The sequence below is a fragment of the Pelmatolapia mariae genome, linkage group LG3_W, assembly GCF_036321145.2.
Source record: "Pelmatolapia mariae isolate MD_Pm_ZW linkage group LG3_W, Pm_UMD_F_2, whole genome shotgun sequence".
Taxonomy (NCBI): domain Eukaryota; kingdom Metazoa; phylum Chordata; class Actinopteri; order Cichliformes; family Cichlidae; genus Pelmatolapia; species Pelmatolapia mariae.
In genome coordinates, this window is record NC_086229.1 from 36,677,916 (window position 1) to 36,966,273 (window position 288,358).

The 288,358-nt window shown below is 40.7% G+C and overlaps 2 protein-coding genes, 2 long non-coding RNA genes and 1 pseudogene across 4 annotated transcripts; 3 read left to right on the plus strand and 2 right to left on the minus strand.

The window, feature by feature from the left end:
- The first annotated feature begins 4,679 nt into the window (after nt 1-4,679).
- On the plus strand, nt 4,680-28,656 carry LOC135932646 (NACHT, LRR and PYD domains-containing protein 3-like; annotated as a pseudogene).
- A 58,421-nt stretch (nt 28,657-87,077) lies between these two features.
- Nucleotides 87,078-88,951, minus strand: LOC135932701 (uncharacterized). The gene is made up of 3 exons (XR_010573599.1): nt 88,611-88,951; nt 87,729-87,912; nt 87,078-87,464 (listed from the first exon to the last, which is right to left on the minus strand). It is a non-coding gene; the product is annotated as an uncharacterized LOC135932701 (long non-coding RNA).
- Nucleotides 88,952-93,800: 4,849 nt separating this feature from the next.
- LOC135932647 (NLR family CARD domain-containing protein 3-like) lies at nt 93,801-201,519 on the plus strand. The gene is made up of 12 exons (XM_065470156.1): nt 93,801-93,918; nt 94,003-94,095; nt 99,321-99,399; nt 101,842-102,028; nt 102,185-103,964; nt 115,341-115,514; nt 116,099-116,272; nt 123,594-123,767; nt 140,137-140,183; nt 140,332-140,631; nt 159,942-159,960; nt 201,315-201,519. Exons 1-12 carry the CDS (start codon nt 93,830-93,832, stop codon nt 201,517-201,519), a joined length of 3,321 nt encoding a protein of 1,106 aa, XP_065326228.1. The 5' UTR covers nt 93,801-93,829.
- On the plus strand, nt 179,533-180,466 carry LOC134624444 (uncharacterized). Its single transcript, XR_010093551.1, has 3 exons — nt 179,533-179,607; nt 179,706-179,847; nt 180,438-180,466. It is a non-coding gene; the product is annotated as an uncharacterized LOC134624444 (long non-coding RNA).
- A 46,568-nt stretch (nt 201,520-248,087) lies between the features above and the next one.
- Nucleotides 248,088-250,546, minus strand: LOC134622395 (protein NLRC3-like). Its single transcript, XM_065470157.1, has 3 exons — nt 250,487-250,546; nt 250,044-250,248; nt 248,088-249,892 (listed from the first exon to the last, which is right to left on the minus strand). Exons 1-3 carry the CDS (start codon nt 250,544-250,546, stop codon nt 248,088-248,090), a joined length of 2,070 nt encoding a protein of 689 aa, XP_065326229.1.
- Nucleotides 250,547-288,358: the final 37,812 nt, after the last annotated feature.

Consider the following 288,358-nt stretch of genomic DNA (forward strand, 5'->3'; position numbering starts at 1 on the left):
GAGGTAACTCAAACCGAGTGATTTATGGCCCCAATAAATTATACATGAGCTCAGGAAGTAATAAAGGAGGTAATAAAAATATGATATTCATAAAAATATGATATTCATAAAAATTATGATATTCATCCAAATATGTTAGTTCATAGCTCATTATCCCCCCCCCCAAAAAAAAAAAAAAAAAAAAATAAATAAATAAATTGATTATTAAAAAGTTTTTATATCAAATAGCATTCTTTTATTTTGAAGGCATTAAAAAGTTTTTACTTTTTATAAAAACGCCATCTGGTGGTTTTTCAGTGCATGTGTGCACGCCTGTGTCTCTGTGCGCGCCCGTGCGCGTGCCTCTCTCTGGGCCCGTGCTTGTGAGTGTGTGAAAATGTGTTAAATCAGGTCGTACTTGCGCCTGTAAAGCAACTGGGCTCTCAATATCCTGGTTATATGTCTCTCCGTAATAATGGTTCCTTGCATTGCCAGGCTTTTCAAAATGCATTTGTAGCTCATTCCCAGCCTAAAATAAAACCCAATCATACTGTCTCTGTACATGTTGTATAGGTTTAGCCTACTCTTATGCCTATGGTTCTACGCAACTGTCCAGGATTCAATATGATGCGCGCACGTCATCTATTTTGTTGCCACAAATGCGTAATTCGTTGCCAAGTTATACCAAATTCATGCCCACAAATTAGCATTTCGTGGCCACAAATAAGTATTTCGTGGGCACGTTATACTATTTCGAGGGCACAAAGTAGTATTTTGGGGCCACAATTTATTTATTTTTTGGACCATGTCATCAGAGGGGCTCCGTAGAAATCAGATAAGATAGCAAAATTAAAGCCATTTCTTTACACGTATAGATTTTAAATTTGAAATATTCAAATTGTTACATGCTTATGTTTACACAAATTGTCAGAAATATGGACTGTCATGACCAAATGTTTCATCAGAAATTGAAAAATAATTTTTCATTATTTATTGGATTAAGTGCTCAGTTAGTGCTTATCCCAAGCCTTTGTGTCAGACAGGGTGCCATCAGAGCTCCATGCATTTTATTTTTCTTGAAAAATCCAGAGAACTAGCATAAGGTTTTAATGTTTTGTTGTATTATTCTGACTGCTTGATTCCTCCACAGAGTGGACCAGCAGAGCTCAGAGATTCCCGGTGGTCAGTCTCCTCAGCAGCATCAAACACACCTGGACTCCATATTTATGGTCTGTACATGTACAACAACTATTTTTACATCTATTCTGTTCACAGTCATCTCCATGCTGGGTGCCTGAGTTCTGACTGAGAACATAAAGCAAGTTGTTCTTTGAAATGACTGTTAGTGGTCAGCATGGATGTTGTAAGGCTAGCTTTAAAGACAGGGAGAAAATTAATGTTGTGAATGTTCTGCAATAGTGTGCCCCAAAGACAAGTGGCCAATGAGCTGAAAGCTCCATAACCCATAATGATCAGGTGAGCAGATGGTAAAATAACAGTAGAAGAGGAAGAGGATTTCAGAGTGCAGGAAGGTGTGGGAATATGCAGAACATCAGAGAGATGTAGAAGGGTGATGTTATGCAGGGACTTGAACGTAAGAAGCACATGGCGCTGGTATTGCAGTGAGATGGCGCTGGAGTGACAGCAGCCTTTCCAAGTAGCTCTGCAACACCACACCTTTTCTTAACTTTTAACTTTTTTTAGACTAGGCCAGGGGTCAGCAACCTTTAACACCGAAAGAGCCATTTGGACCCGGTTTCCACGCAAAAGAAAACACTGGGAGCCGCAAATACTTTTTGACATCTAAAATGAAGAAAACACAGTATATATTGTTTTTTTGCCTTTATGCTTTGTGTGAACAACTAAGGTGTGTTGCTTATATGTTGCTTAGGGGGCGACTGTTGCTCAGGGGGTTGCGAAGCGTATCTGCAACCGGAAGGTCGCCGGTTCGATCCCCGGGCTCTCTGTCCTGGTCGTTGTGTCCTTGGGCAAGACACTTTACCGGAGGGGCCGATGGCGCAATATGGCAGCCTTGCTTCTGTCAGTCTGCCCCAGGGCAGCTGTGGCTGCAACCGTAGCTTGCCTCCACCAGTGTGTGAATGTGAGAGTGAATGAATAGTGGCATTGTAAAGCGCTTTGGGTGCCTTGAAAAGCGCTATATAGAATCCAATCCATTATTATTATAAAATCCATGAAGTGCTACAGAGAAAGTTACATTTTATTTATGTAATTAACACATTTTGAACTCTTAAAGAAATATAACAAAAGGAAAGACACAGCTGAACTAAAATGATCCATGTAGCAAACAAAAACTGTTGTGAGCCACCACCGACTTTGGGCTTTTGGAGCCTTGACCTGACTTTTAAAAAAATAATTGGAAAACAAGCACTATGCTGCTAAAAAAGAAAAGTAAAATAGATATTTGCAAAATTCTGTCTAAATATGTATTTTACCAGGTTAAGGTGTGTGGCGGGGCGTGGTCTGCAGCGCTGCTGCAGGGGAGGCACACCTGAGCAGCACTCGCAATCACGCCTCGCCGCCTTTACGTCTGTGCTATCTATGCTGTTGTGTTGGTATGTGTCAGGTTGTGAGCTGCAAAGCTACAGCCGGCTGTATGCGTACAGCAGCCGTGTGTGAAAAGTGGTCAATAAAGACATGCTGAAAAGCGTGTTAATGCAAACGTCGTCGGGTCTGCCGTGATATGTTTACAATGGGACTTCTGCTCATGAACCTGTGTGCACAGCGTCTGCAAATCGGGGCTGTATGAAGTCACTTTCATCTTTACGCAGGACTGTAAGCTGTCATCTGTGAGGCGTGAGCGTGTTTGTTTGTAACATAGTTCACAGTGGAGAACAGCTGCTGACATAATGTGGATCCGAAGATCCATAATGGGCCTACCTGGGGTTGAAAGTCTCGATAAATGCATGGCGTTTCGGCGGGTACACCAGCTTCCGCCAGTGTGACGCTTATTTTGAGCGATGAAAAAATATTAAAATATAATTTTAGTTTTATATTTCAATATCACAATAATCTTCCAATTTAGAACTACAATGTTTTTTGTTTTTTTAAAGAACTAACATAAATAAAATACACTTCAGCTAAATACTTCTAATTTATTTTCCCAAACCACGCGGAGCCGCACTATAACAACTAAAGAGCCTCATGTGGCTCCGGAGCCGCAGGTTGCCGCCCCCTGGACTAGGCTTTCAAACTTTATTTCACCTTCCTCTAGTTACTCTACTTCTACCTCTTAAAAATAGTGATCCGAGATGGATAATGCACTTTTTAAAACTTCTGGAGCCAGCTCCTTCATGTATTCGAGAGCTGAGCTGCTGGCATTAAGAAGAAAGGAACAGACCGGCATGCGACACAATCGGCTGAGATAAAGAGGAGAGGCTGCAAGGCTGGAGCGAGGAAAGCAGATCACCGGAGGCGATTCAAACCATCAATCCCGACAGTGATAATGTACAACGTGAACTCGCTATAGAATAAAATGGATGAACTGTGTGCTCTGAACAACCACCAACTATACTGTGAGTGCAGTTTGTTTATCTTCACGGAGACGTGGCTAACCAAGCTAACGCCACAGGCTAACGTAGACCTATGCGGTTTCACATCCATGAGAGCCGATAGGAACACGCAGGCCAGCGGAAAAAGCAGAGGTGGGGGACTCATTGTCTACTTTAACAACAGATACTGTAACCCTGGACACGTCTCCATTAAAGTATCGGTATGCCGTCCGGACCTGGAGCTGCTAGCTGTTAGCTTGCGGCCATATTATCTACCTCGGGAGTTCAGTCATGTGATCTGTGTGTGTGTTTACATCCCTCCGAGGGCTGACGCAGCAGCTGCCTGTGAGGAAACACACACAGTTACAGCAAGACTGCAGACACAAAACCCCGAGGCTTTCATTATTATATCTGGAGACTTTAATCATGCCACACTGGATTCTACTCTGGCTTCTTTTCACCAGTTTGTAAATTGTCCCACAAGGAGCAATATGAGAGATGCATACAGAGCCACCCCGCTCCCCCCACTAGGGATGTCAGACCACAACCTGGTTTACCTACAGCCACAATACACACCCCTCGTCCAAAGGTAGCCTGTCAAAACACGCTCCATCAGGAGATGGACCCCAGAAAAGGAGGATGCTCTGACAGACTGCTATGACACCACAGACTGGGATGTGCTTCTGAGCCCACATGGTGAGGACATAGAGGGGGCGACACACTGTCTGACAGACTACCACTTTTTTGTGGACACGGTCGCCCCTGCTAAGACGGTACGGTGTTATGCTAGTAACAAACCGTGGGTAACACAGGAAGTCAAAGCTGTCCTCAACATGAAGAAGAAGGCTTTCAGGAGCAAAGTGAAGTAGGAGATGGAAGCAGCACAGCGGGAGGTGAAACGCTTCCTGAGGGAAGCAAAGGACACCTACAGGAGGAAGGTGGAGCAGAAGTTGGAGAGGAACAATATGAGGGAGGTCTGGAATGGTGTGAAAACCATCACAGGCCACAACACCAAGAACAGCACAGTGGGAGGGACTGTGGAGAAGGCAAACGAACTCAACTACTTCTTCAACAGGTTCGTCTGGGGAGAGTGCCTGCCCTATGGAAGACATCCTGCATCGTCCCGGTCCCGAAAAGGAACCGCCCAATGAGCTGAATGACTTCCGACCAGTGGCACTGACGTCACATCTTATGAAGACTCTAAAGCGGCTCTTCCTCAACCTCCTCCGACCACAGGTACAACATGCCCAGGACCCACTACAGTTTGCATACAAGACCGATGTCGGAGTGGAGGATGCCATCCTGTACCTCCTACATAGAGCCCTCTCACACCCAGACAAGGGAAAAGGCACGGTCAGGATCCTGTTTCTTGACTTTTCCAGTGCCTTTAATACCATCCGGCCCTGTCTGCTCCAGGAAAAACTGAACAGGATGCAGGTGGACCCCTGCCTGGTCGCTTGGATCTCCGACTATCTCACTGACAGACCACAGTATGTCAGGCTGAAGGACATCATGTCTGACACTGTGGTCAGCAGCACAGGAGCACCACAGGGAACTGTGCTGTCCCCTCTTCTCTTCACTCTGTACACCTCTGACTTCTGCTACAATTCTGAATTATGCCATATTCAGAAGTTTGCAGACGACACAGCCATCATGGGGTGTATCTGGGATAATCAGGAAGAGGAGTACAGAAGTCTGGTGAGGAACTTCGTCACATGGAGTCACACAAACCACCTGCAACTCAAAATCTCAAAGACCAAGGAACTGGTTGTGGACTTTGGGAGGTCCAGAGCAGGTCCACTGCCGGTTCAGATAGAGGGGGAGGAGGTGGAGATGGTCAACAAGTACAAGTAACTCGGGCTGTGGGTGGCCAACAAACTGGACTGGTCATGCAACACAGAGCACCTGTATAAAAAAGCCCAAAGCCGACTGTACTTCCTCAGGAGGCTGAGGTCTTTTAAGATCTGCAGGAAGCTCCTGAGGATGTTTTACCAGTCTGTGGTTGCTGGAGTACTTTTCTATACTGTGGTGTGCTGGGGGAGCAGCACAGCAAAGAAGTACTCATCCAGGCTGGAAAAACTGATCAGGAAGGCTGGCTCTGTGGTCGGCATGAAGCTGGACACTGGTGACAGTGGCAGAGAAAAGGACACTAAAAAAATTGCTGTACATTATGGACAATGCTGGGCATCTTCTGCACACGGCGATAAACAACCAGAGAAGTCTTTTCAGTAAAAGGTTGCTTCTCCCAAATATAAGAACCAACAGACTTAAAAACTCCTTTTTCCCACACGCCATCAAACTGTTTAACTCCTCACTGGAGGGGAGAGGGAGGAGAAACAGGAGGACAAAGGAGGGGGAACAACTAAGCTGTAGTGCCTCTTCACTTCACTGTGCAATACTTTTTGTGCAATACTTTTTGTTAATAATCAACGATGCAATAGCCTTGAAATGTGCAATTCCCTATTCTTATTCCTATTTATTCTATTTATCCCTTTCGTATATTTTATTTATATATGTCTCTGTATTTATATATGTGCATATATATAATATTCTGCTCACCTTCTGTAACTTCTGTCGGTGCTGTGCTATTGGAAACCAAATTTCCCAGAGGAACCCACCCGAGGGATTAATAAAGTTTTATCTTATCTTATCTTATCTTAGAATTAAAATTAATTAGAAATTTTACAGGAACCCAGCTGTTGAAGGACAGTAGTGATATGTTCTATGAAAAGCATTGTGGCAAAGACACAAGTACTTGCATTTTGCTCCATCTGAAGTCTGTGGAAAAGTTTGTGTGATATGGAACAACAATGACAACTCTGCAATCTTGTGATCTGAAAGTTTTATACTGCACATACTAATTATGATCTGAGAGATACAATTTAAACCAGGCATGGGAAGTGCAAGCAGATCACTGGCTAACACCCTAGAGTCAGCCACCATTTGTAAATCATTTGTGATCTTGACCAGGGATGTCTGTGCACTGTGAAGTGGCCTAAAAAAAAACAGACGGAAATTGTAACGTGTGTGTTAGTCCCCATAGGGAAATTACTCCTCTGCATTTAACCCATTCACCAGTGAAGCAGTGGGCAGCCACCAACGCAGCGCCCGGGCAGTGTGTGGGGACGGTACCTTGCTCAGGGGTACCTCAGGGTAGCCGTTCAGTGGAGTCAAACCCCCGACCTTCCGATCATGGGGCAACCACTCTACCTACTGAGCTATGCCTGCCCAAGATATCCCTGCCCATTGTTCAGTTAGATCACTGGTAGCGAGAGTAAATCTGTACAGAATTTTTGAAAGAAAAGGTAAATTAGCAATTGGGCGGTAAACATTTAGGTCCAAAGGGTCTGATCCAGGTTTGCAGGAATTATCACTGAGGGGAAAAGATGGATGTTAGGGAAATGTTAATAAGGTCAGTTATTAAAGAAGAGAAAGAATAAACAGTGTTTAACTAACTGTGCAGGAAAAGGGTCAAGGCACCAGGCCATGGTGGCAGGTCTCCTCTATGGCCTGGAAGGCCACCAGGGAAACCTGCGGGGGCAGCACAGCAGTGACCCTGACCTGCATCTTGAGCAACTGCGTCTGGCGCTCAGCCTGGTTCTGTAGCCTATCCAACTGCTGCCACTATGTCACCTATTCTCTGCATGCCAGTACCAAAACAGGCTGTGTGGGCTGAGAGTTGAACATGATGAGACTGGGTTTCACTGTCACTGTGAATAGAACTGGACCACACACAGTGTTCTGGGTATGGTTTTGTCATTTTTAACAGTGTTTCGGCACCACTGTTCTCCATCCTGCTCAGCTTTCCACCCCACACACTTCATTCCAGGCCCTGGTATCACTGCAAAAGGGTGTGAGTGTGATTACTTGAAGTGTTCCAACTGTCCTGCCAGTCTCCCTTGCATTGCAACACTGTACAAAACAATAAAAAATAGTTTCTCTCACTGAACAAAAAGGACCTTTATCTGAAACCTCAGGCTTAATGATGGACACCAAAGCATTAACTGCAATGATACCACGTAAAATCTGCCACTGTAAATCACCAGTGTTTTTAGTCAATGGTGGCTTGTACACCCCAAGGCATATCATTTTTACCTTTTCACTTTGCTTTGTTTAGAGCCTTAAAAAATATTTTATACAATACATTCCCGTTCATCGAATCCAGTTGTGTCCATTGATATTTCTCCTTTTCCAAAAAAGGACCCGGGCTTTCAAAGTCCATAAGCAGTTGCCTAATGCACAGTCTAAAGAAACTATCCATTTTATCAGGCATTAAAAGTCCACCAGACCATCCATTCAAAAGTCTTTTATCATCTTATGATAAAATGATATGATTGCTTGAATTTTGTCACATCTGTCACAATCCTGGGTCTCTGACCCAGCATTTTCAGTTTATGTCTTGAGTTCTTAAGTTATCCCTTTATATGTTGAGTAAATTGGATTACCTTTTGGTTGCCTTAAGTTTAGTTTAGTTATGTTTCAGTTAAGTCTTCTGTGTTAGTCTGTCATGTTTCTTGTCTTCTTGTCCATGTTGTGAAGTTCGTGTTGTCATGTCTGCCAAGTTTCATGTTTTGGGTTTTTTCGTGTCTTTTTTTAAATATTTTTTTTTTAGTGTTGCCAGTTTAGGTTATTTTTTCTCAAATTTTTTTGCCTCATGTATTATTTTGTATTTCACTTTCTGCCATATTCAACGGCTCGCTTTTATTGACCACACTGCCACACACTGTGACAGCATCAACAAAATTATAAATTTCAAAAACACATTTCAATATCCTCCTTGAGTGCATATGTGGCTCTAAGTGATTCCTCTCTAAATCATCAATTGTACAATTAATGTCACCTCCTAAAATAAAATAATCAGTAGACGTACAACTTAACAGTGTACTCGCTAAATTTTTAAAGAAAACACATCGTTCATGTGGACACTGGAGCTTATACATTTAATAATGTCAACTTTGAATTTTCATACGTAACAATGACCTTTAACAACCTCCCTGGTACAATATTATCTACTTCAATAGAAAGTGGAAGAAAGTTTCTTGACACAAGGATCGCTACTCCTGAACTCAGAGAGGTTTTATGACTCAGAACAATATTTTCATCTCATTCTTTCTTCCAGTCAACTTCAATATCAGTACTACTATGAGTTTCTTGAGCAAAAGCTATGTCAATGAATTTAGATTTTAGAAGTTAAAAATACATCACCTTTTTTCATATCCCTTGCACCATTAAGGTTCAAGGATGAGATTTTAAAGCTACTCAAAGATCCATAAGAAAAACGAGTATACAGTATCTTATCTGCTGTATTTTTCTTCCCTTCAGGTACAGCATTAAACTCAAGCTCTATTTCTCTGCATCACTTTTCGCAGTCTATACACTTAAGTGTCCCTTAGGCCATCAGGAGTCCTTTGTCTTATTAGCCATTTAGCTGAATCAAGAAAAAACTTTCTATCAGGGAAAAATATCCTGTATAACTACATCTCGTTTCCCTTTGGTTACTACCAAAAAATACTGACCATCAGGAATCTAAGAGTCAAATACCTCTCTATCACTATCAGAATCAGATAAAATATCTGACTCACTCTCTTTTCCAGCCTTTTCTTTCACCTGCATCTTTTTTGGCTTTACCCCGTTAGTCTTTAGGTTTCTTTTAGTGTTTGGCATCTTAAAAATACTTTCATCATCACTGAACAAATTTATTCACTATGGGCTATTTCTTCTACATCCATTCCTTCCACTCCTTCTTGTGTAGTTGCTTGGCTAACTTCCTCACACACTTCAGCAGAAGCAGAAGTAGAGAAAACCTCACTGTTTTCCTGGCTTCTAAGTATTTCACACGCTGAAACCTTGGACTTGTTTTCCTCTCCTACATTAACTGCTGGAGCTCCTTCCTCTGTGTTATCTTCAGAAACACCTTTCCCCTCCTTATCTGTAGAAAATCCTGCCAAGCTTTCTCCTGAAGCCCCGACCCCTGCGTTTTCAGAATCTTGCACAATTTCAGCCTCTTTTTGCATCTTCTCAGGACAATTACAGACTGAATGCCCTTCCTAACTCATGGTTTCTGTTGTTGCAAAAATTGTGTAGTCAAACCAATTAACCTTAAATTTCATCACTATTTTTAGCTCCTCATTCTCATTGTTTGGAATCGTATACACCTGTCTTTGAAATGAAACAACATGCCTCAACTTTGCTGATTTGGACCCAGAGGGGAGCATTACCATTGCTGACACAATCTGACCATGCCGTTTCAGCAATACATCATCGCTGATTAAAGTTGGTAAATTAGACAGAATGATCTTTTTTTCCAAGTTCATTAGGGGAAAGGCCATAGTAAGCGTATTTCTCAAAACAACTCCCTTCTCAACTACACTATTCACTTTGTCAGTAGAATCAAAAAACATAACAACTGCATTTTTCATCCTTGATGCTGCCTTCAGACTTTCACACCCAAAAACTTCTCCTACAGCCAAACCACACTCCTCAACCAAAAGATCATGCCCTCCTGGGTTTTAAATGCACCTTAGAACACACATACATCAACAGTACATATGAGCGGGTGGAGGGAGGTTTGGAGTCTTCCTACACCCCCGTTCTCTGCGGCCTGCTGGAGCAGGGGGGCTAGGAGGAGGAGTTGGCCGTCCGACTGGGGTCTGGTGTATGGGGCCTCCCTGCTGCTGCGGAGTCGGGGCGGTCTGCTTCTCCCCACCGCAGGGAAAAGGGTTACACCACCTGAGTCTGGGTGCAGTTTCCCCCTCCAGGGGCAAGGGTACCTAGACTCGGGGCTTAGAGTACGCTTGGGGAGTGTGATTGTGTGTACAGCGTCTCTCTATGTCTGTCTCCACGTTGGGTGAGTGTTGAGCAATTGTATATGAGAGCATGAGGGTGGGAATAGATGTTTGTATCTGTGTGTGCCTGTTTGTCTGTGTCTATATGTCAGGTTGGGTATCAGACGCCACCTCTCTGGGGACATCTCAGGCCCTCCAAGGTTTGGAGGCCCATCTCCCCCCACCACTTCCCCTGCCGGTGGCGGACGCCCTCAGACATCGGTGCGTTGGTGGTTCTCTGTCTCCGGGGGTGGGCGCCCAGGTACCCACCGGCTCACTCCTTGGCGGCTGCTTATTGGGGCCTGGAGCCTGGGGCTCGCTCGGGCCACTTCGGGGATGGGGTGCCCTCGGCCTCACGGCCCGGGGCTCGGCCACTCAGGCACAGCTGGCTGCCGGCGGAACCCACGGGCACGTCACTGCAACCCCCCCTGGCTTCTGCTCCGCGGCTGCTGAGTGACCCCTCATCTGGGACTCTCCTCAGCTCTTTCTGGGATAGTGGCGCGGCTGCCCCTCTGTTGGTCTTCCTTGGTCTCTTGTGTTCTGGGGGCCTCTGGATGTCTGGAGTCTTGATCTCCTCCATACCTGCTTCATGCCCTGGAGGTCGGGGCAGTGGCCCCCCACACCCTCTAGCAGATCATTACATGAAGGAACCTTTTAAAAACAAGCGCGTTCATGCTCACAGGTGTACACACGGGTGATCACACACACAAATTACACCCTTTTTGGCTCCTACCTCAAAGCACACTGTGCGCTGTCGATCTCACGTGCTGCACAATAATGTTTAATATTTAGTATTTACTGTCATATTCCCATATATCATTGTGATCTTGTTTATTACTCTCGTTTTCTTCTGCTTGCTTTCTTTTTTCTTTCTCAACAGGTGATCCAGGTGATCGATATATGTATTTTTTGTCTGCTTATTCTGTTGGTTTTTGTTTTTTGCCCTTTTTCCCCATCCCTCTTCTCTGGTTTTTTTCTTTCCCTCTTTCTTTCTCCACATTCTCTCCTCCAGTCAAGTCTGTCCCGTATTCAGCAAGTGAAAATAAAATAAACAATAAAAAGTTGAATCAAATGGACCATTACGGCAAGGCTGGGATGGTCCATTTGGTAAAGTAAATCCATTGGGCATCTTTCTTCGCCTTTAGACAATAATTCTGATGGCAAAAGAACCAAACGGGACAGGTTAAAAAAAAAAAAAAAAAAAAAAAAAAAAGATCAGTGCTAACCAGTATTCTAATACCATGCCAACGGGAGAGGCTGCGAAAGCCTTCCGTCTCATGATTCCTTCTGGCCATCCAACCAATCTAACTGCTCAATGCTGTACCAAAAAGAAACCTCAGTGAAAGAGAATTTTGTAACAGAACGAAAAAGTGAATTACCAGTGTAAAAATCAAAGTTCTAAACTGTAGGAACACTCACATTGTATGAATATTTTTTTTATTTTATTTTTTTAGAGCAGACAAGGTTTGAAATTTATTGGGGGAGATTGTGGTACTGCACATAATTAAAGTGGTTCCATGAAACCTAGCTACACCTATACCATTCGTTTGTAACTTTTTTTTTCACCCAACAGCTAGTCAAGATTTAGGGGCTATTGGGTCAATAAAATGATAAATGCATTATAAAGTATTGTGTTCCAGATGCTTGAGGACAGAATCATCACTTTTGTGAAGAACGAGCTGAAGAACATTCAGAGAGACCTCAGGATAGAGGGCCTAGAATGCTTGAAGCGCCAGTGCGAGGATGAGGATGTATTACAGGGTGGGGATGAAGAGCAGAGTGAGAGCAGCAAAGAAGCATTTGCGAAGATCACAGTGGACTTCCTGAAGAGAATGCAGCAGAAGGAGTTGGCTGAGTGCCTGCAGAGCAGTGAGAACATTTCTCTAAATATTTATGCTGCTGGATAAATTAAACCTTTACTAAGGACAAAAGAAATGAACAAAATTACATTCAAAATATGTGCACTTAGAAATCGTTTATATCGTTTGATATATTTTCATTATTGTTTTTTTAGGAACCATGCCAAAACACTTCCAATGGTGTCACTCTATACTTAAATGTAAACTGCAGAAGAAGTTCCAGTGTGTGTTTGAGGGGATCGCTAAAGCAGGAAACCCAACCCTTCTGAATCAGATCTACACAGAGCTCTACATCACAGAGGGAGGGACTTCAGAGGTCAATGATGAACATGAGGTCAGACAGATTGAAACAGCATCCAGGAAACCAGACAATCTGGAAACAACGATCAGACAAGAAGACATCTTTAAAGCCTCACCTGGAAGAGATGAACCAATCAGAACAGTGCTGACAAAGGGAGTAGCTGGCATTGGGAAAACAGTCTTAACACAGAAATACAGCCTGGACTGGGCTGAAGACAAAGCCAACCAGCACATCCAGTTCATATTTCCATTCACTTTCAGAGAGCTGAATGTGCTGAAAGAGGAAAAGTTCAGTTTGGTGGAACTTGTTCATCACTTCTTCACTGAAACCAAAGAGGCAGGAATCTGCAGCCTTGAAGACTTCCAGGTTGTGTTCATCTTTGATGGTCTGGATGAGTGTCGACTTCCTCTGGACTTCCACAAAACTACAATCCTAACTGACCCTAGAAAGTCCACCTCAGTGGATGTGCTGCTGATAAACCTCATCAGGGGGAAACTGCTTCCCTCTGCTCACCTCTGGATAACCACGCGACCTGCAGCAGCCAATCAGATCCCTCCTGATTGTATTGACATTGTGACAGAGATCAGAGGGTTCACTGACCCACACAAAGAGGAGTACTTCAGGAAGAGGTTCCGAGATAAGAAGCAGGCCAGAAGGATCATCTCTCACATCAAGACATCACAAAGCCTCCACATCATGTGCCACATCCCAGTCTTCTGCTGGATCACTGCTACAGTTCTGGAGGATGTGCTAAAAACCAGAGAGGGAGGACAGCTGCCCAAAACCCTGACTGAGATGTACATCCACTTCCTGGTAGTTCAGGCCAAAGTGAAGCAGGTCAAGTATGATGAAGCAGCTGAGACAGATCCACACTGGAGTCCAGAGAGCAGGAAGATGATTGAGTCTCTGGCAAAACTGGCTTTTGATCAGCTGCAGAAAGGAAACCTGATCTTCTATGAATCAGACCTGACAGAGTGTGGCATCGATATCAGAGCAGCCTCAGTGTACTCAGGAGTGTTCACACAGATCTTTAAAGAGGAGAGAGGACTGTACCAGGACAAGGTGTTCTGCTTCATCCATCTGAGTGTTCAGGAGTTTCTGGCTGCTCTTCATGTCCATCAGACCTTCATCAAGTCTGGACTCAGTCTGCTGGAAGAACAACAAATAACCTCCAAGAAGTCTGAAACAACAGCATCTGCAAAGAAACACTTCCACCAGAATGCTGTGGAAAAGGCCTTACAGAGTCCAAATGGACACCTGGACTTGTTCCTCCGCTTCCTCCTGGGTCTTTCACTGCAGACCAATCAGACTCTCCTACAAGGCCTGCTGACACAGACAGGAAGTTGCTCACAGGCCAATCAGGAAAAAGTCCAGTACATCAAGGAGAAGCTGAGTGAGAATCTGTCTGTAGAGAAAAACATCAATCTGTTCCACTGTCTGAATGAACTTAACGATCGTTCTCTAGTTGAGGAAATCCAACAGTCCCTCAATTCAGGACGTCTCTCCACAGAGAAACTGTCTCCTGCTCAGTGGTCAGCTCTGGTCTTCATCTTACTATCATCAGAAGAAGATCTGGATGTGTTTGACCTGAAGAAATACTCTGCTTCAGAGAAGGCTCTTCTGAGTATGCTGCCAGTGGTCAAAGCCTCAAATAAAGCTTTGTAAGTAAACATACCAACTAATACTACACAGACCCATATAATGGACCAACAGCTTTTCTTTAACTTCTCAAAATATATGAATGAATACAAACAAAAAGAAAATAATAATCATTCATGAGGGTTTTTTTTTTTTTTAAGAAAAACACCATTCAATGTTCTCTACCTGTAACATTCTCTCATCACTTCTTACTGTCTAATCCTGTCAACTAAATTTGGTCTATCAGTATGCACACAGTTGTATGTTTATTATTTGTATCTTATAATCAGCTTTGCTTCTATACTACAATATAACAGGTATCATATACCCTAGCAGAGTTTCTGTTATCAGTGCTCTCCACCCACTTAATATTGTTCTAAATTTTCCCAGTTTTTAAGAATTTTTTCAATAACTGTTCTTGGTAGAACACTGTCAACAACAAGTACCTCTAGGATCCATTTTACCAAAATAACAACCTAGGCCTGATGCTTCAGCTCCTTCTTTCAGACACAAAACAGGTTCTTCAGTCATAATCTTGTGTCCATCTCCAAAAGTTTTCTTCAGTCCTTTTTTAAAATATTGGTTATTATTTAGTTAGTAAACTGTAACCACTGGAAGGTGTTAAAGCAGCTTGTATTAAAGAGAAGGTAAGTAAGGAGCCGCAACAAGATTCAGTTTGTAAAAAAAAGAAGACAAAAGTACTTTATAATGAGCTGTGTCCAACAACAAAAGTCACAGATAGTCTAATTTGTGTATACCTGTGTCAGTGGGTATTGATCTATTATCACTATAAGTAGCAGCTCCTCATTTGTTTACAAAGCAAGTTCAAAATGTTTTTGTTTTTTCCAGACTTGAATTTAAGTTGTTTTCTTATTTATGAAGTGCACATGGAAATGTTTGTTTTTCTTGTAGCAGCTTGAATATAATGAATTTCATATGTTCAGACTTTCAGGATGTAACCTCTGCGAGAGAAGCTGTGAAGCTCTGTCCTCAGTTCTCTGCTCCCAGTCCTCTTGTCTGGAAGAACTGGACCTGAGTAATAATGACCTGCAAGATTTAGGAGTAAAGCTTCTGTCTGCTGGCTTGAAGAGTCCAATTTGTACACTGAAAACTCTCAGGTCAGGATTGTTGTTGTTTTTTAATATCTATATTTAAAATCTTTGTTGTATTACTGGTCTAAAGAGCTTGGAAAGAAAAGCGCCTGGACTTCTTTAAGTTGCTTGAAGACGTTTCACCTCTCATCCGCGAAGCTCCTTCAGTTCTATGGTCAAAAGGGTCAGATTTAAGGCCTTTGAGAGTAACCCCCTGAGAGGGACGACAGACCCTTAATGATCCTCTTCGTAATCACATGAGCCAAGGTGTGAAAACGGGTGTAGGTCACAATCAGCCAAGGTTTCAGGTGAGCTCATTGTGAAACCTAGCCCTACCTTATCATGTGATTTCCTGAGGTCAGATGGCCCAGGATGTGAGTTGGCGATAAGGCGTCTGCGAAGGGATCTCAAAACAGGATAATAGAAGGCAGACAGTTGGTGTCATAAACCACCACCTCTGTCCAAAGATGGTTGTCCACAGTTTGGCCTCTGTTCAAAGATCGTCCACTGTGAACAAACTGTGGGGAAAAAAAGTTAGACTAAGTTAGACGATGACCTGGATGACTTAGAACATGTTATATTACTGCACAAACACAAAACCTTCGGAATTCAAATTTACGTTTTAGTTCACATTTAGGTGTATCATTTCTTTCTGAATTACCGTTTTATTTTTTCCATGCCCATTGTTTAATATAACTAATGAGCATGAACTTGTGAGTATAAGATTTTCTTTTCTTTTTATATAATGGTTAATTCAGAGATTTGCATTCATAGCATAACAATTTCCTTTTATTGTTATAAACTGCTTCGTGTAGGATTGCATAAAATTTACTTTAAACCTTTGAATTGAAATACCAATTCTAAAAGAGAATCAAACACGGGAATACCACCAGAGAGTAAACAATCATGAAGTGAACCAAAGCAATATACAGCAAAAACATCATATAGAATTATTTCTCAGAATTTTAATTTCATTTTGTCCAATGAGCTTAAGCAACACTTCCATCAACAAAACTTACCAGTTTATTACACAGTATGTGTATTAATTAGAATTTGATAACTCATGTTCAGTGATAGGAATAATGGTGTTACAAGTAATGGCGTTACTTTTGTCAGTAACGAGTAATCTAACTTATTACTATTACAACGCCGTTACTAGTTTTAAACAAACAGACGGTTAAAGCTATGTTCAGCTTCATATTTGCATTTAAAGTTACGAAATATGATAGAATAAACATGTTCATGGTTGTTACAGTAAAAAATATAACTTTTTCTAGTCGGATTTTGTTTTTGTTTTTTTGTCTGATTTTAGATCAGTATGTCAAAATGAAAAGATAACTGTAAATTCAGACAAGTGGGGTTGTGCTGAAAAGGATGATACCAAACAATGCATAGTAAATCGTTTTTAAAGGTGAAAGGTAGAGGTCAAATCAAAAGTAGTTAAAAATGGCCAATTATACCCTGGACCCCATGGTTAAACATTTTTTTAAAGTAACACAATAGTTACTTTTCAAGCAATTAATTACTTTTAGAATCTTATAACCGACTTACTAACTCAAATTTTTTTAGTTACATTTTTTAGTTAATTTTTTGAAGAAGTAACTAGTAACTATAATTAATTTCTTTTTCAAAGTAACTTGCCCAACACTGCTCATGTTACTTCTAAAACCATGGTCAAATTGACTATTTTGATCTGAAAAAAAAAACATGGGTATTTTAAACAACTCTTCACCCATCCCTTTTCCCTTTTTAAACATAAAATTTAAATATCTACAATGAAAATAAAAACCTAAAAAATTAATAAAATGACAAAGGGAATTTTATTGCTATACCACATTTTATTACATGTGAACTCGATGTGTTTAACAGAGAATAAAAAACACGACATCTGTAGTTTTACAACACCTTAAAGCAGAGAAAGCATCAAACTGAAATTAAAAAGAAAAACAATAGCACCGAAGTGTAAGAGTGGATAAAAAGGTTTTTGATTATATGCACAACTGTAATTGATCCTAGCTCATTCAAGTAAATTCAGTCACACATTCAGTCAACTCTTCAACAAGACCCAGGGATACTTAAAGTCCTCCACTTGGGGCAAGAACTTGTCCCTGACCCGGAGTGTGCACTTCTCCCTTTTCCAGCTAGCACTGTGGCCTCAGATTTAGAGGTGCTGATTCTCATTCCCACCACTTCACACTTGGCTACGAATCATTCTGTTGCGAGCTGGAGCCCGTCACTCAATGAAGAAAACAGAACCACATCATCCATGAAAAGCAGCAATGGGCCAGGCACCCCATACTCCAGAAGGACGCCCAGTCCAAGTCTACAAAACGCATTTAAACTAGTTGGGCAAACTTTCATGGACCCTCAAGTATCCTCGAGATGGTAAAGAGCTGGCCCAGTGTTCCACAACCGGGACAAAAACCCCTTTGTTCCTCCTTTATATGAGGTTCGACTAACGGATGGACTCTCCTTCCAGCACTCTGCAATAGACTTTCCCAAATAGGCTGAGGAATGTGATCCCCCGATAGAAGGAACACACCCTGTGGACCTCCTTAAAGATGGTAACCAGAGGTGTAGCCCCCGATCGCCATGCAACATTGTAGAGGCATGTAAAGCAACACAGCCCTACATCATCCAATGCCTTCTGGAAATCTGGGACAACTTCATCCACACCAGGGTCTCAGGTCAAGTGGTTGCCCCAAGATCGGAATGTCGGGGGTTCGAAACCAGTGAACAGCTACCCTGAGGTACCCCTGAGCAAGGTACCATTCCTACACACTGCTCCCCGGGTGCTGCATTGGTGGCTGCCCACTGCTTCACTGGGTGAATGGATTAAATGCAGAGGAGTAATTTCCCTACAGGGACTAACACATACACATCATTAATATTATTATTATTATTATCATTATTATTATTATTATCATTATTATTATTATTATCATTATTATTATTATTATTATTATCATAGTGCCATCGGGAGCAGGCCCCGGGGCAGATCCAGGACACGCTGGAGAGATTATATCTCTCGGCTGGTCTGGGAACGCTTTGGTGTTCCCCCAGACAAGCTGGAGGAGGTGGCTGGGGAAAGGGAAGTCTGGGCTTCACTGTTTAGGCTGCTGCCCCCGCGACCCCACCCCGGATAAGCGGAAGAAAATGGGTGGATGGATGGACATGTGCAGTACACTAAAACTGAACTGCTTATGGTTCTAAACCACAAAAACTTGCACACTGATGCCTACAATGAGTGGGACTCAATCCCGCCAGAGATCCAAAGGAACACAGACTCCAATTTCACCATACACTGAAGTGGCACAGGCGACTGAGTCACAGGAATACAGGAGTTAAGACTGCTTTAATTTGCCCTCAATTGAGGGGTTGTTAAAGTGTAAACCTTTTACAAGTTATTTTAGTGTTACTGTCCATACAGGTGAGAAGAGAGACAGAAACATGCAAGCTCAGAATATTTCTTTTCAAATTCAATTCAAATTCAAATTTTATTTGTCACATACACAGTCATACACAGTACGATATGCAGTGAAATGCTTAGACAACTACTCGTAACCTAAAGAAAAAAAGACTATGAATAAGAGAGGAAATAAATATGAAAATTAAAAAGGGTAAATTTAACTAGGAAGGAATAAGATAAATATATAAATTAAAGTTGAAAATAAAATAACTGTAGAACAAAATACACAGTACACAAATACACAGTATCAAAAAATATAAGAATGTATGAAGAAATATAGAACAATAACAGCAGCTGTACAAGTATTAAATGGAAATGAAGAAATATAATGTCCAGTTTTGTGCAATCCACATTTGTAAGTGTCTTGTGCAGTGCAAATATGCTTAAAGTGATTTAATTGATTAAGTGATTCGATTAAATGACCACGCATCTAATTGAATTAGTGTAAACAATGTCCAGAATGTCCAGTGTGTGTGTAAAAACCATATGTGTGGGTCAGTATTATGTGGTGGTGTGATTGAGAAACCGTATCGCCTGTTGGAAGAAGCTCCACTTCAGTCTCTCTGTGTTGGTCTTCAGGGAGCGGAATCGCTTTCCTGACCTCAACAGAGAGAACAGTCCATTGTTGGGATGGCAGAGGTCCTTCACGATCTTCCTGGCCTTGGTCCAGCACCGCCTGCTGTAGATTGAGTGCAAGTCAGGGAGCTCGGAGCGGATGGTGCGCTCAGCTGATCGCACAACCCTCTGTAGAGCTTGTCTGTCCTGCATGGTGCTGTTCCCGAACCAGGTTGAGATGTTTCCCGTCAGGATGCTCTCTATGGTGCACGAGTAAAAGTTCCTGAGCACCTTGGAGGGCAGTCGGAAGTATGTCAAGCGTCTGAGGTGGTAGAGACGCTGTCGGGCCTTTTTCACCACAGTGTTGATGTGACAGGACCATGACAGGTCCTGCGTGATGTGAACTCCGAGGTATTTGAAGCTGTCCACTCTCTCCACTGGGCACTCGTTGATGACAGGGGTCTGGTAGTTCCTCTCCTGCTTAGTGCTGAAGTCCACTATCAACTCCTTTGTCTTACTGACGTTTAGAAGGAGGTTGTTCTTCTGGCACCAGTTCTCCAGATTCCTAATCTCCTTCAAGTAGGCCGTCTCGTTGTTGTCAGAGATCAAGCCCACCACGACGGTGTCGTCAGCAAACTTAATGATGGTGGTGGAGCTGGTAGTAGCCACACAGTCATATGTGTACAAAGAGTACAGCAGGGGGCTCAGAACACACCCCTGGGGGGCTCCAGTGCTGAGAGTGATGGAGGCTGAGACATGTCCGCCCATCCTTACTGCCTGTGGTCTGCCAGTTGGGAAGTTGGAGATCCACTGACACATAGATGAGCTGAGTCCCAGGTGCTCCAGTTTGGTGGTGAGTGTGGAGGGAATTATGGTATTAAATGCAGAGCTGTAGTCGATGAAGAGCATTTTAACATAATTCCCCCTTCTAGTGTCCAAGTGAGTAAGTGATGTGTGGAGGAGATGAGAGATGGCATCGTCTGTGGAAGGATTTGGACGGTAAGCGAACTGTAGTGGGTCCAGTGTGTCTGGTAGTGAAGAAATGATGAAGTCTCTGACCAGGCGTTCAAAGCACTTCATCACTACTGAGGTGAGGGCTACAGGGCGATAGTCATTAAGAGAAGCAGGGTGGGGTTTCTTCAGGACAGGAACAATGATGGACTCCTTGAAGCATGTGGGGATCACCGACTGAGATAAGGAGATGTTGAATATCTCAGTGAACACAGGTGCTAGCTGGTATGCACAGACTCTGAGGATACGACCTGAGATGCCGTCTGGTCCTGCTGCTTTCCTGTTGTTCACTCTCTTGAAGGCTCTCCTCACGTCATGCTCGGAGATGATGAGCACGTTTCCGGTGTTGGCAGTATCTTCCTGTCTGCAGCCGTTAGCGCCGCTAGCACTAGCATCGTTGGAGTCCTTAGCTGCAGCCTCGAAGCGAGCATAGAAGGTGTTCAGGTCATCTGCCAAAGTCATGTCCGCGTTCATCATACCGGTTTGTTGGTGCTTTATAATCCGTTATTGTCCTTAATCCCCGCCACAGGCTCCTAGAGTCACTCTGTTGGAGTTGTGACTCTAGTTTCCTCCCGTAGCGCTGCTTCGCCTCTTTCACCGCCTTCCGCATGTCATATGACGCGGCTTTGTACGGGTCCATGTCCCCCATCGCGAGTCCCGTGTTATAGGCAGCGGTGTGGGATCTCAGAGCGTCGCGGATGGTTTTATCCACCCACGGCTCCTGGTTGGGAAACGTTGTGATAGTCTTTGTCTCCACAGTATCATCCGCTAGTTTCCCGATGAATTCCCACAACCGCTTCCGTAAACACGTTGATGTCATCATCGGAGTTGTTTCTGAATATGTCCCAGTCTGCGTCATCGAGTGTGTCCTGTAACGCGGCCACCGATTGGTCCGTCCAGCGCGCGACCTTCCTCTGAAGCGGAACTTCCTGTTTCAGCCTTTGTTTGTATTTTGGCATGAGGAAAATGGCGGCGTGATCGGATTTGCCAAACGGAGGGCAAGATTGTGCCTTGTAGCCATCCTTGACCGTAGTGTAACAGTGGTCCAGTGTCCTTTCACCCCTGGTGGGGCAGGTGATATGTTGATGAAAGTTCGGCGCTGCGCGTTTGAGGTTGGCACTATTAAAGTCCCCCGTCACAATAAGCGCGGCGTCCCAGTGTTTTGTCTGGTGCTGTGTGAGTGCCTCATGCAGCTCGCATAAGGCGGTGACCGTGTCCGCTTGTGGTGGAATATAAACGGCACTTATAATGACTGATGTAAACTCTCGAGGTAGATAAAAAGGATGACACATGATGGACAGTAGTTGCTCCAATTGTTGTTCACCATTAAACACACGCCGCCTCCCCTTGACTTCCCCGAGTCCCGTGTCCTGTCCATGCGGTGAACCGAGAAGAACTCGGCCGGCTGGATGGCGTGGTCCGGCACCGCTGGGTTCAGCCATGTCTCGGTGAAGGAGAGGAGATTGCAGTTCCGAATGTCTCTCTGGAACTTTATCCTGGCCCTGAGATCATCAAGCTTGTTCTCCAGTGACTGGACGTTGGCGAGCAGGATGCTAGGCAGAGGTGTGCAGTGTGCATGAGCTCTCAGCCTGTTCCTGACGCCGGCTCGTTTCCCCCGAGGCCGCTTCGCGTCGCGTCCTTTGTTCTCCCTCAAGATCTCACTCGGCCAGCTCGGATCCGGAGTTAAACACTTCAACACTTCTCTTCCATCAAGACTCTAAAGACCATTACTCTTTGTCCACAGGTTTAATGATGTAGAAAGTGTGAAACTGAAACAAACATAACACAATTACAATTACAGTATATTCTTTAAATCTTACATATACACTGTACCTACAAGTCTACAATAATCTAAATGAACGTAGCGTAGCACTTTAGCTGCAAGAATAAGCATAGCCGTGCTCTAAACATGTGTCTTCAACAACGTATCAAAGTTACACATCAAACTTCCCTCATGTCACAAAATACAACCACAGAACTACAGATACGTATCAAATAAACAATATACATACAGACGATGCTCCAAAAGATGAAGAATTGAGGGCAGATGCACGTGGATTCATGGCAGTCTCCTTGGCCATGTGCAAACTTCACTAAACCTTACTACCTCCTGCTTCCTGTGATGTCACCAGGTATCAGAACTATTAAAAGGACAGCTGCACTAACAATATCAGCACAGTGAGTACATTGTATACCAATAGAAACAAGAGTGTCACTGTCATACCTAATGTACCCAATGGTGATGAATTTGCCGATTTAAAAATGCTGAAAACTAACTTAAAAAACAAAAACAAAGAAAAGGTGGTCGGAGCAGTCGTGACGGCAGCCATCTGAAAACCATTTACCTTTTTCAAGGTAAATTTATTTGTGTATGCAGATTAGCTACCTAACACATCTAAAAACCTTAACCTTATTCTTGATAATCAGGACCAGTATACTTCTAAGTTCATAAGCATCCTATTACTTCCCTAGATGTGTTAAATCCCATCAAAATATTCACTGCCCTCTCGCCTAGACCATTTTTCAACTGATCTTCGTAGCTGACTTCTTTTCTCCCTTACTAATTCTTTGCACTCACTGATTTTCATCATCCGTCACTCTTTCTTCATTAATGAGTTTATCAAAGTACTTCCACTTTCCCACACACTCATTTCCTTTGTTAGCCTATTTCCATCACTCTAACCTGTTGTACATCTTTTCAAGCTAAATCCTGACCTCTCTGCCTCATCAACAACCAGAAGTACAGCAAAAGTACTGACATTCTGTACTTATCTAGCTGCTGTACTTAAGAAATACTATTATTAAAAATATTCCAGTACAAGTTCAACTATTGATTCAACTTCTTTATTCAAAAGTGAAAAAAGTACAGGCTCTGAAATGTATTCAAAGTAAGAATGTAAAAAGTAAGAATGTAAAAAGTAACTCTTTGAAGGATGTTTCTATTTTTGTCCAAAGCTAACTAAACCTTCTACTCTGTTTGCTCTATTATGAAAAAATAATATCAGTAGATAGAAAAACTGTGGAAAAAAGTTAAACTAATTATACTCTGCTTGAATCTGTAGAAAAATGAAAAAAAAAAAAAAAACTATATCAATTTTCTGTTGGCTACATTGTAAAGGGTGACTATGCCTCTAAAAAGGAAATGAGTGCATAGGTTGAAGTGGGATTTAGCAGGTGCGGGAACCCTATAATTAGTTGTGATACAGGCAGTGACCAGCTGACCTGCTTGTTGCCAAATTTGAACACTTTAGACAGAGGGAACTGAAAGGAATAGACTTTGCCCTACAGAGATCCGCAATAGAATTCATTATGTTTTTCTCTCCTGCTCTTCCATCCAACATTGATCTTGCCTTATTCATGTCAGTTTGGTAATTCAGTCATAACAGACAAAACATCATCAGTCTCTGTTAAGTAAAGATGTTGATTACAATCTTCTAGTTTTCTCTTTCATACCTCCTACTTCCCTTTTGTGTGTTTTTCTCCCTTCTCCCTTCTCTCACCGATCAGCTGTTTTCCTGTTCAGTGAAACACAAATTTCTAAGATTATGGGCTGTTCATTGATTTTTTTCACTCCCTCTTACCCCTGCCCTCCAAACATTTTCTTCCACCTAATGTTCTTGTTTTTTGGGGGTTTTTTCTTATTCAATAGAGCCTTACACACAGCATTTAAAATACACACACAGCTATGTGTCAGGATCCTGGATCTCCTGAACCAGTGTTTTGAGTTTCTTGTGTCTCAGGGTTTTTGTATTATGATGCATGTTCTAAGTTGTCCTTGTTGCCTCAGTTTATTCTATAGTCTAGTATCTTAGTTTGGGTCTCTTGTATTCTGTTTAGTTTTCTGAGTATTTAGTAGCTGCCCTTTGTGCCTCCTTTATGTTGGTCTCTGTGTTTCTTTGTTGCTCTGTCAGTCCGCGTCTGTGTTACATTTCCTGTTTTACTTTGAAGGTCTGTGTCCTACGTGAATATATTGAGATTTGCTTCCCTTTGGTCTCGTTATGTCTGATTTCTCCCAGCTGTGTTCCCCTCCTGTGTCTCATTCCCCTTGTTATTTCCCAGTGTATTAAAGCCCTGTGTTTCTCTGAGGCAGTGTCGCATCGTCCCTCGTGCAGTGTGTTTCCTAGTGTCTCCCTGTACACTTAGAATTCTCCCAGTTTAGTTTTGACATGGGTTTGTATTATTTTTGAGCCTGCAATAAAGCAGTGTTTTTGAATTCCCATTTTTGCCCCTGTAAAGTCTGCGTTTGAGTCCTTATCTCCTGCCTGCACACAGCGCTTCCTGACACTGTGGGCACATAGCTAATGACATGCCTATTTCTGCATCACAGAATACATCAGCAAACAAAAAACAATAACAAATAAAATAATCGTTCTGTACAGTGTTTACAAATGGATTGTTGTTTTGCGTGTCTGCAGGCTGTCAGGCTGTCTGATCACAGAGGAAGGCTGTACTTCTCTGGCCTCAGGGCTGAGCTCCAACCCCTCCCATCTGAGAGAGCTGGACCTGAGCTACAATCATCCAGGTGACTCAGGAATGAAGTTGCTGTCGGCTGGACTGAAGGATCCAGGCTGGAGACTGGACACTCTCAGGTATGGAGAGAATGTCTGATGGATGAGGGAAACCTGGAAACATTTCCTTTTTCCTGCACTAACTTCCTGTTTTTTTCCATGCATATGTGACACAAATAGTCACATACAGGAACATTCCTCATTTGCTTTTAACAGAAACTCTGGCAACATGTTATAACATGAGCTGCAGAAATGGCTCCATGGAGATACATTGTAATTATGACAATTTTCAGGCAACAAATCAGGTTTGTGAATGAATAATTACATTGTAAATACCCTGTACTTTTTGGGGAACAGGCCATATTATGGATCGGCTAAGGCGCAAGTACCCTCCAATTAAGCAAAATTTGTGACGAACAAGTTGGGGTTTTGGCAGAAACATTGAAAAAATTTCATAATTGCACTTGGCGGTTTGTATGGCTCCCACAAGCCTGACAACATCAGCAAAGTGTGTGGGCTAATTAGGTGTTAGCCATGGTTGTGTTTTTGCATGCTGGATGAACAGGTAGATATAGACTGAAAACAGAGAAAGATACAAGGCTGTGAATCTTTTCAGTCTGTGTGTATAACAAACAGCAAGACAGGAGCAGCTAACATTTGGAAATGGCAGCTTAAATACTTGAAACTCTGATAAGCTAATGCTTCTAAAATTCTCTTGTTTATCGGCCGTGTTAAAATCAGTTTTTTCCTTCTCATTGTGCTGCTTGAAAACAAAAACTGAAAAAATGTGTACTTGAGAACACATTTATTGTGGATTAAATTGTAAATGCTGATTTTGTCAAACTACGTCATGGACAAAACATGCTTTGCAGCTAACCACAGTAACCACAGTAGTACAATTAGCATAGTGTTGTTAGCTTGCTGTTAGCGAGCAGTGAGGGGGGAGTTGATATACTAACAGATCCAGGATCAGTCCAAATCATTAGCAGTTTGATCCAAGTATAGATTGAAGTGTATTTGTGAAAATGTTGGAGTAAGTAAGTAACTAAGTAAACTTTATTTATTAAGCGCTTTTCACAGACAGACAGTCACAAAGCGCTGTACACAAATATTAAAATAGACAACAAAATCAATAGACATTATACACAACGTAAAAGATCAAATGTAAAAGTGTAAAAAATATCAAATATGTAGATCAACAAAAGGCTTGTTTGAACAGAAAAGTTTTTAACTGTTTTTTAAAAGAATCCACAGAGTCAAGCAAACGTAACTGTAGTGGTAAACTGTTCCACAGCCTTGGTGCAACAGACTCAAAGGCTCTGTCCCCTTTTGTCTTCAGTCGTGTACGGGAAACAACTAAGAGACTCTGAGTCTGTGAGCGGAGATGACGAGCAGCAGTGTATTTTATAAGAAGCTTGGATAAATAATCTGGGGCCTGGACATTTAGCGCTCTGTATGTTAAAACAAGAATTTTAAAGTGAATTCTAAACTTTATTGGGAGCCAATGTAAAGAATATAAGATGGGAGTGATGTGAACACGCTTGGTAGAACGAGTTAATAGTCTGGCTGCTGCGTTTTGGAGTCTTCCTTTATGTGTCTAACAGTATGTGTATGAGAGCCATGTAATGTCCATGTGTGCATGCTGACTGTGCTGCTCTGACCCCCTCCTCCTTTCAGGGTGGAGCCTGCTGGAGTCCAATGGTTGAGACCAGGTCTGAGGAAGTGTAAGTGTGTTTTTAATGTGATCCATGAAAACAAAGCAGCACACATTCAACCATCTTCATCATGTCAGGAGTCATCATCAAAGTGTCAATCAATGAACAGATGATGGATCAATAACTGCAGCTGGATTGTGTTTGTTCTCTCCATCAGATTCCTGCCAACTCACAATCGACACAAACACAGTACACACAAACCTTCAACTGTCTGAGAACAACAAGAAGGTGACACATGTGAAGGACATTCAGTCATATCTTGATCATCCAGACAGATTTGATTCTTGGGCTCAGCTGCTGTGTAGAAATGGTCTGACTGGTCGCTGTTACTGGGAGGTTGAGTGGAGAGGAGACGTTTATATATCAGTGAGTTACAGAAGAATCGGAAGGAAAGGAGAGAGTGAAGACTGTGGGTTTGGTTGTAATGGTCAGTCCTGGAGTCTGAACTGCTATGATGATGGTTCCCAGTGTGTCTGGCACAATAACCGAGACACATACGTCTCCACATCTTCCTCCTCGTCCTCTATCTCTGGTAGAGTAGCAGTGTATGTGGACTGTCCTGCTGGCACTCTGTCCTTCTACAGAGTCTCCTCTGACACTCTGATCCACCTCCACACCTTCAACACCACATTCACTGAAACTCTTTATCCTGGATTTAGACTCCATCCTGATTCGTCAGTGTGCCTGTAAAGAGTGTCCTCCTGTCTAACAGATAGTTCAGTCTGTACATGTCTGTCTCTTTCACTCAGAAACACGTTTTCATTATTCATAGGCTTCAATCCTCATTTGAAAATAGCCTTGTGATTTACCTATGTTGAACAAAACATGGTGCAGGATGTTGGTAACAGCTTGGTTAACAAACTCTTAGAAACATGTAAATATGTGTGTATAGCACTGCATATGTTCTATATCACTTTAATTTGTATGAAACATGAAAACTATCACAGAGGGTTCTTGTGAAGAATCTGCATTATACTGCTTTGATGTCAAACTTTTAGAAGCTTTTTGATTCTTTTTCACGCAGCTGTAATTTAATAAAACGAGGCATCAAAAACAAAGAGGAAGTGATGTCACATGTGTTTCTGTCCACAAAGCAGAATGTGCTCTATTGCTGACAATACGTGATGTACAAACACAGTGAGCATTTCTGAGGCAGAGAGAAAAGAGGAGCACCAACTCTGTGAGCTCACCAATGCACACATTTACGCTTGGTTTGTCTTCACAGAGAAAAACAAACTTCCTGCTGGTGATGTTTTGCATTAAAAGCCTCGATAAGAAACAGAAAAGCTGTAAAAACATTTGATTGAATTGGGGGAAATGTCTGAATGTATCTATAAATAAACTAAGAGTGTATAACTTGTATAAGGAGTATTGCGTACATGCGAATGTGACGTTTCCATGGTGACGAAGCACCTTCATCACAGTGAGAACACACAGTTATATCAGTTATGTCTGAGTGTCCAACCTGATTGTCTAATCCTGCTTCACTGACAGACTTCTGGACTGTTTCAGAGAAACTATCAGGATCACCGTCCTCCAGTGGTAACTGTCAGTAACTACAACTCGCCACATACAATAATACTTTAGGACACATTCACTGCAGAGTTTCGGCAAAAATGTTCATCATTGTGATAATGACGCTTTATATGGAACACGGATATTATTAAACTGATACAAACACTGACACTGTCAGCAGAGGGATAGAGAGTGATGACACTTTACTGCCCTCAGGTGATCATAGTGAGGAACTGCATGATATTAAAACTGTGACAGGTGTCATCCTTAAAGAAGAGCATTTCCAATCAATATATTTATATTCCAACAAAGAGCAATAAAAATCATTAATAACATCAGCTTCAATCAAGCGTCTGACTCACTATTCATCAAATTAAAAACACTTCAGTTTAATGAGCTGCTCGAAGCTGATTCTGAATATTTGGCCTCATGGATGTTTTCTTGCTCTCTACATAATTTGGACTGTTTGAAGCTCAAGTCCCATAAAAACACAATTCACTGGGGAAAAAATCCTAAGAACCAATAGTAAATATCATAGTATTACACTGTGTGTGGACTTCTCTCAGGCCCTCTCTATGCTGTCTCCTTCCAGTCCATCTCTGAACCTTCAGGACCCACTCAGGTGAACCTTTGGATGATGGAGGCAGGTCACATGACTGAGAGGATAAATCAGGTGTTGTAGATGATGGAGAAAAAGGTTGGAGAGAGGATGCTGCTCCTTCTTTGAGCTTGACATCAAACTTGTCGTGTTGTTCGTGTGCTGTTGGTGTGACGCAAAGAAACCACAGAAACAAAGATGCTGGGTAACGTCTCCATGGAGAGAGATAGCCACAGTTTATCTTTTCTCCACCAGAGGGCAACAAATCAGCTTCAACAGAGCACCAAACTTCTTCACAGTTAACGTCTACTATGTTAGCTATATTAGAGCTCTGCTGAGCTTTGTCAATGATCCATCTTTAAACATCATCACCAGAGTTTGTCCAGTTAGATCAATGACAAACTAATCACATATGACAATATTAAAGATGTTTGGCAACACTTAAATCATCCTGGAATCAGCTCTTACTCACATAGCAGATAGGTCTGGCTTAGATCTGGTGTCAAGCCAGCACTGCTGGCTTGGGGGCAGGCCTGGCGTAGATGGCACTGTTTATGTGATGGCATGCCATATTTGGCCTGATCCCAGATCCAGCATCAAGCTGGCACTTCTAACTGACTGGTGTCATCTCAGAGTATATGTCAACCAGACGTGGGCCAGGTCTGGCAATGATGGCACTATTTATGTTCCTATTTTAGTTAGAAGACCCAAATGTCATGTTGTAATACTATACTGCTATGGTAGCCAGCGTTTTAAATGCAGGTTTGACAGGTTTGTGAGTGAGCACTTTATCCAAAACCTAGTATTAACCCTGATTCTTTTGTCCCCATAATAGAACAGAGAAAACCGACTCATAGTGTGTTAAAACATTTATATTTCTTTTTATTCAGTCATCTTCTGGAAGAGAGAGACCCCTGCACAGCCCAAACGCCAGTTGCAGGATCTCTAACATTAGAATCATAAACTGTGTCTCATATAGGTGTTATTTTTGGTACTTCAGATGTCACACACATCACACACAGTTTCGATACAAACACTCCTTATATGGTACAAGTTCTTCTTTTCTGTCTGGCTTCCTGTATTTATTAATATAGTTGTATAGCTCTACACTAACTTCCTGTTTTTCAGTGTGGCTAAGCACTTAGTTTATGAGTCAAAAGTGGCCTTGCTTTACAAACCGTCATTATTAAAGTACATAAAACAATATAATCAGCAAATAAGCATTAAAAATATACATTTTAAGTCTCAACAGTTCCCCCTTTTCATTTCTCTCCTGAGAAATGAACTAATACCTTATTTATCCCTTTAAATTTACTTTCATGCGAAAATAATGGCTAAAATATAACAAACATCAAGATCTTAGACAGCACCTCACATTTGCGCCGGGCTGTGAACTGTCCTCCCTTAAGTATTACCCCCTTTTTAAGTAGAATCCCAGTTTAAACCCACTGCTGACTTCCCTCACTGTTCACGGTAAAATCCAAACAGATATAATTAACTTTTTCCTGGTAAAAGGTCCTACATTACTTTTGTCACTGTTTGGAAACAGCCTCTATAAAGTTAACCTGTTTCCTCTTTAAAAAGGTACCTTGTTTCCCACCCCCTTTAGGGCTAGCGCCTATCCGGCCTTAACACTATTTTTCGGCAATTTACATAACATACAAATCCTGCAAACTATTACTAAAGTCCCTATCATTACTCTTTATTATTTTTATGGTCACATTTAACCTGTATATAACAAGCTTTTAGTCTCCTAAACAACACATTTTCTGGAACTGTGGTTCTCTGTGCTCTGTGCTTCTTTTTTCTGGTTGGTTCCGTTCGGTCTCGGGCTTCCTGGATTCACGCCACCCCTGTGGCTGCTGTGGTTCTGGAATCTTCTCCTGTAAAGGATAGAAAACAAAACGCCTCTCTGCTACACCTCAATAATCTACTGTGTTCATCTATTGTTCCCTTAATCATTTAAAGTTGGTTCCAATTAGCATGTTCTGTGCTCTATCCTTTATATTAACTTTACTTAATCTTTACTTAATCTTTAATGTTCTTTATGTGTGTGAGGAACACTTTTAATTTTTAAACACACCCAGGGTAAGACATACACCATCAACATATCAGGATAAATCTCCGCTAGAAAGCACACTCCAAATTTTGTCTATCAGGGTTTACGCGTCCTTTTACTACAAGCAGCTACATAACATGGAAAAGTTACCATTAATGACAGTTTGGCAAGTTTCCGTTATCTGCAAAATTTTGTTTCAACCGTCTCACCCCCAACACGTTTCCTGTTGACTTATTCATGGCATGTTTAACACCTTCTGCATCACTAGTTGCTATGCAAAGACAAAGCAAGATGTGTTCTACCTTTACCCTAGAAAATAAATCTATGTGATGCTTGTGTATGTGTTAGAGTGGATTGTTAAATGTTTGTCATTTTTATGCTTGCCAACTTTGATGAAAGGGATTCCACTGTCCTTCCCCCCAGATTCTCGGGGTTCTGGGTAGGGGGCTGTAGGTTTGCTTACAGACACATCCTATCTGGAAGGTCTGTTTGATGTAAGCTTCCTGCCCAGCAGGAGGTCTCACACACACACACACACACACACACACACATACACACACACACACACACACACACACACATACACACACACACACACACACACACACACATATACATACAGTGCCTCATCTTTGTAACCAAGGGGGGTTAAGAGGGGAGGTACGTGTTGTAAACTATTGTGTGAACTGTCTCTCAATAAATAGCTGCGAGGGAAGCTGCTCTTTGAAGGACTTTGGGCTGGAGACAGGTTAGGAGCGTGAGCTCCAAGAGCTGGTTCTTGACCAAAGGCCTCCCTTGCGCAAGTAATCGATCGAACGCTGTTGCCTTGTTTTCTTTCATGATGAATAAGTCTCTAGAACTAGCGGGGTTTGTGGGAACAGACCCAACATTTATTTGGTCCTCCGAGCCGGATCCCAACACATCGCCTCCACCGCGAGGGGAGGGAGAGGACGCCACCGCAGTCTGCTAGCAGCCATCGTCTGGGACGATTGACGAAAGCCCTGGTACTTTGCTTTGTTCCAGGCCGGACAGTTTGCGCCTGAACTCCCCACGGGATGGATGGCGATTGACGGGAACCAGAGACTCTTCCCATGAACGGAAACAACACGAACAGTGAGTACCGAAGGCCTTAGAGAGCGGCTACGTGCCCGTGCGTTAAAGCAGGTACGTGAGTGCGCAAGCTGTGCGTGTAGACGCAAGCTACCTGGCTTCTCCGCCAGTGTTTTAGTTCTTGTTTTATCTTTTTGATTTATTTAAGGAGGTTTAAAGAGGTTTCTCCACCGAATAGAAGGAGGGTAAGGACGGTTTCTCCACCGAAAGGAGGATAGAGCTCTATAAAGATAAAAAAAGGTTCTCCGCAGTTAAGGGCGTTGAGTGTATGGTTTCTCCACCAATGGTAAGGAGGAAAGAGCTCGCCGCGGTAAGGGGGATTATAGGCCTAAAAAGAGTGTGAATGAGCGTATATGTGTGTGAGTGCCAGTAAGTGAACGCAGCAGCACAGAAGTTAACCTAAGCGGTGTTAATGGAATTCGGTGACCTGTTGTGTACACGTAGCCTGGGTTTTGGTGTAAGTCGCGTTGCCTGCTGCAAACTTAAAAGAAGTCTGCCTTGAAAGAGGATGAAATACACTGCAAAGTTTTTATTGGGCAGAACGTGGTGTGTGGATCGTTGAAGAATGAAGTGAAATTGTGCTCTAAAGCAGAAGCGAGTGTGAGCGTGTCTGACGTCACGGTGTGTGTGACACGGTATCCAGCTGGAGCAGACGTGATTCTGCAGGTCACCTGCCCAGTGGACAAAGAAATAAAATAGTTGTGTGGTGAATGATAGCACGAAGAGTGTTTGGTGTTTCTCAGCCTGAAACAGCTGTAATGTACTTTCTGTTTTTAAGAGAGAGAGAGAGAGATGTGTGTTGTTTTAAGCAATGAAGACCAGACAGCATCTTAAGCATGAGATTCTGTTTGTCATCTTGTCCAAGTCACTAGTAAGATGAAAGTGATACATAGACTAGTGGACTGAATATTATAGGAGGACAGATGACTGCATCATAGAGGAAAACAGAATGCTGATGAGGGGTCTTACATGAGTGAGCTGAGTGAGCTGATTGTGAGTTTCTGGTGTGTGAAGAAGTTTTACCATGGCACACATTTGGTTACATGAGAAGAAACTTATTATGTGATGAGACAACAGGGTTATGCTGTATGTTGTGTGTGGCTGATTGGATGAATGTTTGAGATTAAACTGGCTGTTGATTTGTCTTTTGTTACTAAGTTGAGCCTGCCAAATGGGTTGTTACAATTTATCCCCCTGGCATGAAAAACACGTGTCATGACTTAACAAGGCCTTTCTTTCCTTTGCTTTCCTTTATTTTCTTTCCTTTCTTTTTATTTTGTTACTTTCATGGTGCACTGAAAGTTTCGGTTGATGATCTCTGTTTAAGCAGATATGCACGATTAGAACAGAAGCGCTATACGACTCGTCGTCGACAAAACTGTTGCAAAAGTGAGCTTCTCCAAAAATTAAAATGGGCTTGGGAGAAAGCCACTTATTTGGGACAATCAGAAAACAAGTCCCTGCCAAAAAGGATTCAGCGATGTAATCCGCTTCTAAAGTTTTTCTTCTTCTTTTTTGAAATGACGTCATTGCTGGCAGTAGAAACTTATTGCGTCAAGAAGGGTTCTACTATTAGCAAATAAAAAATTAGTGAAAAAACTGACTGACAAAAGCTGACAAGACTGACTGACTTAACACCATTGTGTGAAGTTAACCCCCACCTGACAAAGGTGTGGACGTATCTCTGTGTGTGTCTTCTGTTGCAGAAACAAAAGGAGACCACAAGAGGAAACTTGGGTCACATGACTATGTGAACTCTGCAAATTTAACCTTTTTTACTTTAAATTTTTCCTGTGTCTGTGAATTCACCATGGGTGTGTTATTAACTACCTTGTGTTGCTTACAGAAATTACTGTGAGAAAGAGTGTATACAAATGCGCAGCGCTAACATTTACCTTTCTTTTTACAGCAGATGGTTAATCATGTGATTCGATCATGTGATTTATAGCAGGACACATCTTAATGATGTTTTTCTATCACAGGATTACTGAGATTTTGTGTGAAGAAAACTGTAGTTACAGGCTGTGTATTGGTGATTAACTTACACTGTGTTGGAGAAAATATGAGTGTTATAAGGGAGAAGTGAATACAGTGTGACACTGTGTTTGAAACCAGTGTTACTTCTTTTTTACAGCATCTCTGGAATCTGGATGACCAACACCTGACAACCAGGACAAACCGTGTGTTTGGCTAATGTTTGTTTTTCTTTAAGAGTGCTTGTAAAGGATTCAGCATAGACAGACAAGTGACAATTGAACAAATGTGCAGTGGTTACAGAATAGTTGAATATGGGGCTCATTAGCTGGCCACTATTGAGCTCACAGTGATAAAAATGAGTGGAGTGACAAACTTAAGGAAAGTCACCGATTAAATTGTGGAATAAATTGGGATGATTCATGATTTGGGACAAATTATGATAATAATAATAGTGATTTAATGACTGGAGAAAACCTGCACATGATATTTGTCTTTTATGCTGAATACTTTATTACTCTTATGATCCATAGTTGGTTGAAAATGCGAAGTTTGATTTAAGGACTTTGTCTTCCAGGATACAGGCTCCAGGTGGAGCTGGGAGTTAGACAAGCTAAACATTTAATTGCTGACTAATGTTTTTACACAGGGTTACAGGTTGGAGTGAAGCTGCTCCAAGGGACAAACCCTGGAGATTGTTTTAGGGAGACTGTGCAACATTCTTGTACATGTCTCGTTGGGGAGTTGACACATGGCAGAAGCCATGTGGCAAGAGGAGTGTCATTTTAATTTGCAGATGTCGTGAGGTGCCATGACGAGACGGAGTGACTGAGAGGATCGTCCATAAGATGGAAGCTGAGGCCTGGAGAGAGTCTTCAGGAGGATCGGAGATTACCTTCAGCACAGAGAACTGTGCTACTGAGCTTCCAGGATATCGTCATGAGGAGACTCTGCACAGCAAAATCTTAAATAAGATGAAAGACTTTCGATGTTGACGTTGAGGAAGACAACTAAGGTGTACGACGTGCTCTGCCTTTAAAATCTTCAGCAACGTTGAATCGTTTGAACCTGAGGGAGCGTGCCAGGCTCCAAAAAGTGACAGCACAGAGGAGGTCCAGCGATGGACTTGTGGTTCTGTGAACAGCACAAATGCCAGGTGACTGTGAAAAACCTAACACCACTTTTTCCACAAGTGAAGCCGTAACTTACTATCCTACCAGATTAGCTCTAGTTGCTTGTGTTTTACCTCCATGCATGAGATCAGTATGTGCAGCAGCTTAAGCTGTACAATGTTTCAGGATATAGTTTTTCACCTTTTTGACACTGTTAGTTCCACACGAGGTAGATGTCTACTACTGCAGACTAAAATTACATTTCTGTCACCTACAAGACGCTTGTCTTTAATGTTACTGTTACGTCAACCCTTTTTGTCAACAAAAGAAGAGGGCGCTTCTCATGAGTGTAGACAGCACGTAGAGAAGGAGTGTAAGCCAAGGGATGACTAATAGATGTGCCACTTGGTGAGGGAAAGGTTTGGTTTGTTGATGGTTTGAGTTTTACAACAGCAGAGGGACAGACTAAAACAGGTTTTACTGTAGTAGATAGTGAGGAAGTTATCTGTGCAGGACAACTAGCATGTTTCATATTTGCTTGAGCAGCAGGGATGCTAGCTTTAACGGCAGCGTGTAAAACTGCAGAGAAATAAGATGTGATGATATACACTGATAGCCAGTATGCATTTGCTACAGTACATTTCTTTGTAGTACAGTGGGTGAGACGAGGTGTGACAGCCTCTACAGGGAAACCTGTAGAACACGCCAAACTTTTGCAAAATCTGCTGAAGGCAGAGTTATTATCCAGTAGAATTGCCGTTTGTAAATGTGCAGCACACATGTGAGGGAAAGATCCAGTTGCATTAGGGAATGCTTTTGCAGATAGGATAGCAAGAGAGGCATCTTTAGGAGCACATGGTGTTAACATTTTAGCAATGCAACACCAACAGACGTTGGCTATTATGCGGGATGCACTGGTAGACATGCAGGGCCACTGACCTACTGCAGGGAAACAATTGTGATCTACAGAAGGAGCGAGTTTGCAGGATGGTGTTTGTTATCTGTGTGATACACCAATACTGCCTAAGAATTTGTATAAGACTGTTGCTATTTTGCGCCATGGGCTTTGCCATGTCGCAACAGGAGGGAGATGATGACAGCAATAGTTTATACTTTAAGATTAAATACCTGAGCATATTAGCAGATTAGATGCTTTAAATGTTAAAAAATAAAGAAGTCTTGAGAACAAATGATCTGCCAGATGATTCTGTTCTCCGCAGGAGCAGAGTCTGAAGTCTGGAGATTGGATGTTGATAAGGCCATGGAGAGGAAGTGCTGGTCCAGTCCATGGTGGAAAGGTTCCTATCGGATGCTGCTGACGACGACCACAGCAGTGAAGATCGCAGAAAGGAACACTTGGATACATCAAGCGCACTGCAAGAAGGTAACACACTTCCTGGCCGACTCTGGGTGATGGTGAAAAGGCCAGCGGTACAAAGGGGGGAGTATATCTCTAGGACCTCTCATCTCAATCCTGGTGAAGAAACCAACGGATCCTGAACCCAACTTAGAATGGCTGGGAATGTGCTGTTCGCCTTCTTGTGCCTGTGGACCCTGAGTGGGATGACAGGAGCGCACTGGGACAGAGCAAACTACACCCAGTACCCGCATGGGGTTTTCAACCAACTACTGGTGGCAGTTTGTGAACACAACCACTCACATAAAGAACGAGACCAATGGTTATGCTTGTGATGCCACTGGCTACACATTCTTCTGGACTGTGGCCATATAGCATCACTAAGAGTGAGACAGTTTGTTTGGTTGCCTTAGCAACACATCCAGGAGTAAACGTGGAACACTGCCAACTTTTCAACTTCTGAACCTGAATGGACGGTTGATTCACCAGTAGCTGGGAGGGTGAACTGCTCTGGTAAGACAGACCTGCTAGTCTGACTCAAAGTGTCTGACTCGCAGCAGGACATTGAAAAGCTAAATGAACTGGAAACAGGCCAATTGCCTATGTGTATGAAGGGCAATGGATTAGTCCAAGTTGGAGATTTATCATGGAATTTGTACAACATCACCTATTCTTTGTGTCCTCTGCAAGAAGGATGTAAACAGAGAAGCCTTTTGTCTACATTTACATCATGAACACTTCTCTAAGCTGGTTGAGGTTTTGAGCCAAGAAGATCAAAACACCTTGATCCAATTTCCTTTACAAAGCTTTTCCTGTGGTGACAACAGGACAGGAGAAGAGTTGTAAATGCGGATAATTTACTAGTTGACTCTAACCCCCACAGGATGCCTACAGTGAGAAGATTTGGGGGGTTGATAGGAGTCATAAAGAAGGGTGTTGACCAGGCTACAGCTTTGAAGTTAGCTGAGAGCCACATGGACAAACGATAAAGTCAACTGATGTGTTTGAATGTCTATGTCTGTATACAGTTGTATTGTAGTGACATATGATTTTTTGAGAATGTTGATTCTTCTTGTTTGACTGTTACATTCAGTTGTTTACTTGCAGGAATACATAATGAATCGCACGACAGGAGTAGATGCACCACGAGGCTGGAGAGCTTGGTTAATGTCTGGTCCTTGGTGACATCTTCTTTTGAAAATATTAATTCCTGTTTTTGGACTGTTGACATTTGATTTGTTTATGTATAGGATGAATTTTACCGTGTATAAGATCAATGCGAACTAAGATGATTTCTGATACATTTGTTAATCATGTACTTTTACAACAATATGAATTGACTGAAATGAATGTCATGACAGAAGCCTGTGTATAAATGACACCTGCGCTGAAATTGTCAAGCAAGAGGTGCATGGATAAGAATATACTACATAGGAATAATTTGGAGCATAAAAATCACAAAACAGGAGGGAATGTTAGAGTGGATTGTTAAATGTTTGTCATTTTTATGCTTGCCAACTTTGATGAAAGGGATTCCACTGTCCTTCCCCCCAGATTCTCGGGGTTCTGGGTAGGGGGCTGTAGGTTTGCTTACAGACACATCCTATCTGGAAGGTCTGTTTGATGTAAGCTTCCTGCCCAGCAGGAGGTCTCACACACACACACACACACACACACACATACACACACACACACACACACACACACACACATACACACACACACACACACACACACACACACATATACATACAGTGCCTCATCTTTGTAACCAAGGGGGGTTAAGAGGGGAGGTACGTGTTGTAAACTATTGTGTGAACTGTCTCTCAATAAATAGCTGCGAGGGAAGCTGCTCTTTGAAGGACTTTGGGCTGGAGACAGGTTAGGAGCGTGAGCTCCAAGAGCTGGTTCTTGACCAAAGGCCTCCCTTGCGCAAGTAATCGATCGAACGCTGTTGCCTTGTTTTCTTTCATGATGAATAAGTCTCTAGAACTAGCGGGGTTTGTGGGAACAGACCCAACAGTATGTAAGCATGTTATGCATTCATTCACTACACTCCACGCCATCCCTGCAATATATCAGTTCAGACAATCACGCTGAACAAAGCCTATGACCTTCTTAAGGGTGGTCTGCTTTCCTAAGGATATGGTCAACAACCTGAAGGAGAGAATTCTTCAGATTGCAGATGAATATCCAACAGTGACAAACATTGTTCTGCATACATTTCATTCTGGAAATGAAACAACCTTGCCTTTGATTCAAAAGAAAGGCAATGAGCAAGCTAGTACACAGCTAAGGAGCACAGATAACATGACCAAGAAAGTAGACTCTGTGCATTATTATAAATCCTCAAGCGATAATCCCCCCTTGGACTGTCTTGGTGCAAAACAAAGACATAAATCATGTCTCCTGGAAGGGGGAGGACATATCACAGGCAGAGCACAGCGAGCTGAAATCTCTGAAACCGACTGGCCTTCACTTCCTACAAGACAGAGAAGCTCTTCTACCCCTGTATACGGGAGGAAACAGGACTGGACAACCGTGAATAGGAAGGTTAACAATAAACCTCCAAAACAACTGAATGTAAAACTGCAGAAACGATATGCTCCATTATCAAAGGACCCTGGATCTATATCAGACAACCATCCATCTAAAAGTAGCGAAGTAAGGTCTGAAAATCTGTTGAAAAGTAAAAGGCCACAGGGAAAGCTAAAGGCTAGGCCTGAAACTCTGATTGTGGGTGACTCTGCCGTAAAGGATGTACAAAGGATGTGCGGTAAGAACACTAAAGTCCTCTGCTTTCCTAAGGATATGGTCAACAACCTAAAGGAGAGAATTCTTCAAATTGCAGATGAATATCCAACTGTGACAAACATTGTTCTGCATACAGGGTCAAACGATGTGTCCAAACAACAGTCGGAGGTTCTGAAACGGGACTTTACTGGATTATTAAATACTGTAAACTCTCTGAATACAGCTGTATTCATCAGTGGACCTGTACCGCCCGTCAGAGGAGAAGACGAGAGATTCAGCAGGTTGTTTGCACTGAATAAATGGCTCATATCAGCATTTACTCACCACTCAGTGCATTTTATCAACAACTTTAATATTTTTTGGGAACGCAGGCATCTGTTTAAAGCAAATGGATTTAATTTTAACAAGTCAGGGGTGAAACTGTTCACCTCTAACCTGTTTTATTCCATATGTCATCCATCTGTGCTTGGTGCCAAGGCTGAGATAAACGAGGAGTTATCTCATAAAGAGGAACAAACAGTACTCCGAGAACAGACAAAGCCCAGCAGAAACCTTGAGGAGGAGCTCCATCTGCCCCCACCCGGGAAGAGCCTCAGAAAGGAGAGACATCTGAGGCAAGAAGAGGGGTCCCTATTTGCCTCCAACTCTCTCAACAACACCAACGACCAGGACCAGGGACCACGACCTTCCCCAGTCCCCCAAACCCCTGACAGGCCATCACCCTCCTCCCCCTCCCTTTCTCCCTCCTCCCCACACCTGAAATTCACTGAGGAGATGATGGAGCGGGTCAATGCTGGGCTCAGATCTACCCCCCGGCCCAATCGCTTTTTGTCCCCCATAAACCCCCACCAGAGCAGCCAACGGTTCGCCATCGAGCCCCGGCCTTAACAGAGCAATCAAAGTTACATTGCCCAGCCTCGCCGCCCTTAGTTCCTCCTTACCACCTTCATGCTCTGTCTCCGCAGTTTGATGTGTGATGTGTGGAGGGTCCGGGCTGCGAGGATTATGGCAGTGGTGACTTTTCCCAGGAGAAGCTGGGAACCTGTTTACTAGAAGGTTTTAAAATTTCTGTACTTTTAGGTGACAGAAGGAGACATGTGGCCTTGTCAAAAGGCAGAGAGCTGCACTCTAACTATCTTTAAATATAGTAAACATACCTTGTGTGCCACAGACTGCTCCCAAACACGAGGAGGCAAATAATACCTCTAAAACACTTAAGTTGGCTTTATTAAACGTTAGATCTTTAGCTGGGAAAACATTTTTAAATAATGATTTAATCACTGAGCACAGCCTTGATTTTATGTTTTTAACTGAAACTTGGTTGGACCAAAGTAACAGTGGAGCTGTTCTCATCGAGTCGACCCCTCCTAACTACAGTTTATCAGTGAGGCCAGGGTGAGCAGGAGAGGAGGAGGGGTTGCTGTCTTATTTAATGAATCATTTCAATCTCCTGGAAGTTTTCAGTCTTTTGAATATGTGGCTTTACAGCTGAAGGCCCCATCCAAAGTTGTTTCTTAACGTTTACAGGCCTCCCAAATACTGCACAGACTTTTTTAATGATCTCAGTGAACTGCTGTCTGTGATCTGTGTTGATTTCGACTGTGTAATTATTGTTGGGGATTTTAACATCCATGTGGACAACCCTCAGGACAAAGGGACTAAAGACCTGAATAACACTCTGGGCAACTTCGGGCTGACTCAGCATGTAACAGAGGCCACACATAATAGAGGACACACTCTTGACCTACTGATCTCCAAGGGCCTGAGCATTTCAAACGTTACTGTGTCTGATGTGGGCCTGTCTGATCATTACTGTGTTTTCTTTGTGTAATGGAATTTCTTTCACTTATGTATTAATCACGTTATTGTAATGCCTTGGTGATTTTAACATGTCTGACACCCATACTGTAAGACAAATGGTGGGGGTCTATTTAGGAAGTTGGGGGAAGCAGACAACTCCACAAGAGGGAGAGTCTTTTGTCTCTTCGAGGACTCTGGGAGGTAGCAAGGGAGTGTGAACCTTAAGGTGTGAAACAGCTGTGTACTGCCTTTTGTTCCTGGAGAAGGTATTTAACTGAGAGCCGTGCTAGGCTCAGTGAGACTCTGCTGACCCTGCCCCGTGGTCATGCAGGCTCTCCACAAGCTTGGTTTTCTGTTCTGTGTGTTTTGATTAAAGAATGTTAGCTACCGCTCACCGCTCATCTGCAGGCTTTATTTAAGTGGAAAAACTTCCACAACAGAATGGCGCTGTGAGCAGGATGGTCCGTGTGGTCGCTGAACAACGGTTCCCTGGACGGGCTGATCACCCCTGAGGAAAAAGGTACCTTTGTCCTACCAGCTGTTGAAGCGAAGGAAATGGAGGAGTCACGGAGCCGCGTGTTTCAGCAACCACCGAGACCATCGACTTTGAGGGGACCCCTGCAGATGGGTGAGTTGTAGCTAACTTGTATACAGTCATGGAGAGTTTTTGTCTGGCCGAGGGGGGGAACGCTGGCCGACTCCGGAGTTCGAGTCTCCGGAGGGAAAAAATCCTGGTGGTTTGAGACCCCAGGCTTGTGTTGGGAACGGCCCATCACAAGGACAGTGGTTCGAACACGCAGTTGGGGAGAAGCCGGCCCAGACCTGTGTTCGGTCCAAGTACGCCACAGGAATGGCGGTTCGGGTACACTGTCGGGGACCATTTCTGCGTAATACAGTGCGCAGAGTGGCGGTGTTCGTTCCTTGGTCCGTAGAAGGCAAGGAACCTCATGGGGGACGCCTCGTGTAGTAATGGGAAACTGGATCCAGTAAAGCGACAGGCCTTCCACCAGGTGGCCAGAGACAAAGCTCAATAACTGACTGTATGGTAAGAACTGAGTACTTGTGTGGTGTGTAAGATTGCAGAGAATGGTTGTGTGGAAAAAGGTGATGTGTGTGTAAAAAAAAAAAAGTGAAAAATGGGGTTCAAAATGTTGAAAATAGGGAACAAAAACAAGAAAAAAAAAAGAGAGAGGAGTGTAGAAATGTGCGTAAAAGTTGTTTCCAACTAGCGCGACACGGTGGTACTGCAGGCCACCAGCTCCCCTAGTGTGGACACGCAACAAAATTCTTTTTAGCAGAATGGTTGATAAAAATAAGCAAAAATAGGAAGAGGGTTTGGTTTTTTTCAATGTAGAACAACTACAATCTCTCTGGGTTTTTAAGAAAGGAGACTTCAGAACCAGAGAGGGGAGACGTGTTTCTTTAAGCAGTGATAAGAATGATCAAAATGTCTCGGTGTGTCACTTGCAGATGAAGAGCAGACCCTGATCAATTTTTCATGTGCAGCAGTCGGAAGAAAATTATAGGTTAACATCATTTAGAAACACCCAAGCCAAGTTTTGGCTGAATTGTTTTACAGCTTAACTTCCATGTGTTTGTCACCCTGAGAACACAAGCTCCAAGAATCTTTCCCTGAAGACAAGAAATGCAGTTCCAGAACAACGAGATGGATATCAGGAGCTCACAGCAGTATCCTGAGCAGTGAAGAAAAGGTCCAGCAGCAGCAGCTGTGCAAGACAGCGACAGCAAGGAGAAAAAATGGCATCATCATGACTGGATGGATGGATGTGCATTTCCAACAAGCTGCAACTTCACTGTGTGTAAATGGACCTTTGAAAAGACTGACTGAGTTGGACATTTGCCACTTTTGGAGCAAAATGGCAAGATGAGACAGTGGAAAACACAGGACAAAGCTGAAAGACAACTGACTCTCACTGGACTGCTGCAAGGGGGGGAGATGAGATGAGACCACAGTGGAAGGAACAGGGGAGAACATGGCTGTTTTTAGTGTGGGAACTGAAATTTGGGTTTAGGAAACTGGGAAGAAAAACGACTGCCTTGCGTGGAGAATTAAAAAGTGTCTGGAGCACCGCAAAGAGGAGAGGTACACAAAAATTACACAAACAGAAAAATGCATTAATCCTACTAACACAAACACACATGCAATGAAGCTCATGGAGACCAAATAGCATTTTAAGCATGCATTGCTGTTACCATCATCTTGTCCGGTTCACTTAGTGGGTTAAAAAGTGATACATAGACTAGTGAACTAGTATTATTTTGGGGAAGGATGATTGAATCATTGCAGGGGTGAACAGAATGATGCAGGGGGGTCAGATGAGTGGAGACTAATAGATTATTGAGGTTCTTGTTTCTGATGTGTGGGGGAGGTCTTATCATAACACACATCTGGTTACATGGGGGAAAACAAAACTCATTATCTAATAGAATATTGCTGTTGTGTGAGGTGTGACTGGTGGATGAAAGTTTTGGAGATTTAGCATTTTCCTTTGGTACCACTTTGAAACTGCCAATTAGTTTTGTTTTGATCTATCATTCTAAGAGAGTATGCTTAGACAACTTCTAAAAAGAGGCCTTCATATTGTTTTTATTTTTAACAGTGCACTGAGATTATTTTTTTGTTCAGCAATTTTCTCTTTTGAAGCAGGCCTGCAATATCGGGATCGAAAGCGCTACACAACATGTTGAACAATCGCAAGTGAGTTTCTCCAAAAAAATTAAAATGGGCTCGGGAGAAAGCCACTTATTTGGGACAATCAGAAAACAAGTCCCTGCCAAAAAGGATTCAGCGAGGTAATCCAGTCTAAATTCTTTTTTCTTTTTTGAAATGACGTCATTGCTGGCAGTAGAAACTTATTGTGTCACGAAAGGTTCTACTGTCAGCAAATAAAAAAATGGGGACTGACTGGACTGACAAAAGGTTGACTGACTTGACACCAGTATGCAAAATTGCACCTCCACCTTGACCTGACAAAAGGGTGGATGAATGTATGTTTCTTTTTACAGGAGCAGAAAGGTGACAGCAACAGGTTACATGGGCTTTTGGGCCGTGCTGACTTAACCTTTTAATTGCCACTTTCTGTGTCTTTGAATTTACCAGCGGTGTGTTATTCATGACCTTGTATTGTTTACAGTACAGAGGTCACTGTGAGAAAGTGTGCATACAGATGCGCTGCGCTAACATCTATTTTTTCCACAGCAGAGGGTTAATCATATGATCCAATCACATGATTTACAGCAGGACACATTGCTGGCTAATGTTTTACCTTTTCTTAAGACAGGGCCTGGAGTGAAACTACTCCAGGGGGGAATCCCTGGGAATTTTTAAGAGACAATGCACAACTTTATTGTGCATGTCTAATTGTGCTAAGCTGACATAGGGCAAAAGAGGGTTTTTCGGGGAAGTTTTCATTTTTAAATTGCAGAGACCGTGACATGAGAGATATGGAAGAAGAGACTGAAGTGCAGATCCAGACCACGACCGGGAGAGAAGGCTTCAAGAGGACCAGTGAGAAGCAGGGACCATCTGCAGGACAGCAGACAAACGACAGTGGGCTGCACCACTGGGCTTCGAAAGGATTGTCACGAGGAGATTTTGAACAGCAAAATCTTAAAATGAAAGAGTTTCGCCGTTGACGTTGAGGAAGACAACTAAGGTGTACGACGTGCTCTGCCTTAAATCTACAGCCACGTTGGAACAGAAATCGAGGGATGAAGAGAGCATGCCAAGCTCCAAAAGTGACAGCGCAGAGGGAGACCAGCGTTGGAATTATGACTCTGTAAATGGCACAGACACCAGGAGCCATGATCGGGACATGAGAATGACCATCTAATGCTTTTTCACTTTGCCATGCAAAGTACTTTGACACTCTGGAGAAGACCTTTCCTCTGTATCATTGTTGTAGCCATTTGCATGTGAGAGCTTAGATAGGGCTTTGGAGCGTGATGTCAGAGGGGTGGGCGTGGAAAGGATTTTGGCCCGATCCGCCATTTTGGGGGTCTAGCGCAAGTGAAAAGGGAGCGAAGGCACACACAACAGCCATGGTTCGTATTTGCTGTCTGGTCGGCTGCAATGTTCGATTGCACGACCGGCAAGAGAATAAACTTGAAAATGGTTTATCTTTTCATTCTTTCCCAACCTGGAAACAACATGAGGCAGCTCGTGTATTGATCTTACCAAACGAAGGCGTCTAGCCTGGATAGCAGCTGTGAGAGGAGCTGATATCCAGCTCTCTTCCACCTCCAAATATCTGTTGGTGCTCCAGACATTTTCATTCCGGTAAGTTCTAAATATGTTCGTATCACTCTTTATAGCCTATTAGTTTTATTTTCGATGCGCTCTGAGGTCATAGCAAAGTAGAACAAACATCCTACTGAGTGATTTTGCAGAACTACCTTCTATTTATAGAGTTTCTAATTATTTGGCATTATTGCAGCAAACCAGCCTATGAAATGGATGAAACACATCGTGACTGGGTTCCAGCGCTACATAAGGGACCTGCTTCAAACTTACCACCATGCCAATCAGATTACTTCTTCCATGTGAGGGTGAAGATGTGACCCTTCTGGATAAGATGGTGAAGGTTTGCTGCGTTTGTTGAACAGTGTGGTAGTAAAACCAGGGAAAAATGAAACTTGCTCCTGTTAAATATTGTTAAGTCTTTTGCTGTATAAATAGTGGTATTTTTTTTTCAAAAGATACAGTAAATAATGTTAGTAGTGGGTGATATCATGTAAACACTGTCATGATTTTATGTAAACATTTTGTCTTTTATAAACTATAAATGACATGGATGCTACATTGTAACTGATGTGATGTTCTATAAAGTGGTTTTAATAATAAAAAAAGAGGCAAAACTTAGTTTGTTTCTTTATTAAATTTTTGAACAGTGGTACTCAGTCAGTACATATTCAGTAAATGCAAATTATTTACATGGCAGTGCACTTCAGGCATAAATCTAGACCCCTATATAAAACGTTATGGCATTATAGCAGTGACAACTCCTCCACAGTAGCAGGTGGGATTTTTCTTTTTTGAGGACGGCTCCTTTTACCTTTCACTACGGATGGTCTGTTTATGTTTTGATCAAGAGCCTTTTTTGGGGCAGCTGAAGAGGAGAAGTCTATCTTATGGCCAACCTCTGGCTGTATCTTGGTCACATTACCCAGCAAAACCCAGCATGCAGGTTCATCTGTAACAGTCCTTGTGCCACAGATCCGCACTGTTGCTTCTACATTAAACAGAAGAGCAGCGACATGGCTGCAGGTCTCCACGACTCCAGCCATACAGGTGCAGTGGGCGGCTTCAACCTTCCCTGTGATGCTCACAGTGACCCATGGCTGCAATGCTGGTTCATTCAGTCTTTGAGAGTGCAGCACCTGAAACACACACAGACAAAGTTAATTTAAAGACAAGAACTATGAGCCAAGGCCGACATAAATGTGTTTTATCTACTTTATCATAAAGTGTTTAGAAAGTTAGCACATACATGTCATTTTTCATTTCTTTATGTGTCCATCTATAAAACGCTGCATTTTATAGGGTAAATCTGCCTGTTTTCTGTCAGAAACCTGCCTGCAGAAAATGAACCTAAAGTATGTAATGCAAGGATGTAATCACTTTAGAGATGGAGAAAGCATAAAGTGACAATTATGAATCACTTAATATGATAAGGAGTTCTGCAGGTCATTAATCAATGTATAAAACTAAAATAAAATGTATTTTTAGTGACACAGGATACAAACACAGAAGCAAGATGTATATTTAAATTATTTATAATAAATATGAATAAACAGTGCAATTTCTTTAACCATAAAGAATAACTAAATCCTTCAGGACAATGTCTCATCAATGCACTGAACTCACTATGTTATCCACCTAACAGCCTCCACATGTTCTCACTGTAATTTCCCCTCATGAATGAATTTATGCTGCACTAATCTGAATGTTTGGGGGAAAATCAAACGCATTTCACACGCAGTACTCGAGCTGACTTACCTTTGTTTGGATGACGACTTGTACTCACTGACTGCACAGATAAGATACGAAAATATGTGAGGCTATGTCAGTAGCGGCTGGTCTTCAGGGTTTCTACTCCACGGCCGTGTTTCATACGGGTCCACATTTCCAAAGCATGCTATTTTCTGCAAGTACCGCTGCTTCGCCTCTGGACGCAATCGGTCTCTATACAGTCCATTCTCCAAAGTCGTCTGGGTCTTTACTCCACTGCCGTATTTCATATGGGTTCAAATTTGCGATGCACTCTATTTTTTTTAAGTACCGCTGCTTCGCCTCTGGACGCAATCGGTGTCTATACCGTCCGTTTTCTTTGGAGCTGCTTTTAAGCATGATTCTTGTCGACGTTGTTCCAACACAGTGTCTCTTTTGATTCGTAGACCCCGAAAATGGCGCCGCGCTCCGCGGCGTGACGTCAACTCCAAAGCCCTATTGTGGGGAGGATTAAAGATGAACAAAGGGTGGTGAGAGAACAGTGAAGTGAGGATACACAGTGTGAAACTCCCTTAAGTGTACAATAATGTTGATGTGATATACAGAATGTCAGGAAAGAAATTCTGGTATTAATGTGATTCTTGATTTAAGAATCAAAGGGTGGGATTGTAATGGAATTTCTTTCACTTATGTATTAATCACGTTATTGTAATGCCTTGGTGATTTTAACATGTCTGACACCCATACTGTAAGACAAATGGTGGGGGTCTATTTAGGAAGTTGGGGGAAGCAGACAACTCCACAAGAGGGAGAGTCTTTTGTCTCTTCGAGGACTCTGGGAGGTAGCACGGGAGTGTGAACCTTAAGGTGTGAAACAGCTGTGTACTGCCTTTTGTTCCTGGAGAAGGTATTTAACTGAGAGCCACACTAGGCTCAGTGAGACTCTGCTGACCCTGCCCCGTGGTCATGCAGGCTCTCCACAAGCTTGGCTTTCTGTTCTGTGTGTTTTGATTAAAGAATGTTAGCTACCGCTCACCGCTCATCTGCAGGCTTTATTTAAGTGGAAAAACTTCCACAACATTTGAAAGTAAAATCTCAGCCCACACAAGTATATCAACAGCAGTGATCACAAAATGGTGTATAACTGAAAACAGTAGTGAGATCTTTAACCAGGTCTTCCCATTAACACCTGACCTGTCCAGAGGTTCAGTCAATGAGCTCGTCAATAGCTTCAATGCTAAAATGTTAAATGTAATGGACACTATTGCTCCCATTAAGGTGAAGGTTATCTCTGGAAGGAAAAAGTCTCCATGGAGAAACTCCACACTGGTGAAAAATGAAAAAAGAGAGTGTAGGAAAGCTGAGCGCAGATGGAGAAAAACAAACCTCCAGGTTCATTATGACATCTATAAAGAGAAACTTCACAATTATAATTTACAACTGAGGAGTGCAAGGAGGTCCTACTTTTCTGACATCATCACTAAAAACAGCCATAACGCTCGGGTCTTATTTTCTACAGTTGACAGGCTAACAAACCCTCCTGTGTCAGTGGCAGCTGAACTTCATTCGACCATGGCCCGCAATGACTTTGCCAGATTCTTCACAGAAAAAATCCAAAAGATTAGACAAGCAATTGGTACATCAACAGCAGATCCAGGATATGTACTGTGTCCACCGAAAAACTGTTTAAACACCAGCAAACAGTTTCACCCTATTAATAGCAAAGACCTGGATGACATCTTAGGTCAATTGAACTCCTCTTCTTGCTGTTTATATTTCAAAGAGGTCTCAAAGACTTTGGAGTCAGACCTGTTACAGATCATCAACCTTTCTTTAATGTCAGGTGTGTTTGCAGAACCACTAAAAACTGCTGTAATTAAACCTATACTGAAAAAGGACAATCTTGACAAGACACAAATGAACAACTACAGGCCAATCTCAAATCTCCCATTTTTAAGTAAGATCATTGAAAAAGCAGTTTCTCAACAGCTCAATTACTTCTTAAAACAGAATAACTGCTATGATGCCTTCCAGTCAGGTTTTAGACAGAATCACAGCACTGAAACTGCTCTGACCAAAGTGTTTAATGACATATGTCTGAACACAGACTGTAACTACAGGGGTCCAACAAAGAATGGCCACGCATCATACTGATGTCTTCGGAAATTTATTCCCCTCTCTCTCTCACTCTTATTGTCCTCAGACACCGTGAAAACTGAAGAAACATAAAGTTTACAATATAAATGTTTTGAGCTTATCAGTCTCTCATATCATTGTCCATAAACAGTCTTGTGCAAGCAGAACAGAAAAATGCACAATAATGTGTATCACAAAAATGTCCTCTCATTACCAGTGTAGAACACATATGCAACATTATACAAACATTATACATGAAACCATACCGTGTGCGCCTCTTGGACCACATGGAGAATGACATTAACGTTGAGGCTGTAGACGCATCTGTAGCCATGTATCCATGCTAGCGCCACCATGCCATGGTTGTGCTCTCAACCAAACTCTGGTCATGTGACCATTACAAACTCTACCTCATACAAACTTTACAGCACTTTACATATTTAACAAACCCATATTTTGTAATCACATATTTTAGACATGTTTTTTAATCAATTTTACACTTTTATCTTGTAATTATTAAGCATCTCTCTATCACAGAAACATATGAAATAAACAACTTTATTTTAACTGTCTCAGGGACAGTTACACAGACAATGAAACAATGTCAGTCTTAGTTTTACTGGATCTCAGTGCAGCATTTGATACAGCTGACCACAACATATTACTCAAACGACTGGAGAACTGGTTCAAAACATACTTAGAAAACAGGAAATACTTTGTATCAATAGGTAACTTCACATCTGAGCAGACAAGTATCACATGTGGAGTTCCCCAAGGTTCCATCTTGGGACCCCTTCTGTTTAACATTTACATGCTCTCACTGGCACAGATTATAAAGAACAACACAATAAACTATCATAGCTATGCAGACGACACACAAATATATATCACAATGTCACCAGGAGACCGAGGCTCTGTACAGGCTCTTGGTAAATGCATTGAGGAAATTAATGACTGGTTGTGCCACAATTTTCTCCAGCTAAACAAAAACAAAACTGAAGTAATAGTCTTTGGTGCCAAAGAAAAACGATTACAGGTCACCAGAGAACTCCAATCTATACACCTAAAAACCACAAACGAGGTGAGAAATTTGGGTGTAGAGATGGATGCAGACCTAAACTTAGAAAAACACATTAAGACAATAACAAAATCAGGTTACTATCACCTCAAGAATATTTCAAGGATAAAAGATCTGATGTCTCAACAGGACCTGGAAAAACTAGTCCATGCATTCATCTTTAGTAGGCTTGATTACTGTAAAAGCATGTTTACAGGTCTACCTAAAAAATCAGTCAGACAACTACAGCTCATTCAGAACTCTGCTGCTCGAGTCCTCACTAAGACCAAAAAAGTGGACCACATCAGTCCAGCTCTGAGGTCTTTACACTGCCTGCCTGTCCGTCAGAGGATAATTCAATTTTATTTTATTTTATTTTATTTTCAATTCAATTTTATTTATATAGCGCCAAATCACAACAAAAGTCACCTCAAGGCGCTTTATATTGTACAGTAGATCGCACAATAATAGATACAGAGAAAAACCCAACAATCATATGACCCGCTATGAGCAAGCACTTTGGCGACAGTGGGAAGGAAAAACTCCCTTTTAACAGGAAGAAACCTCCGGCAGAACCAGGCTCAGGGAGGGGTGGCCATCTGCTGCGACCGGTTGGGGTGAGAGACGGAAAACAGGATAAAGACATGCTGTGAAAGAGAGACAGAGATTAATAACAGATATGATTCGATGCAGAGAGGTCTATTAACACATAGTGAGTGAGAAAGGTGACTGGAAAGGAAAAACTCAAAGCATCATGGGAATCCCCGGCAGCCTACGTCTATTGCAGCATAACTAAGGGAGGATTCAGGGTCACCTGGTCCAGCCCTAAGTATATGCTTTAGCAAAAAGGAAAGTTTTAAGCCTAATCTTGAAAGTAGAGATAGTGTGTGTCAATGGAAAATTGTACTTAGTAGTCAGTATAAGCTTTTAATGATATAAGTTTGCATATGATAGAATACTGTATGTTGACCTTTTGATGACTTAGACTGTTGTCCACTACAGGACTGTTTTATAAATTCTTTCTCACAGCTGAATAAGCTGTTATTATTTCACTCCTGCTAGGAAGAGGCGAACTGGACACTCTTATCTGACGCTCCCTAACAAGAAGAGAGGCTGCGTCCTTCTGTATCCCACAACACACATGCATACACTCTTATCTTCACTCCCTACGCACTAACTTTCCTCTGCCTATGAATAGACGTATTCACTGTTGTATTATTTTTGCATATAAATAAAGACAAGTGCAAGAACAGAGCGCTGATCACAGGGCCCCCACTCTGTCGTGAGCGTTCTGTGACCGCCCTTGCAAGTAAAGATCTACAGTGTGTGTCTCTTCACTCTTAGACTCTCAGCTGAAGAAGTGTCATTTAGAATAAATCTCTTGACATTTATTTTGGTCCTTCGAGCCGGATCAGAAATATCAGAACTGTTATCTGTGACTCTGTTCCAAGGATCCAGAACTGATTCCTGACGCCGTGGGAAGCCAGCACCGAAGTCTGTGCACAGCCCTCTTAGACGAGGCCGAAAGCCCTGGAACGTTTAAATTCGGGTCCAGGCCGGTGTTTTTAGTCTGGTCCACGGCGGTGGGATTCAGTCTGACGATCCGAACCACCAGTGAGACGTCTGAGGGTGAGAAACACTATTTTTGATATATAAAACGGCCGCGAAGGTTTTAAGAAACGCGTAAAATAAAATGATAAAATAGGTTAAGTTCGCCAAAAGGCCAAAGGAACTAAGTTTAGACCAGTTTCAGAGGTAGCTGAAATTATCTCGTGACAAATTATTTAAGAAACGCGTAAAATAGGTTAAGTTCGCCAAAGGAACTAAGTTTAGACCAGTTTCAGAGGTAGCTGAAATTATCTCGTGACAAATTATTTAAGAAACGCATAAAATAGGTTAAGTTCGCCAAAAGGCCAAAAAGAACTAAGTTTAGACCAGTTTCAGAGGTAGCTGTTAAATACTTCGTGACAAATTAGCGCGCAAATGTCTATCTGTGTGTATGTGTGTATGTGTCTGGAAGTAAGTTGATTTTACAGCACAATACGCTGCTGAACTACTTCTATTTTATTTGTTTTTTGCTGTGGCTCAAGTACTGGTGACAAAGGAGACGGTTGAGTTTCATCTCGTAAAACTGATACCGCTTCATTTTTTAGAAGTGAAGTCGAAGGCCGTATCAGTAAACCACTCCGAAGTCAGGCGTGCCAGTGACGGCCCAGCAAAATCTTTGAACAGGGAGAGGAATAAACAAGCAAAATTAACACCTGATGAGGAATGTTTAGAAAAACAACACACCAAACAGTAATTATAGAGAGGAATGCATAGGGGAAGAGCAAGAGGTAGAGACAAACCTAGATACACACCAAACAGTAATTATAGCACTACATGCTGGAAGTGTGGAAAAGAGGGACATTTTGCACGTGACTGTAAGAAACAAAGAAGGGACTCAGAACAGGGTAGTAGCTCAGGTGAAGAGAACAGTTCAGACTAGGAAGAACATAATAATCCCTCACCAAGTAAAAAATTAGAGATCTAAGTATAAGTTTAAAAAGGGCTGGAAACAGACCCAACTGAATGCATATAAATGCAAGAGGAATAAAGTTAAATAAAACAACTGTAATGTATTCAAGTTGATAAAAGCAAGGATAACAACTTGTAAACTGGTATGAACAATGAAACATAGTTAGGATGAAGACCATGCCCAGAATGAATAGAACGAAAGAAAATACATAACTCACACAAACACATATTAAATGAAATAGAGAGATGCATAAGGTATATTAAGGTTGTGTCATTGTTCAGCCAAGGAAAGTGTGTGAAAAGGAAAATGTCTCCAGCTTGGGAAGGGGTGAGACTGCAGCTCACCCTCAGCCCTTGGTGGACACAAATAAAATATAAATAAAATATTGTAATATACTGTTGCTGTTATATAAAAAGATAATAACATTAATAATAACATAATATTAATATGAAGAGGCACCTCAGTCAGCTATGATGTGAGGTGGATAATTGTTAAAAGTAGTCTGCATCAAGCTTAAGGTTGCTCAAATTCAGTACAATGACATATGAGATGAAGAAAATAAAGAAAATATGTAAACTACTTAAGTGCATAGAGGCACTTGACCTGCTCGAAAACCTGTCATCCTAGATGAGACATTGCTGAAATATAGAGCACACCTGTATTAAGAACTAAAAACCCTGTATACAACAGCTAAAGCTACACAATTGAGAAGCTGAATTAAATATGTGGTCACTGCTAAGCTGATGAGCAGGTTACACATTTTTTAGAGCAGGAGCTGCATAGGAACACATCAGGGGGAGGGAAACAGCTATTAAAGCTCAAACATGAAGCTGTCTGTGGGCTCAGTTTTTTTTCCCTCATGCTTCTGATTTGTCTTTGGCAGCAGCCTTTTTGCATCCCGACTCGTGTGTAAAGCGTTCAAGCCATTGGTAACTTGTTTTTTGTTTTGTGAGGTTGAAAAATGAATAAATTTGTGATCATACTTGTGGATCACAGTGGCACATAATGATTAGGCATATGATTTACTAATGCAGATGTAATAACTTTATTCTAAAATTCAGGGAGAACAAACAAGAACAACATCTTCAGTTGTGTCTTGTTGTTGTTCTCTGTGTAGTGTGCTGAGTTTTGTTTTTTGTTTCTTTTGTTTTTTGAAATGTTGCTTGAGTGATGACTACTGTAACTTCTGAAGTAGCTCTCACCATGTGTCCTTGATGATGATAAGTCCAGAGCCAACTGAGAGCTGGGTTGTCTGTTTTTTGATTTGAAATGTAATTTTTGTTTTTAAAATAAAAAAAAAAAGGGGGGAGGTTTTGTGTTTCTCAGCAAAGAACAACTACAATTTCATTTTCTGTTTTTGAGAAAGGAGAATTTATAACAATAATAATAATAATAATAATAAAACAAAGAGTGATGTTTTGCTTAAGTGTTGAAGCAGGCTAATACTGCAACATATAAATAAACTCCAATTATGGAGACCTGAAGTCACATGCTTAGGGCACACCCTCAGGTGAAGGCAGAAAGCTACTAAACAAAGAAAAGAAGCTATACAAAATGCGCCACAGCCACAAACTAAGCATTCATATTCTTTCTAACTCTTAGTGAGCCTGAGTTATGACCTTGGCTCCCTGTTTTTCTGCTTCCACCAAGGGTGGGGGTGACGCTCCCGTGGCATGTGCTCTGTTCTCTTTACTATCACAAAGAAAAAAAAAGAGAGAGAGGCCCCTACTCTCTGAATACAATATTCTTTTCATAACTCAGCAGTATGAAATGTCATGAAACAGTGTAACTCACTCACAATAAATCAGCAGTATAGGATAATACAAACCTATCTAATAAATCTAATGATTTTCACATTCTTTTAACTCAGAAGTATGATGTGGCCTACAGCAGTATCATGATTCACTCATTTTGATTATAGGTATAATGTAATATATAACAGCATAATAATCTCACAACTACTACAAGCACATTTGCCTTTCTTAACACACGCGAGAGAAAGGCAACTGTTGAGAAAATGCTCTTTTGGGTGAGACAGGCCCAGAGGCCTTGCATGCAAGCTACTAATACACATACATGCAATGAAGAACAGCTTACACTACAGCACACACTATACATGCGCCTATATCCCTCATTAGTGTTAAAACAGGGAAAACTTAATAGTTTTGTTATCAAATGCTGAAGTTTATCCACTACTAACAAATAAACTCTCTGGGTTGCAGGACAACAACTTCAAAAAGAACGAGACTGGTATGACCAACCAGTGATGAAACAACAAATTTAGTGGTTAAGAGTCAAATTGTGAGGCGTTTTCTGCTGATTGAATCATACAAGTGATTACTGAAGGAAAGAAAATTCCTTTTTTGTGCCTTTAAACGTGATCTTATGAATTTTAACATGTACCTGTGTTGTCCTGTCAGCTTGGTGGGTTATGAGTTGATGATATTGTGAAAAAAAAAAAAAGGGGGGGGGGGGGGGGAGAAGGCTGACACAGGGCCTGGCCCGGTGTTTCTCCCCTCTGTGAATCACACAGCCAAAACAACATCATTTTCCTGTTGTCTGTTTTTTGTTTTGTTTTTTGTTTTTCCCTCTCTATGTTTGATTACAGGCTGCTTTGCCGGCCCTGAAAGCCGAAGCTGACCTGGACTCCTGCTCTCCCCTCTACCATCTCTGACCCTGACCCTGACCAAATGCTGCAGCAGCTGGACCCATAACAACAATCTAAAAATGACAACAGTGCTACAGGAAAGCGATCTCATGCAGCAGAGACAGAGAGCGTTAAATCCAAGGCCCGTTTCACTACACGGGGGAGATTTCCAGACAGCTTCAGCTGACAGAGCTGTGACGAGACGCCCATTAAGCCCGAATGAAAAGTAAGGCCGAGCAAAAGAATGCTGACCTTGATAACTTTGCATTAACACTGTGCAGGACAGTGATGGACCAACACGGATGATCGGGCAGCAGAAGAAAGGGCGTGCCAGAGACAGGAGGAGCAACTGAGGTCAAAAGGCACCTCAGAATGGACAAAACACAGAAGGAGAAAGGACTGCCCCAATTGGGGCCAAAACCAGGACAGACTGAACTTTGAGCAGCAGCAGCAGCAGCAGCAATGGTCGCAACCGGACTGAAAAGGAGGAGGGCAGGACCCCAGGGCACGCTTCAGGCCGTGGTTTACCCAAAACACCAGAACAGGAAAGTGATAAACACGCAAACATACACATCTACACACACTGACTCAAAATGAACGCCTTGAAACTGTGGAATTACAGGGATTATTTTACATAACCATCATCTTTATCATTGCATTAATTATCATTTCATCCAAGTATTTATTGAAGTTGTTGGTATTATGTTATAATTTGTATTGCAGGGGTTATCATAATCAAATATTAACATGTTTATTACAGGTGCAGTTATAACCACTTTAAATCGTTGAGTTAAATCTATAATCTTAAAAGCTTATATGCTGAGTATATTGTTACAGTAAAATAGTAGCTGAGCAAAGGCCTGAATGTATTCAGCTTCTTGTTGCATTTGAGTTTGCCTAGTAACAGGTGACAGAGGGACGACAAGTCCATGGTGACCTCAAAGGCCTGAGATCATCACCATATTTGGAAGAAGATGCCAGAAAGGGGAACTTCTGTGTCTGCATTTATCTCTTAGAATAGATCATTATCTGTAGAGGAGGCAAACAATGTTCTTAAGATGCAAATTATGTGCTTGTAAACCCATGAGGGGGCGTTACAATACCCTGATGTTATAAAAGCAATCTGAAGTGTATTTTTGGGTGGAGATCCACGCTAATTGTGTGTAGTAATGGTCTCCCCGCACGTGTGTTCATTAAAATCAACTGTTTGACCAACTCGCTTACACTATGGTTGTTTTGTTCTCACCCTCAATATTCTGATCACGCGACAGTTCATGGTGACCCCGACGTGATATTGAGGAGTGGATTTTGGAAGTGTGGTGGAGAAATTCGGGGTCCGAGGTGGTCAGACGGGCAGTCATGATCCGGCAATCGAACTGAGTGGACAGGCGCCTTTATAAAAGAGGTAGGCACAGGCCTGTTGATTTTATCCGAAGTGTGCTGAAATGGATGATAAAATTAAATGTCTATTCAGTAAAAATTGCCGGTGAATGTCTGTTTTGAGTTTGGTGAAAATCTCATGAGAATTGAAGTTGAAGTAATGATAATGAAATGTTGAAAGTGACAGTACTGAGTAAAGAGAATTTAAAGCAGTTGGACTGCTAAGTGAATTTAGAATAATAGGTAATTGGTCGTTTTGTGGTTTACACTCCCAATTGGTTATAAGGTTGGACCTGCGTCGGTCATACACTTGTTTTGAGTGTTGATTGTTGTTTCAAAGTATTACAAATTTCTGTAGAACGGCAGTTGGACTGCTAAGAAGCGCATTGTCCAGAGGTAACGCTTGCCGAGGGTGCGGACGCGTGCCTTCGTCCTCTACGAGGGATAGTCAGTTGGTCACTGTGGAGCTTGGGGCACTCCAGAATAACTAGTGGTTGGACCACTTTACCGTTTAGAACGGTATTTGCGCTTTTTTGGGTAGTAAAGTTCGGAACTTGGGCGTAGGACGCTTTTAAATTGTGTTAGGGCATTAGATATGTGACCACGGTCCGGGGCCGATACTGGTTAATTGATCGCAAAAAACTTGGAGTTTGTCCCTTGGAGGGTTAATTTAAATTTGTCAAAATTCTGTAGGTTGTGCAATTTCAGGCCTGATAATTGTTGTTATTGTAATTAAAAGACGTCTGTGTATCTGTGTAATATAAAGTAAGAGGTTTGGTGTCAAAAGGAGTCTGACCCAGCACTGAGCTGAAGTGCTGATGCCATTTTTAGACTGTGTGTGTGTGAAAATGCAAATGAGGTAGCTGCGAAGTCCCTAGAGTTTTAGGAAGTTATAGAGACTGTTACACATTGCTGAATGCCTGCATTTAAGACGCTGGTTTTGTTTATTACAATACTGTAAGTAAAGTTTTATTTCTTGCCATGACTGTATGATTTTTTGTTGGGTTTTGCGATAGGATACATAAACTGTTGATACTTAGGACCGTTATTTGGGGTCTGAAAACTGAAATTGACTTTGAAATAATTTCATTAATACATATGTCTGTAAGTGATGTCTCTTTTGGTGTGTTCAAGTAAGATGTTTTAGGATTTTTAGATGGGTTTTGTTTCAGTTTGAGATAATATACACAGTTACATTTGGTGTTCCTAATGTATTGTTGACTTTGAGTGATACATATAGGTGTAAGTCGTTTGATGTTTGTTGGGCAAAGGAGGACTTTAGAAGATTGTAAGTGGTTTTTCTTTTAGTCCAATAATATATAAGTAGTTAGATTTGACAGACTTTTTACATTTTGGTTTTATGTTAATATAGGTTGCAACGGGCACAGAGGAAACACAGCACAACATCTTAAGGGTTTAAAATAATAATAAATAAATGAATGAAGTTAAAGGAATGAAGTTTCTTATGGGTTTTTGTGTGTGTTTTTAGGGATAGTTTTTGTGGGTTTTTAGGGGGAGTGTGTGTTTGTGTGTGTCAAACGGGAGGTCTGAATACAGCTAGTGAGCTGGTGACAGACGCTGTAATATGTAAACAGAGGAATTAGAGACTAGAATGTCCTAGAAAGCAATAAAATGCAAATTAGCAAGCTGTGAACGGGTTAAACCACGGTTGGTTTCACAAATAATGCTGAATAGAAAGTTGAATGCATGTGTTTAAGATGCCATTTGTGTTTATTGGAGGACATGAATAAATAAATAAAGTTTTGAGTTGCTGTAGTGGATGTATAGTAATTGACTGAATTTTGATAGATGTATATATCTTGAGCCATAAAGGCTGGTGTTGGGTCTGAACTCAGACCCCGCTGTATCCAGGACTTATTCCCATGAAAGAAAAACAAGGCAACAGTGTTCGATCGATTACTTGCGCAAGGGAGGCCTCTCATCTGTGTCCAGCACGACAATGACCCCGATGATAGCCTCCTCTCGCTGCCTTTTATTGAGAGACAGTTCACACAAAACACAGCAAAGCAACGCCCACATGGTTTCTAAGGCATTGTATGTATATGTGTGAACTTCTATATGTAAGTAGGAATGTGTGTGTGTGTGTGTGTGTGTGTGTGTGTGTGTGTGTGTGTGTGTGTGTGTTAGACCTCCTGCTGACCAAAAGGGTCGTAAACTCAGGAAGCTTACATCAAAAGAAGTAGATCCTCCAGATAGGATGTATCTGCAATAAAACATTACAGCCCCCTACCCAGAACCCCGAGAATCTGGGGGGGAAGGACAGTGGAATCCCTTTCATCAAAGTTGGCAAGCATAAAAATGACAAACATTTAACAATCCACTCTAACATTCCCTCCTGTTTTGTGATTTTTATGCTCCAAATTATTCCTATGTAGTATATTCTTAGCCATGCACCTCTTGCTTGACAATTTCAGCGCAGGCGTCATTTATACACAGGCTTCTGTCATTTCATTCATGTCAGTCAATTCATACTGTTGTAAGAGTACATAATTAACAAATGTATCAGAAATCATCTTAGTTCGCATTGATCTTATACACGGTAAAATTCATCCTATACATAAGTAAATTAAATGTCAACAGTCCAAAAACAGGAATTAATATTTCCAAAAGAAGATGCCAAGGACCAGACATTAACCAAGTTATCCAGCCATGTGGTGCATCTACTCCTGTCATGTGATTCATTATGTATTCCCGCAAGTAAACAACTGAATGTAATAGTCAAAAAGAATAATCAACATACTCAAAAATCATATGTCACTACAATCCAACTGTATACAGACATAGACATTCAAACACATCAGTTGACTTTATCGTTTGTCCATGTGGCTCTCAGCTAACTTCAAAGCTGTAGCCTGGTTAACACCCTTCTTTATGACTCCTATCAACCCCCAACCTTCACACTGTGGGCATCCTGTGGGGGTTAGAGTCAAGTGGTGAATTATCTGCATTTACAACTCTTCTCCTGTCCTGTTGTCACCACAGGAAAAGCTTTGTAAAGGAAATTGGATCAAGGTGTTTTGATCTTCGTGGCTCACAATCTCAACAAGCTTAGAGAAGTGTTCATGTAACTCAGTTCATGTAAATGTAGACAAAAGGCTTCTCTGTTTGCACCCTTCTTGCAGAGGACACAAAGAATAGGTGATGTTGTACAAATTCCATGATAAATCTCCAACTTGGACTAATCCATTGCCCTTCGTACACATAGGCAACTGGCCTATTTCCAGTTCATTCAGCTGTTCAATGTCCTGCAGCAAGTCAGATACTTTTGAGTCAGACTATCAGGTCTGTCGTACCAGAGCAGTTCACCGTCCCAGCTACTGGTGAATCAACCGTCCATTCAGGTTCCGAAGTTGAAAAGTTGGCAGTGTTCCAAGTACGTTTACTCCTGGATGTGTTGCCAAGGCAACCAAACAAACTGTCTCGCTCTCAGTGATGCTATATGGCCACAGTCCAGAAGAATGTGTAGCCAGTGGCATCACAAGCATAACCATTGGTCTCGTTGTTTATGTGAGCGGTTGTGTTCACAAACTGCCACCAGTAGTTAGTTGAAAACCCCATGCGGGTAGTGGGTGTGATTTGCTCTGTCCCAATGCGCTCCTGTCATCCCACTCTGGGTCCACAGGCACAAGAAGGCACACAGCACATTCCCAGCCATCTAAGTTGGGTTCAGGATCCGTTGGTTTCTTCACCAGGATTGAGATGAGAGGTCCTAGAGATATACTCCCCCCTTTGTACCGCTGGCCTTTTCACCATCACCCAGAGTCGGCCAGGAAGTGTGTTACCTTCTTGCAGTGCGCTTGATGTATATCCAAGTGTTCTTTCAGCGATCTTCACTGCTGTGGTCGTCGTCAGCAGCATCCGATATGGACCTTCCCACCGTGGACTGGACCAGCACTTCCTCTCCATGGCCTTGTCAACATCCAATCTCCAGACTTCAGACTCTGCTCCTGCGGAGAAACAGAATCATCTGGCAGATCATTTGTTCTCAAGACTTCTTTACTTTTAAACATTTTAAGCATCTAATCTGCTAATATGCTCTCTCTTCTGCTTTTCTATCATCACTACAGAAGACTAGAACTCTAAATGCTCTAACATATATAATCTCAACGAGTCAGACCATTCTCTGTTGGAGTAATCCTCATGTACATCTTAACTAATTCTACACAATTTAACCATGTCCTGCCTGTCTCTTCCATTGTCTTCCTAAGTCTTAACTTTACTGTTCCATTAGGTCTCTCTATCAACCCTGCACTTTGTGGGTGATATAAACAATGATGTTTTAATGTTATCCCTAGATGTTGTGCTATTAATCTAATCACTTCATTTACAAAATGTGGACCATTATCACTAAACAATACTCATAGTTATTACAGCTGGACAGCTCTATAGTCCATGTGAATAACTTGAAATGGGTGACTGGGTCTGGGGAATTTCCCTCTCTTAGGTCTCAAATTACCCTGAGAATTGTACTTGAATATATCATACATGACCTACAAAAAAGTTTTTTTTTTTTTTTTTTTTTTTAAGGGTATTTAATCTTAAAGTATAAACTACTCATTATCTCCCTCCTGTTGCGACATGGCAAAACCCATGGCGCAAAATAGCAGCAGTTTTATACAAAGTCTAAGGCAGTATTGGTTTATCACACAGATAACAAACACCATCCTGCAAACTCGCTCCTTCTTTAAATCACAACTGTTTCCCTGCAGTAGGTGAGTGGCCCTGCATGTCTACCAGTGCATCCCACATAATAGCCAATGTCTGCTGGCATTGCACTGCTAAAACGTTAACAACATGTTCTCCTAAAGTTGCCTCTTTCGCGATCTTATGTGCAAAAGCATTCCCTAATGCAACTGGATCTTTCCCTCACATGTGTGCTACACATTTGCAAACGGCAATTCTACTGGGTGATAACTCTGCCTCCAGCAGATTTTGCAAGAGTTGGTGTGTTCCACAGGTTTCCCTGTAGAGGCTGTCACACCTCGTCTCACCCACTGCACTACAAAGAAATGTAATGTAGCAAATGCATACTGGCTATCAGTGTATATTGTCACATCTTATTTCTCTGCAGCTTTACACGCTTCCGTTAAAGCTAGCATCTCTGCTGCTCAAGCAAATATGAAACATGTTAGTTGTCCTGCACAGATAATCTTCTACAGCAAAACCTGTTTTAGTCTGTCCCTCTACTGTTATAAAACTCAAACCATCAACAAACTAAACCTTTCCCTCACCAAGTGGCACAGCTATTAAGTCATCCCTCAGCTTACACTCCTTCTCTACGTGTTCTCTACACTCATGAGAAGTGCCCTCTTCTTTCGTTGGCAAAAGGTTTGACGGATTCAGAATTGTGCATCACTTTATGGTAATATGTATGGTTGTGAGAGTAACAGTAACATTAAAGACAAGCGTTTGTAGGTGACAGAAATGTAATTTTAGTCTGCAGTAGTAGACATCTACCTCGTGTAGAACTAACAGTGTCAAAAAGGTGAAAAACTATATCCTGAAACATTGTACAGCTTAAGCTGCTGCACATACTGATCTCACTCATGGAGGTAAAGCACAAGCAACTAGAGCTAATCTGTTAGGATAGTAAGTTACTGGCTTCACTTGTGGAAAAAGTGCTGTTAGTTATTTCACAGTCACCTGGCATTTGTGCTGTTCACAGAACCACAAGTCCATCGCTGGACCTCCTCTGCGCTGTCACTTTTTGGAGCCTGGCACGCTCCCTCAGGTTCTCATGTTCCGACGCTGCCTGAAGATTTTAAAGGCAGAGCACGTTGTACACCTTAGTTGTCTTCCTCAACGTCGAAAGTCTTTCAGCTTATTTAAGATTTTGCTGTGCAGAGTCTCCTCATGACGATCTCCTGGAAGCCCAGTAGCACAGCTCTCTGTGCTGAAAGTGATCTCTGATCCTCCTGAAGCCTCTCTCCTCGCCTCAGCTTCCATCTTGTGGACGATCTCCTCAGTCACTCCTTCTCGTCATGGCATCTCACGACATCTGCAAATTAAAATGACACTCCTCTCGCCACATGGCTTCTGCCATGTGTCAACTCCCCAATGAGACATGTACAAGAATGTTGCACAGTCTCCCTAAAACAATCTCCAGGGTTTGTCCCTTGGAGCAGCTTCACTCCAACCTGTAACCCTGTGTAAAAACATTAGTTGGCAATTAAATGTTTAACTTGCTTAACTCCCAGCTCCACCCAGAGCCTGTATCCTAGGAGACAAAGTCTTTAAATCAAACTTCGCATTTTCAACCAACTATAGATTGTAATAAAGTATTCAGCATAAAAGACAAATATCATGTGCAGGTTTTCTCCAATCATTAAATCACTATTATTATCATAATTTGTCCCAAATCATGAATCATCCCAATTTATTCCACAATTTAATTGGTGACTTCCCTTAAGTTTGTCACTCCACTCATTTTAATCATTGTGAGCTCAATAGTGGCCAGCTAATGAGCCCCATGTTCAACTATTCTGTAACCACTGCACATTTGTTTAATTGTCACTTGTCTGTCTGTGCTGAATCCTTTACAAGCACTCTTAAAGAAAAACAAACATTAGCACACTGTTCATCCTGGTGGTCAGGCGTCGGCCATCCAGATTCCAGAGATGCTGTAAAAAGAGGTAACATTGGTTTCAAAGACAGTGTCACACTGTATTCACTTCTTCCCTGTAATTTCCAACATTTTCTCCACAACACAGTGTAATTAAATCACCAACACACAGCCTGTAACCACAGTTTTCTTCACACAAAATCTCAGTAATCCTGTGATAGAAAAACATTAAGTTGTGTCCTGCTATAAATCACATGATCGAATCACATGATTAACCATCTGCTGTAAAAAGAAAGGTAAATGTTAGCGCTGCGCATTTGTATACACTCTTTCTCACAGTAATCTCTGTGAGCAACACAAAGTAGTAAATGACACACCCATGGTGAATTCACAGACACAGAAAGTTTTAAACTAAAAGGTTAAATTTGCAGAGTTCACATAGTCATGTGACCCAAGTTTCCTCCTGTGGTCTCCTTCTTCAATAGAGACACACACAGAGATACATCCACACCTTTGTCAAGTGGGGGTTAACTTCACACAATGGTGTTAAGTCAGTCAGTCTTGTCAGCTTTTGTCAATCAGTTTTTCCACTCATTTTTTATTTGCTGAAAGTAGAGCCTCTCGTGACGCAATAAGTTTCTACTGCCAGCAATGACGTCATTTCAAAAAAGAAAAAGAAAAACTTTAGAATCGGATTACGTCGCTGAATCCTTTTTGGCAGGGACTTGTTTTCTGATTGTCCCAAATAAGTGGCTTTCTCCCAAGCCCATTTTAATTTTGGAGAAGCTCACTTTCGCAACAGTTTTGTCAACGACGAGTCGTATAGCGCTTCTGTTCTAATCGTGCATCTCTGCTCAAACAGAGATCATCAAACGAAACTTTCAGTGCACCATGAAAGTAACAAAATAAAAAGAAAGGAAAGAAAATAAAGGAAAGCAAAGGAAAGAAAGGTCTTGTTAAGTCATGACACGTGTTCTTCATGCCAGGGGGATAAATCGTAACAACCCATTTGGCAGGCTCAACTTAGTAACAAAAGACAAATCAACAGCTAGATCAATCTCAAACATTCATCCAATCAGCCACACACAACATACAGCATAACCCTGTTTTCTCATCACATAATAAGTTTCTTCTCATGTAACCAAATGTGTGCCATGGTAAGACTTCTTCACACACCAGAAACTCACAATCAGCTCACTCAGCTCACTCATGTAAGACCCCTCATCAGCATTCTGTTTTCCTCTATGATGCAGTCATCTGTCCTCCTATAATATTCAGTCCACTAGTCTATGTATCACTTTCATCTTACTAGTGACTTGGACAAGATGACAAACAGAATCTCATGCTTAAGATGCTGTCTGGTCTTCATGAGTATCATTTATTGTCAATATGCATATAGGGTTAGTATGGTTAATGCATTTTCTGTATGTTTTTGTGTTCTTCTCTCATCACATTTTCATTATTCTCATCACTGCTCAAAACAACACACATCTCTCTTTGTCTCTCTTTTTTAAAATCTCCTTCTCTCCAAAACAGAAAGAAGCATTACAGCTGTTTCAGGCTGAGAAACACCAAACACTCTTCGTGCTATCATTCACCAACACAACTATTTTATGTCTTTTTGTCCACTGGGCAGGTGACCTGCAGAATCACGTCTGCCCCAGCTGGATACCTTTTCACACACACCGTGACGTCAGACACGCTCACACTCACTTCTGCTTAGAGCACAATTTCACTTCATTCTTCAACGATCCACACACCACGTGCTGCCCAATAAAAACTTTGCAGTTATGTCATTCTCTTTCAAGGCAGACTTAGTTCAGTCTCCATTACAAGACAACAATCAGCCACACTCACGCAGACCACGTCTGGCCCGCACACACACACAACATAGGCCTTTAATCCTCCTTACCGCGGCGAGCTCTTTCCTCCTTACCATTGGTGGAGAAACCATACACTCAACGCCCTTAACTGCGGAGAACCTTTTTTTTTTATCTTTATAGAGCTCTATCCTCCTTTCGGTGGAGAAACCTTCCTTACCCTCCTTCTATTCGGTGGAGAAACCTCTTTAAACCTCCTTCGGTGGAGAAACCGACTTAACCCTCCTTAAATAAATCAAAAAGATTAAAAACAAAAACAAAAACACTGGCGGAGAAACCAGGCAGCTTGCGTCTACACGCACAGCTTGCGCACTCACGTACCTGCTTTAACGCACGGGCACGTAGCCGCTCTCTAAGGCCTTCTGTACTCACTGTTCGTGTTGTTTCAGTTCATGGGAAGAGTCTCTGGTTCCCGTCAATCGCCATCCATCCCGAGGGGAGTTCAGGCGCAAACTGTCCGGCCTGGAACAAAGCAAAGTACCAGGGCTTTCGTCAATCGTCCCAGACGATGGCTGCTAGCAGACTGCGGTGGCGTCCTCTCCCTCTCCTCGTTGGATGCGATGTGTTAGGCTCCGGCTCTCGAAGGACCAAATAAATGTTGGGTCTGAACTCAGACCCCGCTGTATCCAGGACTTATTCCCATGAAAGAAAAACAAGGCAACAGTGTTCGATCGATTACTTGCGCAAGGGAGGCCTCTCATCTGTGTCCAGCACGACAATGACCCCGATGATAGCCTCCTCTCGCTGCCTTTTATTGAGAGACAGTTCACACAAAACACAGCAAAGCAACGCCCACATGGTTTCTAAGGCATTGTATGTATATGTGTGAACTTCTATATGTAAGTAGGAATGTGTGTGTGTGTGTGTGTGTGTGTGTGTGTGTGTGTGTGTGTGTGTGTTAGACCTCCTGCTGACCAAAAGGGTCGTAAACTCAGGAAGCTTACATCAAAAGAAGTAGATCCTCCAGATAGGATGTATCTGCAATAAAACATTACAGCCCCCTACCCAGAACCCCGAGAATCTGGGGGGGAAGGACAGTGGAATCCCTTTCATCAAAGTTGGCAAGCATAAAAATGACAAACATTTAACAATCCACTCTAACAGCTGGTGTGTTTTATTTTTAGTTATGTGTGTGTGGTGAGAAGCTGTGAGGAGGATGAGAGGTTTCAGTTTTTCTTTTTCTTTTCTTTTTGACTTGCTCTTTCTGATTATGGAAGGCATGTCCAAGATACTCGTATGAAAGTGTAATCTGAGTGATTTTAACCGTGTGAATGCTGTCAGTATTTGATTTGAGTGACTCTGCGTGATTTGTCTGAGTGACTGAAAAAGGGGGAAGTTTGAGAGAGAAAAGGCAGTGTGTGTGAGACGATTCATGTCTGAAAGAGGTTAGAACGTTTAAAAGTGTGTATGAAATATATTTCTTTTGTGATGTAAAGTAGGATGTTTTAAAGTTTGAAAGTGCTTTTAATTCAAGTAATCCATGAGTGATGCTATGAGAGGTTGAGTTTATTTTTTCTGATTGAAAACACATAAGTATATACACTTGGTACACCCACTCAAGAAATTATTGTGTGACTGATGCTACAAAACTGACCTAAAGAAATGATGGTGATGTGTGTGAAGAAGTGTTAATTGTCCTGATGTTTGAAAGAGCTCAATTTAAATGTGTGTGAGTGAAATGAAGGTGTATTGTTTTTAGATTAAGATTTAGTAGAATTACTGATTGTTTGTAGACTGTGAAATTTAAAGGGAGACAGAGTCTGCCTGTTGCAGATGGAGCAAATGGAGGTTTTAAGATAAAAAATGAATATGATACTAATTATATGCTTTAGTGTGCCAATACAGGTGGACTTCTCTCAACATTGGAACCTTGAGTACAGCGGCAGAACAATAGATTAACAGAATTGGGAGAATAAGCCAGTCTTTGGCTCGAAATTGTGCAGTTTGATCTCTCACTTTGTCCTTGACCCTGAGAAGAAGTTCAAAGGACAAGTCAATCTCCTGATGAAGACCGACAGAACATCGTGGACTCGAACACAGCAGGCAAACGGCAGTGCCCCCAATCCATTAACACTGATGACGACTGACGACCAGCAGCAGCATGTAAGAGTAATGCAACATGTACTGTGAAAATACAGGCTGGGCAGTTGAACAGTGGGATAAAGAATTGTGGAAGAGCACTGGACATTGAGTGTCATATTTGCCATGCTTGAAGTAATCTTGGAGGAGAAGACTGAAAAGCCGGACGGGAACTTAACTTCGAAGAAGAATACGGAAAGATCAAAACAGAGAAGAAACAGACTGTGTTTGTTGGAGCTTTGAAGCCCGAACAGGACATTGTGCAGAGAGGGACCAGTGAGAGATGAAGCTGGACGAGTTTGACTGCGAGAATATAGGATATAATTGGATTGAAAATTGAAGCCTGAACTCATGAATTGTTTAGGGATGTCCACCACAGCATAACAAAGAGGTAAACATTAGAAAAGGTAAGAATAATGAAAGAAAATAATTGTCATTACCTTAATGAATAGAAAACACACATACAAATTGTTACATGTGAAATTATTTTGAAATGAATCAGAAGTGAAATAGTTTGAATCTAAAGCTCAATGAAAAGAGGCATAAGTTAAATATGAATATATAGGATGCAATGAAGATGCAGCTTACACTTAATTATGATGATCACATGGCATATGACATGCAACGAAGAAAGCAGCTTACACTCAATCAACATGAAAATGCAACGAGTAAAACTCTTACATTCATATTCATGACATAAACATGACATAATTGGTATTTGTGACAGGAGAAAGAGAAAAGGGGGTCGTTCAACCACTCGTGATAATAATGAAAATGTCTTAGTTTGTTATTTTTAGGAGCAAAGCAGACCCAGACCAACTCTCCAGATCCAGCAGTTGGAAGAAAATTGTAGGTTAACATCAATGGATATGTTAAGGCAAGTTCCTGGTTGAATTGTTCACAGGATGATGTGTCCATGAACCTGAAAAGCAAGCCCTAACTCCTGGCTGAAGACCAGGAGGGCGGTTATTTAAGGTGGGAAATTAAAATTTGGGCTAGTGATTCTGGGAAAGAGAAAACTGACTGGTTAACTGGAGAATTGGGAAGGAGTTTGAAAGACTGCGAAGCCATAGATGCACAAATAACACATGCAAACAGAAAATGCATTAACTTTACAAAGACAACCTCATGAAGTTTAATGCATAGAGATATTGAATAAACCTGGCTAAGAACATAAGCATACGCAATGAAGATCAGCTTGCTACTTGTATGAGTGATAGAATGGTGTGAATGTTTAATAAAATAGACTTAAAGCTTGAAGTTGAAGTTGACTCAAAGGAGTTATATGACAGGGGAGTGAGCTATGAAAAAAAAAAAAGATAAGTGATTAAAGTAGTTTAAAAAGGGTGACTTAGGAGTGCTGTTGCACTGATTGATAAAAGCAAGTGATTAGTATAGAAAGAAGATGAAAATAATTGAATAATGTGATAAAGTTTAAACATGTATTTCTTTTGCCAAGTTAAGTTGTTGAGATGTGAATCAGTATGCAAATTAGTTCGAGAGCTCGTGTGAGTGATGACAGAGGAGCTTGCTGTGTGTGTGATTGAGGCCTTAAAGGAGAAGTAGACTGTTCAGAGGTGCAAATTTGATTAAGAGGTTTATAATTTAGTGTTGACACATTGTTATAACGTGTTTATATTTTAGGCTGAATCTAAGTAGGGTGAAGTGTCAAAGGGGACATGGTTGTGTGTAAAACGGTGCAGCTTTGACGAGGTTTTCAGTGCGTTGAATGGGTGACATTTAAGATTGTTTCAGATTTTTTGGGGCTGTTGTTTTCATTTTAATAGAGGGAGTTTTGATAAACATGGACATGTCTAAAAGGGCCCATAGTTTTTGTAACAGTGCACTTAGAAAAAACCTGTCAGGTGATTTTGTTTTGTACTTTGATGAGCTAATAATCAGCTCTCTGTTTTTTTTTCATTTTTGCTCTAAGCAGGCCTGGAAGAAAGTGAACTAACAGCGCTGACAAAATTTCCAGACAAACAAATATGAGGTGACTTTTCCAGATTTCAATGGGTGGAGGAAAGGCTACCTGTGGGGACCTGATCAGATTGAAAGTCCCTGTCTAAAAGGATTGCCGCGAGCCAATCCAGTCCAAAAGCAGAAAGAACTATTTTCCTAAAAACAAAATAAAACAAATGAATGAGCTCATGTTGCTGAGAGTGAAGACTCTGATTATTTGCGAGGGAGTCCACACTATCAGCAAGACCTGATGTTAATGCATGTGAGTCAGTGTGTGACTGGACCAAGGTGGGGATGAATAAAATGTTGACAAACAGGAGGAGTGGAAGACTTAATTCTGGGGATGCTGATGTTTGCTTGGAGGGGATTTTTGTTTTATTTATTGGGGTTGGATTATGTTATTACATTATGAAATGCTAAATGCTAAAAGGGAAACATTTTTTGATATAACTTACGTTACCATTAACTGAAGAAACACATGATTGATAACTGTTCTGTTTTAAGTTTTCTTTTATAACACAGGTTGGATCATAAGTGGGGAAACTGAGCATGAAATGTGAAGTTCTGGTTAACACACAGGTTTTTGTTTCTAGGACGTTTCAAGGATGCAGGCTGTGGATGGAGCCAAGAAAAGATTTGACATGATGATTAATTTGATTTCATTCCTTAAACACAGGTTTGAAGGTCCGGAGCATGTACCTAATATGATATGACTAACCTTTTCTTTTAATTCCCTCTCTTAAAAGTCTCTGTTAGCTGACGCTGCTCATTATCTTGTTTTATGTACTTTAATAATGAAGGCTTGTAGAGTAAGGCCACCTTTTACTCACAAACAAGTGCTCAGCCAGACTGAAAAACAGGAAGTTTTAGTGCACAAGGCATATTAATAGATATAGACACAAAAAGAGGAACTCCCCATATAAACAACGTTCAAGAGTGTGTGATGTGTAAAGCACCGAAATAACACCATATAAGTCACAGTTGATTTTAATGTTAGAGAGCTCTTGCAACTGGTGTCTGAGCTGTGCAGAGGTCCCTCACCCCCGGAAGATGATTAAATAAAGAAAGACAGGTACTTATGTAGGTTAGCATAAGGTTGAGTCCAACAGAAGCAAGGCACCCTACATGCATACAGCATGCAGCAGGGGTTGCCAAAATAATATAGAAAACAGCACATGTAGTGAGAGAACACTCACTAAAAGTTCTGACTACACATAGTGTGGTGGCTTATGTGAACTCGCAGGCGTTCACTATGACATCATTAGCACAACAGAGACTGAGTAAAGTTTTAGACGCTCCAAATCTGACATTTACACATGAAGGAATCAATATGGCAGATTTAATGGGATCAGGAGAACCTCATGATTGTACTAAGAAAGCAGAACTTGAAGGGAAAGTCAGGGAAGATTTAAAAGCAGAACCTGTTGGGATTTGGGATTTAGAGATTCTTTTATTGCTATCATATAATCTGCCTTATGATGACTGCATTAATAACATGTTGTACAGTATTATTTTAATAGTATTGAATATGTTTGTCATCACAGTGACGTCTCTATTTATAGGGTGAGTTCATTTTATACACAATGCATATCTGTGCTTGTTTAGAGTTGATGTTCCGTCCAAAAGGGTTTTAAGCTTCACTGGTGAGAGTGTCCAGGTGATACATGTTGAGGGAAGATGAGAACATAGCAGGTTAATAGCATTCACGCTTACAAACACACATGATTTAAATATAGGCGAGGCCAAAGGCCTGGACTTGATGTAGCTTCTAACTTTACAGCTCCTAACTTCCAGGAATGGCGTGGAGTGTAATGAATGAATGCAAAATATGCTTACAGACACAAACATGACAGGGGTTTATTTTATAGGGTAAAAGGTGGACCACATGTTGCTTTGTTTCTGCTTAGCAACTGATGAGGTAAAAGGTGGTAAAGATAAATATGCAATAAGTGAACAGGAAACGTGTGAGGGTGAGACGGGTGAAACAAAATGTTGTAGATAATGGAAACTTGTCTAACTGGCATTAACAGTAACTTTTGCATGTTATGTATATGCTTGAAGCAAAAGAGGCGTAAATCCTGATAGAAAATTTTGAAGTGTGCTTTCCAGCGCAGATTTAGGCTGACATGGGGATGGTGTATATTTTACTTGGGGTGTGTTTAATAGAACTAAAAGCGTTGCTCACACACATAAAGAGCATTGAGATTAAATAAAGTTAATATAATGGATAGAGCCCAGAACATGATATTGTGAATCAACTTTGAATAATTAAAGGAACCTTAGATGAACACAGTAGGTTAGTGAGGTGTAGCAGAGAAAGGCTGTTTGTTTTCTATCCCTTACAGGAGAAGATTTCCACTAGAGAGGGTAAGAGCGAAGACAGTGGACTTGGGAATGGTGGTTTCGGGGCCCACGATGCCACTGGATCTAGAGGTGACAGAATGGGTCGAGGAGTGACACAAGAAAATGGTAGTGACGTCTCTGGAAGAGACGTCAAGAGAGGGAATTGTGGAATTACAGGGATTATTTTACATAACCATCATCTTTATCATTGCATTAATTATCATTTCATCCAAGTATTTATTGAAGTTGTTGGTATTATGTTATAATTTGTATTGCAGGGGTTATCATAATCAAATATTAACATGTTTATTACAGGTGCAGTTATAACCACTTTAAATCGTTGAGTTAAATCTATAATCTTAAAAGCTTATATGCTGAGTATATTGTTACAGTAAAATAGTAGCTGAGCAAAGGCCTGAATGTATTCAGCTTCTTGTTGCATTTGAGTTTGCCTAGTAACAGGTGACAGAGGGACGACAAGTCCATGGTGACCTCAAAGGCCTGAGATCATCACCATATTTGGAAGAAGATGCCAGAAAGGGGAACTTCTGTGTCTGCATTTATCTCTTAGAATAGATCATTATCTGTAGAGGAGGCAAACAATGTTCTTAAGATGCAAATTATGTGCTTGTAAACCCATGAGGGGGCGTTACAATACCCTGATGTTATAAAAGCAATCTGAAGTGTATTTTTGGGTGGAGATCCACGCTAATTGTGTGTAGTAATGGTCTCCCCGCACGTGTGTTCATTAAAATCAACTGTTTGACCAACTCGCTTACACTATGGTTGTTTTGTTCTCACCCTCAATATTCTGATCACGCGACAAAACACACACCTGAACAGACGTGCACTTGTTGATTGAGTGAGAAATGACACACACACACATCAGACAATGTACACTCATCAAACATGACTGATGCCCTGAACGCCTTGAGACAGATCCAGCAGGCCCAAAATCAGGCCTATGTAAATAATACAAGTGACTGCTAAAAAGACTACTACTGCCTTTTCACTGTGCATTACTTTTTGTTAAAAACCAACGGTGCAATAGACTTCAATACTTGAAATACTTGAAATACTTGCAATTCCTTTGTATTCTTATTCTTATTTATTCTATTTATCCCTTTTTGTATTTTTACTTTTATTTTGTGTTTTTGTAACATGTATCCTACCATGTCTAAAACTCATGATTAACCGTATAATTGTTTCCACTGTTGCTGCATACATAGCCGTGACAAATGATGATGATGACCCCGACCTGTTGGAACATGAAGACTTTGTGTGATTAATGATGATGTGACAGAAAATGTACAACAAGATGTTACATACTGATATCTCACTTCAAAGTTATACTGACAACAGGAGGGAATGTCAATGGAAAATTGTACTTAGTAGTCAGTATAAGCTTTTAATGATATAAGTTTGCATATGATAGAATACTGTATGTTGACCTTTTGATGACTTAGACTGTTGTCCACTACAGGACTGTTTTATAAATTCTTTCTCACAGCTGAATAAGCTGTTATTATTTCACTCCTGCTAGGAAGAGGCGAACTGGACACTCTTATCTGACGCTCCCTAAAAAGAAGAGAGGCTGCGTCCTTCTGTATCCCACAACACACATGCATACACTCTTATCTTCACTCCCTACGCACTAACTTTCCTCTGCCTATGAATAGACGTATTCACTGTTGTATTATTTTTGCATATAAATAAAGACAAGTGCAAGAACAGAGCGCTGATCACAGGGCCCCCACTCTGTTGTGAGCGTTCTGTTACCGCCCTTGCAAGTAAAGATCTACAGTGTGTGTCTCTTCACTCTTAGACTCTCAGCTGAAGAAGTGTCATTTAGAATAAATCTCTTGACAGTGTCTGTCTCCCAAATCCAAACTGGAAGCTGGTTCCACAGAAGAGGGGCCTGAAAACTGAAGGCTCTCCCTCCCATTCTACTTTTAAATACTCTAGGAACAACAAGTAGGCCTGCAGTGCGAGAGCGAAGTGCTCTAATAGGGTGATATGGTACTACAAGATCATTAAGATAAGATGGGGCCTGATTATTTAAGACCTTGTATGTGAGGAGCAGGATTTTGAATTCAATTCTGGATTTAACAGGAAGCCAATGAAGGGAAGCCAAAACAGGAGAAATCTGCTCTCTCTTTCTAGTCCCTGTCAGTACTCTTGCTGCAGCATTTTGGATTAACTGAAGGCTTTTCAGCGAGTTTTTAGGACATCCTGATAATAATGAATTACAGTAGTCCAGCCTGGAAGTAATGAATGCATGAAGTAGTTTTTCAGCATCACTCTGAGACAGGATATTTCTAATTTTAGAGATGTTGCGCAAATGGAAGAAAGCAGTCTTACATGTTTGTTTAATATGTGCGTTGAAGGACATATCCTGGTCAAAAATGATTCCAAGGTTCCTCACAGCATTACTGGAGGCCAAGGTAATGCCATCCAGAGTAAGAATCTGCTTAGATACCATATTTCTAAGATTTTCAGGGCCGAGTACAATAACCTCAGTTTTATCTGAATTAAGAAGCAGAAAGTTAGCAGCCATCCAGGTCTTTCTGTCTTTAAGACATTCCTGCAGTTTAACTAATTGGTGTGTGTTACCTGGCTTCATGGATAGATAGAGCTGTGTGTCATCTGCATAGCAGTGAAAATTTATGCTATGTCTTCTAATGATGCTGCCTAAGGGAAGCATGTATAATGTAAACAGAATTGGTCCTAGCACTGAACCCTGTGGAACACCATAATTGACCTTAGTGGGTGAAGAGGACTCTCCATTTACATGTACAAATTGGAGTCTATTAGATAGATATGATACAAACCACTGCAGTGCAGTACCTGTAATACCTACAGCATGTTCTAATCGCTCTAATAGGATATTATGATCAACAGTATCAAACGCAGCACTAAGGTCTAGCAGGACAAGCACAGAGATGAGTCCACTGTCAGAGGCCATAAGAAGATCATTTGTAACCTTCACTAAAGCTGTGATGAGCTCTGAAACCTGACTGAAACTCTTCAAATAAGCCATTCCTCTGCAGATGATCTGTTAGCTGTTTGACAACTACTCTTTCAAGGATTTTTGATATGAAAGGAAGGTTGGAGATTGGCCTATAATTAGCAAAGACAGCTGGGTCTAGAGATGCTTTTTGAGTAAAGGTTTAACTACAGCCACTTTGAAGGCCTGTGGTACATAGCCTATTATTAGAGATAGGTTGATCATATTTAAGATTGAAGAATTAATTAATGGCAGGAGTTCTTTGAGCAGTTTTGTAGGAATGGGGTCTAAAAGACACGTTGATGGTTTGGAGGAATTAATTATTGAAGTTAACTCAGAAAGATCAATTGGAGAAAAAGAGTCTAACTTAACATCAATGGTACTAAAAGTAGCTGTAGATAATATTACATCTGTGGGATGATTATTGGTAATTTTTTCTCTAATGATAAAAATTTTATTTGTGAAGAAGTTCATGAAGTCATTACTAGTTAACGTTATAGGGATGGTTGGCTCAGTAGAGCTCTGACTTTTTGTCAGCCTGGCTACAGTGCTGAAGAGAAACCTGGGGTTGTTCTTATTTTCTTCAATCAGTGACGAATAGTAAGATGTTCTGGCTTTGCGGAGGGCTTTCTTATAAAGCAACAAACTATTTCTCCAGGCTAAATGATGATCCTCTAAATTTGTGACACGCCATTTCCTCTCCAGCTTACGAGTCATCTGCTTTAAGCTACATGTTTGAGAATTATACCACGGAGTCAGGTACTTCGGCTTTGAGGCCTTAGTTTTCACTGGAGCTACAGTATCCAGAGTCGTACGTAGTGAGGAGGTAAAATTATTAACAAGATAATCGACCTCTGTTGGAGTAGCGTTCAAGTAGCTGCTCTGCTCTGTGTTGGTACAGGGCATTGAAGATGATAACAGTGGGTGGATTATAATCTTAGTTACAGTGCTTTCAGAAAGACATCTACTGTGATAAAGTCTACTCTCCACTGCTGTGTAATCAATTATTGTAAATGTAAATGTTATCAGGAAATGATCAGACAGCAGAGGGTTTTCAGGGAACACTGTTAAATGTTCAGTTTCTATGCCATATGTTAAAACAAGATCTAGAGTGTGATTAAAGTGGTGGGTGGGTTCTTTTACATTTTGAGAGAAACCAATTGAGTCTAATAACAGATTAAATGCCATGTTGAGGCTGTCATTTTTAGCATCTACATGGATGTTAAAATCACCCACAATAATTATTTTATCTGAGCTGAGCACTAAATCAGATAAAAAGTCTGAGAAATCAGACAGAAACTCTCTGTAAGGCCCAGGTGGACGATAGATGATAACAAGTAAGACTGGTTTCTGAGTTTTACAGCTGGGGTGGATGAGGCTAAGCATCAGGCTTTCAAATGAATTAAAAGTCTGTCTTGGTCTTTCGTTAATTAATAGGCTGGTGTGAAAAATTGCTGCCACACCGCCCCCTCGGCCTGTGCTTCGAGGTTTCTGGTAGTTAGAATGACTCGGGGGTGTTGATTCATTTAAACTAACATAATCATCCTGCTGCAACCAGGTTTCTGTAAGGCAGAGTAAATCGATTTGTTGGTCAATTATTAAGTCATGTACTAACAGAGACTTGGAGGAGAGAGACCTAATATTTAATAATCCACATTTCACTGTTTTACTCTTTGGTTCAGATGTGGATACTGTATTGTTCTTTCTTTTTGATTTTTTATGTTTAAATTGTTTATTGCTGGTTTTTAGTTTGTTTTTTGTCTGTTTGGGAGCTGACACAGTCTCAATGGAGATGGGTTTTTGGGGGGGTAGCAGGAGGAGAGAAGCTGCAGAGAGGCGTGTAAGACTGCAACTCTGCTTCCTGGTCCCAACTCTGGATAGTCATATTTTGGGGGGTTTAATAAATTGGTCCATATTTCTAGAAATGAGAGCTGCTCCATCCAAAGTGGGATGGATGCCGTCTCTCCTAACAAGACCAGGTTTCCTTCAGAAGATTTGCCAATTATCTATGAAGCCACATCGTATCTGGGACACCACTCAGACAGCCAGCAATTTAAGGAGAACATGCGGCTAAACATGTCACTCCTGTTGCCGAGTGGGGAACACCGATTCAATATTGATTTTAGTGACCTCCGATTGGCGTAACCAGGTGTCATTACTGCCGACGTGAATTATGATCTTACTGTATTGACATTTACCCTTAGCCAGCAGTTTTAAATTTCCTTCAATGTCGCCTGCTCTGGCCCCTGGAAGACAATTGACTATGGTTGCCGGTGTCTCTAGCTTCACATGTCTGAGAACAGAATCACCAATTACCAGAGTTTGACCCCCGGCGGGTGTGTCGTTGAGTGGGGAAAAACGGTTAGACACATGAACAGGTTGGTGGTGTACCTGGGGCTTCTGTTTAAGACTATGCTTCCTCCTCACCGTCACCCAGTCGCCCTCTTTCCCCAGCTGCTTGGGGTCTGCCGGGGAACAGCTAGCGGGGCCTACGCTATCTTCGGCTGCACCAGCTACGGGGGCCTGGCTAGCTACGGGTGAATGAAGGGTGCAAAGCCGAGTCTCCAATTCAGTAATCCTGGCTTCCAGAGCTGCAAATATGTCCGAGGAATAGCTAAACATCTGACACAATAAGCAAGAAAGTGCAGGAGGGACAGGTGAAGTAGCCATGGTGCTAACGAGTCGGCTACGAGCTGAGCTAAGCTAAGCTAGCGAAACAGTACAGAGACAGTGAGTGAATACTTTGGCTATAATTTAGGTAGTGAGTACACAGAAAGGGTGCTTCGGATGAAGCACGTGAAGATTATACTATGAAAAAGGAATGTATCTAAAAGTTTTTAATTAAATTGCTAAGCAGAAAAGCTACTCAGAAACACCACTGTGTTTGAGCAGGAACAGGAAGTGATACTCTACCGCAGAGCGAGCGAACACCAAGTGACAGCGCCACCAAGAGGATGGTTGAATTGATAGACTTTAAAGTTCTGATGCTGGTCTATAAAGCTCTGAATGGTTTAGGACCAAAATACATCAGTGACCTCCTGACCCAGTATGAACCTTCCAGATCCCTCAGGTCATCTGGATCCGGTTTTCTATCAGTTCCCAGAGTCAGAACCAGACATGGAGAAGCTACATTCAGCTTTTATGCTCCTTATATCTGGAACTGTAAGTGTCACAGAATTGGCTTATATATAAAGAAGTTTAATAGATGGCTCCAGCAGTTAAAATGTTCCTGCTTGTACATTTCTGTGGACAATATTGTAAAGGTGTGTTTATCTTGTATAGGAGACATGTTTATCTTGTCACAAAGAACAAGTTTTGTTACACCACTATTATCGCGAAGTTTGGGGCATGATAATATAGCCTGTGGGCACATGTTCAATAGTCACGCTAAGGAGTTCAGCGAGCTATCTGCAAAGGCCTGGTTAGTCTACCAGCTGTACAAGGTATAACTGTATTGTAATATTAGCTGGAGAACTCTGGAGTGGACCATCACCTCACTACCTGGATTTTGGACTACCTCACCGACCGACCACACTATGTGAGGACTCAGGGCTGTGTGTCGGACAGGGTCGTCTGCAGTACGGGGGCCCCACAGGGAACGGTTCTGGCTCCGTTCCTCTTCACCATCTACACTGCAGACTTCTCCCACAACTCCACCCAGTGCTTCCTGCAGAAGTTCTCTGATGACTCTGCAATAGTCGGCCTCATCACTGATGGGGACGACAAGGAGTACAGAGGACTGACTCAGGACTTTGTGGACTGGTGCCAGCTGAACTACCTCCAGATCAGTGCCAGTAAAACCAAGGAGCTGGTGGTAGACTTCCGCAGGCACAAACATCCTCCACTGCAACCACTGAACATCCAAGGTATGGACATCAAGGCTGTGGACAGCTACAGGTACCTTGGTGTTCATCTGAACAACAAACTGGACTGGACTCATAACTCAGACGCCCTCTACAGGAAAGGGCAGAGCAGGCTGTACCTGCTGCGGAGACTCAGGTCGTTTGGAGTGGAGGGCCCACTCCTGAAGACCTTCTATGACTCTGTGGTGGCCTCAGCCATTTTTTATGGTGTGGTCTGCTGGGGAGGCAGCATCTCTGCTGGGGACAGGAAGAGACTGAACAGGCTGATCCGCAGGGCCAGCTCTGTTCTGGGAGGCCCTCTGGACCCAGTGGAGGTGGTGAGTGACAGGAGAATGGTGGCTAAGCTGTCATCCCTGATGGACAACATCTCCCACCCCATGCATGAGACTGTGACAGCACTGAGCAGCTCCTTCAGTGGGAGACTGCGGCACCCACGGTGTGGGACGGAGAGATTTCGCAGGTCTTTCCTCCCCACTGCTGTCAGACTCCACAATAAATACTTTTGCAGCTGATCAAACACACAAACCCACACATGTGAAATAAGACTGCTATATGTGCAATTCTTCTTCTGACGAAGTTGTGTTTTTGTATTTTCCTACTCAGTTGTATATAGTATTTGTATTTCTATTTTATTCTATTGTATATATTATTCTATTCTATTTTATTCTATTGTACATAGTATTTTATTTTATTTTATTTTATTGCATTCCAGTGTTTTCTAATTTCTGCTACATAACTTTGCACTTTTGCTGTAACAAAACAAATTTCCCACCTGTGGGACTAATAAAGGCCATCTTATCTTATCTTATTGTGAAAATTTGTAATGTATGGTGTTCTAATTATTTTATGTTTTAATTTAGAATGCAAAGGATTGTAAGGTTATTGTTCTAGGACCTCCGAAGTGGCAGGCGGCCACGAGGTAATTTTTGTTGTTAAAGCACAAATGTTACTTTTGATAGACTGAAGCGCTTAAAGCCTTTGTGTTTTGTGTTTGTAGTTTTCACGGCGTTCAATAAAAGCAGCGAAGCGCCCATCTTGAAGAAGCCGTGCCTGTGTTGTCTTTTCGGAGTTACAGTGAAAACTTGCCCTAGCCAGTGCCGGTGAGAAGCTAATTACGAAGACGGCAGCTGCAGAGAGTGACGGTGAAGTGGAGCGACACAAGAGGGCGCCATTGCATAAGCACCGTTCTCAAGCAGCCAAGCACAGCAGCAACAACGTTACACAGCTGGAGTAAGGTGGAAATTAACAAAGGACAGTGTTAAAAGTAAAATAAGAGTGGTTTAAGTCAAGTTTAAAGAGCCACAATAAGTTTCTATAACACATTTGTCAAAGTTTATTTAATTTCTACTGTACTTCAAGGTGATGCTTTGTAGTTTGGTGAATAGTTCTGTGTACTTGCTTAAGGTCGAAGTTTGAGTGAAGTTTACAAGGTCCTTTAAGAAAAGGTGCACTTAAAGTATACAGTAACAGTAACCCCAAAGTAACTTAAGTTGCAAATTTAAGAAGTATTTGAAATCTGAACACAGTGCGCTCAATGACATTTAACTAGATTCCCGAGATGGTTGACAAAGATCTCGAAGAGCACCATGCTGTACCACTTACCGAAGTGGAAGAAAATGATGATAAACAAATTACAGAACTACAGACTGTTCGTAAAAGTGAAAGAGTAAGAACACTAACAGAAAAGGGCAAAGAGCTTCAAGAGAAGAAACTCAAAGGCCTCCAACACAGATATGCCGTTGTTTTTGAAAAATGGAGATATGAAGCAAGATTGAGCAAAGTAATATTAAGAAACGAATTTTCCGAGAGTGAATTGAATGAGCTCATCAACAATGTAAATGTTGCCTGCAAAGATGTACAAACCATTTATGAACAAATACGGAAAATACAAACTCCTGATGCAGATGTAAGACGCAAAGTGGATGCATGTACATCACTTTCCTCGTTCATTGTCACAAGAGCTGAAAAACACTTACAAGGAGACCTCGCAGATGGTGATGAAGAGCCATGGCCAGATGTTGGGTTGAGCTTAGGATCTGAAAGTACTAAATCAAGGTCAAAATCACGAAGGTCTAAAAGTGGTTCAAGCCAATCATACTCACAAACAATCAAAAGAATAGAAGCAGAGCCTGAGGCAGCTGCATGTCAAGAAGTATTAGCTGTAATGGAGGATCAAGAAAGGGAAGCAGCTCAACTACAAAAGTTGGAACTTGAAAACTTGGAGAGGCAACAAACAATGGAGGAGCAGCGCAGAAAGATTGAACGCTTGGAAGAGGTTAAAAAATTGAATGCTGCAAGAGCTAAAGTAAAGGTTTATGCAGAAGCTGAAAGTATTTCTGAAAGTCGTAGTTTGGTGCGCAGTATCAAAACTGAGAGCGAAACCTCAGCAATTCCTGCTCCACCACAATTTCCCTCTCAAGTTCCAAATACAATCCAAGCCCATAATGCCACAAGCCCTGCATTTGTTCCACATACTCCCACAGTCATCAACCAAGCCCAACAAAATCCTGGGGTGCAACGTAAGGGCACCACAGGCCGAGCACTTAACGCATCAAGTCCGCCATTTATCCCTAAAGCAACACAAGCTGCTGCTTCTGCAACTCATCCACAGCCAAACTTGGATCTAGTCGGCATACTAGCAGACGCAATAAGTGCTAATCGTCTTCCAACTCCAGAACCTGCACTGTTCACTGGTGACCCTTTAAAGTTCAAGGACTGGCAGTTGTCATTTGAGACCTTGATTGAAAGAAAAAACATTCCAAATAACGAAAGACTCTATTATCTCAGGAAGTACCTTGGTGGACCCGCAAAGAGAGTGGTCGAAGGATTTCTCCTAGTGGGCACAGATGAAGCGTATGACGCAGCTTGGGAAGTGCTGGAAAGGCGCTTTGGAGATCTATTCACTATAGGAAAATGCTTCAGAGACAAACTTCACAGTTGGCTGTTAAGGTTCAAAATTATGGAGGAGTGTAAAAACAACCATAGTCCAGAAGAGCTTGGTCAAACAATTGATTTTCATGAACACACACAGCGTGGGGAGATGTACGCTGTATGCAGACAGCATCAGATCTCCACCCAATTATACACAAGACAATCGTTCTATAGTATCAGGGTATGTTTACCGACGCCCCCTCATACGTCAAAACAGATACCAGACATGGAGAAGTTTCAAAATCACAAAATGTTCTGTTGACAACTTTTGACTCATTTAAAAAGAACATTGTCTCCGTCTCCACGCCAGAAGCTTCCTGTTGAACTTCCCACTTTCGCTTATGTCTGGAACAGCAGACGCACGTCCTCGAACAAACTGTCACTTATGCAAGCACAAAATGCAGTTACAAGCAAAAGATAATTAAACTTTCACCTATAAACGATTCTCTCTAACTGTATGTGTGTGTGTGTGTCTGTCTTGACCTCACCAACTAAACTTATGACCTCTCACCAAACAGAAGCCAACTCATATGTGTAATAATCAAACTGTCTCTATGTGTATGTAATGCTTTGTTCTGGGCTTTTAAGTGGAGGGTGGAGCTTGTGAGTGATGGAGGCTGAGAGCTGTGTTTGCACATGCTCAGTGTGACAGGATGTTGTTGGCAGCTGTGTTTGCACATGCTCAGTGTGACAGGATGTTGGCTGCTGTGAAAGCTGAATGCTCTGTGGTTAGAAGTGATGTCACACATTAGGATAACTGTGCTTGCTCTCTGTCAGAGTACCAGGGCCTCGCTTTGACCACATGACTCTCAGTACACAGCATGATGTGTGCGCTGTAAACAGGAAGCAGAGGAGCAGGACTGAGGTAAACCTCTGAGGGATCAAACTGAGACTGAGCTCCAGATGTTTCTGCTCTGCGTGTGTTTGATGATTATTTCAGGTATAGATGACGTAATATGACCAGTCTGATATCAGCCTGCTTCTCTGACAGCGCCTCACTTCTCTGTGCTGCCCCCTGCTGGCTCTTATCATTACTGACTGAGTCCTTACTGCCTTTATTAGGTACAGCTTGCTAACACAGGCTCAGACCTGCTTTGCTTTCGGAGCTGCCTTAAACCTTCATGGCTCAGATTCAGCGAGGTGCTGGAAACATCCCTCAGAGTCATGTGATCAGTGACGTCTGCTTCAGCACTGACAGATAGAAAAGTGCATCCACATGAACAGGACATATAATAATAATAATCAAATGCTGATTTTCATCTTTTCAGCCCTTTGTCTGGGTGCTAATCCAGCTGTGCGTGTTTGTGATGACAGTAAATAAATGTCAGACTTACAGCTCCTGTTTTACTGCATTAAAGTAATAAGATGACTTCAGCACTTTGACATGGATGGTAGTGAAAGCAGGAAATGACAAATGTAGCAGAGCAGCAGTGTTTTAACACGTCTGAGCTGGAAACAGAAACTCTGGTATGAACATCATTCATAGAACAGCTTCCAGCTTCTTTTGCTCTGCTACACTCTGGATGGATTTGCATTTAAAGATGCAAAGAGACTAAAATGGTTAGTGTTAGGAGGTCAAAGGTCAGAGCTCCTGTGGGTCTGAGGGCAGCCATGTTGGAAAAGGATGAAGGAGTCTGACCTGAGCCAGTGTTTGACATGAACACATCAGCACTGCTATCAGTGAGCCTAACGACAGCTGTTAGCATCATTTCAGTGTTTCAGTCATTTAAAAACACTTCCTGTCACTGTGGTGGTTACAGTGACATCATGCAGTTTGTGTTTTGACCTCCAGAGGGCGACAAATCAGCACAGACAGAGAGCTCCATTCAAACTTTGCTGCCATCAGTAATAATTCTTCAAATACAAACATCAGTTTAGTGCTGAAATATTTAAACGCTGCAGGAAGAAGAACAACAAAGTGATGACGGATGTTTGTCCTTAAAACAGGAAGCAGAAATAAATCACAGCCTGCCAGAGAGGAGGAAGTTCCCGAGGTGCACCTGAACGCAGCACACAGTGTTTCGATGGTCCTTATTTTGAAGTTGTCCTCAAACGCCTCTCTGCGCGTTTCCTTCCTGCTCAAACTTCCCTTTTTTCTGAGCGTGTAGTTTGCTGATCGTCTTTGTCAGGTAATGTAAATGTTCATGTTTGATTTCTTCACACAAGAAACTGTGTGCGTTTTTATTTCCGGTCTCTCCATTAAAGTCTGTAATGTTTTCCTGGCTAACATCAGCTGTGTGCAGCTTAGTTCCAGCACAAACAGCACAAATCTGCCGCTCCATAGTTCACGGTAACGGACTCACAGCTGGACCAACGAGGCCGACCGAGGCCCTGTAAGTGTATGGCGTTATTTTTGTGCCACTATTCTGAGCGCACGCAAAAAAAAATTGCAGGTGCAAGTGTTGCATTTTGAGGAGAAATTATTTTGAGCGAAGAAAAGCTATATTTGAGTGAACAAAATTCATTGCTGCATGCAAAAAATGTATTTCAGTGTTTGCTATTATCCACACACACACACACACACACACACACACACACACACACACACACACATAACAGTAGCCCCTCTCGCTCAGTTTTTGCATTTGCGCTCGCTGGCAATGTGTCGCTGGCGCTCTCAACATTTCTGCTCCTGCGCGCTCAACTCTTTCTCTACACCGTTATATTTGTGCCACAAAACCAGCCAATAGACCCTGGCCGTTTATCAATGCCCAAGTACGCGAGTACGTACCCGCCGAGAACACGAGCACGGACTCGCGATATGTACAATTGGAACACCTGCGTACGTGATGATGTCACAGGTCCGGAGGTTTTACTGCCGTCCCCTCTTAATTTAACTGTGAGTAACATGTTATGAAGCTTAACTTTAATCACAGCCAAACCGGTTTACTCAGGAACAAATAAAACACTCAAATAAACCAAACATTAACATTTAGAAGTGATCTAAGTGACTTATATATCATTTTTAACCTCAGTAGTGAAACCTCTATTAATAAAAATAGTGTACATGTACATACGTGTACATACCTTAATAAAAACAAGCAGGTGAGATGTTAGAACACTTTTATTTCTATTTTAGTGGACTCTCAATACTATAGACAGCTGCTGGAGTTTCTTTAACCTGAGTAGTGAGAAGACCGCGAGCGGGGGGGGTTGAAAACGATGTGCCGGGAGTCTGCTGTTGAGTTTTGGACGAAATGCATTCTGGGATATATAGCTGTCCCAAGTCCACACCGATGCATGCTCGATAAAACGGGCGGAGCGAGAACACATCCGGGACTTTTTCGCGTTCTCGGCTTGATGCGTACTTCGAATAGCTAGGTTTCATTTGACGTAGACGTGACGTCGACGTAAAGCGCGAAATTTGACTGGCGGTCGGAAGTGAAAAAGATAAGCGCAAAATCACAGACAGACAGTACGCAAAATGCCTATGTCATGTTGTGTTTACGGATGCTCCAGTAGGTCGACCAGAGAAACCGATAAACGGTATTTTAGGGTACCAAAAATAGCCCAACGAAGAGGAGAAAAATGGAAAATTCTAACCGAAAAACGTAGGAAAAAATGGATTTTAAATTTACGTTTACAGTCGGGAGGAGCAGAGTCTGCCAATGCCCGTGTCTGCAGCGACCACTTCGTCAGAGGTAATGTTATGTTTGCAAACGAACTTATTAGCATTAGGTTGTCGTTAAATTGTCGTTTACTTAGTGCTTTTAAGTTAGTAGTCTAATATTGACTTGATTGGGACTATAGGCTGCCCAAGTGCTTTGGATGACGAAGAGTCGGAGGACTGGGCTCCGACGGTCAATCTCGGCTACGAACGAAAACCCAGATCGGAATCAGTTCTCAAACGAGAGAAAAGAATGAAGCTTAAGGCAGAACAGCATCGATGTGCAGAGGCGATTTTGGATATGCAACAGACGGCTGAGAGCCCGGATTTGAGCCTAGTGACAGTGGAGAACCCCGAACTGCAGCTTCCAGCTGAGAATCCACAACCAGAAGACTTCAGTGTGAATGAGACATTCACTTATCCAGGTAAGATATTGTGCTGAGATGTAAAACAAACAAGAATCATGTCAAAGAGAAAAAGATGCCATTATCTGTAATGATTATGGTCCAAGTTACATATTACATGTTTGTGATTTTTTAATCACAGAGTAAATCCATACCATTTTATTCAGAAAAAAAGAAAAAGTGGCACTTATTACCGTCAGGCACACACCACAGGTTTTTGTACACTGCTATGGTTCTTATATTGCCAGATTCCAGACAGTCTCCTTTCACAGATAAGTAAAGATATCCGTAATGTAAGGTTTCTGTGGTGAGAAACATATAAATATATTTTTTGTTTAGACGCAACATGTTTTTTTGTTGATTAAAAAAAATAATTACATTAAATTAACATAGTGAATTAAACACATTACACCAGATTCTAATAGCCCACTAAAAAACTCCTACAGTGAAAATGAGTAAAAATTGAGGTTGCCTCTATTATGCTGATTATGCTCCCCCACTGTTATATTGCAGGCTGTGCGGCTGCTGGATGCCAGACAGAGCTGACGATGGATGACATCGAGAAGATGGAGGATGTTTTGAGACAGAACACAGCAGAGCTGGTTGATCTTCGGAGCAAGGCTCTGGACACACAGTTCAGCCAGGAGGCTTTTGAAAAAAATGAAGACAAGACAAAGTTCTACACAGGGCTCCCCAACTTCTTAGTTTTAATTCAGATTTTTGAACTGTGCGAGCCCTATATCACCTCGGGACCTATGAACAATTCATACTATTTTTGCTGAGGCTGAGACTAAATTTGCCCCTGAAAGAATTAGCTTTCAGGTTCAATATTTCTCTGTCCACTGCTTCTAGAGTTTGGCATAAAGTAATTGACATACTTCATAAAAGGTTAGAGTTCCTAATTGAGTGGCCAGAGCGACATGTTCTTCAAGCTACGATGCCACTGAGTTTCAGACAGGCATTTGGATGTAAAGTGGCTGTGATTGTTGATTGCTTTGAAGTCTTTATTGAGAGACCATCTAATCTTCTTGCACAAGCTCAAACTTGGTCCAACTACAAGCACCATCACACTGTAAAATTTTTGATTGGTGTTGCCCCCCAAGGCTACGTCACTTACATATCTTCTGCCTGGGGAGGGAGAGTTAGCGATAAGCAGATCACAATAGAGAGTGGCCTCCTAAAGAACTTGTTACCTGGAGATATTGTCCTTGCAGATCGTGGGTTCAATATTGGCGATAATGTGGGGTTTTACTGTGCTTCACTACAGACACCGGCATTCACTAAAGGGAGAAAACAGCTGTCAGCCTATGAAGTGGCAGAGACAAGGAAAATAGCCAATTTGCGTATCCATGTTGAGCGAGTCATAGGTTTAGTCAGGAGGAAATATCACATTCTGCAGAGCAGGGCTATGCCAACAGAGAACATGTCCACAAAGCCAGGTGAGACACATGCATTGATCGACAAGATTGGGGTAATTTGTTGTGCCTTATCAAATCTCTCCGAGTCTGTTGTCCCACTGGAGTAAGGGGGGTGGGTGGTAATCAATCAGTTAAAAAAAATTAAATGTCTTGTCACTGTCACGGCTCACAGAAGGGGGTGGAGAGGAAGAGTAGTGTCCAGTATCTGCTGCTTGGCTCTGGTGATAAGTAGAACAGGGTAGAGTAATAGTAGTACCTAAGTCCTGACTCCTGATTAGTCTGTAAATGTTTTCAAATGAAATATTTTTCTCCAACTGTCATATTGTGCTGGCAGTTTGTACAGTATTATACTGTGAGATGGATTGCAATCTATTTTGTTTATTTGTTTAAAAGTCTAATCTTGTAAATAAACCACCAATGTATTATTATGCTGCCTCAATAGCATTTAATCATTGTGTAGTGTTACACAACACTTAAATGACACAATTAAATGTACAATAAAATTAAATGACAATTTGTGCTCTAATGCTACGTCAGAGCAAATACAATAGCCAGAACTCATAATGACTACCATCAGGTCATAACAATATTCAAAATGTCATTATGTTGTCGTCCTTTTATCACATTACACATGTATGTTTGTAACTTGCTGTCCCAGTATTTCTGGGAGTATACTGTTTCTAAAAAAACACTCAACTTTAGGAATCGCATCATCCCAAAACTCAAGGTCAGGCAAAATCCTTTCAACAAATATGTCATTGCGGTTCCACACAACAAAGTCACAGTACTCTGCATTTGCAATGTGAAGCTGTGCCTGAATTTGGTAATAGTAGTCATGAGTTGGGTCCAGTGTGACATTATCCCCGTCACTGATGAGGCAGAAGCCCTTCTCCCCAGCACGCATGCGCAGGTTGACCGCATCTTTCTGAGAGTGTGGGCACTAAAATCACAGTGATGAGAACAACAATCAAGATTTATCTGATGAAACAGTGAAGAAGCAAAGATGATGGGTGTGGTCTGTGTTATCATAATCTCTCATTGCCCAAAACAAATGTCTATTTGAGACAGACAATAAAGCCTCATCTTATCTTAATTGAACAATAGATTAGAAATTAGAAAAGGTATTTCCTGCATTTTTACTCAGTTCACTGATTCTTATGGAAAGATGTCACACCTATGGCCTTGACTACAACAGAGTCAATACCTTAATCTCGCAGATGCCAGTTCCATGACAGTCACAAGTGACTATCCCATCAGGGGAGGACCCCATGTATGGCCACTTGGGGTTCAGCCAGAGACCGCTGTCCATACATGAGAAGCCTGCATGCTCCTGGCTCATAAGCTTCTCATATGCTCCTCTGGCTTGTGCTTCATGTTTGCATCCATAACTATAAACAGTACACATGCCAAACATGAAAAGGAAATTATTACTTAGTATTGGATGTGTAAAACAGTAAAGTGATGTATTATACAATATGCCATTACCCTAAACTATACTTAGTTCTTACCCTGTATAACCCTAGCCGTATAAGCCTATAACTAACCTCCATCTTCATAACACTTTTTTAGTTACAGTTATGGACAGTTTCATACCCCAAATCTTAACTCTGCCTTACCCTACATCAAACCCTAAATACCTTGTAGCAGCTGTGGTGAACCTATATGCCTCTGGATAGCATATGGCCTTGATCAAGCTCTTTGATGGTTGCTGGGGGTTGGTCTTAAGAACTTGTTTCAGCTTAGAGGCAGTTACGCGTCCAGCTCTTTGCCTAAACCAGATACTGCTTGCACTCTGACTTCGAGTCGCCCTCTCTACAGCCTGGACTTGGGACAGGGTGAGCTCTTCAAGCTGGAAGTCCAGGCATAGCTCTTCAAGGTCTTTGGGGGGGAGCTGCAGTGTCTCTGGTGTTCTGTACTCAGGCACAGTTTTAGGAAGCATGCTAGACTGGGGGACAAATTCTTTGTGGTAAGGTTCCCTAGACATCAGTGCTGCACTCCTTGGACAGTTTTTGCTTAAACTCTCAAAAAACCTACAGTATGTCTCTGAATCTCTCTGCACTCTTGGGCATGGAAGTGATTTCCCAACCTTTTGTGTACTTGTGCAGCCATCAATGGAACACTCAAGCTTTCGTTTTTTTGACTTTGCTGAAGAGAAGTCAATCAGAGTTACTGGGCAAGCAGGAATCTGGAAAAATTAAGCCAAAGAAGATCATTAAAATTTAAAAAGCTCTTTTCCAAAACGCTATATATTCGTTTCCAAAAATATTCGAAATTGAACAGTGATGGCAGTGGAGTGAGTATGTGTGTTTTAGGCTGGGTATAGTGGTTGGTTGGCAGTGAAGTGTGTGTGTGTATGTTGGGTGGGGATGGAGGTGCCATGTGCTGGGTATAAAAGGAGTGGAAAGTAAGCAGTTCCATGTTGATGAAAATGTGGTGTGAGGAGTTGTGAGTATTGAGGAATGCATGAGAAATGTGAATATATAAAGTGCTGCAGTCAGGTGTGTGTGTGCGCAGAAAACAAGTGCTAGGGTGTTGAGGCATGCATGAGAAGGGTGTGATATACAGTATACGGTTCTGCAGTCATGGTTATGTTAGTCATGAAAAAGGAAATGGCTTTTAAATGCTGTTATAGCGTTTTGGAATAGAACTCTTCATTTATTAAAGTACTGCCTTTTGTCTGACCCCTCACCTGCAACCTGCCCGGCTTGATTAGATCTACCAGGAGCTTGAAGCCCCTGCCGGTATAGCCTACAGGGTCATTGAGGCACTCAAGCTTCCCCACCACGACAAGGTAGCAGTATAGGGGAAGATATTTTATCCTACTGTCACATGAAGTCCCAATATAACATTCTTTATCCTTCATTTTGCTTTTTGGCTTACCTTTTTAACATGAGATGGCATCAGCCACTTGCACTGCTCTGATGTGCATGTCGCTCTCATTTTCACCCCAGCTTCAACTGCAAAAAGAACAGCTCCAACGTGCGAGCATGATTCTGATAGTCTGGAAATAGAGCACATAATCTTTTTAACATGAAATGCAATATTTACAGTACATTTTGATGATGCATAGCTTACTAATACTAATGTGCAATGGCACTTTATTTGAAGTAACATGTTTATTCATTAACTCTTTCTCAACAGCCTATAGAGAAATCATTATCTAGGTGATGACATGACTGAATAGTTCTACCCTCTATCTGAAAAATGCATCTGAGTGTCATGAGGGATCTAAGGCAATCACACAAATTCTTAGCTGATGAATTCTTAGCTAAAAGAAAACACTCTCTCCCCACTACTACTGAAGTACACCTGCAAAATGCTAGCAGTGCCCTATGCGTATATGTGTGTGTGTGTGTGTGTGTGTGTATGTGTGTGTTCTCATTGCAATAACATCCTACTTAATTAGGCTACTAACCCTGCCATACAATTGCAATGAGCTGCAATCACTTCTCCATCCTCCTTTGCAATTACCCAAGTCTTCAGAGGTGTCTCGTTAGACCTCTGGGAATGGTTTACCTTGAAACAAACAACTGTCACTCTAACGAAGTCCTAAGGATGTGGCATGTTTGTTGACGTTAAAGCCGCTACCGCTAACTGTTAGCGTGTTTAAGATAAAGCAATATAAGAACAAACACTCACCCTTGCAAACACCAAACTGTATCCATCACGGAGACGTTTTGTTCCAAGGTTGTGGACCCACCCGCTGACAAAAAAATTGTACGCCTCCAGACTCTTGAAAGCTTTCATTTGCTGCCTAGTGTAGTAAGAAGTCTGGAGGACCAAGTAGTTGGTGATATCCACAGCCTCGATAGTAGGCAAATCCTTTACTTCTGTGGTGTATTCGGACATTTTCAAAGAATACGGATCACGTCCGATATATTTTTTAACTATCTGTTTATATCTCTCCCGAGAAACGGGGTCTAAAGTTGCACAATAGCTGCTCTCCTGACTCTCCACAGTGTCCTCCATGTTTACTTCCGCCCTCCACTCAAAAATCGCGCTGCCTCCGCACGTCATCAGAACCACGTGACCGCAACCCAACTATTGGAACAGTACTTGGTCTCCGACTGATGACGTATCACGAGTACACGAGAACGCAAGTACGCACAAGTACGCATATTGATAAACGCCCCCTGTGCACGAGAAAATGCTAACTTCCTGGTTTGAGACCGGATGTGGGGTTGTACATTTCCGGTAGCTTTACTTTGCGGTCAATCGCTACTGCAAAGATATACTCCAAAATCATGTCCAAAACTCGAAAACAGAAAGATCGAGTTTAGTTACAAAGAGCAGAAGGTGGGAACACTCATGATCAATTTTGACGTTTAAAGAGTTTAGATCGATCAGTTGTTTACATCACTCAACACAAGCAGAACTGCATTACAAAATCAGAAGACACATCGTCCACATTCAGAAGCACATCTCTGTATAGTGACTGGTCTTATGATTTAAACAGGCAAATGTTCAGCATTCAAACTACAGGTGAGGAATAGTCAAACCAGATGTTTCCCCGTTGTGTCGATATCAGCTAGTCAAGTACACACCTACACAGCATGTTAACAAACCGTGAAAAAAAGCCACACAAAAATTAATGATTGCTGGTAAGGGTTTCTATACATTAGTATTTATGAAGGGTGTGTTGTGACTTACCTTCAAAATTACAGTGGTCCCTCGCTATAACGCAGTTCACCTTTCACCTCGCTGTTTCGCGGATTTTTTAGTGCAAGTTTGCATGCTTATTTTTACATCACATTGTGTCCTGCGTCCTGATCGCTGCAGACGATCTCCTCCGTGCCGTCTCTCCTGTACAGTACAGAATCGCTGCATCGATCGCCAGCAGTGTGACTCTGAAGTGCAGTACTGTATGTCCACGATGTCCACGAAACGTTTTGCACCGTCAAAAGATAAAATTGGCTACTTGATTTCACCGATTGCTGGTTATTTTAGAACATAACACCCGCGATAAACGAGACACTGCTGAGAAATATACAATTTGAATCCCCTTTCTCTTTTACTCTGAGGCACGGGGGAAAAAATATCGACAAGTCCATGAACATCATTTACAGATATATTGGGTAAATGCCCAAGACATCTATAGAAATGTAAATCATCGCTTGATTTGTTCATTTGGTTAACTTGTTTTGGACCGTAAACAAGGCGCGAATAGGACACCGGAAACACAGCTCCCCACAGGAGTTTCCACACCGGAAGTAGCTAACGTGCACATAGTGTATCACAGACTTAGATGCAAAAAAAAATCTGATTGGTTGTTTTGGTCTCCAATCAGCTCGAAATGACGATATGCAATATCCCAGAATCCATTTCGTCCTAAGCTCAAACGAGGCAGTGGCGGAGAAACACCGAGTGGCAGAGTTTGAAATATTACTCTTTCTGGGTGACAAAATAAACTTTTAAGATATTTTCATGCGAGAATGGTGCTGTGTAAACTTCAAATATCTGCTCATCATCAAGACATCACATATTTGCATAAGTGCTCTAATGTTTTCGGAGATGCCTGTTACCCACCAGCTGACCACATAGCTGGACTGGTCATTGGGCATTTTGATGGTGATTTTTCATGTTTATGTTTGTTTGTTTTTGTAACGGTATAAACAATGAAAGGTGGTGGATTAGCCAATTGGTCACGATCAACTCTCAGGTGGACCAATTACAATACATCCATATTGAGGGGAAAAGAAATGCGATTCGTCCCGTACTTCAGCAACAATGAAAAAAAAAGACCCAAAGCTGGAGTTATTCTGTCTTATTCTGTCTTTACGCTGTCAGCTGCACAGCGGACTTTTCTCCTCTCATTCTCTCCCCTCCCTCTCCTGTTGCTACTTCAATCATGAAACTGATCAATGATCAGCTGATCGTCTCTCTTGTTTGTTTATCGCCCACTTTGCGCCAGAAAAAGGAAACCAGCGGATGCGCTAAACAACAGCAGCTTGATAAGCTGTTGTTAGAATGTATTTAATATTACTTTCTAGTAGCTGATGTTTGCTGGAGCCACAGCTGTAAAGCTGCTGCTCATGATATCAGTTTGGATACGTGGTGAGAGGAAAACATTAAGGTGATACAAATCATACCAACAAGACAGTGCACATCACTGTCACAACAGTGTTTGTTTTAGTTCAAAGGCTTTATGGTTTTTCCTATAATACTGGTGGTGTAGTTGGTGATTTTTTGTCAGTTCAGCCTTATACATTATGTTTAACCCGAGTGACGACCCGATCAGCTGGTGGGTAACAGGCATCTCTGAAAACATTAGAGCACTTGTGCAAATATGTGATGTCTTGATGAATCGAGCAGATATTAGAAGTTTATACAGCACCATTCTCGCATGAAAATATCTTAAAAGTTTATTTTGTGACCCAGACAGAGTAATATTTCAAACTCCGCCACTGCCTCGTTTGAGTTTTGGACGAAATGGATTCTGGGATATTGCATTTCGTCATTTCGAGCTGATTGGAGACCAAAACAGCCAATCAGATTTTGTTTGCATCCAAGTCTGTGATTGGCTGGTTTTGTGGCACAAATATAACGGTGTACAGAAAGAGTTGAGCGCGCATGGGCAGAAATGTTGAGACTGCGAGCAACACATTGTGAGCGAGCGCAAATGCAAAAACTGAGCGAGAGGGGCTGCTGTTGTGTGTGTGTGTGGATAATAGCAAACACTGAAATACATTTTTTGCACGCAGCAATGAATTTTGTTCACTCAAATTCAGCTTTTCTTCGCTCAAAATAAATTTCTCCTCAAAATGCAACACTTGCACCTGCAAATTTTTTTTAACGTGCGCTCAGAATAGTGGCACACAAATAACGCCATATAAGTGACGTGGAAACAGATGTTTCTGCGACAAACAGAAAATATGCAGCGAATATTTGGTCTGTAGATGTCATTTCATGCTCTGCTCGCTCTTCTGTTGCTTTACTTTAAAGAGAAAAAGAAAAGTTTTCCATTATACTCTCGGATGAAATGTTAAAATAAAACTGTGTTGATACATCTGGAAGCACACATTGCTCCACAGGTCATTACGTCTCTCACACTGATTCATGAAGTCATGCAGCTGCTCACAGTGACGTCAGCGCTGAACAGCAGCACAGCTTCTCTCTTTTTTCAAACTTTATTAAGAACAACAAAACGGAAAATGGCGCACCATAAGTTGATGAGACAATAGAAAGGCTACCAGGGATTTTCACACAAATCCCTGCACACATTTGTAAATGTTAGTAAACATGTGCACATGAATGATTTGTGTTTCCTCTGCAGGTAGAAAGTGTGTGTGAGCTGAATTGAGCAGCATGGATCAGTGTGAGGACAGAGAGGAGGGAGTCCCTCCCTCTAAAAGCACTCTGTGTGGGGAACATGAGAGCCAGACCAAAGCTCAGAGGTGAGATGTCCATCTCTAACTGTCCATGACTCTTCTCCATGTCACAGCTCAGCACTCACATCACTGCTCCATCATTATTCACAGGAACCAACCTGGACCTCCACCCAGCTCTGTGTCCTGTAAGAGTAACCAGTCTGCAGATCGTCCCATTAATTTAAAAGTCTATGCTGCAGAGAGGTGAGCTGTTAGTAACATTATGTCTTTGATTTAAATGATTTTGATGTTTCCTGGTTTCTGAAAAGCACACAGGCGCAGGTGTAACTGTCAGTTTATCTGTTTTAAGATGCATTTTGTGACAAAATTGTCTGTTTTTAACTATTTTAATCAGAGGAACTAAACACAAACATGAACCTGGACCCAGCTGTGTGTCCTTAAAGAGTGACTGGTCTGCAGATCGTCCCATTAATTTAAAAGTCCGGCCTCTGTCTGCTGCAGAGAGGTGAGCTGTTAGTAACATGAACTCTTTGATGTCACTTTGCTGTCTGATTTAAATGTTCTGTTTGATGGTGTTTCCTGGTCTCTAATCTGCATCTGAAAGGAAGTCACTGAGTGAGGGATTCCTTTATTCTGTAAAACATGTCCAACATTTAAACTCCTCACAGTAGGACCATCAATAACATCGACTCACCTCAAATGCATTTAATGTTAAAGCAATGGCCCTTTGAAGATGTAAGGTACAGATATTAGTTTAAAAATGTAGGGAGTAAAAGTAAATATTGTCAGAAAATAAAATTTAAATTTAATTTTTTTTTTTTTATCCCACATTATGACTCAATGTCTCCAAAGTGAAATGTGATTAAAAGTATGTCATTTCTTTTAATTGAATCTAGTTTACTATGTAATTTATTGGACTTTTGTTTTTTTTCTCCAATGGAGCTGTTGACATTAATGTAATTCCATAAGAAGTCAAATTAAAGTCGTGGTCACGAGTCAGAGGTGGTCAGGGAAGAGATTACCTCACTCACTTCATCAGTGTTGTTGGCAGTTCTCTGTATTAAGTCACTTCAGCTGTAATCTGACTGCCAACAGTTCAAGCACTAATATGTTCCTGACAATGTGTAAACCTTTAATGTGTAAACAGTCGTTAAAGCTTTCAGGCTCATGTAGAGACGTCCAAAGAAACTCAAAATATTTTTCTCTAAGAGCTCAGTTCTTGTTAATATCTACGTTAGGCAACATGTGTTTCCTTGTTGTGTCTGGTTGATTTTCCTCTTTCTCATCCATGAAATGAAGAGAGGCTGTTGAATCATTACCAGGTAAACTTGCTTCAAAGTCTTTGTCAAAAATAATGTGTCAGTTAATCTGAAAAAATCAGCAGCTGATTTTCCAAAAACATCCAATCTTACATTAGAAACATATGAAGATGTTCACACATGATCCAGAATCAAGGTGAGTGATGGTGTAAGAGGAAATCTGTGTGCAGTATTTAGTGTTAGAAGCTCTGAATGGATGTGTGTGAGCTTTAAATGTTTGGCTGGAAAAAATCTGCTGTGTTAAAAAAGTTTATTTGAAGGCAGGAAGAAAAGCTGGTAAAAATACCAAATGTGTTAATTATCAGACTGATCAATTTTATCATTAAGACAGGAGATTATCTGATGGATTATAAAAAATAATCTTTAAATCTGCATGAGAGTTTATTTTTTCTTCCAGCTGTTTAAAAAATGCAGCAGCCAGAATCTTTAGTACATGGATATTTGATCACATTCCCCAATCAGTGTTTCAGTTATTTAAAAACACTTCCTGTCACTGTGTTGGTTACAGTGACATCATGCAGTTTGTGTTTTGACCTCCAGAGGGCGAAAAATCAGCACAGACAGAGAGCTCCATTCAAACTTTGCTGCCATCAGTAATAATTCTTCAAATATAATCATCAGTGTTTGAGCAGTTATGATATCAGGGACAATCTAGACACGTGTGACAATACTGAACATGTCACATAACACACCTTAAACATCATGTGATCCACTCTCAGTCTGCACTTTCATTCATGACTTCAACAGGTTGAAATGAGCTTTGAAGAAACATTCAGTGAAATAAATCTTTCATCACAGGATTGATGCTGCTCCCTGATTGGACGGTTGGTTTCAGCTCTGCTCTCAGTCTTTACTGCACAGGTGAAGGTAGAAAGTGTGACTGGATCTATAGACTGGAAACAGAGAAACTGAGTGTAAATGTTTGTAGTATAAAAAAGTTTTGTTCCACAGGATGTCAGAGCTGAGCTGGTATTGGTTCACATTCGTAGTGACAATGTTTCATTACATTTCCTGTAGGTGGCCTCAGTGAACTTCAACACTGAACCAGTCTGACTATTTTGAAGGGAAATGAAACAAACAACAAAAAATCTGCACAGTGATCAGGATCTATGAAAATGTTGGACTGATTCAATTTGTCTTCTCTAAAATAACATTTCTCTCATTTCTCTCATTTCCCATTTCCATAAAAATAGGGAGGAATAACAGTTAGCAAGTAGATGTTGTATCAGTCTGAAGCATTTTTATCTCACTACAGGAGCATAAAGTATAACTCTTAAAAGCTTTAAATGAAGCTAAATGGACTTTTGTCCTTTTTAAATATGAAAGTGTAGAAGAACAGCACTGACTGTAACGCAGTAAATACAAACAGTTCATTTAGCTTCATCGTTTTATATTTTCTTATATAAATATTTTTATTAATATTCTTTTCACTGTAAATAAAACAATAGATGCACTCTGCCAGATTCAAATGTAAAAGCGTGATAATCCCAGCAGGATTATCAAATATTTATTGCCTGGTAGTTTTAGTGTTTATTATTTGTTGATGTTCAACAGGAAACACAAAGACTTTGGAGCGTACTAATTCGTCCAAGGATTTAATTTTCTGTTCAGTGTGACCAAACTGAGTGACTAAGACAAACAGTTCAGCTGCAAAGTGGTAAGAAGAGAAATCCTGTTTCCCTTGAACTTCTAAAGTAATCTTTGTTGAACCACAGCTGTTGCATCCTGGTGGCCTTCAGGTTTTTAGGCACGGTGGTATGTCGATGTTTTATAGTTTTTGTTAAATCAAGTGTGTGTTCCACTTTGGACGGTGCTCTAAAAGTGGAGCACATTAAACGCTTTAATGCTTGAAACACATTCTGCTGTGAACTGTGTGCACACGGCTAAAGCACAAATTACTGCACACTGAAGCATTTCAAAGATAAAGGACTGTTGCATGAACATAACAACATGTTACATGTATGAAGTTCACATGTTAAACTCTGACAGTCACAGATATCATGCATGAACATCATGTGGTCCTAAAGTGTCTGAGTGAACATAAAAGAGCTTTAATAAAGTTTGATACTGAGGTCGGCAGTGAGCTGACTGCATTGTACTCAGAGCTGTTCCTAATATTCTGTCCATTTTTTGCTTTTTTTATATATATATTGGAAGGTCTTAAATTTCAGAGTCAGCAGGTGAGATCAGGTTTCTCTGATCCCTGATGTGGATCATGTGACCTGGTTTCTAGGTTATATGACAGGTCAGAGGTCAGTGACTGTAAGTCAGTGACTTCTGTTAATGTCAACTCACTGAGTGTTTGTGGTTTACCTCTCAGACTGACTGAAGTCCACAAGAAGATGATGATCGAGGAAGACGAAGACAGAGCAGAGTCTGCAGGATCCAGCTTTACATCTATGAGCAGTGGTCGACCTCCCGCCTTCAGTGGTGAACCTGGACCAACGAGGTCAGAGAGCTGAACTCACTGAGTAACATAAATAATTCTGCACTGACATTATAATCAGTGTTGATTCTGGTTGATTTTCTGACTGTGTTTGTGAGCTGAGAGGAAATGAAAATGAGTTTGTAACAAAAATCAGTTTTGTCCAGTTTTCCTGTAAAAAGCTGAACTCTAATCTAAGAGGATGTTACTGACAGGAAACAGCTGCATTATCTGCAGTCTGTGTGATCACAGCTGCTTCAATCATGTTTGTGTCTGCAGAGGTCAGAGGTCACAGTCTGCAGGGTCCAGCTGTCCGTCTGTGAGGAGTGACCGGTCCAAAGATGAATCTCCATTCTTCAGTGGTGAACCTGGACCAACGAGGTCAGAGAGCTGTGATGACTCCTTTACATGTTTGTGTTTCCTGGATAAATCTGACCTGAAACATCCTCAGATTGTTACAAAGATTCATTAAAAAGAAAACAATGAAAGAGAAAAGATCCAAATGTTAGACTTGGTCATTTGCTGTTTGAGGACAGTGATGCTCATATCTATGCAGGTGGCCTTGTGGAATGTGGCAGAGAGATGGGATGCACTCAGTGATTTTTGATTAAACGACACAGTTATTGATCACCTGTGTTGCACTAATCTACCTGATATGTAAAGCTGGTGTTCTGGTGGTGGAGGGGAGACCTTGGATAATGTTCTGGTTTTGGAGCAGTGATCTGCTTCTAGGAGTGACAATACCAACACCACCCCCAATACACACCAAACACACTCATCTTCTTCCAGATAGACTAGATCCGGGTGGCCTCCTCAGACATTTTTGGACATTTATTTAAATTTTTTTTTAACTTTTTTTTTGATTTGGTGATCATTTTGGCTGTCTTATAGATTGTGACGTGAAGTTTTGCAGGACATCTTCTTTTTAGTCAAATTTAAGATCTAATATAGGATCTTTTTATATGTCATCCTGTTGATGCATTTTTCACTCTTTCGACACCTTCATGGACAAAAATGTACACGCACAAAATCTTCCATAAAATCCTCATACAGCAAAAAAATTTTCTGCTTCTTTTCATATATCACATAATAAACTTTTCAAAATGATCAAACATTAAATTGCTTTCAGGAACCCCTTTAAACTGGCATTTAACCAGTTTAAACATTTGAAGGATTTTACTGTAGACTTTGTGCATGTACATTGTTGACCACGAAGATGTTGAAAGGGCACAAAGTTGTTGGAGAGCATAAGGGTTAAATACTATTTACTGTTCCTCTCCCAGATCATTGCAGAGACTCAACAACAAATACGAGATTAAAAAACTCAAACAAAACTAAAATCACACAATTAAGAAAAGGACTCAACTTCTTGTGTGTAGAATGAAAACAGAAGGAAGTCATCAGGTTTCAAACACTTGATGAATTTATTGCACAGTTACATTCAGGGACCTTCTGGCCTCCTGGGAGCATTAGGTGATGGTTTTGCCTTCCAGTGAGTGATTTTTTTCAGTTTAATGAAGTTTAAGTTTCCACTGAGTTTCTGCAACATCATCCCTTATATCACGACTGAAAGAAAGTTAATAGAAAACAGACTAAAAATGCCCGATATCTTCAGAATCTGAGAGTTTAAATCCTGACAAACTTGATTCAGATGAAGATATTTGTGCAGAAACTACTGGATCTTTATCTTGTGCTTGAACTAATTCTTGATGGTTCCTCCACAGAGTGGACCAGCAGAGCTCAGAGGTTCCCAGTGGTCAGTCTGCCCAGCAGTATCAAACACACCTTGACTCCATATTTATGGTCTGTACATGTACAACAACTACTTTACATCTATTCTGTTCACAGTCATCTCCATGCTGCTCTTTGTAGACCAGTGGATTGTCATTAGGGCTGGGAAGTAACAAAGTACAAATACTTACTTACTGTGTTTCAGTACAATTTTCAGGTATCTGTACTTTATTTGAGTAGTTTTTTTTCTGACTACTTTAACTCCCTACACTTTTAAGCAAATATCTGTACTTTCTACTTCTTACATTTTAAAAACAGGCTCATTACTTTTACTTTAGCACATTTGAGAGGAGTTATTATTTTGTCACTGCGAGTCTTCAAGCATCAAACCGATTTGAGCCTAAACAGAAACACATGAAAAGCAGTCCTGTTCGTCTATTAATCAGCAAAGGATGTTGCATAAAAAGAGATCATGTCTGCTAAAGTCAGGGGTTAGAAGAGGGAGTGTTTTTTTTGTTTTTTAAATTTTCTTTGTTTTGTTTTTGTCAGAATGGCTGCAAGTGTCCGTACATTGCGGTTGCTGTATTTCAGCATCTAGTTAGCACTACAAAAGAGGAGCAGGGAGCATGAAAGGAGCAACTTTTTTTTAAGTGGCAGGTCATGTCAAACGCAGCACCTCTATCAGCTCAACTGTTTGTGTGCAGTTTGTCTCTACTTTTGCCAAATTGCAAAAGTACAGACTTTCAGATTTTTACAATTGATTCAGTTCTTTTTTTTCCTTTTTCTTTAGTTTTTTTAGGTTCCCTATGAATTTTATGGTGTAGTACCGATCTTGACCACAACAGTGGGATGGTGTTGCTGTTTCACCATTTTGATACATTAGGTTGTGCAGACCTGTTTATGTGTGTCAAATTTAATGTGCAAAGACACTAGAATGACTAGAAGCAACATAGCGTTCTCTACCCTCAACGAAAGAGGCCAAAAAGAAAACCCCTCCAAAACAAACATAATTAACTTGTCATTTATAAATCGCAACAGAGCCAGACGACTATGGTGGACAAAAATATATTGCATCCATAGTGTTTAGCACTCACATAGAGAATGAAAGGGAAACAGTTAAGGCCCGTTTAGGTAAATATCAATGGAATAGTTCTTCTATAGCACTTTCCTATTTTACCTGAGTGATCAAAGCCCTGTCCTGGAAGAGGTTTTTGTTTTGTTTTGGTTTTTTTTGTTTGTTTGTTTGTTTTTTGCCTGTTCTGTTAGGCACTGTAACAATCAGTATTATTGTCACAAAACACGGAGTGTTCAGGTAACAGGACCCCAAAAGCAGACTCAGCACATCGCAGCTCAGCACTTTGTACAAGTTTTATTTAACTGAGGAATCTCTTAACAAAGCTAAGGAAATGAAAAACTAAGGCTCATGTCACGGGGCGGAAACGAGGAGCATGAAGCCCAGGAGCGCATTAATTGGGACCGTGGGGAAACTGCAACAGAAAGGGGAGACACAGTTAACAGCACGCAAGAAATGGTTGCCAAGAAATGAACAGCTAGACTTCATAAGTTGCCGAGGCTAACAGGTAGAGCAGGACCGTGGAGCTTGGAGGGGAGAGGTGCCCCGGAAGGCAATCCTAGGGAGGGAGGCAGTCAGGCAGGAGGACAGGCAGGCCACAGACTTCCACGCCAAATGCTGGTCACACTGGGAGGAGACTTACAGACTGGCGAGGAGAAGTCATCAGAGCTGGCTGAAGTAGTCCTCCGGTGATTGCCTCAGATGAGACGCAGGTGGTTTGGAGGCGGCCCAGCCCGAGGGTGTGGCCACCGCTGCCTCCCACGCCTCCCTGGATGCCGAGCTACGGGCCATGACAATTATTGTCTGAATGCCAAGAAGAAAGAAATTAAACTTTCTTGTCAGAGGTAAAAACGAAAAAACAGCGAGCGAAAGTGGTGTACACAACGGTAAACTGGTGCGTAATAAGCAAGCAAATAATGCAGAAAACAGATTTTTGAAGGTAAACTGGTCTCTGCGTGCACTGAGAGAGAGAGAGCTGGGCTTGAAGTGTGATTTTTATAGTGGTGGAAGCAAAACAGCCAAAGTAAGAGGGAATTCATGATAATGGTTTTCAAACATGAAGCATAGTTTTGATATTCTTTTGCTGCTGGTTCATTCAATTTTAGTAGGAGAAATCTGCTGCCTCAGAATCTGTAACGTCGGCTTTCAGCACCCGACAGGTGAACGGGGGGAGCTGCGCTTTGTTTTTACATCTTTTTGCCAAATCCGTTTTAGCTGTTGGCTGGTTGTTAAATAGAGTTTGAAGCTGAGATTCTGGCGAAATACATTTATATTTAAAAATTGATTTCAGGATTTATTTAATCAATATCGGATAAATCAAATAAAAATCATTTTGAATAAGGAATCAATTTTAAACCCAAACCTAATTTTCCAACATAGATCTGATGTTTGGCTCCATGATTTCAGTTTGATTGGCTCTTTCATAAAGTATTCTGTTCCAGATGCTGGAGGACAACATCATCACTTTTGTGAAGAACGAGCTGAAGAAGATCCAGAAGGTTCTGAGTCCAGATGACCCAGAATGCTTAGAGAGTCAGAGGAGCAGCAGCAGAGAGGCATTTGTGAAGATCACAGTGGACTTCCTGAGGAGAATGAAGCAGGAGGAGCTGGCTGACCGTCTGCAGAGCAGTAAGAGGATTTATCTAAAGATTTAAGCTGCTGGATAAATGAGACATTTACTAATGTCTCAAGAGATGGAGTAACATCTTTTAAAGAGTCATTATTTTAGAAGTTAAGTCTTTATTTCCACTTAAAATATTGTACTTTTAATTTTTTTTCATTCAGAAAACCCTACAGTTTGTCAACATAACTTTAAATCTGCACTGAAGAAGAAGTTCCAATGTGTGTTTGAGGGGATTGCTAAAGCAGGAAACCCAACCCTTCTGAATCAGATCTACACAGAGCTCTACATCACAGAGGGAGGCACTGCAGAGGTCAATGATGAACATGAGGTCAGACAGATTGAAACAGCATCCAGGAAACCAGACAGACCAGAAACAACAATCAGACAAGAAGACATCTTTAAAGCCTCACCTGGAAGAGATGAACCAATCAGAACAGTGCTGACAAAGGGAGTGGCTGGCATTGGGAAAACAGTCTTAACACAGAAATACACCCTGGACTGGGCTGAAGACAAAGCCAACCAGGACATCCAGTTCATATTTCCATTCACTTTCAGAGAGCTGAATGTGCTGAAAGAGGAAAAGTTCAGCTTGGTGGGACTTGTTCATCACTTCTTTACTGAAACCAAAGAAGCAGGAATCTGCAGCTTTGAAGACTTCCAGGTTGTGTTCATCTTTGATGGTCTGGATGAGTGTCGACTTCCTCTGGACTTCCACAAAACTACAATCCTAACTGACCCTAGAAAGTCCACCTCAGTGGATGTGCTGCTGATAAACCTCATCAGGGGGAAACTGCTTCCCTCTGCTCGCCTCTGGATAACCACACGGCCTGCAGCAGCCAATCAGATCCCTCCTGACTGTGTTGGCATGGTGACAGAGGTCAGAGGGTTCACTGACCCACAGAAGGAGGAGTACTTCAGGAAGAGATTCAGAGATGAGGAGCAGGCCAGCAGGATCATCTCCCACATCAAGACATCACGAAGCCTCTACATCATGTGCCACATCCCAGTCTTCTGCTGGATCACTGCTACAGTTCTGGAGGATGTGCTGGAAAACAGAGAGGGAGGACAGCTGCCCAAGACCCTGACTGAGATGTACATCCACTTCCTGGTGGTTCAGGCCAAAGTGAAGAAGGTCAAGTATGATGGAGGAGCTGAGACAGATCCACACTGGAGTCCAGAGAGCAGGAAGATGATTGAGTCTCTGGGAAAACTGGCTTTTGATCAGCTGCAGAAAGGAAACCTGATCTTCTATGAATCAGACCTGACAGAGTGTGGCATCGATATCAGAGCAGCCTCAGTGTACTCAGGAGTGTTCACACAGATCTTTAAAGAGGAGAGAGGACTGTACCAGGACAAGGCGTTCTGCTTCATCCATCTGAGTGTTCAGGAGTTTCTGGCTGCTCTTCATGTCCATCTGACCTTCATCAACTCTGGAAAAAATCTGCTTGAACAGAAACAGCGTTTTAGCTTTTTAGGCAAAAAAGAATCTCTCCACCGGAGTGCTGTGAACAAGGCCTTACAGAGTCCAAATGGACACCTGGACTTGTTCCTCCGCTTCCTCCTGGGTCTTTCACTGCAGACCAATCAGACTCTCCTACGAGGTCTGCTGACACAAACAGGAAGTAGCTCACAGACCAATCAGGAAACAGTCCAGTACATCAAGAAGAAGCTCAGTGAGAATCTGTCTGTAGAGAAAAGCATCAATTTGTTCCACTGTCTGAATGAACTGAATGATCGTTCTCTAGTGGAGGAGATCCAACAGTCCCTGAGATCAGGAAGTCTCTCCACAGATAAACTGTCTCCTGCTCAGTGGTCAGCTCTGGTCTTCATCTTACTGTCATCAGAAAAAGATCTGGATGTGTTTGACCTGCAGAAATACTCTGCTTCAGAGGAGGCTCTTCTGAGGCTGCTGCCAGTGGTCAAAGCCTCCAACAAAGTCATGTAAGTAAATATGTCATCAGTGCAATGTGTGATGGACGCTTAAAAACTTATTACTATACTATAAACTTTATTTATACAGCAGCTTTCACATGTGAAAAACCACAAAGTGCTTTACAATAGAAACAGGCAAAGAAAACAGAAGATGAACCCATAAAACAGCAAACACTGAACATCATACAGCCTAAAACTAGTTAAAGGCCACTCTGAACACTAGAGTCTGAATAAATGAGTTAGTGGGACCAGTAACAGCCTTTGACTGGATCTCAGACTGTGAGAAGAGCTGTATGTTTCTAGAAGGTCAGAAATATAAACTGGGACTTGACCACACAGGGCACTGACTGAAGACGTTCAAAGACTGTGATGGAGCCATAGGTGATAATCATCAACTCCCTCATTCCTCCTCTGGTCTTATTGCTCAGCTGAAGATGAATTCATTTCTATATGTTACAATCAGCCTCACCAGTACAGTTACCCAGCAGATTGGAGAACTGTACTGGTGATTGTACTGTGCTGGTAGATTCAATCATATTCCTCGTGTCTCTTCAGGTTTCCTGCTGTTAGATCTATTAGCTTGATTCTTTTTCAATCCCTCCTATGTCATCACTTTGTTTTCTGACTGTACACAGTCTGTGAACCTTGACAGTTTGTGACAGAATCCAATGATCAGTGAGGATCCAGAGGACATTGACATTTACACTGTGCAGAATGAGACTTGAGACTTTATCTCACTGCTTTGTGGATGACTGATGGAAGGACTAATCACTATATCTGCTTTAGTAGAAATAATTTCCATTAAACTTCACTGGTTCAGTCTCCCAGAATCTCTTCATCATATCTTGACTTTATCCTGGAGTAACTAACCCTCACTCACGAGGATCTGAGCCAGCCTTCTCTCTCATTGCTGAGTACTTAAACCTATCACCTGGGGTCCGTTCTTCGTACCTCGCTAAGTAAGTTAGCCGGATTTGATTGCTGACGATTTCGCGTGATCTTGGATCATTCGGTTCTCCTAAGCTCATCCGGGACTTGCTGTCATAGCAACAGATCCGTAAGCGTAAACCTGCTCGGGAGCAGGCTTACTTTATGTAAACAGGATTAGATCGCGGCCACTCAAGTATGTCCGCTTCATTTATACGAAAGCAACAGCGATATTTCTCCACTGTTTTTCCATAAATAAATATTATCAATGTAACTAAAGATAATGCAGTATTTGATTCTTTTATTGATTTCATACAGATACATACAGGTCATTTCCTAAAAAAAGGGAAATGTACTATTAATCATTCTATTTCATGTATTTGATTATTTCAGATGTAATTCATATTTTAGAGTAGTAATAGTAAATTACTTTGTGTAATCAAGATGAGAGACCACGGCTATAAAAGCGAAGGTGGATTTGGGAAGTCTGTCGCAGCCATGTCCTGTCCGTTTGTACGCGAGCAACCCATTGCGGAAGGTGCAAGATTGATAAGGAGAGTTTTCAGAATTCAGCGTATATTGCGGGATAGACGGGATAGACAGGATCCTTCCTTATATATATATATATATATATATATATATATATATATATATATATATATATATATATATATATATATACAGGGAGTGCAGAATTATTAGGCAAATGAGTATTTTGTCCACATCATCCTCTTCATGCATGTTGTCTTACTCCAAGCTGTATAGGCTCGAAAGCCTACTACCAATTAAGCATATTAGGTGATGTGTATCTCTGTAATGAGAAGGGGTGTGGTCTAATGACATCAACACCCTATATCAGGTGTGCATAATTATTAGGCAACTTCCTTTCCTTTGGCAAAATGGGTCAAAAGAAGGACTTGACAGGCTCAGAAAAGTCAAAAATAGTGAGATATCTTGCAGAGGGATGCAGCAGTCTTAAAATTGCAAAGCTTCTGAAGCATGATCATCGAACAATCAAGCGTTTCATTCAAAATAGTCAACAGGGTTGCAAGAAGCGTGTGGAAAAACCAAGGCGCAAAATAACTGCTCATGAACTGAGAAAAGTCAAGCGTGCAGCTGCCAAGATGCCACTTGCCACCAGTTTGGCCATATTTCAGAGCTGCAACATCACTGGAGTGCCCAAAAGCACAAGGTGTGCAATACTCAGAGACATGGCCAAGGTAAGAAAGGCTGAAAGACGACCACCACTGAACAAGACACACAAGCTGAAACGTCAAGACTGGGCCAAGAAATATCTCAAGACTGATTTTTCTAAGGTTTTATGGACTGATGAAATGAGAGTGAGTCTTGATGGGCCAGATGGATGGGCCCGTGGCTGGATTGGTAAAGGGCAGAGAGCTCCAGTCCGACTCAGACGCCAGCAAGGTGGAGGTGGAGTACTGGTTTGGGCTGGTATCGTCAAAGATGAGCTTGTGGGGCCTTTTCGGGTTGAGGATGGAGTCAAGCTCAACTCCCAGTCCTACTGCCAGTTTCTGGAAGACACCTTCAAGCAGTGGTACAGGAAGAAGTCTGCATCCTTCAAGAAAGACATGATTTTCATGCAGGACAATGCTCCATCACACGCGTCCAAGTACTCCACAGCGTGGCTGGCAAGAAAGGGTATAAAAGAAGAAAAACTAATGACATGGCCTCCTTGTTCACCTGATCTGAACCCCATTGAGAACCTGTGGTCCATCATCAAATGTGAGATTTACAAGGAGGGAAAACAGTACACCTCTCTGAACAGTGTCTGGGAGGCTGTGGTTGCTGCTGCACGCAATGTTGATGGTGAACAGATCAAAACACTGACAGAATCCATGGATGGCAGGCTTTTGAGTGTCCTTGCAAAGAAAGGTGGCTATATTGGTCGCTGATTTGTTTTTGTTTTGTTTTTGAATGTCAGAAATGTATATTTGTGAATGTGGAGATGTTATATTGGTTTCACTGGTAAAAATAAATAATTGAAATTGGTATATATTTGTGTTTTGTTAAGTTGCCTAATAATTATGCACAGTAATAGTCACCTGCACACACAGATATCCCCCTAAAATAGCTAAAACTAAAAACAAACTAAAAACTACTTCCAAAAATATTCAGCTTTGATATTAATGAGTTTTTTGGGTTCACTGAGAACATGGTTGTTGTTCAATAATAAAATTATTCCTCAAAAATACAACTTGCCTAATAATTCTGCACTCCCTGTATATATATATATTAGGGGTGCAACAATACTCGTATCGATATTGAACCGTTCGATACAGTGCTTTCGGTTCGGTACGCATATGTATCGAACAATACAAAATTTTTTATTTATTTTATCAACTTTTCTTCTGACGATGCTGTTTGCGTTGAGAGGTCAGTGGATCTGCGTTCGACTTATCCGCCTAGGCTGCACTGTCGAGCGCTGATCCACTGAGCGCAGCGCAAGCTAGCGAGACAGAAGTTAAGCTCGTTGCAACATGGCAAATTGAACCTCCCCCACCCTAATTCAGATCTGGCGTTTGGAACTATCTTGGTTTTCATGTGAAGCATGACCCTGATGGTAAGCGCGTCATTGACAAAAGTAAAACAGTATGTCGGATGTGCCACGCAATGCTCAATTACATGGGTGGGAACTAGTGCGTTAGCGCAGTTTGCTGGTTAAAGTGTTGACGCCGTCCAGCCCCACGCACGGGGCGATCCGCGGTAGCTTGTTAACGGAGATTTGCCGTGTTGTGTTGTTAACGTCATTTCAACGAGATTAATACTGACAGCACTAGTGAGAACACAACGAATATGACTGCACATTTACTCCGACATCATCTTAGTGCAAAGACAAGTGGAAGCGGACAAAAACAACAAGCACGCATGCTACAAACTTTACCCGAGTCATTTAGACAGCTGTTAGCACAAGATTCTCCTTATGGGGACCTGATATGTTTAATATGCTGCTGAGAATATACCCCAGAAGAAGCGTATAGTATAGCTTTTATTTTGAAAAGAGCCATTTCTCTGTAATAAACTCTCTTTTCCATAGATGAGTGATTTCTCGATCAGATAGATTTATTTTTTTTATTATTTTGTTGTTTCAGCAACATTACATTTAAAAACTGTACTTTTGAATGAAAATATATATTTATAATTTTAATAAGTGACAAATTAAAAAGGCATGAACATTTTTTTGTATCGAAAAAGTATCGAACCGTGACACCAGAGTATCGAATCGAACCGAACCGTGAATTTTCTGTATCGTTGCACCCCTAATATATGTATATGTATATGTATATATATATATATATATATATATATATATATATATATATATATATATATGTATATATGTATATGTATATGTATATGTATATGTATATATGTATATGTATATGTATATGTATATATGTATATGTATATGTATATGTATATATATATATGTATATGTGTATATGTATATGTATATGTGTATATGTATATATGTATATATGTATATGTATATATGTATATGTATATATATATATATATATGTATATGTATATATGTATATGTATATATATATATGTATATGTATATATGTATATGTATATGTATATATGTATATGTATATATGTATATGTATATATATATATGTATATGTATATATGTATATGTATATGTATATATGTATATGTATATATGTATATGTATATATGTATATGTATATATGTATATGTATATATATATGTATATGTATATATGTATATGTATATGTGTGTATATGTGTATATCTATATCTATATATCTATATATATATATATCTATATATCTATATAGATATATATATATAACATAACACCCAGCACGCCCCTGCGGGCGGTTTATCCTTCAAGCTCGGGTCCTTGAGGGTCCTGCGCAGTATCTTAGCTGTTCCCAGGACTGCGCTCTTCTGGACAGAGATCTCCTATGTTATTCCCGGGATCTGCTGGAGCCACTCGCCTAGCTTGGGAGTCACTGCACCTAGTGCTCCGATTACCACGGGGACCACCGTTACCTTCACCCTCCACATCCTCTCGAGCTCTTCTCTGAGCCCTTGGTATTTCTCCAGCTTCCCGTGTTCCTTCTTCCTGATATTGCTGTCATTCGGAACCGCTACATCGATCACTACAGCCGTCTTCTTCTGTTTGTCTACCACCACTATGTCCGGTTGGTTAGCCACCACCATTTTGTCCGTCTGCATCTGGAAGGTCCCACAGGATCTTAGCTCGGTCATTCTCCATCACCCTCGGGGGCATCTCACATTTTGACCTTGGGACTTCCAGGTTATACTCGGCACAGATGTTCCTGTACACTATGCCGGCCACTTGGTTATGGCGTTCCATGTATGCCTTGCCTGCTAGCATCTTGCACCCTGCTGTTATGTGCTGGATTGTCTCTGGGGCATCTTTACACAGCCTGCACCTGGGGTCTTGCCTGGTGTGATAGACCCCAGCCTCTATGGATCTTGTACTCAGAGCTTGTTCTTGTGCTGCCATGATTAGTGCCTCTGTGCTGTCTTTCAGTCCAGCTTTGTCCAGCCACTGGTAGGATTTCTGGATATCAGCCACCTCCTCTATCTGCCGGTGGTACATACCGTGCAGGGGCCTGTCCTTCCATGATGGTTCCTCTTCTCCCTCCTCTTTCTTGGGTTTCTGCTGCCTGAGGTATTCACTGAGCACGCTGTCAGTTGGGTCCATCTTTGTGATGTATTCGTGGATGTTTCTTGTCTCATCCTGGACTGTGGTGCTGACACTCACCAGTCCCCGGCCCCCTTCCTTCCGCTTAGCGTACAGCCTCAGGGTGCTGGACTTGGGGTGAAACCCTCCATGCATGGTAAGGAGCTTTCTTGTCTTTATGTCAGTGGCTTCTATCTCCTCCTTTGGCCAGCCTATTACCCCAGCAGGGTACCTGATCACGGGCAGGGCGTAGGTGTTGATGGCCCGGATCTTGTTCTTACCGTTCAGCTGACTCCTCAGGACTTGCCTGACCCTCTGCAGGTACTTGGTAGTTGCAGCTTTCCTAGCGGCCTCTTCATGGCCGCTTCATTTGCTTGCGGGATCCCCAGGTACTTGTAACTGTCCTCTATGTCTGCAATGTTGCCTTCTGGTAGTTCAATCCCCTCAGTTCTGACTACCTTCCCTCTTGTGACATGTGCTATGGGCTTGGAGTTGGCCTCTAGTGTTGTATGCCACATCCCCATTGAGTTCCTGATGAAGGCTCTTAGGGTCCTGTTGATTTTGTACAATTCTAGGCATTCCAGTATCCAGCTGTGGGGCATTGAGTCATAGGCCTTCTTGTAATGCACAGGTTGGTCAGTCTGGTCTTGCAGTCTCGGCTGACTGTTCTGTCTACCAGTAGCTGGTGTTTTGCGCCTCTGGTATTCTTGCCAATTCCTTTCTGTACTCATGTATTGACTCATGTGCCTGTTCATCTTAGCCGATATGATGCCTGACAGGAGCTTCCATGTAGTACTGAGGCAGGTTATTGGTCGGTAGTTGGATGGGACTGGTCCCTTCTTGGGGTCCTTGGGGATCAGGACCGTCCGACCTTCGGTTAGCCATTCCGGGTGTCTCTCGTTAACTAGCAGCTGGTTCATTTGTGCTGCCAGACGCTCGTGGAGTGCAGTCAGCTTCTTCAGCCAGTAGGCGTGAACGATGTCAGGGCCTGGTGCTGTCCAACTCTTCATACTGGAGACCCTTTCTTGGATGTCTGCCACTGTGATGGTTACTGGACCCTGTTCAGGGAGGTCGCTATGGTCTGCCCTCAGATCCACTAGCTACTTAGCATTGCCGTTATAGGTTGCATCCTTCTCCCATATGCTCTTCCAGTATTGCTCCGTCTCCAGCCTTGGTGGTGCTGTTCTCTTATTGTTCCCTTGCCACTGAGCGTACACCTTTGCTGGTTCTGTGGAGAACAGCTGGTTTATTCTCCTGCCTTCTATCTCTCTGGTGTACCTCTTCAAGCGGCTGGCCAAGGCTGTGAGTCTTTGCTTGGCAGTTTCCAAGGCCTCAGGTATGGACAGCTTGCTGTATTTCTTATGCACCTTCTTTGTCGCGCCTTTCTGCAACTCCGTTAGTTGGCTAACCTCCCTTCGTGCTACTTTGATCTTGCCCTCTAGCCTCCTTCTCCATGGAGGGTACTGCCCCTTGTGGCTGTTCAACTTGTAGCCAAGCATCTCACTGATCACTGCTGCCGTATTGTAGATCAGCTTGTTAGTGTCGGTAATCGTGGTTGTAGGTATCATCCGTAGTGCTGCATTAACATCATCTAGCAGACCTTCTGAGGGTACTTCACGTAATACTTCATGTAAAATATTTTATATTGTACAAATAGAATTATGAGCTCATTCACCAGTTATGAAGGTCCTGCTGCTACTGCACCCCGGCTGCTGGTCTAAGGAAGAGCTGCCCCCAGGGATGCCCTCAATAATGGGTCTGGTGGCATTCAACCCTAGGGCCAGCTCCTCTGCCGGGGTGTGACGAGGGGGTGCAGGACCACCACCTGTCTTTATTTGCTCTGCCCTTTTCTTGGTTGCTGTTATAATCAAACAAACAGATTATTTCAGGGTCTCTTTTCAAGAGACTAAAAGCAATATAAGTGATAAATATTACCATTCTGTAGAATATTCTTATATTTCACTTTTACTTGTTCCCATGTTCTAGTGGGTCCTGTTGTGGCTCTAATGTGAAAGAGGATATAATGTAATATAATATAATAAATTATTTACGAGTTTAATTTGTCAGCAACTTTCTGCCAGCCCTCTCTTCTTGCTTTTGCAGCCTTTGCAGTGTTCCCTTGCGTTTTAATTAAACTCTGAAACTCCTGATATCCCTCAGTCAAGAGTTCTTGCTCTGCTGCCGTGAAATACTGAGCGCGCTCCTTTGACATCCTCGCCGACCAATCAAAGGGTTGCCGATCAATGTTTCTACTATCGATGCGTAGCCCCTTTTAAGCCACCCAGCTATACTAATCGTCAACAACAGGTGTGTTCGGAGAACCGGATTAGCGAGCTCAAAGTTGGCGCGATGATTTAATCTTGGATGTGTCATTTGATCTTGGATGTAGTAAGCGAGGTACGAAGAACGGTCCCCTGTTCATAGAATGAGGACTCGTCTTTCCCTAACCTTCCACTAGCCACCTTTAAAAGAAAGTACATCTGTTATTCTGCTTCACCTCAGCAGTGCAGACAGTCAGCTCCCTCACTCATCACTGCAGCTCAGCTCACAGCTTCATCAGTGTTGCACCTCTTTGCTATTGGTACTGCTCAGACTCACTGGGGGTAAAGGAGTTTAGGGATGGGCAGTTATATGAATATTAGACAAAACCAACAGACAGGGCTGGGCCATATTATACCGTTCACGGTAATACCGGTACAATGTTAGGCAACGATAAGAAAATGAAATATTGCGATAGAATATGGGTAAAACGCACATGCGCAGTACCTTTGTTTTCATACGCACATGGCCGAAAAAGCACAGCGGCAACGGAGAATGAGAAGGGCGAAAGCAGATCATTGAGTGAAACGGATGAACCAAAATTGATTTGTAAAAATGGTGCAACTTCAGTGATGTGGAACTGGTTTGGTGTTTGTCTGTCAGATACACAACAAAGCACATTTTTTTTGTAGAACATGCAAGCGGGCCATCGTTATTACCGTATTTGTCGGACTAAGGTGCTCGTAAATCTTGGAGTAATTCTGGTCCTAAACTCCGTCTTCTTCAGGTCCCAAAGTCGAACGAACACTGCAGCATCACTAAGAGTTAAAAACTTTCTAAATTCTTTCATCTTTAATAAAACGATCAGCATTGATGCTTTACCAGGTGTAACCTTTAAGTTTAACATCCAGGCATCCATGAAAACAGAATTTATTACACTTAACGGAGTTAGAAGTTAGCGGAAGTTAACTCGCTAGTTTCGCTAGTTACCTAAACATGATATAGCATGTTCTGACTAAGAGATTTCTGAAAAAATTCAAATGTACAGCTCTGCTATCACTTCCAACATAAATGAAGACGGGAAACTAAACAGCAGTGACGTTTGTAGGGTTACTGAAGTTGGGATAACTGGTATATAATGATGTGCTACATGATCGCTAGCGACACAGCTATGTTAGCATAACATAAACAGTGAAGCTGGAGGATGAACGCTAACACTTTTCCACTCGATAAACGTTAACGTGAAGGTTCCTGATGGTTAGAGACAAATGCAATCGCATGGCAGGATGTTGTAAACGGACCAAACAGTCAGGAGAACAACTGAGATAATCCATCCACAATACGAGGTTAGTCAATAACATGTCAAGTGGAGGAAGCAAGAAGAATGAGTTGAATAAAGTTTGATTCATCTGACTGCATTGTTTTGCTTAATGTGCCTTATAATCCGTGCGCCTTATGGTCCGAAAAATACGTATTTGACTTTTTTTATTTGGCACACTGCAGTTTAATGTTGCAAAGCACCTCTTTTTAACTTCAGTGGATATTATACATGGTTATGCTCAGGATATCTCGGCCCATTTGTACTGGAAATGCCTTTTGGTTAAACTTTCAGCAAGGAATTTGCATTTGCACTGTTACATTTTTATATAGCTTTAATGCACAAAAAAAACAGCTGCTTGTTTAAGTGAAAATAAATGAATGGTTTTTTTTTAAAGTTGTGGAGTTGTATTTTGTCTTGCATCAATTATATCGTCAGTTATATCGTTATCGCAAATTTTCAAATATATATTGTGATAAATATTTTTGGCCATATCGCCCTGCTCTACATTCAGAACTTCTAATTGATGCAATCTTACCCATTTAGAGACTTTTTTTAAAATTAGTATTCTTTCTAAGTTGCAGGCTGTTTTAAGATACTCCTGTTTGATGAATCCAGCACATTACAACAGGATGGTAGAAGGAACAGTCCTGTAAAATCCTATAAGAAATTTGAACTAACGCTAATAAAAACTTCACATTGTTAAGCACAACAAGTGACAATTTCTGAATAGCATAATCCCAGTTCAGGGTTGTGAGGGGGACTGTTGGGTCTGTGTTTCCACATGCCCTGCTAGTTTAGAGACTTATTCCTCATGAAGAACAGAAAACAAGACAGAACATCTTCAACCGGTCTTTTACTCACTAACGAGGGAAAATTTGGTCAGAACCAAAGGAATGCCTTTGAAAACAGAGTTTGAAACAATGTAGATGTGGTAAGCATAAAAATGACAACATTAAACAATTCACTTTAACAGGGACGGAGCATATCCCAGTTGGCTAACACAGAGAGTCAGAGAATCATTCACACTCACACCTATAGACAGTTTAGGTTCACTAATTAACCAGACTTCACCTGTATTATTTTTACTCATTATTGTACTGCAGTAACACAAACATTTCCCTTTTGGGATGAATAAAGTATCTAACCCCATTAACTGCATGTCTTTTTGTTGTGAGGCAATGGTGCTCAACACTATTCCACCGTATAATTACAATAATCCAAAATAAAAACTGTAAATGATTTTCATGCTGGATTGAGCAACTGCAATTTGTACCATAAAAAGAAAAATGTCAGTAGATGGTCTCATCTGAATAGACCAAACATGTTGTTTTCAGGCGGTATTCTAATTATAACAGAGAAAAATGTTGTTCAATATATGCTTTTATCTTTAGATTTATTTAAAGATAATTAACCCTTTCATGCACGAATCATGACAACCTCAATCAGGATTTTTTTCTTGAGTATTTTATTCCACTTTAGGCATGAAAAGATGAATAAAAATACTTGAGAAAAAAAATCCTGATTGAGGTTGTCATAATTCATGCATGAAAGGGTTACATAACAATAATTACAATGAAACACTTCACACATCTATAGTAACATTAAATGACCAGTGGGTAGCAGGGTATGGAGTGACACATCAGTGTCCAATGAAGTGGTTTCTGTGCAAGTATACCATCAACACTGACAAATACAAGAAAACAGCCTTTGAATAACTGTCCACTGTAGTGACCACTATGTGTGAAAAGGTTTCAAAAAAATATTGTCAACTATGAGCAAAAGTGTGAACAAACATGCTGGAAGTAGGTTGATAAGCAATTTTTCACAATAAAACCCCCAATATATATTGAAAAGTTTTTGAGATATAAAGCCAAAATCCCACACCACCATGCAATTTAAATTGGCGATGGTTGAGTCGAAGTTCCATGATCATTTGAGATGCAGTCACCCACAAATGAAACAGGTGAACTGTGAGAAACTGCAGCAAGATTCAGTTTGTGATCAGTAAGAATTATTTAGAACAATATTTATTTTGGGAAGCCGATGAACAGCTGTGTATGGATGTGCCAGCAGGTACTAAACCGGTGTCGGTAAATCTACCAGATCCTCACTTGTTTCTGTTTACCAATATGTTTTTAAATTCCAGTTTAGATCTTTTTTTCCCTTTTGCTTTAGGCTGAATGTGCCTTATCTCTCAGAGAGAGGCTGTAAAGCTCTGTCCTCAGTTCTCAGCTCACTGCTTTCTAGTCTGAGAGGGTTGGACCTGAGTATCAACAACCTGCAGGATTCAGAAATGAAGCTTCTTTCTGCTGGACTGAAAATTCCACACTGTAAACTGAATATGCTGAGGTGAGATTGAGTGAGGTTGTTTTTCATCAAATTAGCAGAATTAACTAAGTAAAATGCTCCACCTAAACGGATATAGAAATAAATACTTTTTAATCAAAGTATAACATCAAGTCAGTTTAACATCTGCACTAGTTTTCTGATTGTTTAAGTAGCAGAGAATTATTGATCAATATCAGCTGCTTTGGTGTTAATGCCCTGACCTCACTGTCCGGCACATGGAGCCCATTTGGCATTTGCCCTAGAATACCAGAATTGATCCGTCACTCTACCGAGTACCAATTTGATAAGTGTACTTTTGTTAACAGTGTATTTAAGCTATTAAAGGTAATTTGTTGTTGTATCTTAGTAAGGAAAGGAGGATTCCTGAAAAAAACTAAGTACCATTTTGATATTTTCTTCGTTTGATCAGTGTATTTTAACCAGTGTCTGTCAGTGTCATTCATTTGTTGTATCTTAGTCAGGAATGTAGGATTCCTGTAGAAACAGGATTGCATACTGCTGAATCTAACAACACTTCAGTGCACCTTCACTACATTTTAACAACAGTGTTTGTTTAATGTTTATCTTTTTTTCTCATTTTTCAGACTCAGTCATTGTCAGTTCTCAGAGAGAGGCTATGAAGCTCTGTTCTCAGTCCTCGGCTCTCAGTCCTCTAGTCTGAGAGAGCTGGACCTGAGTAACTCTGACCTGCAGGATTCAGGAGTGAAGCTTCTGTCTGCTGGTGTGAAGAGTCCACACTGTAAAATGGAAACTCTCAGGTCAGGATTTAATTTTTTTACTGCTGATCCTTTCACACTGGATTTATATTAAGGCATAAACAGTGACTTTATAGGGATGTCTGAATGTAAATCATTGATTAGTGATATTTGTTCACCTTATGTTTTTCACATTCTTCATATATCCATGCTGGACATTTGAACAGACTGAATATGTCACAGTCCCAGGTTTGGTGTTTTTGTAGTCTTTTAGCGCCTCCTAGTGGTGTACTTGTGGAGTGGTGTCAGTCTGGCTGGCGAGTGTAATTGTTCAGTGAGAGAGACCGAGTCTCCATGCAGGTAGCACCTTAGCAACAGCTTGGGTGTAGAGAAGCTGAAAAAGAAGGTTTTCTAGTTTGTAAGGTGGAAAAAAACTGAGAGGACTGAGTTAAAGAGAGGCTGGAGAGTAACACAGAGCAGCCATGAAAGCTGCTCACACAGTATACACAGTTTAGTGTCAAATGTTCTAAGGAGTTAGCTCCATGCTAACTAGCAGACCAGCTAACTAGCAAACCAGCTAAATATCTTCATCATCATCTCCATCAGCCCTCACAATACTCCACCTTCATCACCTTCATGTTCAGGACCCTGGATGGACAGTAATTCTTTCAATGGGTTATGGTGGGACATTGAGAGCTGAAGTCAAACAGAAGTGAGAAATGAAAGACTGATTCATTTCTATTTAGTCTTGTGATGTGCAGCTTTGTTCAGAGCATTAAGGCTCAGCAAAGATTACTGAGGTCATGGAGTCACTGATGAAACCTGTGTGTTTATAGAAACTGAAACCAGATGAACCAGAATAGAAGGACATTTAAATGAAGTGTCAGCTGCACAAAGGCAAAGGTATTCAGTTGTTGGTGTGCGTTATCTAAATGGAGGATGGGGTCAGACTTTAAGCTGCTGGACTAATTCACTATATCCTGTTCTCCTCATAGAATCTGGAGACACAAACTCACCTGTGACACAGTGACACACAGTGTTGGCTACACACACATTAGAAAGTGGATCAGTCACACTTGTACAATCATTTGCAGTGCTGGGCAACCATGAACACTTTGAATCACCATTCAAGGTTCAAGGTAACTTTATTTATACCCATAGGCAAGGTAAATTTGCTTTACAGAAAAAATGACAGCATTTGGCATCCCTTTAAAAACACACATATCTAATAAAGATATAAACCTCACTGTGGCACATATATAGTAAATTTAATATTTCGAATCAAAAAGAGTTCTTATTTAATTCAGTGACAGCAACGGAGACAAAGCTATTTTTATAACGCTTTGTCCTGCATCTCGGAAATAGAAACCTCCGTCCTGAGGGAAGAAGCTGAAATTCACCCCTTAGAGGATGGGAACCATTTTTAAGGATTGATAAAGCCATCCTCTGTACCTGCTTGGAGTATAGGGAGGCTAAACAAGACTGTGGCTCACCTATCAGACGACTGGACCATCTCACTATCTGATTCAGTGAGTGTTTCTCTGTGACAGAGGTCTGACCGAACCATGCCACCAAACAAAAGGATAAAACAGACTCAATAAAAGAACGATAAAACAAAGTTAACATTTTTTGGTCAATGTGGAAATGAGCAAGTTTCCTAAGGCAATAAAGGTGCTGGTGACCCTTTTTACAAACTGATTTGCAATTTTGATCAGAGTTCAGTTTTTCATTGATTATGGTCCCAAGATATTTATATGATTGTACTTGCTCTATTTTCTGACCTTTAATTAAAGTGACTGCGTGCCCATTTTGTTGTTTCCTAAAATCAATCACCATATTTTTTGTTTTAGATATGTTCAGCTGGAGATAAGACTCCTCACACCACTGAACAAAGTCATCAATGACTGGACCGTGGTTAGTTTCACCCTCTTTCAATAAGCTGACAATAACAGAGTGATCTGCATATTTAATAATGACCCTGTTTTCATGTCTGCTCTGACACATATTTGTATAGAGAATAAATAATAAGGGTGATAAGACGCACCCTTGAGGAGAACCTGTGGAGGAGAACACTGGGTCAGACAGAATCCCATTTATTCTCACTCTTTGTGACCTGTCAGTTAAAAAATCTAAAATCCAGCCCACCAGGTTTTTCCTGATTTCAAACTGTTCTAAAAGTCTTTTAATTAAAATATGGGGCTGTATTGTATTAAAAGCCGAAGAAAAATCAATGAAAAGAAGTCTTACAAAAGTCCCTTTACTCTCTACATGTTTAAGAATCAGATTTAGTAAAGTCAAAAGTGCGTCCTCCACTCCTCTGTTCGGCCTATATGCAAACTGCATTGGATCCAGCTGATGTTCAGTCTCTTTCATAATCACATTCCTGATGATTTTTTGAAAGACTTTCATTACAGCTGAAGTGAAAGCAACAGGCCTGAAGTCATTTAGAATTTTTGGACGACTAGATTTAGGGACAGGAACCCTGACTGCTTCTTTCCAAAGAGAGGGGACATGTTGTGTTTGCAAGGATTTATTAAAAATAACCTGAAATATAGGACTGAGTTCATCAGCACAAGATTTAATTAGGCGGCCACTAATGTTATCAGGACCCTGGCTCTTGTTCACATTAACTGTATGAAAGGCCTTTTTGACATCGCTGAGTTCAATGATAAAGTGCTGAGTATCTCTGTTTTTGTTTCAGTTCCAAAATATCCTCGCTAAAATCAGAAGAACTAAAACAAGTATAAAACATGTTTAAAGCATTTGCAAAATCTCTGTCTGAATTAAAACCATCTAAAATGATCTGACTGCTGCTCTGGGGATTTTGAAACCCTGCTATGGTTTTCATACAAGTCCAGGCAGACCCAAAAGTTTTTGTAGCTCTGTTTTGCTTTCAAGATCTCGATTTTCAGTTCCTTGGTGGCTTTCTGAAAATCGGTAACAGCCCCCTCTTTAAAGGCCTGTCTCTTTTTCCTTAAACAGGATTTGACGCTTTTAGTGACCCATGGCTTATTATTAGCGTAGACTTTAACGCGCTTATGGGGTATAATCATATCTTTACAAAATACTGCATAAGAGCTAGTAACATCCACCAAAGCGTCGAGATCATCTCCACAAGACTGAATAAGAACTTCCCAATCTGTACACTTAAAACATTCCTGCAAGGTAAGCACAGATTCTTCTGACCATATGTCAACATCCTTAGTCTTTGTCTTCTCTCGTTTTAAGACATTTTTATAGATGGGCAGAAGATGCACACAGTTATGGTCAGAAGATCCCAGAGGAGGAAGTGGGAGGGATTTATAAGCATTCTTCACCGATCCGTAACAAAGGTCCAACATTTTATCCCGTCTGGTAGGACAGGATACATATTGATACATATTGCCCAAAGTTGATTTAAGAGAGATGTTGTTAAAATCCCCCATTATAAAGTTTGGTGCGTCAGGAGAGAGCGCCTGCAGCTTCTGCACTACGTCTGAAATGATGCTGCAAGTGGAGGCGGGGTGAGCCCTCGGGTGAATGTAAACTATGGTAATAAAAAGTTGTGGAAACTCACGAGGGAGATAAAAAGGGCGCAGTGACACGGATAAAAGTTCAATGTCTGGTGTACAAATACGCTCTCTAACAGTCACAGCGCTACAGTAATGTTTGTTCACATACAAGCATACTCCCCCTCCTTGAGATTTCCCTGTTACCCTTGCATCCCGATCCCGGTGAAAGGGAGCTCCAAAACCGTCAATTGAAAAATCGGCGTCCTGACCCAGCTCCGTCAGCCATGTCTCGGAAAAAGCCATTACACAGCTGTCCCTGAAGTCTTTCTGGAACCTGACGTTTCCCTGGAGTTCATCCAGCTTGTTCCTAAGAGACTGATCATTTCCAAGGATAACAGAGGGCAGGGGAAACCGACTGACCTGTTGTCTCCTCAGACGCAATTTAACACCTCCACGTCTCCCTCTTTTCCTCTTCCTCTTCTCGCTCATTCTGTTAGAGTCTTTATGTATAAAATCCGGCATACATGAGCTGAGGTCCTTACCATCATATGGTAAGTTAAGTTGTAACAGTTCGTCGCGGGAGTAAACAATCCTCAGCTGACTCACGGCCTCAGCCACATCATTGGAAACAATCCAGCACAGTAGAAATCCAACCACAATGAAGAAAAAAGAATCCATGACGTTCTCACTGTTGTGGAGCGTCACTTTGTAAGAAAACTGTCACTTCCTTCAACCAAAACACATGGCAGCGATAGAAACGAAAAGAAACGATAAGAACTTAAAAACTTAGGATGCCAAGCTCTCACTCACTGCCGGTCGCTGCGTGCGCATGCGCCCAAATGAAGCTCAAAATCTCCATTAATGGCATTGTTACAGCAACATGCAATCATGAATTTAAAAGTAGTGTATAGAAGTGCAACATTTAGTGTGCAGATGTGAAACAAATCAGGTGCTTTCTAACAGCAGTATTCCCTTTAACACAGTAGCAGTTCAAATATTTCTGTCAATCTGAGCTGAAACATGAATCTAATCAAATCAAATATCAAATCAAAGTTCTTTGCCTCTGCCAGGACGTCAACATTTGATCTAGTTTTTTACAAAGTTCCCCTCAGAGTCCAGAGCCACCATCATAACATTATAACAGGCACCTTTGATCAAAAGCAAGTGAACATTTATAAATGTGTGTTTTCAGAACAGGAACCAGCAGAAATATTTTTCTGTTATCAGGCAGCAGCACAAACGCTCATCAGCTCATTTACTGTGCAGGGATTTTGAGTGTGTGAAGTGTGTGTTTGTACTGGATTTCCTTTGGAGAATCTCAGTCAGAAACAAGACAAAGAAAAACTCTTTCAGTCGTCCAGGTTGAGTTGACAACATGAACTGCATTTATCTTCCTCTGACTTGACATGTTCTTCCTCCTCTGCACCGAGCCAGCTGCTAAGACACAAGCTCATTGACATTTTCTGATGATAAAGAAACTCTCTTCTTCTGTACAATATGAGCAGCAACAGAGAACGAGCTTTCACAGGTACAGATGTTGCAGCTGTGGCCAAGTACATGTGCTGCATGTTTGGAGCAGCACTCTAATGGACAGGCCTCTGTACTGATGGTGGGCTCTGCTCTGTATCCACCACACTGTTCTCAGCTGAGTCTTCCTCCTGTTCACAATCACACTCTGATGAAGCACCAATAGGGCCAACTTTTTCTCTGGTGGCTCGGATGTTGTTGCTTCCACAGGTTTCCCTCCAACAACCCTCTTTTCCTTCAGTAAGTTGGTGACTGAGGCCCAAACTTCAGCCTCTCAGATCTGGGTAAACACTTGAGCTCCTTGAATCTGGCTCCAGTGCAGCAGCAGTTTTCACATATACAATGTTGGCATTTTGCTTGTGTGTCTCCAGGTCTGTTCTGAATGTAGACTTGAATTTGACCACGTAGGCGGGGTCATCATCTGAGCTCTCCATCACCTGAGAGAGATGACAAAACACAGAATCACAGAGCATGAAACCAACTTTTCTCCTCCCAGAGGTTCAGTCACAGACCTGCAACAGAAACAAGAAACAAAGATTCAAATGACGTAGAGCATTCATTTACTTATATACACAAACATGTCCTCTACATATTCATGCTGTATTTACACACACATACAGAGGCTGTTTGTCTCTCACACACAGACAGGACACTGAGAAATACATCATGTTAAATATACCTGCAGGGTTACAGCTGTGCAAATATCCCACTGCTGTGCAACATGAATCACATGTTCTGCATGTTTCTGTAACTCCCAGGTAACCATGGTTACCCAGCTACGTCCAGTAGTCTCCAGAGAGACCAACAGCAGGTTCATATTGTAACGCCATGGCTTTTGTAGTCTCTCCTTTTTCTACAGCTCATGTGTTCTTCTTGTGATGGTGCGTCTTGAGGGAGGCTCATACATGCCATCATTTGTTGATCCTAAGAACGTTCCTCAGACCGACTTCTTCAATCAACAGCGTGTAATGCATTTAAGTGATACTTCAGACATGAAGTACTCCGGTGATAAAAAACTGTCCCCACCCCTTTCTTCCTGTCCTGGGTCATGTGAGTGCTGCAGTAGTATTAGGCCCACCCTCAATACTCTCATTGGTTGAGACGCATAATGACGCCCATTTCAAGCCAGCACTGATCAACATCCCTCCTGTGACCCATGGCTTTTATATTCAGAGCCAGTGAGCACTTTCACAATAATCATGATTTTAAAAACTGTGATTAAAATAATTGCTTAGACTGTGATGACAAACTGATGTGATCTCCATGTTTCCTTTGTTGGACTGTGGGCGAGTGTCAGAACTGAATGTACTGAGTAACATGTAGAGTTTAAATATGTGTCAGTTCCAGTTTTAGAGCTCTAACGTGCAGCTATCATGTTAGGAATATGTTAGGAACAGACAGTAACACTGAGCACACTGAGGTCAAATCTTTATTTTACCACTCGCTGCATTCTTGATGTTCATGAATTCAGCAGGTTCATGATTGTCTGCAGCATTAATCTCTTATTTCCATCTAAAGTGTTGAATTTGACTATTTGATGTTCTTTATGATCTCTGGCACCAGTTCATCTGTAGGCTGAGCTCAGTCCATCCATTTAGTGAAATGATGTTTAAATGTCTCCTTGTTCTGTGAGCGTGCACAGATCCTGAAGCAGAAAGCCTGGGTTAACAGAGAAATGATCATCACTGTGATGATGCTCATCATCTCTGACTGGGATTTGAGGTTTTGACAAAGCAGCAAAGAAAGCCTGGCTATGTTGGACTTGGTGTGGAAGCAGCTCCCAGTTTGAGTTCAGGAGACAGACACCCTCTCTACTTTGAAGATCAGCTTCAAACTTTCCTTTTTGATAAAGCTTATAGTTCGAGCTGGATCAGGTGACCCTGAACCATCACTTAGTTATGCTGCTATAGGCTCAGGCTGCTGGTGGACTTCCCATGATGCTCTGATTTCTTCAATCCCCTCTTTTCACTCCTGATGCTTTTATATGTCACTACTGTCCTTAAATTTTGTCTTCTCTCTCCTTAGTTTGTGTTTTGTTCTTGTCTCTCTGAGCTCATCTCTTCTCTGCGACCGGTCATGGTAGATCCTCCTGGACCCTGTTTTCACTGGGAGGATCTTTGTGTCAAAGGGAGTTCTTCTTCCCACCATCACCAAGTGCTGCTCACAGTGGATTGTCTGATGGTTGGGGCTTTCTCTCTAATATTGGAGGCTGTTACCTTACACTGTTAAACAGTTTCAGATGATTGTTGTTGTCTGTTGGGTATTGTCACTTATAAATAAAGTTACATTGAATGGATGGATAGATGTTATTGTGACAAAGAGAAAATGATTGTTGACAGATAGATTGTTGTTTTGTGTGTCTGCAGTCTGTCAGGCTGTCTGATCACAGAGGAAGGCTGTACTTCTCTGGCCTCAGCTCTGAGCTCCAACCCCTCCCATCTGAGAGAGCTGGACCTGAGTTACAATTATCCAGGTGACTCAGGAATGAAGCTGCTGTCGGCTGGACTGAAGGATCCAGGCTGGAGACTGGACACTCTCAGGTATGAACAATGTCTGATAGAGGAGGAAGAGCTGGAAACATTTCCTGTGTCTTTTACTCACTTCCTGTTTGTTTCCTGCAGATGAGACATGAACAATCACACATGCATGAATATTGTCAGGGACAGACACACTAGTCTAGCTGGATAGTACATGGATATTTATGTAGGGGTCTCCAAGGAGTCTGTTTGCAGGAACATTTAGGTCACAGGTGTACCTGAGATAGATGCCATTGTGTACCTAATAAAGTGTCAGCTAACATATGGAAATGGAAGCTTAAATAATGACGAACTCTACATTCACAGCTGAATTCACAATAAATTTGTTCTCAAGTGCACATTTTTCTGTTATTATTCTCAAACAACAGAATGAGAATGAAATATTGATTCTAACAGGACCCATAAACAGCATTAGCTTCGCAGCATTAGCTTATCAGAGTTTCCATCATGGTCACACAAATCTTTAGCAGAGCAAAGTGGCCCACTTAACAATAGCTGCTCAAGTTGTATAAAGCAAGGGAAAACAGTATTACCATTAGCTTCTAATGGCAGCCTTTTTAGCATTAATGTCTCACATCATAATAACACTACAGAGAAGGGTATTGGCGTTAGCTACTAATGCTTATTCACCTCAAATTGGCTACTTGGCTGCTAATGGTAGCCTACTTAGAATAAACCCTTCACATCTTTATAACGCAAGGGAAAAGAGTCACTTATGGAAGTCTATTTAGCATTAACGTCTCACATCATTATAACACAAGAGAGAAGGGTATACGCGTTAGCTACTAATGCTTATTCACCTCAGATTAGCTTTAGCTGCTAATGATAGCCTACTTAGCATTAACTCCTCACTAATATAATGCGAATTCACATCAAATTAGCATTAGCTGCTCATATTGTTATAAGGAAAGAGAAAACGGTATTAGCATTAGCTGCTAATAATTATTCACCCCTAATTAGAATAAGCTGCTAAAAGCAGCCTACTTAGCATTAACTCCTCACATCGTTGTTACCCAATAGAAAGGTGTATTAGTATTAGCTACTATCATTTTTAATAAGTAAGAGAAAACCGAAAACAGTGTCAGCATTATTGAATAATGCTAATTCACATTAAATTAGCATGAGCTATTTACAACAGCGTACTTAGAATTAGCTGCTCACATTGTTAAAAAGTAAGGGAAAACAGTATTAGTATTAGCACATAATGCTAATTCACTTCAAAGTAGCATTAGTTAATAACGGCAGCCTACTTAGCATTAGCTGCTCACTAATATAATGCTAATTTACATCAAATTAGCATTAGCTGCTCACATTGTTAAAAGGGAAGGGAAAACAGTATTAGCATTAGCACATAATGCTAATTCATATCAAATTAGCAATAGTTAATAACGGTAGACTTCGTATCATTAGCTGCTGTCATTCTTTCAAAGCAAAGGAGTATGAGCATTAGCTGCTAATGCTTTTCCATCTAAAATTAGAATTAGCCACTAATGGCGTCCTATTTAGCATCGTCCTATTCACATCGCAGGGAAAAAGTTAAAATTGAATGAAAAAAAGTGTTCACATTAGCTACTCATATTGTTAAAAAGTAAGAAAAAATATTGTTGGCATTAACAGATAATGCTAACTCACATCAAATTAGCATGAGCTAATAACAGCAGCCTTTTTAGCATCAGCTGCTCACATCGTTGAAAAGTGTTAGCATTATCGGATAATGCTAACTCGCATTAAATTATTATTAGCTACTAACTGCAGTCTACTTAGCAGTAGCTGCTCAATTTGTTATATAGCAAAGGAAAACGATACGAGCATTACATTCTAATGCCTATTTGCCTTGAATTAGACATGCTAATGGCGGTCTTCTTAGCATTAGCAGCTCAGATTGTTATAATGCTCGGTAAAACAGTTTTAGCATTAGCCGTTCACATTGTTATAAAGTAAAGGAAAACAGTGTTAGCATTACACACATTGTAATTCACATCAAATTAGCATTAGCTGCTAACATCAGCCTACATAGCACTAGCTGTTCACATTGATATAGGGAAAGGAAAAATAGTGTTCACATTAGCTACTTATATTGTTAAAAAGTAGGATAAAACATTGTTAGCATAAGCTGAAAATGGTAATTCACCTCAAATTAGTATTAGCTAATAATGGCAGCCTACTTAGCATTATCCCTCACATTGTTATAAAGCAAGTGAAAAGTGACAGCATTATCGGATAATGCTAACTTGCATCACATTAGCATTAGCTAATAACAGCAGCCTTCTTAGCATTAGCGCCTCACATTGTTATAATGCAAGGGAAAAGATTAAGCCTTAACGGATGATGCTAATTCACATCAAATTAGCAATAGTTAATAACGGTAACCTACTCAGTATTAGCTGCTCACATTGTTAAAATTGAAGGAAAATAGTATAAGCATTAGCTACTCATATTGTTAAAATGTAAGAAAAAACATTAAACGGATAAATTAGCATTAGCTAGTAACGGCAATGTACTTAGCATTAGCTGCTCATATTGTTATAAATCAAGAAAATATGATATTAGCATTAGTTGCCAATGCTTATTCACCTAAAATTAGCATAAGCCACTAATTTAGCATAAACTTGTTAATGCTAAATGAAGTTAATTAGTGCTAAACAGGCCTAACGGAAATTATAGTAGTGTTAGCATTAGCTACTGATATTGTTATAAAGTAAGAATATATGGTATTAGCATTAGCTACTAATGCTTATTCACTTCAAATTAGCATTAGTTAATAATGGTAGGCGTCCTATTTAGAATTAACTCTTCACATCGCAGGGGCTCAGTTAAAATTGAATGAAAAAAATAAGTGTTCACATTAGCTACTCATATTGTTAAAAAGTAAGAAAAAATATAAACACAACGATATTAGCATTAGCACCCCTAATTAGAATTAGCTGCTAATGGCAGTATACTTAGCATTAACTCCTCACAACGTTATAATGCAAGTGAAAAGTCACAGCATTATCGGAAAATGCTAACTCACATCAAATTAGCATTAGCTAATAACAGCAGCCTTCTTAGTATTAGCTGCTCACATTGTTATGTAGCAAAGGAAAACGATACGAGCATTACGTTCTAATGCGTATTTGCCTTTGTCAGGAGTTTTCCTGTAATGCAACTCAGATTGGAATAAGTGACACTCAGACAGGTTTTACAAATTAACGTGCACGGGAGAGAACTGGACAGGCGCCGTTCCTTCGCTTGACCTCAGTTGCTCTCCTCCGTTCTCCCGTAACACTGCTCTTTTATTGTGGTTACATGAATATGCATAGTTTCATTAACAGATGACGTATACCTTGTGTGTGTGTGTGTGTGTAGTGAGATATGATCCCGTGAAGACTCCCCAAAGCTGGTGCCAGGAGTCTAGCGGTCCATCTAAACAAAAGGCTCTTAGACTCAAACAGATATACGTGTGTTTGCTATACCATATATCAGCAAGAGAAGATACGACCTCTCCTAGGAGACGTGTGATCTATGCCAGAACACTCTGAGGAGGAGTGAACGCACTCCCCTCTTCATGCTACACAGAGTTGTTACAGACCTCCTAGGATGAGACATTCTTTCAATCTACAAATGATTATATACTTCTAAGCATATATGAGTAAACATTTCTAAGCATAAATGGCAATAAACAATAAGACAAGGTGTGACCTCTCCCATGCTCCCAGGATGTGGGTGTGAAAGTCAGAGAGCTCTGGAAAGCACACAAAGCTTGCACAACGTAACTTCTCTAGTAAAAAGAGCAAACACATCTAGAAAACCTTAAACAAAATGTACTTCTAAGCATAAACATAATAAAATCTTTCAACATTCCCTCCTGTTGTTTGATCTTTTTCTCCTGTATATATACATAGCAACTCACTAACAATGTATCAGTCTATGGCCACTTGTAAAACATTTTTAGCCAGGACATCATTAATTAGTGGGTTTTGTGAATATGTTATATCCAAATGTCTATCTCATTATCATCTTCTTCATTCTGTGGTGGGGTGATGTAAGCATTAATTGAAGCAGTTACCATTTTTGACACCATGTTCTTCAAACAAGGTATGACGCATGAAGTAAAAAGACACAATAACAATAGTAGAACACCAACTAAAACAAGTCCTTTAAACAGCAGGGATTTCCAAGAGCTGCTTAACAACCACGTGAGCCAGTCTTCTGTGTTTGTGACGTAGTCTTGTTGTTGTGCATCCCTGAGTTGTCTAAGTATGTTCAAAGCATCAGTCATGTTGGATGAGTGTACATTATCTGGAATGTATGTGCAGCATGTGTTGTTAAAGAGTATACAGAGTCCTCCTTTTTCAGCCAGAATCATGTCCAGTGCGACTCGGTGTTGCATCACAGTTATGCGCAGGGCATCAATCTCTTCATTTTGTTGATTGTTGATTTTGCACGAGGCATTCAGGAACAGTCCAAAACGGTAGTCCAAAGTTTCAATTCTTAACATGTTCTTTCCGGTGCCCACCCATGGAAAAAGTGAGTGGAGGTCCTTTTGTCCGGTGGTCCAAAGCTTGAATTCCTGTGGGACATCGGAGCCCCATATTCGATCGTGTGGTTTTGGACCGGTGTCAGTTGAACGCCGTCGTCTGTTGCGTTGGGGGGCAGCATGTAGTACGTTTTTGGTCCACACACCCAAGCTGTCCCCTGGACCCAGTATGTGCCACACTTAAAAGTCATAGCTGCATCGGCACTGTCCTTCCAGACTATACTGCAGTTCTTGGTTTGACCAAGTTTTGTCCTTCCGTATGAGAAGTCGAAACATATCGGGTGACGTTCTTCACTCTGCAAGAAAGCTGGAAATGTCATTATTCTTTTGTTTGACACGTTCACCCAGTGTGCTTCGTCACACATCCAGTTTGTAGCTGTTAGGTTATTCACGTCGTAGGTCAGCAGTGAAAACGCTAGGGCTCTCACTATAAACATGTCTCTATGTGAACAAGTTCCATTTATGACTTTCATATGAATGCACATGCTCGTTTCAAGTGACGGAACCTTCCCATAAATAATTGCATGGACAGAAGTTGCAGGCATGTGTGAGCAAACAAAGTAGTTCTTTTCTGTCGTGCGGTTGTATACATATCTGTACCACGCGTTGTTCATCCAGGGATGATTGTGGTCCTGCGTCATCTTGTCCAGGTGTGAGTCGTCATGTGTCCATCTTGTCTGCAGGTGGTGTTGTTCATCTTCTTTCCTTCGGGTGAGTGTCAGTAAACTCACCAGGAGTGCAACACTAGCCACTAGGAGGACGAGCGTCTTCATGATGACCAGACACACCTGTGACCTCTGATGAGTAGACTACCGGCGAGAAGTAGAGGGCGGGATGTACCCGATCAGCCCTCCCTCCACCAATAGATCACCAGGAGTTAGGGGTGTCGGCGTCTAGACGTCTAGGTTGTCACTCACTTTTTTGCAGTGGCTTTGATGAATCCAGGATGGTCTTTCTGCTATTTTGCAGGCAGTTGGTGTGGTGAGTAGCACTTGATAAGGACCTTCCCACCTTGGTGAGCTCCAATTTTTCCTTTGGAGTACTTTGATCAGGATCCAATCACCTGGTTTCAACCTGCAAGACACTGGAGAGATATCACTCGGCAGTTGGTTGTTTAGTACAATCTCTTTATTTTCAAGCAATTTAGTCATCCATTCAGCTAGTGTAGTTTCTCTTATTGACTTATCTATGGGCTCACTTGTGATTGGGAGTGGAAATGGTCTACCGTGAATGATTTCAAAAGGTGTGAGTTTCTGAGGACTTTGTGTCAGTCTCATCCACATTTTTACCAGGCCTATACACTCAGGCCATGGTCTCCCTGTTTCTTCCATGCATTTTCTCAGTCTCTGTTTTATCGTGCCGTTAATTCTTTCCACTAGTCCGGCACTTTGAGGGTGGTAAGCACAGTGGTGTTTGATACTGAATCCTAGTGCTTCAGAGACCTTGCTGATTACTTCATTAACAAAATGTGTCCCATTGTCTGATCTTATCAGAGTGGGGATGCCATATGTTGGAACAAAATGGCTGCATAGGCATTTTGCTACAGAAATTGCATCTGCCTTTTTCACAGGATAAATTTCTGGCCATTTTGAGAACACGTTTATAATCACTAGAGCGTATTTTTGAACTTTGGCTTCCATTTAGGTCAATAAAATCCATGTGAATTGTATGAAAAGGATGAGGTGGTGTGGGAAAATTACCTCTTCTTGGTCTGAGGTTTCCCTGTGCATTATGTTTTTGGCAAATCATGCATGTTCTGACAAATTCTTTTGCTGAATTTTCGAAATTTTCGAAATTTTGAGTAAAGAAATGTTTAGAGATTATATCTACCATCTCCCTCCGGTTGACACATGAGTGGAACCGTGTGTCACTAATGCTGCTGTTTTGTGTAGGGATTTTGGTAGTATTGGATTACCATTACAGGTCATCAAATCATTTTTTAGCTGTGCCTTTAAAAGATTTCCATGTTGCACTGGATTGCCAGTAGAAGTAATCATACCTCTATTCTGCCAAATTTTTGCAAAATGATGTACTGCTGAAAAAACATACTAACTGTCTGTGTGTCTCTCTGTCTGTCTGCGTCCTTGACACAGTCAGCTCCTTTTATGGGCATGTAGTTCCTGTTACACACATACCACAGGCACACATATTTCCTGTTTCTCCAGACTAACCAAACTCTTTGTTGAACTTTCCATATAGCGACAATAAGTGTCCAACATTTGAGAGTTGTCTCACATGTGTCAGGTAAGACAAATTGGCTTAGATTTAAAATTGAAGTCACTGCATGGGGCACTTTGATGATTAAAGTGTGTCCTAAAACAATGTCAGCTGACTTTTTACTGCCTCTGCTGCAGCTACACCGGCCTGCACACAACAGAGTCTAATTTGGAGAAGTAAAATGCAAGCAGACGTTGTTTTTCTCCAAATGCCTGTGTTAAAACAGCTTTCATGTAACCTGCACTTCCATCTACATGTAAGTAGAAAGGCTATTTCCAAGTTACTGAATGCTTCTTTTTTTTTTTTTTCTCTGTAGATACAGCACTACATATTTTCTTAAGGCATTTTGGACAATTTCTATTTCGTTTTAAAATAATTCATATATCTCATACATGTTACATATGTCAAACTTCTAAATTGGGAAAAACTTTGCATTGCTTACGGCTCGTAGCTCACAGCTCTAAAACTAGGCATCAGTAAATCATGTGCCTAATCATTTCGTGTCACTGTGATCCACAAGTATGATCACAAATTTGTTTTTCAAACCAACAAAACAAACAAACAAAAACAAAAACAAGTTGCTGATGGCATGAAGGCCTTACACACGAGTTGGGACACAAAAAGAAAAAGAACTGCTGTCAGAAACAAAGCAGAAGTGTGAGGGAAAAAACTGAGATCACAGACTGCTGCATGTGTGAGCTTTTAATATCATGCAGCTTCTGCTCTGAAAAACAAAAAAAAATTAATACAAAATAAAAAGTGTGTATCTTGCTCATTAGCTTGGTAGTATAGGTTTGCTCTTCATCTTAACAAAATCTCATCTAGGATGACAGGTTTACAAGCGGGTCAAGTGTCTCTATGCACTTAATTAGTTTACATATTTTCTTTATTTTCTTCATCTCATATGTCATCATACTGAATTTGAGCAAACCTTAAGCTTGATGCAGACTACTTTTAACAATTATCCACCTCACATCACAACTGACTGAGGTGCCTCTTCATATTTAATATTATTTCATTATTAATGTTATTATCTTTTTATATAACAGCAATAGTATATTACAATATTTTATTTATATTTTATTTGTGTCCACCAAGGGCTGAGGGTGAGCTGCAGTCTCACCCTTTCCCAAGCTGGAGACATTTTCCTTTTCACACACTTTCCTTGGCTGAACAATGACACAACCTTAATATACCTTATGCATCTCTCTATTTCATTTAATATGTGTTTGTGTGAGTTATCTGGTTTCATGCATTCTATCCATTCTAGGCACGGTCGTCCTGCCAACTATATTTCATTGTTAATACCAGTTTACAGGTTGTTATCCTTCTATTATCAATTTGAATACATTAGATAGGCTGTATTTTAATTTAACCTTTTGTTTATTCCACTTCATTCCTCTTTCCATGCTTTAAAACATTGCAACTCTTGAATACGTTTTGTTTTCTTTTTAGGATTCTTTTCAGTATTTATTTCTACTTGGAGGGTTTCTTTTAATTTAGTCAATGCAGAGGGGCTACATTTTCCCTCCCATGTGGGACATTTAGTTTTTTTTTTCTTGATTTCTCCATCTACATGCACTAATTTGTCCGGCGCCTGGACATTTTTTCTCTAACCACTGCTCGTCAGCAGTGAGTTTTGAAGCTTCGTTACCCATTTTAATCCTTTAGAACTACACAACTGCGGCACCTTCTCTGGTACGAGAATCGAGAGAGGTAGTTGACACGGCCTTCTACTTTCAAGCTATTCTTGAAAGCGGTGTCATCTTTACGTGATAAAACACGACCTTTTTCTCTCTTCACCAGTACTTGGGTGACCAACAGTAAACAAATTAATGGAATAGTTCAGCCTCCTTATTGTGCTGTAAAATCAACTTATTCCATCAACACAAAAATAAAACAATAAATACCTTTATGCGCGCGCTGACTTTACCCACTACGGGGGAGCTACCAGTCCCAGACGAGCCCTATCTTTATTTTAAAATGCTACCAGCCTCTCTGGGCGAGCTTACACGGTTTTACGCAACGTGTCTCAGAGTGTCAATATTCACCTGCTTGTTGATTCACTGCCGGTCTCTCAGGTCCGCCTCATCGACTCCCACCGTCGTGGACCACTTCTAAGAACGCTGGCCAGAACCCGAATTCACGTCTCTGGTCTTTTATCCTGTACCTAGACAGGAGCTGTCGACAGACTTCAGCGCGGGCTTCTCACGACGTCAGGACTCGATGAGGTTTTCCCGTAGGATCACACAAAAGTGTTATGTTAATCCGGCTCGGAGGACCAAAAAATGTCAGGAGTTTTCCTGTAATGCAACTCAGATTGGAATAATGACACTCAGACAGGTTTTACAAATTAACGTGCACGGGAGAGAACTGGACAGGCGCCGTTCCTTCGCTTGACCTCAGTTGCTCTCCTCCGTTCTCCCGTAACACTGCTCTTTTATTGTGGTTACATGAATATGCATAGTTTCATTAACATATGACGTATACCTTGTGTGTGTGTGTGTGTGTGTGTGTGTGTGTGTGTGTGTGTGTAGTGAGATATGATCCCGTGAAGACTCCCCAAAGCTGGTGCCAGGAGTCTAGCGGTCCATCTAAACAAAAGGCTCTTAGACTCAAACAGATATACGTGTGTTTGCTATACCATATATCAGCAAGAGAAGATACGGCCTCTCCTAGGAGACGTGTGATCTATGCCAGAACACTCTGAGGAGGAGTGAACGCACTCCCCTCTTCATGCTACACAGAGTTGTTACAGACCTCCTAGGATGAGACATTCTTTCAATCTACAAATGATTATATACTTCTAAGCATATATGAGTAAACATTTCTAAGCATAAATGGCAATAAACAATAAGACAAGGTGTGACCTCTCCCATGCTCCCAGGATGTGGGTGTGAAAGTCAGAGAGCTCTGGAAAGCACACAAAGCTTGCACAACGTAACTTCTCTAGTAAAAAGAGCAAACACATCTAGAAAACCTTAAACAAAATGTACTTCTAAACATAAACATAATAAAATCTTTCAACAGCCTTTAATTAGACGTAGGCGCTAATGGCGGCCTTCTTAGCATTAGCAGCTCAGATTGTTGTAATGCTGGGTAAAAGAGTGTTAGCATTAGCCGTTAACATTGTTATTAAGTAAAGGGAAAGAGTGTTAGCAATAGCTACTCATATTGAAAGGGAAAATGATGAAGAAAAGAATTAGCATTATCGAATAATGTTTACTTTGGCCCACTGGAAAAGTTCAGAACTCTGTTTGCTAAAGATTTACGAGGGCTTTTCTTATTTGTGAAACAAATAAATTCTGTTATTAAAACCAGCTGTAAGGTTTATATTGTTGATTGTCATTTATGCTTAGAAATATTTACTCATATATTCTTAGTTTTATAATAATCCAAACTAGAAAGTGCATTTTCTGAAGAAACTGCAGTGTGAATGCTTGAATCTGAATGTATGCACTGAAATGAATTAATTGCTGAATTTAAGTTAAAAATGTTGAATGAGATGAAAAAAAAACTGAATTTTTAACCTGAAAACAAAAGTCCTGAACTGGGAAAAGCTGACGTTCACGCAGAAGAAGTTGGAAAATAGCTGAAAATGTTTTAAATGTAAATTAGAAAAACCTAAGTAATGAGAAAAGAAAATTTAGAGTCAGAAAACATCTGAATGAATATTAAAAGTTCATATTCTTTGAATCACTGAACAACTGAAATGTCATCCCTCCACTTGGATCCACACAGTTTAAAAAGTTTATATTTCTGAGCTTTGAAAGACATGCTGTTGGAAAGACAACATCGATGTCTTCATTTTGAGGGTAAAATGATGGCTGTAGAGCAAACACTGTGGACAGAGCAGCAGTTGAAAGAGAAGTGTTTAATATTAATCTTGGCACAGTGAGACAGAGCTCGTTAAGCAGGCAGGTGTGAGCCTGGTTGCTATTAGTGATGCAACGGATCAAAAATCTCACGGTTCGGAACGGATCACGGTTTTAAGTCACGGATCGGATCAATTTTCGGATCAGCAAAAAAGAAAAAAATTTAACATTTACTTATTTACTTATTGAAATATTTTTTGCCTGCTAAAAACATTCAACTCAAGACTCATTAACGCAATTATATAAAAACAAATTATGGTACAATATAGGGCTTTGTATCTACCACTCAATTCAATTCAATTTTATTTATAAAGCGTCAAATCACAACAACAGTTGCCTCAATGCGCTTTATATTGTAAGGTAGACCCTACAATAATACATACTGCTCATTATATCGCACTCCGCTGTGATATAATGAGCGGTCACGGTCACGTAGCTTTCTGTGTCCTTGGAGCTCCACCCATTTGTAGTTGGGCAACAGAAGATGGCTGGGACAGTTCAGCCATAACTTTAAACTTTTCCTGCTCATACATGCTTGGAACGATGTTGCCACTAAAGTGGACGCGCAACGGGATATCATAGCGTGGCTCAAGCACGTTCATCATAGTTTAAACCCCTTGTTTTGCACAACGGAAAATGGCCTCCCGTCTGCAGCTAAACACCCCAATGGCTTTAGCGCGGTCGGACTGGGCAGCAAAGGGGTGCTTAAATACTGCAAACTCCTCTGCTCCTCCCCTTGGACCGCTAGCGCTGGCCATAACTATCCCTTGACAGACTGACCACGCGCACCACACACATACTTTTTTTTCCTTCTTTTTCTTATTTTCGGATCACGTGCGTAAAGAAACGTGGAGTGGGATCGGTTCGGATTACGGATCAAAAGTGATCCGTTGCACCACTAGTTGCTATAGTGACTGCACCCCGTGGCTCCGTACACACACACACAGACATGCACCTCACTTTTGCTGCTTAAAATGAACAGATAAGTCAGCCCGAAACAAATCGCTCCCAAATGAAAAGTACAGGTCCTATTGACAAAATTCTTTCACCGTGAGCGCCAGCAATCTCCAGTCTACCTAATTCTCAGTTTTCATGCCTGTGGAGTATATTATATGGACGTGGTGACAGTGTAAAGACAGCCTGCTCTTCTGATTTTCAAAGAAACTTTCTGAGCCAATTTAACATTGGAGTCTATGGAGGAGTTGGAGGGAGGAGGCTGCGCATTGGTGACATTTATGAAAGAACCATAACACCTAGTACAATAGTAAAAACATTGGATGAAAGAGGACAGCGATGGCTACGTTTTGAGGGTAAAATCATACCTGTAGAGCAAACGCCGTGGACACAGCAGCAGTTTTAAAAAATATTTTAAGATTAATTTTTTTGCTCCTCTCACTCTAGCAGTTGAGCTGTCTCACTCTAGCTGCAACATTCCGTCCCATACACACCCATTATAAACTCTGAAACGGCTGAAAAAACATCATGAAACTTAAACTGGAACTGAAGATAAAGTACAATAGATATTGAAAAGATAAATACAAGTTGAATAGTTGAATGTCTTGTCTTCGTTTTAAAGTTTGAATGGTGGCTCTATGTCAACGTATGTTAAAGTAGATACAGTTTAAAAATGAGTAAGTTGAATGAGGATTTGAAGGGTCTCCCCATTGAAATACATGGGAAATTTTTGTTGAAAAAAGTTGAATAAAATTAAAAATATAAATGTTATAAATGAGAAAAATAGAAGCAGTCATGTCCAAAAGAAGAGGAATCTAACGGTGTTTGAATGGTTTTTCTAAGTTGAACGGTTTTGAAGGAGATAGACTACAAAAAACGTACGGAATCTATAATAAAATAGAACTAGAAAGTGCATTTTCTGAAGAAACTGCAGTGTGAATGCTTGAATTTGAATGTATGCACTGAAATGAATTAATTGCTGAATTTAAGTTACAAATTTTGAATGAGATGAAAAATACAGAGATTTTCGCCTGAAAACAAAAGTGCAGAACTTATGATAGCTGACGTTCACACAGAATAAGTTGGAAAATAGCTGAAAAGTTTTTAAATTAAAATTAGAAAAACCTAAGAAATGAGAAAAGAAAATTTAGATTCAGAAAACATCTGAATGAATATTAAAAGTTCATATTCTTTGAATAACTGAATGACTAAAATGTGATCCCTCCACTTGGATGCACACAGTTTAAAACATTTGTATCTATGAGCTTTGAAAGACACGCTGTTGGAAAGAGAACAACGATGGCTTCGTTTTGAGGGTAAAATGATGGCTGTAGAGCAAACACTGTGGACACAGCAGCAGTTGAAAGAGAAGTGTTTAAGATGAATCTTGGCACACTGAGAGAGAGAGAGCTCGTTAGGCAGGCAGGTGTGAGCCTGGTTGCTATAGTGACTGCACCCAATGGCTCCATACACACGCACACAGACATGCACCTCACTTTTGCTGCTTAAAATGAACAGAAGTCAGGTCGAAACAAATCGCTCCCAAATGAAAAGTACAGGTCCTATTGACGAAATTCTTTCACCGTGAGCGGCAGCAATGTCCAGTCTACCTAATTCTCAGTTTTCATGCCTGTGGAGTTTATTATATGGACGTGGTGACAGTGTAAAAACACCATGCTCTTCTGATTTTCAAACGAACCTTCTGAGCCATTTTAACATTAGAGTCTATGGAGGAGTTGGAGGGAGGAGGCTGTGCTTTGGTGACATTTATGAAAGAACCATAACACCTAGTACAATAGTAAACACATTGGATGAAAGAGGACAGCGATGGCTACGTTTTGAGGGTAAAATCATACCTGTAGAGCAAACGCTGCAGACACAGCAGCAGTTTTAAAAAATGATTTTAAGATTAATTTTCGACCTGCTTCCACTCTACCAGTTGAGCCGTCTCACTCTAGCGGCAACATTCCGTCCCATACACACCCATTATAAACTCTGAAACGGCTGAAAAAACATCATGAAACTTAAACTGGAACTGAAGAAAAAGTATAATAGATATTGAAAAGATAAATACAAGTTGAATAGTTGAATATCTTGTCTTCGTTTTAAAGTTTGAATGGTGGCTCTACGTCAATGTATGTGGAAGTAGATACAGTTTAAAGATGAGTAAGTTGAATGAGAATTTGAAGGGTCTCCCCATTGAAATACATGGGAAATCTTTGTTGAAAAAAGTTGAATAAAATTAAAAATATAAATGTTAAAAATGAGAAAAGTAGAAGCAGTCATGTCCAAAAGAAGAGGAATCTAACGGTGTTTGAATGGTTTTTCTAAGTTGAACGGTTTTGAAGGAGATAGACTACAAAAAACGTACGGAATATAGAAAATAGAATAATAAAGATTAGAAGAACAACACTGTGAATGCTTTTACAAGCATTCACACTAATAATAACTAGAAAGTGCATTTTCTGAAGAAACTGCAGTGTGAATGCTTGAATCTGAATGTATGCACTGAAATGAATTAATTGTTGAATTTTAAGTTAAAAATGTTAAACGAGATGAAAAATACAGAAATTTGCACCTGAAAACAAAAGTGCTGAACTGGGAAAAGCTGACAACCACAGAGAAGAAGTTGGAAAAAAGCTGAAAATATTTTAATTGTAAATTAGAAAAACATAAGAAATGAGAAAATAAAATTTAGACTCAGAAAACATCTGAATGAATATTAAAAGTTCATTTTCTTTGAATCACTGAATGACTAAAATGTGATCCCTCCACTTGGATCCACACACTTTTAAAGGCTTACATCTCTGAGATTTGAAAGACACGGTGTTGGAAAGAGAAGAATGATGGCTTCGTTTTGAGGGTAAAATGATGGCTGTAGAGCAAACACTGTGGACACAGCAGCAGTTGAAAGAGAAGTGTTTAAGATTAATCTTGGCACAGTGAGACAGAGCTCGTTAAGCAGGCAGGTGTGAGCCTGGTTGCTATAGTGACTGCACCCACTGGCTCCATACACACGCGCACAGACATGCACCTCACTTTTGCTGCTTAAAATGAACAGAAAAGTCAGGTCGAAACAAATCGCTCCCAAATGAAAAGTACAGGTCCTATTGACAAAATTCTTTCACCGTGAGCGACAGCAATGTCCAGTCTACCTAATTCTCAGTTTTCATGCTTGTGGAGTTTATTATATGGATGTGGTGACAGTGTAAAGACAGCCTGTACTTCTGGTTTTCAAACGAACCTTCTGAGCCATTTTAACATTAGAGTCTATGGAGGAGTTGGGGGAGGAGGCTGTGCATGGGTGACATTTATGAAAGAACCATAACACCTAGTACAATAGTAAACACATTGGATGAAAGAGGACAGCGATGGCTACGTTTTGAGGGTAAAATCATACCTGTAGAGCAAACGCTGCGGACACAGCAGCAGTTTTAAAAAATATTTTAAGATTAATTTTTTCGCTCCTCTCACTCTAGCAGTTGAGCTGTCTCACTCTAGCCCCAACATTCCGTCCCATACACACCCATTATAAACTCTGAAACGGCTGAAAAAACATCATGAAACTTAAACTGGAACTGAAGAAAAAGTATAACAGATATTGAAAAGATAAATACAAGTTGAATAGTTGAATGTGTTGTCTTCGTTTTAAAGTTTGAATGGTGGCTCTATGTCACCGTATGTGGAAGTAGATACAGTTTAAAGAGGAGTGAGTTGAATGAGAATTTGAAGGGTCTCTCCATTGAAATACATGGGAAATTTTTGTTGAAAAAAGTTGAATAATTTTAAAAATATAAATGTTATAAATGAGAAAAATAGAAGCAGTCATGTCCAAAAGAAGAGGAATCTAACGGTGTTTGAATGGTTTTTCTAAGTTGAACGGTTTTGAAGGAGATAGACTACAAAAAACGTACGGAATCTATAATAATAAAATAGAATAATAAAGATTAGAAGTGTGAATGCTTTTCAAGCATTCACACTAATTAGAAGAACAATACTGTGAATGCTTTTACAAGCATTCACACTAATAAAGATTAGAAGAACAATACTGTGAATGCTTTTACAAGCATTCACACTAATAAAGTAGAATAAAGATTACAACAACAATACTGTGAATGCTTTTACAAGCATTCACACTAATTAAAAATATAAATGTTAAAAATGAGAAAAATAGAAGCACACCATTCCAAAAGAAGAGGAATCTAATGGTGTTTGAATGGTTTTTCTAAGTTGAACGGTTTTGAAGGAGTTAGCGTCCAAAAAACGTACGGAATATATAATAATAAAGATTACAACAACAATACTGTGAATGCTTGTACAAGCATTCACACTAATAAAGATTACAACAACAATACTGTGAATGCTTTTACAAGCATTCACACTAATAATCCAAGCAGAGCCCTCAGGTCTGCAGACAAGTAGCTTCTGACCAGAACTAGACGTAAAAACAGAGTTGAGCTTTATGGATCGCTGCAGCCAAACTCTGGAACAGTCGCCCTTCACATCAGGTCTTCACCAACACTCGACATTTTTAAAACCCGGTTGGAAACACATTTGTACTCTGAAGCTTTCAATTCTGACGAGTCTTTATAGTAATTACTGTGTATGTTTCCTATTTTATCTCTACTCTGTGCAGCACTTTGGCTCAACCTGTTTTTAAATGTGCTGATAAATAAATGTAGATTTCTTTGCCCAGTGGAGCCGAGCTTTGAGCCATCCTCAGTGTGTAACAGTGTGTGTATGAGAGCCATGTAATGTCCATGTGTGCATGCTGACTGTGCTGCTCTGACCCCCCTCCTCCTTTCAGGGTGGAGCCTGCTGGAGTCCGATGGTTGAGACCAGGTCTGAGGAAGTGTAAGTGTGTTTTTAATAGGATTCGTGAAAACAAAACAGCACACATTCAACCATCTTCATCATGTCAGGAGTCATCATCAAAGTGTCAATCAATGAACAGATGATGGATCAATAACTGCAGTTGGATTGTATTTGTTCTCTCCATCAGATTCCTGTCAACTCACAATCGACACAAACACAGTGAACACAAAGCTCCAACTGTCTGACAACAACAGGAAGGTGACACATGTGAAGGAGGTTCAGTCATATCCTGATCATCCAGACAGATTTGATGTTTGTGAACAGCTGCTGTGTAGCAATGGTCTGACTGGTCGCTGTTACTGGGAGGTCGAGTGGAGAGGATGGGTTTATATATCAGTGAGTTACAGAAGAATCAGAAGGAAAGGAGGGAGTAATGACTGTGTGTTTGGACACAATGATCAGTCCTGGAGTCTGTACTGCTCTGATGATGGTCCTCGTTGTGTCACGCACAATAAGAGACTAACATCCATCTCCTCCTCCTCCTCCTCCTCTGCCTCTAACAGAGCAGCAGTGTATGTGGACTGTCCTGCTGGCACTCTGTCCTTCTACAGAGTCTCCTCTGACACTCTGATCCACCTCCACACCTTCAATACCACATTCACTCAAACTCTTTATCCTGGGTTTATGGTCTGGTCTGGTTCCTCAGTGTCCCTGTATCCAGTTGAGTATCTCTTTCTGTCATAGAAACACATCAGCTGTGCTGAATTTCTTGCTAATATTTTTCCTGTTTGCTTCAGGATGCCAGAAGAACACAGATGATGAGTGAGGCTGAAAGTCCTTCATCCCGGTAGCCAACTTATTAAATCCAAAAAAAAACTGAACATGAAGTAACAAATGATGTGATAATTTACTTAAGATTCAAGTTCAGTTCTTTAACATCTTTTAACATAGAAAGGTTTTTGTGCGATGTACAAGGTAGCAGACTAACCTATAAACTGGATCTGCAGACACAGACTCAATTAATGTTCCCTTTAGTCAGAATAGACTTAAATATTTACTTTGAAAATACTGCTTTTTGTTCCTGCAGGGTTGATGAGTTCAAGATGATTAAAACTTCCTGTAAGTACTCAAACTGTCCTCCCATCCGTCAATCAAGAACAAAATCTGATCTTAAAATGGACCTGGTCTAAACAGTGATAATGCATTACTGTCAAATGTATTATTACATTGTAGTGGAAGCTTGGTAAAAGAAAAAAAAAAAACAAAACATATAATCACACCTGTGAGTTGACATTCCACCCTATCACACACTTCTATACTTCTATTTATCTACCATGATTGTTTTTTGGTTTTTTGTGAGGTGCCCAGTTTCAGAGAGGGTTTTCAGGTTATAGCAGACTAACAAATCCTCTTAAAATTGGCTCTGAAACAGGAAATCAAGGGGGAAAGCTCCGAAACACTAAAATATACACCCCTCATATGCACATCCATGAAAACCTTGAAGGGGAGTGAATCAGAATTTGAATCACATTATTTATTTGGACCAATCCCCAGAACTATGACCACACATCATATGGAGGAAAGCACTCAAACATCCTGTTGCTTAAAATAGTTTTTCTGCAAATTGATCTTAGCTGTTTAAAATGCCAACTTCTTCGTGTCATCTGTTGCCAATCTTCTCATTAGGTGTTTCTGGTGTAAAACCAGACACACAGCCTAGTTTGTCGGAGGACAACACAGAGATGATCAAGGTGAGCTTTCAGATATTTGAAGACTCTCAAGCACAGATTTAACAAGCATTGGTACTTTTTCTTAACCCTTGTACAACAAACTGTCAGCACATGAACTCATTCATCACTGTACATGAAAGCTTTGTGTTATCAGAGTGCATTCATGTTTTGTTCTCATTCATAGTAAAATATAATTTTAGGACAGTTGTTTACCATTCTTGCTACTTATTGTACAGGTGATTAACAACCTGCATAACCTAAGTTTCTTCTCCAAATAATGTTCAGGTATTTGTCCTAAAACCTCTAATGTTGCTGTTTTCAGTCAAGTTTCACACCTGAAGTCTACAGTGAATCTGCACACATCTTCTACAGGTAAAAATATTTAAATCTGCATGTATATGTTTGTGTTACATCTGAAGCTCATCAGACCTCTGCTTGTGTCCATGTGTTGAACTACATCTTCCCCCCTCTGTCGTCACACTTTTCTTCTGTTGTAGTTAAGGATTTATTAGAAAGTTTATTCACTGTTAGATGTGGCCTCTCATGCTTTGTGTTAAAGTGTGGGAGGCTAACCAGTTTTTTGATCTGATTTATTGATCAGGTTTTCATTCAGACTTTATACGTGTGGCCAAATTGATGCAAAGGCAGGTGAGGTGATCCAGACTGAAGAATAGAGATTTACAGGGCAGCTACAAGTATTTAAGTGTACCACAGGCTAATACAAACTATGACAAAGATGCAGCACAGTCAGCCACAGCCAAATACCTCCAGAAAGTAAGACAGGTACAGACAGCTGAATGGTAGGACTGAGATCTAAGCCATCAATAGATACTGGTCATCAGATACTGGAATAATGAGATGTTGGAAGCAGGAGATGCCACTGATGGTCCTTGGCCAGGACTTGAACATGTACCTGCTGCTTTTGGCTGCAGGACAAGTGGAAAGTTCCCTAGCAACAGGAGGTGGGGTTACCTGCTCTATAAGGAAGGGCCAGAGGAACCACTGGGAAACTTCTCTTTCTGTCCTTCTCTGTGTAGCTCTGCTGTCTGTGCTTAAGGCTTTACAGCCCGGGGTTTTACTTTGCTATGTAAAACTCTGGGCTGTTGCTGTTCATATGATTCAGTGTATTAAACTCTGTGCCAAGAATTCTACTCTTTTCCACAGCACCTTTTTGAGTGTATTTATTTTAATTGTATCTTAAAAAAAAGAAAAAAAAAGCTGGATCTCCACTGTTGGTGGGTTATTATATTGGCTTCAAAATATGAGACCACAGCTTTAACCTTGAAACTGAGGGAGTGACTCCAGGTGCAAAATCAGAGGGCTCAGTCAGACGGGCCTTGAGATTGTCACTAGATGGTTCACATTAAGGAATATACTTTTTTCAGGTTTTAACATAGTCATTCGTCTCTTTAATGTTTCAGTTTCAGGTGTCCTGGTCCAGGTGTGTTCCAGTGTACTTTGACTGGACTCATGTTTGATATGAGTCAGGGGGCAGAGCTTCTGTACAGAACTGTCCAATGGGATGAAGGACTCCTTCAACAAGCCAGTAAGATGGCTGCAGGGCCGCTGTTCAACTTCGAGAGTTCAGAGGATGCAATCCATCAGCTCCACCTACCACATTGTGTACCAAAACACGGTGAGCAAACCACTCCTCATAAGGGAACTATAAACCCATAGTCCTTACAGTGCCACCCTACAGACTGCAGAGATTATTTTCCTTCTGAGTTCAAAAGGAGATGTTTAGTTTGTGTGGACTTTTGCAGATTTTAGGGATTTATTTAGTGTCCACTGATATCAGCAGAGAAAGGGAAAGCTGAATTCAAGATATTTCAGTTCATTCAATTGTTCTAGTCAGCCATGATAGTTAACCAGAGTGAACACTCAGTCCTCATTTACACAGTTTTATCTGACTTCAGGATCATTTAAGAGTCATTTAAGGCACGAGCCAGCAAGTATTAGAAAGCAATAGAATTTGTTTCCATTCTAAGATCTTTATTTTCTGTTTGCTTCTCCACATGGCTTCAAACCACTGGTCTAACTATGATGATGATGATAATGATAATGATAGTAATTGTACCGACTTCCACAGTCGCTAGAGGCTGGGGATTGAGCCTACCTATTTGCCTGACGCGCTGTCAACTGTACACAATAATGCGAGAGGTGGAATTGCTTGCTTGTTTATTAAAGTGCTTTGAGAGTTTACAGAGTAATGTGATTGGCTCCTGATTCAGACTCTTAAAACATCACAGGCTCTAATGTAAGAAGGGGAAACTCATTGTGCAGCGGTCAACAAAAACTACGGCTACCCAGCCCTCCTCTCTGTCAAAATCAAACCAGTGAATGACAGACTGACAACGCCCCCTTAATGTCACCGCTAGCACCCATGTGACTCCCGTTACACATCACCATAGCAACCAAACGAATGAAAACCCAGTGATCATTAAAATTCAATACATTTAATTATGGCTCCTACAATAATAATGATAATAATGATAATGATAATAATAATAATAAACAATATCCGGACATGTCAATATGCTATCCGAGCAACTAATTTTTATTTATACAGCACCAAATGACAAGAGCAGTTGCCTGCTTTGTATTTTAAGGTAAAGAACCTAAAATATAAAAACCCTGCAGTGCAACCTCTGCAGGGCCCAGATTTGGTCAGATCACCGTAGGTTCTGCATTTAAATGTTTTCTATATGTAGCGATGTGTCCAGATCCATAGTGATGAGCAAAGCGAGGCTTTGTGGAACACTAAAACATTCAAAGCCTTTGTGCCAGAATTGTAGCAAGGCTACCAAAACAATCTAAAACCATGTCCACAGTGACACCTGCTGGCTAATATGATGATCGCCACATCTTGATAATGCTGTTCTGTGAAACAATGATGCAGATGAGCCCTGAACATTTCCAAACTTTTATGACCCGGCTCGGCTAGGGGTCATGGTAGGTAACATAAACAAGCCCATCACAGGGAGGTCAATATAAGAAAAGGGTTTATTACAAACACACAGAACTGAAAACCGTTAGTGTAGCCTACAGTGAATCACTAGCGAAATTAAACAACACAAAGCAGCTCTCACATGTTCAAGTACAAATGAAAACTAGCCACTCAGGCAGAACTCCCACGCTTAACCTGAGTTAGGCAAGTGGGGGTCAAAGACCAAGGAGAGAGGGACAACCTGCATGTCCAGTTCAAAACATAGTATCCCTCTGAAGGATCCTCAGCATTTTGTATCCACAGGTGAACACAGTCAGTCACTTCATCCCCAGGCAGCCAATGGTCTGTGAGTCCTGGCACGCTTGGAATTTTAAACAGGAAGGCCAGCCCACTTCCTCCAAGGCCAGGGGCAGTGACACAAACAAAACTACTTATTGTGTGGATGCCCTAAAAGGGCTTCCACACTATTGAGTTCCTGTTTCTCTTTATTGTGTGGATGCCCTAAAGGGCTTCCACACTATTGAGTTCCTGTTTCTCTTTATTCTTTATTGTGTGGATGCCCTAAAGGGCTTCCACACTATTGAGTTCCTGTTTCTCTTTATTCTTTATTGTGTGGATGCCCTAAAGGGCTTCCACACAATTGTTTTCCTGTTTCTCTTTATTGTGTGGATGCTTTAAGGCATCCACACTATTGTTTTCCTGTTTCTCTTTCTTCTTTATTGTGTGGATGCCCTAAAGGGCTTCCACACTATTGTTTTCCTGTTTTAAACTTTATTCTTCAAGTTGCTGCCCCGTTTTTCGGCACTGAACTACTCCCTCAGTTTTCAGCCGATTTTCTCCGTTCAAACTCTAAACTGTTCTGCTATTTCTGCTAATTCCGGCTATATCTTTTGGTGTTTATTACTGTTATACTTTTTAAAATATTACACTTTTTTCCTTTAATTTGTCCCATTGAAATGAATGGGAAACTTCCACAATTCTGCTAAAACTTGCTTGTCTTTGAAACTTAACTGCTTCCTCATACTTTCACCTAGAAACTCCATTCAAACTTTAAAATGTTCTCAGATTATTGGGCTATTCCTGTGTGATTCAGCTTTTCCAGATCTTCTACCGTTTTAATTTTATACCTCTTTAAGTTTTCAGTTCCAAAATTGTGATTTTTCAGAAAATACATGTGTTGCTATGGTTGCTATGCAATTAACTCAGAGTGAGTGCTGGTCTGTTCTGAATTTTCGCTTCATGTCCGAACAACTTCTTGCTACTCGCTCAATTTACACTCAACCCCCACAAATTATACATCAAAACGTAGGTATTTTTGCTGGCTTTCAGACAATGTTACTATCTTTGTTGTGAGATTTACCGTTTCTTCGCAATTTGCCTCGAAGTGACACATGTTCTGGTTACCTCCCATTCAAAGTCAATAGGGAGGTTTTGAAATTCACAGCTGAAATTCTGTAACGGGAGGCATTTTTAAATCGCCATATCTCCTTAACAAAGCAAAGTTAGGACATGAGGCTTGTGCCAATATATCTTCAGACACTGCTGACACTCACAGTGGAAGCAGTTTTTTCATTCATCTTACCGTTGAGCCATAAAATACGTTTGTTTGAGGGGTGGAAATCTGTCCTCCTCTCAGTTCTCACACTCTGAAAATGAAGCCGTTTCTTCTCTCGTCATATCTCCGCGACGGAGGTACAAAGAGCTATGAAAATCGCAGTCAAAATACACCAAAGAATTATGCTGCTAGCCCTCCTAGTTTTTGAGTTACACGACATTTTGTAACTCCCAAAAACGGCGCTTTTCGCCGCTCACCGCGATCTATTTTCTGACTGCTCATGTCTTTGTTTTTCAGCCGCCTGCTCCCTTCCCAGGTGGCGCAATCAGTAATGACACGGCTCTTCAGCTCAAGGGTCGTCGGTTCAATCCCACCTTGGTCAAAATTTGTTTTTTCACTACAAATTTATACACTATCACAGACCTGTCATTTATATTGATCATCTATTACAATTCTGCAAAGTTTTATAATTTTAGCAGCTTTTCTAATATAGACCGAAATACATACAAGTACACAGCCTAATCAAGCAGACAGAGGCAGTAGCTCTGATTGGTGAATTTGAGCAGAATCAGGTTGTTCTTTCGTTTCATTTCTTTATTTATTTCACACATGGTTCATCGTGTTTCTTTTTCTACATACAGAACCTTCTGCCTCTTTTCAGCAGAAATTCTGCCTCTTCTCAGCAGAAATTCTGCTCATTCACCTCTTTTCAGCGCAACGTTCTGCTTCTTTGCCTCTTTTCTGCAGAAATTCTGCTGATTCAAAAACATCTTTTCAGCAGAATTCTGAAAAGACTTCTGCAGAACTCTTTTCAGCAGAAATTCTGCTGATTGAACTCTTTTCAGCAGAATTTTCACCTCTTTTCAGCCCAAATTCTGCTTATTCACCTCTGCTGCAAGATTTTCAGCCTTTTCACCTCTTATCAGCACAAATATCAGCTTTTTTCAGGAAAAACCTCTTTTGAGCAGAAATTCTGCTGATTCGTCTCTTTTCAGCGCAAGTTTTTGCTTCTTTACCTCTTTTCAGCAGAAATTCTGCTGATTCACTTCTTTTCTGTAAAGTTTTCAGCCTTTTCTCCTCTTATCAGCACAATTCTCAGCAGCTTCTGCTCATTTCAGCAAAATTGTCCGTCTCTCCACCTCTTTCTTGAGAGAATGACTTTGGTTCAGTGAGATGAGTAGCTGCCTTTAAACCACGAGGGCAATTCGCCTCGAAGTGACACATGGGCTGGTTACGTCCCATTCAAACTCTATGGGGAGGTTTTGAAATTCAGAGCTGAAATTCTGTAACAGGAGGCATTTTCAAATCGTCACATCTAATGAACAAAACAAAGTTAGGACATGAGGCTTGTGCCAATATATCTTCAGACACTCCTGACACTCACAGTGGAAGCAGTTTTTACATTCGTCTTACCGTTGAGCCATAAATTACGTTTGTTTGAGGGGTGGAAATCTGTCCTCCTCTCAGTTCTCACACTCTGAAAATGAAGCCGTTTCTTCTCTCGTCATATCTCCGCGACGGAGGTACAAAGAGCTATGAAAATCGCAGTCAAAATACACCAAAGTCCGCTGATTCACCCAGTACAAGAATTATTCTGCTAGCCCTCCTAGTTTTTGAGTTACACGACGTTTTGTAACTCCAAAAAACGGCGCTTTTCGCCGCTCACCGCGATCTATTTTCTGACTGCCCAAATGTCTGTCTTTCAGCTGCCCGCCCCCTTGCCAGGTGGCGCAATCAGTAATGACACGGCTCTGCACCTCAAAGGTCGTGGGTTCAATCCCCCCTTGCTTCAACATTATTTTTTCATTACAAATTTAAACACTATCACAGACCTGTAATTTATATTGATCATTTATTACAATTCTGCAAAGTTTTATAATTTTAGCAGCTTTTCTAATATGGACCGAAATACATACAAGTACCCAGTCTAATGAAGCAGACAGAGGCAGTAGCTCTGATTGGTGAATTTGAGCAGAATCAGGTTGTTCTTTCATTTCATTTCTTTATTTATTTCACACATGGTTCATTGTGTTTCTTTTTCTACATACAGAACCTTCTGCCTCTTTTCAGCAGAAATTCTGCCTCTTTTCAGCAGAAATTCTGCTCATTCACCTCTTTCAGTGCAACGTTCTGCTTCTTTGAGTCTTTTCAGCAGAAATTCTGCTCATTCACCTCTTTCAGTGCAACGTTCTGCTTCTTTGCGTCTTTTCTGCAGAAATTCTGCTGATTCATCTCTTTTCTGCAAAATTTTCAGCCTTTTCACCTTTTTCAATGCTTTCATCTTTTTTAAATCATAGAGTTCAAATCAAAATATAGTATTTTTACCAAAGCATTGTATTTGTACGAAGTACAGTATTTCTGCCAAATCATAGAATTACTGCAATTTCATAGTATTTTGAGGAATCCCTTTTGTTATAGTATTACTTCTAAGTCATAGTATTTCTGCTTTGTCATAGTATTTGTACTGAAACATAGTATTTCTGCCAAATCATAGTATTACTGCTATTTCATATTATTTGAGTGAAATTACAGTGTTTCTGCAAAAACATTGTATTTCTGCTACTGTATTTCCGCTGTATTACGTAGTGGCAAAGTAGGAGGCTGACTGTTACTAAGTGCATCAGTGTACATAGGTCATCTCTTGTGTTGGAGTGCCCTCTTGTGGTGCCTTTTGGGTAGTGCCTTAGTAAACGTGAACACTGCACAGTGGTATCAGACTGGTTTGTAGTGGAGGAATTTGTTGCCAGTTTCTTTCATCTTTAATCCGTATTCATGTTGTAATGTAGTAACTTTTGTTGCACAACTACCACAATATGGCAGAAATACTATGTTTTGGCACAAATACTTTGATTTGGTATACTTTAGCTTCTTCACCCTTTTTCAGCAAAGTTTTCATTTTTTTCACCCCTTTTCAGCACAAATTCCAGGTTTTTTGGCTGTTTTCAGAAAAAAAACTCTTTTCAGCAGAAACTCTGCTGATTCACCTCTTTTTAGCACAACTTTCTGCTTCTTTGCCTCTTTTCTGCAGAAATTCTGCTGATTCACCTCTTTTCTGCAAAATTTACAGCCTTTTCACCTCTTATCAGCACAATTCTCAGCAGCTTCTGCTCATTTCAGCAGAACTGTCAGTCTGTCCACCTCTTCTTTGTGTAAATGAGTTTGGGTCAGTGAGATGAGTAGCTGCTCTGAGTCTGGCAGGGCCAGGTTCGAATCCTACTCAGGGTGAAATTTTTGTTTTTCACCACCATACAACTTTTTGCAACTTTTCATCTTTTTCAGCTTTTCAGCAGACAGCTTCAGCGTTAAGGCATCCACACAGCATTTTCGCAGGAAATGCAAATTTTCTAGTGAGTTCCTGTTTCTCTTTAAACTTTATTCTTTTTCAAGTTGCTCGCGTTTTTCGGCACTTAACTACTCCCTCAGTTTTCAGCCGATTTTCTCAGTTCAAACTCTAAACTGTTCTGCTCTTTCTGCTAATTCCAGCTATGACTTTTGGTGTTTATTACTATTATACTTTTTAAAATATTACACTTTTTTCCTTTAATTTGTCCCATTGAAATGAATGGAAAACTTCCACAATTCTGCTAAAACTTGCTTGGTTTTGAAACTTAACTGCTTCCTCATACTTTCACCTAGAAACTCCATTCAAACTTTAAAATGTTCTCAGATTATTGGGCTATTCCTGTGTGATTCAGCTTTTTCAGATCTTCTACCGTTTTAATTTTATACCTCTTTAAGTTTTCAGTTGCAAAATTGTGAGTTTTCAGAAAATACATGCGTTGCTATGGTTGCTATGCAATTAACTCAGAGTGAGTGCTGGTCTGTTCTGAATTTTCTCTTCATGTCCGAACAACTTCTTGCTACTCGCTTAATTTTCACTCAACCCCCACAAATTATACATCAAAACGTAGGTATTTTTGCTGGTTTTCAGACAATGTTACTGTCTTTATTGTGAGATTTACCGTTCTTTCGCAATTCACCTCGAGGTGACACATTGTCAGGTTACTCCCCATTCAAAGACTATCGGGAGGTTTTGAAATTCAGAGCTGAAATTCTGTAACAGGAGGCATTTTAAAATCGCCATATCTCTTGAACAAAGCAAAGTTAGGACATGAGGCTTGTGCCAATATATCTTCAGACACTGCTGACACTCACAGTGGAATCAGGTTTTACAATCATCTTACCGTTGAGCAATGAATTACGTTTGTTTGAGGGGTGGAAATCTGCCCTCCTCTCAGTTTTCAAAATCCAAAAATGAAGCCGTTTCTTCTCTCGTCATATCTCCGCGACGGAGGTATAAAGAGCTATGAAAATCGCAGTCAAAGTACACCAAAGTCCGCTGATTCACCCAGTACAAGAAATATGCTGCTAGCCCTCCTAGTTTTTGAGTTACACGACGTTTTGTAACTCCAAAAAACGGCGCTTTTCGCCTCTCATCGCGATCTATTTCTGATTGCTGATCTATTTGTTTTTCAGCCGCCCGCCCCCTTGCCAGGTGGCGCAATCAGTAATGACACGGCTCTGCAGCTCAAAGGTCCTGGGTTCAATCCCACCTTGCTTCAACATATTTTTTTTCACTACAAATTTATACACTATCACAGACCTGTCATTTATATTGATCATTTATTACAATTCTGCAAAGTTTTATAATTTTAGCAGCTTTTCTAATATGGACCGAAATACATACAAGTACCCAGCCTAATGAAGCAGACAGAGGCAGTAGCTCTCATTGGTGAATTTGAGCAGAATCAGGTTGTTCTTTCATTTCATTTCTTTATTTATTTCACACATGGTTCATCGTGTTTCTTTTTCTACATACAGAACCTTCTGCCTCTTTTCAGCAGAAATTCTGCCTCTTTTCAGCAGAAATTCTGCTCATTCACCTCTTTTCAGCGCAACGTTCTGCTTCTTTGCCTCTTTTCTGCAGAAATTCTGCTGATTCATCTCTTTTCTGCAAAATTTTCAGCCTTTTCACCTTTTTCAATGCTTTCATCTTTTTCAAATCATAGAGTTCAAATCAAAATATAGTATTTTTACCAAAGCATTGTATTTGTATGAAGTACAGTATTTCTGCCAAATCATAGAATTACTGCAATTTCATAGTATTTTGAGGAATCCCTTTTGTTACAGTATTACTTCTAAGTCATAGTATTTCTGCCAAATCATAGTATTACTGCTATTTCATAGTATTTGAGTGAAATTACAGTGCTTCTGCAAAAACATTGTATTTCTGCTACTGTATTTCCGCTGTATTACGTAGTGGCAAAGTAGGAGGTTGACTGTTACTAAGTGCATCAGTGTACATAGGTCATCTCTTGTGTTGGAGTGCCCTCTTGTGGTGCCTTTTGGGTAGTGCCTTAGTAAACGTGAGCACTGCACAGTGGTATCAGACTGGTTTGTAGTGGAGGAATTTGTTGCCAGTTTCTTTCATCTTTAATCCGTATTCATGTTGTAATGTAGTAACTTTTGTTGCACAAATGCCACAATATGGCAGAAATACTATGTTTTTGCACAAATACTTTGATTTGGTATACTTTAGCTTCTTCACCCTTTTTCAGCAAAGTTTTCATTTTTTTCACCCCTTTTCAGCACAAATTCCAGGTTTTTTGGCTGTTTTCAGAAAAAAAACTCTTTTCAGCAGAAACTCTGCTGATTCACCTCTTTTTAGCGCAATTTTCTGCTTCTTTGCCTCTTTTCTGCAGAAATTCTGCTGATTCACCTCTTTTCTGCAAAATTTTCAGCCTTTTCACCTCTTATCAGCACAATTCTCAGCAGCTTCTGCTCATTTCAGCAGAATTGTCAGTCTGTCCACCTCTTCTTTGTGTAAATGAGTTTGGGTCAGTGAGATGAGTAGCTGCTCTGAGTCTGGTAGGACCAGGTTCGAATCCTACTCAGGGTGAATTTTCTTTTTTTTTCACCACCATACAACTTTTTGCAACTTTTCAGCTTTTTCAGCTTTTCAGCAGACAGCTTCAGCGTTAAGGCATCCACACAGCATTTTCGCAGGAAATGCAAATTTTCTAGTATTCTTAAAGTTGCTTCCGTACGTTTTTCGGCACTTAACTACTCCCTCAGTTTTCAGCCGATTTTCTCCGTTCAAACTCTAAACTGTTCTGCTCTTTCTGCTAACGACTGCTATGACTTTTGGTGTTTATTACTATTATAGTTTTTAAAATATTACACTTTTTTCCTTTAATTTGTCCCATTGAAATGAATGGAAAACTTCCACAATTCTGCTAAAACTTGCTTGGTTTTGAAACTTAACTGCTTCCTCATACTTTCACCTAGAAACTCCATTCAAACTTTAAAATGTTCTCAGATTATTGGGCTATTCCTGTGTGATTCAGCTTTTTCAGATCTTCTACGGTTTTCATTTTATACCTCTTTAAGTTTTCAGTTGCAAAATTGTGATTTTTCAGAAAATACATGCGTTGCTATGGTTGCTATGCAATTAACTCAGAGTGAGTGCTGGTCTGTTCTGAATTTTCTCTTCATGTCCGAACAACTTCTTGCTACTCGCTCAATTTCCACTCAACCCCCACAAATTATACATCAAAACGTAGGTATTTTTGCTGGCTTTCAGACAATGTTACTGTCTTTATTGTGACATTTACCGTTTTTTCGCAATTTGCCTCGAAGTGACACATGGTATGGTTACTCCCCATATAAAGTGTATAGGGAGGTTTTGAAATTCAGAGCTGAAATTCTGTAACAGGAGGCATTTTAAAATCGCCATATTTCTTGAACAAAGCAAAGTTAGGACATGAGGCTTGTGCCAATATATCTTCAGACACTGCTGACACTCACAGTGGAATCAGTTTTTACAATTATCTTACCGTTGAGCAATGAATTACGTTTGTTTGCTTATTTACCTCTTTTCTGCGAAATTTTCTGCGCTTTTATGTGTTATCAGGACAATCCTCAGCAGCTTCTGCTCATTCCACCATAATTGTCAGTCTCTCCATCTCTTCCTTTGTCAGAGTGAGTTTGGCACAGTAAGTATGGTTGCTGCCTTGAACCCAGGAGGCCCAGGTTCAAATCCTGCTTAAGACAACTTTTTTTTTCACAACCATACAACTTTTGCTACTTTTCATCTTTTTCAGTTTTTCAGCAGACAGCTTCAGCGTTAAGGCATCCACACAGCATTTTCGCAGGAAATGCAAATTTTTTCTAGTTGTGTGGATGCTTTATGCATCCACACTATTGAGTTCCTGTTTCTCTTTATTCTTTATACTTTATTATTCTAGTTGCCACTTTTTGCACGTTTTTTGGCACTTAACTACTTTAACAATTTTCAGCCGATTTTCACCGTTCAAATTTTAAACTATTCTGCTATTTCTGCTAATGATGGCTATGACTTTTGGTATTTTATGCTATTATACTTTTAAAAATATTAAGCTTTTTTCCTTTAATTTGTCCCATTGAAATGAATGGGAAACTTCCACAATTCTGCTAAAACTTGCTTGTTTTTGAAACTTAACTACATTCTCATACTTTCGCCTAGAACAACCATTCAAATTTTAAAATCTTCACAAATTATTGGGCTATTCATGAATGATTCAGCTTTTTCATATCTGTTACCGTTTTCATCTTATCCCTCTTTAAGTTTTGAGTTTCATTTTTGTGATTTTTCAGAAAATACATGCGTTGTTATGGTTGCTATGCACTTGGCTTCCAGTGTGCCACTGTAGGTTTCGCAGTCTTCTCTTCATGTCCGAACAACTTCTTGCTACTTGCTCAATTTTCACTCAACTTCCACAAATTATACATCAAAACGTAGGCATTTTTGCTGGCTTTCCGAAAATGTCACCATCATTGTTGTGAGATTTATAAAATTTTGGCAAATCTCCTCAGACCAACACAAAGTCTGAAAACTCTCCATAGAAAGTCAATGGAGAGTTTGTTCAAAATCACCGCTTGATTTCTGTAATGAGAGGCATATTCGAATTGTCATATCTCCTTAACGAAGCGAAGTTAAAACATGAGGCTTGTCCCAGTATATCTTCAGACACTCCTGACGCTCACAATTCAAGAATTTTTTTCTCACCTATTACCGTTCTGAGATGAGTTACACTTGTTTGAGGGTAGGAAATTCGTCCTTCGCTCAGATTTCTTCAGATTTCAAACTCTGGAAATGAACCACTTTTTTCTCTCGTCATATCTTTTTCATGGATTTCCACAGAGACCTGAAAATTTCCATGACTGTTCACCAAAGCCTGCTGTCTCTTACGGTGAAAGAATGATATCAATACTCCAAAAAGATTTAGAGTTAGAAAGCGTTGTTTGAGGGCAAGTCAAGGCAGTTTTCGCTTGCCTCTACTCAGTTATGGTGCATTACAAGTCAAATATCTTTAATAATTCATATTTTAATGATAAATTGTCAACAGTTGAAGATTCCCCCATCTCTTCTGAACAAAACGGTGTAAGAATGACCGTTCTAGCCCCTACGGTTAGGAAATTATGGCCATTTGTTTGAGAGGAATCCTCACTATGAGAAATACACTGCAGAAATCCTGTCTCTCTCTGTGCTGAGTGTGTAAAAACGGCTGCACCTGTTTTGGCGGGAAAAAGTACACAGCCTCTCTGATTGGTGGATTCAAATTTAGCAGCTTCCAGGCTGCTTGACTGACCTAGAAACTTGCTTGTCTCTCCCTATGTATGTGTGTGTGTGTGTGTGTGTGTGTGTGTGTGTGAGAGAGAGAGAGAGAGAGAGAGAGAAAGAGAGGGCGAGAGAGAGTTTTTATGGGAGCATCTTATTGTATGATTTAAATTCAATATATTTAGACTGGTTGACTGAATTTGATCCTGTGTGTGTCTCTCTGTGCTTGTGTGTTTCCATATGTGTACATATTTGTGATTGTGTGACTGTTATACTTTTTTTTGCTGATTTTTTTTCATTTAACAATTACATTTGAAGGATCCTTAGCATGTTCAGCATTTTTTCAGCTGTCCATTTTGCTTTTCCAATTTTTCTGTTTAAGTTATTACTATTGTGCTAAATCATACTATTTCTGCTATTTTACAAGATTTGTGCTAAATATAGTATTTCTGCCAAATATAGTATTTCTGATTAATTATAGTTTTTCTACCAAATCATAGTACAGTATTTTTGCTTTTCATAGGATTTTTTATAGGATATTTATATTGCTTAATATAGTATTTCTGCTTTTTATAGGATTTGTGCTTAATATAGTATTTTTGCTTTTTATAGGATTTGTGCTTAATACAGTATTTCTGCTAAATGTAGTATTTATGCTTAATCATACTATGTCTATATATTATTGCCAGGTCCTCTGTGAGGACTGAGACATTCAAATTTTTGTATCAGGGCCTGCACGGCTTCCCAGCCAGCCAATCATATCTGAGGTCTGCCCTTTCTTCTCTCGTCATATCTCAGCGACAGATGTACAAAGAGCAATGCAAATCACAGTCAAAGTACACCAAAGTCCGCTGATTCACCCAGTATAAGAATTATGCTTCTAGTCCACCTAGTTTTTGAGTTACATGACGTTTTGTAACTCCAAAAAACGGCGCTCTTTGCCTCTCACCGCGATCTAATTCTGACTGCTCATCACCCTGTTTTCCAGGTGCTCGCTCTCTTTCCCAGTGGCACAGTTTGTAATGACACAGGTCTGCAACCCAAAGGTCGTAGGTTCAATTCCACCTTGGTCAACATGTTTTTTTTACCTACAATTTACTACACTGTCACAGACCACTAATTCATATTGATCATTTACTACAATTATGCAAACTTTTATGATTTTAGCAGCTTTTCTAATATTGACCTCAGATTCTTGTTAACACTCCATGGCACAAATCCTCTTCCCTTTAGGCTCTGTGTATGTGTGTGTGTATCAATATTTCTCCCATTTTAAAGTATTACTCCTCTATAATTGTATTTCTGTTAAATCAAAGTACTTTTACTACATCTTAGTACTTCTGCTCAATCATAGTATTTTGCCAAATCATGGTTTTTGTGCTAAATCACAATATTTGTGTTATGTTATAGTATTACTACTAAGTGGAGGAATTTCTGTCATGTTACAGTATATGTGCTGATTACAGTATTTCTGTATAATAGAATTTTGGCAAATCTCCTCAGACCAACACAAAGTCTGGAAACTCTGCATAGAAAGTCAATGGAGAGCTTGGTCAAAATCACCGCTGGATTTCTCTAATGAGAGGCATTTTCAAATCTTCATATCTCCTGAACGCAGCGAAGTTAAGATATGAGGCTTGTGCCAATATATCTTCAGACACTCCTGACGCTCACAATTCAAGAAATTCTTTCTCACCTATTACCATTTGGCCATGAATTGGGTTTGTTTGAGGGTAGGAAATTCATCCCTCGCTCAGATTTCTTCGGATTTCAAACTCTGGAAATGAGGCACTTTTTTCTCTCGTCATATCTTTTTTATGGATTTCCACAGAGACCTGAACATTTCCATGACTCTTCACCAAAGCCTGCTGTCTCTTACGGTGAAAGAATGATATCGATACTCCAAATAGATTTTGAGTTAGAAAGCGTTGTTTGAGGGCAAGTCAAGGCAGTTTTTGCTTTGTTCTACTCAGTTATGGTGCATTAGAAGTCAAATATCTTTAATAATTCATATTTTAATGATAAGTTGTCAACACTTGAATATTCCCCCATCTCTTCTGAACAAAACGGTGTAAGAATGACCGTTCTAGCCCCTACGGTTAGGAAATTATGGTCATTTGTTTCAGGGGAGTCCTCACTATGAGAAATAGACAGCACAAATCCTGTCTCTGTGCTGCGTGTGTGCACCTGTTTTGGCGGGAAATAGTACACAGCCTCTCTGATTGGTGGATTCAAATTCAGCAGCTCCCAGGCTGCTTGACTGAGCTAGAAACTTACTTCTCTCTCCCTGTGTGTGTGTGTGTGTGTGTGTGTGTGTGTGTGTGTGTGTGTGTGTGTGTGTGTGTGACAGAGAGAGAGAGAGAGAGAGAGAGAGAGAAAGCCTTTTAATGGGGTGATCTCATTGTAAGATTTAAATTCAATATATTTAGACTGGTTGACTAAATTGGATCTTGTGTGTGTGTCTCTCTGTGCATGTGTGTTTCCTTATGTGTACATATTTGTGATTGTGTGGCTGTTATATATTTTTTTGCTGATTTTTTTCATTTAACAAGTATATTTGAGGGACCCTCAGCATGTTCAGCATTTTTTCAGCTGTCCATTTTGCTTTTCCAATTTTTCTGTTTAAGTTATTACTATTATGCTAAATCATACTATTTCTGCTATTTTATAGGATTTGTGCAAAATATAGTATTTCTGATTAATTATAGTTTTTCTACCAAATCATAGTACAGTATTTCTGCTCTTTATAGGATTTGTGCTAAAACATAGTATTTCTACTAAATGTAGTATTTATGCTTAATCATACTATTTCTATATATTACTGCCAGGTCCCCAGGCAGCCAATCCTCTGTGAGGCCTGAGACATTCAAATTTACATATCAGGGCCTGCACGGCTTCCCAGCCAGCCAATCATATCTTAGGGATGAGACATTCAAATTTACAAATCAGGGCCTGGACTGCTTCCCAGCCAGCCAATCATATATGTGGGTTGAGGCAATCAAATTTGCATATTGGGGCCTTCGTGGCTTCTAATCCAACAAGTCATCCATGTCATATATCTCTAAAAATCCATATTTTAATGATAAATTGTCAACAGTTGAAGATTCCTCACTCTCTTCTGAACAAAACGGTGTAAGAATGACCATTCTAGCCCCTACGGTTAGGAAATTATGGTCATTTGTTTCAGGGGAGTCCTCACTATGAGAAATAGACTACAAAAATCCTGTCTCTGTGCTGCGTGTGTACACCTGTTTTGGCGGGAAAAAGTACACAGCCTCTCTGATTGGTGGATTCAAATTTAGCAGCTCCCAGGCTGCTTGACTGACCTAGAAACTTGCTTCTCTCGCCGTGTGTGTGTGTGTGTGTGTGTGTGTGTGTGTGTGTGTGTGTGTGTGTGTGTGTGGTGTGTGTGTGTGAGACACACAGAGAGAGAGAGAGAAAGCCTTTTACAGTATTCTGTAAACTTTTATGATTTTACCAGCTTTTCTAATATGGACCTCAGATTCTTGTTAACACTCCATGGCACAAATACTCTTCCCTTTAGGCTCTGTGTATGTGTGTGTGTATCAATATTTCTCCCATTTTAAAGTATTACTCCTCCATAATTGTATTTCTGTTAAATCAAAGTACTTTTACTACGTCTTAGTACTTCTGCTCAATCATAGTATTTCTGCTAAATCATAGTATTTTGCCAAATCTTGTTTTTTGTGCCAAATCATAACATTTGTCTTCTGTTATAGTATTACTACTAAGTGGAGGAATTTTTGTCTTGTTACAGTATATGTGCTGATTACAGTATTTGTGCTAAATCATAGTATTTCTACTATATTATATTTTTCTTTCCAAGTATAGCATTTTTCTGCTATATAAGTGTATTCTGCTATGTTATAATATTTGTGCTAAACCAGACTATTTGTGCTAAAACATAGTCTTAATTTAAAATTACAATATTCATAGTTCATCACAGTGTCTCTGGTAAAACACAGTATTTCTGCTATGTTGTACTATTTTTCTAAATCATAGTGTTTCCATAATGTTTAAGTATTTCTGGCTAAATATATTCTTTCTGTTATCTTATCCTAAAGTCTTGTATTTTTGAGAAGTTATAATGTTTCTGTTAAGTTGCAATATTTCTGCTAAGTTCTGCTATGCTATTGTATTTCTGCCAAGTATTATGTTTCCTCTAAGTTATTGCAGTTCTGCTAAGTTATTACATTTTAGCCACGTTCCGTTTAGCCACGTGTATTTAGCAGAATTTTTCAGTTTCTTTACGGCCATACAATTTTTGCAGCTTTTCATCTTTTTCAGTCATTTTCAGCAGACAGCTTCAGCGTTAAGGCATCCACACAGCATTTTCGCAGGAAATGCAAATTTTTCTAGTTATTATTGTTCTCCATCTTCCGCCTAAATTTCGGCACGTATCACGCCCCGCAGTTTTGAGACAAGCTTCATATATGTTACCTCATTTTGTGCGGCCGGATCTGGAATGGTGTGCTATGACTTTTGGTGTTTATGAATTTTATAGTTTTTTAAATATTAATATTTTAGTGAAAATGTTCCCGCGCTCCTCTGCCGAACAGTTTTGACATTAGGGTTACATATGTTAGATCATTTTGTGCGGCTGGAGCTGGACTATTATGTCATGACTTTTGGTGTTTATGACTTTTATAGTTTTTTAAATATTAATATTTTAGTGCAAATTTAGGCCAATTCATCTTTTGGCGCCAAATAAACAGACTTCATTTGTGGTGTGTTGGCGCCATCTTTTGGTCCCATTGAAACAAATTTCAAACTTCATTTGTGGTGTGTTGGCTCTCTCTAGTGGTATGCCGGGAGTGGTACAGCCTGTCGACCCTTATTTGGATACCGTAATGATGACAATATCAATGGCGCGCACAGCCTCGCTGCTTTCAGGAACCATTGGAGGTTTTAAGGTTGCGCGAACCATTGAATAGTTACGGTAAACACAATGGCTTCTATGCTTGGTGGAAAACTCCATATCCCACAATTCATAGCACACCTCTGCCGAGTTAAACAATGGCAGCCACCACTTCGTTTTATATGTCTTTTATTAGTGTTTCTAGGTCACAAAATCAACTTTTAAGATATTTTCAGGCGAGAATATAGGTGTGTAAACTTCAAATATCTGCTTGTTTTATCATATTAGCGACAGTGCTCTGACGACCTCGGTCCTGCCTGACAGCTAGCCGGCTACCTAGCTAGCTGCCGCACTTGGCTGCAAATGCACAGCGAGGGGACTCTCTCTCTCCTTTCACCTCCCCGGTCTCTCGCAAATGCTCGCACAGAATCGGAGTTACAGCTGGATGTGGAAAAAATAACTGAGTTGTTTGGTGGTGCTATAATGCGGAGCTACAACAGTGGGCAGCTATCCACCGGTGTATGACAGAAAGGACATGCCGCGACCGCCGATCGACCGGTGTTTGCTAACGCGGAGGTCAATCGTGGATCAGGGAAAGCGAAGGCAGGAGCGTGAGGTGAACTGAATTTCAGGTAAGAAGTTATGAACTGCACTCTATTTGGGTCAGATATAAACCGAGTTTAGGTGTAGTTTGTTTTCATTGTGCTGACTTTTTACAATCGTACTGCGTGCTAGCTAGCACGACGGGAGTTTGTATACAGCTGTGTGCGCGCTAAGTTACTGACGTTGGACTTTATTTTATTCATAAGGGTTCGTTCGTAGAGTTGCCGTACAAACGGAATCGTGCCACATTCAGAGAAAATATTACGATTTATTCTGTCGTTACGAAGCCTCCCCTGTCATTCTCTGCCTGTTGCAACTTCAATCATGAAACTGATCAATGATCGGCTTTTCGCTCTTGTTTGTTTATCGCCTAAACAACAGCTGCACGTTTAAGCTTGATCAGCTGTTGTTAGAATTCATTTGCTTCTAATTTCTAGTATCAGCTGATGTTGATGTGGAAAAAATAACTGAGTTGTTTGGTGGTGGAGCTACAACAGAGGGCAGCTATCCACCGGTGTGTGACAGAAAGGACATGCCGCGAACGAGACATAAAAGGCGGTGAGGCTACCGCCGATCGACCGGTGTTTGCTAACGCGGAGGTCAATCGTGGATCAGGGAAAGCGAAGGCAGGAGCGTGAGGTGAACTGAATTTCAGGTAAGAAGTTATGACCTGCACTCTATTTGGGTCAGATATAAACCGAGTTTAGGTGTAGTTTATTTTCGTTGTGCTGACTTTTTCAGTCACTTACAATAACTCGTACTGCGTGCTAGCTAGCACGACAGAGTTTGTATACAGCTGTGTGCGCGCTAAGTTACCGATGTTGAACTTTATGAGAGCCTCTCCTGTCATAACTTCAGTCATGAAACTGATCAATGATCGGCTTTTCTCTCTTGTTTGTTTATCGCGCTAAACAACAGCAGCATGTTTAAGCTTGATCAGCTGTTGTTAGAATTCATTTGCTTTTAATTTCTAGTATCAGCTGATGTTTGCTGCAGCCACAGCTGTAAAAACGGCTGTTCCAAACCAGATGTCCTTACTGAATCATCAGAGCTGAACTGGTGATGGAGAAACAGGTTTACCCTTAGGTGACATGAATGAGTTGAAGGGAAGTTATGAACTGTTTCTGAGAGACAAACACCAAGCTCCTTTTTTTGTGTAGCTGACAGCTGGTAACTGTGCAGGGGCGGATCTAGCAAAGCTTTTGCCAGGGGGGCCAGGTAGGGCATTAACAGAGAAAGGTGGACACAAAGATATACTTTTCTTTCTTACTCTCATATAAAATATTTAGCTTTTATTAAATAGTTATCTGAATCTTACAACCAAAGTTTGTATAATAATACACAAGATTGGCTGTAGACCATTGTTCATCATTCAGAACACTGTGTAAAAATAACAAAAAACAAAAAGTGAATGCAAAAGTGCATAAATATTTATTTTACGTGTTTCATGTGTGTGGCGGGGCGTGGTCTGCAGTGCCGCTGCAGGGGAGGTGGACCCACCTGAGCGGCACCTGCAATCACGCCTCTCGGGCGTAGTCTGTGCTCTCTCGGCTGTTTTTTGGGTGTGTGTCGGGCTGTGAGTTGAAAAGCTACAGCCGGCTGTTTGGGTACACCAACCATGTGTGAAAAGTGGTCCATAACGTAATGATTCAAAGCGTGTTCATGCAAACATTGTCGGATCTGCCGTGGTACAATGGGACTTCTGCTCATGAACCTGTGTGCACAGCGTCTGCAAATCGGCGCCATACGAAGTAACTTCATCTTTACCCAAAACTGTAAGCTGTCATCTGTGAGGCGCGAGCGGTGTTTGTTTTTACCATAGTTCATGGTGGAGAATGGCTGCTCTGCTGAGTTTTGCTCTCTGTAGCTGTATGAATGGCAGACTACACTGATTACCAGCGGCATAGGCACACATAAAATTTCTTCTGAAATTTTCCCTTTCTAGTTGTGTGGATGCTGGAGGCATCCACACTATTGAGTTCCTGTTTCTCTTTATTCTTTATTGTGTGGATGCCTCAAGGCATCCACACTATTGTTTTCCTGTTTCTCTTTATTCTTTATCTTTATTCTTCTAGTTGCTCCGTTCTTTGCCGATTAACTACTCCCTCAGTTTTCAGCCGATTTTCTCAGTTCAAACTTTAAAAAATTCTGCTCTTTCTGCTAATGTGTGCTATGACACATTATCAATGTGGTCACTTGTTTCTGCTCGCTGTGCTGAGCTGTGTTTTAGCTCAGTGAGATGAGCAGCCGTTCTCAGACTGGGAGGCCTGGGTTCAAATCCCGCTTATGGCAACATTTCTTTCAGTTAACAATTAAACTTTTTTAACTCTTTTTAACTCAATTTCAGCTTTTTCACCCCTTTTCAGCAAAATTTTCAGTTTTTCCACCACTTTTCAGCACAAATCCCAGCTTTTTCAGCTATTTTCAGCAAAAACCTCTTTTCAGCAGAATTCTGAAAAAAGTTCTGCAGAACTCTTTCAGCAGAAATTCTGCTGATTGAAGTCTTTAGCAGAATTTTCACCTCTTTTCAGCCTAAATTCTGCCTATTCACCTCCTCTGCAAAATTTTCAGCCTTTTCACCTCTTATTAGCACAAATCTCAGCTGTTTTCAGAAAAAACTCTTTTGAGCAGAATATCTGCTGATTCATCTCTTTTCAGCGCAACGTTCTGCTTCTTTACCTCTTTTCAGCAGAAATTCTGCTGATTCACTTCTTTTCTGCAAAATTTTCAGCCTTTTCTCCTCTTATCAGCACAATTCTCAGCTTCTGCTGATTTCAGCAAAATTGTCCGTCTCTCCACCTCTTTTTTTTGTGCAAATGACTTTGGTTCAGTGAGATGAGTAGCTGCCTTTAGACTAGGAGGGCCAGGTTCGAATCCTGCTCAGGGCAATATTTTTTTTTTTCACCACCATACAACTTTTTGCAACTTTTCATCTTTTTCAGGTTTTCAGCAGACAGCTTCAGCGTTAAGGCATCCACACAGCATTTTCGCAGGAAATGCAAATTTTTCTAGTTATTATTATTATTGTGTGGATGCCCTCAAAGGGCTTCCACACTATTGAGTTCCTGTTTCTCTTTATTCTTTATTATTATTCTTAGGACTTCCGTACGTTTTTTGCCGTTGAACTACTTCCTCAGTTTTCAACCGATTTTCTCAGTTCAAACTCTATACTGTTCTGCTATTTCTGCTAATGTGTGCTATGACTTTTGGTGTTTATTACTCTTATACTTTTTAAAATATTACACTTTTTTCCTTTAATTTGTCCCATTGAAATGAATGGAAAACTTCCACAATTCTGCTAAAACTTGCTTGTTTTTGAAACTTAACTACTTTGTCATACTTTCACCTAGAAACTCCATTCAAACTTTAAAATGTTCTCAGACTATTGGGCTATTCCTATCTGATTCAGCTTTTTCAGATCTTCTACCATTTTAATTTTATACCTCTTTAAGTTTTCAGTTGCAAAATTGTGATTTTTCAGAAAATACATGCGTTGTTATGGTTGCTATGCAATTAACTCAGAGTGTGCACTCGTCCTTTCTGAATTTTCTCTTCATGTCTGAACAACTTCTTGCTACTCGCTCAATTTCCACTCAACCCCCACAAATTATACATCAAGACGTAGGTATTTTTGCTGGCTTTCACAAAATGTCACTATGATTGTTGTGGGACTTATAGATTTTTTGCAAATCTCCTCAGAGTAACATAAAGTCTCAAAACTCTCCATAGAAACTCAATGGAGAGTTTCTTCAAAATCAGCGCTGGAATTCTCTAATGAGAGGCATTTTCAAATCGTCATATCTCCTTAACGAAACAAAGTTGAGACATGACGCTTGTGCCAATATATCTTCAGACATCCCTGATGCTCACAATTCACGAATTTTTTCCTCACCTATTACCGTTTGGCCATGAATTACACTTGTTTGAGGGTAGGAAATTTTTCCCTCGCTCAGATTTCTTCAGATTTCAAACTCTGGAAATGAGGCACTTTTTTCTCTCATCATATCTTTTTGATTGATTTCAACAGAGACCTGAAACTTTCCATGACTGTTCACCAAAGCCTGCTGTTTCTTACGGTGAAAGAATGATTTTGATGCTCCATATAGATTTAGAGTTACAAAACGTTGTTTGAGGGCAAGTCAAGGCAGTTTTGCTTTGCCTCTACTCAGTTACAGTGTATTACAAGTCATATATCTTCAATAATTTATATTTTATCTCTGAATTATGAAGGCCTGAAGTTTTCCCCATCTCTTCTGAACAAATCGGTGTCAGAATGAGCGTTCTAGCCCCTACGGTTAGGAAATTATGGCCATTTGTTCGAGGGGAATCCTGAATGTGAGAAATACACTGCAGAAAACTCATAGCTGTCTCTGTGTCTGTGTGTGTAAGGGCTGATTACAGCAGGTGCAGCCAATTTAGCTGACCTAGATATACCAAGCCCAGACTCTTGACAGCCCCTGTACACTTTGCTCTATGTGTATGTGTGTGAGTATCAATATTTCTCCCATGTTAAAGTATTACTCCTCCATAATAGTATTTGTGCTAAATCAAAGTACTTCTACTACATCTTAGTACTTCTGCTCAATCATAGTATTTCTGCTAAATCATAGTATTTTTGAAAAATCATGGTATTTGTGCCAAATCATGGTTTTGGGGCAGAACCATAATATTTATTTTATGTTATGAGATTACTACTAAGTGCAGGAATGTCTGTTATGTTATAGTTTATGTGCTGAATATAGTATATCTGCCAAATCATAGTATTTATCCCAAATCATAGTATTTATGCAAAATTACAGTATTTCTGCTAAAAAGCAGAAATAGTACCTTTTAGCAGAAATTTCTGTGAAAAGATATTATTTATGTTAAAACATAGTATTTCTGCTAAATCATAGTATTTCTGCCAAATCATAGTATTTGTACTTATTCATAGTACTTGTGCCAAATCATAGTATTTGTACCCAATCATAGTATTTCTGCAATATGATCGTATTTGTGCCAAATCATGGTATCTTTTTGCCAAATCATGGTATTTGTGCCAAATCATGTTATTTGTGGCCAGTTAAAATTTCTGTTATATTAGTGTTACTACTAAGTCGTAGAATTTCTGTTATGTTATAGTATATCTGCTGATTATAGTATATGTGCCAAATAATAGTATTTATAGCAAATAATATTATTACTGCCCAACATAGTATTTCTTGTAGAATTTGTAGTAGTAGTTGTTGTAGTATTTGTGCAAAAACATAGAATTTCTGCAAAATCATAGTATATCTGTTATGTTATAGTATTACTACTAAGGCATAGTATTCCTACCAAATCATAGCATTCCAAATCATAGTATTACTGCAATTCCATAGTATTTGAGCGAAATCGTAGTATTTGTGCAAAAACATACTATGTCTGCAAAATCACATTATATCTGTTATGTTATAGTATTACTACTAAGGCATACTATTTCTACCAAATCATAGTATTCCTTCAAAATCATAATATCACTGCAATTTCATAGTATTTGAGCGAAATTGTAGTATTTGTACTAAATCATGGTACTTGTACCAAATCATAGTATTTTTTGCAAATCATATTATTTGAACCAAAACATTGTATTTGTACGAAGTCATAGTATTTCTTCTAAATCATAGTATTTCACCCAAATCTCAGTAGTTGTGCTAAAACCCAGTATTATTGCCAAATCGTAGTATTTGTACTGAAACATAGTATTTGTGCCAATAAGAGTATTTGTACTAAATCATAGTACTTGTGCCAAATCATAGTATTTCTGCCATATTGTGCTAGTTGTGCAAAAACATAGACTGTCTGCAAAATCATAGTATATCTGTTATGTTATAGTATTACTACTAAGTCACAGTATTTCTGCCAATTCGTAGTATTTGTACTAAATCATACTACTCGTGCCAAATCATAGTATTGAAATCAAAATATAGTATTTGTACCAAAGCATTGTATTTGTACGAAGTACAGTATTTCTGCCAAATCATAGAATTACTGCAATTTCATAGTATTTTGAGGAATCCCTTTTGTTATAGTATTACTTCTAAGTCATAGTATTTCTGCTTTGTCATAGTATTACTGCTATTTCATAGTATTTGAGTGAAATTACAGTGTTTCTGCAAAAACATTGTATTTCTGCAAAATCATAGTATTTCTCTCATCTTAAAGTACTCAATTATTGTATTTGTGCCAAAGTTTAGTATTTCTGCCAAATGATATTATCTCTGCTAAATCATAGTGTCTGCCAAATCATAGTATTTGTGCCAAATTATGGGATTTTGCCAAAACATGGTACTTGTGCCAAAATATAGTATTTGTGCCCAATTAATATTTCTGTTATGTTATAGTATTACTACTAAGTCGTAGAATTTCTGTTATGTTCTGCCAAATCATAGTATTACGGCTATTTCAAAGTATTTGAGTGAAATTACAGTGTTTCTGCAAAAACATTGTATTTCTGCTAAATCATAGTATTTCTGTTATCTTAAAGTACTTGCACTCAATTATAGTATTTGTGCCAAAGTTTAGTATTTCTGCCAAATCATATTATCTCTGCTAAATCATAGTGTCTGCCAAATCATAATATTTGTGCCTAAGCGCAGCATTTGTACCAAAACATAGTATTGCTGCTATATCATAGTATTTGAGCCAAATCATAGTATATGTCCTAAAGCATAGTATTTCAACAAAATCACAGTATTTCTGCTATGTTATAGTATTTGTGCTTGTTGAAAAACCTGTGTTAGTGTGAGCTACATTACCCAGCAGCCTCTGAGCAGTGAGGGAATTCATGAGCTAGATGGTCTTCCTTCGTTCCTGGGCTAACGATTGAGGAGAGAGCTGCTGGGAAGGGGAGCAAATAGCCCATCCTGTATTTGTTGGGGATGGTGTGTGTCACATAAACGTGAGTTAATGTTCCATGCTTAAGATGTTTACCCTGCTACTTGTGTGTATTGGTTTTAGTTACCTTTAGCGTATGTGCTAGTTAGCGATAGCTATGGCAGCACAGTTATTTGATTGTTTTGGGCTTGTTCCTGCTTTGTTTGTTCCCCCTGCAAATTTATGTGAATTTGTACACTGTAATATTGCTGTATTACGTAGTGGCTAAGTAGGAGGCTGACTGTTACTAAGTGCATCAGTGTACATAGGTCATCTCTTGTGTTGGAGTGCCCTCTTGTGGCGCCTTTTGGGTAGTGCCTTAGTAAACGTGAACACTGCAAAGAAGTGGTATCAGACTGGTTTGTAGTGGAGGAATTTGTTGCCAGTTTCTTTCATCTTTAATCCGTATTCATGTTGTAATGTAGTAGTACCACAATATGGCAGAAACACTATGTTTTGGCACAAATACTTTGATTTGGTATACTTTAGCTTCTTAACCCCTTTCAGCAAAATTTTCATTTTTTTCACCCCTTTTCAGCACAAATTCCAGCTTTTTTGGCGGTTTTCAGAAAAAAAAACTCTTTTCAGCAGAAACTCTGCTGATTCATCTCTTTTCAGCGCAAGTTTCTGCTTCTTTGCCTCTTTTCTGCAGAAATTCTGCTGATCCACCTCTTTTCTGCAAAACTTTCAGCCTTTTCACCTGTTATCAGCACAATTCTCAGCAGCTTCTGCTCATTTCAGCAGAATTGTCCGTCTCTCCACAACAACTTTTTGCAACTTTTCATCTTTTTCAGCTTTTCAGCAGACAGCTTCAGCGTCAAGGCATCCACACAGCATTTTCGCAGGAAATGCAAATTTTTCTAGTTGTGTGGATGCCCTAAAAGGGCTTCTACTACTCCCTCAGTTTTTGTGCTATTTTCACCGTTCAAATCTTAAAAAATTCTGCTCTTTCTGCTCTTTCCGGCAATGACTTTTGGTGCTCATAACTTCTATACTTTTTGAGATATTGAATTTTCTTTGCAATATTTTTTGCCCATTTCTGCCATATTATCAGTGGCCTCACTGATTTTCCTTGCCGGGTTGACCTGTGTTTTAGCTCAGTGAGATGAGCGTCCGTTCTCAGACTGGGAGGCCCGGGTTCAAATCCCGCTTATGGCAACATTTCTTTCAGTTAACAATTAAACTTTTTTTACTCTTTTCAACACAAATTTCAGCTTTTTCACCCCTTTTCACCAGAATTTTCAGTTTTTTCACCACTTTTCAGCACAAATCCCAGCTTTTTCAGCTGTTTTCAGCAAAAACATCTTTTCAGCAGAATTCTGAAAAGAGTTCTGCAGAACTTTTTTTCAGCAGAAATTCTGCTGATTGAACTGTTTTCAGCAGAATTTTCACCTCTTTTAAGGCCAAATTCTGCTTATTCACCTCTTCTGCAAAATTTTCAGCCTTTTCACCTCTTATTAGCACAAATCTCAGCTGTTTTCAGGAAAAACTTTTTTGAGCAGAAATTCTGCTGATTCATCTCTTTTCAGTGCAACTTTCTGCTTCTTTACCTCTTTTCAGCAGAAATTCTGCTGATTCACCTCTTTTCTGCAAAATTTTCAGCCTTTTCTCCTCTTATCAGCACAATTCTCAGCAGCTTCTGCTCATTTGAGCAGAATTGTCAGTTTCTCCACCTCTTTTTTGTCAGAGTGAGTTTAGCTCAGTGAGATGAGTAGCTGCCTTGAGACCAGGAGGGCCAGGTTCGAATCCCAGTCATGGCAAAACCTGTTTTCAGTTTTCTCTTTTGTTCTTTTGTTCTGCCTCTTTTCTGCAGAAATTCTGCTGATTTACCTCTTTTCTGCAAAATTTTCAGCCTTTTCACCTCTTCTCAGCAGAATTGTCGGTCTCTCCTCCTCTTTTTTGAGAGAGTGAGTTTAGCTCATTGAGATGAGCAGCTGCCTTGAGACCAGGAGGGCCAGGTTCGAATCCTGCTCAGGCCGACATGTTTTTTTTCACCACCATGCAACATTTTGCAACTTTTCATCTTTTTCAGCTTTTCAGCAGACAGCTTCAGCGTTAAGGCATCCACACAGCATTTTCGCAGGAAATGCAAATTTTTCTAGTTCCACTATATTATTCTAGTTGCTTCCGTACACTTTTTGGCACTTAACTACTCCCTCAGTTCTTATCCGATTTTCGCCATTCAAACTTTAAAAAATTCTGCTCTTTCTGCTAATGCCGGCTATGACTTTTGGTGCTCATAACTTCTATACTTTTTGAGATATTGAATTTTTTTTGCAATATTTATTGCCCATTTCTGCCATATTATCAGTGGCCTCACTGATTTTCCTTGCCGGGTTGACCTGTGTTTTAGCTCAGTGAGATGAGCATCCGTTCTCAGACTGGGAGGCCCGGGTTCAAATCCCGCTTATGGCAACATTTCTTTCAGTTAACAGTTAAACTTTTTTAACACTTTTCAACACAAATTTAAGCTTTTTCACCCCTTTTCAGCAGAATTTTCAGTTTTTTCACCTCTTATCAGCACAATTCTCAGCAGCTTCTGCTAATTTCAGCAGAATTGTCAGTCTGTCCACCTCTTCTCTGTGAGAATGAGTTTGGGTCAGTGAGATGAGTAGCTGCTTTGAGCCTGGTAGGGCCAGGTTCGAATCCTGCTCAGGGCAACATTTTTTTTTCACCACCATGCAACTTTTCATCTTTTTCAGCTTTTCAGCAGACAGCTTCAGCGTTAAGGCATCCACACAGCATTTTCACAGGAAATGCAAATTTTTCTAGTTGTGTGGATGCCCTAAAGGGCTTCCACACTATTGTTTTCCTGTTTCTCTTTATTCTTTATTCCACCTTATTCCAGTTGCTTCCGTACACTTTTTGGCACTTAACTACTGCCACAGTTTTTAGCCGATTTTCGCCATTCAAACTTTAAAAAATTCTGCTCTTTCTGCTAATGCCGGCTATGACTTTTGGTGCTCATAACTTCTATACTTTTTGAGATATTGAATTTTTTTTGCAATATTTTTTGCCCATTTCTGCCATATTATCAGTGGCCTCACTGATTTTCTTTGCCGGGAAGACCTGTGTTTTAGCTCAGTGAGATGAGCAGCCGTTCTCAGACTGGGAGGCCCGGGTTCAAATCCCGCTCATGGCAACATTTCTTTCAGTTAACAGTTAAACTTTTTTAACTCTTTTCAACACAAATTTAAGCTTTTTCACCCCTTTTCAGCACAATTTTCAGCTTTTTCACCACTTTTCAGCACAAATCCCAGCTTTTTCAGCTGTTTTCAGCAAAAACCTCTTTTCAGCAGAAATTCTGCTGATTGAACTCTTTTCAGCAGAATTTTCACCCCTTTTCAGCCCAAATTCTGCTTATTCACCTCTTCTGCAAAATTTTCAGCTTTTTCCCCTATTATCAGCACAAATTTCAGCTGTTTTCAGAAAAAACTCTTTTGAGCAGAAATTCTGCTGATTCATCTCTTTTCAGCGCAACTTTCTGCTTCTTTACCTCTTTTCAGCTGAAATTCTGCTGATTCACCTCTTTTCTGCAAAATTTTCAGCCTTTTCACCTCTTATCAGCACAATTCTCAGCATCTTCTGCTCATTTAAGCAAAATTGTCAGTCTCTCCACCTCTTCTTTGTCAGAATGACTTTGGCTCAGTGAGATGAGTTGCTGCCTTAGGACCTGGAGGGCCAGGTTTGAATCCTGCTTAGGGCAATGTTTTTTTTTTAGCAAAAATTTCTCTGTCTTTACCCCTTTCAGTAGAAGTTTTTGGCTTTTCACCACTTTTCAGCAAACATTTTCTGCTTCTTCACCTGTTTTCAGCAGAATTTTCAGTTTCTTCACCGCCATATAACTTTTTGCAAGTTTTCAACTTTTTCAGCTTTTTCAGCAGGCAACTTCAGCATTAAGGCATCCACACAGCATTTTCGCAGGAAATGCAAATTTTTCTAGTTCTTTATTATTCCTCTAGTTGCTTCCGTACACTTTTTGGCACTTAACTACTGCCACAGTTTTTAGCCGATTTTCGCCATTCAAACTTTAAAAAATTCTGCTCTTTCTGCTAATGCCGGCTATGACTTTTGGTGCTCATAACTTCTATACTTTTTGAGATATTGAATTTTTTTTGCAATATTTTTTGCCCATTTCTGCCATATTATCAGTGGCCTCACTGATTTTCTTTGCCGGGAAGACCTGTGTTTTAGCTCAGTGAGATGAGCAGCCGTTCTCAGACTGGGAGGCCCGGGTTCAAATCCCGCTCATGGCAACATTTCTTTCAGTTAACAGTTAAACTTTTTTAACTCTTTTCAACACAAATTTAAGCTTTTTCACCCCTTTTCAGCACAATTTTCAGCTTTTTCACCACTTTTCAGCACAAATCCCAGCTTTTTCAGCTGTTTTCAGCAAAAACCTCTTTTCAGCAGAAATTCTGCTGATTGAACTCTTTTCAGCAGAATTTTCACCCCTTTTCAGCCCAAATTCTGCTTATTCACCTCTTCTGCAAAATTTTCAGCTTTTTCCCCTATTATCAGCACAAATTTCAGCTGTTTTCAGAAAAAACTCTTTTGAGCAGAAATTCTGCTGATTCATCTCTTTTCAGCGCAACTTTCTGCTTCTTTACCTCTTTTCAGCTGAAATTCTGCTGATTCACCTCTTTTCTGCAAAATTTTCAGCCTTTTCACCTCTTATCAGCACAATTCTCAGCATCTTCTGCTCATTTAAGCAAAATTGTCAGTCTCTCCACCTCTTCTTTGTCAGAATGACTTTGGCTCAGTGAGATGAGTTGCTGCCTTAGGACCTGGAGGGCCAGGTTTGAATCCTGCTTAGGGCAATGTTTTTTTTTTAGCAAAAATTTCTCTGTCTTTACCCCTTTCAGTAGAAGTTTTTGGCTTTTCACCACTTTTCAGCAAACATTTTCTGCTTCTTCACCTGTTTTCAGCAGAATTTTCAGTTTCTTCACCGCCATATAACTTTTTGCAAGTTTTCAACTTTTTCAGCTTTTTCAGCAGGCAACTTCAGCATTAAGGCATCCACACAGCATTTTCGCAGGAAATGCAAATTTTTCTAGTTCTTTATTATTCCTCTAGTTGCTTCCGTACACTTTTTGGCACTTAACTACTTCCTCAGTTTTCAGCCGATTTTCTCAGTTCAAACTCTTTACTGTTCTGCTCTTTCTGCTAATGATGGCTATGACTTTTGGTGTTTATTACTATTATACTTTTTAAAATATTACACTTTTTTCCTTTAATTTGTCTCATTGAAATGAATGGAAAACTTCCACAATTCTGCTAAAACTTGCTTGTTTTTGAAACTTAACTACTTCTTCATGCTTTCACCTAGAAACTCCATTCAAACTTTAAAACGTTCTCAACTTATTGGGCTATTCCTGTCTGATTCAGCTTTTTCAGATCTTCTACCGTTTTAATCTTATCTCTCTTTAAGTTTTCAGTTGCAAAATTGTGATTTTTCAGAAAATACATGCGTTGCTATGGTTGCTATGCAATTAAGTCAGAGTGAGTGCTGGTCCGTTCTGAATTTTCTCTTCATGTCTAAACAACTTCTTGCTACTCACTCAATTTCCACTCAACCCTCACAAATTATACATCAAAACGTAGGTATTTTTGCTGGCTTTCAGACAATGTCACTATCTTTATTGTGAGGTTTACCGTTTTCTCTCATTTTGCCTCGGAGTGACACAAGGTCTGACAAGTCCCCATTCAAAGTCTATGGGGAGGTTTTCAAATTCAGAGCTGAAATTCTGTAACGGGAGGCATTTTCAAATTGCCATATCTCTTTAACAAAGCAAAGTTAGGACATCCTAAGTAAAAAAAATAAGTTTTTAGACACAATTTAAAAGACTTGATAGACTCGGAGGTACGAATATGAGCGGGGAGGTCATTCCAGAGTCTAGGTGCTACGGTATCAAAGGCCCGGTCACATCTAGACTTAGGACAAGACCTTGGTTGTGTTAGGAGCATCTGATTGCAAGATCCTCGCCTCTGTCAGTGCGCCCCAGGGCAGCTGTGGCTACAATGTAAGTAAGTAAGTAGATGTAACCCACATAAAAATCTGAATCGAAATCTTAAATTCCAATTGGAGCGTGTCCGTGAAGGCATCGCGACGCGTCATGACGCACGCCACGCCGCGAGTCTGCACGTGCCTGTTGTGACCAATTACATTCGCGAGGCACCAATATATGCCTTCCGGGTTGTCGCCTCGAAAAGATGCGGGGGAGAGGCGGTAGCGGATAGAAGCAACAGGTACGTGGGCGAACGCTCTTCGCTGTTTACTATCTTGGCTTGTCTTTGAATTAATTGTGGATTGCGTTCAACAGTACTTTGATACCGCCGCGGGTAGATGCGTGGGGGCTGGTTTGTGACATCGCACGTAGTGAATGGTGAGTTGAGTCTGAATGTCTGTTGTATTTGTAACCTGTATCAGTATGCCAGTGCTATTAGCTGATGGGATAGCTAAGGCTGAGGCCTACCACATTACTACTACTCTCACTCTATGTGGTTGTAGTTTTGTTATTAGAGATTGTTATTTATTTTAATTTATTATAATGGTTGGATATGTATTTGTTGTATATTTGTATTTTCTCATGAACCTTATTGTGTATACTGGAACTAAAGCTAGCTTGGGGGAAATTTAGATGAATTTTGCTAATAGTGGTCCTGTGATTATAGTGCAGGCTAGTGGTGCCTTGGGGAGACCACAGCGACACCACTACTTTGGATGGCGAGCTAGGCCCAACGAGCCAGAACCCCAGCTACAACTTCCTGCGGTCTGGTAGGAGGCTGCTGTGGCCTACACTCTCCCCCCCTGGTTTTCAGTCCTCTGAATCTCACTTCTGGGATCTCAGTTTTGGAATCTCAGTTCTGATCATCACACTCCCAAGTTCAATCTGTTACAGACTGTTATGCGCATTGGATTTATATCAATCATGAAATAGCAACTTTATGGACATTGTCTGCCGGGGGTTGGAGGAGGTTGCTGCACCATTGTGCAGCTGATACTTTACAAGCTTGAATTACGTTTTATCTTGTCCTGTCTGCAGATTTTGTAAATATTGGTATTTGGTATTTGCACTTTATTTTCACTGTAAATAACAACTGTAATCACAATATCTGTTGTGGTTGTATGTTTATTATACTTCACTCACCTCCCAGAGCCGAATCTGATATCTTCTGAATTAGGTCAACTACTCATAACTAACTCAATTTAGTTTAGCTTATGTACTTGCTACATAAAGTTTATTTATTAAGCTGTTTTCACAGACAAGCTGTCACAAAGCGCTGTACACAAATATTAAAATAAACAATACAATCAATAGACATTATACACAGTGTAAAGATCAAGAAAATAAAATACGTAGATCACCAAAAGGCTTGTTTGAACAGAAAAGTTTTTAACTGCTTTTTAAAAGAATCCACAGAGTCAAGCAAACGTAATTGTAGTGGTAAACTATTCCACAGCCTTGGTGCATTAGACTGAAAGGCTCCACCCCCCTTTTACGGGGAACAACCAACAGACTCTGAGTCTGAGCGGAGACGACGAGCAGCAGTGTATTTTATAAGAAGCTTGGAATGTAGCTGCCATCACTAGTGTGTGAATGTGTGTGTGAATGGGTGGATGACAGAATGGGTAAAGCACTTTGGGGTCCTTAGGGACTAAGTAAAGAACTATACAAATTAGAGATGGACCGATCCGATATTACGTATCGGTATCGGTCCGATACTGACCTAAATTACTGGATCGGATATCGGCGAGAAATAAAAAATGTAATCCGATCCATTAAATATCAAAAAAACACCTCACAAAACTTGTGACACGGCGTAACTCGGCTCATAACCGTAGCATGTCGGAGCAGTATGAGTCACGTGATTGAGCAGGCTGTGTGTATTTGTAGCCTCGCTAGCAAACCAGCATTTCATCTCCGAGGAAGTTATCCCAGAGAGAAGTAAAGCAAGTGTGTAAGTTCATCTCTGAATGTTTGTAAAGCATTCCCATGTTAAGCTTAACAACCGATATATGGAGCGACTGCCTCTCTCTCCCTCACCTTCCTGTCGCTACTTCAATCATGGAACTGCTTAATGATCAGCTGATCGGCTTTTCTGTTGCGAGTCCGTCTCTCTTCTTTGTTTTTGGCCCACTTTGCACCAGAAAGAGGAAACCAGCGGCTGAACAACAGCAGCACGTCTAACCTTGATAAGCTGTTGTTAGAATTTATTTAATATTACTTTCTAGACCAGGATCCTTTTCTACGTAGCTGACGGCTGGTAACTGTGCAGGGGCGGATCTAGCAAAGTTTAGCCAGGGGGGCCGATTGTGCCCCCTTTTCCCTGTTCATGCCCTAAGACATACTTTTCTTTCTTATTCTCATTTAAAATGTCTAGCTTTTAATAAATAATTATCTGAATCTTACACCCAAAGTTTTAATCTGATGTAAAATGTATAGAAGTCCATTGCTGTATATAGTAACTGTTAAGTCTAATATACCCTAGTAAGCTATAGTACTTTTTCCTTTGGGAAGATACCATCTGTGCAGTCTGCAATTCTGTTGAAGAAAGATGTTGAATCTATTTAATTATTCTTGAAAAATAATTTATTTCTGTGCATTTTTTTTCACACTGCATCAAATTAAAGTTGATTACATCGATTGTGCATCATCAGGTGGAGGGTGGTTCTCTATTTTTTTTTTTGCTGGGAGTTTGCAACCCTATTAGTTAGGTTGCTTAATATTTCTGCTAAGTACTCTTTAAAATACCAGAATAGGGAGGATGGAGCAGGTTTAAGTTTATTAGATTGATCAGTATTGCTGAACTATGAAATATTTTGGGTGCAGTGTATTTTTTACATACAGGTATAACAGAATAGCTTTAGTGTTGTTTTTTTTTAAACTTGAGTATGAACTTATACAAAATGCAGCAAGATATTGAAAAAACAGTTTTATTGATTAAAAAACACACTATATCGGATTCATATCGGTATCGGCAGATATCCAAATTTATGATATCGGTATCGGTATCGGACATAAAAAAGTGGTATCGTGCCATCTCTAATACAAATACAGGCCATTTACCATCTTATTGCTCTATTGGGATTGTATAAGTGGAGGAGTTCAGATGGATAGCTGGACGCTAAATTGTTAAGAATTTTAAAAGTACACAAAAGAATTTTAAATTGTATACGATATTTAACAGAATGCCAGTGTAAGTTGGCTAAAATTGGAGCAATGTGATCATAGATCACATGATCATAGAATTATGATAATCACATGTTTTGGAGACATTCCCACACAAACGAAGCAAAAACATATTCAGAATGATCATTTCAATTCAATAAAATTTTACTTATATAGCGCCAAATCATAACAACAGTCACCTCCAGGTGCTTTATATTGTAAGGTAGACCCTACAATGGTACATACAGAGAAAAACCCAACAATCATATGAGCCCCTATGAGCAAGCACACAGTGGGAAGGAAAAACTCCCTTTTAGAAGGAAGAAACCCCCAGCAGAACCAGGCTCAGGGAGGGGCGGGGCCATCTGCTGTGATTGGTTGGGGAGAGAGAAGGAAGACAGGATAACAATCTAATAGCAATCTTTGAGCGTAGTGATCAGTGTGCTTCAGTAAAATTCTCCATCTGTTAAGATTCCTGTTGCTCACAATAAATACATTTACAAAGTAAAACATGCAGAGGAAACACTGCTGTGTTTACTGTAATAACATCTTTACAGCTGTTTTGGGGTTCAGTTCACTTTTTACTCACAGCCCTCAAACTTTGGATGTGTTTGTTTGACTTTGAAGATTGATTAGGATGACGTCACTTGATGAAAGTTGAAAGTAGAAAAACGAGAAAAGAATCAGAGCTGAAAGCTCCTGTTTTATTTTCTCCTTAAAACAGAGGCAGTTTTTATTACAGATATTTTGTTAATTTCATAGACTGTGTGCTGCTCTCTCTCTCTGCTAATAGGAATGAATGAAGCTCACGCAGCAGTCTCTGTTTCTCTCTTTCTCTCATCTTTAGGCCACAAATAATTCAAATCGGATATTTTTATATTATTTATGTATCTATATAATGTTTAAGTGATTGAGTAGTCTACATTGGTTTTCACAAACCACAGCAATCATGACAGAGGGGGTATTATTTTGTTTCACACATGTGCGTGTCATAAACTGAAGCTGTCGTATGTCGTTGAAACATCTATCATCCCTAGAGTTCCTGCGTCATAATAATGTTTGTCCGAGGTCAGCATTGGAGCTGACCAATCACATTGTTTGTGATGTTATAGCTTTGGAAAGTAGACGAAATGTATTTACATTGATCTCTCGTATAGCAAATTGATAGGAATTCCAGGTTTCTTCTTTAATCATTTGTAGAGTATAATAAATATATAATTTAGAGTTCCTGTTAGCCATACCTCAATCACTACCTATTTCACTTGGCTAGTGATAGCTTTTAATAGCTACTGCTATTTAAATGCTCCAATCATAATGTGATTGGTCACTTGCGATGTTGATTCTGGACGAACATTGTCATGATGATCTAGAAACAACAGCATCTCATGAGTCCATGATGTCCCCACAAAGGCTGTGCCTGATAGAAATAAGAAAACGAGACTTGGATCCATCACTGGCTTGGCTTCTCTTCAGCAGTGCTTGATGCATTGCCTAACCCAGGAAACCATCTCAGTGTTTTATATGTCAAATTAGATTAGCAATGTCATTGTAATGAGGTTTTGGGAGTCAAACAAATGTCTGCCTGCTCTGTTTTTACAGCTCTGCACTCCAACAGTTTGTCTGTCGTCCATATCTCTGATGGTGAGATGGAAATCCTTAAGCCCCTAAACATCACAGACACTCATGTGATTGTGGAAGTTACTCACCTCTCTTCCTTTGGCCTCGTCTGGCCTTTGGACATGCTAATGAGCTTATGGCACCAGGAGAAAACCATTTTGGGCCAAGTTTTGCTGTTCCTCCGTCCACCAAACCCCAGAACACAGACGCAAAACATCAATGTGTTTCTCCTGCCAAGGAACATCCCAGTGAAAGAGGTGAACATCTAGGGAAAGTTATACTTTCACTTATTTCAATCCTAACTCATCTCATCTTTTCCAGAGCTGCTAACAGGAGCTTAATTTAGTCAGCCTGTCCATATTCTGTCACTTCTCAGACATCGTTGTCTTTACAAAAATCTTCCAGCTCGTCCTAGGAATCATGGGGAGCTCCCAGACTAGCTGGGATTGTATATCCTGTCTGCATGTTTAAATCAGGTTCATGAACATGTTTTAAATAATACCATGGTACATTCTAAAGGGCGCTTATGCTGCAGAATAACCTAAGGTTGTATTACAGATCAGAAATCAACACTTTACATCCTACTGACCGATTAACTCTCCATCTCACCACTGGTTTTATGCCTGATTTAGATTTTTGTGGGGGGCCTTTGCAGAGACTTACATAAGTGGCCAAAGTTGTTGCTCACATTTTATGGTTGTGTTTATGTTTCTATTACAGTGTGGTCTCATATTTTATATGCAGTGCTAGGAAATTAAAAGAAAAAAACACAGGAATGTTTTTGGTGAGGCGATGATTGTTAGTGTGCATGGGAGGAATCAATGTTCCTGAAAAGGCCAATAACAATAATTGCTGGCTCTGTTTACCTGATGTGTAGTTACACAATATAATATATAATGTACATAGTATAATGTTAAAAGGGTTTTCCAGTTGCAATGTAAGTTACAACATAGATGGAACCAGTTAAAAAGAGGGTGCTTTATCCAAACCCACCAAAATCCTTTTCATGATTGGTCTATAGCAGGTTGCCACAGTCACCTATTTTTGGCATTAAAAAAAAAATCAACATGTGTATAAACACCTGCCAACTACTTACTGAACTGTAGAGAAACCTGAGAAAGTTCAACATGAAACAGATTGTTAGTCTTCTATTTAAAAACTACTCCTTACTGCTGCAACCACTATGGTTTAGATTTCCGGTGTACTTTGCTTTCTTGACAGTTTCACTGCCAGGTACAGTTTCCTTTACATGTCCCAGAAAACAAAGACAACCCATCAATATATGTATAATTGATGTGGGGATGTAAAATTACTAAAGATAACCCCTCAAATTACATTTGTTATATTTTAAGGTGAGTGGAAAGCATGGATATTCCAAACACATTCCGGCATCATCTGACTGTGAATTCTTCCAAGATCACAGATACCGTGTTCTCTGTCCAGTCGCCAGTAGAATCCAGCCTGCAGTGAGTAATTAATCTCTTTGTGCTGGAGCCCTTTGACTCTGACATTCTTCACTCAGAGGACTCTGGGTGTGACAGAAACACTTGCACTGTGTTTGCAGGAGAAAAAATTTCACCCTGGTTTTGGACCAAACTACCATCCAACATTTGAGGTGCGCCTTCCTGCAAACACTGAAGAAATGCCAATAACAGTCCAGGACCAAGCGCAGACAGAGGTCTGGAGATGGGACACTGATCTAACCGGTAACATCTCTAACATCACTCCACCTAATCCACTATATCAGAAATAATTAGGAAATGTGGTCCACATGGCTTTTCATTAATGATCAAGGATCAAAAGCAAGTATTCTTCCTCCTTCATTCTTCTCTTCTTCTTTTGGCCACTCTATTTAAGATCATCTGTCTCCATCTCCATATCCTGGTATCCTCCTTTGTCACGCCAACCCTCTGTACGTCCTCCTTCACTGTATCCATGAATCTTCTTTGAGGTATGCCTCTTTTCCTCTTTGCCTGGCAGCTCCATCTTCATCATCCTTTCTCCCTCCTCTGCACATGTGCAAACTTCTCAGCCTCTCTGTCAGCGAGCTATCCTGCTGATGGACTCGTTTCTGATCCTGTCTGCTCTCTCATGATAAACATTAAATTAAATTGTATCTGCTGATTTTGAATTTGTCTCCAGCCACGTTTCATGATTCATGCTGTTATTGGTCGAGTGTCTGAAGATCAGCGACGTGCATTGATGATTGATTACCTGCAGAGATTTCTCTGGATTCAACAAAGCTTAGACTGTTCTGTTATCAAGAAATATCTCTTCTTTTTTGCTTGGTCCTCAGATGTTCAGAGCAGAGACAATCAGCTGAGGCTGCAGAGCCTCCCACCAAACAAGCGTCTGTTCTCAGTTCGGATTCAGTTTGTGGAAAAGGTGTCGGATTCGACTCTGAACCAGCTGCTGGACAGGCTGCTCCAAGAAGAAATTATAATTATGGAGGAAATGGAAGCAGCCAGAATCAAACCCAGGGCTGACCGAGCTCGACATGTTATTGATGTGGTGCGAAACAAAGGAGAAAGAGCCAGCTCATGCCTGATTGATGCTCTCCGTATGTTGGATAGACACCTTTTTGACACCCTCGGCCTCAGCTAAGGTGGAGCTTCAGCTGGATCTAAACATTAAATGCTTCACTCATCATACATCATCATACTTTTTAACTGATGGCACATAAAAGCTTTGAAAAGTGTATCTCAGGACCTGTCCAGACCCGCCCACTTCATATTGTGGTATCAGTGGTTTTTGTCCACAGATTCTTGAAATTGCTGAATTTCACTGTTGCTGGGTACCATCCTGCTGTGTCTGGTTGTGAGTTACTTCCTGTGTGCATATGATTGTAATGTCATGATGGCAGCTGAAACCCAAAGCTGTGGACTTGGATTTGGCTTTATTTCTGCTTGTCTTCATCATTGCCCTGTTGGATTATAATTCTGTGAAAGACAGTTGGTTATGGGTTCCATGTATGCCCTGCCTGCTAGCATCTCGCATACTGCTGTTATGTGCTGGATTGTCTCTGGGGCATCTTTACACAGCCTGCACCTGGGGTCTTGCCTGGTGTGATAGACCCCAGCCTCTATGGATCTTGTGCTCAGAGCTTGGTCCTGTGCTGCCATGATTAGTGCCTCTGTGCTGTCTTTCAGTCCAGCTTTGTCCAGCCACTGGTAGGATTTCTGGATGTCTGCTGTCTGCTGGTGGTACATACTGTGCAGGGGCCTGTTCTGTTCTTCCATAATGGTGCCTCCTCTTCCTCCTCATTCTTGGGTTTCTGCTGCCTGAGGTATTCACTGAGCACGCAGTCGGTTGGGGCCATGTTCCTGATGTATTCGTGGATGTTTGTTGTCTCATCTTGGACTGTGGTGCTGACACTCACCAGTCCCCGGCCTCTTTCCTCTCGCTTAGCGTACAGCCTCAGGGTGAAACCCTCCATGCATGGTCAGGAGCTTTCTATATTGGCCAAACACAGAAAGGTGTTTTTGTTCAGATGAGCCCAGAGAAGAAACACGAGTGTTCACAGACATCAGAAGCTCAGAGAGGTGAAACATGAGGTTGGAGTCCTCATCAGTATTCAGAAGAGCTGCTGTGAAACCCTGAGTACTCATGACAGACTCTGATGGCACAAACACATCATGATTCAAACATGAAGACAAACATGGAGCTCCTGATCCTCCTGCATGAGAACAAGCTGACATGAGAGTGTCTCCCTGTCACAGTGACAAGAACACAGCTGCTGCTCACAGTCATTAAACTGACCTGAGGTCAGCTGCTAGGACGTCTCTGTGCTCCTTACATATGAACCATGTGACCTCACATCAGTGCTGTGGATGACTGTAGTCATAGAAGAGTAGAGCTGTAGCAGGTGGTGTGAGGAGGAGGTGGTGTATTCTAGTTAACTGCTGTTAACTGCTGTAATTAAACCTATACTGAAAAAGGACAATCTTGACAAGACACAAATGAATAACTACAGGCCGATCTCAAATCTCCCATTTTTAAGTAAGATTATTGAAAAAGCAGTTTCTCAACAGCTCAATTACTTCTTAAAACAGAATAACTGCTATGATGCCTTCCAGTCAGGTTTTAGACAGAACCACAGCACTGAAACCGCTCTGACCAAAGTGTTTAATGACATATGTCTGAATACAGACAGTGGAAAAATGTCAGTCTTAGTTTTACTGGATCTCAGTGCAGCATTTGATACAGTTGACCACAACATATTACTCAAACGACTGGAGAACTGGGCAGGTCTTTCAGGAACTGTACTAAACTGGTTCAAAACATACTTAGAAAACAGGAAATACTTTGTATCAATAGGTAACTTCACATCTGAGCAGACAAGTATCACATGTGGAGTTCCCCAAGGTTCCATCTTGGGACCCCTTCTGTTTAACATTTACATGCTCCCACTGGCACAGATTATAAAGAACAACAAAATAAACTATCATAGCTACGCAGATGACACACAAATATATATCACAATGTCACCAGGAGACCGAGGCCCTGTACAGGCTCTTGGTAAATGCATTGAGGAAATTAATGACTGGTTGTGCCACAATTTTCTCCAGCTAAACAAAAATAAAACTGAAGTAATAGTCTTTGGTGCCAAAGAAAAACGATTACAGGTCACCAGAGAACTTCAATCTATACACCTAAAAACCACAAACCAGGCGAGAAATTTGGGTGTAGTGATGGATGCAGACCTAAACTTAGAAAAACACAGTAAGACAATAACAAAATCAGCTTACTATCACCCCAAGAATATTTCAAGGATAAAAGATCTGATGTCTCAACAGGACCTGGAAAAACTAGTCCATGCATTCATCTTTAGTAGGCTTGATTACTGTAACAGCATCTTTACAGGTCTACCTAAAAAATCAGTCAGACAACTACAGCTCATTCAGAACTCTGCTGCTCGAGTCCTCACTAAGACCAAAAAAGTGGACCACATCAGTCCAGCTCTGAGGTCTTTACACTGGCTGCCTGTCCATCAGAGGATAGACTTTAAACTTCTGATGCTGGTCTATAAAGCTCTGAATGGTATAGGACCAAAATACATCAGTGACCTCCTGACCCAGTATGAACCTTCCAGATCCCTCAGGTCATCTGGATCTGGTTTTTTATCAGTCCCCAGAGTCAGAACCAAACACGGAGAAGCTGCATTCAGCTTTTATGCTCCTTATATCTGGAACAAACTCCCAGAAAGCCTCAGATCAGCTGAAACACTCAGTTTATTTAAATCCAGGTTGAAGACTCACCTGTTCTCAGCTGCATTTGAATAAAACACCAAATCCACACTTAAGTTTAAATTTCAAAACCTACTTTTTAACTACTGATTTTATCTACTGTTTTGATATTTGATTTTATATACTGGTTGGTTTGTTTGTTTGTTTGTTTGCTTGCTTGTTTTAATCAAATTTAAATCATGCTTTTTATTTGTTTTTGTTTTTATTGTCTCTGTAAAGCACTTTGAATCACCTTGTTGTTGAATTGTGCTATATAAATAAACTTGCCTTGCCTTGCCTTGCCTTAACGCAGTACTGAAACACTCCACCAGAGGGCGCTGTTAAGTCCTTATTGTAACACAGTTACTGTGTGCAGTTATACTTCATACATAATCTGCACTTATTTCAATCAGACATGCTGTCAGTAAATGATTGGTTTCTATTGATTCTACTTCCTGTTGACTAATTTGATGACAGTGAAACAATCACAGCTGATTGTGTGATGATGTAAACTGTCACTGTTACATTCAGTGTGTGTGACATAATGTTAGTGCAGCCTGATAACAGCCTGGTTATGATGCTGTTAGAAACACATGAACGTGTCCATAGATCAGTGTGTGTTTAACATGAGAGCTTCAGCCCTGCTGATGTGTTCAATAAAGACATGCAGGAAAACTGATGAGACTCTGAAATAACTCTTTATATTTATAATGTAACTCTGCATCAAAAGAACAACAAAGGATCCCAGACAGGTTTATGTGAACAAAGTCGATTCTGATGTTTCTGTGTTTCTAACAGTTTGACATTATTAGTAAACAGACTGCAGTGAACAGGATTTATAAAGAGCTTATATATAAAGATATGACAGCTGTTTGTTGATCACTCTGTGTTTGGACCTGATCAGTCCAGCTGTTTACTTGAAATATGTTCATTTACCTGTGACATTATATTTATGTTCTTGTCTCTGTTGAAAAACACATTTTAATGTCCCTCAGATTTTTCTCCCAGATGAATAAATATAAAAATGACACAAACTGACTGCAGCTGCTTTTTGTCCTTTCTGTCAGAAACCTTCATGTGACTCATGAGAGACACGTTTCAGCTGTTTGTGACAGATCAGAGGCCAACAAGTCATTTATAACACTTTCAATCATTGTTTAGCACAAACACATGTTGACACAGCAGCGGGGCCGCAGTGAGACTCAGAGCCAGGAGATAAAAACTCCTGTTTGACCACAGCCTCAGTTTGTTCCTGCACTTCAAACACTTCCTGTTGTTGACTGGGTGGAGTCAGGAAGCCAGCGAGGCCCTGCAGGACTGAGCCTGCAGACTGGGACGTGCTCTGTGATGGAGATCAACAGCATCACTGACTGTTTCTGTGAGGACACCATCATCCCAGCAGGGCTGTTTCCCAACAACAAGCCTGGACCATCACAGACCTGAAGCTGCTGCTGAATGAAAGAAGAGGATCTTCAGGTCTGGAACAAGGACGAGCTGAGAGTGTTAATAACGTTACTAATGTTCAGCTACACTTTACTAGGTCACATCTGTGACACACGTCACTTCAATAAAGAAGGAAATATTGGCTCTGTTTTATCTGCTGGGCCCAAAAGTGACTCCCCGTATTTAAACTGCTATGAATAACTTGTTGGTCTATAATATGTGAAACATGTGTCAAATGTCTCCATCATGAAAGATATCAGGTCATCTTGAACCACAAAAACATTCCCATCATGAGGTAGAAGCTGGAATCAGTTTGTTGCAGAGGGACGTTTATATATCCCATATTTATCCAGTTAAAGTCACATTGAAATTCAAAAATGTCTTTTCAAGAGTCGTCTGTCCAAGAGGAGCAGAAACAAATATAACAACAGTTATTTAAGCTGTTTTAAAGGCCACAAAGGAGCAGATTGGTTATAATGCAGCTGCTTCACAGGAATAAAGATGAAACACTGTTTTTATTTCATGTGTAACACCTTTCAATGATGTGTTGACTAAAGTCTATTGACCAGTATAAGTAAAGACATCACACACACACGCATGGAAACACTGAAACCTGTTTTTGGTGCAGCAGTGGTCCCAGCTGCTCGCCTTTATCTAGACTGGGTCGGCTGCTTATCTCAATATAATCAATGTTTAAAGTTCTCAGTGTTTCTGTGTTGCTTCGTATAGGATCTCCCAGCATCATCACTGTGCTGTCCAATCATTGTGTGCTAGGTTACCCTTATAGTGCGATGTGTGTTTGCACAAAGAGAAGCATGTGTGTCAAATATAAATAAGCACAGAACAGAAAAAGCTGCCAGTTTCTTCTATTTAGAGTCAAGTTAGTGTTTTGTGTCTTTGTTTGAGGCCTAATGTCAAGCAGAGGTGTGTGTAACTGGACTGCTCTGTTATATGTGTGAAATGTGTGCTTCTCTTCAGCATCATCTTCGTCACTGCTGATTCCTTTGCGTCATCATGTGTTGAGAAGAGAGAACAGTTATAACGGAGGAGCAACAGGAAGCCCTGAAATCTGCATCCAACAAGGAAGTGTTGGCTCACCAGTGATCCCAGCAGAGCCACTGGTTTGGCTCCAGTTGTTCTAGATTCAATGATGTTGTTCCTACAGATACATGTTAGCATCTTTATTGTAGTAAAGTCTTGTAATGTGAAGCTAGAAACAAGGCAGGAAACAGCTCCATGATCTGATCTTAATGATGTTGTTTTTATTTCTGTCTTTCAGAACTGGATTGGAAACTATCAAAGGTCTAAAAACAGCCTCAACCCTCCCAAAGACAAACTTTACACACGTCATCTTTCAGCTACAATCTTTGTTGCAGGGATCTTCTGCCAAACAAGGCTGAGAGAAGATTTCTTACAGCTGTCATGTTGATGCTGTTTCAATCTTTGGGCAAACACACTCATATATTAGGGCTGATATCAGGGCTGCACAAGTTCTTTGTGTTTGTGATCATGAATAATAGAAGTGTGCCTGTTGAAGATCATGTTTGCTACATGATTATATGTCCTGTTATTGTTCTGTATTATATTCAGCTTTCAGCATCCTTTCCCAGCCCCCTGTTACACCATCCATACAAAGCCAATCTGACTGTGAGCCAATGTGTTTGATAGTTTGTGTTGGATGCAAAGTCCACTGAGCTCTTTGTCATTTAGAAACTCACGATCGACACAAACACAGTGAACACAAAGCTCCAACTGTCTGACAACAACAGGAAGGTGACACGTGTGAAGGAGGTTCAGTCATATCCTGATCATCCAGACAGATTTGATTCTTGGGCTCAGCTGCTGTGTAGAAATGATCTGACTGGTCGCTGTTACTGGGAGGTCGAGTGGAAAGAAGAGGTTTATATATCAGTGAGTTACAGAAGAATCAGAAGGAAAGGAGGGAGTAATGACTGCGTGTTTGGATGGAATGATCAGTCTTGGAGTCTGAGGTGCTCCGATGATGGGCCTCTTTACGTCAGACACAAAAAGACAGAAACATCCATCTCCTCCTCCTCCTCCTCCGTCTCTAACAGAGCAGCAGTGTATGTGGACTGTCCTGCTGGCACTCTGTCCTTCTACAGAGTCTCCTCTGACACTCTGATCCACCTCCACACCTTCAACACCACATTCACTGAAACTCTTTATCCTGGGTTTATGTTCTGGTCTCCTGGTGCCTCAGTGTCCCTGTGCTGAGTGTAAAGAGTGTCTCCTGTTAGAGAAACACTCTGACTGTTGAACAGATAGTTCAGTCTGTACATGTCTGTCTCTTTCACTCACAAACACGTTTTTAGATTCATGGATTCAATCAGTTGATGTTTGAAACTCTTCTCAATGATTCCTTGTAAACTTCTTCCTCTTCAGTCCTTTAAAGATGGAAGCTCCCATTATTCCAGGATCCACATGTTGTTTTCTGTCTTTTTCCACTCAAAGCTTCACAGTGAATATCAGTATGTTGTGTTTCTCTGAAGCTCAGTTCACAACCAGCTCCTCTGTATTTTCAACAAGTCTGAGCTCAATAAAATGAATCCAAATGTTTGATTTCTCTTTCTTAATGGGATGTTTCCATCATGGCTGAATAAGTGGACATCCAGTAGTACTCAGTGTATCAAATATTAAAGACATTCAGCATCTCTCATGTTTCTGTCATTCTATAAAACCAGCTGCTTTAAAAACTGACCCAATCAAAGAAACATGAACTTCCATATTAATTAGATCAATACATACAGCTCTGATGTCACTAACATCTCCTTGAACTCTTCATTAATGGTGATCTTTTGCCCTTTGCTGGTGAAAAGATGAACTGCATGATATCAATTTAATGAGCACAGATGACATGAAGTGTTTTTAAATCTGCTTTTTCTAATTGTTCAGGGTCCTGCTCCAGAAAACAGCTTCAACAAAGTCTGGCTTTCAAAATAAGACCTCAGTCTGAGTTTTTAAAAAAGCTCTTATTTTGGAGGGAGCAGACATTTAATCTTCATGTTATCAGTCCATCAATGGGCGTTATTCGCAGTTATCAGCCCCATAACTGTGGCTCAGATTGGCCCTCCTCCACCTGCTAGCAGGCTCATTAGGTCGTTATCACCAATCGGTGAGCCGGATCACTGTGTCGCTGTTGGAGGGACGGCGATGAATCCAGATCCAGTACAGACAGACTCCAGTTCACTTCACAATAAGACGGGCGCATGGCAGCTAACTACTGAAAAATGTCTATTTAATCAGTTTGAATGTGATTTCCTCATGAACAGAAACAGATTTCACAATGAAAAGGCTTCTGAAAGTTACTCTTTTGCCACGAGCATCATCTGTATGGTGGAAGCCTGGAAATAGTTTTTTGCTAGTATATTACTTTAGCTGACGCTAACTTCAAAGCACACCATGAGAATAACATTACTAATGTTCAGTTACACTTTATTAAGTCACATCTGTGACACACGTCACTTAAATAAAGAAGGAAATATTGGCTCTGTTTTATCTGCTGGGCCCAAAAGTGACTCCCCGTATTTAAACTGCTATGAATAACTTGTTGGTCTATAATATGTGAAACACGTGTCAAATGTCTCCATCATGAAAGATATCAGGTCATCTTGAACCACATCTTGAAGCGTGGCACTGACCTCCCACGTGATGAAGACCCTGGAAAGACTCATCCTGGACCAGCTGCGACCCATAGTAAGACCACATCTGGATCCCCTTCAATTCGCTTATCAGCCTCGTCTCGGAACTGAGGACGCCATCATCTACCTGCTCGATCGTGCCTACACCCATCTGGACCAGCCGGCGAGCACTGTGAGGGTCATGTTTTTTGACTTTTCCAGTGCTTTCAACACCATCAGGCCGACCCTCCTGGGTGATAAGTTAACAGCGATGCAGGTGGATGCTTCTCTGGTGTCCTGGATTGTTGATTACCTGACAGGAAGACCACAATATGTACGTCTCCCACAGTGTGTGTCTGACAAGGTAATCAGCAACACAGGGGCACCACAGGGGACTGTCCTCTCCCCCTTCCTCTTCACCCTCTACACCACAGACTTCAGCCACTGCACAGAGACCTGCCATCTTCAGAAGTTTTCTGATGACTCTGCGGTGGTTGGATGCATCAGCAGGGATGATGAGACAAAGTACCGGGCTGTGGTTGACTCCTTTGTCACGTGGTGTGAGCAGAATCATCTGCAGCTCAACGTGGCAAAGACCAAGGAACTGATCGTGGACTTCAGGAAGACCAGGAAACACTTGACCCCTGTTTCAATCCAGGGGGTCATTGTTGACATTGTGGAGGACATAAATACCTTGGAGTACATACTGACAATAAACTGGACTGGGCTAAAAACACCAAAGCACTTTACAGAAAGGGCCAGAGTCGTCTCTATTTTTTGAGGCGACTGAGGTCCTTCAACATCTGCCAGAAAATGCTCAGGATTTTCTACGAGTCTGTTGTGGCCAGTGCGATCCTCTATGCTGTGGCATGCTGGGGGAGCAGGCTGAGGGTCGCAGATGCCAACAGACTGGATAAACTGATCCGTAAGGCCAGTAGTGTTGTGGGGATGGAGCTGGACTCCCTCAAGGTGGTGTCAGAGAGGCGGATGTTGTCCAAAATAAAGACAATGTTGGATAACACCTCCCACCCACTCCGTGACATGCTGGCCAGTCACAGGAGCACGTTCAGTGAAAGACTGAGATTACCGAAAAGCACCACTGAACGACACAGGAAATCATTCCTGCCTGTGGCCATCTCCCTGTACAACGCATCCACTTAACACACTGGTTACTGCTACAACTACATGTTTCTTTTCCAGCTATTTATTAATGTGTGACTTATATATATATATATATATATATATAGAGAGAGAGAGAGAGAGAGAGAGAGAGAGAGAGAGAGAGGAGGAACCATCATGGAAGGACAGGCCCCTGCACGGTATGTACCACCGGCAGATAGAGGAGGTGGCTGATATCCAGAAATCCTACCAGTGGCTGGACAAAGCTGGACTGAAAGACAGCACAGAGGCACTAATCATGGCAGCACAAGAACAAGCTCTGAGCACAAGATCCATAGAGGCTGGGGTCTACCACACCAGGCAAGACCCCAGGTGCAGGCTGTGTAAAGATGCCCCAGAGACAATCCAGCACATAACAGCAGGGTGCAAGATGCTAGCAGGCAAGGCATACATGGAACGCCATAACCAAGTGGCCGGCATAGTGTACAGGAACATCTGTGCCGAGTATAACCTGGAAGTCCCAAGGTCGAAATGGGAGATGCCCCCAAGGGTGATGGAGAATGACCGAGCTAAGATCCTGTGGGACTTCCAGATGCAGACGGACAAAATGGTGGTGGCTAACCAACCGGACATAGTGGTGGTAGACAAACAGAAGAAGACGGCCGTAGTGATCAATGTAGCGGTTCCGAATGACAGCAACATCAGAAAGAAGGAACACGAGAAGCTGGAGAAATACCAAGGGCTCAGAGAAGAGCTCGAGAGGATGTGGGGGGTGAAGGTAACGGTGGTCCCCGTGGTAATCGGAGCACTAGGTGCGTTGACTCCCAAGCTAGGCGAGTGGCTCCAGCAGATCCCGGGAACAACATCGGAGATCTCTGTCCAGAAGAGCGCAGTCCTGGGAACAGCTAAGATACTGCGCAGGACCCTCAAGCTCCCAGGCCTCTGGTAGAGGACCCGAGCTTGAAGGATAAACCGCCCGCAGGGGCGTGCTGGGTGTTTTTTTTTTTTTTATATATATATTGTACTATTCTTAGTTAGCGTGTTGTCTGTTTTGTTAATGTTGGTTTATAATGGAGCACTGTAACAAAAAATAATTTCCCCCAGGGATCAATAAAGTATTCTGATTCTGATTCTGAAAAAACATTCCTATCATGAGGTAGAAGCTGGAATCAGTTTGTTGCAGAGGGACTTTTATATATCCGATATTTATCCAGTTAAAAGTTATGTTGAAATTCAAAAATGTCTTTTCAAGAGCCGTCTGTCCGAGAGGAGCAGAAACTGCAACAAATATAACAACAGTTATTTAAGGCTGTTTTAAATGGCCACAAAGGAGCAGACTGGTTATAATGCAGCTGCTTCAGAGGAATAAAAATGAAAAGAGGCCACTGGTTCGGCTACAGTTGTTATAGATCCAATGATGTTGTTTTGGTTTATTTCTGTCTTTCAGAACTGGATTGAAACTATCAAAGGTCTAAAAACAGCCTCAACCCTCCCAAAGACAAACTTTACACACGTCATCTTTCAGCTACAATCTTTGTTGCAGGGATCTTCTGCCAAACAAGGCTGAGAGAAGATTTCTTACAGCTGTCATGTTGATGCTGTTTCAATCTTTGGGCAAACACACTCATATATTAGGGCTGATATCAGGGCTGCACAAGTTCTTTGTGTTTGTGATCATGAATAATAGAAGTGTGCCTGTTGAAGATCATGTTTGCTACATGATTATATGTCCTGTTATTGTTCTGTGTTATATTCTTTTGGTGAGCCGCTGGGTTCTGTCTAATAATCATCTCAGCATTTTACAATAGAATAGCTCTTTATTAGCTCTTCATTTATTGTTATTGGACATGAAACAAGGAAGCTGTGTTTCTCATTTGATGTTAGTTTCATGTTCATCAGGATCATTTTCTAAAGAGCTGATATTTAGACCATTTACTGCACTGGCTGCACATTCTGTCTACATTTCTCTGTATGTGCTGTGTTTGTCTTTCATATTTCTCCATATTGACACAAACAGTGAACAGCAGTAGATCTACTCTTCATCTGTTTTAGGCCCAGTGAAAGATCTGAAGCAGAAATGGTGTCATTAGGAGAAGAAGAGAAGAACAAGTCCGGCGAGGAGGCAGCAGCTCTTAAAGATGAAACACAGCAACTTAGCCCTGAGCTCAGAGAGCTTCACATGAAAAAGCTCCTCAAGCAGATCATGTCAGAGGTTTGTCATCAACAGGAGGAACTGTTCATATCATAGAATGAAGGATGCTGTCAGCTGGATGAAGAAGGTTATTTAATGGCAAACGTTCACATTGAAGTCAAATTGTTGTCATGTTGAACAGATGATAAGTCCCGAATTCTTTATTTGAGGTAGAGAACACATCACCAAACATCCAGATAGGTTCAGTCAAGACAATGATTTTATTAAACACATGGATGGGACGATGTACACTGTGGCAACATCGGTGTTGGGGAGTAATGGAATACATGTACGGTTGCCGTGGTTACAAGGTGACGCTCTCTCTCTCTGCGACTGTGTGTTTCCTGGGTGAGTGAGCGCCTTTTTGTTGTTGTTGTTGTGCTTAGCTAATAGGCAGAATGCCTATTAGGCATAGCTCTAAAGAATGTAGCCTCATGGGCAGTGTAGTCCGTGCTGCAGGGAGAATGGACTACCATACACGTTATGTGTCTGTGAGCGCAAGGAGGGAGAAAAAAGAGGGTTGAAAAGTACGAGTTGTCATCGAGCAAAAACGGGAGCTGGAAGCATGTAAATATAATAATAACCACTGCAGCCAAGGTCAGTTTAGTTCGGAGCCGCGGACCTCTGGTAACTAATAAATCGCACATCAGTAGTACATTCACATAGTTGTAAAAAGCATGATAATATATTAAGTAATCCAAAGTATTCAATGTTATTGTTATGTTATTTCAACCATCTTACACTCCAGGTGTTTCCTGTTGATCTGTTCTCTTCATGCTTATCTCTGGAACATCATGAGCACATACTCTTGCTGTGCAGGCACATATGCCTTTCATCTAAAAACTCATATAACTCTTGTCTGTGTGTAAGCATGTTTGCATTGACCTTTCTGCACTCTGTGTCACCTTTCACAATATGTCATCTGGACAGTCGCGCCAGATGATGTTTGTAACCCTCTGAATGCTAACTCTTCATGAGCACATTTGCAAATATGAAAAATGATTATAACAACTTTATTTAATAAAAGTTTTCAGAAAAAGACACTACTTAAATCTTAATAAAAATGATATATTTCCCACACACTCCTCAGTCACCACAGGCCAGGCTCACCACATCCAGGGGAGGAAATCCAGGGCAGTCATATGATCCAGGAAGACCCAGAGTGCTGATGAGGTCATTGCAGCAGGTGATCACATGACTTAAGTCACACAAATGTTACACATCATTTCCATTAAAGCTGCAAACATAGTGGAAAGTGTGAGCACAGCTGTTAGAAAGGCCAAAGCCCAGAACTGTGAGAGCACTTTAAACTGCTCAGTAAGACTGGACAGACCTGCTGGACCAATAAAGTTTAGCCTTTCTTGAAAGTAGGAAGGAAAGACGATAGCAAAATGGCGGCCGTGCCACTTCAGATTTAGTATCTGTCTGTAAAGCACACGGTGGAGAACCTCAAGTTCAGAGCAGATGAATACTCTCCTCACCTGTGTGCAGTTGGGTATGGAGAGTTGAAAAATAACTGGAATGTGCAGAAGATTAGAGATTAGAGATAGATTAGATGAAACTTTATTAATCTCTCGGGTGGGTTAATCTGAGGGTCAATATCAGCCATAATACACTGAAGTTCAACATTAAAGGTCACTAACAACAACAATATATTCTTATTGGTGCAACCTGCCAGCAACGCAACTATCACCTGAGGGCTTTCTCTCTCCCAGCGCCCCCAGATGCTTGTTGCTTTAAAAGAAACAAGTCCACCCCAAATAAGTACCAGCCCAATAGTGTTTTAGATCAGGCAATAATTGGTAGCACTACAATCATGCTTTATGAAACTTAATCACAGCAAATCCACACGGAGCACCTCTGCGAGACCTAATCTCCCTAAGGTAAGAGCCCAGCTCAGGAATTGCACATTGCCCAAATAAGGAGTGAAAAGTATTCAGTTGTGTGGTGATGAGTAATGAACGAGGAGGGTAAAACAGCTAAGGACCCGGTTGATTGGCGACCTGAACGCATCCAGGCATTTTCTGGGGCCAAGGCCGGACTGGCCAACGATGCCCTGCTAGCCCACCCGTTTCCGTCAGAAGAGATTGCGTTGACCACCGACACATCGGATGAGGCGGTGGGCGCAGTGTTAGAACAGCGGGTCTCCGGTGTCTGACAACCGCTTGCCTTTTTCATTCGCACACTGATTGGAGCCATATCTTGGGAGATCGACGGGGCTCATCCAGGAGGCACAGGAGACTGAACCAGATCCTGGGACTGGCCCCCCCCGGTCGCCTCTTTGTTCCTTCAGCCGTCCGCTCTCGGGTTCTCCAGTGGGCTCACACCGCCCGTTTTTCATGCCATCCTGGGGTCCTCCGCACCTTATCGTTCCTCCGATGCTACTTCTGGTGGCCCGGCTAGGGATGCCAAGGAGTATGTGTCAGCTTGTTCGACCTGTACCCAGAACAAGCTTTCAAACCACCGTCCACCAGGTCTTCTGCAGCCTCTCCCTACACCAGCCCGACCATGGTCCCACGTTTCTTTGGACTTTGTCACGGGTCTGCCGCCCTCTGCAGGTAACACCACTATACTTACCATTATTGATCGTTTCTCCAAAGCTGCACACTTCGTCGCCTTCCCAAAGCTCCCTTCTGCCTTGGAGACGGCCCGGCTCCTCACCTCACATGTGTTCCAACTTCACGGGATCCCCGAGGACATCGTCTCAGATAGGGGGCCACAATTCACATCCCGAGTTTGGAGGGAATTCTGCACCGCACTGGGAGCCAAGGTCAGTCTTTCTTCCGGTTTCCATCCGCAGAGTAACGGTTTCCATCCGCAGAACGGGCCAACCAGGAGCTGGAAGCTGCCCTCCGCTGTGTCGCTTCGCACAACCAATCAACCTGAAATGAACAGCTTCCATGGATTGAATACGGCCACAACAGCCACACATCCACCGCCACGGGCAAATCTCCTTTCGAAGCATCCCTGGGCTATCAACCACCTTTCCTCCCGGCCATCAAAGGTGAGCACTCCGTTCCCTCAGTACAGGCTCACCTCCGCAGGTGCCGTCGTGCCTGGCGTGCGACTCGGGCTGCCCTACTCCATACTAAGGAGCGGAACAAGGCCCTCGCTGACCGTCACCTGACACCAGCTCCTCAGTACGCCATCAGACAACAGGTATGGCTGTCTACCCATTTTGTGCTGCTACGGACTGAGTCGAAGAAGCTGTCTCCTCAGTTTATTGGCCCTTTTCCCATCGACGCTATTGTGAACCCTGTGTTGAGGCTGGAACACAGATCCTCTCGTCGCTGGATGATTGTACTACAGACGTTAGTGTTTCTCATGCGCTTAGTGATTTGAGATTCGTGATTAGTGTGTGACTTCCCTTCTCTTCTGCTTCAGACTTTCCTCCCCGGACCTGTGACCCTAAAGTCAGCTTGTGTCTTGATTATGTGCCAATACAGTGTATTCTTGATACTGGACACAGTGAAACTGGGAGTGGATTGGAAGCATACAATCCGTCTCACATAAGCATACAGTAAGTCAATTGTTCTGTTGCTCTGTGTGGAACAGTTCACAAACTGGTGAAAAGCAGCCAGAGTAGAATCCGGTGTGACATGATTAAAGTCTCAAGATACAATATTGAAAGCCTCAGGGTGTTGTGTCTGCACTCTTGCTGTAACTGTGTGTATTTTCTCACAGGCAGCTGTTGCGGTGGCCCTCAGAGAGATGTAAACACACACACAGCTTACATGACTGAACTCTTGAGGTGTCCAGGGTTACATTATCTGTTGTTAATGTAGACAATGAGTCCCCCACCTCTGCATTTTCCGCTGGCCTGTGTGTCCCTATCGGCTCTCATAGATGTGAACCCACATAGGTCTACATTAGCCTGCAGCATTAGCTTGGTTAGCCATGTCTCTGTGAAGATAAACAAACTGCACTCACGGGGGGGGGGGGGGGGGGGGGGGGGGACACCACAGAGCAGACAGTTCATCAATCTTACCCTTAACAAGTTCACATTGCCCATTATCACTGTTGGGATTGATGGTTTGAATTGCCTCCAGTGATACGCTTTTCCTCACTCCATCCTCTGTAGCTCCTCTTTAGCTCAGCTGTGATGTTGTGTCTCATGCCGTTCTGTCTTTGTGTTTACTGCCAGAAGCTCTGTTCTTGAGTAGATGAAGGAGCTGCTTCCAGAAGTTTTAAAAAGTGTGTTATCCATGCTATATCTAGGAGGTAGAAAGTAAAGTAACTAAAGGAAGGTGGAAAAAAAGTTTGAAAGACTAGTGTAAAACAGTTAAAAGTTAAGAAACAAGTACGATGTTGCAGAGCTACGTGAAAAGGCTGCTGTCTCTCCAGCGCCATCTTGGTCTTATCATGGCCTACAACATGTGCATATTCAGGCCGGATGAGTTAGCTGAAAAGCCAACAGACGTCAGCGCTGGACCCAGAAGCCATGCCATGTAACAGCAGTTGCAGTTCCCTTTGAGGCCTTCCCCAAACCGCAACTCAATTCATGTTTAAGCCATTCATCTTTATCTAATAAAAAACCTAAAATGAGGAAATGGGCCCAGCTAGTGAAAAAAAAGGGAATATTTAGGGTCAGCTTTACTGACGTCTGCAGCAGCACAAAGACTTCCTTAGATGGTAAAAAGCTGCTGGATTTAGTCAGTTTGTGACTGGAAGCTGTGGACAGAAGGATTGTTGTGGCCTTATGTGTTTGTAAGAGTTTCACTTTCAGGAGGAGAAGAGTCACATGAATCACACAAACATAAACTACAAGGTCTGTGACAGACAATTTACTGAAAATTGCATGAAATCTGATCCTGTGGGGTGATTGTGGCTCAGGAGTTGGCAGGTCGTCTTGTAATCGGAAGGTTGCTGGTTCGAGCCCTGGCTCCGACAGTCTCGGTCATTGTGTCCTTGCCCAAGGACACTGGTGGTGGTCAGAGGGCCCGGTGGCGCCAGTGTCTGGCAGCCTCGCCTCTGTCTGAATGACTGAATGTAGTGTAAAGCGCTTTGGGGTCCATAGGGACTAAGTAAAGTGCTATACAAATACAGGCCATTTACCTGAAGAAATCCAGTCTTCTGCCTGCTGTGATAGAAAGAGGAATACAAGCACTGACTGTGAGCTCATGTCTCATGTCAGCAACAACACACACATTTACAGTGTGTTGAGTGTGTGTCGAGAGAAGAAACCTCACTTCCTGCTGCTAGTGTTTCACTTACCTGCAATTTTTAAGTTGGAATGTTTTCTCCATTTTACTCAGTGTGACAGATTTGATCATTAGTTTGACTTTAATGGCTTAAAAACTGCTGAGTGTCCCTTCATTTCAACATATAAACTCAGACACAGCTCAGCTGAAACAATTCAAATAACAGTGAATTCTTTAATATCCAGTGAAACAAGTTTGAATTCAAAGCATCAGTATACACCACAAACAGCTCATTTCATAAGCTACACTCAATAACAGGACACTGATGCTTCTGGAAACCATCATTAGTGCCCCAGAAAATGATGGTTTCTGGCCTCTAAGATTTGCACAAGCTTCTAAAGATGAAACTGAAATCATTCCCTTAATGGATCACTTCCTGACTTTGTTGATGCTAAACTTTCCCACAAACACAACTCAGGGGATTTTGTTCCTTATTAATGTTTCACTTCTCTTTCCTGAATGTGGTGTCAGGTGACCATCTCCGTGCGAAGGTAAGTAAAGTCAGTCTGTAATATTTTCCTGGCAAACATCAGCTGTGTGCAGCTTAGTTCCAGCACAAACAGCACAAATCTGCCGCTCCATAGTTCACGGTAACGGACTTACAGCTGGACCAACGAGGCCAACCTCTTCTGTCTTTTAGTTTGTGTGAGTATTTGTATCTAGAATTTGAGAAGCAGCAGGTAAATTAACCTTTTCTCTCAGTTGTTTGAGGCAGGTTGTTCTTTAAAGGTTGGACCTGCTTCTGTAACTTAAATCACTACAAATTTCTCCAGGACTTTTCTTCTCTGCTCTTTTTAAGTTCTTCTCCTTTATTTGTATATTTCACTATGTATATATATTTCACTAAACTTTTAAACACTTAACACCAGTGTAGAATAAATAATCAGTGAAAGGTGTTTTTTTTTTTTTTTTTTTTTTTTTTTTTTGTGAATTATTTAAACCCAAAGTGGTTTAAACACAAGTACATTTCATTTACAAGTCTGTAAAAAAAAAAAAAACAACAAACAAACAAACAGAAAAACCCCACCTCTTGTAATTGTATGAGACATTGTTTGTTTCAAGCCTTTTTTAACATTATTTTTCAGATTTGGATTCATATAAAATATAGTAGAATTTATTAATTTTTTTGTGCTGTTAACGCGTTAAAACATGCTAATCCATGTAAGGGGTTACTCGACGTTAATGCAGCTTAAATGCATTAATGCCGTCATCAAAAACTTACGCGATTAACAGTTAACCCATCTGAAGTGCAGACTGACTCAAAATCCTTGAAATGTATCTGTCAACACATTTTACGCCATTTGCCCAAAGTTTGTCCATTTTGTGCTCCAGATGAGTGTGTTAAATATTTTAGTTGTCTCAATCATGATGACTGTGTTTAACACATTTAAGCATCGTTAATGCTGCATTAATGCATTAATGCTAACAACACTTTCTTTTTTAAAGCCATTTATTTATTTATTTATCTCCCCTCTGGAGAGAAGACATATTCATGGGGCTGAAAAACTGAGCCACTGACCATGGGTTGTAAGGCTGCTTTCTGAATTATTATTAACCTCCTAGGACCTGCGGTCCATATATGTGGACATCGCATTTTGGGTTGCCTAGACCAAAATACTACATTTTGCTCTGCAAGGGCCTATCCACGTACGAGGACATTATACTGCCTCTGTTCTATTGAAATTTTAAACAAATATCCTCATATGTGGATCTCATTTTTCTCAGAAACAAAAATTAGGTAAAAAAAAATAAGTCTGGTAATTCTTTTTTTTTTTTTTTTTTACATTCATCAGGTGGCAATCAGCCCAAATATCAAAGAGAAATTTAAAATACATACCATAGAAGAGTTTGGGTCTTAGGAGGTTAATGATAATTTTAATCATCTACACCATCAAAAAGAAAACAAAGAAAAAAGAGGTGTTCACAGATGGATTCATGTTTTCTCTGTCTGCAGTCTGTCACACTGGGTTGTACTAGAAAAGGTCTATACTTCTCTGGCCTCAGCTCTGAGCTCTGACCCCCACCATTTGAGAAAGCTGACCTGAGCTACAATCATCAAGGACGCCCAAGAATGACTCTTCTATTGGTTGGACGGATGGATCCACACTGGAGACTGGACACTCCCAGGTATGGAGAGAATGTCTACTAGAGGAGAGCTGGAAGGAACAGCTGGAAACATTTAATGTGTCCTTCTCTCACTTGCTGTTGGTTTCATGAGGGTATGATATGAAAACTAACATGTGCAGGGACAAAAAGAGTAGTCTTGCGGGGAAAAAAATAGATTTTAATATAGGGAATCTTAAAGGAGGACATTTGCAGGATTATAAAAGAATGAAAAAAGACCTTTTCTTTACCATTTATTCACCATTTGAAAGGTTCCCTGTATGCTCTTCCTCCCTTTCAACCTAATGCCGATTAGATGAATCTTTATGTAGAGATAAATAGGACATATTTATCTCATCTTATCACAAACATGGGAAGCAGGGAAGACTATCATCCTTGCTTGATCAAAACATTATTAAATTGCAGATTAATTAAATTAATCTGCAATTTATTAAATTACTATTGCAAAACAACCACAGAAAATGATAAGTCAACCCTCGGCCAGGTGGGAAAAGAAGGCGCTGGTGTATCTGGCTTGCTGTCTACCTCTGTGAATTGTTTTATTGTTTGTTCCATTTCTGACAATTCTTGTTACCAAAATCAGCTCACACCTGCTGTATTTATTTATAAGGAACCCCATTAGCTTCATAGTGGTTGCTGGTCTTCCTGGGGCCCAGGCCATCAAGTATAATCTAATAAGTAGTAGATGCAAAAATTGGAACCTCAGCCCTTGCTATTATAAGTAGCAGTATTACTTCTAGTGGAGTTCCTGATGGTTTTAAACATGCTGGTATAATGGAGGTTTATCAGTCTGGTTTTAAAGGTCTACTTTCCACTGAAACAGCACTTTTACAGGTTTTTAATGATATAATTTTATCAAATGATTCAGGAAGCTTTGTGATTCTTGTGCTTTTAGATCTTGCTGCAGTGTTTGATACTGTGGTACACTGTATTTGTATCTCCCATTTGGAACACTGGGTTGGCATTAAAGGTGCATCACTGGACTGGCTTCATTCCTATTAGACTAACAGAATGTTTACTGTTAATACTGAAAAATACTTTGTCCACCTCACCTGCCCTTTCATGTGGGATTCCGCAGGGCTCAATCCTTGGTCCTCTTTGTTTTTCTTTATACTTGTTCCCTTTTTTGATCATTGATCATTTTTTGAGTTTTGACCACTCTGAGTCCAGTCTTTTTTTCTTCCGCCAAAAGAATTCAAAAGAACTGAATTTAATACTCTATTCTTTGAAAACATGATATATCCTTCCACTGCTGTGCAGACTGCCCAATTTATCAGGCTCTCTCCACGCTTTAAGGAGGTTGAGGTGATATATCTTTTCTGCTCCTCCCCTGCCTGACCGCACCACATCATAGCCGACATCTCCCGACTTTCTCACACTTTACTACACACAGTTAAACAGATGGTGAGAACTGGTGATTGTATCACAGGAAGTGGGGGTCATTCAGCGTCAACTTTATTGCAGGCACAGTGTTGGGGAGGGTTCCACAGGTGATGAAGCCTTTTGTCAACCATGTCTTTGAGGATGGGGAAAGAGGCAAGGGATGATCTGTAGGTGACCCTGTAAGAGATGAAAAGGAATTGTGAATTATTTTCCTGGAAAAGAGCAGGGTATAATCAACAGCTGGGGAATACATTTGTTTATGTGTAGGAGAGCCATGTAATGTCCATGTGTTCATGCTGAAAGAGACTGTGCTGCTCTGACCCCCCCTCCTCTTTTCAGGGTGGAGCCTGCTGGAGTCCGATGGTTGAGACCAGGTCTGAGGAACTGTAAGTGTATTTTTAATGTGATTCATGAAAACAAAGCAGCACAAATTCAGATCTGTGATATCAGTAGTCATCATCAAAGTGTCAATCAATGAACATATTATGGATCAATATCTGCAGCTGGATTGTTTTTTTTCTCTCCATCAGATTCCTGTCAACTCACAATCGACACAAACACAGTAAACAAACACCTCCAACTGTCTGACAACAACAGGAAGGTGACACGTGGGAGGGAGGTTCAGTCATATCCTGATCATCCAGACAGATTTGATGAGGAACCTCAGCTGCTGTGTAGAACTGGTCTGACTGGTCGCTGTTACTGGGAGGTCGAGTGGAGAGGAGTTGTTTATGTATCAGTGAGTTACAGAAGCATCAGAAGGAAAGGAGGCAGTGATGACTGTGGGTTTGGATACAATGATCAGTCCTGGAGTCTGTACTGCTCTGATGATGGTCCTCGTCATGTCAGGCACAATTCCACATTAACTCCTGTCTCTTCCTCCTCCGTCTCTAACAGAGTAGCAGTGTATGTGGACTGTCCTGCTGGCACTCTGTCCTTCTACACAGTCTCCTCTGACACTCTGATCCACCTCCACACCTTCAACACCACATTCACTCAAACTCTTTATCCTGGGTTTAGACTCTGTTCTGATTCCTCAGTGTCCCTGTGCTGAGTTGAGTGTAAAGAGTGTCTCCTGTTAGAGAAACACTCTAAATGTTAAACAGATAGTTTGGTCTGTACATGTCTGTCTTTTTCATGTTTTCAGATTCATGGATTCAATCAGTTGATGTTTGAAACTGTTCTAAATGATTCCTTGTAAACTTCTTCCCCTTCAGTCCTTTAAAGATGGAAGCTCCCATTTTTCCAGGATCCACATGTTGTTTTTCTATCGTTTTCTACTCAACGCTTCACAGTCGACTGTCGTAAACATGATTATGTTGTGTTTCTCTGAAGCTCAGTTCACAATCAGCTCCTCTGTATTTTCAACAAGTCTGAGCTCAATAAAATGAATCCGAATGTTTGATTTTTCTTTCTTAATGGTATGTTTCCAAAGTCTCCACATGCTCTTATGGCTTCACTCGTTTTTTTTTTTTTTTAAATGTTTTTGCAATATAAGCTGAAATATTGGCTCAATATTGCTAATGCCATTATAACCACACAAAGATTTTATTGAGATACAATAATGCGTGTTGATATATAATAAATACCAATTTCTGCAATAACTATTTTAAACTAGTTTTGTCTTTTTCAGGCACGTTGTGAACAAGGATGCAGGTTATAATGGTTATAATATTATAATATTGTGAATATATTGTGTAAAGAGTCTTTTTTCTCAGTCCTGGGGTTGTAACACCACAACCTCCTCAGTCCATAATCACAGAGTGTCTATTTGACACTAATCAAAATGTCTTTGGATAGTCTTTGTGAATGCAAAAAGAAAAAATGGTGTTAGCTGGCCAGCAAAATAAAGAGAGTGCATGGCACTGAGTGCGGGCGTGTGTGTGTGTGAATGAATGGCAGCTGCCGATCCTTAATGGCACCAGCGAGACAGCACGGCAACGAGACAGCACAGCAGCGAGGCGTCTGGCAGGAGAACGAATAATAGTCTTTTCTTAAGGCTACTGCAGAAGGAGATATTCCCCGCTAGCTCACCTAAGCTTGCTCTCTGGCACAGCTACAAGCCATGTGAGTTCAGAGCCCCTCCCGCCAGGATGTACTACCACAGTCGACTGTCGTAAAGCAGCCGCAAATCAATCGCAAAAAACCCCCCCCTCAAAATCATTGAAGAACATTTTATAACTGAACACCCAATATAGATATATACATATATACTGAATATCACACAATCTCAGATAACCAAAGTAACACTGGGTTACATTAACATTTTACCACAACTTCACCAGATGTAGCTAAAAAAACTAAACTCATCACCTTCTTCTAAGTCAAGAGTTAAATGCAACCTAAAATTACATTTCACAATCTTTAATTAGGGGTATAACGTGGCATAAGATATATAAGGTATAATAATCTCACAACACTAATTTCCCCAGTTCCACTAAACAAGGGGCAAGACCTCTCTAGGGATATAAACCAACCTCTCCTGAAGAGAGTCCTCCATAGGAGTAGAGTCATGAGGTCTACGGGTGCTAGAAATGCCTGATTGGGACTCCAAACCCTCGCCAGTAAGTGTGCCTACTGTGTTTAAATTACAGATTACACTTTGTTACCACCAGGAATTACCAGCTGCTGCTTTGCCTAAAAATAAATTAAAACAAATGTAAAAATTTTTTATACACACACACATAAAAATAGAAAAAATAATTTTACACAAACCAACTGACTAATCGCTGTGTAAACTTAGAGGCTCGTCCTGTCCGATAACGCCAGTTTGTGACCCGTGGTACGTACCTATTTAAAATAGGACAGAGCCGTAGGTGCACAGTCAGTTAAAAAAATGTTTAATTTTAATACAAAAATAAAAGTAAACGTGTAACAGCGACACCTAAAAACTTTACTTTGTTAAGCACGATATAACCAATAAAATTATATGATTGCCCATGAGACAGGATAAGCGCTGCGGGGAACCGGTTAAGAAATAATCAACATATCACACACGTTAAAAAGGGACGGCAACTCACACAGAACCCCAAATGGGCAAGACACTATATAAAAAAAAGGCAAAACGTCAGTGCCGTCTTCACTTTGGCCCACTGCGGTGCATGCAAAAAATATATATTATTTATTTATTTTTTTCCTATATGAAGTAATTTTTTAAACAAAACTCAAAACAGAGCCTATTAATTTTTCAGTCATTTCTACCCTCACTTAATTTCCTTTCACTGCTCAGCTCTCACATAGTGGCTCAGCTATGCTCCAATCCCTCCATATTGTGGCCAATCACATGCGAGGATATAGGATAATATCATTATGTAAAAAACAGAGCGGGAGAAAAATAGTACAAAAGCAAAAACACATATGTGCCTGACACCCATAAACGAAGCAGCATCTGGCTGCAGTTTAAAGACTTTTTTGTCTTGGTCTCGATACCCTCTGGTCTTGGTCTTGTCTTGATCTCAGTTTATGTCTTGACTACAAGTCTAATACAATTACAGGCCATTTAACAATACGACCAATATAAATATTTAACTTTGTACTGTGAGTAAAAGAAAACACAATTAGAAAATAATGTGCTTACATTTGCTTAGATGAGAGGGTCTAGCTGTGGATAAGAGAAATAGGAACGGATTTGTGAATGTCTGTGTCTTTTAATTTGGTTTAGCTGCAGAGTGTGAGAGTGTGTGTTATTGTGTAGAGGCAGAGGAATTTATTGACACTGGGTCTGCCTGTCATAAAAGGAGACAGGAAGCTACAGTTGGGGGATGCTAGGACTGTGTGGAGGAGACAGGAAAGAGAAGAATTTGGTGTTGCTTGTGTGAGTGGAAATGGCCCTCTTTATGACTGGCACGTGCACACACACTCACATGCACACACACTCACGTGTACACACACTAACGTGCACACACACAGTTACAAGTATAGTTTATTATATTTTATCACTGCCCTTGTATACAGACCCACAATGTTTCTCTTTCAATGTTTCCTACACATACACCATGTATATAGTTTCACTCACATATATGTATACATATACATTGCTTTTTATGTTATTTTATTTATCTATTTATTTACCCCCCCCCCCCCCCGTTGTATATAGGCTTCTCTTATTATTATTTTTGCACCTTTGTGGTCCAGCTACCCAATTCCACTGTGCGAGAAACTGCACAATGACAATAAAAAACTCTAAGTCTAAAAGTACGTGCACACGCAGGCACTCACATGCTAGAACATACAGACACAAACACACTGTTTTGAGTTTACAACACACCGAGTGGGTTTTATGATGGGGACACTTCTATAAAACTGGTTGTAACAAACAAAGAGGTTGAGAGCTGCAGAGGGACACCGGCCTTGTATATCTCCCCTTCTGGAAGGTGCATGCGTAACAGAAGATGAATAAAAGTTTTCTGAAATGACTGTGTAGTCTCTGGAGGCCTGAGGAATACAAAAGAACCGAGGTGAAACTGCTTTACGTCACACTATCAACAGATTTCATATGGTTAAATTTGAAAGTGTTTTCCTCTCCTGCTTCAACTGCCATCATTGTCTGAAAAAAACCTCCTTTACCACCAGCAATGAATCCTGGGGTATGGTAGGACAAGAAGGATACACCCAACCCATCCTTCAAATTCGAGGAAACAAAGATGCATTTGTTGCCACATTTGGTGGACTCTTCGATTTGGGACAACCTTAGTCGCATCGCTGTGACGTCATTGCCTCGAAATACGGCATTTGAGGCGTCCTTCCCCTGAATTTGGACACAGCCACCGTTTTCTGTTTTGTCCTCCCTGTGTTGTCATGTCTGATTAGTCACAGCTGTGTTCCCCTCCCGTCTGTGTGAGTATATGTAGGATGTGTCTAAATTCAAGGGTAGTGAAGGCAACATTTTTACAGTAGGTCTTTCTTTGCTCTTTTTCCCGACTTTCTTGTTTTATCTCTATTGTTCAATAACAACATAGACAAAAAAGTAAGTAATTTATATTTTATTTTTTATGTATTCTGCCAAAAGGAAGAGATAACTAAATCATCATATTAACAACACTGCTGGTGTTGTTGGTGCATTGCAATCTAAATTCTCTAAGCCTGCCTGTGAACAAACACAGAAAACACACAGGTATGCAGATGTCTTTACAAGGATTAGATTTATGTCACAGAGAAGAAGAAACATGGATGTGGAACATATAAAACCTGCTCAACACATCACTCTGATACTGAATTAATTCATTAATTGAGGTAGCAGCAGGTTGTCTGTTTGATGGCTATGACTAAGGCAGCTGCATCCATTCCTCTTTACAGACAGATGTATAACAGCAGCTCAAGGCCCTGCAGTTAAACTGAGAGAAAACATTTTGAATACTGCTGTACACTACGCTGACAGACAAAGAGATGATCAGCAAGGGGTTGTGACTTGAATATTTAGCTCAAGTCCTATTGGTTATCTGTTTTCTTAAAGCCAGGATGCTCTCAGTGGTTTAAAAGCTGGAGACGGTCCAGTTGCCAGAGGAGCTTCAGATTTAAACATTTTACACCTCAGAGTTTATAAAACTCTCATAACAAATTAGAAGTGGATTCTCAAGATATGCACTCTTTAAAATGCTCTGTGGCTCACTGTTCAAGTACTCATAGATCTAAACTTGTGCCGAAAGGAAGAAGTTACACTATAAAGGAGACGAGCAAGGTGGTAAAACAAAGCAGAGCAAACAGCATATCTAGCAGAATAGAGTTACACTCAAAATAAAAGATTCAGGTTGGAAAGACATGAAGCTCCTCCAGCTGTCTGTCCTCATTTTCCTGTTTGGATGAAACACACTGGATCAGTTGTGTGTCGTTATACAAATGCATTAACATATTTATATTTGGATCTGCTGAGGTACCTGCTCTCACTGATGAGTACACAACATCTGGATCAGCTGGGTACTCTGTAACACAACATAGAGTAGTGCAACAGATTCATTCACTTGAATTTTATTTATAGAGTCAATTCATAACAAGAGATTGAGAGTGGCCTTAGTGGGCTCCGACATCATGAAATCCACTTTTAAAGATTCTAAAAGTATTATTGCAGCAGATTAATTAATATTACAGTAAAATCATTTACTCGTGGGTAAAAGTACTCAGACTCTTTTGACTGGGTTATAATAAAGTCCATTAGTCCTTTGGAAACACTGACGGGAAACTGAGATCATTCAAAAAGGCAAATTTAGTCATCTAGCCATTGTGAAAATGGTCCTTACCGATGTTCAACCATCTAAAAATTTACATTAGAGGAATGTGAAATCATTTTTTTTCTTCAGTAATTAGCTAATAAGGTGTGGTGTTGTAGTACAGCTAACACAGTTACCTCCTGGACGGAGTCCTTACACTCCTCACTAGGTACCCAGTTACCACCTCTAGTCACAGATATATTGTTGCTCATGATATAGAGAAGATTGTGAACTTATCAGGAAGTTGGTGGTACAATCACCAATTCCTGCCTCTAGATATTGAAATGCCCTTGGGCAAGGTATCAACCTCATATACCCCCTGAGGCATCCATCTTGGGCTATGCGTGAGTGTTAAATATAAAAACTCCTATTTAACAGGAAGAAACCTCCAACAGAACCAGGCTCAGGCAAGGTCGGCCATCTTTCACGACTGGTAGAGTAGTAAAACTCTACCTAAATAACAGATAAGTCCAAAAATATTTGGGGACAGAGACTGCTGTACAGCATTTCTAGTAGTTGTAGTCTATGTGGAACATAGACTGAACATGAACTGGAAACACCAGGTGAACCACCCAGGAACCCTGACCAATAGCAGTGAAGGATTCCAGGGTGAGGTAAGAGAGAAGTAATCATAAGGTGTAGCCAAGATTTGTAATTGTTTCAAAAAGAGAAAGCAAGAGAGGCCACATAAGTATAAACGAGTGCTCTTAAGATGAGTTGAAGATCTTCCTCTAGTTTCCTGGCATGAGGACTGGAGAGCAACATCAGAAGAAAGGAAGAGGAGATTTTAGTGACATGTGACAAATCATTGTCCAACCACTGTGAACATAAAAATTGGACTATAACTATAACTTTTGTTGAATTGTTGTCTCAAAAGACTTGGAGGGCTTTGTACTGAATCATTGCTTTCCCCGTGGATATTACTGCGCACAGGATGGAAAGGAGTTTATCACCAGAATGTGCGTCTTCCCCTCCTCTCTCATTCATCTCAAGACCAATAAAAAGATCAGCATCAGTATAGAGTTCATTTATTAGATTAGGATAAAATTCTGGTGATTTAATTAAGTGATTCTTACTGTCTGCTAAAGCATTTGCATTGCCCATGCTAAATTGCTCTTGACCTGCAAGCTTACTCGGGCAGTCATTGAGAACCTTCACAGACGTCAGGCAGTCATTGTCAGAGGAAACAGGTTCATAACTGGAGATAGGCAGTTAGAGCTGGGTGAGTCTCCTCACTGGTTCAGTCCAGTTCCTTCGTTATCTGTTGGGGAACACTCCTTGGAATTAGAAACTTGAACCCTTTAAATGAATGGCCCGTCCAGGTTTCCTGTACTAACTGACTGATCCAGCAGTCCGTCAGGCCTGTAAAGATCTGTGGGTCACACTGAACTCTACAGGCTAGGCAACAGCAGCCTGACTGCTATTAGTTATTGAGTGAAAGAACGAAAGGATGCCAGAATTGTTACTTGTTACTGGCCCCCGAGCTCAGTTGACTTAAAACCAAGGAGGTACATGTCTATGATGCTGTCAGGCATGCATACAAGCACATGGGGGCCATACAAACTGCACATCACCAAGGATACTGTAGCTCCTCACAAAACAAAAGCCTCTATTCAGGAGTACTCGACTCTTGAATACAAACATTAACACGAACGTGCACCTTAAAGAAGATACCTGCAACCTGGAAAGCAAAATGTGTCTCACTGATGTCAGTAACAGGAAATCCCAAATTGTTACTAATGTGGTGTTGTCATGGAGTCCTCTCCTAAATTTCTCCCAAACAAATGCAGTGTAGTCAGGAAGCATTCAGTGTGTACCTAATGGTGGGTGTATGCGCCCTGGTCAACTGTCGGCAGACAGTGTAACTCTGGTGTTAATAAATTTTGCTAAAGACTTCCTCCTTACTAAAGCAGCACCTCTGTAAAATAACCATTTTTGTTACTCTCTCTTTTTGAAATGATCTTCTTATTATCAATCTACAATCAAAGCCCATTCCTCTAAATATAATGCAAAACAAATGGTTTGTTGAGGCTGTAATCGTCCATCATGGATCTTCTTTAACCATGTTTACAATGAAACAATTTGCTCCTTTGTGAAAACCACTCCAAAAACTGATTCAAAGGAGCCAAAATCACCAATGATTTCATCCTATGGTCTATGTATGAGTGGATGTTGCAGAGGTTACCAGTATTTCTGCCCGCAGGTCTCTGAGATCTGATTTGAACTTGGCCATAAGTGACCTCAGAAGGGCCTGTGAATGAGAGAGAGATGATGATTTACTGAACAGAGAAACAAGGTCACCCAGAAACACTGACTCAGCTAAAGAAATGGAACTGTAAGAGCCAAAGTGAATGTTTATGTTTTGTTTATTTCTTATGGTGGTGCAGGTGTTTTCCTGCACCTCAGGCGATTGCATGTTATTTACCTGACATGGGTGAACTCAAAGGGAAGTTGTCTGAGTGGTTTCTTGCAAACTTTTCTATGGACTGTTTATTGCATGTTACTTTACCTCACCTTTAAGTCCTAATTACAAACGATGTAAGTTAATACATCCATTATTTGTTTTGTATGAAAGGAAAGTTTATTGTTTAAGTTTTAAAATTAAAATGCACACAGTGTGGCTTATTGGAGACGCAGCACAGCCCATCAAAGCATGTTTTACTGCATACATCAGGACAATGAAGAGGATTTCTGGATGTAGCTTTCACATGCTGGGACACTGCTGTTGGAGAAGGAGATATTGGAAATGGCACCATCACAGTGGCACAGAGGAATGTAGCGCAATGCACACATCAGAAGTGGTAGGACACGTGGATTCACTCTGTTTGTTTTTGAATGCTTTGAACACAGTTTGGAAGCGTCACCCCTTGTCCATTGGGGACCTTGGTTTGGTTTGTGTTGTGTGTTGCTGTAACTAAGTTTAAGAATATAATCCACCCACTGTTATCATCTTCAATGCCCTGTACCAACACAGAGCAGAGCAGCTATCTGAACGCTACTCCAACAGAGGTCGATTATCTTGTTAATAATTTTACCTCCTCACTACGTACGACTCTGGATACTGTAGCTCCTGTGAAAACTAAGGCCTCAAATCAGAAGTCCCTGACTCCGTGGTATAATTCTCAAACACGCAGCCTAAAGCAGATAACTCGTAAGCTGGAGAGGAAATGGCGTGTCACAAATTTAGAGGATCATCATTTAGCCTGGAGAAATAGTTTGTTGCTTTATAAGAAAGCCCTCCGCAAAGCCAGAACATCTTACTATTCATCACTGATTGAAGAAAATAAGAACAACCCCAGGTTTCTCTTCAGCACTGTAGCCAGGCTGACAAAAAGTCAGAGCTCTACTGAGCCAACAATCCCTTTAACGTTAACTAGTAATGACTTCATGAACTTCTTCACAAATAACATTTTAATCATTGGAGAAAAAATTACCAATAATCATCCCACAGATGTAAGCTTAAATAGTTTTACAGCTTTTGATCTAACCCCATAAACTGAACTGAATTTCAAATATGTTTCATAACTTTGTGTATGTGTATTGTGTACCTGCAGTGTGTGTCCTCACAGCAGAGTAGACTGTATCTGGATCAAGAGAATGGTTTTCTGGAAGATAAACAGAGATCAAACAGAAACATGTTTCCTGTGATAAACTGCACAGTAACTTTAATTCACTCTTTTTTCTTTTTTCTTTTTGTCCTGTCCCGTTTGGCTCTTTTGCCATCAGAATTATTGTCTAAAGGCAAAGAAAGATGCCCAACAGATTTACTTTGCCAAATGGACCATCCCAGCTTTGCCATAATGGTCTATTTGATTCACCTTTTATTGTTTATTTTATTTTATTTTCACTCGCAAAACACTCGCTGGGGAAAAGAAAGGGGAGAAAGAAAAACAGCGGGGAAGAAGGACGGGGATAAAGGGCAAAAAACAAAAACCAACAAGATAAGCAGACAAAAAATAAATATATGAATTACCTGGATCACCTGTTGAGAAAGAAAAAAGAGAAAACAAGCAGAAGAAAAAAAAGAGCAACATAATAAACAACATCACGATGATCTATGGGAATATAACAGTAAATACTAAATATTAAACATTATTGTGCAGCACGTAAGATCGACTTCATTCATTCGAATTCATTCTAACCTTCCCAAAATGGCTGCTGAGTGCCTACAGTGCGGACAGCTAAGGCTCAAGTACACTCAGCTTACCTCGCCTCTTCTTCTGTCTGATGTTGATATCAGCATAGGTCACTTCTTCAGGAGCAGGTGAAGTCTTGGTTACTGAGAAGGAAAATCAGAAACAGACTCAAAACAGCTCTTGTATGTTGGTGCATTACTGTGTAGTGCTAGATCAGAGGAGAAAGCTGGGATGGAACAGGTCAGGGAGTAGTTGTAGGTCGCACTGGTTGGTATAGCAAGTAACTAGCGATGTGAATTGATAAGAATGTAGTGATTCATTATTGGTATCACATATCAATTTGATTCTCTTATTGATTCTCACTGGCTTTGCTTTGAGAGTCGGCATCATCATTAAAGCAACATATCAAAAACAAAAATACAGACATACATTTGTGTTAATTAATTACATGCTTTGGGTCAAAAGTTTGTACATTTTAGAAGTATTTCCCCTGTTTGTTGTGATCAGTGTTGGGGTCTTTATTTAGGTAAAGTAATTATTAGGTATATTACACAAAACACTTTAAGTATAATTACTAGGGGTGGGACTCAATTGAAAAAAAATTATCTAATTAATTAGAGTCTTGGTAATTAATTCATCTTGATTAACTGAATTTAATCACACAAGAAAATTTGCCCCAAAGTGCAAATGTTTGTTTTTTTTTAAAGGGTTTTACTCGATGACAAAATAAATAATAGACATGGACATGAATATTTTAAACTCAAGCTATGCTGGCATTAGGTATTTTCTGTTCTGCAGCAGTTTGCCCTCTAGTGGTTGTTTTTGTGTATTTTTTACTCTGCAAGATCTAGCCAGAGGCAGTTTCACCTCTGTTAATCTGTTGCCATCCATGCCTTCACAAGTTTATAAACGGCATCATCTATAAGTAATATTGTTTGTTATCACTGAGACAACTTGTGTATGTTATTATTTGTTGTGAAGGCGTGATATAGTTTGTAGTTTGAATTTAATTTGAATGCATGTATAACCTAAGCTAGTAAGGTTAAGCTAGCTCATATGGCATGTGGTTTCTTTAACATTTTGATCATGAGCGTGATTTCATTTGATGTTTTATTCGGGCACTCACTAAGCAGATAAATATTGTGCTCATATTTTTGAATATGTGACTTACTGGTGTGTTTGTTATATTTTATATTGATGCAACATTTTTATTGGTTTATTTCTGGTTTTGTCAACAGTTTCACACTCTTTTATTAAATCATCCAACTCAACACATCGGCCTGTTCCTTGGATTTTGATTAGGAGAGTGTTTAGCTGTCTGTATAGCTGAGTCTACGTTCACGAGGACAACACTTAGTGAGGACAGAACAGTGAAAAGATGAACCATCACATCAAGCTGTGAAGGAATCTCGGCAGCCCATTTCTTAGCCACCAGTAACCAGTGAGTAGAAGAAAAACACCAAAGAGGCTACGCTCGCTTCTTCGGTATCTTTTTACGGGATTTGAAGACCCATTCACCTGCCTGTATTAAACGATGTCCAGCTCAAACCCTATCAACGCCATATCAGAGCCTGGAGCTTAGGTCAGAGTGTGCTGCCTCAGCTGCATTTTCCAAGCAAAGTTCAAATAAATCTTCAGCTAGTGCCGCTGCTGCTAAAGCTCATGCCAAGGCGGAAGCTGCACGCACGCGAGCAGCCTATGCAAAACGTCAAATAGACATGCAAGTGGAGAAAGCACGCATAGAGGCTGCATTGAATGCACTAAAAGAAGAGTGTGAAGGTGAGGCTGCCTCAGCAGAGGCTCAAGTGTTTGAGGCTGCTGCAGATTTAGACAACTGTGACCTTGGGAGTAAAGCCAGTCATGCTCAAGCAACGAAGCAGTCATTTCAGCGAACTGGTGAGTTCATCCAAGCACATTTCTCTTCAGCGCAGAGTTACGCTTCAGCTCAAAATGAGAAAGAAACAGAGGCTGCTGCTTCTGTACCACAACACAGACACCTCCCAGATATTGAAGTTCATCGCGTCAGTCGTGACACACAACAGCCGTATCCTCCTGCTTGTTCGGCTGAAGGCCTGCACCCAGGCAACCAGAGAAAAAAATCGCCCTGACCCTCTGTCTTTTAACACAGACAGAGATGTTCCCTCCATGCACACACATCGCTACACAGACTCCCCAGTCGCCATTGGAGGCTCGAGGTGTGTCTGAGTTAGCTATATATCTGGCACGCCGAGACCTTATCACAGCTGGACTAAAAGTGTTTGATAACTAGCCTGCTAGTTATTAGTGATGGGATTTCCGGCTCTTTTTAGAGAACCGGCTCTTTCGGCTCACTAAAAAGAGACGGCTCTTCAGGTTTTTCGTCGCTTTAATTAATTTATTATTAACGATAATATAAAATTATGCACAAAAAGAATTACTAATGTAAAAAAAGTGGTTTTATTTATATATGTTTATATATAAATATATGTGGTGGCCCCTTGAGACAAAGCTCGTACAAACTCCAAAACACATTCCTAGCGTTAACTGAACTTATTTATTAACCTTTATTTAACCAGGAAGATCCCATTGAGATTAAAAACCTCTTTTTCAAGGGAGACCTGGCCAAGATAGGCAGCAGCAGGTGTCTCACAGTTACAGAGATTACTCAAACACAGGCAGCAACAACACACATGCAACAATAAGTGAAAGAAAACAAATAAAATAAAATAAAATTCAATAACATTTAATAAAAAAATTAAATTAAAATAAAAAGTCAGTTAAAATGACAATCAATCTAATTGAAACAGTTGCATGTTATGGACTTGGCCTCAAGGATTCGTAGTTTAGATTTAAAAGCACTTAATGAAATGAATTCAGTCATTTTCCATTCGTTCTGCAGTTTGTTCCAAGCCGAGGGTGCTAAATGGACAAAAGCTCTTTACCAAGTTCAGTTCGAGCAAGTGGAACAGAAAGCAACAAGTAACCATGCGGACAAAGAGAATACCGACCAGCATGTTTCATTAGCAAGCAGGGAACATATATAAGAAGGCAGCAACCCAAGTATTGCCTTATGTATAAAACTGTATAAATGAGAGTTCCTCCGACTTACCAAAGCAGGCCATCCTACCTGAGAGTATAACTCACAATGGTGAGTCTGAAAATTACGGTTAGTGATGAACCTCAGAGAGGCATGATACACAGAATCAACCATTCGAAGACATTGAGCAGAAGCATTCATATATAGAATATCACCATAAACCAGCACAGGCAAAAATTTTGCAGCAACAAGCTGCTTTTTTGTATTAAAAGAGAAACACAACTTATTTTGAAAATAAAATCTCAGTTTTAACTTCAGGTTTTTCACAAGATTCTCTACATGTGGTTTGAAGGTGAGCAAGTCATCAATTAAGATTCCCAGATATTTATAGGTGTGAACCAACTCTATTTTATTACCTTCAAGAGTGGTTACCGATGGGATTATTTGGGCCAAATTCCTTGATTTAGAAAACAGCATGAGCTTAGTTTTGTCTGCGTTGAGAACAAGTTTAAGCTGAAGTAATGAGTGCTGGACAGCAAAAAAGGCTTTCTGCAAGGAGTCAATGGCTTGGACAAGAGTTGAACCACAGCTGTAAATAACAGTATCAGCAGCATAGACGTGCAAGTTTGCATCTGGCACATTTAGACTAAGATTGTTTACGTAAATGATAAATAGAAGTGGACCTAATACAGAACCCTATGGTTATGCACTGTAACAAAGTTAGAACATAAACCGTCAGATTGTATGCACTGGGATCTGCTACTGAGGTAGTTTGAGAACCATGCCACTGCTCTCTCAGAGAGTCCTGACTGGAAGAGTCTAAGTTTTAAAATACAATGATCAACAGTGTCAAATGCTTTTGACAAATCAATAAAAAGGGATGCACAGTGTTGTTTTTTATCAAGTGTAATAGTAATATCATTTACCACCAGCAGCTGTGATAGTACTGTGATTCTTCCTAAAGCCTGATTGATATTCAGATAAAATGGCATTGGTGTGTAAAAACTCCTTTAACTGCTCACACACAGGAGCTTCAAGAACTTTGGCCAGCACAGATAGATTAGATATTGGTCTGTAATTAGTTAACACTGCTGGGTCGCCCCCTTTTAATAGCGGAATAACAAAAGCTGATTTCCATACTGAGGGAATTTCAGTCGTATCCAGTGTGAGGTTGAAAAGTGTTGTGAGAGGCTCTGCCACAAAATCAGCTGCCAGTTTCAAGAAGTAAGGATCTAGTAAGTCTGGCCCTGGAGATTTTCTAGGATCTAACAGTTTAAGAGCTTTACAGACCTCCTGCACAGAGAAAGGAACAAAGTTAAATGGCTGACCAGTGTACACTGGAAGGTTTGTGCCAGATTTTACATAGACTGGGGTTCAGAGAGTCAAACAAAGAGCCAGAAGATATAAAGTGCTTGTTAAAGCAATTCATAATCTCCTTCCTGTCATAAACAGGAACAGAATCCTTAAAAACATAGGTGGGTGATCTAGGTAGCTCTTCCAAATCAGATCTACCTAGATCACTTAAATTACACAATTGAAAGCATATGTGTATTGTTTGTGTATTTATACACAAGCACTCATATATATTCAAATAATTTAAAAAAATGTTCATTTACCTGCTACTACCACACACCAAATCCGGTCGTTGGTTCTTCCTGGCTTGTGTAGCCACTAGGTAACAAAAGCTCAACACTGCGCCGAGCATCCTGGAGCACTTCTGTTGTGTTTTGTACGTGTTTTGGAGTTTTTACATGCTTCTGAGTTTTTACGTGTTTTGGCGTTTGTACGTGCTTTGTCTCTAGGGGCCACCATAAATATACTTTTATTTATTCACTCCAAATAAAATGTAATAAATAAATCATATAATACAAAAACCAACTAGTCACAGTTCAACTTTTAACTATTTCAATTTTCAGCTTTTTCCTTTTAAACAAATTTAAAGTGAAACAACACAAAACACTGCAAACCACAACACAATTAAATATAAATTAAAATATGAAAAAGGAGATGCATATTCTCTGTCATATGGGCCTGCATGAATAAACTTTCTGAATCCTTTATCATCTGCAACTGAAAATAGTTGTGGATGATTACTATACCTTTCTAATGTGACGTTGTTGTCCCTGGCTTTCTTTCTCTCTCTTTCCCTCCCGCTCTGTTCCTGTGCTACTGCGAGTGTAACTACCGCCCCTCCCCCCTCTGCCCAGCGCAAAGCACAAGGCTCGCGTGCGAAGTGAAGGGGGAAAAAAAAGTGAGAGAGAGGGTGAGAGAAGGAAAAAAACAACCACGGCTCGCAATAAGGAGCCAGCTCGCGTCGTTCACGTCAAAGATCCGTCTCTAAGAGCCATTTCGTTCGTGACCGACACATCACTACTGCATAATCAAGATACACAGAGACCCAACTCAAAATAATCTAGGAAGTAGGAACTTCAAGGCAGAATACAAATAAAGACTGATGGAAGACAGACTAATGTCATTTTTATACTAATATTGACATCAAGAAAAACAGCAAGATTGTGACTGATAGAATAAAACTCAAATACAGAAATGGAGATAAAAACCCACAAAGAAACTCCAAACCATGGGTTCAAGACATGTCTTTTGGATTGTTTCAGTGGTTTTTTTAGGACTTTCTTTTTTCTCAAATACACCGTGTCATCCTCTCCCTGCATATGCTAGTTCAAGTGGACCAAATCCTAATCCAGCCTGATGACTAAAATGGTAAGAGCAGCACCTCAGTTCACTGTTCGGAGTTTTGAAACTCTCAGCAAACAGACGTCACCCTGACCAACACTCAGTTCATCAGAGACCAACCGTGATTGTTACTTTGTATCATTGTGAAGATATATGACTTGTTCTAAAGTCTTAGAGTTGACTACAGCTGACTGTGAACATTAAAAACATCCCCACTTCCAGAATAAGAGAAGCTTAACATCTAACTGGAGAGTGAAGACAGGCTGGCAGCGCTGAGCATCATCTCACATAGAAAAGGGAAAGTAGATAATCAGATCCTCATGAGTAAAGTCTGACTGTCACCCTCAGAGAGCTTCAGGTGAATGAATTTACCTGGTTAGTTCAGGTGAGACATACCTCTCAGTTTCTTCAACAGAACCACACCTCCAACCAGGACCAGGACCACGACTACAGGGAGGACCAGGAGATAAAGAGGAAGGGAGGAGGAAGAGTGTGGAGAGGAAGAGGAGGGAGGGAAAGTAGTGAGAAGAAGAGGAGAAGTTGTGGTGGGAGGAGGATCTGCAGGAGAGAGATCTGCAGGAGAGATGATGATGAGATGATGAAAGATGATGAAGATGGTTCAGTCAGTTCATTATCAGGTCACCAGGCTGGTTTGTATCTATAAACAGGAAGTCATGTCAGTGTCCTGACCTCTGACCCTCAGTCTGCTCTGAGGAGAACGTGGATGAATATCAGTATAACACGAGTAGAGACCTTCATCAGACTGGTTGACTTTAGAGAGATTCCACTTTCCTTCAGGTCCAGATCCAAGTGTAACATTATCTCTGATGAAGTAAGATTTTCGTCTTTCTCCCTCTTTGGGTGTACAGTACAAAGTGACATCACTTCCTGTCATGACAGGAAGTGCAGGAATCTCCAGGATCACACCTTTGCCTGTCCAGCAGAGACACAAACAGAGTGACACAGAGACAGACAGAAACAGAGACACAGCTGGAACATCTGTCTGTACCTGAGACACTGATGGAGACTTCATCACTCTGCTGTCCAGATGAGCTTACACACAGGAAATTTCCACCAGTGGAGAGACCGAAAACACAGAAGGAACTGTTAACCCTACTAAACTCTGAAGCAGCTGCTCCACAGTCCTCAGTGAGTCCTCCTCTGGTCCTCTTCACTGTCCATCCATCAGCTGTCTGTCCATCATCAACACAACTCAGATACACTGAAGAAGATCCAGTGAAGAACTGCTGAAGGTTTGGACTGACAGACAGAGACACTGGAGCACACACACACACACACACACACACATACACACACATACACACACACACACACACACACACATACACACACACACACACACAGTAAATGTATTTGTGTTCTTGTTGGAGTCTCACTGATTGTTTTCACTTCCATCAACTCACCTGCAGAAACAGTCGGTGCAGACAGCAGCAGCACACACACACCTGCAACAGGAGGTCAGAGGTCACTAAAGCTCAGAGGTCACAAGGTTACAGGTCATTAAAGGTCAGAGGTCACAAGGTTAGAGGTCACTAAAGGTCAGAGGTCACTAAAGGTCAGAAACAGTTCAAAATGGAGGTTTGCTCTCAGTTCATCCAAATCTTGAGTCAAACACTCCATGTTGGGAAACGTCCCAGAACAGGTTGTGGACGACAGGAAGTCATCAAGACAAATTACTTGCAAGTGTCTGATGAAAAGGTCTTTAGCATAAACTACGCTCTGACAGCAACCCTGAAGCTGAGCAAACATTTCCTCAGGAGACAATGTGAGTCTGCTGGGTCCATAATGAGGTAAAGTTCTGTCATGGTGGCTGTGTGGCTGGCAGAGGAAAGACCCAACTCAGAAACGGGAATGGTGAACTAATTATTGGTTTTAATAAACTAAAATAAGGTGAAAAATAACAAAACTAGGAAGTATAACCTTTGCATCAATGTCCCCGTGTCTCTCCAGCTGACTCACGTTGGGCTGCAGAATTGATTTTGTTTTCTCTCTCCTTCTCTTTTTTCTCGCTGTCTCCTCCTTGCCTGGGTGGATGTCAATATTGGGCTCCCCCCTTTGGCCCATGCACCTGCTCTGACTAGTCCTGTCTCCTCGGCCAGTATTTAGGGTTTGTGGCTCAGAGTGTCTCATTGCTGGATCGTTGAACAACCTGAGTTCATGCAGCCTCGGCTAAATCTAAGTTTTGCTCGTTATATATTTCTGGCTTGTATTAACACTTGTCTTTGTATAAAGATTCCCAGACTTGTCTGAGAACCTTTCCCTGGACCCCTGAGTGTGGCAGTGAAGTGCAGTGAAAGCATGAGTGGCAGAAGAGGAGCATGTGTGAGCGGAGGAAGTGTGGATGTGTGATTTCAGGTGAGTTAAATATATGTGTGTGTGTTGTTTTTTTTTAACTCAGTGCTCGCTGGTGTTTCAGCAACAGAGACGTGTTTGAGGAAGATGGGGAAAAAATAGTGTTTTTTGTGCAGTTGTTGTGTGACCACACGTTTAAGTGAGTAGTATGGCTGACCTGTAACAGGAGGGCAGAGGTCACTAAAGGTCAGAGGTCATTAAATATCCATGAGGTCAACAATATCTGTTGTGTGTTGTGGTGGAGGTCTCCATGCCTTCTCTGCGTCACTCAGGGCTCAAACACTCCATTGTTTGGTTTTTGGTTTTCTATGCTCTCTCTCTCCTCTACCAAGGGGAAACTCATTGTGTGTTCCTGCCTCCAGCCAACACATCTGCAGTCAATTCATCACTTGCTGCTGATTACCCTTGCTCTCTGGTGACTATTTCAGATGGCGGGTCAGCGTTTCTCATCCCTGGATTGTTGCACGACTCTCTTCAGTGTTGCCCAGCTCTCTCATGGTAATTTCATTCGCAGTATCTGTTCCTGGCTTTTGACTTTCCTCTCTTTTGTATAAAAATGAAAAACATGAAGGAAATTTTCCTGGCCCTGCTTTTTATAGCAGATAACCTTAAAAATGTTCTACAATAGATGAAAAATGGAAGGAGAAACCACAAATCTAAATTTGAACATGCTGAAGCGAAACAGAGGAAAGTTACAGAGGTTTGATTAGAGACATGGTTAACTAAAACTTAGGGTTTTGCAATTTGGCATTATCTTAAAAAGTTTAAATTTATTTGGTATTGAACAGCAGAATTGACGCTTTATTTTTCCAGGTAATTTTAGAAAAGAAAAAACAACAGCGACTGACAGCACTGTAAAAAATGGTAGTCTGATGTAATATAAGCAAGAGAATAATGCAGAAAACAGAGATTTGAATGGTAAATGGACTGATTGTTATATAGCGCTTTTCTATTCTGGTCTCAAAATCTCATCTCTGCTTTACGTGAGTGTGAAGCGATGGGAATGAGAATCAGCACATCCAGATCTGCGGCCATGGTTCCTCAGCCAGAACAAGGTGGAGTGCCCACTCAAGGTCAGGGACAAGTTCTTGCCCCAAGTGGAGGAGTTTAAGTATCTTGGGTTCTTGTTCATGAGTGATCTGAGAAGGGAACAAGAGATCGACAGACGGATTGGTACTGCCACTTCAGTGAGGCAGACGCTGTACCGGTCTGTTGTGGTGAAGAGAGAGCTGAATGTAAAAGCAAAGCTTGTAATTTCCCGTCGATCTACGTCCCTACCCTCACCTATGGTCACGAGCTGTGGGTAGTGACCAAGAGAACGAGATCACAGATACAAGTGGCAGAAATGAGTTTCCTCCAAAGGGTGGCTGGCCTCTCCCTTAGGGATAGGGTGAGAAGTTTGGCCATCCGGGAGGGGCTCAGAGTAGAGCCGCTGCTCCTCCACATCAAAAGGAGGCAGTTGAGGTTTTTGGGCATCAGACAAGGATGCCTCCTGGGCACCTCCTGGATGAGGTGTTCTGGGCATGTCCCACTGGGAGGAGGCCTTCGCTGGCCTGGGAACGCCATTGCTGTTCCCCTGGACAAGCTGGAGGAGGTGACCAGGGAAAGGGAGGTCTGGACTTCTCTGCTTAGGCTGCTGCCCCCTACAACCCGGCCCCAGATAAGATGTTGATGTTTTATGGTGATGCCACCCTCCTTCTTTAGTGGCAAATAAATTTGGCAGTCATTGGCATAACAAAGAAAAAAGATCCCATGTCTTCTAAGGATGGAACCGAGAGGCAATAAATACAGTAAAAACAGCAGTGGCACTAAAATTGAGCCCTGTGGGACGCCGCATGACAGAGAAGCAGAAGATGATTGAGAACTGAGAAGGCTGAGAGAGAAAGTTCTGTCTGCCAAATAAGACCTAAACCAATTAAGTGCAGTGCCACCAATACCCACTACATCATGTAATCAAGATATTAGAATATTGTGGTCCCAGTGGATAAACTGAACTGTAATGATAGAAGACTTTTGTATATCTTACTGGTTGCAAGTAATATGACCCTCACAAGGAGATGGCTCAAGCCTAAACCACCAACGATGGAAGACTGAATATATTCTGTACAAGAGATCTATAAAATTGTCATTCTTTATTAATGTGCAGAGGGATACCTTTTACAGAATATAGCCTAAATGGACGGAATATGTTAAGCCTGTGAGGTGTGATTTTATATGAACCATGCCACTTTTTATACTGATGTACTGATTTATAATGTGATGCTAACTTGGTTGCCCTGCCCTGTTTGCGTGTGTATGGGCTCAAGTTGTGGCCATTAATATTTTGTACTCATAAATCAGACTGCTTAGTTGTGAAGTGAGATTTTGTTAGGTATAATAGTTAATAACAGCTTAAGAATTTAGATGTACAGACAGAGTTTAGTTAGAAATGACAACAGTGTAGAAGCTTCAAGATGAAGGGATACTAAGCCCCACGATATGGTGGGTCATTGGGACTCTCAGTCAGGGTTGCTTTCAAGCTCACCAGGACAACAGGCTATTAGGTGAAAGGTGGGAGAATGGGTTAAAGCATCTACTACACATGTAGCAGAGTAGGAGATGTCACTTGGTAGGTGCTGCTCCCCAGGATCGGACGTGCTGAGAGGCCAGGACCAGCTTGGGGCACCAACGAAGGGAGAATTAAATGTAAACTAAAATTTTTCCCCATCAGTTTTAACAAATAGAAACACACATTCTATAAAACTTTGTATACTGTTTAGTTTAGTACTTTGTACTTTAGTACTGTTTTATAGCCTGTTGTTCTCTAATAATCAAAGGAAAAAGTGTTTTACTGCTGATTCCTCAATGGTGAAAACATTTTGTAATGTTAATGTTTGTGGTTACAGATACAGAACAGAAAAACTATGTGTAAAACTCTGCATTCAGGTTCCCTCGCTTGTGTGTGAGTGTCAACTTTCAAGTATAAATTTTGGCCAGATTTTTACTTCTTTCAGCTTATTGGTGAATGTCATGTCAACCTCAAATTTAACAATCCAGTCAGAGAACAGATGGGTTTGACTGCCGGAGTGGCGCTTTACTGAGCTTCAGGCCCTAGAAGGGCTCTGAACACCCAAACAACCATGAAAAGCTACTGGCCTCTCAGATTAACAAGCTGCTGTCATTGTTAACTGGACATGAACATGACAGTTAACCTGAGACATGCGATAGATTTCAGTGGAACCTGAGGCAACCCTCGTTCCTATGACGATTACCAATCACGGCCACAAGATGGAAATAATGCAACAGCAAGAAGCTTTAAGACGGAGATAAGATGAAAGGAGAGGATTGCTTTCGATTTGGCTTTATTTAATGTCTGTTTTTATACTTCCATAGGCAAGCACTGCTTTCCCCTGCTTTTCCTGATGGACTGAAATGGTGAGTGAAATTATTTTGGTGACACTCCCTAAGTTGCATGTTTCTGAAGAATTTCAGTTTTTAAGGTTTTGCACTCTATAGGCGTTACCCGCACATTCGTCTCATGCTACCACATTAAAATTATGTCAGCTGGACATTCAACCATTTTTGTCTGCTTATCAATTTAAGGGTGACTGAGAGAGTAGTGAGACCAAAGGAGGTCTTCTATGGGTTTGTAAGGTTAAGTGTGAGGGAATTTGTACCCAAGCCACTGAGATATTTTAATTGCCAGGAATTTGGACATAATGCCAAGGTGTGTAAAGGGAAGAGAAGGTGTGCTCGATGCTCTGGGGACCATGACTATGTCTAAACTATGACATGCTGCTTTAACAATAATCAACAACAACCATCTTTTTCTTCTCTTCCTCCATTTTCCTTTCTACCATCTCCATAACCTTTTCCAGCACTTGCACCTCCAAAAAGCAACACTATGCTCTCCTTCGCAACTACAACATTTTGGCTTAACTCCCACGTCACACTTTCCATAAAGAATATTAGGTGGGAGGATGTTAGGAGGGAACTTAGTAGTCAGGTGAGCCAGGAGGGATAGTGTGGTGGTTAACTTTTCTTATAAACATCCTAATCTTACAGTGGAATGCAAGGAGTCTGTTGGCAAATGAACAAGACTTTAAGCAGTTTGTGTATGACCAAACAAAAACCTGACATAGTCTGTGTTCAGGAAGCATGGTTAAAGCCTTGTGTGGACTTTAGGGTGTATATTGCATTTAGGTATGATAGGGAAGAGGGGAATGGAGGGGGGTGTCTTACATTGGTTAAGGAAGGCATACCATATTGGAACATTGGAAGGAAGGGGGAGTTGGAGTATGTTAATGGAAAATTGTACTGAGTAGTCAGTATAAGCTTTTAATGATATAACTTTACATGTGATAGAATACTGCATGATGACCTTTTCATTGCTTAGAACTGATTGTTCTTTATAAAACGTGTTCTGATATTTTTATCTGAATCTTCCCACAGCGATAGTAAGAAGTCGAACAAGCAGTTCTGACCTCGCACACACACACACACACACACACACACACACACACACAATCACATACGCACATGCTCACGTATCAACATTCCACTGAACAAATGTTTTCATTTTTCTTGTGTATAAATAAAGACAAGTGCAAGAGCAGACTGCGCACTTCACAGGGACCCCACTCTGATGTGTTGCGGTTGAGGTTTGGTTGGGAAGGAAGGTGATTATGGTTATTAATTTCTACAATCCTTGTAAAAAGCTGGAAATAAGTAAGGTGGAAGAAATGGGTATGAAAGGAAATATTATATGGTGTGGAGATTTTAACGCACATCACTCACTGTGGGGGAGTGATGGAACAGACTATAATGGTACAGTATTTGAGGAATTTTAGGATGATAATAATTGTTTGAATGATGAGAAAAAAACAAGAATTGATATGAGATCTGGTAAGGAATTGGTGCTAGATTTAACATTTGCATCTAGTTCATTGGCTCCACTATGTGAGTGGCAGGTAAAGAGTAAGTCCTTTGGTAGTGATCATTATACGGTAGTTAGTAGAATAAGGATAGGTCAAGTACAGGTACCCGAAATGGTAGAAGGGGAGTGGGTGTTTGGGAAGGTAAGATAGGGGGATTTTAGTAGACTACGTGAGAGGAAATTGTTACAGGTCCAAAATCACTTGAGTGTTGAAAGGATGAGTCAAGAGATAAGTCAATCGGCAGTAGTATGCACATGGGAGAAGTCTGTGGGATAATTCGGAAAATGGGGGGAGAAAGAAGATAGTGGAGTACCCAATACTTAATAATAATAATCAAGTAGTGGTAACTGATGGGGGAAAGGTGGAATTATTGGCAAGTACTGTTGGAGAAATACACAGTGGGAGAAATTTTCAGATGAGGGTAAACAAGGAAGAGAGGGTGGACAAAAAGAAGGAATCATGAGGTGTTAGGGAAGAATTGTAAATGGCTTGTTTTTGTATAGCGCTTTACACATTCAGTCATCCACCCATTCACACACTGGTGATGGCAAGCTACATTGTAGCCACAGCTGGCCTGGGGCACACTGACAGAGGCGAAGCTGCCGGACACTGGCACCACCGGACCCTCTGACCACCACCAGTAGGCAACGAGTGAAGTGTCTTGCCCAAGGACACAACGACCAAGACTGTCCGAGCCAGGGCTCGAACAGGCAACCTTCCGATTACAAGACGAACTGCCAACTCTTGAGCCACGATCGCCCAAGAAAGAGACTACCAAAGAGATAAGGAAAAGGTCCCCAGGTAAAACCAGGAAGAGTGCTCCAGGGAAAGATGAGGTATGAAAGATGCGGTATGTTATATCATGTTGAAGCATTTAAGTGATGAAGTAAAGTGCTAATGTTAGGTGTGGGAAGTAGGGTGTGTCACAAGTAGTTGGAAAGAAGGAATAATTATACTAGTAAAGTAGATGTACAGATACAGAGTTGGATGTCTCGAGACCGGTCTTGAGACCAATTTTACGTGGTCTTGGTCTTGTTTTGGTCTGGACAGACTTTGGTCTTGGTCTTGTCTTGGTCTCAGATCCCTCGGTCTTGCTTTCTCATATGGACATAGTGGTCGGGAGATTTGGAGTCAACCATCGGCGGAGCTGGGGCGTGGCTTACGGAGCTTAAGTCCAGGTCATTTTTTCCGAAGCCCGGTGTCTTTTGGAGTGTAATTTGTTTCACAGTTAGATGCCTGACAACTGACAACTGTATTAAACACAAACTACACACATTATTCAAAGCACATAGCGGACAGTCGTAAATTGCCACTAATTCTGGTATGATCCGAGCTCAGGCACTAGGTGACTGAGCACAGCACTTACACATGTGAGCGAGGGGAGAGAAGCTGCTGCCTGCGAGTTTGCTGCAGACAGAGGAGAGCTTAAGTTTGACCAGGTACCAAAGCAAATCATTCGTATTGTACAAATAATGTAAATATGACGGTGTATCACAAAACATTGATATCAAACGGATCACTTGACCCATATTATGTTACTTGCTCTTCGAGTGAATCAACAAATGGCGTAATGAAAATCCAAACAACAATGCTGGGTTTTTTAGAGAGTCTTAGCTTACATGTGTTTATTTCATATTTTCAATTGTTACCCTCCACGGCTAAACAAACTCTCTAAATCAGTTTCAGTTATGTACTGATGAACAAAGCAATGGACATAAGGGGCTTCTTTCAGAGAAAAAAACTTAGGTAAATGCTATTTTATATATTATGCTTTGTATGTTGTTCAGTATATTTCTATGCACAACAAGAGGAATTTCAATACACAGCAGTATATTCACAGTTGAAACCAGATACACATATACTTTAGGGAAAAAACAAAAACAATTTTTACAATTTAGAGTAAACTTGTTTTTTTTTAGATAAATAAATATTGAAATATCTTTTGAATTAGTTAAATGTCAGAATAAAAAGAGGGAGCTGTTTATTTTAATCACTTTCATCAAATTTAGGAGTACATATACACTAAGTTTATTGTTAATTAATAAGAAAACTCCAGACGATTCCATTCTGAGCTGAAGAAGCTTCTGATAGGTTAGTAGAGTCCATGTGAGTAAGTTTGTGGCACACCTGTGGATGCATATAAGGCAAAACACAGAGCCTGTTTCTTTGAAATGGGAAAATCAAGAGATATCAACCAAAACACCAGGAAAAGAATTGTGGAGCTCCATAAGTGTGGCTCAATTTTGAATACAATTTGGTGTAATTTACAATTAAGAAATACAGATAGTTTCTCTCTTTACTCTTAAAGTTAACAAATATGTTTTCTAAAAAAATAAACATTTAGTCTGATTTGATGTTACAATTTAAAAAGTGTTTGTGTTTTTATCTGAAGAGTTTGTAAATATCTGGTTTCAACTGTATATTTGATGATGTTGGTGTTTGGCTTGATTGTCAGCACAGAGAGGGCGAGAGAGGAGCAGAGAGGGAGAGAGAGGGACAGAGAGGGACAGAGAGGGAGAGAGAGGAGCAGAGAGGGAGAGAGAGGAACAGAGAGGGAGAGAGAGGAACAGAGAGGGAGAGAGAGGAACAGAGAGGGACGGAGAGGGAGAGCAGGTGAGACACACGTGTTAGTCAAATAGTTGTTTGCCAAAACTCATCAGAACATGTATCTAGTACCTGTTTCTTTTTAGATACCATTTGTTACTTTTCTAATTCTATATTTATTAAGTTATGCAGGCTTGTTTGCACAGCAAGGCTAAATAATTATTTAAACTCCTGAATCTAAATAGTGTACTTTGGTAGAATTAAAAAACATAAGTGTAGTGCAGGTCTATGATGATTTTCAGTGCTACTATCATCTAGTTCTGATTCTGGTTCCGTCTTGGTTAAGTCCTAAGTAGTCCTGATTTTGAACTGTTGTAGTCCTGTTTTAATTCAGTTCTGGGTCTGGTTGAATTGGGGTTTAGTCCCTGTGTCTTGATACAGCCCCGACTTTGTTCTGCCTTGCTGCTTAATTAAAAACTAGTTTAAGTTGTCCTGCATATGTAATATATATTTTTATCCTATATGAAGTCATTCTTTTTTTTTTTACCAAAACTGAAAACAGCCTAATAAATCTATCTAAAAGCATCAGCTCTAAGAGCCGTGCTTAGAGAGTGCTTCGTAGCGAGAGCCGGCTCCTCATTTAATTTCCTTTCGCTGCTCAGCTCTCACACAGTGGCTCAGCTATGCTTCAGTCCCTCCATATTGTGGCCAATCACATGCAAGGATATAGAACAATATCATTATGTGAAAAACAGAGAGGGTGAGAGATGCGTCAGTCAAGTGGAGCGTGCGTCTGTCCTCTCAGTCAGTGAGTGAGACAGTAGACAGTGGTGAGGAGGGCTGTGCGAGTGCATCGCAAAAACACATATATGCCTGACACCCGTAAACGAAGCAGCATCTGGCTGCAGTTTAAACACTTTTTTGTCTCGGTTACAAAAGTTACAAAAGTCCGTCGAGACCAAGACAAGACCAAGACAAAAGTCCATCGAGACCAAGACCGAGACCAAGACAAAAGTCCGTCGAGACCAAGACGAGACCAAGACCACGTAAAAGTGGTCTCGAGACCGGTCTCGAGACCAAGACCGGTCTCGAGACATCCAACTCTACTCATCCTTGACAGCCCTAAGACTCCTTCATATAACGCTCCACTGCCCCTTTATGACTTTGAGCCCAAGCCCTAGCTCATGTGGTGATTTTGCATTGTAGTGACTCATTGTAATGTGCATAGCATTTTTGTTAGTGCTGCTGATGGTAGCTCATAGTATTGTTCCACAGATCATAGTGATTTTCTCATAGTCTTGTTCATAGCGTTTTCCTTCGTGCTACAGATAGTAATTCACAGTTTTGTTTCATTGAGTGCAGGTAGCTTCTAGTTATTTGTTTGCTTCATGCAAGGTGATGTGCTACCTGGTAACTTGGCAATTTGTCTCAGAGCCAGTTTTTGGGCTGTGTTTTTGTTTTCGCTACAGGGTTATGACACTCTTGTCTTCCTATAATAAACTTCTCTTAATACTACACCCTCGTGTGTCCGAGTTTTGTCTGCAACTGAGTCTAGTCCTGTGTTTTGGGCAGTGCGACCATGACAAATGGACTCAAACCCAGGACCTTCTTACTGTGAGCCAACCCACATAAAATGAATGATGAAAAACCTTCTAGTGGAAGAAGATCAAATAAGGGGCATGCAAGAAATATCTGAAAAGGTTTTAGGACTTTTCTGAACTGTTTGCACTTGTTTGTTAAAAAATATTTATACAAACTTAAAATTGGAGAAAATATTTCTTGAAATAAAACAACAAATGTCACGTGAATGATTAAGTTATTATGTAAAATTATGATGTCTTTGTAGAGTCACAGAAATGTAAGATTTTACAAACTGAAGCAGAAGTCGTTGTAATGTAAACTTGACTTCCTTTAATGATGCAGTTTCATAAGGCAAAATTAATAAAAAGTAATAAATGAATCAACTAATAAATTCGTGTAAAAGGTGGATGTAGCAACCCATTAAAATCCGACATTACAAAATCATGTCAGACAGCTTGGACACAGTGTACTGTCAGAGGGCGTTGGTAAGTCTTCAGAAATGTGTTTTCCTCTTTGTGTGTGTGTGTTGGAGTGAATGAATATTTGACTTACCGAGGAGTGGAGAGATAGATGGGGTCTTCATCTTGTCTGGACGTCGACTAAACGTCTGGACGACAGACTGAGACCATCTGCTTCATCACTTCCTCTGTAGCACACTTAGTGATTCGCTGGCTGAAAAAGTCGCCATGCTACTGTGATGAATTCACGGTGAGGGCGGAGCACCTTTAATGGGCTGCAGCCTGCAGTTTCTGTAAACAAAGACAAAACATCATCCGCCCCCAACACCTGCTGCAGATGCTACAGCCATGTGCTCACCTCAACATGTCGAGATTCCCAATTTCTGTACCTCTCAGGTGACTTTAGCCTCCTAGGACCTGGCGTCCACATATGTGGACATCACATTTTGGGTTATTTAGACCGAAATACTCAATTTTGCTCTACAAGGGCCTGATATCCACTTACGAGGACATTATACTGCTACTGTTCTATCAAAATTTTAAACGAATATCCTCCTATGTGGCTCTCATTTTTCTTAAAGACAAAAATCAGGTAAAAAAAAAAAAATTCTGGTAATTCTTTGTTTTTACATTCATTGGGCCCCAATATGCCCAAATTTCAAAGAGAAATTAAAAATGCATGCCGTGGAAGAGTTCGGGTCTTAGGAGGTTAAGAACCTTTCCACAGCTGCTGCTGTGATATAGCATTAAATAAATGAAATTTAATTGAACTCAATCTTAAAATCTCTGCATTCAAAATTCAGTCTTCTATATGGCTCAAGTTAAAGATCAAATGAAACTTTATGTACCTGTAAACATGAATCCTGCAGCAATAAAAACTCAGAAGCTCTGCCTAATATATGATGACCAAACACAGACACATTGGGCAACAGATCATCAGGTTTGTCCCATTATATATTTCTCTATTTCTTAGTGATCCCTGTAAAAGTTGGGATTTTTACAGTTTTTAATTAAATTCAGAAAGAAAGGAGCAGCTTTTGACTCATTTGATGCCAAACTTCAACACATCTATGCTTGAAGTAACATGTAAGCAAACGAATAGATCGACAGTTTGTGTAACCATGTGTTTTGGACTGAACCTATTACTCATACAGAGGTCTGTTGGCTGAGTTGAGGAAAAAACTTTCAATAGGGTTTTTGAGCTCAGCAAGGAAATCTGTCAGTTCATGGACATGGCATCTATGATGCGGTAAAGGCATTTCAAGTGAAGCTGTCACAAATGCACCAGTGCAACTTGCCTCACTCTCCCTGTTGCCAAGTAATAGTAGTTGAACGAAGTCGGCTGACTTTCCTGATAAGCTGAGTGCACTGTGCACTGAGGTTGCGGCGCTTTGGTGACTTTGAAGCACGAAAAGAGAATTTTGAGCTGCTTCGCAACCCATTTATGTGGAAACTGCACCTGTGCAGATTCAGATGGAGCTGCAGTGTAATGATACACTCAAGGCAAAGTACGACACTGAATGGCCCGCAGAGTTTATTAGTTCCATTCCTGAAGCAATGCTCCGTCTACATGCGGCTCCAACCTTGTGTTTGCTTTCATTTATTTTTTCTGGGGTTTTTGGCAGCATGTTCATATTTCTAACTTGCATAATTTTCACACGATATATTTTTATGAAGAGCAAAATATTTAAAGTTAAAGTTTATTTTTTTTAAGTTTATTTATTCTGGAATAATATTCCTGTCTGTTTTTATTCATATTTATGTTTAAAAAACATTGTTTTAGTGTGTTAAATAAATGTTTATCTTGTTTGGCCCACGACCTAAAGTGTGCCTTGAGTTTTGGCCCCTTTTTGACACCCCTGATGTGCATGGTCCCCCATTTGTTCAGGAAGCCAGAGTATGCAAGCCATCAGCTGTGGCCAACTTTCCAAAAGAGGTGTACCTTCTTTTAGTAGTTTTATATGTGAATGTGCATTTATCTAACCAGTTAAAACTGGTGGAAAGAAGCAGCTTGTTTTGCAGGCACTGAGCTAAGATGTGGCCATGAGCAATTATCAGGCGTTAGCCATCATGTCTACAGCTGCCCGTCCACATTCGAATTATTGCAAATTATTAATGTGTATAAAAGTCCTTTGTTTTTATTTAAATTCATGACCTGATGGTATTGTTTTTGTAAACTGTTCTTAAACCATGGTAAACATTAAGTAGATTGAACTCAATTTTCATCAGTTTGTTATTAGATCTCAGGTTAGGTAAGTTACCTGTACTTTTTATTCAAAGAGCTGATCAACTCAGTAAGCTGGAAATTTTGACTATATGGTTTGAAAATGCCGTCCTCCTCCTCTCACAGATCAGTCTGCATGTTCATGGAGGCCACATTTTTTTCTGGAATATGTTGAGCAAACCTAGAGAAGCTTTAGCTCCAGAGATCATTGTTGGCATTGCTGTGATTCTTTATGTGATTCACTGACTCAGTGAGTAAATGTTTACTCTTATTCAAACAGATTTTGTGCCTTCTCTTAGTTTAGCACCAGGTTTATGAACTCTGCTAGCTAGCTAGTGTTAGACTGGCGTTGCTGCTGCCTCTGGGCTCATGTTACTTAAAAAGTAACCCACAGCTTTAATGTCAGGGGTCCTGGGTCGATGACCCTTTGTTTTCAGTTTTGGACTTTTGTCACTGTTTAGTTTTAATATTTCCTGATTTTGTGTGTCAATCCCCTGCCTATTTGCATTATGTTCTAGTTCTTTCCCTGTGTATCATTAGTCAGATTTAGTTCAACTGTGTGACTCACCGGTCTCCTATCGTCTTCTTTAGTCAATGCATTTAAGTCCTCAGTTTCCTCCAGTTCTTTGTCTTGTCATTGATGTAATGTTGTTACCGTGTTCTTAGTTCAGCCAGTCTTCCCGTCAGTCAGCCAGTCAGCCAGTCAGTTATTCATCTCTCAATCTGTTCATTCTATTCCCTCCAATAAACACCCTTATCCTGCACTGTGAGTCCTGCGTTTGGGTCCACTTTCTTCCTCACCTCCACACAGCAACCTCTGACATTTAAAAACCTTATATAACATCTGTCTGTGAAATTTTCTGTTGATTGTTTGAAATAGAAAAGTGAACCGCTACTAGATAAGAACCGAGAGAAAACTTTTTCTGAAGGTGACAGCCATTGGGGGCGGGGCTTGTTTTCAGTCCACTTTTATAACATATGAACTGTATATTCTTAACCTCTGTACTTATTTTAATTCTTTGTGGTTTCTTTTGAACATCTGTGGCCTCAAAGTGCTGCACAATTCCACTATTCATTCAGTCTCACATTCACACACTGGTGGAGGCAAGCTACAGTTGTAGTCACAGCTGCCCTGGGGCAGACTGACAGAAGCGAGGCTGCCACATCGCGCCATCAGCCTCTCTGGCCAACACCAGTAGGCCGTAAGTGTCTTGCCCAAGGACACAACGACCGAGAAAGACAGAGCAGGGGATCAAACCGGCAACCTGAACCACAGTCGCCTGACTATCCATCCATTCAGGCCAGCTGAGAGATAATCTCCCCAGCGTATTCTGGGTCTGCCCCAGGGCCTCCTCCCTGTGGGACATGCCCAGAACACCTCACCCAGGAGGCATCCTTGTCAGATGCCCAAACAACCTCAGTTGGCTCCTTTTGATGTGGAGGACCAGTGGCTCTACTCTGAGCCCCTTCCGGATGGCCAAACTTCTCACTCTAGGTAATGATGACATTTAAATGAGGTGGGTTTTTTAAACACATATCTCTTTAGGCCTAAACTGAGAATGCCAATACCACACATTCAGACACAGTAATAGATGGTGTTTTTAGTACTATATGTGCTATTGTAATTTGTGTGTATGAGGTCTACATTGACCTTCTGTGTTGTAAGTTATAATGGCTGCACAGCCATTAAGGATTAAATCAGTTTCTAAATAATTTTATGTTTTTTCTCCCTCTGTGTGCTTCTTACTGTCTTTGAGGCTCGGACCAGCACTCCACACATTACATCAAACTCTTACAAGTCTAGAAGAGGAGCTGTTGGACAGAAAGACATCAACTGAGTGGGAAGTATTTTGGTTACAAAATAATTACCACAATATATTAGTAACTGTCACTGACATTTATATTAATCAGGCTGAACTTTGATCATGCTTTAGACTAACCTGTTTTACTTTCCTGTAAAAAAAACTGTTTCCTTTATGCTTTGGTTTCCTGTCTTCTGTTATTAGACCTGAGATGTGACTGCTCTGTGCTGTTGCTGATGACTCCAGTTAATCCTACAAGACATGCTGTGTAAGTAAATACAATCAACGACAGTTTGGATATAGTGAAGTTTGCAACTTTTTGAAGGGTGAAATTATTCTGCAGATCATTAGAATGATGACTTATTGGCCATGTTTGCAGAGCCCTTTTTAAAAATATGCTTTCCTGACATTATTGTGTATCGGTTGGCTATCCAGACTGACAAGTAGGACATTGAATGTCTCCTCTCTGGTGGGGAGGGAGCCTGAGAGTTTAAATTGAGGTCTGTTCTGTAGAAGATGCAGAACAAATGTTTTAAGAAAGCAAATACTGCCACTGCCACTGTACTTAAGGGAAGCTAAAGACTTTCTGCTGCACTTACATTTGGATCACCTAAATCCATGACAGTCATTCAGGCAGTGATGCCTGGACTGGAAGCAAGTCATCCTTAAATTATTACAGCATGAAAGCTTCAGTGTATAAATGTAAAACAAATGTGTTGTTTGAATTAGAGACTGCACTTGTGACAGAACAATAAATACATTTAATTTGATTATAGAAGTAATGTAAGTATAAAACAAAGTTGTGGTACGCCTAAACTTATTTTCAGAATAATTAAATCTGAGACGTTGTTTCATTGTAAGATTATAACAATGATGACAGTATAACTTTTTGTTGTTCAGCAGAACAGTGTCCATGATGTTGGCTGATATATTGTTTTATATTTCAAAATAAAAGTTGGGCTGATTTTAATACCATTACAAGAAGTGTTGTTAATTATTCTTTTTTTAATCATATTTGAATACAGTGTTATATTAATATAAGTTACCACAAGTTGTTTTTTTTTATTTAGTAGAACTTGAAATGTTTGTCAGTGTGTAAACAATCAGTATTGCACAGTCAGAAAGTTATTCTTAGAACTGTATACTTGCAATGAGTAAGTTGCCCTAACTTACTCATCTTAAGTAAGTTTTACTCAGTTGTTTTTTTTGACAATGAGTTTGCATAGTTTTCTTGAGTTCTGGGAACTAATTCGATTTTACAGTGTAAGTATCTATTCAACCAGTAAAAAAAACTATAGATTCTATTCATCCTGAATAATAATCTCACTCGACATGTTCTGCCAGTGTTCTTTGTTTGAAGTTCTTCTGTTTGATGTTAAATCCCTCAAGAGTCTCTCCATCTAAAGCAATGCATTATCAGGACTGTAACATCCTTTTGACTGAAACAGCATTTACATTCCTGTTAGAATACTTTTAATTAAGTGCTTTAGTCTACTTGCAATGAAATTTAAAAAAAAAAATCTTGTTCATGACCTGTGCTCTATGTAAACACTACTAGAAGTAAAAATAACTTGAACTCCAATTTTGAAAACACACATGAAGCTCTAACATGTGTTGAGAATATGAGTTTGTGTGAAGCTCCTGCTGTGCACTGAGTGAGATTGTCTGACTGTGGCCTGGGAGAGAGTCCTGTAACTCATCTGCAAAATACAGTGTATAATGACCAATGTTGGGCTTTGAAAAAATATTTAATTAGAGTTACTAGTGTGGAATTATCATTGCATTAATTATCATTTCATCAAAGTGTTTATTGAAGCTGCTGGCATTATGTTATAATTTATATTATAGGGGTTATCATAATCAAATATTAACATTTTTATTACAGGGGCAGTTATAACTACTTTAAAATGATTGAGTTAAATATATATGTATCATAACTCATATGCTGAGTATATTGGTATAGTAAAATAGTAGCTGAGCAAAGGCCTGAATGTATTCAGCTTCTTGTGGGATTTGAGTTTGCTTAGTTACAGGTGACGGAAGGATGTCCAGCCCATGGTGACCTCAAAGGCCTTAGGTCATCACCATATTCGGAAGAGTATGCTACAAGGAGGAACCTCTATGTTACATTTAATTCTTAAAATACCTGAATGTTCTGTACATGCAAATTATGTGCTTGTAAACGCAAGAAGGGGCGTCACAATACCCTGATGTTATAAAAGCAATCTAGAGTGTATTTTGGGTAGAGATGTACAACTGTTTTGCAGTTTACACCTCTCCACGCAGCGTGCATTCATTAAAATCAATTGTTTGAACGACCTCTTCTGGACTATCATTGTTTTGCTCTCATCCTCAATTTCGAACCCGTAACATTTGGTGCATTGGCCGAGGTTGAGGGAGAAAGTTGGAGAATGAGACTGAGAGGGTCCAAGGTGCTCAAACAGGCAGACACAAGTCAGTGGTCGAAGTGAGTGGACATAAGCCGGCTTATTTAAAGGTAAGGCACTACCTGTTGAATTATTTCCAAACAGTGCTGAATTGGATCTGAAAACAAATTGAAAGTCTACTCACTGAAAATTACTGGTAAAGGTCTGTTTTGATTTTGGTGAAAATCTCATGAGAAGTTGAAGTTGAAGTAATGATAAGAAAAAGAGTAAAAGTGAGTTAGAGTCTCACTAAAGGTACCGGGTTAAAGTCCCAAAGGAATAAGAAAAAGAGTAAAAGTGAGTTAGAGTCTCACTAAAGGTACCGGGTTAAAGTCCCAAAGGAATAAGAATAAAGAGGATTTAGAATAAAGAGGATTTAGAATAAAGAGGATTTAGAATAATAGGTAATTGGTGAAGTTTGTGACAATAAAGTCTCAATTGAATATAAAGCCGGGCTTGGACACCGATATGGTGGGTTTGTGATTATTGGGGTGTCTTCAAAATAATTAAATTGTATAGAAAGGGACTCTGGGAGTCTAACAAGTGCATCGCTCAGAGGTAACGCTTGCCGGAGTCGGGGACGCTCAGATTCCGTCCTCTATGAGGGATAGTCAGTTGGTCACTGTGGAGCTTGGGGCACTCCAGAATAACTAGTGGTTGGACCACTTTGCCGTCCGGGACGGTGGTTTGCACTTTTTTGGTCAGTAGAAACCCGGTTTCGGGCGTGTAACTTTAACTTAAAACTTCGAGAAAGCCTTGGCTGTGAGATGCCACAAATAGAGCTTCAGGGAAAGTTTGGGTTGGTTAACGCTTTTAAATTCAGGTAGGACACTAGCAATCGGGCCACCGTCGGGGACGGGATAATGGCTAAATTGGTCGCAAAAAACTCAGGGAGTTTTCCGCAGGGCGGTTATTATTAAATTTGTCGAAATTTGGTAGGTGTTTTAAAGGCCTAAAAATCTGTGCAGTTGTAAATATAAAGACGTCTGTAATATAAAATATGAGATCTATGAGTAAGATCAGTCTCTGGGTCAGTAATGCACAGCCGGATGTGCACTGATGGTGTGTGTAAATGCAAATGAGCAGTGGGGACGCGCAAAGAGGGTGGTTTCAGTTTCGACAGTATTGAGCGTTTTGCCAATTTTCCTGTATATAAGAGGTTGGTTTTGCTTATTATGAGGTTAGAATACAGTTTGAATATATTAGTGGGGATGTATAGTAAATGACTGAATTTTGATAGATGTATATTTCGTGAGCCATAAATGTTGGTGTGTTTTATTTTTCAGTTATGTGTGTGAGACGGGTCATGGCGTCTGAAAGAGGTTAGAATATTTAAAAGTGTGTATGAAATATATTTCTTTTTTGATGTAAAGTAGGATGTTTTACGTGTCTGTGTTATAATTTCTATGTTTGTATATAGGCTCTGTTTGCCACGGGCACTGCAGCAGGCTGGTTATTTTGAGAGTGTGTCTGTGTCTATGTAAATGAGATGCCTGTGACTTATTTAGAGTGACATTTCCTGTTTACTAATGAGTGGCTAATGACTGACTGCAGAGCCTGGGTGAAGGACGACGTATATTGGTGTTTTAAGGGAAGAATTGCTTTTATTTCTACTTTGTTGGCATTACGGTTGTTAAATACGATGATTACTTTATGATACATGTCTGTCTCATTTTGCATGTGTGCGATTGGCTTTCAAATGTAGTTTTGTAATGTAACCTGTACACTCCATGGAGGAAACAGACCATGGAGTTTTGGAAGAAGATAGCAGAGATATGACTGGCTTTACGTTTAGTCTTGTGTTGACTCCAATAACGGATGGTCAGACAGGGCCGGTTGAAACAGAGGTGCGTGTTTGCTGTGAAATAGGGGCCACTGACCATGACTCAAAACACAAAGGCTGTGAGATTAAAAATTACTGTGAGTAACGGTTTGACTTTTGACTAGGGAAATAATATGCTTGCTTTTGGGACTATGAAGATATTTGACCTTGAGTGATGTGATGAGAGGTTGAGTTTATTTTTCTGTTTAAAAACACATAAGTATATGCACTTAGTACACCCACTCAAGAAATGATTGTGTGACTGATGCTACAAAACTGACCTAAAGAATGGTGATGTGTGTGGAGAAGTGTTAGTTGTCCTGGTGTGTGAAAGAGCGCTATTAAAATGTGTGTGAGTGAAATGAAGGCATATTTAGTAGAATTACTGATTATTTGTAGACTGAAATTAAAAGGAAGTCTCTGCAGAAGCTGTAGAAACAGGAAACCGTGTGTGTGTCTGGGACAGGAAATGCATGCCCATAAAAGGGAAGCTCACGGTGACAAGGGTGCACCCAGAGTAGAGAGGAGAGAGTTTTAGCAATAAAGACTGTGGGGTTTTAGTTTTCCAGTTATGTGTGTGCGGTGAGGATGGTTAGAGGGTTGAAGTGTTGTGATTAAATTTGCTGAATTTGCTGATTTATTATAGCATGCATGTAGAATACTCTTAGGGAAGCGTATTTTGACTGATCTGCACTGGGGGAAGTTCTGTATCAAATAGTAAATAAATACTAATAACACTAGGGAGATTTATAGGAGAATGAGTGAAAAAGTGGAAGTCTGAGAGAAAAGGCAGTGTGTGTGAGACGATTATGAAAGGATTGTGTGAATGAAGAAAAAAACTGATAAATGCAAAATTAGTATACTTAAAAGTGTGTGAGAAGAGGGTGTATTATTTTAGATCAAGACTTAGTAAAACCACATAGACAGACGAGTTAAATTCTGAGAAGATGAAGCGAGTGCATGTTTAAGTAAAAGTAATAAAAAGACATTAATTACAGGTTTTAGAAAAAGGACATACCGAGAGAAATAAATACATGAACTGATAATTACATTAATGAATTGAAAACGCATGTACACAAACTGTTACAGGTGAAATTGTTGTTGGAAAGTTAATACACACATGAAATACAGAACGCAGTTTACACTCCTTTAATTTACAGAACCAGTGTGTCCCCTAGATCTGGTAACACCCTTGCCCAGCGGCCCCCGTATCAGGTGAGCATGGAAGGCTGGATAGCCCATGACGGGTAAGATCCCACCTCGAAACCCTGGGACAACCTAAGGCAGGCACAGTCACGATTGCTCGCTAGGTCCCTAAGTGACCCTATTGTCACTGGAGGAGATGGGACTAAAAGGTAAAGCCGCTGCGCAAAGGCATAGGGGGAAAGGTCGTTAAGAATGACCAGTGGTGAGCCAAAGACAGAAAACACATCCTGTCAGGAGGAGTCGGAAACATTGCGAAAAAACATTTACAAGATGACAGGGATCACAAAGACACATTGATGAAATTACACATACAAACAGAAAATGCACTAACCTTATAAAGATAAGCTCATGAAGATTAATGCGATTAAAACCTGGCTAAGAATAAAAACATATGTAATAAAAATAAGGTATGCAAAAAAAAAAAAAAAAAAAAGGTGATTAAAGCAGGTTAAAAAGAGTGACTTAGCAGTGCTTTTGCACTGCGTGATTAAAACAAGAGATTAGTATAGAAAGTAAATGGAAATAGTTGAATAATGGCAGGAGGTTTAAAAAGTATTTCTCTTGACAAGTTAAATTGTTGAGTTATGGCTGAGTATGCAAAAAGTTTGAGAGCTCGTGTGAATGTCGACAGAGGAGCTGGCTGTGTGTGTGTGATTGAGGCCTTAAAGGAGGGGTAGATTGTTCAGAGGTGCAAAATTGGTTAAGAGGTTTTAAATTAGTGTTGACATATTGCGAGAACGTGCTTATATGTTAAGGATGAATGTGAGTTTGGTAAAATGCTTAAAGGGGGATATTGTGTACGAAACGGTGTAGTTTTTTACGTTTTGGGTGTGTTCTATGGGTGAAATTTAAGATTGTTGAAGATATTTGAGGTTGTTGTTTTATTTTTAAAGAGGGAGTTTTAATAAACATGGACATGCTTAAGGGGTTTTGTAACAGTGCACTTATAAAGAAAAAACCTGTCAGGTGATTTTGTTTGGTACTTTGATGAGCTAATACTCAGCTCTCTTTTTTCTCATTTTTGTTCTAAGCAGGCCTGCAAAAGAAAACAATGAATAACGGCGCCGACAATAGTCTCAGGAGAACAAAAAGTAAGGTGACCTTTTCCGAATTACAATGGGACAGATTGTGGGTCCCTGTCTAAAAGGATTGCAGCGAGCCAATCCAGTCCAAAAGTATCAAGAAATATTTTCCTAGACACAACTAAAAAGAAAATAAATGATTATATAAATTAACTGAGTTTACTGAAAGTGGAAATCTGATTATTTGTGCGGACGTTTACCACTACCGGATGTTGATGCGTGTGAGTGAATGTGTGGGAATGGACAGGTGAATGGACGGACCAGGCAGACCATAGGTTGGACCGACTGGACCCTGATAAAAGACTGGACTCAGGTTGAACACATGACTGATAATTGTTCTGTTTTAACTTTTGTTTTATAACACAGGTTGGATCATAAGTGGAGAAGGTGAGTATAACAGGTGATGTTCTGGTTAACACACAGGTTTGAAGTTCTGGAGCATTTATACATAATGCGATAGGAGTAAACTTTAGCTTTAATTCCCAAACCTGAGTGAAGGATTTTGAGTTTGTAACACATGAGATGTCTCACAAAAAAAAGGGGGGTGTTAATATATGCGATTAGCTACATGAAATGTGCTGTTTTAGGGTTACTAAGCAAATGTCTATGTGACCTTTACCTAACAACCTTTGTGATAAACTTGTTTATCGACTGGCTCTCTTGTAGAACATACAGACTTAGAAAAGGGGAACTTCAGCTCTGAGTTTAGAGCTTGTAATTAAATATGGGACTTGAAAAGAGGAAGTAAATTTGGTACAGGACGTACTTGAGATGATCAGACGAGAGAAGGAGAAGGTCAGGAATAGTTTAAACTAAGATTGAGAAATTAAATGGGGTAAAAGGGGGTGTAGCTTCAGGGCAGCTCACAGCCGGGCGTAAACGCAAGGTGCTGTCACACAGCTTAAGTTATTTGGTTGATTTATTTTATGACAAAATAATAAGGAAATATTAAAAATATACAACACGTTGAGAAGATCTCTTATGTTATATTTTAGTGTTTAACATGGTAGATGCCTCTCTGGAGCTTCTCTCCTGATGCTACTCCACCAAAAGAAGTTCATTTATAGAGACTATGTCAGCTCCCAAACAGACAATAAGAAACCAAGACTAGCAATAAACAATCTGAATATAAATAATAATAAATAAAGAGCAATACAGAATCCAAATTTGAACCGAAGAACAAAATAGTGAAATGTGGATTATTGGGTTTTTCTCTGCATATATGAAGCATTTGTAATGTGTATCTGCTATGAAGGCTTGTAGAGGCCAGTTTTTACTCACAAACAAGTGCTCAGCCAGACTGAAAAACAGGAAGCTTTAGTGCACAAGGCATATTAATAAATATAGACACAAAAAAGAGGAACTCCCCATATAAACAACGTTCAAAAATGTGTGAAGTATAAAGTACCGAAATAACACTATATAAGTCACAGTTGATGATTATAATGTTAGAGAGCTCTTGCAACTGGCGTCTGAGCTGTGCAGAGGTCTCTCTTAAGACAGGTATTTATGTAGGTTAGCATGAGGTTGAGTCCAACAGAAGCAAGGCACCCTAAATGTGCACAGCATGCAGCAGGGGTTGCCAAAATAATATAGGAAACAGTACATGTAGGGAGAGAACACTCACTAAAAGTTCTGACTACACATAGTGTGGTGGCTTATGTGAACTTGCAGGCGTTCACTATGACATCATTAGCACAACAGAGACTGAGTAAAGTTTTAGATGCTCGAAATCTGACACTTACACATGAAGGAATCAATATGGCAGATGTAATGGGATTAGGAGGACCTAATTATTGTACTAAGAAAGCAGAACTTGAAGGGAAAGTCAGGGAAGATTTAAAAGCAGGACTTGTTGGGATTTGGGATTTGGAGATTCTTTTAATGCTATCATATAATCTGCCTTAGGATGACTGTATTAATAACGTGTTGTACAGTATTATTTTATGTTTGACATAACAGTGATGTCTCTATTTACAGGTTGAGTTCATTTTATACACAAGGCATAACTGTGCTTGTTTAGAGTTGATGTTCCGTCCAAAAGGGTTTTAAGCTTCACTGGTGAGAGTGTCCAGGTGATACATGTTGAGGGAAGATGAGAACATAGCAGGTTAATTGCACGCACGCTTACAAACACACATGATATATATATAGGCCAGGCCAAAGGCCTGGACTTGATGCAGCTTTCAACTTTACAGCTTCTAACTTGCAGGAATGAATGCAAAACATGTTTACAGACACAAACATGACAGGGGTTTATTTTACAGGGTAAAGGTGGACCACAGGTTGCTTTGTTTCTGCTTAGCAACTACTGAGGTAAAAGGTCTTAAAGATAAATATGCAATAAGTGAACAGGAAACGTGTGAGGGTGAGCCGGGTGAAACAAAATGTTGTAGATAATGGAAACTTGTCTAACTGGCATTAACAGTAACTTTTGCATGTTATGTATATGCTTGAAACCAAAAGAGGCGTAAATTCTGATAGAAACTTTGAAGTGTGCTTTTTAGCGGAGAGTCAGGCTGACATGGGGATGGTGTGTATTTTACTCTGTGTTTAATAAAACTAAAAGCGTTGCTCACACACATAAAAAGTATTGAGATTGAATAAAGTTAATATTCAACCTATGTTTAAACTGTGAAAACACTCTCCACATACATTGACTGTTTATATTTTGCAGGGTACTCCAGACCCCTTGTCTGAACACGGAGGCCAGTCCAGTCCAGCACTTCCTGAGACTGTAGTTGCTAAAACGGGATCGGTAGAAAGACAAAAGCGCGAGGTGTCAGGTAAAGGTGATGAGTGTCTCAGCAGCAATAATGGCATAGAGGTGAATTATGTTAAAGGGTCTACCAGCTCATTCACGTTTGATTTGTGTAACGTCATTAAGTGTACAGGAGTTAATAGTAGTTGGAGAGCGTATGATGTACAGGTCTGCAATCACCCCATGATATGCTTAGGTAAATTTAGTTGATGCAAAGTCTAACCCGCTCGCAGAAAGGGAGAGTACTTCTGACCACAGATTACTCTAGACTGGAGCTTAAGGATTTAATCGAGCGTGTCACTGGTTTCAAGGACAGTAACCTCTGGCTTGATTGGGTGGCTCAACATGCTAGAGAAGAACATGTATTTGAATATGTTGCCTGTGCTTTAGCCAGGCCACGTTTGTCTACAGAGCGACTGGGAGCTTCACTCATGCTAATTAGAAACCAGGTAAAGACTATTCCATAACATAACTCGCGAACATTAGCTGCCAGACATAAGAGACAGATTTTGGCCAAAAGAGGGACCTAGGGTACACATGTTTATGAGCCTCGCCTAAACTCACCGACCTGGGTAGACTCCATAGGAGTGCCTAGGGGAGTTCCAGACGAGTACAAGCTGGTAAATCTGATAGCTGCAGGATTTGAGAGTATATTTCTTTGGGTAACGCCTAATCAAAATTTTGACCGCATTTGGTTCACTAAAACCTGCTGAGACTCTCTAACCTCACCAGGGACGCCATGATGGGGTTGGAAGAACAATTGGGTCCGAGTTTGCTGATGGGAGTGTAAAATCAAATTACCCTTGAAGTGAGAGGGGAGGCGTATGCGCCATGTTCGGAGACATGTGCGGCACTTTTATCGATATTAATACTGCCCCAGATGGCTCAGTAACCTGAGCTCTGGTGGGTCTGAAGATCTTGTCTAAAACAATGCATGAGCACTCAGGTATCGAAAATCCGCTGGCGTCCTGGATGACATCTGTGTTTGGACAATGGAAAGCTGTGGCTATGTCAGTGATATGTTCATTGGCTGTAGTTTTGGGAATGTTGGTCATCGCTGGTTGTTGTATCATTCCTTGTGTAAAAGGACTGTTGGTAAAGGTAATGGGTTGTGAACCCTGGCTGGGTTGAGGGCATCTATAGGATGAACTTAGAACCCATAGAGCCGAGCAGGGAGTGATACAACACGAAGTGTGGTGACATTCCTGATTGGAATGTCAAAAGAGGGAATTGTGGAATTATCATTGCATTAATTATCATTTCATCAAAGTGTTTATTGAAGCTGCTGGCATTATGTTATAATTTATATTATAGGGGTTATCATAATCAAATATTAACATTTTTATTACAGGGGCAGTTATAACTACTTTAAAATGATTGAGTTAAATATATATGTATCATAACTCATATGCTGAGTATATTGGTATAGTAAAATAGTAGCTGAGCAAAGGCCTGAATGTATTCAGCTTCTTGTGGTATTTGAGTTTGCTTAGTTACAGGTGACGGAAGGATGTCCAGCCCATGGTGACCTCAAAGGCCTTAGGTCATCACCATATTCGGAAGAGTATGCCACAAGGAGGAACCTCTATGTTACATTTAATTCTTAAAATACCTGAATGTTCTGTACATGCAAATTATGTGCTTGTAAACGCAAGAAGGGGCGTTACAATACCCTGATGTTATAAAAGCAATCTAGAGTGTATTTTGGGTAGAGATGTACAACTGTTTTGCAGTTTACACCTCTCCACGCAGCGTGCATTCATTAAAATCAATTGTTTGAACGACCTCTTCTGGACTATCATTGTTTTGCTCTCATTCTCAATTTCGAACCCGTAACATGAGAAGTGAAATAGAAATTATTCTAGATCTGAATTTTTAAAGGATAAAATGCAGTTTCAAAGCAAATCAATTCATTTTCAAAATATAAAATTCAGTTTCAATTTAGTGATGATCATTTTCAAACCATAAATTCAATTTCAAATTAGACTAATTCAAATTCAGTTTTCAAAAGCATTTATTCAAGTTACAATTCAGATTCAATCCGAGCAATTCAAATTCAAATTTAACTTATTCAAATTCAGTTTCTGATGGCACAGATTTCTGCCCATACTAAGGCTCTGGAGGCAAATATAACACATAGTCAGAGAGAACTATTAGTTGTCCTCCTCGAACAATTTAGCAGTATGTTTGATGGTCATTTGGGTCGCATGTATTTAACTGAACATGTGATCTACACGGGAGATGTCCCATGTAGATCACTCCCACTATCCCCAGAATACCAGAGTATTCATCTCCTGGTTTATCATATAGCCTTTTTACATTTTCTCCAATCATCCCTGCTTTTAGAGTCTTGCCCCATCTGCAGCCAGTCCCAGAGAAACTGCCTCTGCCATTTTCTTCTTGTTAATCTTTGATTTATTTCTTCACTTTCTCCATTGGGTCTTCTTAGACGCACTTTCCAGAAAGCAGCAACATTTTTTTTGTGCCCCACTTTTCAAATTGTGCATCTTTCTTCAGCTTAATGTGTTTACTGATTTGTTTTTACACAGGTCATGTAAAAAAAGTGTCTGACATTCAAAAATCCTACCAGAGGCTCGACAAAGCTGAACTGAAAGACAGCACAGGCAATAAATCAGAGCAGCACATGGTCCATAGAGGCTGGGGTCTACCACACCAGGTGTAGGCTGTTTAAAGATGTCCTTTTACTCCTAGTGTACTTACACTGATTATCCATTCAGACTAAATCTATAGTCTCCATCTATCTGACTCATACTCTGTGGACAGTAATTCAAGTGAATACATTTTGATGTCACTATCTAACTGTAGTCTGCAGACATTATACAAAGCAGACATTATAACATCAAAAGAATTGGTCCCAGCAGAAGACCCTGTGTAAGTACATGAATAATGTTAATGTGTGAGAATAATAACAATGTGTTCACTGCGATCAACAGTTTTTAATGCTGCAGTGAGGTGTAGCTTAGTGGTAAGTCCCCTGAAAAAGTTTCACTTGTGCTGTTTCTGTGTAAAATCACTGGTTTATTTGAACAAGTTCATCAGCTGAACCATAAATGCTCCAGACCAATTTCTTTGTGACTCAGTGTGATTTTGCGTCTTGTAATATTAGCATGTCAAACTCTACATTCTCTACACAGATGAGAAATGACGTGTATTTAATAATAAAAGTTATCTCTCAGAGACAAAGTTAGTGTCTCATTCAGGTCTGTATCTGTGTCGTCTCAGACACATGCAGTGCTCATATTTGCTGTTTTGTTTGTCACTCAGACCTCTTCCTGACAGGGGCAGCAATTTCATTTAAAGTCACATTCACTGATACAGGCTGCTAGAGCTCCAACCAGGAGGGTACACACATGATCCAGGGAAAAAATCTGATTAGTATTTTGGTGCTGAAACTTGAACATATACGTTTTCTTAGATGACTATTAGGCGGTAGTAAAGTAGTAAAACACAGGACCTTTGGGTTAGATATAAAATGATTTGACAAATCATGTCTGTTGTAAATGAGTAAGCCATTTATCGATGTGACTCAGGTTTTAAATCATCATAAGAAAAGACTGAATCCTGACCTGAGAATTCCCAGTGTACACTTTGGACTCTCCACTGCAGAAAATAGAAGCTTCAGTCCTGAATCCTGCAGGTTGTTGTTACCCAGGTCCAACTCTGTCAGACTAGAGGACTGGGAGCTCAGCACTGAGGACAGCGTTTCACAGCTTCTGTCTGACAGGTTACAGCCACTCAGTCTGAGAAAATGATGACAAGAAGACATGAAACACTTGTGTTAAAGTATATTCATGGTGCCATGAGGAGCTACTACATTTACAATATTTCAACACTGTTTCAGGACATGCTGGAATCCTTATTGCCTTATGTTACAAAAGATAAATGTGGCAGTTTACTGTGACTTGGATGGATTCATTAAAAAAAACAAAACATACACACAATGTTAATTTTTTCCAAATGAAATTGATTAAATGACGTTAACTGATGAAAAAAAATTGATATTGCTTGATCTGACCTCAGCGTTTCCAGTTTGCAGTATTGACTCTTCATCCCAGCAGACAGAAGCTTCACTCCTGAATCCTGCAGGCTGTTGTTACCCAAATCCAGCTCTGTCAAACGGGAGGATTGGGAGCTCAGGACTGAGGACAGCGTTTCACAGCTTCTGTCTGACAGGTTACAGTCACTCAGTCTGAAATCAAGCGGGAAGGGAAACAAGATCAACAAAACAAATCAGAGCTTTATTGCTTTTTTTGTTGTTTTTAAGCAGAAATCAGTGAGGTGCTGGTAGACTCTGTTCTTTTGGTTTATTACCCAATAACACACACATACACTAATATTTGTGAGTTTTGTAATAGTAGCATTTATAATGCAAAGCAACAGCGATCACAGATTGAAGGGGCCTGAACAATACAGTGCAGTGACTTTTAAATGACCTGTTCTTCCAATTTACAACAACAGATTTCTATTGTCCAACCTTAAAGGTAAAAAATTTTTTTTTATCTCATACTGAATCTTGGTGCACCTCCCCCCAGTTTATTAAAATGAAGTGGTACTGAAGTTGCTGTAAGTGATGTGTGATGCCACTGGTTTCCTTTCTGATCCAATACAAAGTAAAATTCAGGCTGGTATCTGCGATACTGATGAAAACTATTCCTTCAGAATCAATACGAGACATCATAAGAAAATATGATGTTTTGTATGACATAAAAAGCCTGAATTTTAAAATATTCAATTAATAATCAAAATGGTTCGCAGCCGAGTATGAGGCAGTGGGAATGAGGATCAGCACCTCCAAATCTGAGGCTATGGTCCTTAGCCTGAAAAGGGTGGAGTGCCCACACCAGGTCAGGCACGAATTCCTGCCCCAAGTGGAAGAGTTTAAGTATCTCGGGGTCTTGTTCACGAGCGATGGGAGAAGGAGGCGGGAGAACAATAGGTGGATTGGTGCGGCGGCTGCAGTGATGCGGATGCTGTACCAGTCCGTCGTGGTGAAGAGAGAGCTGAGCGTAAAAGCAAAGCTCTCAATTTACCGGTCGATCTACGTCCCTACCCTCACCTATGGCCACGAGCTGTGGGTAGTGACCGAAAGAACGAGATCACGGATACAAGCGGTGGAAATGGGTTTTCTCCGAAGGGTGGCTGGCCTCTCCCTTAGAGATAGGGAGAGGAGTTCAGCCATCAGGGAGGGACTCAGAGTAGAGCCGCTGCTCCTCCACATCGAAAGGAGCCAGTTGAGGTGGTTCGGGCATCTGACAAGGATGCCTCCTGGGCGCCTCCTGGGTGAGTTGTTCCTGGCATGTCCCACGGGGAGGAGGCCCCGGGGCAGACCCAGGACACACTGGAGAGATTATATCTCTCGGCTGGCCTGGGAACACCTTGGTGTTCCCCCGGACAAGCTGGAGGAGGTGGCTGGGGAGAGGGAGGTCTGGGCTTCTCTGTTTAGGCTGCTGCCCCCACGTCCCAGCCCCGGATAAGCGGAAGAAAATGGATGGATGAATGGTGTTATTTTCTCTCTCTTTCTTATATTAAATATTTTGAGTTGTATTTTTGTTGTTTAAAGCCAACAGCTGCTGTTTTTACACTGTATATTTTTAAAATATATCTATGATGTCCATAGTCAACTTTAAATGCTCTACAATTTGAACAAATGGGATTTGTAGTTTTAAAGATGCAGTGAATTCCCATCATTTAAACATAGACAGAAAAACCCAGAGCCTGGATTTCAGTCACTTTACAAAATTCAGCAACCGTGCTATACAACACTGCCAGCTCCATATTTCCTCCCTCTATACAGGGAGAGTACCTGCCTGCAGCACTACTCTGTGTTAAGATTTACTTTTATTTGTTTTGGACGAGGTTGTCACCCTTGCCACATTTCTCACAACTAGCATCTTGGCAGTTTGTGGAGCTGAAATATCTTCACACATGACTCGCTTATGATCATCACCTGAGTGAGAAAGCACACGTCAGCTGTGAAGCATTTTTACAGCTGTATTTCACACATTACTGTGACAGGTGGAAGAAGTAGTTCCTACTAATCATTTAGACAATCCCAACAATGCAGTTACTTTCAACTGTGTTCCTGTTAAGAATAAACAAAAAATACCACAAATTACAAAAATGTTGATATTTTAATAAATTCTAGAACAAAAATATCAATATATATCAATAATTGTGTGAATGTGTGTGTGGGTGGATGACTGAATGTGTAAAGCGCTATACAAATACAGGCCATTTAGCTTTTTTTTTTTTTTTTTTTTTAAGTAACAGGTTTTAGGACCTTTTAGATCTATCATGGAAGAAATCTATGACCACTTTTAATCAACATTTTAAAAATAAACATGAGCACAAATGTACTCACAGAGCTTTGTTGGAGGCTTTGACCACTGGCAGCAGCCTCAGAAGAGCCTCCTCTGAAGCAGAGTAATTCTTCAGGTCAAACACATCCAGATCTTTTTCTGATGACAGTAAGATGAAGACCAGAGCTGACCACTGAGCAGGAGACAGTTTATCTGTGGAGAGACTTCCTGATCTCAGGGACTGTTGGATCTCCTCCACTAGAGAACGATCATTCAGTTCATTCAGACAGTGGAACAGATTGATGCTTTTCTCTGCAGACAGATTCTCACTGAGCTTCTTCTTGATGTACTGGACTGTTTCCTGATTGGTCTGTGAGCTACTTCCTGTCTGTGTCAGCAGGCCTCGTAGGAGAGTCTGATTGGTCTGCAGTGAAAGACCCAGGAGGAAGCGGAGGAACAAGTCCAGGTGTCCATTTGGACTCTGTAAGGCCTTGTTCACAGCACTCTGGTGGAGAAACTGTAGGTTTGGTTTGCTAAATAATTTTGACCACCAGGAGGTAGTTTGTTGTTCTTGCAGTAGATTGAGTCCAGAGTTGATGAAGGTCAGATGGACATGAAGAGCAGCCAGAAACTCCTGAACACTCAGATGGATGAAGCAGAACACCTTGTCCTGGTACAGTCCTCTCTCCTCTTTAAAGATCTGTGTGAACACTCCTGAGTACACTGAGGCTGCTCTGATATCGATGCCACACTCTGTCAGGTCTGATTCATAGAAGATCAGGTTTCCTTTCTGCAGCTGATCAAAAGCCAGTTTTCCCAGAGACTCAATCATCTTCTTGCTCTCTGGACTCCAGTGTGGATCTGTCTCAGCTCCTCCATCATACTTGACCTTCTTCACTTTGGCCTGAACCACCAGGAAGTGGATGTACATCTCAGTCAGGGTCTTGGGCAGCTGTCCTCCCTCTCTGGTTTCCAGCACATCCTCCAGAACTGTAGCAGTGATCCAGCAGAAGACTGGGATGTGGCACATGATGTGGAGGCTTCGTGATGTCCTGATGTGGGAGATGATCCTGCTGGTCTGCTCCTCATCTCTGAATCTCTTCCTGAAGTACTCCTCCTTCTGTGGGTCAGTGAACCCTCTGACCTCTGTCACCATGTCAACACACCAAGGAGGGATCTGATTGGCTGCTGCAGGTCGTGTGGTTATCCAGAGGTGAGCAGAGGGAAGCAGTTTCCCCCTGATGAGGTTTATCAGCAGCACATCCACTGAGGTGGACTTTCTAGGGTCAGTCAGGATTGTAGTTTTGTGGAAGTCCAGAGGAAGTCGACACTCATCCAGACCATCAAAGATGAACACAACCTGGAAGTCTTCAAAGCTGCAGATTCCTGCTTCTTTGGTTTCAGTAAAGAAGTGATGAACAAGTTCCACCAAGCTGAACTTTTTCTTCCTCAGCACATTCAGCTCTCTGAAAGTGAATGGAAATATGAACTGGATGTCCTGGTTGGCTTTGTCTTCAGCCCAGTCCAGGCTGTATTTCTGTGTTAAGATTGTTTTCCCAATGCCAGCCACTCCCTTTGTCAGCACTGTTCTGATTGGTTCATCTCTTCCAGGTGAGGCTTTAAAGATGTCTTCTTGTCTGATTGTTGTTTCTGGTCTGTCTGGTTTCCTGGATGCTGTTTCAATCTGTCTGACCTCATGTTCATCATTGACCTCTGCAGTCCCTCCCTCTGTGATGTAGAGCTCTGTGTACATCTGATTCAGAAGGGTTGGGTTTCCTGCTTTAGCGATGCCCTCAAACACACACTGGAACTTCTTCTTCAGGGTGGATTTAAGGTTACGATGATAAACTGCAGCTGGAAGATCTGAATAATAATAATAATAATACAACTTCAACAATCATATTTTACAAAATGCTGATGACTATTTCTGACCCACTGAGAAATGATTGAACACACTGGTGTCACAGGTGTCTCATTTATCCAGCAGCTTAAATCTTTAGATAAATCCTCTTACGTCTCTGCAGACGGTCAGCCAGCTCCTCCTGCTTCATTCTCCTCAGGAAGTCCACTGTGATCTTCACAAATGCCTCTCTGCTGCTGCTCCTCTGCTCATCATCCTTCCTCTGAAACTCCAAGCACTGGGGTTTATTTGGATTCAGAGCCTTCTGGATCTTCTTTAGCTCGTTCTTCACAAAGGTGATGATGTTGTCCTCCAGCCGCTGGAACAGAATACTTTATGAATGAGCCACCACTCTGAACTTCAGTCTACACAACATCCACTTCTTTATGATCAATGGGGATATCATCCACGATCTCTTCACCCATTGTAAGATTGACTTTATATGATTAACTGAGACTTTGTCCACAACCCCATGATCCCAAAACATTGATTATGCTTATATGAATGCAGTGATTTCAGTGGGAGAAACATTTCACTGGTGTTCAGAGCTGAACTACCAACAGGTTGATGATCAAAGCCAGAAACTTGGAGATGTTATAAGTGACCGAGTTGATCATGCAGACAGCTTGTTACGGTTTGGAGGAAGCGCTCAAGCGCAGGATTCCGGTTCTGATGTTCACAAGAAGGGTTTATTTACAATTCACCAGGTGTATATACAGGAATATGTGGGGGGCGGGGGGGGGGGGGCGCTATATACAGCTGAGTTAGGGGAGAAGGGGTCTCCAGGGAAGTCCAGGGGAAACACGCGTTCTTCAGAATATCCACTCACACGATCACAAGCTCACACTTGACACTGCCACACGGGAATCACACGGGGAAAAATCCAGGAAGCTCTGTAGACAGGAAGACAGGGTTAAGTACGACGCACACAGGAAAACACTCTTAACTAACTTCCTGTAGCTTGACTTCACTAACGCATGGTAGACAACAATCCAGCGACGAACAGCAGTCACCTCTGGCTTAAATGCTGGTCACCTTAATGAGACCCAGGTGTCTCATCTCCCAAGGGCGTGAACCCACAATGAGTTCCGCCCTGGCGAGAGAGAGGAAGAGAGAGAAACAGAGAGAGTGCTGATCAGCGTGCAGCTGATCCGCCTGGCCGTGACACAGCTGGTCTTAAAGGTTCACTCTGTTTACACATACAGATCAGTATCTAAGGTTTGACTCTCATCATCCACTGGAGCTCAAACTGGGCATCATCAGGACGCTACAACACAGAACAAACACCATCCCCACAGACACAGCAGCCAGGGAAGCAGAAGAACATCACATCAAGAAGGTCCTGAGTAAATGTGAACGCTGGTTTGAGGGCGGAGTCAAGGAGGCCATTTACATAAAAAGGGAAAGACCATCTCTGAATGGAGGAGGGGCCTAAGGGTACATCTGTCACCCACCCACCACTTTAATCACACTCTAGATCTTGTTTTAACATATGGCATAGAAACTGAACATTTAACAGTGTTTCCTGAAAACCCTCTGCTGTCTGATCATTTCCTGATAACATTTACATTTACAATAATTGATTACAAAGCAGTGGAAAGTAGACTTTATCAAACTAGATGTCTTTCTGAAAGTGCTGTAACTAAGTTTAAGAATATAATCCACCCACTGTTATCATCTTCAATGCCCTGTACCAACATAGAGCAGGGCAGCTATCTGAACGCTACTCTAACAGAGGTCGATTATCTTGTTAATAATTTTACCTCCTCACTACGTACGACTCTGGATACTGTAGCTCCTGTGAAAACTAAGGTCTCAAATCAGAAGTACCTGACTCCGTGGTATAATTCTCAAACACGTAGCCTAAAGCAGATAACTCGTAAGCTGGAGAGGAAATGGCGTGTCACAAATTTAGAGGATCAACATTTAGCCTGGAGAAATAGTTTGCTGCTTTATAAGAAAGCCCTCCGCAAAGCCAGAACATCTTACTATTCGTCACTGATTGAAGAAAATAAGAACAACCCCAGGTTTCTCTTCAGCACTGTAGCCAGGCTGACAAAAAGTCAGAGCTCTACTGAGCCAACCATCCCTTTAACGTTAACTAGTAATGACTTCATGAACTTCTTCAGAAATAAAATTTTTATCATTAGAGAAAAAATTACCAATAATCATCCCACAGATGTAATATCGTCTACAGCTACTTTTAGTACCATCGATGTTAAGTTAGACTCTTTTTCTCCAATCGATCTTTCTGAGTTAACTTCAATAATTAATTCCTCCAAACCATCAACGTGTCTTTTAGACCCCATTCCTACAAAACTGCTCAAAGAAGTCCTGCCATTAATTAATTCTTCAATCTTAAATATGATCAATCTATCTCTAATAATTGGCTATGTACCACAGGCCTTCAAGGTGGCTGTAGTTAAACCCTTACTTAAAAAGCAATCTCTAGACCCAGCTGTCTTAGCTAATTGTAGGCCAATCTCCAACCTTCCTTTCATATCAAACATCCTTGAAAGAGTAGTTGTCAAACAGCTAACAGATCATCTGCAGAGGAATGGCTTATTTGAAGAGTTTCAGTCAGGTTTCAGAGCTCATCACAGCACAGAAACAGCTTTAGTGAAGGTTACAAATGATCTTCTTATGGCCTCTGACAGTGGACTCATCTCTGTGCTTGTCCTGCTAGACCTCAGTGCAGCGTTCGATACTGTTGACCATAATATCCTATTAGAGCGATTAGAACATGCTGTAGGTATTACAGGTACTGCGCTGCAGTGGTTTGTATCATATCTATCTAATAGACTCCAATTTGTTCAAGTAAATGGAGAGTCCTCTTCACCCACTAAGGTCAATTATGGTGTTCCACAGGGTTCAGTGCTAGGACCAATTCTATTTACATTATACATGCTTCCCCTAGGCAGCATCATTAGAAGACATAGCATAAATTTTCACTGCTATGCAGATGATACACAGCTCTATCTATCCATGAAGCCAGGTAACACACACCAATTAGTTAAACTGCAGGAATGTCTTAAAGACATAAAGGCCTGGATGGCCGCTAACTTCCTGCTTCTTAATTCAGATAAAACTGAGGTTATTGTACTCGGCCCTGAAAATCTTAGAAATATGGTATCTAACCAGATTCTTACTCTGGATGGCATTACCTTGGCCTCCAGTAATGCTGTGAGGAACCTTGGAGTCATTTTTGACCAGGACATGTCCTTTAAGGCACATATTAAACAAATATGTAAGACTGCTTTCTTCCATTTGCGCAACATCTCTAAAGTTAGAAATATCCTGTCTCAGAGTGATGCTGAAAAACTAGTTCATGCATTTATTACTTCCAGGCTGGACTACTGTAATTCATTATTATCAGGATGTCCTAAAAACTCGCTGAAAAGTCTTCAGTTAATCCAAAATGCTGCAGCAAGAGTACTGACAGGGACTAGAAAGAGAGAGCATATTTCTCCTGTTTTGGCTTCTCTTCATTGGCTTCCTGTTAAATCCAGAATTGAATTCAAAATCCTGCTCCTCACTTACAAGGTCTTAAATAATCAGGCCCCATCTTATCTTAATGACCTTGTAGTACCATATCACCCTATTAGAGCACTTCGCTCTCGCTCTGCAGGCCTACTTGCTGTTCCTAGAGTATTTAAAAGTAGAATGGGAGGCAGAGCCTTCAGTTTTCAGGCCCCTCTTCTGTGGAACCAGCTTCCAGTTTGGATTCAGGAGACAGACACTATCTCTACTTTTAAGATTAGGCTTAAAACTTTCCTTTTTGCTAAAGCATATAGTTAGGGCTGGACCAGGTGACCCTGAATCCTCCCTTAGTTATGCTGCAATAGACGTAGGCTGCCAGGGATTCCCATGATGCATTGAGTTTTTCCTTTCCAGTCACCTTCTCACTCACTATGTGTTAATAGACCTCTCTGCATCGAATCATATCTGTTATTAATCTCTGTCTCTCTTCCACAGCATGTCTTTCATCCTGTTTTCCTTCTTTCACCCCAACCGGTCGCAGCAGATGGCCGCCCCTCCCTGAGCCTGGTTCTGCCGGAGGTTTCTTCCTGTTAAAAGGGAGTTTTTCCTTCCCACTGTCGCCAAAGTGCTTGCTCATAGGGGGTCATATGATATGATTGTTGGGTTTTTCTCTGTATTTATTATTGTGCTATCTACTGTACAATATAAAGCGCCTTGAGGCGACTTTTGTTGTGATTTGGCGCTATATAAATAAAATTGAATTGAATTGAACCATCTTACAATGCTGTGATTGCAGCCATTCCCCAACTCTGTGAATGGGACTCATGACCATTGATCAGTGGTTGTTGATCAATGGTCCTGACAATATGCACACCAATGATCAATGAACTGACCTCCCAGCCCATTGTTCCCTTAGTGGGCTGGTTTCAGTCATTATACAAATGTCCCCTTTATAAGGTTGGAGACCTGCAGTCAGCTGAGACTGAAGAAGTCACCTGATGATGATGATGAAACGTTTCTCCCACTGAAAACGTCCAGATGAACAGAATCAACCTTTTTGGGATTTACTCACATGGATGATTGAGCATCAAGACACAACTCTATGACTTTTCTCAGTTGAATAAATCCTCCCCTCCAGGTTTGTTTACATCTACCAGCCCTGTGGCTCTGCCCAGGGACAATAATCTATGTGAGAGGTGGAAAGTCATACAGGTGTCTGCTCCTGCCTTCAGTTAGTTTTTATCTACTGTGTGTCAACTGGCTGAACCTACTCCAACTGTCCACCATCCCCCTAAACTCAACAATGACTTAGTGATCTATCCATTCTCTGACCAAACACTTCCTGCTGCAGGATGTTAACATAGCAGCACACTGAGGATCCCACTCACTGTGAACAACACATTTGGACCTGATTTGCTGCTCTGCTTTACACGTGAACTTTGACTGCTGTCACCAACTAGAGAGGCTCTACAGATAAACTGGACTTGTACACAAACAGATGTATAAAAATCATAAACTACATTACAAGGACAACATTGCTCCATCAACTCTAATTACTACTGACATGTTATCTCTTCTAATTAAGGTACAGACACTCAAACTTGCTGCTTTCAGTGAGAAGTCAAATGTCTGAATATGAGCTGGAAGCTGCTGAAAGTCTTCCTCCTTCCCATGGGGTTTCACTATAAACACGCCCCTTTCATGCACCTGCAGAGGGCCACCAGCAGATGGAGCTGTCTTAAACAAATCCACTTGGATAGTTAGCTGTAGATGATTTTCTCAGTATGATTGTAGGATTTTGAGTTATTCTTTAGATTTATTTAAACTCTTATAATGAGCACAAGTGTTGAGCGACCCATAATTTCTCTGTACTTTTCCTAAGAGAAGCCAGACTTTCAGCTAGTGTTTCTTTTTTAGTTGCTCTGCAGGCTTTATGAAGCTGTGTCAAAGTTGTTCTTTGGCTGCTTTTTAAATCATTTTCAGTCCTCGTACAGGAACCTTCTTCAAGCTAAGTCCAAGTGTGTTAGACCAGAGTTAACTTGATAGATATGTGTGGGTGTGTAACTCTTAGAAGCTGATTGGCTGCTTTTTATGGGGGCTGGGTCTTTGGAAAGTGAGCAAACAACAGTTTTAGTAACACCCTGAACTTTAACAAACAACATGAGATTTTAACAGTAATGTAAAAATATAAAAATCTTGTGATTCATTGTTATTAAGCACAAACACATCAATGGCCCCATTTCCATTAGTAGCTGCTCAGATCGACTCACCACAGGTTGCCACGACTGGACTGGATCCACTGGTTTCCATTACAGTTGAGGACCACCTAATGTGGTCGTCTCAATACAGCCCAGTGTCGACTCACATCATTAGTAAGTGCTAATGCTGCTAATTTACATCATATTTGTCATTTATTTCTCAAAGTTATTGAAGAAACAATTATTCAGCTTCATTCCCACTGATCTCAACTACAAACTGTTGCACTTTGGTTTCTGTTTAAAGCCTTGATGTTTAAAACATTTCCCTGTGATCACATTTGCTCCGTCTGATTTCAAAGTTTGTTTCTTTTGGTCATTTAGTCCACAGAGTCCTTGGTGTTCTGAAAGGGAACTATAAATAAATGTATTATTATTAATATTAATAATAAAAGTAGTTGTTGTACACGTACAGACCATAAATATGGAGTCCAGCTGTGTTTGATGCTGCTGAGCAGACTGACCACTGGGAACCTCTGAGCTCTGCTGGTCCACTCTGTGGAGGAACCATGAAGAATTGGTTGTCATTTTACTGAAAAAAACACACACGCACGCACACACACACGCACACACACACACACACACCCTCATTTCCTCCTGATCACATGATTGCAGCTCAGTGTATTCAGGCCTAAATGATGCAGCAGTGTCTCGTCTACAGTCAGTACAACACACAGCAGCAAAGCTCCCACACACACTGAGGACAGTGAACACATCACTGCAGCAGCTTCTCGTTCACTGCAGACTCCAGTTGAATCAACTCTCTACATGTTACAGCTGCACTTTATATCTCACAGCATCTTCTAGCCGAGACCCTCAGTCCAGAGAATAAATGACTGTTACAGGGTCAAAGGTCAGGGTTCAAACACAGGACTGTGTTTCACTGTTTCAGCATCAACACTGTGGAACAAACTTGCTGTCACTGTGAGATCAGCACAGTCAGTGAGGTGTAGAAAACTCTTCTGGATGAATCCTGCACTCCTCCTGATCTGTCACATTGATCCAGCTGTCTGCAGATTCATCGCTGTGGTCGGCCTGCTGCCATCAGCAGCTGGATCGCTGCCGCCAACAGCAGCTGGATCACTGATGCCAACAGCAGCTGGATCACTGCTTCCTGTTTAAAGGACTTTCTTTATCAGTCACTTCATTATAGGAACAAGAAGCTCATCAGATCCTGTCTGTGTGACACTGAAGGTGAGATTAACAATGAAAGATGCAGTCGCAGTGTGAGCGACTAACAGTGTGTTATCATTTATACATAAACTCACAGGAAAAGAGGAAACACACTCGTATAAATGTATGAATGAGGCGAGTATCAAAGAGCTCAGAGGAGAAAAGCTCCATATAAGAACCATTGTTCCCAGTATTATTCCAAACTGTTCCAGCCTATGAAGCTGAACTCTGTGTGAACAGCTGACCTGTGTCATGTGACCAAGAACACAAACATGATCTACTGTCAGATCAGGACACGTCACAGTTACTGTTTAACAGCACACTGCAACATTCACACGTTCATCCAACAAACTGGATCATTAACATTTTCACACAAGTTTCACTTTGATTCACAGATTCAGACAGAAAGAAGCTGATGAGGAAACAACAGTTCATTTCTGTCCTGGTTGATGAAAACAGCAGCACTGCTGAGGAGCAGGAAGTGGGGATCAGACTGAGTGAAGAGTTTTAGGACAGAGTTTGAGAACATCTCCCCTTCCTAAAATAATCTCTGAGTATCTGCTGTGTTTGTGGAAACACTCCAACACACACCGTTGCACATATGAACATGTGTGTGAAACAGAGCTGACATTACACATGATGGAGGATTTATTCACAACAACATTTACACACACATTACCTCTCTGCAGGACGACACACGCCTGATTTAAAGTCAATGACATTATCTTTAGACCGGTCACTCTGTAAGGACACAGAGCTGGGTCCAGGTTCAGGTTCATGTTTGCGTTTAGTTCCTCGTTCCTTCCTGTGAATAATGATGGAGCAGTGATGTGAGTGCTGAGCTGTGACATGGAGAAGAGTCATGGACAGTTAGAGATGGTCATCTCACCTCTGAGCTTTGGTCTGGCTCTCATGTTCCCCACACAGAGTGCTTTTAGAGGGAGGGACTCCCTCCTCTCTGTCCTCACACTGATCCATGCTGCTCAATTCAGCTCACACACACTTTCTACCTGCAGAGGAAACACAAATCATTCATGTGCACATCAACTGAAATCCTCCTTTCATAATGTGTGCTGTCCAAATATCAGCTGCTTCTTTCCTGCTTCATCTCAGTGTCAGCTGAATGCAGTCAGACAGCAGTGTGAGGCAGAGGAAGCAGCCATCAGCTGCTCTACTATCAGTCCACTAGATGGAGCCATGAAGCACACACGATGCATTCACTGACACACTTTGAGTTTGAGAAAACTGCACACAGATTCACTGTTTTGGAAACTAGAAAAACGTTCTTGTCATGAACCGGTTGTGTAATGCAGGCAGGATAGGACCCAAATGCAGACTATAGGCAGGACATTAACTTAATAAAAGCTTTATTTGCTGAATGGAAAAGGTTATACTAAACTCACAGAGAAACACACAAAGAATAACACAGCCTTTAGAAACAAGGATGCACAACACAACATACACAACAGTGGACAGAAGCAAACAGAGAGCTTAAACACACAGGACAAAAACACAGACACGGGGGAATCTAATAATCAAGGAACTAAACAAGAAATATAAGAAACTGAACACAGCATAACTAAGACTGTAACCAGAACATAAACCATAATACAAAATATCACCAAAACTCAAGAAACTCACAGTGTTGGGTCAAAAGAACCCAGAACCATCACAGTACTTTGCTCTTCACTGTTTGGGTGCAGACAGACTCCACATTAAACTATGATAGCATCGTCCCTGCTGGTGTCAGACCTGTTATTCACTCACTGCTTCCAGATGTTTCTGCTGAAGGTTTTACTCATCAATGAAAGTTAAAAGCTCTTACATGGCGACTATCAATCAAAATGAGTGTGCTTCACTGTCAGGGCTGCAATGATTCATTCAGTAAGTCGAATGACTTGATAATAAAAATATTTGTTTGATGCTTTGTATTGAGGCCTATTGTTGAATTTGCAGGGAAACAATAACCTCAGATCAATTGTTCAAACCACTACAGTACAGAGCCTTGTACTGTACTTGTACTAATAAACAAATAATAATAATAATAAAGTCAACTTAAGTGATTGTTTTCGACTGAACATCACATATTATGCATCAAAGAGTTTAATCAGGTTAAGTGCAGTATCAGCATTTGGAGGAGCTCCTTATCCTTCTCTTTACTGCTCACCTCTGACAAAGTTCACACAGTTAGCTTCTTTCAGCCTGCTAGCTACGCTAAGTCTACTACACAGACTTGACTCAGTCACATGACAGACAGCAGAGGTAAATGGCCTGTATTTGTACAGTGCTTTACTGGTCCCTAAGGACCACAAAGCGCTACATCCAGTCATCCACACATTCACACATGGCAAGCTACATTGTAGCCACAGCCACTGACAGGGGGGAGGCTGCTGAACACTGGCGCCACCGGGCCCTCTGACCACCACCAGTAAGCAACGGGTGAAGTGGACACCAAATATTCACCGGCGTCACTTCCTGATCCAGGATTCAAACAGGAAGTTGCACTTACTCAGCTTCTTCTCATGAACGTCTTCACTCTTCAGCTCTCTGCTTCTCTGGACCAGGTCTGTGTAGAAACAGAGAAAATCCTCTGCTTCTTCTAAGTAACCGTCCTCTGTGTCTGCAGGCTGCGTCAGATTAAACACTTCACACCAGCAAAGAGTCTGAAGCTCACAGGTCAAAGATCAGCTGCTGCACCTTGTGTGATATTAATTTGATCAATAATTAACCTGCAGCAGGTTTCTGCTCCAACACTCTGAACAACGCTGAAAACGAATCAGATAATGTGGGTGTGTCTGCAGGCTTCAATAGATGAGCATTAAACACTTTACATCAGCTAAGTCTGAAGCTCACAGGTCAAAGGTCAGCTCCTGCACTGTATATAATAATTCTCTTTTCAACAGCAGCCTGACTATGGGCGTCTCTGCAGCCATAAACAGTTAAAAAATTAAACACTGAACCATAAAAGAGGCTTAAGTTGCAGCTCACAGGTTAAAGCTCAGCTGCTGCACCCAGTTATGAGTTTAAATAAATCATTAATCATTATCTTCTCACTCTCAGCACTTTCACTTGGGCTGTTTTGACTGAGCTACACTGTTTGTGTCAAATGCTGTAAATAACCAAAGTCTTGAACTGGGAGTGATTTGGTTGTATTATTGGTTTGGTTGTTGGTTATATATTTCCATGTAGATGAATGAAGACAGATTCATTCTTACCTTTTCAAAATGACTGTATGGTCCACCATGTCTATGCTTTTATGCCTCTTCACAGATAACCCCAGTGATTTTCCCTTGGTCTAAAATCTCGCCTGATCTTGTGATATTGTGTAACATCTGCCTTTAAGGCAGCTAAGCACTCTTACTAGATTGTATCACATCATCTCAACAAGAACTGAGAAGTGTTAAGTAGTTAAATTTCATGCAGATCGTATATGATTTAATTATGTTCATGTCAGAAACATCCATCCATCCATTCACTTCTGCTTATCCTTTTCAGGGTCGCGGAGGGCGCTGGAGCCTATCCCAGCTGTCATGGGGCCAGAGGCGGGATACACCCTGGACAGGTCACCAGTCTGTCGCAGACAGACAACACATAGAGACAGACAACCATTCACACTCCCGCATTCACACCTATGGGCAATTTAGATTTTTCAATTAACCTATCCCCACAAAGTGCATGTCTTTGAACTGTGGGAGGAAGGTGGAGTATGTTAGAAGCATGTTTTGTTCAAACTCTTGTAAATGTAACAAGCATCCAGTTTGTCTGTTTTGAGTGAATGATTAAGAAGAACAATCAGAGTGTTTCTATGTGGAAATAGTTTCTGATTCATCTTCAATCCATCGTCTGATTAACCTGATGTTCATATTTCTGAATGGGACTAAATGATTCCTACATTATTTCTGTTCTCTCTGTATTCAAGTGCAACATTTGGACTTCTGGTGTGTTTACATTTGATAACAGTGTTTTAAGTATTACAAAACAAACCCAGTTTACTTTGGTGATTTGGACTATTCCATTTCACAGCTATTGTTACGTTTTTTCCCTTTATCTCCTGTACAGGCCAACACAATCTATTTGTGGTTTCAGGTTGTGGGATTACACAACATTTTCAGATCTAATTGAAATAAAATAAGTGTTTCATAATTCATTCAATTTATTGTCTTAATTTATAACTGGCATTATTGTTTCATTCTATTACAGAATCTTACAGGAAAGAGGCAAAATTGTATTCCAGTATGCTTTATTAGCTGCTTCGGTGAAAACAAACCAACAATGCCAAAAAAAACATATCAAAACAACATAGTGGAAAACAGTTATTCATCACTTGCTTGCTTCATACAACACTTGGGCACATATATGCGGGACTTTTTGTGGCTGTTTTGATCTCGCTCTCTCTCTTAACCGATCAAATCTCGCTGTGGTAGCAGCTTAAACTTGGTCTGACCCAGGTTGATAGAGGTACCCAGTCTGGATCGCATTCCAGCATTTTGTAGGCTGGTTTTCCTACAAAACACAACAAACATCAGCCCACAAAGCCACAGTGAACAGAGCAGCATAGCGCAACGAATTCAATTCAAATCAATATAAGACTTATTTTTAACCTACATCAACAACTACATTATGATAAATTACGTAATAACTACAACAGAAGACTGACCTTTGTAGAAATGCTTGGAGCAGACTAACATGTGAGCTGGAGTGTTCTGAAACATTATATTTGGTCTCCAATCCAGGCCATCCGTCGGCTCTTTGTTACTTCGGAAACACGGCTTGAACAATTTCTCTTCCACGAAGGAATCCAATAACAACCTATGTCTTTACCCGTCGGCTTCCCGTGGCTGTCATGCGACTGGTTATTGCAGATAATAATACAACAGCTTCTTGCCATTCTTTGTGTTTCTTTTTATCGCTGTGTGACTGTTTTCATGTGAAAGCCTGCGTGCACTAGTACCGCTTGCCACTCGTTCCCAGAATCCTTTGCGGTTTTACCCCTGAATGACGTCACATTTTCAATCTCGATAGCCAGAATGTTTTCTACATATTTCAGTCATGAAGCAAACCTTTATTTTGATTTCTTACATGTTCATGGATGGATGGACGTGTTTAAACTGCTTCAACATCTCATGTCTTCTATTTAAATAAGAACTGTGAATGACACATAATCATCTGTAAATGGTTGGAGGCAAACTGAGGCCACCTACAGGGCAGGTGGGGAACAGCAGGGATCTGAACTCATGAGATGTTAGTGAGTGAAAAGTTAGAACAAACGGACTTCAGTTGGCTCTAAGAGATCAATGTTGATCTAAAACAGAAGATAAATCCAAAGCAGCATCAGATGAATGTTACCATTTCCAGTTACGGTGCCCTTCATCTAATCTGGAAATGTGTTTTTTGCGGTGTTGTTCTTCTTCCTATTGGGTCTAGGCCAGAGATGCTTTTCAAACAAACGACAGACATGACCACATTACAAGAAGATGCTGTGATTCTGATTTGATTTTCCAGTCAACGCTGTTAGACCTTAACCAGGAAGTCAGAGGTCAGCTGATTCTGCGAGCATGAAATGAAGCAAGAAAGAAGGATCGCTCTACTCAATCTCAAAGAAAATATCCTGGTACTTATTTTGTTTGCTGTTATTTATATTCATTATGGGCATTATAATGATGAGCCTTTTGATATTAACAAGCACATTTTCATTGTCACAGAGAGGAAATGTTGTATTTTGTGCGTCACTTCCTCACAGTAAAGATATTTGTACCGCAGTCCTGCAAAGGAGATTCTGTAGGTAAACTGTTGATGGGACAATAAACAAATTAAACTTTGCAAAATGTTCTGCAGGGAGGTTGTGGTTGCTTCTTAGACTACCATGACCTGGATGACTGAGAACCTGCTCAGACACGTTCTGAAGGAAGGACTCCACACTTATTGGACTGATTTAACTGAGCTTATTGTTATCTAGCAAAGTTTGGTTTAATGTCTCTCTATTGACAACCCAAAGTATTTTTTCACTATTTATGAAACATAGAGGTCTTAAAATATATCTGCAGTGCTTGGTGTAATTTCAGTGATTCAAGCCATCACTGGTTGTCATCTTCATTCAAAAACAAATATGAATAATTGATAATAATATATAATATGATAAATAATAAAATATCATGTGATGTTGACATGTGTTGTTGGTGTTTTCTGTAAATGTCTTTTTGAATGTAAATGCTTTGTTCCAGACAGACAGGGAGTCGCTATCAGGCTGTCCAAGCAAATCCACGTCTGTAACAGGAGACTGAAGAAGATTGTAACAGAGTCCAACAGTCTGCGGTGGCCACCACAGTCCACCGTCTTCACATCACAAGGACAATTTCAACATGTCTGTGACATCTCCTTGCCCTTGCACTCATGCCTCGATGAACCAGTAGGTAGAGTTCAAATGTGGGTTTTCAGTAAGTTTATAAGTACAATTTACTGTTACTGCTGATGTTTGTGTTTTGTCAGGTTTGTTTCATGAATATTTTTCAGACAGAAGAAGGTGATATTCCAACGGAGCTGAAAAGCAGAGCCGTCGATGCCTTACATTTGAAGAGCAGAGCACTGAAGAAAAGCTGTGACTCCAACATGAGATGGACACTGTGATTCATCACCAGCAACACACTGACCTGCATTCATCCATAGATGACACTCGGGACTCTGGTTCCACAGCTGTTCTTGTTCACAGCTGCATCCAGTTAGAGAGGAAACTGTGTAATGCAATGATGATGTTCCAGCGTCATGTTGTTGCTCCTCCTCCACATGCTTACCTGTCACAGTTTAACTCCGCCTCTCAGACAGTCAGGTCACCTGATCTGCATGTTTTGCTGTACGATGACATCATCTTGACGTTGACGAGGAGAAAAACTAGTTTTGTCCTGCAGATGGCGATCTTGCACCGTGTTCAGAGACACTTTGATGATGCTGCTCTACTCAACTTACTTTGAGCCTGGGTTGGACTCTATATGAGCAGCTTCACTCTGGTTTCACTGTTAAACACACTTGTTTGATTTCACTTGTGAAAAGTTGAAAAATATTCTATTACAAAATTATTTGTTGATACATTTTTTGAGGGTCACATAGCTTGTTTGATTTGAGGAACGAACTGTGAAGGTGGAAAAAATGAATCAGGTTAAAATACTTTAAATCAGTGCAGATGTATAATGTAATTTAACATGTTGATGATGGTTGTAGTGGGCTTGTAATGTAAATGTGATTAAATGTGACATTAATGGTGACGCTGCATAAACCTGATCAAACAGTTCTATTAGTGGGTCTGTGTGATCAGCATCAGTGGGTGAAGGTGAGGCCTTGACTAGTAGAACGTCATGTTGGTGTCTGACAACACATGAGCCAACATCAGACTCCGAGCGCTACGATGCTAAAGATCAGAAGATCCAGTGTGACATCATCGTTACCTGGCAACAGCAGCCCTCATCTGACTTTATTGGAGGATATTTACACCAGCAGCACTGTTTAGTTTGATATGACGGATTAACAACATGCTGTGATATCCAGTTCATCTGTAATAGATACTGGATCTAATCAGTCAGCAGATATTTGATCAGCTTATTTATAACTATACTAGAAACAAACACAACTGTGTTGGTGATTCATGCAAACTTGCATATCAGCCTTTGAAGGTTTTGTAGTATTGAGAACAAAGAGGTTGTGTTAGGGCTGAAAAGCCCGACTTGTTCTCCTCTGCAGGTCATCAAATGCACCACAGAAGTTTGTATTTGCACAGCCTGTATATGTTTGATGGCTTTATTATTCTCTGTTCAAAGACAATAAATGTGCAAAATGTCTCATGTAGTATCAGCTTCATTTAAAATGACTGCAAACATTTAGAGAACATGTGCTGCTGTTTGTCCTACATTTCAACACTGAATGAACCCTGAAAACGTGATGGCAGGTGGCAGATTGGAGTCCACATGAAATATCGGCTGTATGAAGACTGGAAAATATAGATGATACAAACATGCAGCCAAACATTTGTGGACATGGATAAACTCTCTGATCCAAAAAGCAGGAAGTGACACAGCTAGAAAATGAAAGTGTGTAACAGCTGAAGTCAAATGTAATGCAGAGTTGAATCTGCACTTGGATCCATGTGTGAAAGGTCCACATGTAGGGATCACATGAGTCCTGATGTTTGTCAGTGCAGCTTGATAACTCCATCTACTGTGGGCTACATATACTGGGCTGGTAGCTCCATAGTGTTGCAAAGAAACTATTCAATGTGCAAATTTAAAATCAGAGGCTCTTCTAACACAGGAGCCATGTTGAGTTTAGATCACAGCGACCACCGGCAGTCTGAAATGGAATGAAGCCCATTGACAGCCAGCAGGTCTAAACAGGAACGCAGCCATTTGTATGCGTGGCAATGATGTGGCTGCAGCTGACACAGGATTGGTTCAAACTAAACATCATTTCACAGAGTTCACAAATAAACTCACGTTTTTATCTTTGAAGATCATCATAAAGTAGAATTGATGGTCCAGCAGACAACAGCAGGAGGTTTGAGCCCTTCTGATGCAGCAGAAACAGGATTTGGAGGAAGATGTTAATAGATTAGAAAGAATTGTACACTGTGAATCAATGCAAGTCTTTCTAGATAGACAGATCTTTAATAATCCCTCAGGTAGGTTCCTCTGGGACAGTCACAGATAGAGACACCAATTCTGACGTCCTTTGAAAGTTTTCATCACTCGTCATGTACACAGATGTTAATTCTACATATTCCTAGTACTGAACTCTAAATCAATATGAAGAAAATACTAATCTGCATATATGTTGATATCAAATCCTTTTCCAGCACATGGATAAATCTCTATAAATCTTTCAGTCTGATCAGAATGGGCACAGTGTTGTTATTGCAGCACTCCCTGATGTTTGAAAAGCTAAATGTCCATTTTAAAGTGCTCGTGTGTAGGATTGTGTTTCCTTCCTTTGTGCAGTTCTTACAGGAAACATGTTTGAATGTTTCCTGTTCCCCTGATGCTTCTTCCTGTTGGATAAAGTTGGTTTGAATAACATGTTCTTATAGGTTTCAATGAACTTCAAACTGGGATCCACTTACAAAACTGTCTCATTTTATTGGAACGATCCACATTTGCATCCATTCACGGTACATTTGACATCTGAACACGTTTGTACACATGATGAAAGGACAGATGGTGTTTGTGTGTCCTTCTTAAACTTAGTGTGAATGTTTCATCATGTAGAACTACTTAGAACAAAGTCTTTGGGAACATTTGGAGAACACGTTTAGGAAAGTAACATCCTGGTAGAACATTTTCTTAAAGCAAAGCAGAGCTGCAACATGACTGTGAGGATTCACAATAAGAAAGTCACAATACTTTATTATTATGAAGACTAAAGTGCACCTTAATGCTGCCAATGAATACACATGTTCTTTGTGAAAGCATGAGCACAGCTGACATGCACCACACTGACCCCACTCGCCCCATTTCTTCATCCACTTCTTGCTCTTGTGCTTGAAATGAGACGCAGACGCAGCAAAAGTCAGAGGCTCTAAAATCCACAAAAAGGGGGCTTGTTAGATCAGGATATTGATGTGATCCATAGAAAACATGGATAATACACCAGATGTCAATTCATTGATCAGCTGAGCTGCTGATCTTCATCGTGCACAGAAACATTCAGCTTGTTTCAATCAGTAAATAACTCCCACTACTCCCAGTTTGAACTGTTCCCACTCAAAATGCTGTCAGAACAATGATCATTGTAGAACTTCACAAACATCACGTGTTGTTTTCCAAACATACAGAAACTTCCTGTTGCCACACACGGCCTCTAAAATCTCTTCCACGCTTTCTGTCTGAAGTCCACTCTCTGTGTCGGATCCACAGGAAACAACAAGATCTTATTAACATGGTTTTCAATGTGTCTCCTTCCAAAAAGTCCAACCAATGAACAAATGTGTATATTTGTGGAGGCCGAACAAAAGCATGACACATTTGTCTGTTTCTATAAACTGGTGTCAAACACAAATATGAAGAGTTTCATTGACAGACTCCAAAATGCCCCCGCAGTGAATCAGAGGGAAATCCTACAGTGTGCAGAGAATCTTAATGGCTCCAACATCAACACATCCACAATGTTGGATCCAGTTCTACCTCGCAGAGTTACTAAGACACACCCTCTGCCAGCATTACAACAGCTCCACCTGCTTCACCTGCCTCCTCAGCCTCTGTACACCTGAAGAGAAAAGAAAGGCTCCAAAAGCTCAAATCTACAAAGGATTCATGAAGTTTCATCCAACAAGAACATGTTTGCCTTCCACAGTGTGCTGTTAGACACCACTGTACCTCTGCCATTTCAAAAAGAGCAGCTTGGGAACATTTTGGCTCCAAACACTTTGTGTTTAACTTCCTAATCTTTGTTTTCTTTGTGAACAACATCTGGAGCTTTTTGACTCATAGAAACATCATTTTGTTCTTTAGATGACAGCAGATTGGGACTGAATAATCAATCACTATCAAACCAATAAAGATGCTGATTTTACAGGAACTTTGTTGGAGAAGCTGGAAAGACATGAAACTGATCCCAAACCAGTTGATAGTGCTGATTATTCCAAATAAAGCTGTTTTCCATTTGAGATGACTTTCTGTCCTGATATATAATAAAGATGTTAGTTGTTTTTGAGCCCCTGTATTAAAAGTAGATCCAGTTTAAAGTCAGCTTGAGTTTGATGTCTTTATGTCAAAGCTGCTCATGATGTTGAGCTGCTGATGGAATAAAAACAGGTAAAAATCTGCCTCAATATAAAAGCATGTAGTCCAGACTTAAATGGAGCCTATTGTTAGCTGAGGTCCACACACAGTGTTTGACAGTGTAAACTGTGTGAAAGGGCTGCTGGTGGAGCTCACTAGGATGAGCAGGTGACCATGTGCCACGAGGTGGAGAGCAGCTGGCCTGGCTTTGATTCTGACCACGCCCCCTTTCTCTCTCCCTCTGCTTTGCTGTCACTTATCTTCACTGCTCTGTCCAATAAAGCTGAAAAAGGCCCCAAATCAAAGAAATCTGCTGCAGCCTCTAAAATGTCTTCTGTTTCCTTCCCGACAGCTTTTTCACCGTCAGCCCATCAGACAGTCCAGCAGCATTTATGATGATGTCATGATGTTGAAGAGACTGCTATGGTGGCCTCCCATGACCCCCAGCCTCATCTACACTGAGATGCAGACATTTGAAAACAACTGAATAATAGTCCAACACAACAGTCTGTGTACAGACACACACTGAGCTTTCATAGAGTCAAAGGAGTCAATCAAACACAGCTAGTTGAGTCATTTCTTGTGTGAGTCTAAAGTGAATCTCGTATTTGAAAGTCCACTTCCTGTATTTGTTGTTGAAGACTTCTTCAGCTTCTTCTCAAGGACATCAGCTGCTTGTTTGGCAGCAGAGGCAGTTAAGAAGCTTCCTGAAAAACACTGAACAGTGAGTTCACTGTGGCATATGACAAATTCAGCTTTCTATGTGCAAATGTGTCTGTGTCAACCTTTCAAATGCTGTTGAATCCAAAACATCAGCGGCTCCTTGGCTGCTCACTTCATACACTTCTGTCTTTGTGACAGTCCAATGACATCACAGCTGTTTCCACCCCCAGTGTCTCAGGACTGGACACCTTTAAACATGTGGAGGATCAAACAGCCGTCCAGCTAAACATACATGAAACTATCAAAGCTGACAATCATTCCAATAACATCTAATGCTACATATATATAGACACAGGACTACAAGGAAATGGCTCTCAGCATCTGGCTGTGGGAACAAATGATCCCTGTTTGTGTTCAAATTGTGTGCATGTTTTAGACGTGTGTCACATGTAGAAACACAAAAATGACACAAAGATGTGTTTGACACAACTGTGCAGCTGTAAGTTGTTTCTAATGATTCATTGAAGCTCTTCTAACATTCTGGAGACAATCAGTCCATGAATCTGTTCAACACCACAACAATTTGACTTCAATGTGAACGTTTGCCATTAAATAACCTTCTTCATCCAGCTGACAGCATCCTTCATCCTATGATATGAACAGTTCCTCCTGTTGATGACAAACCTCTGACATGATCTGATTGAGGAGCTTTTTCATGTGAAGCTCTCTGAGCTCAGGGCTAAGTTGCTGTGTTTCATCTTTAAGAGCTGCTGCCTCCTCGCCGTTCTTCTTCTCCTAATGACACCATTTCTGCTTCAGATCTTTCACTGGGCCTAAAACAGATGAAGAGTAGATCTACTGCTGTTCACTGTTTGTGTCAATATGGAGAAATATGAAAAACAAACACAGCACATACAGAGAAATGTAGACAGAATGTGCAGCCAGTGCAGTAAATGGTCTAAATATCAGCTCTTTAGAAAATGATCCTGATGAACATGAAACTAACATCCAATGAGAAACACAGCTTCCTTGTTTCATGTCCAATAACAATAAATGAAGAGCTAATAAAGAGCTATTCTATTGTAAAATGCTGAGATGATTATTAGACAGAACCCAGCGGCTCACCAAAAGCCTGCATTGCAAATCTACATGAAAGTAATCTATGCTCATATATGGCAAAATCCTTTAAGTGTCACTGTGTTTTTCATCTGTGCTCTTGTTGGTTGGACAAGTTTGTAAATGACAAAGAGCTCAGTGGACTTTGCATCCATCAAATCCTGTTAGATGTTTGTTTTTCCTTCACAGCTTTGTGATGAAGGCTAAAGAACAGAGATATGAACTATTGCCAATATGAATCCTGATGCATGACGTGGGGACAGACCCACCAAAGCAACACTCAGCTCACCTCATTCCAGGCGCTTGTCTGCTGGAGACCATGAGCCTTGTTAGTCACACATTAGCACCGTGGTAGGAAACAGCCTCCATCATTTCATTCGATCTGAATTTGGACTGTTTCCCTCTGGATGAGAACCAAGTCTGTCAAATCTATTGATCCAACACAAACTATCAAACACATTGGCTCACAGTCAGATTGGCTTTGTATGGATGGTGTAACAGGGGCTGGGAAAGGATGCTGAAAGCTGAATATAATACAGAACAATAACAGGACATATAATCATGTAGAAACATGATCTTCAACAGGCACACTTCTATTATTCATGATCACAAAGAACTTGTGCAGCCCTGATATCAGCCCTAATATATGAGTGTGTTTGCCCAAAGATTGAAACAGCATCAACATGACAGCTGTAAGAAATCTTCTCTCAGCCTTGTTTGGCAGAAGATCCCTGCAACAAAGATTGTAGCTGAAAGATGACGTGTGTAAAGTTTGTCTTTGGGAGGGTTGAGGCTGTTTTTAGACCTTTGATAGTTTCAATCCAGTTCTGAAAGACAGAAATAAAAACAACATCATTAAGATCAGATCATGGAGCTGTTTCCTGCCTTGTTTCTAGCTTCACATTACAAGACTTTACTACAATAAAGATGCTAACATGTATCTGTAGCAACAACATCATTGAATCTAGAACAACTGGAGCCAAACCAGTGGCTCTGCTGGGATCACTGGTGAGCCAACACTTCCTTGTTGATGCAGATTTCAGGGCTTCCTGTTGCTCCTCCGTTATAACTGTTCTCTCTTCTCAACACATGATGACACAAAGGAATCAGCAGTGACGAAGATGATGCTGAAGCACACATTTCAGACATATAACAGAGCAGTCCAGTTACACACACCTCTGCTTGACATTAGGCCTCAAACAAAGACACAAAACACTAACTTGACTCTAAATAGAAGAAACTGTCAGCTTTTTCTGTTCTGTGCTTATATTTGACACACATGCTTCTCTTTGTGCAAACACACATCGCACTATAAGGGTAACCTAGCACACAATGATTGGACAGCACAGTGATGATGCTGGGAGATCCTATACGAAGCAACAAAGAAACACTGAGAACTTTAAACATTGATTATATTGAGATAAGCAGCCGACCCAGTCTAGATAAAGGCGAGCAGCTGGGACCGCTGCTGCACCAAAAACAGGTTTCAGTGTTTCCATGTGTGTGTGTGTGATGTCTTTACTTATACTGGTCAATAGACTTTAGTCAGCACATGATTGAAAGGTGTTACACATGAAATAAAAACAGTGTTTCATCTTTATTCCTCTGAAGCAGCTGCATTATAACCAATCTGCTCCTTTGTGGCCTTTAAAACAGCTTAAATAACTGTTGTTATATTTGTTTCTGCTCCTCTTGGACAGACGACTCTTGAAAAGACATTTTTGAATTTCAATGTGACTTTAACTGGATAAATATGGGATATATAAACGTCTGCAACAAACTGATTCCAGCTTCTACCTCATGATAGGAATGTTTTTGTGGCTCAAGATGACCTGATATCTTTCATGATGGAGACATTTGACACATGTTTCACATATTATAGACCAACAAGTTATTCATAGCAGTTTAAATACGGGGAGTCACTTTTGGGCCCAGCAGATAAAACAGAGCCAATATTTCCTTCTTTATTTAAGTGACGTGTGTCACAGATGTGACCTAGTAAAGTGTAACTGAACATTAGTAACGTTATTAACACTCTCATTGCGTGCTTTGAAGTTAGCCTCAGCTAAAGTAATATACTATATAATAGCAAAAAACTATTTCCAGGCTTCCATCATACAGATGATGCTCGTGGCAAAAGAGTAACGTTCAGAAGATTTCATTATGAAATCTGTTTCTGTTCATGAAGAAATCATATTGAAACTGATTAAATATACATTTTTCAGTACTTGGCTGCTATGCCCCCGTCTCAGTGTGAAGTGAACTGGAATATGTCTGTACTGGATCTGGATTCATCAGAGTCCATCCCAACAGCGACACAGTGATCCAGCTCACCGATTGGTGATAACGACCTACTGAGCCTGCTAGCAGGTGCAGGAGGGCCAATCTGAGCCACAGTTATGGGCTGATAACTGCTAATAACGCCCATTGGTGCACTGATAACATGAAGATTAAATGTCAGCTCCCTCCAAAATAAGAGCTTGTTTAAAAACTCAGACTGAGGTCTTATTTTGAAAGTGAGATTTTGTTGAAGCTGCTTCCTGGAGCAGGACCCTGAACAATTAGAAGAAGCATATTTAAAAACACTTCATGTCATCTGTGCTCATTAAACTGACATCATGCAGTTCATCTTCTCACCAGCAGAGGGCCACAAATCACCATCAATAAAGAGTTCAGGGAGATTGAGTGACATCAGAGCTGTACGTACTGATCTGATCAATATAGAAGTTCATGTTTCTGTGATTGGATCAGTTTTAAAATCAGCTATTTTTATAGAATGACAGAAACATGAGAGATGCTGAATGTCTTTAATATTTGATACACTGTACTATTGGATGTCCACGTATTCAGCCATGTTGGAAACATCCCATTAAGAAAGAGAAATCAAACATTTGGATTCATTTTAATGAGCTCAGACTTGTTGAAAATGCAGAGGAGCTGGCTGTGAACTGAGCTTCAGAGAAACACAACATAATGATATTCACTGTGAAGCTTTGAGTGGAAAAAGACAGAAAAACAACATGTGGATCCTGGAATAATGGGAGCTTCCATCTTTAAAGGACTGAAGAGGAAGAAGTTTACAAGGAATCATTTAGAAGAGTTTCAAACATCAACTGATTTAATCCATGAATCTGAAAACGTGTTTGTGAGTGAAAGAGACAGACATGTACAGACTGAACTATCTGTTCAACAGTCAGAGTGTTTCTCTAACAAGATGACACTCTTTACACTCAGCACAGGGACACTGAGGAACCAGGAGGATAAGAACAGACCCAAAACCCAGGATAAAGAGTTTGAGTGAATGTGGTGTTGAAGGTGTGGAGGTGGATCAGAGTGTCAGAGGAGACTCTGTAGAAGGACAGAGTGCCAGCAGGACAGTCCACATACACTGCTACTCTGTTAGAGACAGAGGAGGAGGAGGAGGAGGAGGAGGACGAGGAGATGGATGTTTTTATCTTATTGTGCCTGACAGACTGAGGACCATCATCAGAGCACCTCAGACTCCAGGACTGATCATTGTGTCCAAACCCACAGTCATCACTGTTTCCTTTCCTTCTGATTCTTCTGTAACTCACTGATATATAAACGTGTCCTCTCCACTCGACCTCCCAGTAACAGCGACCAGTCAGACCATTTCTACACAGCAGCTGATAGAAATAATCAAATCTGTCTGGATGATCAGGATATGACTGAACCTCCTCCACACGTGTCACCTTCCTGTTGTTGTCAGACAGTTGGAGCTTTGTGTTCACTGTGTTTGTGTCGATTGTGAGTTGACAGGAATCTGATGGAGAGAACAAACACAATCCAGCTGCAGTTATTGATCCATCATCTGTTCATTGATTGACACTTTGATGATGACTCCTGACATGATGAAGATGGTTGAATGTGTGCTGCTTTGTTTTCATGAATCCCATTAAAAACACACTTACACTTCCTCAGACCTGGTCTCAACCATCGGACTCCAGCAGGCTCCACCCTGAAAGGAGGAGGGGTCAGAGCAGTCAGCATGCACACATGGACATTACATGGCTCTCATACACATGAACATTCACAGTGTTCATCAAAGTGAAAGCCCGGGGGAATGAATTGTCTGTGGTGTCTGTTTTTTTGTTAACAACACTCTGTATCGTCTGCCTGAAGGAAGAAATGTGAACAGTTTATCTCCACGATGTGAAAGGTCTGTAGAGATGTGTTTGTCCCTCATTCTGGACCTTTACAGGTCCTGGATGGAGGAAAGACAGCACAGATGAGCCTCTCTAAAGACCTTATTGTCTGGCCCCGTCATGCTTCAAGATTGAGGCCAACCAGACAGTGATTGTTGGAAGCAGGACAGACTGGATTAGGGATGGGCATCGTTTAGGTTTTATTCGATTCTAGTACCAAACCGGTACTTTTGAAATGGTGTCAGTGCTTAAACGGTGCTCAAACCCGTGCTTAAAGAATGAAGAACACACACTTTGTCCAAAAACCTCTCATGTTTAGTTGGGGGTTTTTTGTAAAAAGATAACAATTGTAGCCTTTTCTGCAACTATAGGGCAAATATAGTATCACTCTTGGCTGGAAGCAGTGTTTAATCAGTGGAAAAAACACAAACTTTGTCCAAAAACCTCTCATGTTTAACCGTGTACTACTTTTTCTTTGGTCATTTTAGCCTTTTTGGCCAGGGTTAAGGGAGCATCGGCCATCAAAAAAGAAGACAGCCGCATCTAACTACGACTGTGTTTGCTAGTTCACCTTACATGCATTAATGTAATAACGTTGTGAGAAGAGATATATTTTACTGTTATTTTATCATTGTATCAGAATCATATAATAAGCATTGCATTAAAGCATTTATTGAAGCTATTGACATTACATTAAAGTTTGGATGACAGTGATTGTTATAACCTCATGTTAATCTTCTATTTACAGGTGTTAGTATAATCATATAATCTTTCATTGCGGGTGTAAACATGATCATCTTTATACATATTGCAGTTTGGTGCTCATTATAGAGTTGTGCTCAAGCTAGTAAGGGTTAAAAGCTACAGTCAGCGGGATGTTTGGCTGATCTATTGAGGGAAGTGGCTCAGAGCATAGAAGGCCGCACACGCTTACAAAACACTTCATCATTCATTATTCATCATTATCCTTTATTCATTTATAGTCTTTTATTAAGCTTTGAATAGTGGCATTTGATTAGAACATTTATTCAATATATCACATATGTGGGTTCAGTTAGGTTATTGCACACATTGGCCTCTGTCCTTATAGACAGAGTGAATGCTGAGGTCGAGGCACACACGCACACAAGCAGTAGTTGAACTCATGTGTAGGGGAGAGTTCAAATATTTAAATAATAGTTTGCAAGGCCTTGTAGCTGTTTGATTATGCTTGCAGGAGAGACTGTTTGTTCCAGGGGATAAGCAGAGTTAGAAGATTATTGGGATGGATCTGGCCTCGGGAAGAAGAAGATGTTCTTTTAATGTGTTAAAAGTTGTCAACATTGATTGTATTGTACCTACGCTATGCATGAGGGGGTGTTCTAATACCCTGATTTTCATAAAAACTATTGTTGTGTGGTTTTCGGTGAGAGGTCTTTGCTGTCTGCGTGCAGTATTCATCTCCCACACGTGTGCATTAAAATCCCCGCCTACTACGCTTGCAAAGGTAAAATGATTGGCTAGAATCCAAAGTGTATAACATCTCAGTAAAAAGCACCGAAATGTGCGCTGCTTTTCGGTATGGTTACTACCGTTTATGTCAGAACCGGTGCCATAATGGATACCGGTACCCATCCCTAGACTGGATGATGGCCATTTCTCCAGACTGCACAGGGTTATATCTTTGTATTAGTTTTGACACATTCATGAACACCATATCTCCAGTCATTGGAGGTTATTATTATTAGTAGTAGTAGAGTAGAAAAAAGTTAGATTTTTACTGTAAAAACCACAAACATGTCTAACCTGTTAGACACTGATAAAGGAACAGTCCAACATTTTCACAAATACACTTTAAGGAGTGGAAGTCATGTGAATATTGTCATCTGATTGGTTTGAATCCACTGGTCCAAGAGTCTCCAACTTCAGGCCTCTAGGGCCGGTGTTAGGGTTAGGGGCTGCAGGTTTTAGATGCATCCTTGATCCAACACAGCTGATTTAAAGGGTCTTGAAGTTTTCCAGAGGCCTTGTAATCATTTGATTCAGGTGTGTTGACCCAGGGTGAAATCTAAAACCTGCAGGACACCAGCCCTCAAGGCCTGGAGTTGGAGATCCCTGCTCTGGTCAGTCACAGAAAGAGGTCCTCTCCACCCCAGCATCCCCCAACATCCTCCACTGCTAGCTAACAGCAGCCTAATTTCACTAAGCGGATTGTATTGCTGTGGACGATTAGCTTCAAAAGATATTTTGTCCAACAACAATCACTCTCAGTTTAAATATACACTTTATTTGAAGTGTTGTCAGGGCTACAGTTACTGTGAAACAGCTCTTTGGGACCATTAGCAGTGTCAACTTCACTGATTAAAGTTTGCAGCTATTACTAACTTGATGTGAATTAGAGCAGGCCATTAGCAGTTAAACTGCTAACGGCCTGCTCTGTGTCTTTGAAGGTACTCAGTCATCCGGTTCATCATAGTCTAAGGAGGTGGGAACGAAAAGCGTCTGGACTTTTTTAAGTTGCTTGAAGACGTTTCACCTCCCATCCGAGAAGCTTCTTCAGTTCTAAGGTCAAATGGCAGAGAGTCCCAGATAGAAAGCCAGTGGAAGTAACCCCCTAAATAGGGACAAAAGAACCCCCGATGATCCTCTACCTATACTGGGGCGATCGATGCTCAAGAGTTGGGATTTCGCCTTGTAATCGGAAGGTTGCCGGTTCAAGCCCCAGCTTGGACAGTTTCGGTCGTTGTGTCCTTGGGCAAGACACTTCACCTACCGCCTACTAGTGTTGGCCAGAAGGGCCGATGGCGCGATATGTCTGCCCCAGGGCAGCTGTGGCTACAACTGTAGCTTTCCTCCACCAGTGTGTGAATGGGTGGATGACTGGGTGTGTAAAGTGCTTTGGGGTCCCTAGGCTATACAAATACAGGCTATTTACTAACTTGATGTGAATTTGCATTATCTGCTAACGCTAAGACCATTTTCCCTTCCTTTTCAACTATGTGAATAGCTAATACTTATACCCTTTTGCCTTGCATCATAACTATGTGTGGAGTTAATGCTAAGTATTAACTCCTCACAATTTACTGCTAATGCTAATTTAAGGTGGAAAACCATTAACAGGTAATGCTAATACCGTTGTCCCATGCTTTATAACAATGTGATCAGCTAATGCTAAGTAGGCCGACATTAGCGGCTAAATCTAATTTTAGGTGAATAAGCATTAGCAGCTAATGCTCATACTGTTTTCCTTTGCTTTATAACAATGTAAGCAGTTAAATAGGCTGACATCAGGAAGAGGAGGAGGTACAGCGGTTGTTTTTAAAAAGGATTTTAAATGTAAACAATGCTTTTTACAGCCTTTATCTTCCAGCTTTGAGCTGACGTGTTTTGAAGGTATTTGCTCTAACTCAGTGCTCTTCGCTGTTATTTATCGTCCCCCTAAATATAATAAGAACTTCATAAATGACTTTTCAGAATTTCTAGCTGGGGTTATGCCCAACTATGATTACATTCTCATCGTGGGAGATTTTAACATTCATGTCTGCTGTCCTGACAAACCCCTGGCGAAAGAGGTTTTTAAATCTTATTGACTCTTAACTTGGTTCAATCTGTTTCTGGCCCTACTCATGATTCTAACCAGAATCTGAAAGAGAGAGCATATAACTCCTATCACGGCTTCACTACATTGACTTCATTTTAAAATTTTAATGTTTGTTTTTAAAGTTTGAACGGTCTTGCTCTACTTTATCTCTCTGAGCTTCTTCGTGCTTATTCCCCTCTGTCTATCATGTCAGCTGATAAGCTGCTCCTGCAGGTACCCAGATTTAAGAGGAAGCTCAGAGGGAACAGGGCCTTCTCTATTTTTGCTCCAAACCTCTGGAACAATTTGCCTCATTTAATTTTTTTTTACTTTTATTTATTATTTATTTATTTTTTAAATATAATATTTCACTATTGTTATTTCTTATGTCATGTGTACAGCACTTTGTTTTCAGCTGAGAGTTGTTTTGAAAGTGCTACATAAATAAATTGCTTGCTTGCTTGACATTAGCAGCTAATACTAATTTGATATGAATTAGGTACCCAGGTTTAATAGTGTAATTCTAACACTATTTTCCCTCAATAGAGATTGACAGACCACGTGACTTTCGTGGCAAAACAATCAAAGTACCGCATCAAATGCAAGCATTTGCAGCACCGCAAAACGTTCATTCGCCGGTTTCAATACCTTCTTGCTTTGTCTATGCCCCCCAAAAGAGGAATGTACAAAACGAAGGAGAATAATGCCGGACCGTACAAAGACAGACTCGACGAAAAGTCAAAGATATGGTACGAGGAAAAAATTAAAGGAGTGAAGGGGTTAGACCCTTACGAGCACACAGAGTGGACAAAAGACGTCAGCGTGCTGCCCAACTTTCACCACGCTTATATTTATAATTATACGGTTCTTGGAGTGAGTGCATACACTGATGAAGTTTTTAGTAACTTCAGGTCACTGCAGCAAGCCCAGGTACAGTTTACCAACGGATGGGTACAGGACCTTGAAATGCACCGTGTAGAACACAAGACCATAGTACAAACAAAGGTAAGTTTACCAGTCTCACAAATCGTCGTCATAAATACACATTCGTTAACCCTTTATTAATAGGAACTTTGCGCTCAACGGTAATTAATTAGTAGTGGAAATAATTTCTGGTATGCATTACAGAAATGTAGCAGTGACAATAATATTGTATGCTGTAACCGTACAGTGCAATTAGTGATACAAAAAAATGTTTTATCCTGTGAATAAAAGTATATGTTTTTGTCAATGTATTATGGCAATAACAGAAGCGAAAAACCATTAACAGCTCATGCCACTACCATTTTTCTTTGCTTCATAACAATGTAAGCAGTTAATTATAAGTAGGCTGATGTTAGCAACTAATACTAATTTGAAGTGAATTAGTATTATCTGCTAATCTGCTACTTTCCCTTGATTTTTAACAATGTGAGTAGCCAATGCTAAAGCTCCTACTCTTTTCCATTGCATTATAACAATGTGAGCAGCTAATGCTAATTAGGCTGTCGTTAGCAGTTAACCCTAATTTGATTTGAATTAGCATTATCTGCTAATGCTAACACTGTTTTCCCTTGGTTTTTAACATGGTTAGCAGCTAATCCTAAGTTGGCCGCTTTGCTCTGCACAGGATTTGTGTGACCATGATGTATTCTGACAAACTCTAAATTCATAGCTGAATCAACAATAAATATGTTCTCAAGTACATATTTGTTGTTATTGTTGTCAAACAACAGAATGAGAATGAAATATTGATTTTTTTGTAACGCAGCCCATCATCAGCATTAGCTTATCAGAGTTTCAAGTATTTAAGCTGCCATTTCCAAATGTTAGCTGCTTCTGTCTTTCTCTTTGTCACACAAACAGACATAATAATAATTCACAGCCTTATCTCATTCTTCTGTCAGTGTCGCTGACTGTCACTGTGACTGTGGACATACAGCATGGGAAACATACACATGGCTGACACTTTATTAGGTACACAGTGGCCACTATCTCAGGCGCAATACACCTGTAACCAAAAAATATCATTAATGTTCCTGCAAACACACGGGCCCGGTGGCGCCAGTGTTCACCAGCCTCGCCTCTGTCAGTGCGCCCCAGGGTAGCTGTGGCTACAATGTAGCTTGCCATCACCAATGTGTGAATGTGTGTGTGAATGGGTGAATGACTGAATCTAGTCTAAAGAGCTTTCGGGTCCTTAGGGACTAGTAAAAGTGCTATACAAATACAGGCCATTTGCCATTTTTACCCTACATAAATATCCATGTACTATCCAGCTAGACTAGTGTGTCTGTCCCTGAAAATATTCCTACATGTGTGATTGTTCATGTCTCATCTGCAGGAAACAAACAGGAAGTGAGTGAAGGACACAGGAAATGTTTCCAGCTCTTCCTCCTCTATTAGACATTCTCTCCATACCTGAGAGTGTCCAGTCTCCAGCCTGGATCTTTCAGTCCAGCCGACAGCAGCTTCATTCCTGAATCTCCTGGATGATTGTAACTCAGGTCCAGCTCTCTCAGATGGGAGGGGTTGGAGCTCAGAGCTGAGGCCAGAGAAGTACAGCCTTCCTCTGTGATCAGACAGCCTGACAGACTGCAGACACACAAAACAACAATCCATCTGTCAACAATCGTTTTCTGTTTGTCACAATAACATCTATCCATTTACATCCATTCAATGTAACTTTATTTATAAGTGAGAATTCCCAGCAGACAACAACAGTCATCTCAAGCTGTTTAACAGTGTAAGGTAACAGCCTCCAATATTAGAGAGAAAGCCCCAAAAATGGGAATTCCTGAGCCTGGCAATGCCTGGAAGCAGCAGGTATGCCACCTGTGGCAGCTGAGGTCACATTTATGACACATTTATACCCAAAGTCTCAGCTGGATAAAAAAAGAAAGAGGAAAAACAAATCTGTTGAGAGAATTCTTGAGTGTTGTAATTGTTAAATACAGAACTATGATTTATATGTGTTTCCTGATGGTAACACAGATACAAAAACATCTGAAACTGATCAAATACCACCCAACATATTAAACATAAATATGTTCCAGTTACCACAACATATATAACTTATACTGAGGGTTCATTATGCTTTCAAGGCTGTGTACCGGCAGGCAGGAAGGAAGGACCCAAAGTGCAGGATTCAGCGAGGCGAGGTTGAACTCAAAGTAAACAGCTTTATTTGAGAAATCACATCTGACGAGACAGACTAAACTGAACACACTGACACCAGACACGAACCTTCAAAGTTAAACAGGAAACAATTTACAAGGACACAGACAGTGAACTTCATCTAGAATAATAATCAATACCATAGAAATATACCAAAATATAAAAAACTGAAAAAGCTGGGTCAAAATGTCCCAGAACCGTGACATATGCTCAGTGTCTCAATACTGGCATGTTGAATAGAAACAAAGATAAATATGTTGAAGTTAACCACTATAATGAATCAGAAAATAGAATAACAGTGATTCTAATAACAGCCTCACTTTGTAAAGAGTTTGACCTTCGATGTGTGTGTGTGGTGCAGGATGTGGGTGAAAGCTACACAGATTATGGGAATAAGAGCATCTTTAGGCCTGACTGTGCTCATCCTACCTCCAACCTTTCCTCAACACTAAATCAGCATTAGCTCAGAGTAGGTTAGTTAGATAATCAAAGTCATTTCATTAGTTTTGTGATTTTTACCATTTGATTAAGCTTTGCTCCTGCTGGAATTCTTTAATACAATTTCCCGGAGCCCCACGCTCTCGGTACTGGGGGCAAAAGGGAGGAGATCACGTTTAATTGGTTATAACACGGGTCAGAAATATAAGACCTGACATGTGTGGTATCCAGTGTTGGGTAAGTTACTTTAAAAAAGTAATTAATTACTAATTACTTAGTCAATATTGTATTTAAAATACTTATCTAATTACTGTGTCAGAAAAGTAACTTAATTACTCAATAAGTAATTTAACTAAATACTTTTAAAAATCCCTATAAACCTTGAGTGGACCAACAATAGAAATTAAACTCTTTAAATAATAAATACATTTTTTTAAAGACGGAGACTCTACAGCAGCGGTCCCCAACCTTTTTTGCGCCACGGACCGGTTTATGCCCGACAATATTTTCACGGACCGGCCTTTAAGTTGTCGCGGAAAATACAACAAAATAAAACTAGTACTGGTACCAAAAAAAAGAAGATTTATTCATAACACATGTGAAAAGACCCAGGAAAACCGAGTTAACCATAAAAACGATGACAAAATAACACTGAAAACTGATAAAAAACCCTGAAAACCATACATTTCAGACCTGAGCCTCAACTCTCACGGCCCGGTACCAAACGACTCACGGACTGGACATAGCTTACATATTACTGTAATATTCTTGTCTGCTTGTTTCAGAAAAGTGAAGAGACGGGAATATGTCCATTTCATAAAACAGCCACTCGCTTCATCCGAGTCCGATATCTTCCGCTTCAGAATACGACTATGCAGCAAACTGGCGCGAAATGACATGCACCTGCACTACAGCGAAGTTAAAGCGGCAGAGTTTACTTCTATGTTTAGAAGATAAATTATTGAAATTAAATAATGATATTCAGCGAGTTTAATTATTTTACAATGTAACGCAACTACATTGTAAGTAACTGTAATTAAAATACCTAAAAATGAACAGTATTCAGTTACTCAACTTTTTCAGTGGAAAAGTATTTAATTACAGTACACCCAACAGTGGTGGTATCCACAGAAATCTCAGCTAAAATCTCATAGAAACCATTTCTACAACCACCAAACACAACGAAAACAAGCCATTATTAAAAGAGTGGTTACGTAAATGTGCAAAAGTCCGCTAAACAAACAAAATCAAACCGGAAATGCTCCATGTAACCGGTGTTCTGACAAACAATCCTACTTTGGCAAAACATCCTACCCTAAGTAGTTTATGCACATTTCTGCTGTCACAGAGCAGTTCCAGCACAAATATAAGTAAGTATGACGGTTTGCCACTTAATGTTGCCCATCAGAGTATGCTTGTAGCTTATATTCATAAAGCCAGGACAGTTTGCCACTTCATTTTACCCATTAAAGTATGCTTATAGGTAACATTCACAAATTAGGATGGTTTGGCACTTAATTTCACTGGTTACAGTATGTTCCTAGCTCTTATTAGCAAAAGTAGGATGATTTGCCACTTAATTTTAGCTGTTAAAGTATTCTTGTAGCTCATATTCACGAAGGTAGGATGTTTTGCCACTGAATTTTAGCTGTTAAAGTATGCTTCTACCGCTGATTAACAAATGTAGGAAAATTTGCCACTAAATTTTAGCTGTTAAAATATGTTTGTAGGTCACATTCACAAAGGTAGGATGGTTTGCCCACTTTTTGTGTTGTGTTGTGCGCAGAAACAACGGGTAGTGTTAGGTTTACATTGTTGATTGTCATTTATGCTTAGAAATATTTGCTCATATATGCTTAGAGTTTTATAATCGATTGCATATTGATAGGATGTCTGATCCTTAGCAGTCTGCAAAGACTCTGTGTGCCTCCCAGAGCACTCTGGCATATACTCATAAGGTCATGAGACCTTAAGATGCGTCTGATGCATAGTATAAATCAGTAAAGTCTCTTACTGATTCATACTATGGGAGGACACCTACTCTGTGTCTGTTTAAGTATAAGTGCCTTTTGTTTTGGTGGACCGCTGCACTCCTGGCACTAACTTTGGGGAGTCGTCCACAGGGTCACATCTTGATCCCCCACCCCCCCAACCGCACACACACACACACACACACACACACACAAACACATACCTACACGACACACAGACAAGGTACTCTTTGTTCACATGTATGCCTATGTAAGACGTTATATGTTGATGAATTTATGTATATTCATGTAACCACAATAAAGAGCAGTACTACGAGGGAGCAGATGAGAGCTACTGGGGTTCGAGCGGAAGGAACGGTGCTCATCACAGTTTCCTCCCTCATGCACGAGATCAAACAAAGAGCTCTGCTTGGTGTCCAGTGCTTTTTGCTGTTGTAGTAGAATTGTCTCTTTACAGCAGTGGGTCTGTGCTAGACAGACCCAACAGGTAGGATGGTTTGTCAGGTAGGATGGATTCCCACAACACTGGGTAAAGAAAGGCTAGTTAGCTTCCAGAGCTATCACCGATTCAAAATACCAAGTTTCACCACACTCCAACTAAAATTCACTGAAAGAGCTTCAAAAGAAGACCACAAAAACACACGGCACAAATGCGCTAAGACAGAAACTGGCTTACGGTCCCGATTTCCTCCGTTATTTTTGCCAGTAACTGATAGCATTGTGATTATCAGCAGCTACCACAGCTAACTAGCTGCACCAGAGCCACATCCACCAACAACCGCCATTATAGGTCTAGCTACAGACACGTGACTGGACTGATGCCACATGCAGTAAATTTGGGCGCAGGTGGGGTTCGGTCTTGAAACTTCTGATTGGTTGAAAGTGAACATGGCATTGTTACTGTGATCAAACGATTAAAAAGAGCCAATCATTGGCCAAAAGAAACCAAAGTTACAGCCCCCCAGAGTTTAAAGGGCCAGAGGCCAATTAAACGCTCCATACGCACGGCAGACAAAGCCCATGTAAATGTGTGGTATGGGCAGAACTTTGTGTCATCACAAACTGCATTTGAATAAATTTAAAGCTAAATTAGGCAAATAACTTTGATTTGATTAGATTCTTGTTTCAGCTCAGATTGACAGAAATATACATAATCAGATCGAAAACAGTGATGTTAAAAGTAACAGTTTCTCGGGTGCCATTGTCTAGATATTGAACTTTGGTTTTATTATATTAATTTCCTCTGTTAATGGGAATACTGCTGTTAAAAAGCAACTGATTTGTTTCACATCTGCACACTGAATGTTGCACTTCTCATACTGCATCACTATTGAAATAAGTACACAATACACTACTTTTGAATTCATGATTGAATGTTGCTGTATCAATGCCATTAACGGTGATTCAAAGTGTTCATGGTTGCCCAGCACTATACATGATTGTACAAGTGTCCACTTTCTGAAGTGTGTGTAGCCCACATTGTGTGTCACTGTGTCACAGGTGAGTCTGTGTATCCAGGTTCTATGAGGAAAACAGGATATAGTGAATTAGTCCAGCAGCTTTAAGTCTGACTCCATCCTCCATTTAAATAACTCACACCAACAACTGAATACCTTTGCCTTTGTGTAGCTGACACTTCATTTTAATGTCCTTCTATTCTGGTTCATCTGGTTTCAGTTTCTATAAGCACACAGGTTTCATCAGTAATCTTTGCTGGGCTTTGATGCTCTGAACAAAGCTGCACATCACAAGACAAAATAGAAATGAATCAGCCTTTCATTTCTCACTTCTGTTTGACTTCAGCTCTCAGTGTCCCACCATAACTCTTTTAAAGAATTACTGTCCATCCAGGCTCCTGAACATGAAGCTGATGAAGGTAGAGTATTGTGAGGGCTGATGGAGATGATGATGAAGATGTGAATTCAGGAACATTGGGTGGATGGCAGTATCACCATGAAGGACCAGTGTAAGAATTCATCATCATCCACAAAGAAAACCAGTCTGAGTGTCTGACGCTCTTGTTAGAAATATGCAGTCACAGCTTGCGGCTGCAGTTAGCTGGTTTGCCAGTTAGCTGGTCTGCTAGTTATCTGCTGTGCTAGTTAGCTGGTTTGCTAGTTAGCTATTGTGCTAGTTAGCTGGGAGCTAACTCACCAGAACATTTGATGCTAAACTGTCTAAACTGTGTGAGCAGCTTTCATGGCTGCTCTGTGTTACTCTCCAGCCTCTCTTTAACTCAGTCCTCTCAGTTTGTTCCTCCTAACAAATAGAAAACATTCTTTTTCAGCTTCTCCACACCTGAGCTGTGGCTAAGCTGCTACCACCATGCAGGCTCGCTTTCTCTCACCCAGACTAACAACATTCCACATGTTTACCACTAGGAGGTGCTAAAAGACCACATACAGTGAGATTATCACTAAATGTCTGCTGTGTCTGACGGTGATATTTTTACTAATTGACTACATTAGCACGATTAGCTGCAGTTCTGTCTTTGTAAAAGAGACTAAGCAGCAGATTAGAACCAACCAGAAACATTTCTACTTTTTCTGCATCACCAGCTGAATGCATGGAGCCTAAACTTCAATGACAATGAGACACATACATTTTGACTGCTGTGACTTTACAGCTGGGCCTCATTCACAGACATTAGCAACATTTTACTGAATATATATCACACTTAAAACTTTCTGTAAATAAAAGAATCAGTAAAAACGAGGCACTTCAGTCGATTTTAAACACAAAATCTGAACATAACCTGCTCCAGACCAGGTTATAGGTTCAGCATCAGTAACCATGGTGATGTAGCCAGTTAAACCAGAGCTAGACAGAGACAGACAAACATTTATGCTAACAATCATACATCTCCACCCAGCATGCTTGCTTTTGGACGATGGGAGGAAGCAGAGTACCTGGAGACAACCCACACAGGCCACATTATCACCCTTATTTAGACATTAATAAGGATTTAGCTAATAAATTCATTATTTCATATTTCTATGAAAATATGAAAACTATTTTAGATTATTCTAGATGAACTCTTAATTATGGTTATATAAAACTTTCTAGAGGTGAACAAATGTAGACAATGACAGGGGGAAAAGAAAAACTAAACCTATGACACCAGAGATGATAACTACAAAATAAAACAGGAAGTGAATAACAACCATGAGTGAACTTAGTAAAGGGATGTAGGGGAACACAGAGGGAAGTAAGTAAATTCAAAAACACAAACAGTAACTAAAACTAACGAGAGTTGAAGGCCCACAATACTAAGAAATAACTGAAAATAAATCCTAATAGGAACTAATCTAAACTAAGAAACCCTAAAGCAAACAAACAGAGCAGCTAAAAATAAACAAGAAGTCTAAACTACAAAAACACCAAACAGGGGCCTGTGACATATTCAATCTATTTAAAATGTCCAGCATGGATATATGAAGAATGTGGCTCTTCTGGTTTCACACTGACCACCTGCAGAAGCTAACATGGCTAACACTAGCATCTCTGCCTCGCTCTTCTCGCAGCAACATACAACTCTCATGGCTAGACTCTTTACTGATGTTTCATGTTTGAAATGATCAACAATGGAAAAATTTAAATCCTGACCTGAGAGATTCTATTTTACAGTGTGGACTCTTCACTCCAGCTGACAGAAACTTCAATGCTGAATCCTGCAAGTCAGAGTTACTCAGGTCCAGCTGTCTCAGACTAGAGGACTGGGAGCTGAGAGCTGAGGACAGAGCCTCATATCCTCTCTCTGAGAACTGACAGTGACTCAGTCTGAAAAATGAAAGATAAACATTAAACAAACATTATTGTTGAAGTGCAGTGAGGGTGCACTGAAGAGCTATTAGATTTAGCAATAAATCCTAGTTATATTTCTAATTTTTAGAAATCCTTCATTCTATATTAAGATACAATAAATGGATGACACTGACATTCGCTGGCTAAAATACACTGCTCAAAGAAACAACAACAACAACAAAAGGGCAAAATGCACAACGGTTGATCAATTCTGGTATTGAGTAACAACGTAGCTGATATTGGTCAATTTTGATCAATAACTCTCTCTGCTCATTAAATTATCATACAACTATTGCAGAAGTTTAAATTACATTTTTCAAAGCTCAACATAACTTGATCTCACCTCAGAGTATTGATTTTACAGTGTGGACTTCTCAGTCCTGCAGAAAGAAACTTCACTGCTGAATCCTGCAGGTTGTTGTTACTCAGGTCCAGCTCTCTCAGACTAGAGGACTGGGAGATGAGAACTGAGTACAGCGCTTTATAACCTCTGTCTGACAGGAGAGGGAATCTCAGCCTTAAAACAACAAAATGTTTGTGATTAATTTAAATCACTTATATTGAACCTTTACAAGAAAGATAAATGTTAGTGTGCATAACTATTTATGGTTGGCTAAAAAACATTTTAGTTTTACAAAATGTTTCCTGTGTAAATATAAAGACCTGGAACTTGCTCATTAAGTTGCAGCTTTTTATTCTGTGAACAGGAGATAAGCAAGTCTGCAAGCATTCAGCAATGAGAGGGAAGACTGGCTCAGATCCTGGTGAGTGAGGACTCATTACTCCAGGATAAGGTCAAGATATGACAATTAGTTAAACTGCAGGAATGTCTTAAAGACATAAAGACCTGGATGGCCGCTAACTTTCTTCTTCTTAATTCAGATAAAACTGAGGTTATTGTACTCGGCCCTGAAAATTTTAGAAATATGGTATCTAAGCAGATTCTTACTCTGGATGGCATTACCTTGGCCTCCAGTAATGCTGTGAGGAACCTTGGAGTCATTTTTGACCAGGACATGTCCTTCAACGCACATATTAAACAAATATGTAAGACTGCTTTCTTCCATTTGCGCAACATCTCTAAAATTAGAAATATCCTGTCTCAGAGTGACGCTGAAAAACTAGTTCATGCATTTATTACTTCCAGGCTGGACTACTGTAATTCATTATTATCAGGATGTCCTAAAAACTCACTGAAAAGTCTTCAGCTAATTCAAAATGCTGCAGCAAGAGTACTGACAGGGACTAGAAAGAGAGAACATATTTCTCCTGTTTTGGCTTCCCTTCATTGGCTTCCTGTTAAATCCAGAATTGAATTCCAAATCCTCCTCCTCACATACAAGGTCTTAAATAATCAGGCCCCATCTTATCTTAATGACCTTGTAGTGCCATATCACCCTATTAGAGCAATTCGCTCTCGCTCTGCAGGCCTACTTGCTGTTCCTAGAGTATTTAAAAGTAGAATGGGAGGGAGAGCCTTCAGTTTTCAGGCCCCTCTTCTGTGGAACCAGCTTCCAGTTTGGATTCAGGAGACAGACACTATCTCTACTTTTAAAATTAGGCTTAAAACTTTACTTTTTGCTAAAGCATATAGTTAGGGCTGGACCAGGTGACCCTAGACGTAGGCTGCCGGGGATTCCCATGATGCATTGAGTTTTCCTTTCCAGTCACCTTTCTCACTCACTATGTGTTAATAGACCTCTCTGCATCGAATCATATCTATATGTTATTAATTTCTGTCTCTCTTCCACAGCATGTCTTTATCCTGTTTTCCTTCTCTCACCCCAACCGGTCGCAGCAGATGGCCCCGCCCCTCCCTGAGCCTGGTTCTGCCGGAGGTTTCTTCCTGTAAAAAAGGGAGTTTTTCCTTC

What these genes read in the sequence shown, in the direction of transcription:
- LOC135932647 (XM_065470156.1), top strand. Translation starts at nt 93,830, where the DNA reads ATGGATCAGTGTGAGGACAGAGAGGAGGGAGTCCCTCCCTCTAAAAGC. An exon ending in TGTAAACTGAATATGCTGAG is followed by an intron (nt 115,515 to 116,098) that starts GTGAGATTGAGT and finishes CTCATTTTTCAG; the next exon opens with ACTCAGTCATTGTCAGTTCT. An exon ending in GAGACCAGGTCTGAGGAAGT is followed by an intron (nt 140,184 to 140,331) that starts GTAAGTGTGTTT and finishes TCTCTCCATCAG; the next exon opens with ATTCCTGTCAACTCACAATC.
- LOC134622395 (XM_065470157.1), bottom strand. Translation starts at nt 250,546, where the DNA reads ATGATCAACTCGGTCACTTATAACATCTCCAAGTTTCTGGCTTTGATC. An exon ending in CTTTGATCATCAACCTGTTG is followed by an intron (nt 250,249 to 250,486) that starts GTAGTTCAGCTC and finishes ATTCTGTTCCAG; the next exon opens with CGGCTGGAGGACAACATCAT. An exon ending in GGCTGACCGTCTGCAGAGAC is followed by an intron (nt 249,893 to 250,043) that starts GTAAGAGGATTT and finishes ATTATTATTCAG; the next exon opens with ATCTTCCAGCTGCAGTTTAT.